Source organism: Populus trichocarpa, chromosome 11 (genome assembly GCF_000002775.5).
Source record: "Populus trichocarpa isolate Nisqually-1 chromosome 11, P.trichocarpa_v4.1, whole genome shotgun sequence".
NCBI lineage: Eukaryota > Viridiplantae > Streptophyta > Magnoliopsida > Malpighiales > Salicaceae > Populus > Populus trichocarpa.
In genome coordinates, this window is record NC_037295.2 from 1,014,663 (window position 1) to 1,231,905 (window position 217,243).

General features: G+C 36.9%; 8 protein-coding genes, 1 long non-coding RNA gene and 1 pseudogene across 16 annotated transcripts; 8 read left to right on the plus strand and 2 right to left on the minus strand.

Annotated features, from left to right (window-relative positions):
• Positions 1–12,423: 12,423 nt before the first annotated feature.
• Positions 12,424–15,492, minus strand: LOC112329128 (plant UBX domain-containing protein 4). The gene is made up of 4 exons (XM_024611654.2): positions 15,254–15,492; positions 13,803–14,088; positions 13,318–13,413; positions 12,424–13,083 (listed from the first exon to the last, which is right to left on the minus strand). The coding sequence occupies exons 1-4, from the start codon at positions 15,403–15,405 to the stop codon at positions 12,700–12,702; spliced, it is 918 nt and encodes a 305-aa protein (XP_024467422.1). The 5' UTR covers positions 15,406–15,492; the 3' UTR covers positions 12,424–12,699.
• Positions 15,493–17,172: 1,680 nt separating this feature from the next.
• LOC7484547 (uncharacterized protein At4g22160) lies at positions 17,173–17,924 on the plus strand. The gene is made up of 2 exons (XM_002316527.4): positions 17,173–17,632; positions 17,723–17,924. The coding sequence occupies exons 1-2, from the start codon at positions 17,214–17,216 to the stop codon at positions 17,769–17,771; spliced, it is 468 nt and encodes a 155-aa protein (XP_002316563.1). The 5' UTR covers positions 17,173–17,213; the 3' UTR covers positions 17,772–17,924.
• Positions 17,925–54,789: 36,865 nt separating this feature from the next.
• Positions 54,790–159,695, plus strand: LOC7484529 (disease resistance protein RPV1). 8 transcript variants are annotated; one of them, XM_024581524.2, is made up of 8 exons: positions 54,790–54,842; positions 55,172–55,284; positions 140,362–140,782; positions 141,070–141,838; positions 157,201–157,509; positions 157,616–158,023; positions 158,097–158,858; positions 158,948–159,695. In XM_024581524.2, exons 2-8 carry the CDS (start codon positions 55,206–55,208, stop codon positions 159,614–159,616), a joined length of 3,417 nt encoding a protein of 1,138 aa, XP_024437292.2. In that variant the 5' UTR covers positions 54,790–54,842; positions 55,172–55,205; the 3' UTR covers positions 159,617–159,695. The 8 variants fall into 8 exon arrangements, with proteins under 8 accessions (XP_024437292.2, XP_052301254.1, XP_052301252.1 ...); XM_052445292.1 differs by lacking the exons at positions 54,790–54,842; positions 55,172–55,284; positions 140,362–140,782; ... (1 more) ...; positions 157,201–157,509; positions 157,616–158,023 and adding exons at positions 101,781–101,875; positions 150,152–150,682; positions 151,009–152,083; positions 152,189–152,596; XM_052445289.1 differs by lacking the exons at positions 54,790–54,842; positions 55,172–55,284; positions 140,362–140,782; ... (1 more) ...; positions 157,201–157,509; positions 157,616–158,023 and adding exons at positions 145,272–145,389; positions 150,152–150,682; positions 151,009–152,083; positions 152,189–152,596.
• On the plus strand, positions 57,615–59,188 carry LOC18102855 (uncharacterized). Its single transcript, XM_052445298.1, has 2 exons — positions 57,615–58,441; positions 58,531–59,188. The coding sequence occupies exons 1-2, from the start codon at positions 57,869–57,871 to the stop codon at positions 59,176–59,178; spliced, it is 1,221 nt and encodes a 406-aa protein (XP_052301258.1). The 5' UTR covers positions 57,615–57,868; the 3' UTR covers positions 59,179–59,188.
• Positions 112,514–114,213, plus strand: LOC112323407 (uncharacterized). Its single transcript, XM_024581526.1, has 3 exons — positions 112,514–113,476; positions 113,586–113,823; positions 113,972–114,213. The coding sequence occupies exons 1-3, from the start codon at positions 113,246–113,248 to the stop codon at positions 114,205–114,207; spliced, it is 705 nt and encodes a 234-aa protein (XP_024437294.1). The 5' UTR covers positions 112,514–113,245; the 3' UTR covers positions 114,208–114,213.
• On the plus strand, positions 153,249–157,205 carry LOC127903987 (disease resistance protein RPV1-like). The gene is made up of 2 exons (XM_052445299.1): positions 153,249–153,483; positions 156,431–157,205. Exons 1-2 carry the CDS (start codon positions 153,335–153,337, stop codon positions 157,188–157,190), a joined length of 909 nt encoding a protein of 302 aa, XP_052301259.1. The 5' UTR covers positions 153,249–153,334; the 3' UTR covers positions 157,191–157,205.
• Positions 159,696–168,958: 9,263 nt separating the features above from the next.
• Positions 168,959–170,958, minus strand: LOC112323409 (uncharacterized). Its single transcript, XR_008056791.1, has 2 exons — positions 169,932–170,958; positions 168,959–169,723 (listed from the first exon to the last, which is right to left on the minus strand). It is a non-coding gene; the product is annotated as an uncharacterized LOC112323409 (long non-coding RNA).
• Positions 170,959–176,343: 5,385 nt separating this feature from the next.
• Positions 176,344–180,456, plus strand: LOC18102872 (disease resistance protein RPV1). The gene is given in 9 exon segments (XM_052445296.1): positions 176,344–176,459; positions 176,461–176,542; positions 176,544–176,824; positions 177,227–177,736; positions 177,891–178,311; positions 178,413–178,564; positions 178,566–178,622; positions 179,192–179,287; positions 180,073–180,456. Coding segments are annotated over 9 exon segments (2,058 nt in total). The 3' UTR covers positions 180,416–180,456.
• Positions 180,457–196,611: 16,155 nt separating this feature from the next.
• Positions 196,612–202,241, plus strand: LOC112323405 (disease resistance protein RPV1-like; annotated as a pseudogene).
• Positions 199,719–200,758, plus strand: LOC112323375 (uncharacterized). Its single transcript, XM_024581358.1, has 2 exons — positions 199,719–199,919; positions 200,570–200,758. The coding sequence occupies exons 1-2, from the start codon at positions 199,719–199,721 to the stop codon at positions 200,756–200,758; spliced, it is 390 nt and encodes a 129-aa protein (XP_024437126.1).
• Positions 202,242–217,243: the final 15,002 nt, after the last annotated feature.

Sequence of the window (217,243 nt, forward strand, 5' to 3'; positions counted from 1 at the left end):
AACACCCTGTTTGTCACGAGCAGTTACAATTTTTAGTCTTCTATCAAGATATTTATGTCTTTTACCCAGAAATTAAATCTATAGATTGATAATATATCATGTATATGATTTTCTATAAATACTAATTAATATTGTCAAAGTAAACTAATTTGAGTTTTGATGGTAAGATTATAATTTCGTTTAAATGTGATTTTTTTTTTTAGTTTAATGTGGGTGTTCGGGCCAGCTTGCGCGCATCTCGACTAATCCCACGGGCCCTGAAGTTAACGACCATGTAAGCCTCCAGTGGCCATCATATGAGCAACCACAGGGCTCGAACCTAAGACCACAGATGGAGCAAACCTCTTGATCCCAAGCTCTTACCACTGGGCCACCACCTAGATGGTTTTAAATGTGTTTTTTTTTTTTTATGATGAGTTAAACATTGTAGAAACAAATCATATAAGTTTTCATTTTAAAAATATACTCAAATAATCACATTTTTGAATTTATAATCTATAGATAGATATAAATTAACCAAACCGCTGATGACTCGTTCAAATTTCTATTCGTACAATATATTTATAAATATAAGGTATTTAGAAATGTGAAAATGTATTAAAATAATATATATTTTTAAAAAATATTTTTGATATCGGTACATCAAAATGATCTAAAAACACCAATAAAATATTATTTTTTAAATATAAAAACTTGCTATTTCCAAGCAAGAATGGCTATGGTTATAAAAGATGTTAAATACTGGCTGGAATGAAATTTATATTCTTATTTTCTAATTCCCTTTGGACCGCATCTGGTATAACTTTGGTTTCTAACTGAAGCTTTTTCCTTGACCGTAATTATTGTAGCTGTGACCATAATTGTTAAAGTGTCCGCTGATACTTTTATGTTAAAATGAAATTCAAAGATCCAAAAGTCTCGATTTATGGTTTCTAGCTTTTGATTGCCAAATGTCTTTTGAAATTCTTCCAAACTTTTTTCATATTACTAACTCTTGAAGAAAAGCTATGGCCCCAAAAGTTCTTTTTTCTTCTTTCAAATTAAAAAAAACCAAATATTTTTCATTGGTGATTATAGTTTAAATATCATAGAATTTCTCCAAGTATTAATAATTAGAACAATTATAACTATATGGTAGATGATACAATGATAAGAGTTTGAAATCAAGGGGTTTGATCCTCTTGTAGTCTCAAGTTCGAGTCATGTGATTGCTAATATGATAGCTATTAGAGGCTTATATAGTTGTTCACTTCAGGATTCGTGGGATTAATCGAGGTGCACGCAAGCTGACCCAAACATCCACGTTAATAAAAAAAATAAAAAAATAATTAGAACAATTATATTCAACTGATATAAAATTATATCCATTTACTCAACAAGCATACATTTTTATTGAATGTTCGTTCTATCTCGCAGGAAGCTGTTAAGAGTATACACAAAAAACTCTTCAATTTTTCAAAAATAGATTAATTGTACTTGTACTGGGTTGCTCACGATGTAGCGCAAAAGGCCTTGCGTGCTTATCTGCTGGGGCATCATTAAATTATGATAGTGATGTAGATTTAAAATATATATTTTTAAAAATATATTAAAATAATAATTATTTATTTTTTAAAAATTATTTTTCAGATTAGTACATTAAATTAAAAATATATAAAAAATTATAATTTTATTCGTGTTCTCAAATATTTTCTTAATTAAAATAAATAAATTATACCCATTAAATGTTCATATGACAACTTTTAGATTCCCAAAATACATGGGAAAACTGAATTCAAAATTGAGATATCACGTTTTTAAGTTTAGTTAGGAAAAAAAAATAATGATTAGTCTATTGATAAAGGAGGTCTCTCAGGACTTGACAGGTGGCGAAAAATGACTTATACTTGTAGAATTCACGGCTATGATTTTTAAGACTTCAAATAAATGGTCAATTTAAAAAAAAATCCACTTGAAGAGAGAGATTGAGGTGTTTTAGTGTTTCTAATTAATTTTATTTCTATGTGTGTGTGTGTATATATATATATTTGTTATTTGTAAAATACAATTTTTACAGGCTATATAATGAAAAAAAGAAGAGATATCTAATATACTTTGTTTTTATATTTAGTTTAATTAATCAATTAATTTTCATTGATTAGAACATGAATATTTCATTTTTAACTTCGTTTTTATTTATTTCTTGTTAGTTGTAACTACTTATTTGACATTTGGTAAATTCACTAAATTGACTATGGATTGAAATGAAATGTTTTTATTTTTAAATGATATTATTTTAGTTTTATTTAAACTATGTTTGGTTATACAATGCAATTTGTGTTAAATTTGTATTTAAAACTCCGGCTAAAATAAAGCTATAATTTATAGTTATTCTTAAATTTATTTTTTTAAACCACAATCATAAAACTATTTGATATTATCTTACATGATATTTTTAAAAATAAATTTTGATTAAAAATATATTAATTTATTTTAAGTTTTTTTTTTCCATTAACCCATCAATACCACTAAAAATAATTAAAAAACTCATAAATTTAAAATTTTTTTTTATAAAAAACCTTTAAAAAAACACTTAAAACAAAAAACAACGTCAAACACAACTAAGATTTGTGGCCAATCATCTAGGTGGTGGCTTAATGGTAAGAGTTTGGGACCAAGAGGTTTGCTCTCTCTGTGGTCTCAGGTTCGAACCCTGTGGTTGCTCATATGATGGCCACTGGAGGCTTATATGATCGTTAACTTCAGAGCCCGTGGAATTAATCAAGATACATGTAAGCTGGTCCGAACACCCACATTAAACTAAAAATAAAATATAGTGGCCAGTGGAATCCGCAAAAGAAGAAAGATGAGCTTAAAAACAAGACAAGGAATTGCATGCTGTAAGCTAATCTGATCTCCATAAACTGTAAAAATCCGGACCCCCTTATCCTACCTCTGTTCACAAAACACATGTGCACTCGACGAACAAGTCATGGACAGGTGAAGACGAAAAACAAACAGAAGGGAGAAAGAATCTTTTGGCAAGATTGAAAATATGTAGCTTTTCTTACACCATAATTATTAGCTTAGTCACAGTCATAGCATCTAATCCAAGCTCTGTTAGCAGGGGGGAAAAAATGGGTTACCGCCGTTTAAAAAGCTGATAAAGGTTGTGGGACAGTCCGAATGTCTCTTCTCGACACGGCTGGTCGCAAGATTTAAATTTTTCTTTTTCTAAAATCATCTTCTCTACATGTTTATATCATTTTAATTTGTTAAGGTTAATAAATTTTAAAAAACAATTACCATACACCATGGCAGCTCTAGCCTCTAGCTTCAACGAATCATGGCTTCTAGCTCCACTCGTCTCGAGCAAATTGTCTCCTAGCTCTTCCTCGTCTAATCCCAATCGCCACCAAAATAGTGGTGTTGTAATCATTAATTGTGATCATGAATGATTTCGCATCTTTATAAAGTCATCTGGTTTGCAGGAAATGTGTTCATGTATAACATTTTAAATGCGATAAATATTGCATTGTTTGATAGATAATAAATTGACTGGTTTGCAGGGAATATGTTCATGTATAACATTTTAAATTCAATAAATATTACATTATTTGATAGATAGGTAATAAATTGATTAGAGTAAAATTTTATTCTTGATTTGAAACGTTGTTGTAGTTGTTTTTTAAATTGTTTTTCATGTTAAAATATATTAAAATAATATTTTTTTATTTTTTAAAATTATTTTTAAAATCAATATATTAAAATGAAACACCCAAATGTTGTTATCAAATATTCACATTTATCATTTATTTAAAATGCTTTTTAAAGATTACAAATATTTTTATATAAAACATTTTACTTAGAAGAAACAACCGTTAATCAAGAATGACAAAAACCCTCCACTTTCTGTACATGACTAGTGAAATAGTAACTTAAGTACTACTTGTAGTACTCTTCTTGTGCAGTCCAAGAGGCAGGCATGTAGCTTGTAACACCTGCATATGAGAGGCTTGTACATGATAAAAGAGGCATGCATGTAGCTAGGAATAATTTTTGTACTGTTTTCTTTTTTGTCTTTTAAAAGTTTTTTTTAATAATTTTAATTTTAATTTTTTCAAATTATTTTAATGTCAAAAATAAAATTTTAAAATAAAAAAATTATTTTAATATATTTTCAAGTATAAAATACTTTAAAACATAATATATACCACACTTATAAATATCCTCAAAAAAAAAAATGTTTTTTTTTTCTCATTCAAAGCCAATGGCACTAGTCGCTTAGAAAACGTGGGAGTAAAAATATTCTTTGGTCGCTGGTTCTTATTACTCATGTTTAAAATCCCAACTCTGTTCCCTTAACTTTTGTTAACTCTGTTTTTTCTAATCTATTGGTTTTTCTCTAAGCTCTCACTGCCTAATAATGTTATAATTCCGATCCAATTCAGCAGGTCAACCTCTAGACCTCCAGGCGTAGACCGAGTCAATTATAAAAATAAATATTTTTATCAAAAAAATAATATCTTGTTATTTTTTTTAAAAAATCAGGCCAACTTGTTGACACAAGATTTAACCCACATGGATCTTAGTGCAGATTGAGTGGAGTTTAATAACTTTACTAAATTTAAATGGTCAAACACAGAGATTTGGAACTAGACAGTGTTGAACAAGAGTGGAGGGACTAGTTATATATATTTTCAAAAACCAAGGACTAATTAGAATTTAAATGGTCAAACACAGAGATCATGGAATTGCATGTTACTTCCATTTTTGTCGTCTTGAAGAGACCCCCACGTGTACGAAGTGTGCTTCATGTGACTACCGGCTCGGCGGCTCCTGTATGAATTGAGTTAGCTGTGAACGGGTTTGGTGCCAGCTCCAAGTGGCGAGAGACCAAGGAGTGGTCAGGGTTGGCCCTGGTCCCAAAGATTGAGATTCTTGCCATCTCACCCTTTAATGATTGATTTATATAGTCCTTGTTTTTTGAGAGATTTAAAATCCATCCCTGTGAAGTTCAGATGTCATCCATCCTCTTAGTACCTAAAAGATGTTTTCTTTATATTTTTTAGATGCTATTTGTCATTGCCTTATTATTGTTACCTGTGTTTGGATGTTTTTGGCATAAATAAAAATCATATATATATATTTTATGTTTTTTTTAATAGTTTTAATATGCTGAAATTAAAAATAAAAAATATAGAAAAAATTATATTAATATATTGTTAAATAAAAAGCATTTTTGAGAAGTATCTGCACCCCGCAACTTCAAATACTATTTTAATATTCTAAAAAAACAGAAAAAAACTTCATGCAAGGATAATGAATTTCCCTTTGTTTCTTCAAAAGAAAACCTAGTTTAACACCCATAAAATAAAAATATATTAGTTTATTTTTATACTGGTAAAAGGTTGAGTAAATGATTGTCTCAAAATCTTTTTAAGAAATTAATATGTGTTTGGTGATATAAAAATTATATCACCAAACACATATTTTATATGCAAAGTGTATATATATATATACTTTTATTTTAATGCTCAAATTGTCGTTTAATATACAAGTTTCCTATTCTGGGCATGACCCAATTTAAGAAAATATCTACTGAAAAAACATAAATAACGTAGGGTAGTGTGCAAAATCAAGAAAAGGGTTGTGTACACCAAGGCAAGCAAGGTTGGTGCATGTCGTGTGCGTGTGTGTATATATATATTTATATATATTTTTATACACACACACACCCAAGCATATATATAATCTATCAAGAACAGAAAAATCCCAGAGGTCCGCAATTGGCACAATCGATCTGGGTCCAGGGAATGTGTGGTTCCTCTGGTGGAGTCCAAGTTGGATACCTTTAATTATTATTTAATATTAGATATTAATATATAATTATTTAAATGTTTTATTTAATGTCTTAAATTATTGAATCAAAATGATTCTTTAATAAATATTAAATTATTAACAACCAAACAATCAGAAAGTTCATCTAATATTTTATGCTTAAGTTTACAATGATTACCGAGTTTATATAGATTTCAAGTTAAATAGTTATTTGACAAATATTAAAAAAAAGGACTCAGCTCCCTATCACATTCAAGCTCGTATGGAACACAACTCTCAAATTCTTCTCTTTTAGACTTTTACAATTTGCACTTGATATGGAGAATCAATGTCAGATTTCAGAAGGAGAGAACCCTAAGCTTTGTTCCGTGTCTGATCCATTAGCTACGTAAATTTTGACACCAGATCGGTGGTCTGCAGGGGTTAGGGTTATCAGTATAACAAATAGGATGGAGGGAGAGGGGGAGAGAGAGAGAGAGAGGGGATAGTGAATTTTCGTGAAGTGTCACAGTACGCGAATCCGTCACAACAGGGTAAGAATAAGAGAAAAGCAAGAAAGAAAGCAGGGGGAGAGAGAGAGAGAGAGAGAGGGACGTCATTACTAGAGGTGTATGCAAGTGTGTGGAGGTTTTGAAGGGTGTGTGGAGAGCAGAGGAAGGCAGAGGGTATAATAATATTGGGAAGGGAAAGGAAGGGACAGCAAACCCTAGCTAGGCAGAGGCCCTTTCAACCTACTATATTATTAGCTTTTCTGATTTTAACTTTACGTCTTTTCTATCAACAGTTGCATGATATAACGTAAAGGGTTTTCTTCTTTTTCAATTTTATATTTTTTTCCCCTTCCATCCAAAGTTTTTTTTTTTTATATATATATATATATATATATATATATATATATATATATAAATAAATAAATAAAAAACAAAACCAGGCCTTTCTTGTTTTTGATTATTAGATACGACTGTATAACAAAGATATTAAACGCAGATAACCCGGACAAAACACAAATTATAAGTACACGGGTTGATCATGGTGGTTTTAATATTATTTTTGGAAAAACTAAAATAATTTTTTTTTTTAAATTCAAAATAAAATTTAACTTGATCATCAATTATAAGTTGATTTATTAGTTGAATTTAATCTAATTTAAAATCTAATACAAGCATTAAATTTCAGGTTAAATGGATCATAGACTTTAATAATATTTTTATAACATCTGACCTAATTTAATTATTATTAGTTTAAGGGTTTAATCAATCAAAAGTAATCAAGCACATTTACCAATAAGTTCTGGGCTCAAAGTCAACAAATTCTCGATATCAGTTTAGATTCTCAATATTTATATTCCATGAAACAAATATATTTAAATCATTCATATAGTAAACATCTATTTGATTACTGAGTTCATTATTGTCTGGAATCAAATGATAGACTGTGAGAGATAAATTCTTCATAATTAAATTAAATATGAACCAAATCAACTTGTATATGAATAAATTATTTTTAAAAAAATAAAACACCTTACCATATATAGAAGAAAAATAAATAAATTTATTCTCTTTCATATGAGATACTCCACAAGCTATCACTTCTGGAAATGTTCGTACTCTATATTTCTCTAATTCTCTTATGAGCAGTCATAATCGACAACAACATTAAAAACAACGAAGACGACAAGCCAGTAATGTAAAAGTGTGTTTCATAGGTCAAGAAATTCTATAATCTCTTGGACGCTGTTAAGCCAAATTATTTTATATTGTCCCACTCAAAGGGTGCAGAAGCCATTAAAAATATACAAAGCCGCTCCCCATCTCCGATTTCTCTGCTTTTTTTGAATCACCGCATTAAAATGCTGTTCTTCCTTGTATTTTTACGTGTCAAGATGCGTTTTAAAAATATATTTAATATTAAAAAAATTAAATTTGTATTTTTTAAAATAATTTTTAGTGATTTTAACATAGTAATGTAAACAAAAAATATTTTTAAAAATTATTATGCAATACAATACTAATCATTTAATAATTAAATTAGATGGAAGTGCATGCCAACTTGGCTTGCAATAAGGATTTAACTTCATTGATGATGCTCAAATTAAATTGGGATATGATTTTAGTTTACCATGTAGGTTTCTCATCCTGTCATTTTTAGTTTGTGTGGGCAAGTTAAGTTGAATTTAATTGGAAGGTTTATTTTTTATTTTTTATATATGTCAATCGGGTTTGAGACTTGAGTTCGAGTAGAGTGAATTCATATTTGAATTATTAGGTTAATTTAAATCATGATTTAAATTAATAAAAGAGACTTGGCTTGATAAAAATAAATAAATGAAGACAGACTCGACCCGAATTAGATTCTTAATTAATTGGATGGTTTCCTTTTCTTTTTATATCAATTGAGTTGAAGACTCGAGTTGCTAGTTGAGTGAATTTATATATGAATTAGCAAGTTAATTTGATAAAACCCGAATTAGATTCGTAATTAATGGATGATTGAATTGATACCAGGTTTCACAACTAGGCTGGAAAAGTAGTCTTCTTTTGCTTTTTTTCTTGTCTTTGTTATGCGGTAGGCGAAATCATGTTAATCTTTGAACATTCAATCTGGCCACTTGTGATGAGGTGTGTGTTGTTAAGAAATAAGGCGTCTCTTATTGGTGAAAACTCGATCGAAGAAGATGAAGGCCACTGTGTCATTGTTCTTTGACGATATCAAACATCAACAATTCAACTCTAGCATAAGTTTTGATATGCCATAAACAGAAAAGCTTCTTGACTTCGAGGTGCAATGGATCTTTACTTGGGGTTCTTTTTAGTCTTTATATAATCATTCATTCACACAGGGCAGACAGTTGAGAACCGTAGTGCTTATTGCATGGCCATTCAATAGATTACACCAGCACAACCCACAAGAAGATTACATCTCTTAATAGAAAAAGATTCCATGGCTGCTGCTTAAGATTTCAGAGGACCCTAGCCTGATGGTTCTGTAGGAATAATGAAGATCTCAAAACGAAAGACAACAATCTTGGCAATCAGAGGACCCTGGCCTGATAGTTTTACAAGAATAGCAAAGAATAGCAAAGAAGGTAGTGATTGGTATTATAATAGAGATTGTTTTTTAAAATAATTTTAAATTAAAAATTTATTTAAATTTTAATTTTTTTTTTTATTAGCATATCAAAATGATTCAAAATCATAAAAAATATATTTAGAAAGCATAAACAAACAATTTCAAATTCTAAATGGAACCCATAATTGAAGTGCAGGAGAGAAACAACTAATCATCATGATCAAATTAGCTATTTAGTATTGTTCTACTTACCATGGAATCCAATTAATGATACTTTAGTTTGAAATTCTATCTTTATTAGTGCAAACAAAGAACGTCCATTCCTGTCAAATTGAGCTACACGTTCAGATTAGTACACAAGGAAGGGCCACCGGCGTTGTCGTTTTAGTGTCATGGGACCCGGCCTGACTTAACGGGTTAACTCATTGACCCATCGATCTGCAGCTTAGCATGACAAGTCAGCTTGATTACCCGTTTACTCAAGACCTGGCCTGGCAAGTCACTTGTTACACTAGTTTCCGCCAAGGCAAAGTATTTCTATATGAACCTGCAAAATTAAAATGATGACAGAATCTTCAAGTACAGGATATAATTATTAGCTGAGCTTAAATAAATTAAGTAGAAGGCCAACTGGCCATGATCAGACCTTGGTTAATCTTCTGCTTACAGGTGTTGGAGATTACAATTTGTCATTACAATTGTGTCAAGACCGGTGTGAATTGTGAAGGGTGAGATTGATGTCATGTGTTTAGGAGAGCACGTGTTTATATTCTTCAGAATTGTCAATAAAAGTTGGGATGATTCGATCCTGCTGCTCTAATCCTCCAAAATCAAGTTTTCCAAACATTTTCAATGGCCTAGATCTTGATCAAGGTGTTGTTCACATTTTCTTGATTAACTTTGTGAGCCTGCTACATATTTGAGTTTGTTTGATAATGTGGTAAAGATGTTTTTTAAAATATTTTTTATTTATAAAAAATATTAAAATAATTTATTTTTATTTTTAAAATTTATTTTTAATATTAATATATTTAAACGATTTAAAAATACTAAAAAAATATTAATCTAAAATAAAAAATCAAATCTTAATAAAAACCAAATTGTAACTCATTCCAAAACGGTGTCTTTATTATTATTATTAGATTGTGTTTTACTAGTACATTATTTGTAAAAAATAGAAATGTATTTGATTTAAGTAAATAAATAAAATAAAATAAAAATATTATTGAAATAATTTTAATGTGAATTTTTGTCAGATATAATGAAACATGTTTTTTATTTTATTTTTATCCCTTCTATTGCAAGATAGGAATCTATAATAAAATGCCGGCAGGTCTTGATCATTATAGTCAATTCAATAGTATCTTCAAATCTACGCAAAAATAAAGTACTAGACATTGGTTGAAATAGCATAAATAACAAGCATGGATTTGTTAAACATAGAAAATATTAATCGAGTATATATATTTTGTTCCTTCAAGAAATGAAAATCATATAAACACCCATTGATCAACGTGCAGTGCAAAGGGGCAAGTAATGCAAGAGTTGCAAGATTTAACAACATTCCATGAGTGTCCATACATAGCTGAAGTTGTAAAGATATCTGCTTGATGACAATTGCATGCTTGTGTTCCTTGACAGCTTATGAAATGAGCTGTGGGTCTCTCAGATTAAAGGTCTTGCTCGCAGCAACAACCACTTGATTACTCGAGTTTAATGATAATTGCATGCTTTCGTCCATTGACAGCTTAGAAAGGCACCAGGATACTGTTATCTTGTGCATTGCCATAGGAAGCAAGAAGTTCCTTGGAGGTCTTAAGCATGGAGATAATAATTAAAGTAGCTACTAATGATTTTGACAGCAAGCAAGAAACCATACGGTCAACTTATCTGATGCAACTCAGAGGCCAATATTATTGGCAAATAGTCTATGAACTTAAACCACAATTGGGACGTCATGATCAATGCAAAGTACAGTCAACTTGTAGATTAAAGAGAAATTAACCCTCAAGGGAAACCACTTTGAATGGTGGGGTCTCAGTTTTCTTTTCAAAATTGTATGTGCACCAGCACCACATAAGCGAAGATCTTCAATCAATAATCCAACCACTAATTTCATTCATAAAGTTGGATGGCACCACTCTCGGTTTCTTTGAAATGTGGACATGAAGTTATCAGTGTGTTTCCCTAATGGTCTGATATTCGCTCTCAAATTGGCAACAAGAGGAGGCCGGGAATCTTGCTTTGCTACACGAGGCATGAGCAGCTAGCTTACCTATGATCCTATCTATGGCCTTTTGTACATGTTCCTTGACATGACCCCCAATGACTTGCTTGAGTCTGGGTGCGTTTGGCGAGCAGAAGAAATTTGGCTGGACAAGATGAATTTGTCGTCCCATGGAGAAAAACAAGGAGCTTTCGGAACACACCAACTAACTTGCAGATGAACTTGTTTTGTCTGGTTTCATGCATCAAGTGCTAACTATGTGTATAGCATTACTTAAGTGTATAGATATATATATAGTAGTGAATAAAATTTTGGAGATATTTTACTAAAATGGTTTTACTAACATAATTATTAAATCCAATTTAGTTTGATTATTTAAAATTAGAAAACTCGTAATTTAAAATTTAATTTATATAATGCTTTAATTTGAACTAGTTTTGATCTTGACATGGCTACAATTAAGTGATTTAACCATGTTAATACCAAAAAACTTAAAAAATACTTGAAATAATATTGTTTTGAATAAAAATAATATATATGAGGTAACCATAGTTTCTTTTCTGGATCAAACTTCAGAAAAATCTGACAATTATAATTATAAATAAGTTTAACTTCTGATTTTAGCTTTTAAGCAACTTTTCGAAAATTACAAAACCTTTTTTTAGTGACTTTTGAGGGGGGATACTTACAAAAATACCATGTCGCCTAACGGGCTCTAAATCATGCAAGGCTGTCATGTTGATGCATGGCTAGCACATGGGCTCAGAGGGACCCTTTAGTCCGGCGAGCCCTAAAGAGGGGAAAATTTCAAATGGGAGCACAAACGGGTTCTTTTGGCCGACAAAAGAATCTTTATCTTGTCTAATCCATGGCACGATGAATGGGGATAGAAACTGTTGAGAGGGGTGTTTTGAGATGCCTCACCGGCTCACTGTGATCATTAGATGCCTTACCAAGTAGTGAATAAGATACCTTGCGTGCATCCGCTTTAGAGACAGAGATCTTTTAGTCTTACTTTGTAAAGGATGTTAGGTAAGAAGAGACATTTTTAGATTGTAGACTTCGGCCTGGAGTCCAGGACTAAACATGGCATGTACTGCAGCTGCCTGGTGCTAAGCCACTCGGTTAAGGCTACAGTCCTTTCCTCAGTTCAGGGCTGGGCTTGTGAGCCATGGGCTGGTTACTGCAGATTTTGCAAGTGCTAATCCAGCAAGGATCTAGCAATGGTTCCTTGTACTCATTTACTTCAATCCTATTCACCAAGTTGGTCCATGCTTGCATGGGTTACTCTGGTTTGGAGGACTGTAGGGGAAGAACAGATGCCGGCAACATGAATAAAGTGGGCAGTGAGAAAATGTCAAGCAAGCAAAACAACAGCATACAATTTACAAGACAACGCAGAAAAATACATTTTGGAATCACAAAATTCAACTCCATTTTCCAATCAACCAGCCGCCAACCCTCCTTTTTGTATACAAGGAAACATATATTCAAGGTCTTCATGTTCATAAAATCGGTTCACTTGCTGCAAGAAACAGCTCCATCATGCCTAGAGACAGTATGCAACCCTCTTGCAGATTTTGCTAGAATTTCTGAATAACAACTGAATTGGCAAGGCCTGCCTGCTCTATTGTCTGTGTTGGATCAGTAAGAAGCTTAGGTGGGAACCCCATCAACTGCAGTTGATAATTAAGAGCAGCCCCAGGCCTGGAAGCATCTATGAAGGATCGAATGTCATTGACTGTGTGATGATTATTAAAGTGGGCCACCATGCGTGTCCCATCAGCCAGCCTAAGCTGAATTGAAGTCGATGGCAGTGTTTCATCCACAACCAGGCCCATAAAAGGGGTTGGAGCAGAGTTCAGAGGAGCAGAATCAGCTGTTGGTTCAGTTGCAAGTGCAGTACTGCTGCTTCCTAGAGTTCTCCCTACACCTTGGAATGCAACATGGCGCTGCCTCTCTGGTTCCTGCAGGAAAACAATGACAGAGGAGTGTCAGTACGGCTCAGCACCAATGTCTTTCAAACACATGTACCAACACCGATGTATTTCAAACACAAATGTAAAAGCATGCTGATGCTCTTTTCGGGAACAAGTACTGACCAAAACACTGACTCGAAGATTAAAAAAGGATGACAATTTCTAAAGTTCCAAAAATAATTATTAGTCTAAGTAAGAAAAGAGTGAGAGAAAGACACTCACTGGGCACTTTTGATCCCTCCTAATCAAATTGACATGAACTGAGGACCTTCTATCCGCTGGTTCAAGCTCCTTCGGACACTCGGACTTCCTGATGCTCTGCAATAAAACATTATAAAACAAAATCATAATATCACCACAAACAATACTAACGAAGAAATAAGGGAGCAGGAATAAGTAAAACACGACGACATAAAACAAAAGCTGCCCTAGCATATGCTGCTATAAGTAAAGGTTCAAGAGAACGTAGAAAAAGAAGTCTTAGGATGAACTACCTATCTAGCAGAATCACTAGTCATTATTGAAACATGCAAGATAGTGAAAAGATATTGATTGAGAATGATGCAATTACCACGAGCTTTGAATTTTTCTCACACATAAGGGGTGGAAACAATCACCAACTACAAATCAAAACTCCACTTTGTGAAAATTTTCTTCTGACTCTATATAATTTCTTTTATTTCATTTTATATCTGTATTGCTATTACCTCTAAGAAAGATGCATTTTCAGGATCATCCAGACTCCTCAAAGGGCCATCATTTACAGTGAAACCATTCGTCCAGAAAACAATATTGTGAACAACAGCTTCAGGTTGTTGAGGAGCAGATGGTACAGTCTCCCCTGAGAGTAATCTACCAGTTCCACTAAAGCTACTTGAGCTTGAAGATTGATTAATATTCTCCAAAGGCCCTTCAACAGCACCAAGCTGTCTAGCTTGATTGAAAATTGCATCCACGTCATTACCCTTTGTAGGATCTTGGACAAGCATACCACTGCAACCGTAAAAATTAGAATTGCACAAAGTACTTAAATAAACACATTTCATACATATATTATATAAAGGAAGGAATGACCAAGGGCAACAAGTCAGATAAAAACAAATGATAGACATACATAGGCATTAGCAACTAAAGCTTTGTGAAATATTTCAGGAGCCACAGTTGTGGGATTGAAAAGCATTCTAACATTTGCAAGATAAAGAGCAAAAAATCGTAAAATTATTGAATTAACAAATAGTTGAAAATATGAAAATACACCAAGATCAAATTTAGTTCCTTACAATATTACAAAGGATTGGAAATTATAAATGCTTTAAATACAAAATATAACGGAATAGCTTATGATACGGCCCTATAAATATATGACAGAAATAAAGCTAACAATGCACTAAAGAACCATCATCTATAAACATTCCAGAACCATGGAGCTTTCTTTGCTCAGTACTCAGTCTACATGCCTAGAGTCGAGACTCTGATTAAGATGATTCTTCTCTACCTATGTTACAGCTCTAGCATCAATAGTAAATGAACCTCTACAAAAAGCAAGCTCTATAAACAAATCCCATCGTTATCCAGACCCTACTAATGCTGTTATCCAGATCCCTCTTGCACCCACCCCAAAAGCATTTTCAATACAGCAAGTCCAATGCTCGCCTAAACAAAATAATAATCAAAATGACAGTTTTTGATTTACAATAGATGACAGCATTCCCATCCGTCCAAGGGGCAGGACTGTTTCCATTGACCAAGGAACTAACACTGCACAACCAAGCAATAAAACCAAGAACCCCTATCCATACTATCCCTCCACCTAATTGTCTAACTCTCAAATGCGCAACTTCCTACTTCATGATTTTCAATGCCTAAACTTCAAGTATCTTTCTTACCACGACTAAAGACACCCACCCCATTCATTTTTCTTCTCAAAAGACTCATCCTCAACCCTCAGCACTAAAAATCCACTTCAAAATTCAATCAATTATCACTACTAACCCGCCAATTAACAAACAAATCAATGAATTCATCAATTATAAAAGGAACCCATTATTGCTAATCCAAAAAAGATTGCAACTTTACATTAAAAATCAAAATTTGAAATCCAAGAAGAAGTAAATGTCGATATAAAATTAGGGTTTTAAAGGGGGTATTTGTTTGTTACCTTTTCTCTCCACCAGTGTAGTACTCTTGAGGAGCATCTTCGTCGTCGCTGTCAGAGTCAGGCCCGGAACGCCGGTTCAGATCGGAGAGAGTACGGATACCTCCGGCTCGACTGCTTGAGGGTTTTGCTGGTTTCTTGTCCCTTGACGCCATTTTTGTTTTGCTTTGGATAGATTTGTTGAGACTCGATGAGGTTGAGGAAGAAAGAAAAAGCCTATAACCAGCAGATATTAATAATTTTGGTACGGTAATTATATATATATATATATTTTATTTTTTATTTTATACGAAGATTAGCGATGGTAACTGTAACTACGAGTCAATTTCTATTTCATGCATGTCTTATCCATTACTTAATAATAAAAAAATAATTTTAGACATATCAACAGATATTTAAACTAAAAAAAACTATTTTGTATTGTTATTAAATTTAATTTTTATTAATTTTAAAATTTAATTTTTTATTTAATTTAAATTATATAAAAATTATATCAATTTAGTTATTCCAAAGTTCAAGAACAAAAACACAAAAACAAAAAAAACTCTCAACTCAACCCTTATAACTAAACAAATCTAAAAAAAAATATTTAAAATATAATGAAATATCAATAACAAATTACGATGTAAATAAGAAATTAATCATTAATATAATATGAAATCCGGATGAAATTCATCTTTCTTTTGCAAGGGTCGAGCATGAAAGTTCTTATTAATATTATTATTATTATTATTATTAACATTACTATAATGCTGACAACGATGATCAAGGCAAATAGAAAACGGATTCTTCACGGATGTAGTAGGATATTTGAGGTTTTTGGGGGTGTACGGCGACAACAATATCTATTTTTTTTAAAAATATTTTTAATATTATTATATTAAAATAATTTGAAAATATAAAAAATAATTATTTTTCTCACAAATTACTTTTAAAACATAAAAATAAACGGGTTCAAAATATTTTTTAAAATATTTTTAATATTATTCAAGTACCTAGTAACTCTAGGTTCAAGTCATCGTCCATGATAATTGAGAGTTCGACAATCGACACCTATACCAATCAATCATTTATTCATCGATCACCAATTTTCTTTCTTAGTTTACACTTGTTGGATGTTCATATGATTCTTTTTAGGTTAGAGATGATTTCCATTATTATATTTAATCTCTCATAATCATAATTCTTTTTATTTAGATATTCCCATATATAATGTCTAAATACTTGATACCTGAAATAATTAATATTTCACTCATATTTTAGTTTAAAATTATTTTTCTATTTTTTTTCATTGTGTAATTTTTTTAACATATAAAGGTTTGATTTATTTATCTATTATATTTTTTCTTGAAATTTCACCTCCAACCATGAGAGATCACAAATATATAAATTTTTGATTTAAATTCTTGAATTAGAGATGATTTCTATTTAAATTGTTGCGCACTCACATGGTAATACATACATAAAAGTGCACAATCCTTGACACAAACAATTTTTTAACAAGTTATGATCATATTGATTGCTAGCTAACATCAATCTACAACACACACATAAATTTAGATAAATAAAATATTAATTTAATATTTTTTAAATATTTTTCATAATTTTATATTGAAAATATTAAAAAAAATTAATTTAATATTATTTAAAAAAAAATAAAATTTCCACCACGATACTAAAAGACAGTTACCAAGTTTAAGTGATTTCTATTTCACTTTGTTACATAGTTGAAGTACTTGCCATTTCCCATGAACTGAAAGAACAAAAAAATCTAACTGTAGTTAGGTTTACTACTTTGGTTGGGCAACTCATTACTTTTCAATCATCAAAGAAAGGAGACATCGAGATGTTGGTGGGTCCCATTAACAACAAAGTTAGCTGACGTGGCAGCATCTTCACTTTATGAGTGACCCTGTGATAATAATGGTAGGAGAGCATGGTAGAATAGAACAAAGATAAGGTAATGGCAGACGCAGCCGATCGAGCCAGACCGAACCGGGAAGAGGAGAACCGTTTAAAGCATGCCTGTGATGCTGGAATGGTGACTGGTGAAGTCCCTTCGGACAGCGAGGATTCTAATAATCCACTGAGTTCTGACTCTGTGAGCTCCGAGTCACCTCCAAGACTTGCTGATCTTGCAGCGAGTTTCCGGGTCTTCTCGGAGTCAATGGCGAGAATGGACCTTGCAGAGATGGAGATGATCAAGGCAAGAGAGGCTTCAAGGTTGGAGGCAGAGAAAAGGAGGATGGAGTTGGAGGCTGAGTTGACTAGAATGATGTTGCAGACTCAGTTGCAGATTGCTTCGATTGTGGCCGGGAAAGGAACGAGTAGAAAGAGGAAACGAGTTGGAGAAGAAGAGGGGGAGCTGCCCATTTTGTCAAGGTACAGTTCATTCTCTCTCAATGAAAAAGTTTGGGACTTTTATATGTTTTTTGACTGATTAACTCACTGAGTCGTGATTGGTTAATGCAGGGAAGGAGCTTTGCTGCTAAGTTTGCTACAGTGCAACTTCTTCTTTTGAAGTCTATTTGTATTGGATTCGGCCCTGGTTTCTTGCCCTTTTCTTCTCTTTTCTTTTTAACAAATAAAAATGTCTGCTTGATGTTTTCTCTATATTTAAGTCAAGAATGGACAGAGCAATAAAGAGATCTGCATCCATTGCTTCTTTGCATTATGTTTGATGGTGTGGTATCCTAACTACTGTTTTGCAAACCCTAAGTACAGAATTCCTACGGAAAAACCTGAAATTGGCCTTCTGCTGATTTATTAGGACTCGTATGCATGCTATACATATGTTGATATAAACCTTACATGCAGAGATATACCTAGGGTTTGTGCTATATAACATTCAAATTACAATTCCTCTGTCAATCTTTCTAACATGTATCCACATGAGGTTTCTGTGGGTGCATAATAGAACCTCGAATTTTCTGTTCTGCAATGCTAGCTAGAGCCTTCCTTCGATTCAAGGTACTTTTCGGTGTATTCTGCCAGAGGTGAGGGGTTGAAACATGTAGAGATGATATGCTTAGAACCTTGAATTTTCTGCTCTACAATGCTAGGTAGAGCCTTCCTTCAATTCATGGAGCTTGTTGGTGTATTCTGCCAGAGGGGGAAGACTGAAACATGTAGAGATGATATGCTTAGAACCTTGAATTTTCTGCTCTACAATGCTAGCTAGAGCCTTCCTTCAATTCATGGAGCTTTTTGGTGTATTCTGCCAGAGGTGGAAGACTTCCTTGTTATCCATCTTTACTTGCCTGTCCTCGAATTATCTATCGATTATGCTGCGAATGCAAAGACATGTAAACAATACGATGTGTGAGGACATGAGATGGTTAGTTGGTTGCCTTTGATGCCCATGATCGTTCTGCCTGTTGACACACATCTCTTCCAGATATGCTGAATACAGCAAGAGCAAATATGAGCGCGAAGGAAAATGAAAGAAGAAAATGAAGCAGCTTAACATAGTACAGAAGGAATGCTCTCATCGCTTGGACCAAAATCTTTCCAAAATGATCGTAGCCCCACCTCAAAACTACTTTTATGAGAATTTCTACATGAACACGGAACAATTTGATTGCTTACTCCTCTGTTGCTCTAGCAAATTCCTCTAAATCCGATTTTGTTAGGTACTAAGCATTCTGGGCAGCTTTTTCCAGGCGATTTGCCGATCAGGTGCACCAAAGGTAACCATTGAATCAAACACGACTAAGGACGCACATAAAACATGAGTTAGAATGCGCTCCAATTGGCTCAGGCAATGATCAACATGATACAGAGATCTTTGCACTGATTTACCTGATCAGAGAAGGATGATTAAGCCAAAGGTTTTCTGTTTGTGGCAGCAATGACTACCACTTTCGTTTCCTGTTCAAATCCATCAATCTTAAATGCTACCTGTACAAGATAAATAAAAAGCGAATAGGAAATAAAGCGAGCAAGAATTCCAGGGCTCTACAAAATTCGATCTGGGAAAAGGAACTACTAACAAATGAGTCGACATTTTAAGCATGTTTTAACTAGTGTACCACCTGCATTTTCTCTGAGTATGCAGACTGATATTATAAACTTCAGCAACAACATCAGAAAAAAACATAGATTGTGCTTGGTAAGTATTCCTTGATATAAGAAATACATATAAAATAGAAATGTGTTTGATTAAAGAAATATAAATATAAAAATAAAAATAAATCTATTTCTACAATAATTTTAAAATGAATTTTTATCTTTTTAAAATAAAAAATATAGAGAAAACATGTTTTCTATCTTCGGTCTATAATATCTGTCGCACCCTCCCGAGAGCTCGACGTCGCGGCGACACTTCCTCCGTAGCGGGGATTCGATGTTGGGGTCTTTCTGTTGTGAAAAAAGGAGTCGCCACCTAGTATTATGGTCACTAGGAAACCTAACTGGTCTTTCAGAGATTCTAAGGCAAGAGACTGGTTGCGTAAAGGGAAGGTTTTAGCACCCCTAGTACGCCCTACCTAAGGTAAGCTGCTTGGTGTTTGATTTGCCTTATAATTGTTATGGTGTTGATGTTCTCTAATCCCATCAGTTTCCTAGGATAAGTCTGCTCTGATGAACGAAATCTAGGGTGCTTTAAAAAAACCTATTTTTTGTCTCGTAAATCGTGGAGTAAAAAAAAATTGAAATGTCCTCGATTATAATCAAGGCTTCTTTCAAGGATTTGTGCGGATTTATTATTCCTAGAAAATTATTTTGGATATTTACCACTCCGGGTTTCTTTATCCAAATATTAACAGTGAATAATAACAAATTATTCCCAATAATATTTTGGATATTCGTCCTTTAAGGATTTTTTTATCCAAACATTAGCGGTGAATAATAGATGAATTCCCCCAAAATAAGATTTTTATATTTTTTGGAATATTGGCCAATACCCTTTGGAGTTTTACAAACATGTTGTAAAATCCAGAAATGCAAGAAAAATGATTTTTGTTGTGTTTAAGAAATCCATGCGAAAACACATTTTCAAAGCTTCAAATATTTGTTTTTTATATATAAAAAAACATAAAAACAATGTTAGGGTATTGGCCGTATGCAGGAAAACAAAACATTTTTTATTTTATATTTTTTTTTGATGTCTCGACGAAAACCGGGTATTTTCATACCGGACTTGTATCTTTATAGTACAAAAATACAACCTTGCAGGAAATCACAGATTTTTTAAATACATCTTTGAAGAAAACTTTTTGAATGGGCCAGACCCGGCCCAAAAAGAAAATGGGCCGAAATCAGCCCAACAATAAAATGGGCCTACTTTCTACAGGGCTGGACTCAGCCCAGCCCAAACCACATGACTGGTTACAGTACACGTTAATTAATTTTCCAGTTACTGTGCACATGCACAGTACCCCCAAATTGCATGCAAAGACCACGTTACTGTTCAAGTGAATTATATTTCACTTGAACAGTGCAAACACAAAGCAAAAAAATGCAGGAAGTTACAGTTTAATCAAAGCTGGAAGTCTGAAACAAGTCTGCTCATTACTCTAAAAAAACAATTCCGCAGGCACCAAAACACCTTAAGTCCTGAAACTGAAACCTATAACAGAAGCTATAACAGAAGCCATGCATTTCTACAAGAAACAGAGGGACAAAAAACATGAAACCAGAACCTGCAAAAACAAAGTCCCCTTAATTAAAAGGACACTCCCTCACGTTATCTTCTTTAATTAGACAGACCTTCCCTCACGTCATATACATCCTTCACTAGCCAAAAGCTTTGTTTAACAACAAAAACTTCTCCCATTACATTCTGCAGCTCCTGCCTGCAGTAAAGAAGGAAACTGGAGGCCAGGTTAACCTCCTCTCTCTTTCGTTGTTTCCCATGATTTTTACTCTCAAACCTTCTTGTTCTCGGTTCTCTCCCTTTTCTTTTTCCTAGCTTCTGTTTCTCTTTTCTCTTCCATTTTTCGTTGTTTCCTCTCTCTGTTTTTTTTGTTTGTTTTTCTTATCTGTGCTTACTCTCTCCGTCTCCCCTACTCTCTTTGTTTTCCCTTCTTCGTAGAAACTATGTTTCTAAGCCACTAACATTCCTATATATGCAACCTTCCCGGCAAGGAGACAGCTCCAGCAAGGAGACCATGAAAAACAGTCACTCACAACAACAGACCAAGAAAAAAACGCAGCTGTAACGTAGACAAATAATCCAAACTACAAAGTATGGCAGTGACAGTGGGCAAGCACCACCTTTTTGTTCAAACCAAAACTGAAACTAGAGCAAAGCGGGGAACAGATTTTTTTGGAAAATAAGCAAGCAACCGGTGCCAAGTTTCAATACAGCAGAAACTGGCAGCTATATCTGCGGATGCTGCTGGGCCATAAACTCACGGTTCCTCATAGTAATAAACCAACAAAAGAAAAAATAAAGAAAAGCATACAGCCTTGACGTAAGATCAAGAAAAAAAACACAGCTGCAACGATACAAGCAATCCAAACTATAAAGCATGGCAATGATAGTGGGCAAGCACAATCCTTTTGTTCAAAACATAATAAAACAGAACATCTAGAGCAAAAAAAAACCATAAAAGGGTTTGGGAAAGAAAAACCACACACCAAATGCCAAGCTTAGCAAAGAAAAGGAAGACTAGGAACCATACCTGCTGATGCGGCTGTTTCGAATGCAGAAAGTGAGGTGCAGGCAGGTGGAAACCTTTGCTTTTCTGCCTCTGAAACTGAAGAAAGCCTTCCTCTTTTTCTGCCGTTGGGAGCTTTTCCAAAAAACTCTTAGAGCCTTTGTAAACCCCGGTTCGACAGAGTAGGATAGACTCAACCCAAGGTAATCTCCTCCTGTTCTCAATGATTTTCGGCTTCTCTAAACCTCAGCTAGTGTAGCACTCTGTTTCTTTAACTCTTCTCTCCCTCCTCCTTTTTTGCTCTCTCTCTTTAAACTCTCTCTGTCTCTTCCTTTTCTCCTTTCTTCCTCTCTCAAAAAAACCAGCCCCCGGTAGCTGCTAATAACAGTATATATATAGGTGAAGGGGGAGCGGAGCAGCAGCATGCGCATGGGGAGCAGGGGACACCAAGCCAGGGCAGCCTGCGTTGCTCCCACGCCTGCGCTGCTCCCACGCCTGCAGCTGCTCGGGCAGTGGCATGCACATGGGAGGAACAATGTCTCAAAATGACACTGTTTCGGGTTCTGCTCTCTTTTTATATATAATTAATATTATGTTTGCAGGTAGCCAAAAACATGCGGCAGAAATTTCACTTTCTCATTAGATATTCAAACATGCATATCTTGAGTTTCTGATATCGAAATCCAATGATTCAAAAGCCAAAATTCATCTATGGGTGTAGGACTACAACTTTCATGAAGGATTCAAGACAAGATATAATCATTTTAATGGACAGGATCGGGCCGCAATCTGGTTGGTCAGAAAGGGTCTCCCGATCCAAAATCAGGAAACTAACAATGCCAAACATCCTAGTTCGACTGAGAGTTTGTCATAGGAACAGTGAGCCTTAGGACCCAATAAAGGTGTAGGTCCATTCTTCAACCTGTCACGAGTGACATAATTCAGCTGGGGATGATCAGATATTGCATGAAGCCCAGTCAAAATCAGGGCCTAAGTTGGAACAAAAACATTACGGCAGCAGCAGAACCAAGTTTTTTTTTTTAGTGCCACTTTTGAGGGATTTATTCAACACAAGGTTTCAAAAAACAAAATATTTCTTTCGGTGCTTTTTTCAATCTTCTGGCGAATATAAGCTAAACTCCTATACTCTGTTCAAAAGAGGTATACACCGTCTCCAGCACGTGAGGTCCAAAATGGAGTAACAACAGTTGCCCCCTCTTTACAATGCTTACGAAGCCAACTTGTCAAGTGCTTCGCGTAGTAAGTGTTGTAAAGATAAACCACAATGGTATCCCTATCAGATTTCTAGAAAAACTCCAAAATTTGAAATGGTATGATTATCAGGTGACCTACTCATCCAAAAATTCTTGGAAAACTCCATGCTTTCCTAAGAAACGGTTTTGATATCGGGTGACCTGCCCATCTTAAGATTCTTTAGAAAACTCCACGCTTTTCTAAGAAACGGTTTCAATATCAGGTAACCAGCCCCTCTTAACATTCTTTAGAAAACTCCACGCTTTTCTAAGAAACGGTCTCAATATCGGGTGACCTGCCCATCTTAAGATTCTTAGAAAACTCCACGCTTTTCTAAGAAACGGTCTCAATATCAGGTGACCGGCCCATCTTAAAATTCTTAGAAAACTCCACGCTTTTCCAAGAAACGGTTTCAATATCAGGTAACCGGCCCCTCTTAAAATTCCTTAGAAAACTCCACGCTTTTCTAAGGAATGGTCTCAATATCGGGTGACCTGCCCATCTTAAGATTCTTAGAAAACTCCACGCTTTTCTAAGAAACGGTCTCAATATCAGGTGACCGACCCATCTTAAAATTCTTAGAAAACTCCACGCTTTTCCAAGAAACGGTTTCAATATCAGGTAACCGGCCCCTCTTAAAATTCCTAGAAAACTCCACGCTTTTCTAAGGAATGGTCTCAATATCGGGTGACCGGCCCCTCTTAAAATTCCTTAGAAAACTCCACGCTTTTCTAAGGAATGGTCTCAATATCGGGTGACCTGCCCATCTTAAGATTCTTAGAAAACTCCACGCTTTTCTAAGAAACGGTCTCAATATCAGGTGACCGGCCCATCTTAAAATTCTTAGAAAACTCCACGCTTTTCCAAGAAACGGTTTCAATATCAGGTAACCGGCCCCTCTTAAAATTCCTAGAAAACTCCACGCTTTTCTAAGGAATGGTCTCAATATCGGGTGACCGGCCCCTCTTAAAATTCTTTAGAAAACTCCACGCTTTTCTAAGGAATGGTCTCAATATCGGGTGACCTGCCCATCTTAAGATTCTTAGAAAACTCCACGCTTTTCTAAGAAACGGTCTCAATATCAGGTGACCGGCCCATCTTAAAATTCTTAGAAAACTCCACGCTTTTCCAAGAAACGGTTTCAATATCAGGTAACCAGCCCCTCTTAAAATTCTTTAGAAAACTCCACGCTTTTCTAAGAAATGGTCTCAATATCGGGTGACCTGCCCATCTTAAGATTCTTAGAAAACTCCACGCTTTTCTAAGAAATGGTCTCAATATCAGGTGACCGGCCCATCTTAAAATTCTTAGAAAACTCCACGCTTTTCTAAGAAACGGTTTCAATATCAGGTAACCGGCCCCTCTTAAAATTCTTTAGAAAACTCCACGCTTTTCTAAGGAATGGTCTCAATATCGGGTGACCTGCCCATCTTAAAATTCTTTAGAAAACTCCACGTTTTTTTCTAAAAAGTGGTCTCAATGTCGGGTGACCTGCCTGTTTTGATATTTTTTCGAAAAACTCCATGCTTTTTCTGAAAAATGGTCTCAATGTCGGGTGACCTGCCCGTTGTAAGATTTTTTAGAAAAACTCCATGTTTTTTCTAAAAAGTGGTCCTAATGTCGGGTGACCTGCCCGTTTTGAATCTCAAAAGAAATCATCTTACCTCAAGGAATGAAGCAGTGCTAGCTCACCAATCTCCTCCGTAGTTCCGTTGACCTTAGATTATGTATCTCAGTGGTTCCCAAACACTTGGAACTAGTTTAGTTTTCGCCACCTTTCCTGCCAGGTTAATGTTTATGACAGTATAGTATGCATGCTTTTGTTACCTATTTTGGAAACATAGGCCCCCCTTTCCATTGTAGCCGTCTTTGAGCTCCTGTTTCCATTTATTTGCATGTCCTGTCCTTTTCGAACCAGAATATATTCCACGTGCTACACTTCCTATCCTCTTGGTGAAGAGATCCTGGTTCCTTATGGGGCCCTTTCTTGCTCCATTGAGTATTGTCTTTTATTTAAAAGGAAAACTCAACAGATTTGGTTTTGTTCATGAAAACTGAAACTTTCAATGCAATTGGCAATTCTCATAAAAGATGCTTTTTTAGAAGTTTTTATGATGATAACCCTTTTTTGGGCTTTGGTTAACTTTGAGCCCCCATGTGCACTTCGTGCGCTCCTTGCCCCCAGTGTGGTGTGCAAAAACATGTCAAGTTTTGATTTGGTTTGATTCTCTCCAATTGATGGAGTCATCTCCTTAGTCATGCATTAAAACAGTTCTTTTAAGTAAAAGATTTCAAATGCTATGAGATCATACGTGTTATGAAAAAAGGCTCTTTACAAAGAGAATTCATGGTTGAACCTTTTTTTTATTGACCGGGAAGCATAGTATTTCTTTATAGAGTCAGCCTTCACAGATTTAACTAGATCTTCTCCATCCATTCTAGATAACAAATAAAGCTCCTTTCGAGAATGTTTTCTTTAACTCGTAAGGGCCCTCCTTGTTTGGCGCCCTTTTACTTTGATCCTCTTCTGGTAAAGGCTATATTTAGTACAAAATCTCCTTCATGGAATCCTCGAGGTCGGACCTTCTTATCATATGATTAGACCATCTTTGATGATGACAGATTGCAACTAATCTTTTTTCACTGATCATATTCAACTATTCATATCTAACTTTTACCCATTCCACCTCTTCTAAATTTAGAGTCTACCAATACTCTTAATGAGGGGTTTTCCACTTCTAAAGGCATCACCGTCTCCATTCCATATACCAACGTATATAGGGTGGCTCCTATTGAGGTTCAGACTGCGGTGCGGTACGTGTAAAGGGCCAATGGCAACATTTCATGCCAACACTTGTACGTGACTACCATCTTCTAAATAATCTTCTTGACATTCTTGTTAGTAGCTTCTACCGCACCATTCATCTTTGGCTTACATGGCAAGGAATTGGGATGCATGATTTTCCATTTAGCGCAGAGTTCTATTATCATCTTGCCAATTGAATTTCTAGGCATTATCAATTATAATCTTTTTCTGGTGGACCATACTGACAAATCAAATCTCTCTCAATAAATTTCTTCACCATTTTTTGCCTCTCGTCATCCAAACATCTCAACAAAGTTCTGTCAGATGATTTCTTATGCCAAGTTTCCCCATCAAGATTGAAATCCATTGCCAACCTTCTCAAAGTCTTCTTGTTGATTTTGGATGCCTCCATGGGATATGTCTGGTTTTTTGGATGAAATTCTTGATATCATAGTACCAAGGGTTTCCATCTATTTCCCTCTATATTGAGCAACAATGAGCTGGGTTATTTCTGATATTACTGTGTACCGGTTGTACCTTGTGTCCAAAGTCTATTCTAGCCATAGAAGTTAATGTGACCAAAGCATCAGCAAAATGTTTTCCTTCCATTCCTAAATGGGTGAACTTTATTTCCTCAACTTCTCTAGCCAATTTAGACAGGTATTCTTGGTAAGGTCCCAACTTCTTGTCCTTGGTTTGCCCTTTTCCTTTCACTTGGCAAATAATCAAAATCGGATATTGTTGTTATCGCACCCATACACATTTATTTTTCTAATATTCAGCTCCAATGTCACCTCTAAAACGAGAATGCAAGCTTCATACTCCTATGTTGCTATTGCAACCAAACTGCAACTTAACTAAAACCGAATACTACTTTTTATTAGGAGAGATTATCATTGCCCCATCTCTGTTACCACATACGTTTACATCACCATCAAAGTACATAGTCCACCAATCTAATTTCCCTTCCTCAACTGAAAGCACATCTTCATCAGGAAAATCAAATTTTAATGACTCATAATCTTCTCTAGCATGGTTAGCTAGGTGATCGACAATGACATTCATGGCTTTCCTTATCATATATACTATGTTGTACTCAGCTAGTATAACTTGCCATTTTGCAAATTGGCTTGATAGATAGGGGTGGATTTAGTAGGTACTGCTTGATTTTCTCGAAAGCTTCTTCACACTCTTATTCCACATTCCAAGATTCTTCTTCCTTAACAATTGAAGATGGGGTCATAAGTCATGGTTAATTGGGATATCAATCGAGCAATGTAATTCAACCTTCCCAAGAACCTTCTTACATCCTTCTCATCCTTAGGAGTTGGCATAGATTGAATAGCCTTTACTTAACCAAGGTCCACTTCTATCCTTTTTTCACTCATCATAAATCCCAACAACTTCCCAGATTTCACCCCGAATGAACACCTTGTGTGGTCAAGCCTCAACTTATACTTCTTTGGTCTTTCAGGACAATTCCTTCAATATTTGGATATGATTCTCTCCTTCTCTAGGTTTAGCAATCATGTCATCCACGTATACTTCAATGTCTTTGTGCATTATGTCATGAAATAGAGTTACCATGGCCCTTTGGCAGGTGGCCCTAACATTCTTCAACCCAAATGGCATGACCTTGTAACAAAGGTTCCCTATGGTGTTGTCTTTTTCTTATCCTCTTACGCCATTTTTATCTGATTGTAGCCCGGAAATCCATCAAAATATGTGGAGTTATATGCTGCATTGTCAACTAACATCTCTATGCGTGGTAGATGGAAAATTGTCTTTCGGGCTACCACTATATTGGACACCCATTGCGGGTATTTGACAACCTCTAGAAAACCAGCATTCCACTATTTTTTGATTTTTGCATTCACTTTGATTAAAACCTCCGGATGAGTTCTCCTCAACTTTTGCTTAAATGGCTTGCATCCTTCTACCAATGGTACCCTATGTACTACGATATCAGTATCCAAAGCAGGCATATCCTCGTAGGACTAGGTAAAGAAATCTACATAATCTCGGAGTAATACAATCAACTCTTTCCTTTCTTTAGGAGTGATCATGGTCCATATCTTTAATTTTTCTCTTATTTTTTATTGCCCGCATCTATGGTTTCAAGTTCCTGTCTAGCGGGTTTCCAAGCTTGTTCATGTTGTCCTATTTTCATCCACTTCTTCCTCTTCTATAGCTACTATGTTTTCTTAAGTTTGGCCATTCATTCTCAGTGTAAAGTGTAGATGTTTGTTTTGAAAGATCCGATTTGAAAACGGAAAGTGATGTGTAAAAACATCAAGATGAACCTTTGAAAATGCATGATTACATTAAAGGAAAAAATTGTCTTAAAACATTTGCTTGAGCAAACCGATTAGGTGCGCAACATCATTCCAAACTCCATTAAGCTTTCTTTGATACTGACCTTTTGGGTGTAACCTTTCTTCATTTTCCATCCTTTTCTTTAATCGAGTGTTGTGGATTCTAGAAGGAGGATCTATGTTTCTAGGTCTGATGCGTGCATAGATGTATAAGAAAATGCATGACATAATGCATGATTGTCATAAGAATGCTTTGCATATTGGGTATGGATGCAGCCTTCTTGTGAACGAATAACAGCCACCACCTTATAAACATAGGCTCTCTTGTCACATTGCTAGGAGTACTGCCTTTCAAGTCGTTTGCTTGAATCATGTTCACCAAGAGACAGATTTTGCATAAGAAGATGGGTCAACGTCCTTTTCATTAATGCTTGATAAGTTTATTACTTTTCCTTCACAAACTCTCTAGCCAAAGGTAAAAAGGCAAAGCCGCGATTCTCAATCTTCCCTAGAAAGGCATCGGTTTTTAGCTAGGCTTCGGCGATAGCGAATGATGTCCCCTCCCACTTTTCATGCATTGATTCTAATAATCCGAGTATGTGCAGCAACTTCGTCCATTTTCTCATCCGTCTTGGTCATCTTTTTTATGAGCAACATATTGGTTTTGTTCAAAGCAGCATTGTTAGCGTTGATTTGATCCTTTGTATTTTTCCATTGCTGCTAGCTTATTGTCCAAATACTTCCACCTTTTCGCGCTTCTTGTCAACTTTTTATCTCATTCTTCTTAACCGCTAACTCCGCTTCAATAGCCTTAAAGCCTTTCCTTTTACTCTCTTCCTTTACAATCTCCATCAAACGGTTTTCCAACTCCATATATTTCTTGTTCAAATCCTCATACTTCCCAATCCTATCCATCAGTTGGAATTGAACTTGTGCAAATTTTTCTTGGGTATATTTTGTGCTTCCTTGGCAATCTTTAAAGTCAACCTCCATTGCTTCAAGTTCAAAGCAACTTTGCATCCAATCCAAACTCATCCCTCCTAGCTCATTCTCACTTTTTCCCTAGCAATCTTCTCTTCACTTAGCTTTAACTCAAGCTTTGTTATTCTCGCGTCTTTAGATTGTGTTTGTTCATCTAGAAATGCTCTTCTTTTATCTTCTTCCAGCAATCATTTCTTCCAACATTGCCTTGTCTTCTCAACTCCTTTTCATTATTGTCCCTTTTTCTCTTGATAGGCTCTTCTATAATTTGGGGAGATTTGACTCCTACACAAGGCATGGCTGAAGCAGCTAAGTCTCTCGATCTTGCATATCCTTCACTTGCACTTAGATCCTTTGAACCTTCTATCTCAACCAAAACCAGATGCTTCCGATCTTGTGTGATGATCTCCACAACTTCTTGTGCAATGGGATCTTTGAACAAACCAAAGAATTAAGCAATTCCTATAGTCCTTGGAACAAACTGCATGCCCCCAAGTTGCCTTACCACCAGGGCAGGAGCATAACTCACATAACCTGTAATCCCTACCAATGGTACCCAACGTCTTTGTCTACAACTCATTAGGACTTTCACTGTCGTTACCCATGGGGCTCTCCACTTAAAATCACTATTAGGCAAACCTTCTAATTTTTCAACCCAACCTTGGTTGTCTAGATCTCTCCATTCTTCTTCTTCTACTAACTTCAGGGGTCTTTGGGTGAAGCACCAAAAATTATTGAAGACAAGTTTTTTTTTTTTTGTTTCGATGTGGCTAACCATCTAGATATACAACAACTGCATGCAACATCTCATTGCTCCTTTTCCGATCTTCCTACAATGGTTGAGTGTCAAGATGGTTTCAGCTAAAATAGCAGCCACTGGATTAATTTGTGTATTCTCATACTCTACATAAGCAGCAGCGGCCTCCAAACTCACTAAACCTGTCTGACTTGGGAACAGCACAAGGCCAAATATGCCCAAGGCAATCAATCTCTCTTGTTCTGATCCTGACTTCTTTTCCAGCTCAATTTCTAGCATCCTCCATTTCAGACTGGTATCATTCTTTCCCAAAACTTTTTCCAAGTTGGAGATTCAAGCTTAGTCCAAGGGTCCCCAGCGGAGTCGCCATCCTGTCGCACCCTCCCGAGAGCTTGACGTCGCGGCGACACTTCCTCCGTAGCGGGGATTCGATGTTGGGGTCTTTCTGTTGTGAAAAAAGGAGTCGCCACCTAGTATTATGGTCACTAGGAAACCTAAATGGTCTTTCAGAGATTCTAAGGCAAGGGACTGGTTGCGTAAAGGGAAGGTTTTAGCACCCCTAGTACGCCCTACCTAAGGTAAGCTGCTTGGTGTTTGATTTGCCTTATAATTGTTATGGTGTTGATGTTCTCTAATCCCATCAGTTTCCTAGGATAAGTCTGCTCTGATGAACGAAATCTAGGGTGCTTTAAAAAAACCTATTTTTTGTCTCGTAAATCGTGGAGTAAAAAAAAATTGAAATGTCCTCGATTATAATCAAGGCTTCTTTCAAGGATTTGTGCGGATTTATTATTCCTAGAAAATTATTTTGGATATTTACCACTCCGGGTTTCTTTATCCAAATATTAACAGTGAATAATAACAAATTATTCCCAATAATATTTTGGATATTCGTCCTTTAAGGATTTTTTTATCCAAACATTAGCGGTGAATAATAGATGAATTCCCCCAAAATAAGATTTTTATATTTTTTGGAATATTGGCCAATACCCTTTGGAGTTTTACAAACATGTTGTAAAATCCAGAAATGCAAGAAAAATGATTTTTGTTGTGTTTAAGAAATCCATGCGAAAACACATTTTCAAAGCTTCAAATATTTGTTTTTTATATATAAAAAAACATAAAAACAATGTTAGGGTATTGGCCGTATGCAGGAAAACAAAACATTTTTTATTTTATATTTTTTTTTGATGTCTCGACGAAAACCGGGTATTTTCATACCGGACTTGTATCTTTATAGTACAAAAATACAACCTTGCAGGAAATCACAGATTTTTTAAATACATCTTTGAAGAAAACTTTTTGAATGGGCCAGACCCGGCCCAAAAGGAAAATGGGCCGAAATCAGCCCAACAATAAAATGGGCCTACTTTCTACAGGGCTGGACTCAGCCCAGCCCAAACCACATGACTGGTTACAGTACACGTTAATTAATTTTCCAGTTACTGTGCACATGCACAGTACCCCCAAATTGCATGCAAAGACCACGTTACTGTTCAAGTGAATTATATTTCACTTGAACAGTGCAAACACAAAGCAAAAAAATGCAGGAAGTTACAGTTTAATCAAAGCTGGAAGTCTGAAACAAGTCTGCTCATTACTCTAAAAAAACAATTCCGCAGGCACCAAAACACCTTAAGTCCTGAAACTGAAACCTATAACAGAAGCTATAACAGAAGCCATGCATTTCTACAAGAAACAGAGGGACAAAAAACATGAAACCAGAACCTGCAAAAACAAAGTCCCCTTAATTAAAAGGACACTCCCTCACGTTATCTTCTTTAATTAGACAGACCTTCCCTCACGTCATATACATCCTTCACTAGCCAAAAGCTTTGTTTAACAACAAAAACTTCTCCCATTACATTCTGCAGCTCCTGCCTGCAGTAAAGAAGGAAACTGGAGGCCAGGTTAACCTCCTCTCTCTTTCGTTGTTTCCCATGATTTTTACTCTCAAACCTTCTTGTTCTCGGTTCTCTCCCTTTTCTTTTTCCTAGCTTCTGTTTCTCTTTTCTCTTCCATTTTTCGTTGTTTCCTCTCTCTGTTTTTTTTGTTTGTTTTTCTTATCTGTGCTTACTCTCTCCGTCTCCCCTACTCTCTTTGTTTTCCCTTCTTCGTAGAAACTATGTTTCTAAGCCACTAACATTCCTATATATGCAACCTTCCCGGCAAGGAGACAGCTCCAGCAAGGAGACCATGAAAAACAGTCACTCACAACAACAGACCAAGAAAAAAACGCAGCTGTAACGTAGACAAATAATCCAAACTACAAAGTATGGCAGTGACAGTGGGCAAGCACCACCTTTTTGTTCAAACCAAAACTGAAACTAGAGCAAAGCGGGGAACAGATTTTTTTGGAAAATAAGCAAGCAACCGGTGCCAAGTTTCAATACAGCAGAAACTGGCAGCTATATCTGCGGATGCTGCTGGGCCATAAACTCACGGTTCCTCATAGTAATAAACCAACAAAAGAAAAAATAAAGAAAAGCATACAGCCTTGACGTAAGATCAAGAAAAAAAACACAGCTGCAACGATACAAGCAATCCAAACTATAAAGCATGGCAATGATAGTGGGCAAGCACAATCCTTTTGTTCAAAACATAATAAAACAGAACATCTAGAGCAAAAAAAACCATAAAAGGGTTTGGGAAAGAAAAACCACACACCAAATGCCAAGCTTAGCAAAGAAAAGGAAGACTAGGAACCATACCTGCTGATGCGGCTGTTTCGAATGCAGAAAGTGAGGTGCAGGCAGGTGGAAACCTTTGCTTTTCTGCCTCTGAAACTGAAGAAAGCCTTCCTCTTTTTCTGCCGTTGGGAGCTTTTCCAAAAAACTCTTAGAGCCTTTGTAAACCCCGGTTCGACAGAGTAGGATAGACTCAACCCAAGGTAATCTCCTCCTGTTCTCAATGATTTTCGGCTTCTCTAAACCTCAGCTAGTGTAGCACTCTGTTTCTTTAACTCTTCTCTCCCTCCTCCTTTTTTGCTCTCTCTCTTTAAACTCTCTCTGTCTCTTCCTTTTCTCCTTTCTTCCTCTCTCAAAAAAACCAGCCCCCGGTAGCTGCTAATAACAGTATATATATAGGTGAAGGGGGAGCGGAGCAGCAGCATGCGCATGGGGAGCAGGGGACACCAAGCCAGGGCAGCCTGCGCTGCTCCCACGCCTGCAGCTGCTCCCACGCCTGCGCTGCTCCCACGCCTGCAGCTGCTCGGGCAGTGGCATGCACATGGGAGGAACAATGTCTCAAAATGACACTGTTTCGGGTTCTGCTCTCTTTTTATATATAATTAATATTATGTTTGCAGGTAGCCAAAAACATGCGGCAGAAATTTCACTTTCTCATTAGATATTCAAACATGCATATCTTGAGTTTCTGATATCGAAATCCAATGATTCAAAAGCCAAAATTCATCTATGGGTGTAGGACTACAACTTTCATGAAGGATTCAAGACAAGATATAATCATTTTAATGGACAGGATCGGGCCGCAATCTGGTTGGTCAGAAAGGGTCTCCCGATCCAAAATCAGGAAACTAACAATGCCAAACATCCTAGTTCGACTGAGAGTTTGTCATAGGAACAGTGAGCCTTAGGACCCAATAAAGGTGTAGGTCCATTCTTCAACCTGTCACGAGTGACATAATTCAGCTGGGGATGATCAGATATTGCATGAAGCCCAGTCAAAATCAGGGCCTAAGTTGGAACAAAAACATTACGGCAGCAGCAGAACCAAGTTTTTTTTTTTAGTGCCACTTTTGAGGGATTTATTCAACACAAGGTTTCAAAAAACAAAATATTTCTTTCGGTGCTTTTTTCAATCTTCTGGCGAATATAAGCTAAACTCCTATACTCTGTTCAAAAGAGGTATACACCGTCTCCAGCACGTGAGGTCCAAAATGGAGTAACAACAATATCAATACCATAGGGACAAGACCCCTACCAACAAAGAAAAGTATAAAACAGAGTCAATATCCTTTAGCAGAAAATAAAATGAGTTTGTGGACCAAAAAGAAAATTGTTAGGAGTTTGGGTTTGGGAGTAGCCATGTATTTTTTAATATTTTACATTTAAATCCTTAATAAAAAAGAAAACTAAGAAATATACTAGCAATATTATATAGTGTTGAATTATTATCTCAAGATATGAAAAAAAAGATAGTAGAAACAGAAAGGATATACCTCCTTGCACCTCATATTTTTTAAAAATAAAAATTTATTTTAAAATTATTCCAAAATAGATTTAATTTATATTTTTATTGCTACAACCAAATATATTTATATCTTTTTCTAGATGCATTTCTTTTTTCCAGTAAACTAACTAAAAGCAACCTTAGTATATCATTTAGAAAACTTTTCCCAACAGGCGTTCACTTTCTCCATAGTATTTTAACACGACAACCTCTAGCGGTACATATAGCAATGGAACATCCTGCCATCAGGCATTTCTTTTCAGTATTCGAATGATTTTTTTCACCACCGGGAATCAATCAAATTGACAAGCTATGCAACTTTCCTCATCCTGAAGCGAGTAATTCATGTGTATGAAAAGGTTACCAATTCAAATTAATCTGCTAAAAAATGATCATAACTGTGAATCAAAGAGTAAAGCTAATGTTCCAATGAATGCAAGGGGATGGCTAAGATGAGAACTACTAAAATTTCCCATAAACTGCTAGTGGCTCACCGCTTGAGTAGCACTGACACGAGCACTGATGTCTTCCCTGAACCTGAAATTGATCACAAATTTTAAGTAAGCTGCCCACTCCATCAGCTAGTGAGAGTTCTCAATATATAGGATCGTAATTAAAGCGAAGTAAGCATGCAGAGAGAAATGCTGACAGATGACAACCTAACGGTGAGGTTAACTCGTTCAATGTAACTACTCTCTCCAAGACCACAAGAAATAAAAGTAGTTTTTTTTTGTAAATTATCTGATGAGTACACAAAGGACAGCAAACACATACATTCGGACCTAGTTTAGAGCTCCAATCAGTTTGACAGAAGCTTTGGATTGACAGACTTACGCATGCTCGATGCCCCTTACAGCAAGACAAATAAGAAACATGGCTAATTAACACAACAAAGAAAATTGATCATATAGATCGATCACTCAATAATTTTTGATAAGATCCGAAAAGGAGAACATGTTGGGATGTTGCTATTTAATGGACAACAAATTTTCAGCCTACCCTAAGATGAAAGGATGCTATTGTCAAAAGGCTACAATGATAGTTACACCAACCATTGATAAAAATGGTGTAACCCATGTGCTGCCACCATTATTGAAGATGAGCTGGAGCTGATGGCACCATTCTTGCCTATAAATAGACACCAAGAGAGCAGCACAAAGTTAGAGAGAATTACAGAGTATGTGAAGAGAATAAGAGAGAAAGAGAGAAGAGCTGCAAGGGCAGCAATGTGAGCTGGGAGTTGAGTTTGAGTGGATGTGATCCTCTTCCTTCATGTATTTGTATTGTATCCTTTCTCTATCTCTAATAATATGGACCTCTTCCATGATGCAGGCGGTTTGCCGAATCGCGTTAAATATTGTGTCAGTGTGCTTAGCCTTCAATAGACAACTATCAGTACATCACCGGTCGGATTCCTCAACAATTGGTATCAGAGCATTTGGTTTAAAGTGGTCTTTGATTTTTGCTTAAAAATAAAAGTTGTCAAAATTGTGTTTTGACTATACCACCATGTAGAGGAGGAAGAGACGAGCACAACGGTGAAAACGACGCAAAATTCTGACGTGGAACATGGCCGCACGAGCCCACACGCGTCGACGAGGCATTTGCCCACGTTCACAGACACGCCCCACGCGTCTTCTTCGCCTAGATGGGCTGACCCGACCCGAATACCAGAAGACTCGACCCACGTGCCTGACCCGGATGGAGGATGACATCATCATGGCGTAATCAGGGCGTTAGCATGCACAATTGACATGCCTAGTCAGCTGGCACATCAGCATAGTGGGACCCACTGCCACATCATCAGCCATGAGCCGAGCTGAGTTGGAGTCGAGTTGAAGCCGAGCCGCCAGCCGAGGGAAAGGATCCAGTGTAGCTGATCCTACATGCAACCGGATTTGAGATTGAATCTGGGCTGTTGATGAGGCCAGAATTGTTTTGATCAAATCTTAGCCGTCTGAAATGCGATTTGGAAGATTTCAGACTTGTTTCTAGCTAAATTTGATTGTTCCGGATATAATGGTATAGTCCAATCATTGAGATTTGGACTAAAAATGGTGGTGGTGAATTATTAAGAGAGATTGCCCGATCATGAGGCATCTGAAGGTCTTGATGGTGGTCGATGGAGATGAAGAAGAAGAAGTCACACACATTTGCCCAATTATGTGTGCTGAATTTTTTAGTGGGGAAAATTTTAATTGCCTTGAGGGAAGGCACAATTGGGATACTCTGGACATCCGATCATGTGGACGATTTAAGGTGAAGAGTGAAAATTAATGAAGACCAATCTTGACAAATCTAAGCACTAGTAGTCTCGCTAGATGTTGAGAAATCATGTATAAAACAAAAATATTCCAGATCACTTGTAAAGGAAAGCTGCAACAAAGCTAGCAAATGGTTGTATATACGAAAAGGCAGTACGATGGATAGATATGGCCTAAGAAGTTCTAACTAGAAGATTGGGTTTTAAGCGGGACCGTTGTGACCCCTCTAATCTTTCCTGAGAACTTGCTTAGTTGAAGGATTATCTATACGTTACTATTTTCGTATATGTAATAGTTTGTAATGAAACTGGTTAAGACTACCAGGATGACGGCACAAGGGGAACAATTGGGTTCTGTATGATCAAGGATTTTATGGAGTGGTGATTTCTCCAAAAAAGTTAGATGCAATGAATGTAATTTCTCGAGGGGAGAATTGATGAAAACCTTGATAATGGAAGAAAAATACAGCAAGGGGATTATCTATGGTGTTGTGACAGGATGAGCTGCTATCAAACATAAGCAAGGAATAAGGAGAAATCTGGAGAACAGAAATTGCACGAGGGCACATGAAGATTGTGCAGGAGTACTCGTAGGATCCAACGAGGTGCTGTAATGAGGCAACAAGTGCAAGGAGAAGAAAAGTTTCCAGATGAAGCTCAGAGCAAAGACTGTGTGAAAAGTTGTACAACAGAAAGTCTCTTGTGCTCTTGATGAAGACAACAGGCGAAGACCTTTCCAATGCACGCAAGGATGGAAAGAGAGCTATTGTGAAGGCACCTAATTGAGGGGGTGCAAACGCCTGTGATAAAAGGCGACCGCCTATGAAAGGCGAATACACTAAAGAGAATTGGTGTAGGTGGAGCTGTCAAGTAGAAAGGCGTAGAAGCTCCAAACATAGAAATTGAGGTGGAGGATTGCGAGGAGTGTACCGCAACTCTCTCTTTCTATGTAGTCAGTGGCAGTAATCTCTTTCAAGTCCATATGTTGGTAGAGAATCTTGAAGCCACTAGAGTCAACCTAGATGAAGGAGGATGAGACTGCTCCATGACGAGCGAAGACACCTCAGGAGAAGGTATGAGGGCCACAATATGAGCCTAAGTTCAGATCGCCGCATGACGATGAGCGAAGACACCTCAGGAAAAGGTGTGAGGGCCATGATATGAGCCCAAGTTCAAACCGCCATATGACGACGAGTGGAGACACCTCAGGAGAAGGTGTGAGGGCCACGATATAAGCCCAAGTTCAAACCGCCGCATGACGACGAGTGGAGACACCTTAGAAGAAGGTGTGAGGGCCATAATATGAGCCCAAGATTAGACCGCCCTATGACAACGAGAAAAGATACGTTATGGAAGGTGTGAGGGCTACGATAGAAGCCTAATTACAGAACACCCTAGAGCCAATGTGATGGCTGGATATGAGTGGACAAATATATGTATAGCCAAATGAAGTGGCTATGATGAGTATGAGACAAATACATGATTAACTTTCATGGATATTGACCCCATGCTAAAGATCAATGAGCTAGAAGACATTTGCCTGGGACAATAAGTGGGTGACTTGTGGAGCATTAAGACGCGACTGTTAGGAATGAGCAGAGGGCATGCGCAGGTTCCTGGAACAAGTTGACTCTTGTCAAGGTGGTGAGCTCGGTGATGACATTGTAATACTTAGAGTATGAAGATAGATATGGATCAACCTTTAATGGGCTGCGCCCATGGTTAAAGGTGGAGAGCTACCTGGACTCTTAAGGCTAAGAGCGAGAGACTCATGGAGAAGTAAGGCATGGTTCCTAGGGTGGAACAGAGGGCAGATGCAACTCCGAGATGAGTAGACTCTTGAAAGAGTGGTGAGCTCGTGATCACATTGAAATACTCAATGACTGTCGCACTTGGGAATATCCATTTGAGGGGGTGTTGTAAGCCTTGGTGTGAGGCTTGAAAAAACATTCCGGACCGAGCATGGTTGATACGCTCGAAAAGGAATGTTGTGTCCCAGAGACAAGCATTAACATTCTTAAGATATGATGTGGGAGACCATCTGGTTGTAGTGATCCTTTTGTGTGAGAAAAGGTGTGCTTTGGTAACTTTGGTGATTGAAAGGTTTGGCAAGTACCTGTAAACTTGGCTAAAGACGCTCTTGGAATGGTAAGCTTGGAAGAGCTGCAGAATGCAAGCATGTGCTGAAGAAGCAAGAGGACAATTGCCCATATAAATGTCAAAGTGGGTGATGGTTGGGATGTTGCCATTTAATGGGCAACAACTTTTCAGCCTACCCTAAGATGGAGGGATGCCATTGTTAAAAGGCTACAATAGTAGTTGCACCAACCATTGACAGAAATGGTGCAACCCATGTACTGCCACCATTATTGAAGATGAGCTGGAGCTGGTGGCACCATTCTTACCTATAAATAGGCACCAAGAGAGTAGCATAAAGTTAGAGAGATTTAGAGAGTATATGAAGAGAATAAGAGAGAGAGAGAAGAGCTGCAATGGCAGCACAACTGTAAGGGCAACACTGTGAGCTGGGAGTTGAGTTTGAGTGGATGTGATCCTCCTCCTCCATATATTTGTATTATATCATTTCTCTATCTCTAATAATATGGATCTCTTTCGTGGATGTAGGCGGTTTGCCGAACCACATTAAATATTGTGTCAGTGTGCTTAGCCTTCTTGTGGACCTTCACAAAGCACAGCTCTAGGTCTATTTGACTCGAAGTTATGCCGAGTCCCACGATCGATATCATCATATATGTTAGGACTCTGGAGAGCTAATAAGATTGTGTCCTCTACCTCTCGACACAACGACGAGTTAAATACAAGTATCCATGAACTTCCTTGCATGTGATTCGATGCATCATAAAACATACGCATATAAAAAACAAATAGGTGATGCAAAGACAAAGATAAGACAGGGAAGATATGAATATGCTATCATGCTAATGACATACATGTTCTGTAAACTCGACGTGCAGTTCATGGGAAACATAAAATAATTAGGCATCTCTATAGATCCCAACATTGAGCTTTGGCCATTGAAAGAATAGTTCACGGGAGTAATAATCCAGTGCATGTTTGAATGTGTATGGTAAGATAACCCGTACACTATTGTTGTGTTAAGGACTTAGGATGAGGTGGCTAATATAAAATTATTGTGTTAGGGATCCATGATGTAATGTCCCATACATAAAAGATATTTATGGAGGATGATTGATGACCGAGGTCCGAACTTGAAGACAAGTTCCTTCCAACTTCCAACATGAGATCACTAATATGAGATTTTTTAGGAAAATAAATATTTTTCTTAGTTAATTTTTTTTTCTATTTTTATCTTCCTATTAAATATTATTAGGCTTTTTTTAGTTTTTCTATTTGAATGGAATATGTTTTTCTATTTTTATTTTTCTATTTAATATTAATATGGTTTTTTTAAGTATTTCTATATAAAGGGTTGCAATAGCTTTTGATAAGTGGAGATTTAGATGGAAAAAATGAATATTTTGAATGTCTCTATATAATTATGATGTTTTTGGTCTTTGAGTGTTTTAACTTGTAACGTAGTCTATTATTCTTCATTCCTGTCCATGTTAGTTAATATTAGAGTTTAACGATTTCTAGTGGTTTTGGTTGGAGGTTGTAGATGACCTATATCACAGTTCAACAATTCCTTGTGGTTAGTTGTTATGTGCTGTTAAATAACTATAGTTAGAAGAGGTTGTAGAACAAGATGTAGTTATGTAAGAGGAGATGATAAAGTTTCTTTTAGGAAAAAGACGTTAAGGAATTAGTGTGATGTTTCTATGTAGTTTAATTGTTATTGAAAATCCTAGTGGTAGGATTTATGATGGGGCGACCCACACAAAAGTTCTGTTAAAGATTTACGATGAGGTGACCAACATGAAAGTATTGTGTTAGGGAACCATGATGAGGTGACTTGCACAAAAATATTGTGTTACACAAGGATATATTCATGGAGGACGATTGTTGACCGGGGTTTGAACATGATGACAAGTTCTTTTCAACACCAGGAGACTAATGCAATAGTTTTTTTTAGAAAATAAATATATTTCTTATGTATTTTTCTTTTAGTTTTTTAGTCAATATTATTAGGTTTTTCTATTTTTTTATTTGAATGGAATAATTTTTCTATTTCTTTTTTCTAGTCAATATTTCTATTTCTAGTCAATATTAATAAGGTTTATTAGTATTTACATATAAAGAGGTGTTGTTACTCAATTTTGGACCCCATGTGCTGGAGACGGTGTATACCTCTTTTGAACAGAGTGTAGGAGTTTAGCTCATATTCGCCAAAAGATTGACAAAAGCACAGAAAGAAATATTTTGTTTTTTTGAAACCTTGTTTGAGCTGTTTTCTGCTCTTTTTATCCTTCCCCTTTACTACCAAAATCATCAGGTTTTCTTAGGTTGATCAGGAGTCTTCATAATGCTAAATTTGTTCTTTTTTATCTGGTCTTTAAGGTTGAATAAATCCCTCAGAATTTGCACTAAAAAATAGTTCTGCTGCTGTCGCAATTTTTTGGTTCCAACTTAGGCTCTGATTCTGACTCAGTTTCGTACGATATCTGACCATCCTAGGTATATCCTGTCACTCATTACATGTTGAAAAATTGACGTACACCTTTATTAGGTCCTAGGGATCATTTTTCTTAGAGCAGATTCTCAGTCAGATTTGGATGCTCAGTATTGTCAGATCAAGAACCTTTTGACCAACTAGATTACTGTTAGTTTCTGTTTTGTAAAAAGATTTTATCTCACTTTGACTCCTTCATCAAAGTTGTAGTCCTAGACGCGTAGATGAATTTGAACTTTTGAATCACTTGATTTCGATATCAGAAGCTCAAGATATTCCCATTTGAATATCTAACGTGAGGGCAGAAAATTCTGCCGCGGGAAGGATATAGCCCAAGTTCGCGGGAATGATTCGAAGGATTTTTTTTGGACCAAGGACTGAATCGAAAAGTGTTAAAATGAGGGATTGAATTGAAGAATGATATTGAAAGCTGGAAAGGGGGGTTGGATCATCATAAATGACAGGATTTTTACCACACCGAATAAGGAAAATAAGACCTTGCATGCACCCTTACCCATCTGATTTCTTTCCTTTTTTTCCTCTGCAAATTTCCTGCCGGTTTCCATGTTTGTCTTGCTGATTGGAGAGCTTGAGACCACGTTTTTATTGACTCATTTCAAAGGGAGCAGCTGGCCCTATGGAAGGAAAGAAAAGAGCCACACCATCCTCTAACTAGGAAAGAAATCAGTGCTGATCACAAAATCAGAATCAAACATTCTGGTTTCCTATTTCTGCTCACCCGAGAATACACCCTAGAGTTAATGTAATATTTGTTTCCTAAGTAAAGCCCTGTATAGGCTATATAGAAGCCTCGGCTGCTGACCTAAAGGGAGGGGGAAAAACGCACAAAAAAAAGAGCATAAAAGGGGGCAGAAAAAAGGAAGGAAGAGATTCATGGGGGATGTAATTTTTCAGAAAAGAGAGGAAAGACACAAAAAAAAGAGACCTAAATCTAAACCCTCTCTAGAGGAGCCGCAGCCCCCTCTCATCTTTTAAAAACGAAGCAGCCACCCCCTGACTAAAAAAGAAAACAGAGTGAGGAGAGAAAAAAAAAAAAAACAGAGAGAAGAGGCCGAAAACACAGGGAAGAGAAAGCAGAGAGAGACGCAAAGAAAGAGTGAAGAAAAAACCGAGAGAACCCGCATAAGGCTGAGTTGAGAGACACAGAAAAACGAGGCCGAAAGGCAAAGGCTTTTCCATCTATCTGAACTTCATCTTCTGCATTCAGACAAGTAAGATCTGCAGGTTAGTTTTCCAGTTTTTTTTTTCTTCCTTGCTATATTCAAACTTGACATCTGTTGTTTTTTTTCTGTTCCAAACCTGTTCCTTCCTTTTGCTCTGGATATTTGTTTCTGGTTGGACAAAAGGACATTGCTTGCCCACGGTTCATGCATGGCTTGGAGTTTAGATTTTTTTGTTCATGTTAAAGTTACGTTTCTTTTCTTATTCTCTTGCCGTGAGGAACTTTGAGCTTTAAAGGCTTTCATTATCTTTCCCTTTCTTTGTCCGAGTGTCTCTTTGCCTTATGATGTTGCATAGTTTGAGTTTGGCTCCTAAATAAAGCTCTATCTAGAAAGTGAAACACGAGGGAAGTCCCTTTAGAGTCAAGGCGGTCTTTTAGCAGACTTTCGGTTCATGTTTTCATTTTGATTGTTTTTTCTGAAAAAAGAGCTAGCTGGCCGTTGGTTTGTGTTTGTAGTTCTGTATTTGCTTCAGTATAAAGGTGTTGCTCAAGTCGTTTCCTTTTGCATGAGACTAACGAGTGTGGCAGTATTAAAGATCGGAAAAAGGATGGGTGTTGAGTCATGGTTACTGTTATAGGTTTTGGTTTTCAGAATTGTGGTCTTCTTGTGCATACAGACTTGTTATTTTTTTTTGTAGTTATAGGATTTGGGTTTAAATGGACGGACTGAATCTTGTGTGAGTAAAGTTTGGTTTTGGGAAATTTATTTTTTATGTATATCAGTGTTTTGGGCCTTTTGCAAATTTTGGAATGGATGTGTATGGCTGTTTTTTTTTCTTTTTTGTGATGCTTGCGTTTTGACAAAAAAAAATATAAAACAATGTTTTTGCGTGTTGCATACGGCCAATACCCTAACATGTTTTGAACGTTTTTTTATATACAAAAAATATTGGAAGTTTTGAAAATGTGTTTTCGCATGGATTTCTTAAACACACAAAAAAAATTATTTTCTTGCATTTCTGGATTTTACAACATGTTTGTAAAACTCTAAAGGGTATTGGCCAATATTCCAAAAAAATATAAAAATCTTATTTTGGGGGGAATTCATCTATTATTCACCGCTAATGTTTGGATAAAGAAATCCTTAAAGGACGAATATCCAAAATATTATTGGGAATAATTTGTTATTATTCACTGTTAATATTTGGATAAAGAAACCCTGAGTGGTAAATATCCAAAATAATTTTCTAGGAATAATAAATCCTCACACATCCTTGAAAGAAGCCTTGATTATAATCGAGGACATTTCAATTTTTTTTACTCCACGGTTTACGAGCCGTGAGAGTATAAAACACTAAGGCAAAAATAGGCTTTTAAAGCGCCCTAAATTTCTAAATTTTTGTCCCTCCTCCTTGCGATTTACGAGTAGCAAACTCTTGAAATACTAAGGGGAAAATGAGCTTTTAAAGCACATGGAACCTCCTTGGATTTCTATCTTAATAAATTTAGTTTGAATCAAACCTAGGAAAACAGATGGGATTAAAAAACAACAACAACACCATAGCAATCATAAGGCAAACCAAACACCAAGCAACTTACCTTAGGTAGGGCGTACTAGGGGTGCTAATACCTTCCCTTTACGCAACCAGTCCCTTGCCTTAGAATATCTGATAGACCAGTTAGGTTTCCTAGTGACCATAATACTAGGTGACGACTTCCTTATTCACAATAAAACAAAAGGCCCCGAAATCAATCGAGTTTCGCCGCGACGCCGCGCTCCGCCGCGAGGGTGCGACAAGAGGTATAATAGATTTTGACAAGTGAAAATTTTAATGAATAAAAATTAAATATTTTGGATGTTTCTCATAATTATAATTATAATATTCTTGATTTTTGAGGGTTTTGACTTATAAACAAACCCTGTTATCATTCGTTCTCATATGTGTCACAATCAACACAGTCAAATTCTAACTTCTTTATTTTTTTAAATCAAAATGATATATATTTTTAAAATTTTTAAATGATATTATTTTAGATTGATTCGTGTTAACTACCCAACCTATGACCCGTGCCGTAGCCCGGAGAGTTTAACAACTTTTCTTTTCATAAGATGAAATTAAGTTCATTTAGACTATATGCATCAATTTTAAGAAATTAAGAAAAATCATAGCGTGATTGAGGTTAAGTTATGGTTTTAATGATAAAATTATACCGATACTATAGTTTTCATATATTGATATTAATTCTTTCTTCAATCCGATCTTCAACAAACCATTATATATATATATTGATTGATGTATATCATGAAAGTTTATTTACAAGATCATTTTTTAAAAGTTTCTTTCATGAAATTTTTGAATTATTCCAATACTATAGCTCATGAAGTGGAAGACTCCCTTGTTCTCCCTTTTTACTTGCTTGTCCTCGAATTATCTGTCGGTGATTCCTCGGAAAAGATGGTTACCTTTGGTGCTCATGATCGCTCTGCTTGTTGACACACATTTGTAATATCTCTTCTAGACATACTAAATACAGCAAGAGCAAACATGAGTGCCGAGGAAAAGGAAAGAACAAATGAAGACGATACTTAACATAATGATCTCCTCGTATGGGCCAAAATCAGTTCAAATTAAAGAGACAGTACTGAGACGACAATGGTGCTCATGGTAAGAGAAGTCAAAATCACCAAACTGATTAACCAATCAAGACGGTCATGAAACAATTTGATTACTTCTCTGTTACTGTCTCATGGTGGCATGATGCAGTCCCCTTGAAAAACTTTTTTTATTGGCTTAGCCATACACTTTACATATTCCTAGCGATTCACATGACATTAACAAATGATACAAGTTTTGGATAAGAATCTACAACATGCTAAAACATCCTTGTTAATGATCCTTTACTTCGACATCATCTAGGACTCCTCGAACAATGAGATATATAGTAAATCCTTAACTCTTTCCCCTCATTTTGTTAGGTGCTTGGCATACTGGGTAGTGGGTAGCTATTTCCTGGTGATTCCTCCGAACAGGTAGGCAAAAAGTAATCATTGAATCAAACAGACTAAGAACACATATAAAACGAGTTAGAAAACAATCCATTTGGCTCAGGCAATGATCAACATGATACAGAGAACTTTCAACTGATATACCTGGTTGCAGCAGGATCATGGTCTTGTTTTCTACTAGTGTCTGCAATGACTACGACTTTCTTATCCAGTTCAAATCCATCATTCTGAATAATGAGAAAGCCTATTTTATCAAGGACACCACACATTCAGTAAAGACCACCCATAAAAACTCATGCCAGTTAGCTCACGAATATGCAACAAATGTATCTTTTCTGTATTGACTCATGCAGAAATAAATTATGAGTAATTTTTTTTCCACCATTGGTAATCAATCAAATCTATAATCCATGCAACTTTCCTCATCCAGAAGCGAGTAATCTTATACATGTTCTATAAACTCATCGTATAGTTGATTGACTGATCTGTGGCTCTAGAACAAGATTTGCACCAAGTCTCAACTTTCTCACTAAGTCTCAACCATACTCATCCATTAGGATGATTTTGAAGCTATTGGGTTTATACCAAGCCTACAAGATTTAGACATAATAAAATTTACATATCTCACAGTATATAAAAGTTTGGACACATCAATTTTTTAGTATTTTGTAACATATCTTAGACCAAGAGATTTCATTATGAATTTTGTAATATATAAATTTTCTTTCATTTATTTCCCTTACAGTAACATAACTGACCTATAATTTACACAAACAAGTTGTGTGCCCATTCTATATGTGTGCTTTTACTGTAAGTTATAAACTACTAAATTCACTTTCTTGGGTATTGTTAGGATTGCAAGATGTGTGCTTTTGCAAATAATTTAGGCTTCCAGATGGGCATCCTTGTGTGCTTGTGAATGCTGGTAGCAAGTGCTGATAAAATACGCACAAATATTTATCTGAAATGGCCTGGGGAGTTGATTTCTGGGAAATAACTTGAAAAAATGCTTTAACGAAGAAGTAAGATAATAATATATAAATACTTCAGCTAATTGGTGTTTACAGAATTTTGAATTATCAACAGTTGATCCTGCAAGCTTTTTTTCTCATTTGTCAGATCTTTGAAATTGTTTTCTTTGCTAGATTCAAAATGGCTGCTGGGAAACATCAAGAACCCTTGTCTTCACGGTCTTCTCGTTGCAAATATCAAGTGTTCTTGGGTTTCGGGGGCAAGGACACCCACAAGAACTTTACTGATCGCTCTTCACAGCCCTTGTTCAAGCAGGGATCCACACATTTAGAGACGATGATGAAATTAGGAGAGGAGAAAACATCAAGTCAATTCCGACAGACAATACAACAATAAAAATTTTTTGTGGAGGAATCTTGGAGAATAGTACATCATTGTAATGGACTTCCATTAGCCCTTTGTGCTATTGGTTCTTCATTATTTGGTAAAAGTAGGAAAGTATGGGAAATCGCATTACATGAAATGGAAGTGATTCCAAATTGTCAAGGTCAAAAGGTTCTTGCAAAAAGCTCCAACTCTTCTGATGATGACTATCAAAAGAACTTATTCCTTGATATTGCTTGTTTATTTAATGGAATGGATAAAGATCATGCAGTTAGGACACTTGATGGGCTCGGTATAGGTGCAATATTTAAGATTGACTATCTCATCGACTGATGTCTTGTAGAAATTGTTAAAATAAAAAATGATAAAAAGTTATAAATGCATCAACTCGTAAGAGATATGAGAATGGAAATTACTCGTCAAGAATCACCCGAATGTCTAAGAATATGGCATCACATGGAAGCTTTGACAGTTTTGAAAGAAACAAGTGTAACAGTAACTGGTTCTGTTTTCCTATCTGCATGGTATTTAGGTGTCTTAAAATGTTCATGCTTTTAATTTCTTTTCTCATTTACTTTCAATATTTTGGAAGCATGATGCTGAAAAATTGCGTGGCCTTACCCTTACCCTGTATATGCATGAATCAGTACAGAAGTTGTCTGTACTGATTCAATGTTTTGCCTGCAACCGCTGCAGGCTTAACTTCTTTCAACAATGTCTTCTTCCTACACTCCTCTCTCAATAGTAGATTTCCGAGTTTTTCTTGGAGGAACAAGTACAAATTGACCGAACAAGTTTGTTTCTTGTCCTCAGATGCATTTAGAAAGATGCAAAATGTAAAATTTCTCGCTAAATTACACAAGTTCTAAGGAAGTTACGAACACTTTTCCAAGAATTTGATGTAGTTATCTTGGCATGGATTCCCTTTAAGATCTATCACACTTGATATCGCGACAACCATGTAAAAATAAAATATTGAAGGGAAAAAACCAGGCATTTGGTATCTTGTTTTTTTAATGAGGAATGGTCTTGTTTAAAGAGTCGTCACATAGTATTATGGTCACTAGAAATCCTAATTGGTCAACAGAAATTCTATGATACGAGACTGGTTATGTGAAAGGGAAGATATTATCGCTCCTTAAACGTCCTACTTATGACAAATTGCATTGCTGATTTTATCTTAAATTGCTAAAAGTTTGTTGGTTTGTACTCCGATGGTTTGCTTGTAATATTCCCGACTCTAGTATCAGTGAATATTCAATTACAGATATTTCCAACTCTAGCGTTAATAAATATTATATAGCTAGAAAATAATAATAACAAAATATAATAAAATAAATTTAAATAAATATTTTTATTCATTACTCTAACATCAGTAAATAAACCAATAAAACAAATTTTATATATATATATATATATATATACATGCATACATTTATTTTATTTTATTTTACTTGTTTTTATTTTTTAATTTTATTTTTTATTATTTTGGTTCCGTCTACCTGAGTTTGTATGGGCAGGCTAGGCTAAACCCAGCCAGCCCAAGCCAGGTAGTTTTTACCTGCAAACGTGCGTGAATTGTTAACGCACGCTTGCTACAATCACCATGCAATTAAATCTCAAATACACAGTGTTGGTGAATTATTTTGCAAAATTGGAGACACTTACCTAGGAGCAGGATGAAGGCGATGGCGTGCTGTTCCTCCTTTCGTTACTTTTCTCTGGTTCTTTCTTTTCTTTTGCTTTCTCTCGGTGCAACCTTTGCCTGTGTTTGTTTTCCTTTGTTTTTTTTAGTCTCCCCGTATATGCTCTGTTCTTCTCTGCGGATTCTGTGTTTCCTAATTTCACTCCCTCTCCTCTGTTCGACTGTTTTTTTTCTTTGTCCTCCCCGAGTTTCTGTTGGGGGAATCCGGCTCCCCCATGCGTGGACCGGTGGTGTACTGATAGTTGCTCAAAGGAGGCTAAGCACACTGTGACACAATATTTTATGTGGTTCGGCAAAACCGCCTACATCCACGGGAGAGGTTCATTTTATTAGAGATAGAGAAACGATACAAAACAAATACATGGAGGAGGAGGATCACTTCACTCTACTCTACTCTCAGCTCTCACACACTGCTGCATATGGCAGCAGCTCCTCTTTCTCTCTTATTCTCTCTTCACATTCTCACCACACTCTCACCTCTCTACTGCACTCACAATCTCTCATATTTTGCTCTCTTTCTCGGTGCCCTTTTATAAGCAACAATGGTGCTATAGCTCCAGCTCTTCTTCAACAAAGGTGGCTACCAACTCCAAGTTTTCTTCAACAATGGTGGCTGCCAAAGTCAATGGTTGGTGCCGTCCATTTACTGCACATTAATGGCAACAAACCCAACAATCACCCCCTTTGCCATTCATGTGGGGCAACTGTCGCTTGCTTCTTCAGCACAGGCTTGCATCTTGCAGCTCTTCTAAGCTTACCATTCTGAGAGAGTCTTTGGCTAAGTTTACAGGTACTTGCCAAACCTTTCAACCATCAGAGTCACCAAAGCACACCTTTTCTCACACAAAAGGATCACTACAACCAGATGGTCTGCCACGTCACATCTGAAGAGTGTTAATGCTTGTATCTGGGACAACATTCCCCTTCGAGTGTATCAACCATGCTCGGTCCGGAATGATTCATCAAGCCTTACACCAAGGCTTATAACACCCCCTCAAATGGAAATTTCTATTTCCAAGTGCGACAGTCATTATCTGAGTATCTCAATATGATCACAAGCTCACCACTCTTCCAATAGTCTACTCATCCAGGAGTTGTGCCTGCCCTCTGTTCCACCCTAGGAACCACGTCTTACTTCTCCGTGAGTCTCTCGCTCTTAGTCTCAAGAGTCTAGGTAGCTCTCCACCTTTAACCATGGGGGCAGCCCATTAAGGTTGATCTGTATCTGTCTTCATACTCTGAGTATTACAATGCCATTACCGAGCTCACCACCTTGACAAGAGTCAACTTGTTCCCGGAACCTGCGCATGCCCTCTGCTCCTTCATAGTAGCCGCGTCTTAATGCTCCACAAGTCATCCACTTATTGTCCAAGGCAAATGTCTTTTAGCTCATTGATCTTTAGCATGGGGGCAATATCCATGAAAGTCAATTCTGCATTTGTCTCCATACTCATCATAACCACTTCATTGGCTATACACCTGTCCACTCATATCCAACCATCACATTGGCTCTGGGGGGTTCTGAACTAGGTTCATATCGTGACCCACACACCTTCTCCTCAGGTGTCACCGCTCATCGTCATACAGCGGTCTGAAATGGGGCTCCTATCACGGCCCTCACACCTTCTCTAAGGTGTCTTCGCTTTTCATAGGCGGTCACATCCTCCTTCAGCTGAGATGCTTCAAAGTGGCTCCAAAATTCTCTACCACCATGTGCACTATGGAAGAGATCACTGCCACTGATTACATAGAAAGAGAAGCTTGCGGTATACTCCTCGTAATCCTCCACCTCGATTTCTATGTTTGGAGCTTCTGTGCCTTTCTGCTTAATAGCTCCACTACACCAACTCTCTTTGGTGTCTTCGCCTTTCATCATAGGCGGTCGCCTTTTATCACAGGCGTTTACACCCCCTCAATTAGGTGCTTCTACAACAGCTCATCTTTCCACCCTTGCAGCATTGGAAAGGTCTTCGCTTGTTGTCTTCATCAAGAGCACAAGAGACTTCCTGTTGTACAACTTTTCACAGTCTCTGCTCTGAGCTTTATCTGGGAACTCTTCTTCTCCTTGCACCTATTGTCTCATTACAGTACCTCCTACGGGTACTCCTGCACAATCTTCATGTGCACTCGTGCAATTTCTGTTCTCCAGACTTCTCCCTATTCCTTGCTTATGTTTGACAGCAGCTCATCCTGTCACAACATCTGTCCAAGTCAAAATAGGGTGCCAATCTTTATCCCCTTGCTGTATTTCTCTTCCATTATCAGGGTCTTCATCAATTCTCCCTCAAGAAATCACAGTCACCGAATCTAACTTCTTTGGAGAAATCACCACTCCATCAGATCCTTGAATATACAGAACCCAACTGTTTCCTTGTGCCGTCATCCTGCTAGTCTTCAACCGTTTCATTACAAACTACTATATATACGAAAATAGTACCGTATGGATAATCCTTCCACTAAGCAAGTTCCCAAGAAAGATTGGAGGGGTCACACTGGTCCCGCTTAAAACCCAATCTCCTAGACAGAACTTCTTAGGCCATATCTATCCATCGTATTGTCTTTCCGTATATACAACCATTTGCTAGCTTTGTTGCGGCTTTCCTTTACAAGTGATCTGGAATATTACATCATTTCTCAACATCTAGCGAGACTACCAGTGCTTAGATTCGTCAAGATTGGTCTTCATCAATTTTCACTCTACACCTCTAATTGTCCACATGATCGGGTGTCCAGAGTGTCCCAATTTTGCCTTCCATCAAGGCAACTGAAAAAATTCTCCCCACTTAATAATCCAGCACACATAATTGGGAAAATGTGTGCGACTTCTTCTTCTTCTTCATCTGCATCGACCACTATGATGACCTTTAGATGCCTCCTGATCGGGCAATCTCCTTTTGTTAATTCACCACCACCATTTGTGGTCTCAATCTCAATGATCGGACCATACCATTGTATCCGGAATGATCAAATTTGTTGGAAACAAGTCTGAAATCGTCCAAATTGCATTTCAGACGGCTACGATTTGATCAAAACAATTCTGGCCTAATCAACGGCCCAGATTCAATCTCAGATCCGGTTGCACGTATACTCTGCTGCACAGAATCTTATCCCTCGGCTCGCGGCTCAGCTCGGCTCTAAAATGGCTCAGCTCAACTTGGCTCAGCTCGGCTCGGCTCGCGGCTGATGACGCGTCAGTGGGTCCCACTATGCTGACGTGTTAGCTGACTGGTCGCTGGCATGGCATTCCAACTGGGCATGCTGACGCCATGATTATGTCATGATGACATCATACTCATCCGGGTCTGGCACGTGGGTCGGGTCATCTGGTATTCGGGTCGGGTCAGCCCATCCGGGCGGAGAAGACGTGTGTGACGTGTGGCGCGCGTCTGTGCGCGTGGCCAGCCACCCCCCCGGCGCGTGACGGCTGTTTTCGACGTCCGATTTCGACGCGTGTTTCACCAGTGGATTCGTCTCTTCCTCCTCTACACAGTGGTATGGTCAAAACACAATTTTGACAACTTTTATTTTTGAGCAAAAATCAAACACTACTTAAACCATCAGCTCTGATACCAATTGTTGGGGGAATCCAGCTCTCCCATGCGCGGACCGGTGGAGTACTGATAGTTGCTCAAAGGAGGCTAAGCACACTGTGACACAATATTTTACGTGGTTCGGCAAAACCGCCTACATCCACGGGAGAGGTTCATTTTATTAGAGATAGAGAAAGGATACAAAACAAATACATGGAGGAGGAGGATCACTTCACTCTACTCTACTCCCAGCTCTCACACACTGCTGCATATAGCAGCAGGGCTACTGCCCATGGCAACAGCTCCTCTTTCTCTCTTATTCTCTCTTTATATTCTCACCACACTCTCACCTCTCTACTGCACTCACAATCTCTCACATTTTGCTCTCTTTCTCGGTGCCCTTTTATAGGCAACAATGGTGCCATAGCTCCAGCTCTTCTTCAACAAAGGTGGCTACCAACTCCAAGTTTTCTTCAACAATGGTGGCTGCCAAAGTCAATGGTTGGTGCCGTCCATTTACTGCACATTAATGGCAACAAACCCAACAGTTTCTACCTCTGTTTCCTTCCCGGGTTCTTTTGGTTTTCCCTTATTCCCCTGGTTTGTTCCCTTTTCCAGTTCTTCCCTCTGTATTTTTTGGTCTTCTCAAGCAATAACAGCAGTGGCTGCTGAAAATGGAGCTTTTGGAGCTGCCGCCGAAGAAGAAGACAAGGGCGTCCCTTTAGTTTTTCACTGATGTTCGTTCTTTCTCTCTGTTTTTCTCTTCAATCTCTTCTCTGTCATCCCTTGTTTCTCTCTCTCTCTTTTTTTTTAATCAATTCCTCAATTAAGCTCTTAATTTGATTAATAAAACTAATTCAAAATTTAATTAAATCTCACAACTTCCACTTATATTACCGTTAATCCAAATTTTAATTCATTCTTCATTTATTTCATTTTTTTATTTTTTTATCATCATTTTTTAAGAAAAATAATAATAATAAAAAATTAAAATAAAAGGGTTGGCTTATTACAAGATACAAACCAAAGCACTTCTGCTTGGAGAAGCTTGTGGCTCTTTATCTAATCCAGAACCAGTCTAATTGTTGCTTTGATAGGCAAACTGGTATGTATCTAGTCTCTCAATACAGCTATCTCTTTTATTTTCAATGGACAACAACTGATTTCAAGTGGTTTCACAGTCTCTTCCAAAATTTAAAATTCATGATCTCCGTAGCTCATTTTATAAGTTCTGCTTTATTTCAACTCTACTTTTTTGTTCTTGTATATCTAGAAACTTTTTCCTTTGCTCATTTTATAAACTCTGCTTTGATGGAACAGATACAACTGTAGGGCAACAAATTCAATGTTGTCCTTGAATGTGATGAAAATGAGATGTTAAGGTGGTTTCACGAGGAGGAAGAACAGGAGTAGCTACTTGAAACTTCAACAGGATTGCATAGTACTGACATAGCAGAAAACCATGTCAATAGATCAAAGCCACATATCTGGTGCGCAGCAGGTGAGGATCTCACGTGTCATATGAACATGATTACTGCTAGTTCTTGTAACAATGCTTTTTACGATCATAAATTATTAAGTATCGACCAAGAATAAACATTTAAAAGATAGATATCCCAATACGAGCTCATTAAGTACTTTTAGAATGAAATTTTAAACGGAATTTTTATTTTTTATTTATTTTTTTATTTGATCAGAAATTTTTGATATTGTATATTTCATCGTTATCTATGTCAGAAATAAATGGCATAAATTTTCTATTTTATTGGTGAAATATTTTTTGTAGGTATTTTCATAGCTATTTGTTAGTTTTCAGTAGTGAAACGACTAAAAAAGAAAAGTTGCATTAGTCCAAAATGTTAGGAGTAAATTGAAAGCAATCCCGATTTGTTTTTAGTATGATCAGATTTCTTTGCTCAACTTGAAAGACATTTGATACAATACGTTTTGGTCTAAACCCAAGACAATAATTTTTTTTTTAAAATTAATTTACCTGTTGTTGTTTGATCTCCTAACAATGTTTTATGATAAAAAAACATTTATAAAAGCATGTGAGATATTTCAGAAAAAGGCAATTAGACGAAATGAAATAATATTTTTTTATTTAAATTAAAATTTTATTTATAAAAAATCTAAGTCACGAGTTTTTTTTATATCTGTTAGATAACAATATAAATCATATTTTGGGACCTCACCTAACAGTTTAAGCTATCGAGTTGAATTGGTTCTTTGATATAGTATTAAAGCTTTAATGACCAAGCGGTCATGAGTTCGAATCTCATATTTTCTATGTATTTGATAAAAATTAATCATAAGATAATGTGAGTCTGTGCAAGTTTCAAGTTCAAAGGGCTTTCACTTGAGAAGGTATGCTAGAGAATAATATAAATTATATTTTAAAACCTCATCTAACAACTTAAATTATTAAATTAAAAACAAACCATTAAACGCTTCAAATTCCATCGTATCCACACAGATATAAAATTTAGGGATTTAATATTATGTTATTAAAATAAAGGGATTAACTAAATAATAATTTACTTCACAAAAAAATTGTTAAAGGAATACAGTACGTAATACCAAGCACGAAGCAAAAGATTTGAGAAAAGAGAGAGAAACAGAAATGATGTCAATAGCCATCAACTTCTCCTCTTAATTAGATTTTTCTAACTTGATTCTTACTTCAGGATGTCAATAGCCATCAACTTCTGGAGTTTATTTTCTAACTTTTTTCTTACTTCACGATGTCAATAGCCGTCAACTCCCGGCACCAAAATTAGTGATTATATTCAACATCCAAGTCTTGATCAAAATAAAACCAAAAAAGTCCTCACGCGGAAACATTCCATACCATAGAGAGAGCGGACTTGTGGGGATGACTTGTCTTAAATTTACAATCCACCCTTTCTCTCTCAATTTTGAGCAAATTAAAAAAAAGAAGGTCCTAACGCGGATATGGCCCATACCACAACGACTTGTAAGGCTGAGTTGAAAGCATAAAATTGATGAACTGATTAGAGAACATCAGCGAAGGGAAAGTGAAGATTGCAGGTACTCTTTCTCTCTCTCTCTCTTATCTCTTTTAGTGTTATGTTATATCGTGGAATGCAACTCTGCTGTAACTAAGAATCACTTAGATTAATTCACTGTTAGAAACTAATTATTTATTATCTCATCAACCGATTTGGTTCAGCATAGAGATTTATCATGTATACAAATATTTTTCTGAAAGGGCATGCATGGAGGAGTTGATTGCTGGAAAATAACTTGAAAATAGTTTTAAAGAAAAAGTAAGAATATGAATACTTCAGCTTATTGGTGTGCTGTCGATCTTAAACTATCGACATATTAATCCTGCAACTCCTTTTTTTTTGGTTCAGATCTTTGAAAAGTCTTATCTTTGCTAGAATCGGAATGGCTGCTGGGAAATATCAAGAATCCTACTCTTCTCGGTTTTCTAATTGTAAATATCAAGTGTTCTTGAGTTTTAGAGGTGCAGAAACCCGCAAGAACATTACCGATCACCTCTACAAGGCCCTAATTCAAGCAGGGATTCACACATTTAGAGATGTTGATGAAATTCGGAGAGGAGAGAATAAAGATTTCGAGCTCCAGATGGCAATACAACAATCAAAAATATCGATAATCGTGTTCTCCAAAGACTATGCTTTGTCGAGTTGGTGCCTCGATGAACTTGTAATGATCATGGAACGTAAGAGGAATGATGACTGCATAGTTTTCCCAGTATTCTATCATGTGGATCCATCTGAAGTCAGAAATCAAACTGGGAGCTTCGCTGCAGCATTTGTGGAACATGAAAAGCACTACAAGGAGGAGATGGAGCGGGTGAATGGGTGGAGGATTGCTTTGAAGGAAGTTGCAAATTTAGCTGGAATGGATTTAGGAGATGGGTAAGTTATATCTCTTGATGAAACTATACATAGCATAAGACTAGAATGGATTTAGGAACTCTTAATTTCTTTCAGTTAAGTGTACTGATAAAAAAACATATAAGAAAAATAAAATAAAATACTTATAATTTATTCTTCTTCTTCTTTTTTCGATCATGATTTGGTTTTAATAGGTGGTGATAACACACCTACAAATTTAACTATCAATCATGGACATGAAATCCGGTTTAATTTCTTAGCTAAATGTTGTTTATTTCTATCCTTTATAGAGAGGCTACTAATTATCCCACGTTGTATTTTACTTTTTGATGTAGTTACGAGGCACGGTTTGTCCAATCTATTGTGGAGAATGTCTCAAAGAATTTGGATCCAAAAATATTTTATGTCCCCCTTCATTTCATCGGAAGAGATGCTCTAGTACAAGATATCAACTCATGGTTGCAAGATGGATCCCATGGTGTTACCATTGCTTTACTCTATGGAATTGGTGGAGTTGGAAAGACAGCCATAGCTAAGAGTGTTTTTAACCAGAACTATTATAAATTTGAAGAAAAGAGCTTTCTATCAAATTTTAGGTCAAAGGATATAGTTTGCCTACAGAGGCAACTTCTTTTCGACATCCTAAACAAGACTATTGAGATAAATGATCATGATGAAGGAATTCTGAAGATTAAGGATGCATTATGTTGCAGAAGAACTCTTATTGTTCTAGATGATGTGGACAAAAGGGACCAATTCAATAAAATCATTGGCATGCAAAATTGGCTTTGTAAAGGAAGTAAAATCATTGTAACAACCAGAAATAAGGGTATGTTTTCAGCTAATGATATTCAGCAGATCCGGTACAAAGTTGAACTGCTAGATGATGAGAAATCACTTGAGCTTTTCAGTTGGAATGCCTTTGGACAAGCTAACCCTGTTGATGGTTTTGTGGAAGGCTCTTGGAGAATAGTACATCATTGTAATGGACTTCCATTAGCTCTTGGAGTTATTGGCTCTTCATTGTCCGGAAAAGGAAGAGAAATATGGGAAAGCGCATTAAAACAAATGGAAATGATTCCTAATTTTGATGTTCAAAAGGTTCTTCAAATAAGTTACGACTTTCTTGATGGTGATTATCCGAAGAACTTATTCCTTGATATCGCATGTTTCTTCAATGGAATGGATGTGGATGATGCAGTTAGGATACTGGATGGGCTCGATAGAGGTGCAAGATTTGGGATTGACAATCTCATCGATAGATGTCTTGTTGAAATCAACAGTGATCAAAGGTTGTGGATGCATCAACTAGTAAGAGATATGGGTAGGGAAATTGCTCGTCAAGAATCACCCAAATGTCAAAGAATATGGCATCATGGGGATGCTTTTACAGTTTTGAAAGGAACTACTGTAAGTAGCTGAATTTTTTTAAATGTCTACTTAAATGGTTTGTGGTGCCTTGACATATTCATTCATCTACTTTCCTTTCTCATGTACTTTTAATATTATTATGCAGGATGCTGAAAAATTGCGTGGCCTTTCCATTGATATGCATGCATTAATGGAAGATCATTATGCAGAAGTTGTCTGTACTGATTCAATGGTTTGTCGCAAGCGCCGCAGGCTTAACTTCTTTCAACAATGGCTTTCCGATTTTTCCGATGGGGGAAAATTACAAACTGGCCAAACAAGTTTGTTTCCCATCCTCAGCACGGATGCTTTTAGAAAGATGCCAGATGTAAAATTTCTCCAACTAAACTACACTAATTTTCATGGAAGTTTTGAGCACTTTCCCAAGAATTTGATATGGTTATGTTGGCATGGATTGTCTTGGAGCTCCATACCAAATCACATATGCTTGGAGAAACTGGTGGTTCTTGATCTATCCAGAAGCTGTCTAGTTGATGCTTGGAAGGGCAAACCGGTATGTATCAAGTCTCTCTATAGCTATCTCTCTCGTTTTCAATTGATAACAACTAAATTCATGTATTTTCACAGTTTCTTCCAAAATTGAAGATTCTTGATCTCCGTCACTCTCGTGATCTCATTAGAACCCCAGACTTCTCGGGTCTCCCAGCCCTTGAAAAGCTAATACTTGAAGACTGCATCCGTTTGGTTCAAATTCACGAATCTATTGGTGATTTACAAAGACTGTTGATCTTAAATCTAAGAAATTGTACAAGTCTTATGGAGCTTCCAGAAGAAATGAGTAGAATGAATTCACTTCAAGAGCTGGTTTTAGATAGTTGCTCAAATCTTAACGGCCTGAATATGGAGTTAGAGCATCATCAGGGGCGCAAGTTGCTTCAAAGTGATGGAATTGTTGCAAGTACATCATTCATTACATCTCTTCCATTGAAGCTATTCTTTCCCTCTAGGTTTTCAACGAGGAAAATGTTGAGATTTACCTCGTTTTCACTGCCACGCTTCTTGGAGAGTCTAGATTTAAGTGGAACTCCAATTCGTTTTCTTCCAGAAAGCATCAAGGATCTTGTTCTACTCAGACACCTAAATTTAAGAAATTGCAAAATGCTTGAGGCAGTCCCAGAGTTTCCATCCCATTTGGATTCGTTAGATGTGTCCCTTTGCTATTCACTGCAAAAACTTGCAAATCCAAACAGTTGGACGACTGAAGGTTGTGATCACTTAGTCGAGCTCCAAGATCGGATAAAGCAAGAATTAATCCAAAAGTTTAACTCTCACATGTTCAGAATAATGGAAACGGTTTGTGCTCAAATACAACAGACATTGAGATTTCAGGTCCTCCCTCACCCATTTTATTGTTTTGGAAATCTACATTTGAATACTTTTCTTTTGCTCATTTTATAGACATTGTTTTGGTGGTACAGATAGCATTTATGGATGGCATATTCAACGTTGTCGTATCTGTATTTGATAAAGATGAGATGTTAAGGAGGTTTTATGAGGAAGAAGAAGAGGATAAATGGCTAATTCAGAATGAGTTTGTAGGTAACTTTTCACTCAAAATATCCTCATCACCTCCTGCGCACCGGATATGGGGCTTTAATCTGTTCATAAGTTGTGTGACGTCAGCATACCGTGGCTTTAGTAATGTTTATATTGAAATCAGAAACAATACCAGTGGTCGATCCTTGCTTTGTCAAGCCTTTGTCTTCCCTATGAGATACAAGCGTGATGTTCGTGAAATCCAATCGCTATTGCACACGAAATTAGGGGGCAATGATCCTACATTTGATAATGGTGATGACGTGAGTATTTCAGTGCGTTCACATGATCCAGCTATCCAAATAAGGACCGTTGGTGTACAATGGTTGCATGAAGAGGAAGGAAAGGATGAAGTTATCAATGCCCACAACAGTAGCGATGATGATGATGATGCAGCACACGTAGCCAAAGTAGAAATAGCTTCTCATATAGTTAGAAATTATAATTGTTCTTTCCATTGTAAACACAGGGCTCGCAGTAGCACTGTTTGGAATTTTGCAAAGAAGGGTCTAGAACTTGTATTCTCTTAGGCTTCATTAAGTAGAGGTTTTTTCAATAAGAAATCTTCAAAAAAAGCTCCAAAGCTTTTGAAATAGTTTTTTCTTTTTTTCTTGAAAAGCTTATTATGAAAATAGTCTCTAGTAATCTTCCTCCTTTCTTTGTCTAGCATGAGATCTTTTATTTATAAATATTTATAAGGGCTTTCATATTAAAAAATGTAATATGATATTATTTTATTAATTTGTATTTATAATAAGACATATTAAATATCTTATTTTATAAGTTAACCTTCTATTGACCAAAATATATGTAAATATTCATTTTTTTCATGTTATTTTATCTATTTTATTTCATATTTTTATGTAAAAAATAAAATAAAAATAACACATGATAAAATTTAATTAGTAATTTTTTTTTGTTTCTATATATACCCTCTCGTAACAAGTTTACTTGTAATAAAAAATAAATAATCATGTTTGACTAAGAGGATTTTATAATTTGAATATATTTTATTTTAATTAAAATTGAATTGATTTTATTGAATTTTCACAATAAATTAATATAGATATTTTTATTGTAAAAATAAAATATAATAATCATCAAAATTAGAAATTTAAAAATTAATTTTGATTGAAAATTATCAAATTAAAAGATAGAATTAAAATTCAATAACAACAGTGGAAATCGTAAAATTTTCTATGAGACTCTTTCTTTTCATAAAAAACAGTTACTTTGAGATTTTGGTTTGAAAGTCTTGTTATCCTGAATCAAAAGACGCAATCTGTTCATGAGTTCGATTAATGATCGATGCAATTGAATCAGTTTTCATATACAGTACTGTCACCCATGACCTCAAACATTATGACCCTTTTTTTATCAACATTATGAGGATCATTAATCGAAATGTGTTTTCATTTCCCTGGTTTTTGACAGCAACAGTTGTTCTAGGAGACGCGAGAGCCACAAAGTTCTAACCACTTGGACTTTTTAATGGTTGGCTGTTGGAGCTATATCATGGCATGCTCTGTTGATTTTCCCAACCCATTCTCCTGATGCAAGATCAAGTGCTAAAAGTATTTCAGGTTTAAATCTTCAAGAAATTGCTGAGTATGTCTGAGGAGAAATAGACCGCAACCTCATCTTGTAGAGCATGACCAACGCCACAGAGCTGTGGTTTTGTGTAGACCCTCACAAACCCATCTTTGCTTCTTTTTTAAGAACTGAGTGGAGGAGGCGGTGGGAGTGGCCCGATGGCAGTGTTGGAGGTATTAAAAGCTCGACCTGTGTTGTTGCACATACACAAGGTTACCTTCTGTAGAATTTCAAACTTCTGCAATAACAGTCCCATAAGCTCTTTATTATCTGGGTAACCGCATGGCATTCTCTTGCTATAGGGACGGTTTTTTTGTACAAAAAAAGAATAAGGAGGAATGATGAGAAACAGAAGAGCAAGAAGGGACGAAGATAAAAACAGAGAACATCGGGGAACGAAGGAGAAGACTAAAAAATACAGGGGGTGAGAAGGAACGAATGATGAGAAACAGAACCAGGTAAGGCAAACGAGCCTAACACAGAGACGAAAACGAGAAACACAGAGGAGGGAGCTTCCATTCAACCAGCAGCACCTCACGCCTTCATCACCATCGTCTTCATCCTGAGCAGAAAAACCAGAGAGAAAGCAAAAGGAAAGAAACAGTCAGAGTAAAGAAAGCGAAAGGAGGAACAAAGGAAGTATTACATAAAGCATCAAAAAGTACAAAGTCAACAGATGTTCTGCAAGATGACACTACCTCAAGACTGTCAAGATATCAAAGGCTCTGCTGCTGCCACCTGTCAAGAGAATAGAGAATATAATGATTAGAAAGCTTGTTAATATTGTTAGACAGTTAACAAAGTCTATTACTGTTGATTAGATTACGTAAACAAGCTTCTCACCTTTAGTTCATATAAAATGAATGTAACAATGCTGGCAAACATAATAAGTGAATATACATAGAAACATTTTCTTCTTCCTCTACATTGTAGTATCTCCCTCTAATTCTATTCACTTCTCTGTTCATCTCTGTGACAATTCTTGTTAGCTTATCATGGTATCAGAGCTGTAACTGGTCTAATGGGATGTCTTCTGATTGTCAAGAATTATACTAGCGATCGTCTAAATTTTGGTTTGGCTGCTGAGCAAGCAAAATTTGAAAGTTATAAAGTAGAGACTGTAATTGTTGGAGATGACTGTGCTTTACCTCCACCTCGAGGCATAGCTGGATGAAGAGGGTTGACGGGGACTATTCTTGTTCATAAGATTGCTGGAGCTGCAGCTGCTGCTGGCCTTTCTCTTGATGAAGTTGCTGCAGAAGCGAAACGTGCTTCTGAAATGGTTCTAATATCTTTCTAATCTATGTTTCTGGCATTATTATCTTCTTATCCAAACAATTCTTTCATAATAATCGATCTGTCTATTATTTGTTTGATATATTGTCAAACTGAAAAAAAAATTCTTCTTCAAATCTTCAACTTTCTGCAAGATTCTTCCTTCTCAATCTTCGATTCTCTTCTTTTCTATCTCTTGCACTCTAAAAATGGTGACTACTTCTCAACTTCAAAGCTTCTAATATCTTGCTAATCTCTGTTTCTGGCATTATTATCGCCTTATTAAACCAATTCTTTCATAATAATCAATCTGCCTATCATCTGTTTGATATATTGTCAAACTGAAAAAATTCTTCTTCAACTCTCTTCTCAAATCTATGATTCTCTTCCTCTCTGTCTCTTGAACTCTAAAAATGGTGACTACTTCTCAACTTCAAATTGTTCAATCTCCTATTACCTGTTTACTTCCTACGGTTTCAATAGCTATAACAATCAAACTGGATGACACAAATTATCTCATATGGAATTTTCAAATGCAAATTCTATTTGAGAGTCATGGTATTTTAGGATTTGTTGATGGATCAAGAAAGTGTTCAAATCAGTTTGATACAGATTCTAACCTTGAAGGTGTTGAAACTGATGATCATTAGAAGATCAAAGATGCTCGAGACCATCTTTCTGCAGTAAGGGTTTATTTTGAAGATGATGATATTGTAACTAAAGGTCTTTTCACTCCTTTATTTCGGCGTCACTGTTCCAATCTTATGCTTGGTTCCTCCAAGCCTGCGATTGAGGGGGAATGTCAAGATATCAAAGGCTATGCTGTTGCCACTTGTTAAGAGAATAAAGAATACAATGGTTAGAAAGTTTGTTAATATTGTTAGACAGTTAACAAAGTCTGTTATTGTTGATTGGATTACGTAAACAAGCTTCTCACCTTTAGTTCATATAAAATGAATGTAACAGTGCTGTCAAATATAATAAGTGAATATACACAGAAACAGTTTCTTCTTCCTCTGCATTGCAGTATCTCCCTCTAATTCTATTCACTTCTCTGTTCATCTCTATGATGCATTGGAGTATCTCCCTCTAATTTTATTCACTTCTCTGTTCATCTATGTGACGATTCTTGCTAGCTTATCAAAGACAACTAAAGTAACATCCAGAATCGAAGCTCTGCAAATTAATGAAAATTATCAATGACAACATTACCATCCTTATTTGTTGTTCTCTCCAGCTGATCATCATCCCCTTGTTGATGCTCACCATTTTCCAAGATTGTGAACTCCGCAAACCTATTTGCTGTTTTCTCTTAAACAACTAAAAAACGCTCGAGTTCTCTTCCAATTTTCCGATGAACCAAGTCAACGGGAAACCTCACATACTCTTTTGACAACAGAATCCTATTACTATCACACCATGGAACCTCCATTCTTATAGAAGCCCCACTCAACAAACCTCTTGTCATCAGCATATGTAAGACACCAAACATTGTGTGTTATTGAATAACCATGGCTAAAAGAGATTGCAGAACAAGACGTATTTGTGTAGGAGGGGATGATAAGGTTTCCCTAGAAAAAATACATTAAGGAATTAATGTGATGTTTCTATATACTTTAGTTGTTGTTATTTGGAAATCCTAGTGGTAGGACTAATGATGGGGTAACCCACATAAAAATTGTGTTAAAGATTTAGGATGAGATAACTAAGATAAAAGTATTGTATTAGGAATCTATAATGAGGTGACTTGTGTAAAAATATTGTGTTACACAAAGGATATTCATGGAGGATGATTGTTGACCGAGGTTGAACACAAAGATAAGTTTTTGCAACCTCGAAAGACTGATGCCTAAAAAGCTTTCAATTAAAGACTTCATAAAAATAAATACAAGGACTAGAGCATTTTTTCTATAACATCAGGGACCAAAATATACACCAAATGAAATATTATGTTATAGAAGCATGACACGTGTTGATTTTTAAAAGCTCTAATGAAGCTAGCCAATGGAAGGATGTGGTGACAACAAAGATGCAATATACATGGATGATATTAAAATAAAAATAGTAGAAATTCTTTTAAATACAAAACAACGATTAGATGAATGTTGAGAAACAGTAAACCCTAGCTAGACTGACTATTGTATTTATAATATTTTATTGCGGTCTCCATGGCTAGGATTATTTAGATTTTGAATAATAATAATAATAATAATACAAGGCACAAATCCACTTAAACTAAGTCTCATTGCTTCATCTTACAAGCATCGATCGATAGCACTTGATTGTGATTGAAGCAGCTCAATATTCGTTGAAAAAAAGGGTGAGAGAAGCATCTAATAATCAAAATCAAAGTAGAATTCATGTATTTTGTCATGCAATTGATCAAAGCAACCAACGAGCCAATAATTGTGTATTTTCTTAAGTTTTTTCATATCATATTTTCTTACTTGACATTACTAAATTATGATTATACATGACTTCTTATGTAAGCACTAATTAATAAAGCCAATGTTTCCACCTAAACTGGATTTTATACCGACCAAAGTGACTATAACTAGAAGTATTTTTTTTTTGTTTTAAATTAATATTTTTTGGTAGTTTTATTAGATCATTTTAATGAGTTGATATCAAAAATAATTTTTAAAAAATAAAAAAATATATTATTTTAATACATTTCTGAGTGAAACACTTTGAAAAGCAACTGCAATCACATTTCCAAACAGGTTAATCTGAGTTATTTAAAAAAAATGATATTTTATAGTAAAAAATTAATTTTCTTAAAAAATCAATATGCTAAGAGTCTGATTTTATTCCAGATAACAAGACTATGGGCAGATCTAGATTTTTTAGCAAGTGAAACTAAGTTATTTATTACATTTTTCTTTGGCCTGGAGCGGTCCAAATCCTTAGTCTACTATATTTATACATCAAATCCGTCTGAATTTATAACTAATTGTAGAACTGGTCCCTAATTTTTTGAAAGGGAAAGAAATTAAATGAGAAAAGAATTGTATCATCAAAATTAGAAATTTAAAAATTAATTTTGATTGAAAATTATCAAATTAAAAAATAGAATTAAAATTCAATAACAAAAGTGGAAATCGTAAAATTTTCTATGAGACTCTTTCTTTTCATAAAAAAACAGTTACTTTGAGATCTTGGTTTGAAAGTCTCGTTATCCTGAATCAAAAGACGCAATATGTTCATGATTTTGATTAATGATCGATGCAATTGAATCAGTTTTCATATCCTGAATCAAAAGACGCACTGCACTGTCACCCATGACCTCAAACATTATGACCCTTTTTTTTATCAACATTATGAGGATCTTGGAATGTGATTTCATTTCCCTGGTTTTTGACAGCAACAGTTGTTCTAGGAGACGTGAAAGCCACAAAGTTCTAACCACTTGGACTTTTTAATGGTTGGCTGTTGGAGCTATATCATGGCATGCTCTGTTGATTTTCCCAACCCATTCTCCTGATGCAAGATCAAGTGCTAAAAGTATTCCAGGTTTAAATCTTCAAGAAATTGCTGAGTATGTCTGAGGAGAAATAGACCGCAACCTCATCTTGTAGAGCATGACCAACGCCACAGTGCTGTGGTTTTGTGTAGACCCTCACACCCCATCTTTGCGCTTCTTTTTTAAGAACTGAGTGGAGGAGGCGGTTACAGAAAAAGGAGCAGAAATGAAGAAAGTGCAGAGAATAGAAAGGAAGAAGAATAGAGAATAATTCCGTTACAGAGAAGCAGAAGATGAAGTCTCGCACTGTTTTATTATTACTTTTTCTTCATAATGTTCACATCACTAATCCTCAGTTTATATATGCTATATTAGAAAGGTAATACACGATATCTGTTCTTTCTCTTAGCACTGAAACAATGCTAACAAACTCTCTTAACTAACAAACAATACTAACAGCATTGTAACAATATCAATCTCTAATCTTCTGACACTTGGTAGATGTAGAGCCATTGATATCTTTACATGCCCCCTCAATCGCAGGCTTGGAGGAGCCAAGCATGAGATTGGAACAATGATGTTGAAACAAAGAAATGGAAAGACCTTTGGTGAGGATATCAGCAAACTGATCAATAGAGGAGACATGCTGGATCAGTAAATCACCCTTGATAACCCGTTCCCTAACAAAGTGATAATTGATTTGGAGATGGTTCATCCTGAAATGGAACACTGAATTGAAAGCAAGGGAGATAGAAGAGATATTTTGAAAAGCTAGCAAGAATCGTCACAAAGATGAACAGAGAAGTGAATAGAATTAGAGGGAAATACTGCAATAGAGATGAAGAAAAGCAGAGAATAGAGATGAAGAGAAGAAAAGCAGAGAATAGAGATGAAGAGAAGCAGAGAGAAATTTTGCAGTGCAGAGGAAGAAGAAAACATTTATGTGTATATTCTCTTATTAGAGTTGAACAATCTGAAGTTGAGAAGTAGTCGCCATTTTTAGAGTGCAAGAGATAGAAAAGAAGAGAATCAAAGATTGAGAAGGAAGAATCTTGCAGAAAGTGAAGATTTGAAGAAGAATTTTTTTTTTTTCAGTTTGACAATATATCAAACAAATAATAGACAGATCGATTATTATGAAAGTATTGTGTAGATAAGGAGATAATAATGCCAGAAACAGAGATTAGCAAGATATTATAACCATTTCAGATGCACGTTTTGCTTCTGCAGCAACTTCATCAAGAGAAAGGCCAACAGCAGCTGCAGCTCCAGCAACCTTATGAACAAGAATAGTCCCCGTCAATCCTCTTCGTCCACCTATGCCTCGAGGTGGAGGTAAAGCACAGTCATCTCCAACAATTACAGTCTCTACTTTATAACCTTCAGATTTTGCTTGCTCAGCAGCCAAACCAAAATTTAGACGATCACTAGTATAATTCTTGACAATCAGAAGACATCCCATCGGAACAGTTACAGCTCTGATACCATGTTAGACAGTAGAATTTATACAGAAAAGGAGCAGAAATGAAGAAAGTGCAGAGAATAGAAAGGAAGAAGAATAGAGAATAATTCCGTTACAGAGAAGCAGAAGATGAAGTCTCACACTGTTTTATTATTACTTTTTCTTCATAATGTTCACATCACTAATCCTCAGTTTATATATGCTATATTAGAAAGGTAATACAAGATATCTGTTCTTTCTCTTAGCACTGAAACAATGCTAACAAACTCTCTTAACTAACAAACAATACTAACAGCATTGTAACAATATCAATCTCTAATCTTCTGACACTTGGTAGATGTAGAGCCATTGATATCTTTACAATAATATAAATCATATCCTTGAACCTTACCTAACAGCTTAAGCTATTGGGTTGAGATGGTTCTTTGACATGGTATCAGAGCTTTAATGACCAAGCGGTCACGAGTTCGAATCTCACCATCCCCATTTATTTGATAAAAATTAAGCACAAGGTAATGTGGGCCTGTGCAAGTTTCAAGCCCAAAGGGCTTTCAATTGAGGGGATGTGTTAGAGAATAATATAAATCATATCCTTGAACCTTACCTAACAGCTTAAGCTATTGGGTTGAGATGGTTCTTTGACAATATCATGGCATGCTCTGTTGATTTTCCCAACCCATTCTCCTGATGCAAGATCAAGTGCTAAAAGTATTCCAGGTTTAAATCTTCAAGAAATTGCTGAGTATGTCTGAGGAGAAATAGACCGCAACCTCATCTTGTAGAGCATGACCAACGCCACAGTGCTATGGTTTTGTGTAGACCCTCACAAACCCCATCTTTGCGCTTCTTTTTTAAGAACTGAGTGGAGGAGGCGGTGGGAGTGGCCCGATGGCAGTGATGGAGGTATTAAAAGCTCGACCTGTGTTGTTGCACATACACAAGGTTACCTTCTGTAGAATTTCAAACTTCTGCAATAACAGTCCCATAAGCTCTTTATTATCTGGGTAACCGCATGGCATTCTCTTGCTATAGGGAGGGTGTTTTTTTTTTATAAAAAAAAAAGAACAAAGCAAACACAGTACATGAAGGGAAGAAAGGCAGAAGGGACGAAGATAAAAACAGAGAACACCGGATATGTGGTCTATCCATGCATTGTCAAGCCTATCTCGTCCCTATTCGTTACAAGCGTGGGGTTCGTGAAATCCAATCGCTAATGCACGGGAAATTAGGGGTCGGTGATCCTACATTTGATGATGGTGATGACGTGAGTATTTCAGTGCTTCCACATGATCTAGCTATTCAAGTAAAGGCGATTGGTGTACGATGGTTGCATGAAGAGGAAGGAAAGGATGATGATTTTATCCAATCAAAGGATGAAGTTATCAATGCCCACAACAGTAGCGATGATGATGATGATGCAGCACACGTAGCCAAAGTAGAAATAGCTTCTCGTATTTTTAGAAATTATTATTGTGCTTTCCATGGTAAATAAAGTGCTTGGCCTGCTGGCAATTTCGCTTGGTGGTATTTTGCAAAGAAAGGTCTAGAACTTGTATTATATTAGACGTCAACTAGTAGAGGTTTGCTTTTTTAGATTTCAACCGTAAAATGAAAAAAAGCTCCAAAGCTTTTGAAAGAGTTTTTTTTTTCCCCTTCAAAAGCTTATCTTGAAGAGTTTTGTATCTCTAGTAATCTTCCTCCTTTCTTTTTCTATAGATCTTTTATTTATAAATATTTATAATAGCTTTCATATTCTTTTTTAATATCATATGATATTACTTTATTAATTAATTTTTATTTATAGAATCTTGCATTATTATAATAAGATATATTAAATATTTTATTTTATATGTCAACCTTCTTTTATTGACCAAAATATATGTAAAGAACCATTTCTTTTTCATATTATTTTATCTATTTTATTTCATTTTTTTATGTAAAAATAAAATAAAAATAATATATGGTGAAATTTGATTTGTAATTTTTTTTTTGTTTCTACGTATATCGTCTCGAGACAAGTTCACTTGCAGTTAAAAATAGGCGAGCATGTCTCGAAAATATAGTTGAAAGAATTTTATAATTTTAATATATTTCATTTTAATTAAAAATTGATTTGATTATATTAAATTCTCACAATAAATTAATATGGATATTTTTATTGTAAAAATAAAATATAATAATCATCAAAATTAGAAATTTAAAAATTAATTTTCATTAAAAATTATCAAATTAAAAGATAGAATTAAAATTCAATAACAAAAGTGAAAATCCTAAAATTTTCTACAATAGCCAACAACTTTGATTGCCTATGAGACCTCGGTTCGAAAGTCTCGTTATCCTAAATCAAAAGATGCAATTTGTTCATGATTTAGTGGATACCATCGGTAAAGATGCAATTGAATGTGTTTGGTATTATGGTAGTTTTTATGGTTATAATTTAAAAAAAGTTGTTTATAAAAAGTATTTTTGGTTAAGGCTGGTTTGATATTTATGTGTTCGGTTAAAACTGTGGTTGAATAAAAAATAGTTTAATATATTTGGTTAAGAATGCTTTTTAAATTGAGGTTATAAAATAATTTAAAAATAAATATATATATATTAATATTGATGGTTTTTATTTTAAATATTGTAGATTTAACTACTGCTATTACATCATGAAATAAATAATACTTTATATAAAATATTTTTTATTGTTTCATTAAACTATCTACAATTCCATTACGTATGAAATACATCTGACAAGGACTACAATTTCCTTGGTTTCTTAAGCGCACAACAATATCAGGTAAAATATAATCAGGAACCAAATTGGGATTGCGATCAAATTCTGCAAATGCTACGTCATCAAGCGATCTCCATCTAATTTATGGAATGTCATTGAATAATATTAAACACTAGTTTTTTGAATAAAACATAATGAAAAATAAAAATAAAATTTAATTTAATTTGTTTTTACTGAGTCAGACTCAATTTAATGTATTTAACTTTAGATCGGACTTGGTTCGATCAGAATAGTAAAACCACTCTCCACGGTAGAAAGCAGCGTTGTGCTGCTTTCAGTAATCTTGCATTTTCAACGCAAAAAATGATAGGGCCATGGATAGTGAATAGAGTTTTTTCTGTTACCAAATATTTGTTTTTCATGATTTGCTTCAGAAGTAACCGCGTAAACAAATTTAAATCTTCAAGAAATTGCTGAGTATGTCTGAGGAAAAATAGACCGCAACCTCATCTTGTAGAGCATGACCATCGCCATAGAGCTGTGGTTTTGTGTAGACCCTCACAAACCCCATCTTTGCTTCTTTTTTAAGAACTGAGTGGAGGAGGCGGTGGAGAGAAAAATTACAGAGGAAAGGTGTATTAAAAGGTTTCTCTGTTTCTTAAGAAAACAACGTGAATCTACAGCAATACATTCTGCAAGGGCTGCTGGTTATTATATAGCAATACAAGTTGCTTAAATTGGATACATTAAATAGCCTAATTCTCAGCTGATTTACTTCCATAATCAACCAACGTCTCTTTCTGTTTCTGTCTTGTTCTCCAACGTAACCTTCCTTGTTGCTGCAGTTGATTTGTTTCTATAATCAACCAATGTCTCAACGTCTCTTTCTGTTTCTGTTTTGTTACCATTAATATCCTCCCTCAAACTAGGCCGGGGTCGGAGGCATAGTTTGTTCTTGAAGTAAGCCAACGCAGTTTTTGACATAGGTTTTGTGAAGATGTCAGCTATTTGGTCATGAGTGGAGATGTGTTGAGTAATGAGAAGTCCAAGGGCAACACGTTCACGTACAAAATGGTAATCCAACTCAATGTGTTTGCTACGAGCATGAAACACAGGATTGACAGTCATGTGCAACGCACTGAGATTATCACAGTAGAGGATTGGTGGAGAAGTATGTGAGATGCGAAGATCTTGTAGGATGAAGGTGAGCCATGTAAGCTCTGTCATTGTGTGTGCCATAGCTCTGTATTCGGCTTCAGTACTGGAACGAGAGACAGTGGGTTGTTTCTTTGCACACCATGAAATGAGATTGCTGCCAAGGAATGTGCAGTATCCGGTTGTGGAGTGTCTTGTTGTAGAGCAACCTGCCCAATCTGCATCGGAGAAGGCACAAAGATCAAGTGTAGAGTGGGAAGTAAAATTTAAACCAGTATCAATTGTGCCTTTTATATATCTTAAGATGCGATGAACCATTTTGAAGTGTATGAGAGTTGGTGCGTGCATGAATTGGGAGACAAAATTAACATTGTATGAAATATCAGGTCTGGTGAGTGTTAGATATTGTAAGGCTCCAACAAGCCCACGAAAAACCTATGGATCTTGCAGTAATATATCAGTTGCTGCAGTCTTAGTCTTGGCTTCCAGTGGTGTGCTCATTGGTTTACAATCCACCATACCAGCTCGTTCAAGGATCGTCAACGCATAATGTGATTGAGAGAGGTGAAGTCCTTCAGGTGTTTGAGTGATTTCAATACCTAAAAAATGATGAATTGGGCCTAGATCTTTCATTGCAAATTCAGAACTCAGCAATTGAATAAGGTTTGTAACCAGAGGAGCAGAGGATCCTGTGAGGAGTATATCATCAACATAAAGAAGAAGAATTAATGTATCAGAGTTAGAGTGAAAAATAAAAAGAGATGGATCGGCAAGACTACAAAAGAAACCATATTGAAGAAGAAATATACTAAACCGATCAAACCAAGCACGAGGTGCTTGTTTGAGACCATAAAGAGCCTTTCTTAGCTTGCACACATGAGATGGGTATTGTGGATCAGCTGTTCCTGGTGGTTGTTCCATATATATATCTTCTGATACAAAACCATGTAGGAAAGCATTTTTAACATCAAGTTGTCGTATGGACCATTTATGAACTAGTGCTATGGAAATAACCATGCGAATAGTTCCTGGTTTAATAACTGGAGAATAGGTCTCAGTATAGTCCAATCCATCAATTTGGTGATACCTTTTTGCTACTAACCGAGCTTTTAAGCGATCTAGTGAACCATCGGGTTTGAGTTTTGTTTTGAGTACCCATTTAGAGCCAATAACATGCATGGCTTTTGTGCGGGGAACAAGCTCCCAAGTATGATTTCTATGAAGAGCTTCCAGTTCCTCTTCCATTGCAGCTTTCCAGCCAGGGTGAGCTAAAGAAGACCAAAAGTTAGAAGGCTCACGTGGGATGGTTGTAGAGGACTTCAAGGATGTTAACGCATATTTTGGATTTGGCTTGAGGATCCCTCTTTGTGATCTTGTTACCATGGTATGTGAGAGAGGAGGATCACATGGAGAATGCACAAGCTGCGTGTCTGATTCCAATAAAGCAGAATTGGATGGTGAGGGAGATAGCTGTTGCAATTGTGTGTCATCTTCATTATCAGATTCTACTAGTTGTATTTCAAGTGTGTTATCATCATTAAGATGTTGCTCTGTAGTTGCAGAAGTAAAAACAGACGGGTTGTTGGAGGTGTTGTCAGTGATATGAGGCAGTGATGTAGACTCTGACTGAGAGGGGGGAAGGTGGAGTTCTACCATTTCATTTTCATTGTTATGTTCAGCCAGCTGTGTTCCAGTCACATTGTTAGCACTAACATGTTGTTCTGCAATTGTATTAGTAATAGCATTATCATCATGTAAAGGAAGAGAAGATGATAGGGTATGTGGTAATGAGCTTAAGCATGGTGGAGTAGACATCACAGGTTGTATGTTTGCGACAGACTTGGACATAGCAGGTGGTAACCATGAATCAAAGATGCTCATAGCATGTGTTGGGGACGAGGTTATGTAATTCTGAAGTTTTTGCTTATAAGGAAAAGATGACTCATCGAAGACTACATGACGGGAAATAAGCATTTTTTTACTAGGAGGTTGAAAGCATTTGTATCCTTTATGTTTGTCACTATATCCTACAAAAACGCATAGAACTGTTTTAGGGTCAAATTTGTTCTGTTTTGTATCCCAGGTGTAGGGAAAACATTTGGACCCAAAGACTCTAAGGGATGAGTATGTAGGATGATTACCATGCAACATGAAATATGGTGATTCAAAGTTAAGTGCTGATGAGGGCAATCTATTCATAAGATAAACAGCAGTAGTGAAAGCTTCAACCCATAGAAATAAAGGAGCATTACTATGAAAAAGCATAGTCATACCTAGTTCCCGTATTACTCGATGTCTGCGTTCTACTATACCTGTTTGTTCTGGTGTATAAGGACATGATATCTGATGAATCACTCTTGTTGAGAGAAAGTGTGATGATAGTTTGGAATTTATAAATTCGCCTCCTCCATCAGAGTGAAAGACCTTGATATGTTTGTTAAATTGCCTAGTAACATAATGTTCAAAAGCAAGATAAGCATCTGCAAAATCAGACTTGTGTAGTAAAGGGATTATCCAAGTATATTTAGAAAAATCATCGACTAAACAAGCATAATATCTGAATTTTCCTATTGATAAAACAGGAGCAGGTCCCCATAAGTCACAATGAATTTTTTCAAAAATACCAGAACTCGAGTGTTCAGAACGAAAAAAAGGTAATCGACTAAGTTTTCCAAATTGACAACTATCACAAACATGTTCATGCTTTATAGTTCCTTTAACATCTATCAAGCTTTTATTGTGCAATAATTGTAAAGCAGAGAGGTGCGGATGTCCTAAACGCTGATGTCAAATATCTGCTAGTCCTGATCTGAATCGATTGGAGAAGTAGAGCTCAGGCATGGTGGAAAGAGTATAGAGATCACCCTTGCGCCATCCTGTGATCACGGGTTGTTCTGTCTGTCGTTCCTTAATACAGAAATCAACATTAGAGAATTTACAATTAACAGGAAATTGGGATGTTAATTGACTTATAGAGAGTAAATTCTTTTTTAAGTCTGGGACTAACAATACATCATCAAGTGGCAAGATTTTATTTTTTTGTTTAATGGATGAGTCTCCAATACCATGTATTGGTATGGAGGAACCATCACCAATAAGAACTGAGTCAGAACCATAGTGATTGCGAATATTTTTTAACATACCTGGATTACCTGTCATGTGGTTGGAAGCTCCCGTGTCTGAGATCCATTCTGTTTCAGTAACGGTATTGTCCAAGGTAAGAGCTGCAAGAGCTTGTGGTATGTCTTCATGTTGATTTGGTCGCTTTGGAACCCACTAGCATATTTTTGCAATATGACCTGCTACCCCATAATACTGGCAGGTTTCTTCTCGGTACAACTCACGTTCTGCAGGAGTCATGCGTTGTTCTCCAAATGGAGGGGGTCGTTTTTGTTTAGAGTCTGAGGTGGGTCTAGCAGTGTAGGTACGTACCTTATCTTTAGGTTGTTGTGCATAGAAACCTCTCCCAGTAGATATGAAGCTTTGTTTGTTGCCATGGTTTCTTGAAGAATGTTGTTGAGAACGTTGATGTCTTTGCCCATAAAATGCTAGTTGTGGAGTGAATGAATTAGTTGTCTGGTTGGAGAACCAATTTCGTCTTTGATCTAGACTCTGTAATTGAGAGACCAACTCAGAGTAAAAAGGTCTTGGTGGTTTCAGCATTGTGGTAGTGAAGGTTTCATATTGAGGGCCAAGGCTTGTGAGGAGACAAAAGACTTTTTCTTTGTCTGGAATTGGTTTCCCAATAGCTGCAAGGCTGTCACATAATCCTTTGAAGGTTCGGATATGTTCTCCAATGGTTTTGTCATCTTCTTTGCGGAAATAAGTAACTTGTTGTCTGAGGGAGAATTCTCGTTCTTGGGAGTCTTCTGCATACTCATTTTTTAGAGCATTCCAGATAGCAAAGGCTGTATCTAAGCCTACAGCAAGGCCTAATGTTTCTTCTGAAAGTGTCCCGATCAGCCAGCCACGAAGGAGTCGGTCTGACTTTCTCCAGACAATGTATTCTTCAGATAGTTTTGGTGAAGAGTCTGTGGTGGTGGTAGAATCTGGTACAATATATTTGTCAAGGGCTGTGTTTTCAATGGTGAGATGCTCAACCAAGTCTTGACTCTCTGCAAGAGATAAGGCTTGTTCTCTCCATAATAGATAATTTGTAGGAGTGAGTTTGAGGGTAATAAAGTTACCAACATTGAGTGACATAGTTGACATATTGTGTGGTTCTGCTAGGATTGCTGTATGTTCACAACAAGCTCTGATACCAAGAGAAAAATTACAGAGGAAAGGTGTATTAAAAAGTTTCTATGTTTCTTAAGAAAACAACGTGAATCTACAGCAATACATTCTGCAAGGGCTGCTGGTTATTATATAGCAATACAAGTTGCTTAAATTGGATACATTAAATAGCCTAATTCTCAGCTGATTTACTTCCATAATCAGCCAACGTCTCTTTCTGTTTCTGTCTTGTTCTCCAACGTAACCTTCCTTGTTGCTGCAGTTGATTTGTTTCTATAATCAACCAATGTCTCAACGTCTCTTTCTGTTTCTGTTTTGTTACCATTAATAGGTGGGAGTGGCCCGATGGCAGTGATGGAGGTATTAAAAGCTCGACCTTGTGTAGAATTTCAAACTTCTGCAATAACAGTCCCATAAGCTCTTTATTATCTGGGTAACCGCATGGCATTCTCTTGCTATAGGGACGGTTTTTTTGTACAAAAAAAGAATAAGGAGGAATGATGAGAAACAGAAGAGCAAGAAGGGACGAAGATAAAAACAGAGAACATTGGGGAACGAAGGAGAAGACTAAAAAATACAGGGGGTGAGAAGGAACGAATGATGAGAAACAGAACCAGGGAAGGCAAACGAGCCTAACACAGAGACGAAAACGATAAAACACATAGGAAGGAGCTTCCATTCAACCAGCAGCACCTCACGCCTTCATCACCATCGTCTTCATCCTGAGCAGAAAAACCAGAGAGAAAGCAAAAGGAAAGAAACAGTCAGAGTAAAGAAAGCGAAAGGAGGAACAGAGGAAGTATTACATAAAGCATCAAAAAGTACAAAGTCGACAGATGTTCTGCAAGATGACACTACCTCAAGACAACTAAAAGTAACATCCAGAATCAGAGCTCTGCAGATTAATGAAAATGATCAATGAGGACATTACCATCCCTATTTGCTGTTCTCTCCAGGTGATCATCATCCCCTTGTTGCTGCTCACCAAATTATATACCTACGTACCAAATTATATAATTCTAAGATATATCTATGTAAATTTCTCATTTTTTTGGGTACATTTCACTATACTGATATCATAAATATGGAATAACTGTGTTCTCTGTATTAATAAGAAGAACAGGACATGTGGAGGAGGAATAGGATGGTGAGGACTGAACTGTGGGTGAGGAGATATGTGAGAATTCAGGATATGGAAATTGTTTTTCATCAAATATAACATGTCTTGAAACAAACAATCACAGAGTAGGCACATGATAGCACAAATAACCCTTGTACTTGATGCCATATCCAAGAAACACACACTTTGATGTTTTTGGCTACAGTTTGCTATGATTATAAGGGTGAAGGAGAGGAAAACAGGCACAGCCAAAAATCCTAAGGTGATTAAGAGCTGGAGAAGACCCAAATAACATCTCAAAAGGAGACTTGTGAAGAAGAACTGGAGTGGACATACGGTTGATGAGGTATGTAGCTGTTAAACATGCATAAGACCAAAATTGAGATGGTAATTTGGCAGTGTGCAATAGAGTTATTGTGGTCTCCATAATATGTCTAAGTTTCCTCTCAGCTACCCTATTCTGTTCAGGGGTGTGTGGACATGAGAGGTGATGGACAATGCCTTTGTTAGTAAGAAATTGTTTCAGACAATTGTAGGTGTATTCCCCCCTCCCAATCAGTCTGCAGAGTTTTAACAGTAGCAGAGTATTGTGTAACAAGATAGGAATGAAAGGCAACAAATGTAGAAAACAGATCAGACTTATTGACTAAGGGAAATAACCAGCAATAACGTGTACATTCATCAACAAAGATAGTGTAATATCTATAACCATCCACTGAGATACATGGTGCAGGTCCCCATAAATCAGTATGGATAGTGGAAAATGGAGTAACGAATGTATGATGATGCTTAGGGAAAGGCAGTTTGCTAACTTTCCCTGCAAGACAGGGATGACACATCATAGGGGAAGAAGTTTTAGGAACATGAATATGAGCTTTATTCAGCATGAGAGAGACGACAGAATTTGTGGGATGTCCTAACATATGGTGCCATAGATTGGACTGAACAAGTTGGCTAAGAAATGCCTGAGCTGGTGATGGCTGAGTAGAAGATGATGGTGAAAAAGCATGGATAGGATATATGCCATTACTGCACAAGCCTCTGTAAAGAATCCTCCTGGTGGCTTTGTCCTGAATCCAAAAGAAAAATGCATCAAAAATAAGCCAGCAATTATTATCAAGGCAAAGCCGATGGACTGATAATAGATTCTGAGTTAATTGAGGAACAAGTAGCACAGAAGCCAACTTGAGTGAAGACATAGAAGAATTAATGATAGACTGACCAACATGAGATACTGTCAAATCTTCACCATTGGCAGTTTGAATTGTGTCTGTTGTTGGATATGGTGAGGCCAATGTCAGATTATTCAAATCTGCTGTCATGTGATTAGTGGCACTATAATCAGTGAGCCATACTTGAGAGGATCCTGAAGCATTGGATGCTGGTGGTGCAGAGTTGACTATGGTGTGCATGGCTTGCATAGTAGGCTGTGAGTCTGGAAAACGAGCAGAGGAGAATGAGAGATGTGGTGAAGGGGCTCGATATGAGGGATGCTGCATAGTTGGTGATTGTGTGGGATAGGACTGCTGAGAAGGATAAGCAGCAGTAGGATGCATGCCAATATAGTTTGGCCCTTTGTCATTATAGAAGCAGAACCAGGTAGTGTGATTAGGTCTGCCACATATATGACATTTAGGTTTCTTATAAGAAGAAGCATCACAAAACAGGGCAGTATGTCTCTCAGAATTGCAGAGTTGACAGATTGGCATTATGGATGCAGGGTGACTGTGAAATTGCTGATTAGGTGAAGGACCAAGAACTCCAGGATTAGAGTGTGGATGTTCATTTTCCATAGAAGGAAACACTGGTCTAGAGTGAAAGTGTCTAGCTCCTTGAGTAAAACGACCTCTACCAGTGTTTCTATTTCCACTATAAGGCTTAAATCCTCTGTTAACAGCCTGAGATGAACTATGATTCATAGAAAAACCTGTAGTTGCAGCCATTGCTGTCATTAGAGGAGCATGAGCTGATGCCTCTACAATCACTTCCTCTACAAGCAATTATGAACGAAAATCATGCAATGAGATCACACTCTCTCGTCCCCTTATAACACATCTAAATGTGTTATACTCCATAGGCAAGCCATTGAGAGCCAGAATAACTATATCTTCATCAGCAAAGTATACACCAGCAGCTGAAAGATAGTCCCTAGCTTCTTTAATACGATGAAGATATTGTGAAATCAAATCTGCTCCTTTTTTGATTGTTTGTAGATTAGATTTCATCTGAAAAATGCTGGTTCTAGACACTGTTGAAAACTGCTCCTTCAATCGATTCCACAGATCCTTGGAGCTGGTGCTACCAATTGCACAAGACATAGCAATAGGGGATAATGTAGCAGTGATTAATTGCATGATGGCTCGGTCATGCATTTTCCAGACTATGAATTCATCATTTTGAGAAGAAGCGATTCCAGACTCGCATGAAGCTGAGCTGAGTTGAGGTGGACAATGAATTGATCCATCAACATATCCCATAATGCCATTGCTTTCAAGCAAAAGTTGCATCTGAAAGTTCCAATTGAGGTAGTTTGAATCATCCAGCTTGACATTAACAGACGTAGGAATAGAAGGAATGAGAGCTGTGATTGGAGATTGTAGAAGTTGAAGTTGTGAAACAGTCACCATTGAAAGATTAGCAGATTATCAATCAGAGATCAGAATGTGGAGAAGAAGCAGATAGAATGCGGAAGCAATCAGAAAGGATCTTCAAGCGTGAGCTAAGAGCTCTGATATCACGGACTTAGGCTCTCTTCATTATTTCTTGGGCATACAAATTACTCACACCTCTACTGGTCTGTTTCTGTCCCAATCTAAATACGTTGAGGATTTGCTGCTTAAATCTGAGATGGTTGATGCTAAACCATGTGATACTCCATGTCTCCCTTATCATCGCCTACTCAAAGAGGATGGGGAACCATATCCTAATCCTACAGTATATCGCAGCATTGTAAGGGCTCTGCAGTACTTGACCTTTACACGTCCTAACATTGCGTTTTCTGTGCATCAAGTTTGCCAATTTATGCAGAATCCGATGGTGTCTCATTTCACTGCTGTGAAACGAATTTTACGTTATCTTAAGGGCACACTGCTTGTTGGTATTTCTTATACTAAGGGAGATTTGCAGTTAAAGGCTTTCAGTGATGCTAATTGGGCAGGGGACCCTAATGACAGACGCTCCACGACTGGTTTGGTGATCTTTTTGGGAAACAATCCTATATCATGGTCCTCCAAGAAACAACAAACCGTGTCCAGATCATCCACAGAAGCTGAGTATCGTGCGTTATCTTTTACTGCAGCTGAGGTGGATTGGCTCAAGTAGTTACTAGTCTTCCTGCATATTACCTTACCTCATGTTCCTGTTATGTTCTGTGATAATCTCTCTGCCATTGTTCTATCCTTTAATCCTGTTCAACATCAACGGACCAAACACATTGAGGTTGATGTGCATTTTGTTCGTGAACGTGTTTCACAGAAGCAATTGTTAGTCCAATTTGTCTCCTCACGGGAACAGTTTGCAGATATCCTCACGAAGGGGTTGAGTGCCCCTCTATTTCGCACTCATTGCTGCAATCTCAGGCTTACTTCTTCACGAGCCTGATCTTGAGGGGGGATGTTAGAGTACAGTGAATGATAAGTGTAATATTGGTTAATAAATCTGTTAGTTAGTTAGTCAGTTAGAAAAGTTAGTTACATGCAGTTAAGTTGTTACAATGCATGTATATATATATATAACTAACTAACTATAGTAAACAGATAATTGAATAACAGAAAAGAAGATTAATAAGTTTTTCATTTTTCTCTCGTCTCTCACTCAACCTCTCTGTATCTACTACTGAAGTTACATGTTAACAGTTGATGCTCACCAAATTATATACCTATGTACCAAATTATATAATTCTAAGATATATCTATGTAAATTTCTCATTTTTTTTGGTACATTTCACTATACTGATATCATAAATATTTTTTAAAAATATATATATTATTTTAATATATTTTTAAATAAAAAAACTTTAAAAAATAATTTTACCACAATATCAAATACCATCCATTAAAGGATTGGATTCATTTCCTCCATATAAGTTCCAGTTAATTATATCTTAGTCCTTGTAATTGAACAAAACTTTGTCCTGTGTTATTAGAGATTTAGAAATAGAGTAATATTTTATTTTATTTTTAAATAAAATTAGAAAAGAAAACTCGAGACTTTCTCTTCGAATAAAATATTCTAATTAATAGGACTTGATTAGCTTAATTGGAATTAATTAGTGATTAATTAAAGCAGTGATATATATATATATATATATATATATATATATATATATATATAATGTCCTTAATTTTGTGTACCAAAAGACAAGCTCTTTAGTTACTAGGATTTGGTCCCTATGGACATATATACCTATGTTCAAGCATATATCCCAGATTTCATTCTTGTAAACTTGAAAACATATATATCTATGTTTATTAAAATATTATAATTTCAAAGTCATCAAAAGATCAGATTCTCTCTGTTTATGTTTTTTTAGGTGAACAGTGTAGAGTCAGAATATCTTTAATCCACCATCAACGATCTCAGGCCAAGTGTAGATACAATCTCTTGCTTGCTTGCTTCTTCTTCTTCTTCTCTTATAGTTTTTTTTCCACCAGTACCGAAAGCCCATTTTTGCTGTCGTAATTGGATGACTAAATTAGTTGTCTGTTTTTTTTTTTTTTTTGTTGAAGACATTGAATTTTAAAAAAAAATTAACAACTAAATCTTTAAACAAATATTATGATATTGGTGGGCTTATACTTGATCACTTTGCAGCAAGGTGTAGAAAATTTGTTTCAATTTGTTTAAAATTTTAGATTGAAAGAAATATAGTTTTCAATGATGTTAGTGGAAGCTAGCTAGTTGCTTAAGATGGTTGAGTAACTTGACATGATATTTAATATAGGTTTTTCGAAAAAATGGTCTTTTACAAATCATTACATTTTCAAATAATTAATTTAGTGGATCACATTTAGGATGCAATAGAAAAATCATAAAAATAAAATAAAATAATTAAAAATACATCAATCACAAAATAATTTCATACAAAACTTCTTTCAACAATGTCATCTTCGTACAAAACTCTCTCAGGAATGGCTTTCTAAGTTTTTCTTAGGGGAACAAGTACAAATTGGCCAAATAAGTTTGTCTTCCATTCTAAGCACGGATGCTTGTAGAAAGATATAAAATGTAAATTTTTTTCAAATAAATTACATGAAGTTCTATGGAAGTTATGAACACCTCCCCAAGAATTTAATATGGTTATGTTGGCATGGATTTTCTTTGAGATCCATATACACAGCACTTCTGCTAGAAGAAGCTTGTGGTTCTTGATCTATCCAAAAGTAGTCTAATTGATGCTTGGAAAGACAAATTGGTGTGTATCTAGTCTCTCTCTATATAGCTATACCTGGTATTTTCGATTGTTAACCACTGCATGTAATTATTTTCACGATCTCTTCCAAATTTAAAAGTTCTTGATTTGCGTAGCTCGCATGACTTCATCAGAACCCCAGACTTCTCAGGATCCCCAGGCCTAGAAAAGATAATACTTGAAAACCACATCCATTTAGTCCAGATTCATGAATCTATTGGTGATTTACTTTGTCTCCTAATCTTAAATATGAAGAATTGTAAAAGTCTTGTGGAACTTCCAAAAGAAATGAGTAGATTGAATTCACTTGAAGAGCTTGTTTTGTGTGGTTGCTCAAAACTTGAGAGCTTGAATATGGATTTATAGCATCATCAGGGAAGCTGTCCTTGAATATGATGAAAATGAGATGTTGGGGTTTTATGAGGAGGAAGGGCTAATTCAGAAATGTTAGGATTGTTGCCATTATGTGCAGCAATCATAGAGCATTTACAGCCTATCTTCTAGAAGAGGATGGCTGCCATTGCCATTGTCAAAGAGGGCTGCTAGGTGCAGCCACCTTTGTTGAAGAAGAGCTGGAGTTGGCAGCCACCATTATTGACCAAAGAACAAATGGAGCAACACCATGGATGCCTATAAATAGAGGCATACGGTTGAGAGCAAAATGAGAGAGTTAAGAGAGAGTGTGTAGAGCCAAAGATGTGTGAAATGTAGGAGAGAGTGGGCTGCCAAGGCAGCCAGCAGTAGCTGCCATTGCAGCACTGAAAAGAAAGAAATAGAGTGAGGTTGAGAGTTGCCAAAGAGGGGATGATTCCTCCTCCTCTATTGTTGTAAATCTTGTTCTCTCCCTATATAATGCAATGGCTTCTCCCGTGGATGTAGGCGGTTTGCCGAACCACGTTAAAGATTGTGTCAGTGTGCTTAGCCTCCAATGGGAAAATATCAGAACATCACCGGTCGGAATTCCCAACAATTGGTATCAAAGCTTATGGTTTAAAGTGGTGTTTGATTTTTGCTCAAAAATGAAAGTTGTCAAACTTGTGTTTTGACCATACCACCGTGTAGAGGAGGAAGAGACGAAGCCACTGGTGAAAACGGCGTCAAAATCGGACGTCGGACATGGCCGCACTCTCCATCACTCTCCGGCAAGGCGTCTGCCCACGCGCTCAGACGCGCCCCACGCGTCTTCTTGACCCGGATGGGTTGACCCGACCCGAATACCAGTTGACCCGACCCATGTGACTGACCCGGATAAAGATGATGTCAGCATGTACAGTAGACATGCCAGGGATGACGTCATCCTGATGTAATTGTGACATCAGCATGTACAGTAGCATGCCATGTCAGCACCCAGTCAGCATAGTGGGACCACCTGCCACGTCATCAGCCGTGAGCCGAGCTGAGTTTAGCCGAGCCGAATGGAGCCGAGCCGAGTTGGAGCCGAGCCGCGAGCCGAGGGATAGGATCCAGCGTAGCTGATCCTATGTGCAACTGGATCTGAGATTGAATCTGAGCTGTTAATCAGGCCAGAATTATTTTGATCAAATCTTAGCCGTCTGAAATGCGATTTGGATGATTTCAGACTTGTTTCCAGCTAATTTGATCATTCCGGAAGCAATGGTATGGTCCGATCATTGAGATTGAGACCGAAAATGGTGGTGGTGAATTATTGAAAGAGATTGCCCAATGAAGAGGCATCTGAAGGTCATCATGGTGGTCGATGGAGATGAAGAAGGAGAAAGTGCACATGTTTGCCCAATTACATGTGCTGAACTGCTAAGTGGGGAGAAATTTTAATAGCCTTGAAGGAAGGCAAAATTGGGATACTCTGGACACCCGATCATGTGGACGATTTGAGGTGGAGAGTGGAAATTGATGAAGACCAATCTTGACGAATCTAAGAACTGGTAGTCTCGCCAGATGTTGAGAAATCAGGTATAAAACCGGGATACCCCAGATCACTTGTAAAGGAAAGCCGCAACAAAGCTAGCAAATGGTTGTATATACGAAAAGGCAGTACTGTGGATAGATACGTTCTAAGAAGTTCTGTCTAGGAGATTGAGTTTTAAGCGGGACCAGTGTGACCCCTCCAAATCTTTCCTGGGAACTTGCTTAGTTGAAGGATCATCCACACAGTACTATTTTTGTATATGTAACAGTTTGTAATGAAACTGTTGAAGACTAGCAAGATGACGGCACAAAGGAACAGTTGGGTTCCGTATGTTCAAGGATCTAATGGAGTGGTGATTTCTCCAAAGAAGTTAGATTCGGTGACTGTAATTTCTCGAAGGGAGAATTAATGAAGACCCTGATAATGGAAGAGAAATACAGCAAGGGGATAAAGATTGGCACCCTATTTTGACTTGGATAAATGTTGTGACAGGATGAGCTGCTGTCAAACATAAAAGCAAAGAATAGGGAGAAATCTGGAGAACCGAAATTGCACGAGAGCACACGGAGATTGTGCAGGAGTACCCGTAGGATCCAACGAGGTACTGTAATGGGACGATAGGTGCAAGGAGAAGAAGAGTTCCCAGATGAAGCTCAGAGCAGAGACTGTGTGAAAAAAAAAAGTTGTACAACAGGAAGTCTTTTGTGCTCTTGATAAAGGCAACAAGCGAGGACCTTTCCAATGCATGCAAGGATGGAAAGATGAGATGTTGCAGAAGCACCTAATTAAGGGGGTGCGACCGCCGATGAAAGGCGAAAACACCAAAGAGAGTTGGTGTGGGTGGAGCTATCAAGCAGAAAGGCATAGAAGCTCCAAACATAGAAAATGAGATGGAAGATTGCGAAGAGTGCACCGCAACTCTCTCTTTCTATGTGATCAGTGGCAGTGATCTCTCCCAAGTCCACATGGTGGTAGAGAATCTTAGAGTCACTGGAGACATCCCCGATGAAGGAGGATGTGACCGCTTCATGACAGACGGAGACACCTCGGATAGAAGGTGTGAGGACCATGATATAAGTCCATGTTCAGACCGTCTCATGACGACAGGCGGAGACACCTCGGATGGAAGGTGTGAGGACCATGATATGAGTCCATGTTCAGACCGTCTCATGACGACAGGCGGAGACACCTCAGGAGAAGGTGTGAGGACCATGATATGAGTCCAAATTCAGACCGTGTCATGACGACAGGCGGAGACACCTCAAGAGAAGGAAGGTGTGAGGACCATGATATGAGTCCATGTTCAGACCGTCTCATGACGACAGGCGGAGACACCTCAGGAGAAGGTGTGAGGACCATGATATGAGTCCAAATTCAGACCGTGTCATGACGACAGGCGGAGACACCTCAAGAGAAGGAAGGTGTGAGGACCATGATATGAGTCTAAATTCAGACCGTCTCATGACGACAGGCGGAGACACCTCAGGAGAAGGTGTGTGGGCCTTGATAGGAGCCCAATTACAGAATGCCCCAGAGCCAATGTGATGGCTGGTATAAGTGGACATGTGTATAGCCAATGAAGAGGCTATGATGAGTATGGAGACAAATGAAGGATTGACTTTCATGGATATTGTCCCCATGCTAAAGATCAACGAGCCAGAAGACATTTGCCTTGGACAATAAGTGGATGACTTGTGGAGCATTAAGACGCGACTACTATGTAGGAGCAGAGGGCATGCGCAGGTTCCGGGAACAAGTTGACTCTTGTCAAGGTGGTGAGCTCAGTAATGACATTGTAATACTCAGAGTATGAAGATAGAGATGGATCAACCTTTAATGAGCTGTCCCCATGGTTAAAAGGGAGAGCCACCTGGACTCTTGAGACTAAGAGCGGGAGACTCACGGAGAAGTAAGGCGTGGTTCTTAGGGAGGAACAGAGGGCAGACGCAACTCCGGGATGAGTAGACTCTTGGAAGAGTGGTGAGCTCGTGATCACATTAAAATACTCAATGACTGTCGCACTTGTGAATATCCGTTTGAGGGGGTGTTGTAAGCCTTGGTGTAAGGCTTGATAAATCATTCCGGGCCAAGCATGGTTGATATGCTTGAAGGGGGATGTTGTTCCAGAGACAAGCGTTAAACACTCTTCAGATGAGATATGACAAACCATCTGGTTGAAGTGATCCTTTGGAGTGAGCAAAGGGGTGCTTGGATGACTCTGGTGATTGAAAGGTTTGGCAAGTACCTGGAAACTTGGCCAAAGACGCTCTCGGAATGGTAAGCTTGGAAGAGCTGCAGAATGCAAGCATGTGCTGAAGAAGCAAGAGGACAATTGCCCACATGAATGGCAAAGGGGGTGATTGTTAGGATTGTTGCCATTATGTGCAGCAATCATAGAGCATTTACAGCCTATCTTCTAGAAGAGGATGGCTGCCATTGCCATTGTCAAAGAGGGCTGCTAGGTGCAGCCACCTTTGTTGAAGAAGAGCTGGAGTTGGCAGCCACCATTATTGACCAAAGAACAAATGGAGCAACACCATGGATGCCTATAAATAGAGGCATACGGTTGAGAGCAAAATGAGAGAGTTAAGAGAGAGTGTGTAGAGCCAAAGATGTGTGAAATGTAGGAGAGAGTGGGCTGCCAAGGCAGCCAGCAGTAGCTGCCATTGCAGCACTGAAAAGAAAGAAATAGAGTGAGGTTGAGAGTTGCCAAAGAGGGGATGATTCCTCCTCCTCTATTGTTGTAAATCTTGTTCTCTCCCTATATAATGCAATGGCTTCTCTCGTGGATGTAGGCGGTTTGCCGAACCACGTTAAAGATTGTGTCAGTGTGCTTAGCCTCCAATGGGAAAATATCAGAACATCACCGGTCGGAATTCCCTACAAGAAAGAGTTTGAAGAGCATTTGTCATTCAAAATATCCTCACCTGGTACACACCGGATATGTGGCTTTAATCTATTCACATGGTTTTCTGCTACGCCACTATCCAATCCGTATCTTCATGTTTATCTTGAAATCAGGAACAATACCAAGGGTAGAGTCTGGGTTTTTTACCCCTCGATTTTTCCGATAGAATTTTCGGCCGAAAAATCTGAATTGTTATGGCTAAGCTATTGGAAATTTGGGTCCAATGATCCTGCGTTTGATAACGGTGATGAATTCAGTGTTTCAGTGTTTACAGATGATCCGGTTGTTCAAATAAAGAGGGTTGGTGTACGAATGCTGCATGAAGAGGAAGGAACTGATGATGATAGGAGCTCATCAAACACTAGTGTGTTTTTGAAAAGAAATTAAGAGTGAAAATAATGATGGGTTGAGTTGAATTTTTTTTAGATTTGGTGTCATATTGAAAGCTTTTTTAAACCTAAAATAATTTAGCACTCAGTGTAGAGCTATGAATCTGTATTATTTTTTTGTATGAGCAGTGTCATAACCCAATTTTTGACCATTTTATTTTAATTATTATTATTATTTTATTTACTGAAAAGGATAAAAAAAATGATGATGATGATAAAAAAAAATAATGATAAAAAAACAAGTAAAATGAGATAAATGAAGAATGAATTAAAATTTGGGTTAAGGGCAACATGATTAGAAGTTTTAGGGTTTAATTAAACTTTGAAATTAATCTAATTAAGCTTGGAATTAATTTAATTAATCCGATTAAGGGTTTAATTGGAGAATTGATAAGTTTTGAGACTTAATTGAGCTTGGAATTAATTTAATTAATCCAATCAAGGGTTTAATTGGAGAATTGATAAATTTTTAGACTTAATTAAGCTTGAAATTAATTTAATTCATCCAATCAAGGGTTTAATTGGAGAATTGATAAGTTTTGAGACTTAATTAAGCTTGGAATTAATTTAATTAATCCAATCAGGGGCTTAATTGGAGAATTGATAAGTTTTAGACTTAATTGGACTTTGGATTTAATTAAATTAATGAAATCAGGGACTTAATTGAAAAACTAGCAAAGTTTGGGGTTAATTGGGGATACGATTGCAGCAGATTAAAGTCCAAGGACTAACTTGTAAAAGGCACCGAAATGCAGGGGCAATTACAGTTTAAACCAGGGGCTTAATTATAAAATTCGGCGTCGTTTGAAAGAGCACTATTCATCTTCTTCACCCGAAAACAAGAAGAAAACGCATGCCTTTATTGCATTAAAATCCATGCAACCGCATGGCATTCTCTGGTTATAAAAACCAGAGAAGGAGAACCGGCAAAAAAAGAAAGGATGGCATAACCGAAAAGCCACTAGAGAAACACAGAACCGGGGAAAGAATAGAAAAAAAAACTTTCGTTCCTCTGTTTCTTCTCAAAGAAACAGAGGAGGCCACGAGCAGCGGAGGAAGAAAGCAACTAGCCCACCAGTCCTCCATCACGTCTCCGTTTACCTGCTTACACAGAGGAAGTAACACCGGGAACACAACAAGACGCAAGAACAGAAACTGTACAGAGGGGAGCAAGTTTTCTGCCCTTGTTTCTTCTCTAAGAAACAGAGGCGTTCGTGCCTCACGATCGTGAGGCACGAACGCGTGAAGAAAGGCCATTCTCTGGCTTTATAAGCAAGAGAAGGCCACAGAGAAGGAAGAAAAACTGAGGAGAAACATGAAAAAGAGAGGACAGAACCGGTGGACGAGAAGAACAAACACAGACGGCCGCGGACGAGCGGGGAAGACGACTAGCAGGGGAACAAACCGAAACAAAAAAGAAGAAGACGACAGAACAAGGAAAGCTAAAACAGAGGAGTAGACAGAAAGCAGTAACAGAGAGGAGTAACGCTGGTCAGTTGTCATCCCCGTCTTCCAGTGCAGCAACAGGTAAGTTGCGTTGCCCCTCCCTGCATTTTAATTGCATGTTGCTGTAACAGGCGTGCGTGAGCGGTTCACGCACGCCTGCGGGTAAAAAAATAGAAAAATGGCCAGCCGGGTCAAGCCTTTGACCCGGCTAGGCCTGCTGAGTCCAGCCCAAAAAAATAAAAAAATAAAAAAAACAGAAAAGTAAAAAAGGGTAGAAAAAATAAAAAAATGTGTATGCATGAATAAAAATAATGTAAATTTACTGGTTTATTCACTGACGCCAGAGTCAGGAATAAAAATACTGGTTTAAATTTATATTATTTTTATTCGGTGTATTTTATTTTATTTAGCTAGAAAAATAAAAAATATGTGCATGCATAAAAAATCAATTTTTTTTTAATTTATTCACTGGCGCTAGAGTAGGGAATAAAAAATATTGATCTAATTTTTCGTAGCTACGAATTTTTACCAACGCCAGAGTTGGAATTATTCGAGCTCGAATATTCACTGGCGCCAGAGTCAGGAATATTATAAACAAATCATCATAGCATAAGCGAATAAATGTTTAGCAATTGAAGACAAAACCAACAATGCAGTTTGCCTTAGGCAGAACGTTTAAGGGGTGATAATATCTTCCCTTTTACGTAACCAATCCCGAGCCATAGAATCTCTGTTGACCAGTTAGGGTTCCTAGTGACCATAATACTAGGTGGCGACTCTTTAAACAAGATCTTTTCCCCTAAAAGAACAAGATGTCAGATATCTGTTCTTTTTTCATAAATCTAGAATTATTTTGTGGGCCGCTGCGATGTCGGGTGCGACAAGCAGACCAATTTGATTTGTGATTCAGTGTCCAGCTACCATCTTCAACAGTGTCCAGCTGCCATCTTCAACAGTCTTAACCACATCGAAGACTTTGAGATCATCCTTAGCCAAGTGTAAAAACAACACCACCCTCACAAACCAAATCATATTTTTCCTCATCCAAGTAGTTAAGAAGGCCATCACCAGATTCTCTGTGCAACAAATCTTTCCCGATGTCTTCTTCATGCACTTTCAATTCCAAATCAATCGAATAGGAACTTTGCTCTTCATTAACTTGATGTGTCTGTGACAATCCACTAGTTGATGTCTGAATCAGAATGTGGAGAAGCTTCATCTGAATCAGAGTTTAAATGGACATGATTCCTTTTCTTTATGATAAAGATCTCGTAATCTTTGTTTTTGCCTATAAATAAATTTGAGGGATGACAGTAACCTAGATGTTCTTGCTCTGCCCTTTGTTCTTTGATTAAGCTAAGTACACATGCAGAGAGAAATGTGACAAATAACAACATAACAGCGAGCGAGCTCACCTCTTTCAATGCAACTACTCTATCCAAGACCGCAAGAAATAAAAGTAGTTTTTTCGTAAATTGTCTGATGAGTACACAACGGACAGCAAACACATATATTCAGACCTAGTTTAGAGCTCCAATCAGTTTAACAGAGGCTTTGGATTATTTACCTGTACTTTATTACTATGTAGAAAAAAAGATGTTTTTTTAAGGTGATGCTAGTGTATTTTGTTTTTAAAAAAAAATCAAAGACTCATGTTATTAATTTGATTTACTTCAATAAACATAGATAATTTAATAATATGATTAAAAATAATTTGATTTACTTCAATAAACATAGATAATTTAATAATATGATTAAAAAAAATAATGATGATAAACAAATCAAACTAAGAAAAAAATTCACAATGATCAACTAGGAAAAAATGTTTGTTAATATTTTATACCAATCCAATATGTATTTTTTATTTAAAATTAATTTTTGTAATATTTTTTAATTATTTAGATATATTGATATAAAAAATAAAAAAATATTTTAATATGTTATTAATCAAATAATATTTTTTAAAAGAATTACTACCGCATTCTTAGCTTTTTGACAATCCGGAGATATCCCGATGCCGAGTGGACGGTTGTGATTGATGGGCCACCTGTCTTCGAAAACAAAGTTTAGCATGGCCACGAGGAAAAATTAAATTAATAAAATATAGCAGGTTCTTTTTTCGTTTTAGCTAAAAAAAAAAAAAAAAAGGAAAGAGAGAAAAAGAAAACAACATGGCAGGTCTAGTGGTTGACAAATCAACATCAAAGAAATATTTCGATAGCCTAAAGTTTTGGAAAGATAATAAATAATAAAAAATAAATCGCATGGAGAGAAATAGAGGGACGGAGACCACAGACGACGGCACATGGGTTCAGTGTTGAAGAAGATCTGAGCAGCTTGTTTTTTACCTAGCAGTGACGTCAGATTAGTCCTCCAACTTGTTCAACACTCTCGATCGGCTCCCTAATCAAATGGATTCCCAACGTAATAATCTCAATTAAACCTCACAGCAAAATCTGTTAATGTTTTGTCCATAGTATCAATTTTATGCAATCGAATGATTCGGTTCCGAGGCAACTTCAACTTCATATTACATAAGTATTTGATAATGAAGCAAAAAAAATCAAATCAGAATACGACAACCTTATAAAAAAAAATATAAACCTTAATTTTAAACAATCAAATGTAAAAAAATCAAATTAAAAAATAATAATAAAATAACTTGAAATTGAAATAACCCAAAATAAAAAGGAAAAAAATACATAACTTGATCCTAAAACCAGAATAACCTTGTAGGAAAAAAAAAAAGAAGAAGCTCAAATCTCTGATAATCTAATATTGAAGGAAAAAATCGAGAAAAAAATCCAATCTAAAAAAAACAGAAAAACAAAAAGACTTATGTTAACCCACTAACACTACAACTCAAGACATGAAATTGAAATAACCAAAAGAAGAAAAAACCATGAAATTCAACCCCCAACCAATCCAATATTGAAAGATGATTTATTTATTTTTTAAGAAATTCAATTTTAAAAAAGAACCTAAAAAAAAATATAAACTCAAGTTAAACTTCAAAACTTGTGATCCAGATTATGAGACTGTAATTGTAAATATCAAGTGTTCTTGAGTTTTAGAGGTGAAGACACCCGCAAGAACTTTACCGATCACCTATACACGGCCCTGGTTCAAGCAGGGATTCACACATTTAGAGATGATAATGAAATTCGGAGAGGAGAGAATATAGATTTCGAGCTCCAGAAGGCAATACAACAATAAAAAATATCGATAATCGTGTTCTCCAAAGACTATGCTTCATCGAGATGGTGCCTCGATGAACTTGTAATGATCATGGAACGTAAAAGGAATGCTGACTGTATAGTTTTCCCAGTATTCTATGATGTGGATCCTGTTGGGGATTCCGGCTCCCCCATGCGCGGACCGGTGGTGTACTGATAGTTGCTCATAAGAGGGGTAAGCACACTGACACAATATTTTACGTGGTTCGGCAAAACCGCCTACATCCACGGGAGAGTCCATATTATTAGAGATATATAGAGAAAGGATTACAACAAATACATGGAGGAGGATCACTCAACTCCCAGCTCACTTTGGTGCTCTTACAGCTGCTGCAATGGCAGCAGCCATTGCAGCTCTCTCTTTCTCTCCACTCTCTTGCACACACTCACGTTCTCACTCTCTTCAACCCTCTCACTTTGCTCTCAAATAATTGCCTTTTTTATAGGCAAACATGGTGAGCCCCTCCAGCACATTTGTCAACATGGAGGGGTCAACAAAGCCTTAAACCATGGCATGAATTGTGGCACAATTCATGCTTCCACTTGCTTGGTGGTGGGGTATTGCCACAAATGGCAATATCCTAACAATCACCCCCTTTGCCATTTGTGTGGGCAATTGTCCTCTTGCTTCTTTAGCACAAGCTTGCATTCTGCATCTTTTCCAAGCTTCCATTCTGAGAGCGTCTTCAACACAACATTCCCCTTCGAGCGTATCAACCATGCTCGGTCCGGAATGATTTTTTAAGCCTTACACCAAGGCTTACAACACCCCCTCAAACGAATATTCTCAAGTGCGACAGTCATTAAGTATTTCAATGTGATCACAAGCTCACCACTCTTCCAAGAGTCTACTCATCCAGGAGTTGCGCCTGCCCTCTGTTTCACCCTAGGAACCACGCCTTACTTCTCCGTGAGTCTCTCGCTCTTAGTCGTAAGAGTCTAGGTAGCTCTCCACCTTTAACCATGGGGGCAGCCTATTAAAGGTTGATCCATATCTGTCTTCATACTCTAAGTATTACAATGCCATTACCGAGCTCACCACCTTGACAAGAGTCAACTCGTTCCCGGAACCTGCGCATGCTCTCTGCTCCTTAATAGCAGCCGCGTCTTAATGCTCCACAAGTCACCCACTTATTGTCCAAGGCAAATGTCTTCTAGCTCATTGATCTTTAGCATGGGGGCAATATCCATGAAAGTCAATCCTGCATTTGTCTCCATACTCATCATAGCCACTTCATTGGCTATACACCTGTCCACTCATATCTAGCCATTACATTGGCTCTGGGGCGTTCTGAACTGGGCTCATATTGTGGCCCTCACACCTTCTCCTTAGGTGTCTCCGCTCATCGTCATGCGGCGGTCTGAAATGGGGCTCCTATTGCAGTCCTCACACCTTCTCTAAGGCGTCTTCGCCCGTTGTCATTGGGCGGTCTGATCTTGGGCTCATATCAAGGCCCTCACACCTTCTCTAAGGTGTCTTCGCCCGTTGTCATGGGGCGGTCGCATCCTCCTTCAGCTGAGATGCTTTAAAGTGGCTCCAAAATTCTCTACCACCATGTGCACTATGAGAGAGATTACTGTCACTGCTTACATAGAAAGAGAGAGTTGCGGTACACTCCTCGCAATCCTCCACCTCGATTTCTATGTTTGGAGCTTCTATGTCTTTCTGCTTGATAGCTCCACCTACACCAACTCTCTTTGGTGTCTTCGCCTTTCATCATAAGCGGTTGCCTTGTATCACAGGCATTTGCACCCCCTCAATTAGGTGCTTCTACAACAACTCTCTTTCCATCCTTACATGCATTGGAAAGGTCTTCACCTGTTGTTTTCATCAAGAGCATAAGAGACTTCCTGTTGTACAAACTTTAACAGTCTCTGCTCTGAGCTTCATCTGGGAACACTTCTTCTCCTTGCACCTGTTGTCTCATTACAGTACCTCATTGGATCCTACGGGTACTCCTGCACAATCTCCGTGTGCCCTCGTGCAATTTCTGTTCTCCAGATTTCTCCCTATTCCTTGCTTATGTTTGACAGCAGCTCATCCTGTCATAACACCTATCTAAGTCAAAATAGGGTGTCAATCTTTATCCTCTTGCTGTATTTCTCTTCCATTATCAGGGTCTTCATCAATTCTCCCCTTGAGAAATCACAGTCACCGAATCTAACTTCTTTGGAGAAATCACCACTTCATCAGATCCTTGATCATACGGAACCCAACTGTTCCCTTGTGCCGTCATCCTGCTAGTCTTCAACCGTTTCATTACAAACTGCTATATATACGAAAATAGTACCGTATGGATAATCCTTCCACTAAGCAAGTTCCCATGAAAGATTGGAGGGGTCACACTGGTCCCGCTTAAAACCCAATCTCCTAGACAGAACTTCTTAGGCCATATCTATCCATCGTACTGTCTTTCCGTATATACAACCATTTGCTAGCTTTGTTGCGGCTTTCCTTTACAAGTGATCTGGAATATACTGGTTTAATACATGATTTCTCAACATCTGGCGAGACTACCAGTTCTTAGATTCGTCAAGATTGGTCTTAATCAATTTCCACTCTACACCTCAAATTGTCCACATGATCGGGTGTCCAGAGTGTCCCAATTTTGCCTTCCCTCAAGGCAGTTAAATTTCTCCCCACTTAGCAGTTCAACACATGCAATTGGGTAAACATGTGCACCTTCTTCTTCTTCATCTCCATCGACCACCATGATGACCATCAGATGTCTCATGATCGGGCAATCTCTTTTGTTAATTCACCACCGCCATTTTTGGTCTCAAATCTCAACAATCGGACCATACCATTGCATCCGGAACGATCAAATTAGCTGGAAACAAGTCTGAAATCGTCCAAATCGCATTTCAGACGGCTAAGATTTGATCAAAACAATTATATCCTGATCAACAGCTCAGATTCAATCTCAGATCCGATTGCACGTAGACTCTGCTGCACAGAATCTTATCCCTCGGCTCATGGCTCGGCTTGGCTCATTCGGCTCAGCTCAGCTCGCGGCTGGTGACGTGGCATGTGGGTCCCACTTTGCTGACGTTGATGCTGACTGGACGATGACATGGCAAGCTGACTGGACGATGACATGGCATGCTGACTGGACGCTAACGCGTCTGCTGACTGGGTGCTTACTGTGTATACTGGCGTCTTGATTATGTCATGATGATGTCATCCTTATCCGGGTCTGGCACGTGGGTCGGGTCGTCTGGTATTCGGGTCGGGTCAGCTCATCCGGGTGAAGAAGACGCGTGTGACGCGTGGCGCGCGTCTGTGCGCGTAGACAGTCTCCTCGCCGGCGCGTGATGGCGCGTTCGGAGGTTTCCGGCGTCCGATTTCGACGCGGTTTTCAACAGTGGCTTCATCTGTTCCTCCTCTACACAGTGGTATGGTCAAAACACAATTTTGACAACTTTTATTTTTTGAGCAAAATCAAACACCCCTTTAAACCATGTGCTCTGATACCAATTGTTGGGGATTCCGGCTCCCCCATGCGCGGACCGGTGGTGTACTGATAGTTGCTTATAGGAGGGGTAAGCACACTGACACAATATTTTACGTGGTTCGGCAAAACCGCCTACATCCACGGGAGAGTCCATATTATTAGAGATATATAGAGAAAGGATTACAACAAATACATGGAGGAGGATCACTCAACTCCCAGCTCACTTTGGTGCTCTTACAGCTGCTGCAATGGCAGCAGCCATTGCAGCTCTCTCTTTCTCTCCACTCTCTTGCACACACTCACGTTCTCACTCTCTTCAACCCTCTCACTTTGCTCTCAAATAATTGCCTCTTTTATAGGCAAACATGGTGAGCCCCTCCAGCACATTTGTCAACATGGAGGGGTCAACAAAGCCTTAAACCATGGCATGAATTGTGGCACAATTCATGCTTCCACTTGCTTGGTGGTGGGGTATTGCCACAAACGGCAATATCCTAACAGATCCATCCCAAGTCGGACGTCAAACAGGGAGCTTCTCTGCAGCATTTGTGGAACATGAAAAGAGCTTCAACGAGGAGATGGAGCGGGTGAATGGATGGAGGATTGCTTTAAAGGAAGTGGCTGATTTTGCTGGAATGGTTTTAGGAGATGGGTAAGTTGTGTCTCTTTATGAAACTATACATAGCATAAGGACTAGAATGCTGGTCGTGAACTCTTAATTTCTTTCAGTTAAGTATACTGATAAGACAACATAAAGAAAAATAAAATAAAATACTTATAATTTCTTCGTTGTATTTTTTTCCAATCATGATTTGGTTTTAACTATCAAATCATTGACACACAACCTGCTTTAATTTCATAGCTAAATGTTGTTTATTTCTTTTGCTTATAGAGAGACTACTAATTATCGTACATTGTATTTTACTTTTTGATGGAGGTACGAGGCACAGTTTGTCCAATCATCTGGTATAATATTAAAGAAACTGGATTGTAAAATATTTCATGTCCCCCTTCATTTCATTGGAAGAGATCATCTGGTAAAATATATCAACTCATGGTTGCGAGATGGCACCTATGGTGCTGCTATTGCTATACTCTATGGGATTGGTGGAGTTGGGAAGGCAGCCATAGCAAAGACTGTTTATAACCAGAACTTTCATAAATTTGAAGGCAGGAGCTTTCTATCAAATGTTAGAGAAAGGTCAAAAGAATCCAATGGTGTAGTTTGTCTACAGTGGCAACTTCTTTCTGATATCCTAAACAAGACTGCTGATGAGATACATGATGTCGATGAAGGGATTATAAAGATTAAGGATGCATTATGTTGCAGAAGAACTCTTATTGTTCTCGATGATGTGGACATATGGTACCATTTCAATGCAATTGTTGGCATGCAAAATTTGCTTTCCCAAGGAAGTAAAATCATTGTAACAACTAGAAATAAGGCTTCGATTGTAGCTGATGGTGAGTGTGTCAAGTGCAAAGCTGAACCTCTAGATAACAAAAAATCACTTGAGCTTTTCAGTTGGCATGCCTTTGGACAAGCTTGCCCGGTTGAAGATTTTTTAGAGGACTCTTGGAGAATAGTATGTCATTGCAATGGACTTCCATTGGACCTACGTGTTATTGGTTCCTCATTGTCCAGAAAAAGTAGAGAAGTATGGGAAAGTGCATTGCATGAAATGGAGGTGATTCCAAATTTTCAAGTTCAAAAGGTTCTTGCAACAAGTTACGACTATCTTGTTGATGATTATCAGAAGAACTTATTCCTTGATATTGCTTGTTTCTTCAATGGAATGGATTACAATTATGCAGTTAGGATACTAGATGGACTCGGTATAGGTGCAAGATTTAGGATTGACAATCTCATTGATAGATGTCTAGTATAAATTGTCAAAATAAAAAATGATAAAAAGTTATGGATGCATCGACGCATAAGAGATATGGGAAGGGAAATTGCTCGTCAAGAATCACCTAAATGTCAAAGAATATGGCATCATGTTGAAGGTCGGAACTTTCTATCAAATGTTAGAGAATAATCAAAAGAATCCAATGGTGTAGTTTGCCTGCAGAGGTAACTTCTTTCTGATATCCTAAACAAGACTGTTGATGACGTACATGATGTTGATGAAGGGATTATATCAAGGATGCATTATGTTGCAGAAGAAATCTTATTGTACTTGATGATGTGGACAAATGGGACCAATTAAATGCAATTATTGGCATGCGAAATTGGCTTCGCCAAGGAAGTAAATCATTGTAAGAACTAAAAATAAGACTTTGATTGTAGCTGATGGTGAGTGTGTCAAGTGAAAAGATGAACCTCTAGATAACAAAAAATCACTTAATCTTTTGAGTTGGCATGCCTGTGGACAAGCTTACCCAGTTGAAGATTTTATAGAGGAATCTTGGAGAATAATAGTACATCATTGTAATGGACTTCCATTAGCCCTATGTGTTTTTGGTTCCTCATTGTCAAGAAAAAGTAGAGAAGTATGGGAAAGTGCATTGCATGAAATGGAGGTGATTCTGAATTTTCAAGTTCAAAAGGTTCTTGCAAAAAGTTACAACTCTCCTGATGATGATTATCAGAAGAACTTATTCCTTGATATTGCTTGTTTCTTCAATGGAATGGACGAGGATTATGCAGTTAGTGAAAGACAGTAACATTTATATAGAAATGAAACAGAAATGAAGAAAGAGCAGAGAGTAGAAAGGAAGAAGAACAGAGAATGAATCTGTTTATACAGAGAAGCAGAAGACGAAATTCATGCACTGTTACATTATTGCTTTTTCTTTAACTGTTTACATTACTATTTCTCACTTTATATATGCAGTCTTGGAAGATACTACACGGAGAATATGTTTTCTTTTACACTCAATATAATGCTAACAGATTCTCTTTTACTAACAAACATTACTAACAGAATGCTAACAATATTAATTGCTAATCTTCTAACACTTGGCATCATTAGGACCGTTGATATCTTTACTCTTTACATGCCCCCTCAATCGCAGGCGTGGAGAAGCCAAGCATGAGATTGGAACAATGATGCTGAAACAAAGAAATGGAAAGACCTTTGGTAAGGATATATCAGTAGAGGAGACATGCTGGACCAATAAATCATCCGTGATAACCCGTTCCCTAACAAAATGATAATCGATCTGGAGATGTTTCATCCTGGAATGGAACACTAGATTGGAAGCAAGGGAGATAGCAGGGATATTTTGAAAAGCTAGCAAGAATCATCACAAAGAGGAACAGAGAAGTGAATAGAATTAGAGGGAGATACTGTAATAGAGATGAAGAAAAGCAGAGAATAGAGATGAAGAGAAGAAAAGCAGAGAATGGAGATGAAGAGAAGCAGAGAGAAATTCTGCAGTGCAGAGGAAGCAGAAAACATTTATGTGTATATTCTCTTATTAGAGTTGAACAAGCTGAAGTTGAGAAGGAGTCGCTATTTTTAAAGTGCAAGAGATAGAAAAGAAGAGAATCAAAGATTGAGAAGCAGAAATCTTGCAGAAAGTTGAAGATTTGAAGAAGAAGTTTCAATTTGACAATATATCAAACAGATAATAGACACACCAGCGAACATAGAAGAATTTCATGAATAAGATGAGAAAGAAGCCAGAATCAGAAACAAGAGTAAAAAAATAAAATCATAGAGTGTAGAAGTTTCTCCAGGTTTCCCTCTCTCTGCTGAAAGAGAAGGAACAGAGTCTCAAATCGATTCCAGCAGGTGCACGCAGGAACACTAAGATCTTGAAGAGATCATGGCCAAGCATCATCCTGATTTGATTATGTGCTGGAAGCAACCAGGAATTGCTATTGGACGCCTTTGTGAGAAGTGTGATGGAAAATGTGTAATCTGCGATTCCTAAATACATCCTTGCACACTTGTGTGAGTTTGTGATGAGTGCAACTACGGATCCTTCCAAGGTTGATGTGTTATTTGCGGAGGAGTGGGAAGCTCTGATACCATGAAAGACAGTAACATTTATATAGAAATGAAACAGAAATGAAGAAAGAGCAGAGAGTAGAAAGGAAGAAGAACAGAGAATGAATCTGTTTATACAGAGAAGCAGAAGACGAAATTCATGCACTGTTACATTATTGCTTTTTCTTTAACTGTTTACATTACTATTTCTCACTTTATATATGCAGTCTTGGAAGATACTACACGGAGAATATGTTTTCTTTTACACTCAATATAATGCTAACAGATTCTCTTTTACTAACAAACATTACTAACAGAATGCTAACAATATTAATTGCTAATCTTCTAACACTTGGTATCATTAGGACCGTTGATATCTTTACTCTTTACAGTTAGGACACTTGATGGGCTTGGTATAGGTGAAAGATTTAGAATTGACTATCTCATCGACTGATATCTTGTAGAAATTGTTAAAATACAAAACGATAAAAAGTTATAAATGCATCAACTCGTAAGAGACATAAGAAGGGAAATTGCTCGTCAAGAATCACCCAAATGTCAAAGAATATAGCATCACATAGAAGCTTTTACAGTTTTGAAAGAAACAAGTGTAAGAGTAACTGGTTCTGTTTTCCTATCTTCATGGTATTTAGGTGTCTTAAAATGTTCATGCTTTTACTTTCTTTTCTCATTTACTTTCAATATTTTGGAAGCATGATGCTGAAAAATTGTGTGGCCTTACCCTGTACATGCATGAATCAGTACAGAAGTTGTCTGTACTGATTCAATGGTTCGCTGCAACCGCTGCAGGCTTAACTTCTTTCAACAATGTCTTCTTCCTACATTCCTCTCTCAATAGTGGCTTTCTGAGTTTTTCTTGGGGGAACAAGTACAAATTGACCAAACAAGTTTGTTTCTTGTTCTCAGCTCGGATTCGTTTAGAAAGATGCAAAATGTAAAATTTCTCCAGCTAAATTACACAAGTTCTACGGAAGTTATGAACACTTTCCCAAGAATTTGATGTAGTTATGTTGGCATGGATTCCCTTTGAGATCCAGACCAAAGCACTTCTGCATGCTTGTAGAAGCTTGTGGCTCCTTATCTATCCGGAACCAGTCTAATTGTTGCTTGGAAAAGCAAACTGGTATGTATCTATTCTCTCTATATAGCTATCTCTCTTATTTTCAATGGACAACAACTGATTTCAAGTGTTTTCACAATCTTTTCCAAAATTTAAAATTCTTGATCTCCGTTGCTCATTTTATAAGTTCTGCTTTATTTCAACTCTACATTTTTGTTTTTGTATGTCTAGAAAAATTTCCTTTTGCTCATTTTATAAACTCTGCTTTGATGGAACAGATAGAACTTTAGGGCAACAGATTCAACATTGTCCTTGAATATGATGAAAATGAGATGTTAATGTGGTTTCACGAGGAGGAAGAACAGGAGTGGCTACTTTAGAAAGAGTTTGTAAAGTACTTGTCATTCAAAATATCTTCACCCGCCGCGCACCGGATATGTGGCTTTAATCTATTGACATGGTTTTCTGCTATGTCAGTATGCAATCGTCTTGTTTATCTTGAAATCAGAAACAATACGAAGGGGTAGAGTCTGGGTTTCTTACCCCTTAATTTTTCGACAGAATTTTTGGCCGAAAAATCTGAATTGTTATGGCTAAGCTATTGGAAATTTGGGGGCAATGATCCTGTATTTGATAATGGTGATGAATTCAGTGTTTCAGTGTTTCAGTGTTTACAGATGATCCAGTTGTTGTGCGAATGTTGCTTGAAGACGAAGGTACTGATGATAATAGCAGCTCATCAAACAGTGAAGTTAACACAATGATAATGTACCTGTATCAAAAGCAGAAATAGCTTCTATTATTCTTAGAAATTATTATTGTAGTGACTGTTGTGATTTTGATAATGAAATTGTTGTGTTTTTTTCTTAAGAAATTAAATGTGAAAATAATGAAATTTTTTAAAAAACATTGAAAGCTTCTGAGATTTGGTATATATTACATTGAAAGCTTTTTTAAAAACATTAATTGTATATATCGTGAACTTTTTGGAGTAAAATAAATAGGAAGAAATGGGTCATAAATAAAATTAGCAAATTTTTGGATGAACCCTTAAATATACTTGGCGAGCAATCATGCGACGAGTACTAGGTTATCTGGCTACAATAGGCCTAAGCTCCTCCCCAATCGAGCATTCTTGAAGGATGTTGGTGGAAACAAAACCATAACCCCCAGGTGGTGTAAATGTAGAGAAAAGTTAGTCAGGCTGAATAATCTTAACAGCTGTATTTCTCATTATCATCCTCTTCAAACGCATCCCCATCCCATCGTGACCCTGCTTTATCAGAAACATCGCAGAGAACTTTTTAGTGATAGGAAGTCGAATATGTAATCCATCCTCCCGACGATAAACCTTCCTCCCAAGATCTAACCATCCAAAATTCTTCAGGATGTCTTTCCCCAGTTTTGCATACTTCTTTTGAAGTTCTTGTACCAGTTTGAAGAAACCTACTTATGTTTCTCAGCCTCAGAGTTCAGGACAGGACTCTTGAGCTAAACACTCTGCATTTCCAACATGAGAAACTCTCTCTCTCTTTAGTGGCATAAGTTTGTCTTCTAAAGACACCAGCGGAAATGTTGTCCAGCAGGGCAACCCAACGAGTAGAACCAGAGAAACAGATACCAGCAACTTCCCCTCCTACCATCCCTTCCAATGCCAATGATTCAAAGACTCAAACTTTGCTGTCTTATTAAAATGATTCGTTTTCTGCAACATGTAAACAATTTACATATCTGAGATTAATAGTTGGAAGTGTTGAAAGAAAAATCAGTATGATAGGAAATTGATAGACAACAATGTAATAAGCAAAATTAAAAACAAGAAAAAAATAATCTTATCAAGTGTTTCTCTTATATATATATATATATATATATATATATATCCTCTCTGTATTTATGTTAATTATATTTTTTATTATAAATTTATTTATAGAACTTAAGTACTAAACAAATAAGGAATTAGACTGATTTTTCAATAATGTGAAAATTCTCACAACTTAACTGATCGACTGATTTCATTTATTCATTTAATTTAACCAATTGCTTTGTTTTTCCGAGTAATTCTTCATATATCTACTTTACTTTCAACAGAAAGAAAAAGCTAGGATCAATTCAAATGATACAAAATTACAGGCTAATAAGCTTCCCAAGTCAGATATGAAGAGGCTTGATCCTGCACGTGCCTTTTTCATACTGGTGGGTGAAGTAAGAAGAACCGTGTGAGTTGATGAGAGGGATTATGTGTTTTGTGTGTGTCTCATGTCCCTTTTGGTAATTGTAACAAGAATTACAGGCCCCAGTAAACGCGTGATAAATGATTTGAGCAAATTAAAAAAGAAAAGGGGCCTAAAGCGGAAATGGCCCATACCACAGAGACTTGTAAGGTTGACTTAAAAGCAGAAAATTGATGAACTGATAAGAGAACATCAGCGAAGGGAAAGTGAAGATTGCAGGTACTCTCTCTCTCTCATCTCTTTTAGTATTATGTTATATTGTGGAATGTAACTCTGCTGTAACTGAGAATCACTTCGATTAATTCACTGTTAGAAACTAATTATTGATGATCTCATCAACCGATTTTGTTTGTTCAGCATAGAGATTTATCATATGTACACATATTTTTCTGAAAGGGCATGGAGGAGTTGATTGCAGGGAATTAACTTTAAAATTGTTTTAAATAAAAAGTAAGATAATAAATATATAAATGCTTCAGCTTATTGGTGTGTTGTGTCGATCTTGAACTATCGACATCAATCCTGCAACTCTGTTTTTTTTGTTCACATCTTTGAAAAGTCTTATCTTTGCTAGACTCGAAATGGCTGCTGGGAAGTATCAAGAATCCTACTCTTCACGGTTTCCTAATTGTAAATATCAAGTGTTCTTGAGTTTTAGAGGTGAAGACACCCGCAAGAACTTTACCGATCACCTCTACACGGCCCTGGTTCAAGCAGGGATTCACACATTTAGAGATGATAATGAAATTCGGAAAGGAGAGAATATAGATGTCGAGCTCCAGAAGGCAATACAACAATCAAAAATATCGATAATCGTGTTCTCCAAAGACTATGCTTCGTCGAGATGGTGCCTGGATGAACTTGTAATGATCATGGAACGTAAGAGGAATGCTGACTGTATAGTTTTGCCAGTATTCTATGATGTGGATCCATCCCAAGTCGGACGTCAAACAGGGAGCTTCTCTGCAGCATTTGTGGAACATGAAAAGAGCTTCAACGAGGAGATGGAGCGGGTGAATGGGTGGAGGATTGCTTTAAAGGAAGTGGCTGATTTAGCTGGAATGGTTTTAGGAGATGGGTAAGTTGAATCTTTTGATGAAACTATACATAGCATAAGACTAGAATGTTGGTCGTGAACTCTTAATTTCTTTCAGTTAAGTATACTGATAAAAAAACATATAACAAAAATAAAATAAAATACCTATGATTTTTTCGTTGTTTTTTTTGTCCAATCATGATTTGGTTTTAACTATCAAATCATTGACACACAATCTGCTTTAATTTCATAGCTAAATGTTGTTTATTTCTATTGCTTATAGAGAGACTACTAATTATCATGTTTCTATTTTACTTTTTGATGTAGGTACGAGGCACCGTTGGTCCAATCTATTGTGGAGAAGGTCTTAAAGAATTTGGATAAAAAAATGTTTCATGTACCCCTTCATTTCATTGGAAGAGATCCTCTAGTACAATATATCAACTCATGGTTGCAAGATGGATCTCATGGTGTTGCCATTGCTTTACTCTATGGAATTGGTGGAGTTGGAAAGACAGCCATAGCTAAGAGTGTTTATAATCAGAACTCTTATAAATTTGAAGGAAAGAGCTTCCTGTCAAATTTTAGATCAAAGGATATAGTTTTTCTACAGAGGCAACTTCTTTCCGACATCCTAAAAAAGACTGTTGATGGGATAAATGATGAAGATGAAGGAATTCTGAAGATTAAGGATGCATTATGTTGCAGAAGAACTCTTATTGTTCTAGATGATGTGGACAAAAGGGATCAATTCAATGCAATCATTGGCATGCAAAATTGGCTTTGTAAAGGAAGTAAAATCATTGTAACAACCAGAAATAAGGGTCTGTTTTCAGCTAATGATATTGAGTGGATCCGGTACAAAGTTGAACCGCTAGATATTAAAAAATCACTTGAGCTTTTCAGTTGGAATGCCTTTGTACAAGCTGACCCTGTTGATGGTTTCGTAGAAGCATCTTTGAGAATAGTACATCATTGTAATGGACTTCCATTAGCTCTTCGAGTTATTGGCTCTTCATTGTCCGGAAAAGGAAGAGAAATATGGGAAAGCGCATTACAACAAATGGAAGTGATTCCTAATTTTAAAGTTCAAGAGATTCTTCGAATAAGTTACGACTTTCTTGATGGTGATTATCCGAAGAACTTATTCCTTGATATCACATGTTTCTTCAATGGAATGGATGTGGATGATGCAGTTAGGATACTGGATGGGCTCGATAAAGGTGCAAGATTTGGGATTGACAATCTCATCGATAGATGTCTTGTTGAAATCAACAGTGATCAAAGGTTGTGGATGCATCAACTAGTAAGAGATATGGGAAGGGAAATTGCTCGTCAAGAATCACTCAAATGTCAAAGAATATGGCGCCACGAGGATGCTTTTACAGTTTTGAAAGGAACTACTGTAAGTAGCTCAAAATTTTTTTTTTTGTCTGCTTAAATGGTTTGTGGTGCCTTGACATATTCATTCCTTTACTTTCCTTTCTCATGTACTTTTAATATTATGATGTAGGATGCTGAAAATTTGCGTGGCCTTACCATTGATATGCATGCATTAATGGAAGATAATTATGCAAAAGTTGTCTGTACTGATTCAATGGTTCGCCATAGGCTTAACTTCTTTCAACAATGGCTTTCTGATTTTTCCTATGGGGGAAAATTACAAACTGGCCAAACAAGTTTGTTTCCTATCCTCAGCACGGATGCTTTTAGAAAGATGACAGATGTAAAATTTCTCGAACTAAACTACACTAATTTTCATGGAAGTTTTGAGCACTTTCCGAAGAATTTGATATGGTTGTGTTGGCATGGATTGCCTTTGAGCTCCATACCAAATAACGTATGCTTGGAGAAGCTTGTTGTTCTTGATCTATCCAGAAGTTGTCTAGTTGATGCTTGGAAAGGCAAACTGGTATGCATCGAGTCTCTCTCTATAGCTATCTCTCTCGTTTTCAATTGATAACAACTAAATTCATGTATTTTCACAGTTTCTTCCAAAATTGAAAGTTCTTGATCTCCGTGACTCTCATGATCTCATTAGAACCCCAGATTTCTCGGGTCTCTCAAGCCTTGAAAAGCTAATACTTGAAGATTGCATCCGTTTGGTTCAAATCCATGAATCTATTGGTGATTTACAAAGATTGTTGATCTTAAATCTAAAAAATTGTACTAGTCTTATGGAGCTTCCAGAAGAAATGAGTACATTGAATTCGCTTCAAGAGCTGGTTTTAGATGGTTGCTCAAATCTTGACAGCCTGAATATGGAGTTAGAGCATCATCAGGGGCGCAACTTTCTTCAAAGCAATGGAGTTGTTGCAAGTACATCATACATTACATCTCTTCCATTGAAGCTATTCTTTCCCTCTAGGTTTTCAGCGAGGAAAATGTTGAGATGTACCTCGTTTGCACTGCCACGCTCCGTGACGAGACTAGATTTAAGTGGAACAACAATGTGTTCTCTTCCAGAAAGCATCAAGGATCTTGGTCTACTCGATTTCCTATTTTTAAGAAATTGCAAAATGCTTCAGGCACTCCCGGAGCTTCCATCCCATTTGCGGGTGTTAGATGTGTCCTTTTGCTATTCACTGCAAAGACTTGCAAATCTAAGCCGTTGGACTGCATCAGAGGGTTGTGATCAATTATTCGAGTTCCAAGATCGGATAAAGCAAGAATTAATCCAAAAGTTGGACTCACACGTGTTCAGAGTAATGGAAAGGGTCAGTGCTCAACTACAGTCATCGAGATTTAAGGTCCTCCCTCACCCATTTTATTGTTTGGAAATCTACATTTGAATACTTTTCTTTTGCTCATTTTATAGATATTGTTTTGGTGGTACAGATAACATTTATAGATGGCATATTCAACGTTGTCGTATATGTATTTGATGAAGATGAGAAGTTAAGGGGGTTTCATGAGGAGGGAGAAGAGGATAAATGGCTAATTCAGAATGAGTTTGTAGATAACTTTTCATTCAAAATACCCTCACCTCCTCCTGCGCACCGGATATGTGGCTTTAATATGTTCACAAGGTTTAGTGTGACGTCAGAGTACAGTCGTTATGATGCTTTTCATATTGAAATCAGAAACAATACCAGTGGTCGATACTTGCTTCGTCAAGCCTCTATCTTCCCTATAATTTACGCGCCTGGTGTTCGTGAATTCCAATCGCTAATGCACATGAAATTATTTGTCGGTGATCCTACATTTGATAATGGTGATGACGTGAGTATTTCAGTGCTTCCACATGATCCAGCTATTCAAATAAAGGCGATTGGAGTACAATGGTTGCATGAAGAGGAAGGAAAGAATGATGATATCCAATCAAAGGATGAAGTTATCAATGCCCACAACAGTAGCGATGATGATGATGATGATGATGCAGCACACGTAGCCAAAGTAGAAATAGCTTCTCGTATTTTTAGAAATTATTATTGTGCTTTGCATGGTAATATCGGTTGGTGGTATTTTGCAAAGAAGGGTCTAAAACTTATATTAATTTAGGATTCATCAAGTAGAGGTTTGTTTTTTTAGATTTCAACCGTAAAATGAAAAAAAGCTCCAAAGCTTTTGAAATAGTTTTTTTTTTTTTGCTTCAAAAGCTTGTCATGAAAAGAGTTTTTTTGTACTCTTTTAGTATTATGTTATACTGTGGAATGTAACTCTGCTGTAACTGAGAATCACTTCGATTAATTCACTGTTATAAACTAATTATTGATTATGTCATTGTAGAAAGATAAATTTTCTACCAATTAAATTTCACCATGTGTTATTTTATTTTTTTAAAAAAAGATAAAATAAAATTAAAATAAATGATTGGGAAAATAAATGAGTTTTCATATATTTCTTGGCCAATGAAAAGTTGACACTTGGGAAGAGATATTCAAGATATCTTGTTATAAATGTAAGATCCCGTCAGATATCTTGTCATAAATGCAAGATCCTGTCAATAAATATCAACCAATAAAATTATGTCATGTGACATTGAAAAAGGACATGAGAGCCCCTACAGATCTCTATAAATAGAGGGTCTCAACCTAAAGGCAGGAGGATTCTAGGAGATACAAATTTTCTTCAAGACAAACTCTTCAAGCAAAGAAGCTCTCTCTTCAAGCAAGGAAGCTCTCTCAGAAGTTCTCAAGCCTCCTTCATCTACGCTTGAAGTCTACAAAGAACGAAGCTCTGTTGAATCAAGCCAAAACGCCCCATAAGAGCTCTTCAACAACACTTTGAAGACAAATCAAAAGTACTCTTCAAAGCATCAAATCACCATATCTTGCTTCGCAATACACACTCAAATTCACGTTCTTGTAAAGCACAAATCTTGGCTTGATTTCTCAAATAAATCAAGTCAACATACATAAAATCCAAGGGAAGAATCAGAGGATTGTCTTATTCTTTTAAAAGAATATATTAGATAGAGATTGTACCCGGTCATATATTTAATAAAATTATATATTTATACACGTGTGCTTGTTTAATTTCAGGTGTATAAAATTGTATCTATAAATTTCTGGCGACTCCACTAGGGACATCTCCACCTCTCATCTCTTCCCTTCAAGAAAGAATTTTCAACAAACTCTCAATGTCAACTAGGAGGAACATGATCACCATTGTCGTATCCAGGAGCAATAAGGCTACTGATTCAAGTTGCCGACATACCATTGAAGATTCTTCAACTCCACCATTGAAAACGAAATCCATCGTCAAATTATATGCACAAACCAAGCCGACTCTCAAGTTGACATAAGCTTTTCCATGTCAATCACTAAGTAAGGCTTCGGGTTTTGGCACCATGTCAGTGGTGATGACCGAGACAACATCTTTGGAGAATCAAGTGGCTAACTTGACAAAACTCGTCGAGGGGCTTTCGACTTCACTCAAGGCAAAAGACCACGAGATAGCAATGTTGATGAACAAACTTGAGAGCATGAACGAAAGAGGCCAAACCTCGACTACCAAGGATTTACAAGTAGATCAATTAGATGTCATTGAGGATTCTACAATTGGAGCTGCAAGGAATATACGCGGTATTACTGATGGTATCTTTACCACGAATCAACTGAAAGAACTTATCAAGGAAGTCATCACGAACCAAGTAGAAAGCTCAGTTCAACCCTTGTATTCTTATGCGAAGCCATACATCCAACCAATTGATCTATTAAGGATGTCTCCGAGCTATCAACCACCAAAGTTTCAATAATTTGATGGCAAAAGGAATCCTAGGCAACATATAGCTCACTTTGTGGAGACTTGCAACAATGATGGAGCTAATGGCGATCTCATGGTAAAACAGTTTGTTCGTTCCTTGAAAGGTAATGCCTTTGATTGGTACACTGACTTGGAGTCTATCTTGATTGATACTTAGGAGAAATTGGAGTGTGAGTTTCTTAACCACTTTTACAGCACTCGTCGTGTAGTTAGCATGATTGAACTCACTAATGCACATCAATGGAAGGAAGAGCCTGTCATCGACTACATTTATCGGTGGAGAAACCTTAGCCTTAACTGTAGAGATCGACTCACCGAAACTTCTGCGTTAGACATGTGTATTCAAGAGATGCATTGGGGACAACACTATATTTTACAAGATATCAAACCAAAGTCTTTTGAAGAATTGGCTACTCAAACACACGACATAGAATTTAGCATTGCGGTGGCTGAAAGCTCATCGTTACTTATGCAAGAGCCAAGGAGAAATAAGCTTGAAGGTCAGATTTGAAAAGAGCACTCCAAAGGTCGAGGGAAAGCAATCTTTAGTAGTTAACTCGACTGCCATAAGGGTACCAGCTGGAGTTAAGAGGAATGATCGGGCGACACCGGCTACTTTTCAAAAAGGTGAAAGAAAGAAACCATCCCTGAAAGAGTGACAAGAAAAAGTGTATCCATTCCCCGACTCAGAAATAGCTTCCCGTATTTTTAGAAATTATTATTGTGCTTTCCATGGTAAATACAGTGCTTGGCCTGTTGGCAATTTCGCTTGGTGGTATTTTGCAAAGAAAGGTCTAGAACTTGTATTATATTAGACGTCAACTAGTAGAGGTTTGCTTTTTTAGATTTCAACCGTAAAATGAAAAAAAGCTCCAAAGCTTTTGAAAGAGATTTTTTTTTCCCCTTCAAAAGCTTATCTTGAAGAGTTTTGTATCTCTAGTAATCTTTCTCCTTTCTTTGTCTATAGATCTTTTATTTATAAATATTTATAATAGCTTTCATATTCTTTTTTAATATCATATGATATTACTTTATTAATTAATTTTTATTTATAGAATCTTGCATTATTATAATAAGATATATTAAATATTTTATTTTATATGTCAACCTTCTTTTATTGACCAAAATATATGTAAAGAACCATTTCCTTTTCATATTATTTTATCTATTTTATTTCATTTTTTTATGTAAAAATAAAATAAAAATAATATATGGTGAAATTTGATTTGTATTTTTTTTTGTTTCAACATATATCCTCTCGAGACAAGTTCACTTGCAGTTAAAAATAGGTGAGCATGTCTCGAAAATATAGTTAAAAGAATTTTATAATTTTAATATATTTCATTTTAATTAAAAATTGATTTGATTGTATTAAATTTTCACAATAAATTAATATGGATATTTTTATTGTAAAAATAAAATATAATAATCATCAAAATTAGAAAATTAAAAATTAATTTTAATTGAAAATTATCAAATTAAAAGATAGAATTAAAATTCAATAACAAAAGTGGAAATCCTAAAATTTTCTACAATAGCCAACAACTTTGACTGCCTATGAGACCTGGGTTCGAAAGTCTTGTTATCCAAAATCAAAAGATGCAATTTGTTCATGATTTAGTGGATACCACTGGTAAAGATGCAATTGAATGTGTTTGGTATTATGGTAGTTTTTATGGTTATGATTTGAAAAAAATTGTTTATAAAAAGTATTTTTAGTTGAGGCTGGTTTGGTATTTATATGTGTTTGGTTAAAACTGTGGTTGAATAAAAAGTAATTTAATGTGTTTGGTTAAGAATGCTTTTTAAATTGAGGTTATAAAATAATTTAAAAATATATATATTACTATTGACGGTTTTTATTTTAAATATTGTAGATTTAACTACTGCTATTATATCATGAAATAAATAATACTTTATATAAAATATTTTTTATTGTTCCATTAAACTATCTACAATTTCATCACGTATGAAATACATCCGACAATGACTACAATTTTCTTGGTTTCTTAAGCGTACAACAACATCAGGTAAAATATAATCAGGAATAAAATTGGAATTGTGATCAAATTCTGCAAATGCTACGTCATCAAGCGATCTCTATCTAATTTATGGAATGTCATTGAATAATATTAAACACTAGTTTTTTGAATAAAACATAAGTAAAAATAAAAATAAAATTTAATTTAATTTTTTTTTTACTGAGTCGAATTCAGTTCAATGTATTTAACTTTAGATCGGACCTGGTTCGGCCAGAACAATAAAACCACTCTCCACGGTAGAAAGCAGCATTGTGCTGCTTTCAGTAATCTTGCATTTTCAACGCAAAAAATGATAGTGCCATGGATAGTGAATAGAGTTTTTTCTGTTACCAAATATTTGTTTTTCATGATTTGCTTCAGAAGTAACCACGTAAACAAATTTAAATCTTCAAGAAATTGCTGAGTATGTCTGAGGAAAAATAGACCGCAACCTCATCTTGTAGGGCATGACCAACGCTACAGAGCTGTGGTTTTGTGTAGACCCTCACAAACCCCATCTTTGCTTCTTTTTTAAGAACTGAGTGGAGGAGGCGGTGGGAGTGGCCCGATGGCAGTGATGGAGGTATTAAAAGCTCGACCTGTGTTGTTGCACATACACAAGGTTACCTTGTGTAGAATTTCATAAGCTCTTTATTATCTGGGTAACCGCATGACATTCTCTGGCTATAGGGAGGGTTTTTTTAAAAAAAGAACAAAAAAAAAAGAACAAAGCAAACACAGTACAGGAAGGAAAGAGAGGCAGAAGGGACGAAGATAAAAACAGGGAACAGGGAAGAACGAAGAGAAAAAAAAAGAAACAGAGAACAGAGGGGAACGAAGGAGAAGACTAAAAAATACAGGGGGTGAGAAGGAAAGAATGATGAGAAACAGAACCAGGGAAGGCAAACGAGCCTAACACAGAGACGAAAACGATAAAACACAGGAGGGAGCTTCCATTCAACCAGCAGCACCTCACGCCTTCATCACCATCGTCTTCATCCTGAGCAGAAAAACCAGAGAGAAAGCAAAAGGAAAGAAACAGTCAGAGTAAAGAAAGCGAAAGGAGGAACAGAGGAAGTATTACATAAAGCATCAAAAAGTACAAAGTCAACAGATGTTCTGCAAGATGACACTACCTCAAGACAACTAAAGTAACATCCAGAATCAGAGCTCTGCAGATTAATGAAAATTATCAATGAGGACATTACCATCCCCATTTGCTGTTCTCTCCAGCTGATCATCATCCCCTTGTTGCTGCTCACCAAATTATATACCTATGTACCAAATTATATAATTCTAAGATGTATCTATGTAAATTTTTCATTTTTTTTATGTATTTCATTGTACTGATATTATAAATATTTTTAAAAAATTATATATTATTTTAATATATTTTTAAATAAAAAACTTTAAAAAATAATTTTACCACAATATCAAATACCATCCATTAAAGGATTGGATTCATTTCCTCAATATAAGTTCCAGTTAATTATATCTTAGTCCTTGTAATTGAACAAAACTTTGTCCTGTGTTTTTAGAGATTTAGAAATAGAGTAATATTTTATTTTATTTTTAAATAAAATTAGAAAAGAAAACTCGAGACTTTCTCTTCGAATAAAATATTCTAATTAATAGGACTTGATTAGCTTAATTGGAATTAATTAGTGATTAATTAAAGCAGTGATATATATATATATATATATATATATATATATATATATATATATATATATATAAAATAGGATTTGGTCCCTATGGACATATATACCTATGTTCAAGCATATATCCCAGATTTCATTCTTGTAAACTTGAAAACATATATATCTATGTTTATTAAAATATTATAATTTCAAAGTCATCAAAAGATCAGATTCTCTCTGTTTATGTTTTTTTTAGGTGAACAGTATAGAGTCAGAATATCTTTAATCCACCATCAACGATCTCAGGCCAAGTGTAGATACAATCTCTTGCTTGCTTCTTCTTCTTCTTCTTCTCTTATAGTTTTTTGTCCACCAGTACCGAAAGCCCATTTTTGCTGTCGTAATTGGATGACTAAATTAGTTGTCTCTTTTTTTTTTTTTGTTGAAGACATTGAATTTTTTAAAAAATTAACAACTAAATCTTTAAACAAATATTATGATATTGGTGGGCTTATACTTGATCACTTTGCAGCAAGGTGTAGAAAATTTGTTTCAATTTGTTTAAAATTTTAGATTGAAAGAAATATAGTTTTCAATGATTAACTTGACATGATATTTAATATAGGTTTTTCGAAAAAATGGTCTTTTACAAATCATTAAATTCAAATAATTAATTTAGTGGATCAAATTTAGGATGCAATAGAAAAATCATAAAAATAAAATAAAATAATTAAAAATACATCAATCACAAAATAATTTCGTACAAAACTTCTTTCAACAATGTCATCTTCGTACAAAACTCTCTCAGGAATGGCTTTCTAAGTTTTTCTTAGGGGAACAAGTACAAATTGGTCAAATAAGTTTGTCTTCCATCCTAAGCGCACGGATGCTTTTAGAAAGATATAAAATGTAAAATTTCTTCAAATAAATTACATGAAATTCTATGAAAGTTATGAACACTTTCCCAAGAATTTAATATGGTTATGTTGGCATGGATTTTCTTTGAGATCCATACCACAGCACTTCTGCTAGGAGAAGCTTGTGGTTCTTGATCTATCCAAAAGTAGTCTAATTGATTCTTGGAAAGACAAATTGGTATGTATCTAGTCTCTCTCTATATAGCTATACCTCCTATTTTCGATTGATAACCACTGCATGTAATTATTTTCACGATCTCTTCCAAATTTAAAAGTTCTTGATTTGCATAGCTCGCATGACCTCATCAGAACCCGATTCTCAGGATCCCCAGGCCTAGAAAAGATAATACTTGAAAACCGCATCTATTTAGTCCAGATTCATGAATCTATTGGTGATTTACTTTGTCTCCTAATATTAAATATGAAGAATTGTAAAAGTCTTGTGGAACTTCCAAAAGAAATGAGTAGATTGAATTCACTTGAAGAGCTTGTTTTATGTGGTTGCTCAAAACTTGAGAGCTTGAATATGGATTTATAGCATCATCAGGGACGCAGGTTGCATCAAAGTGATAGAATTGTTGCAAGCACATCTTACATTACATCTTTTTTATTGAAGCTATTCTTTCCCTCCAGGTTTTCAGAAATGAAAAATTCTAGATTTACCTCGTTCACATTGCCACACTCTAGATTTAACTCCAATTTGTTTTCTTCCACTAAGCATTAAGGACATTGGTACACTCAATTACCTTTCATTAGCGGAATGAAAAATGCTTCAAACACTCCTAGAGATTCCATCCAGTTTGGTTGGGTTAGACGTGTCCTATTGTTATTCGCTGCAAAGAATTGCAAATCTGATCCCTTTTACCATAGCTCGTGATTGTGATCAGTTAGTTCACATCCAAGATTGGATTAAGCTAGAATTAATCCAAAAGGTTGACTCACACTTGTTGAGAATAATGGAAATGGTCAGCGTTCAAATGCAGACATGGAGATTTCAGGTCCTCCCTCGCCCATTTTACTGTATTTCAACTCTACATTTTTGTACTTCTTGGATATTTAGAAAATTTTCCCTTTGCTCATTTTATAATTTCTGCTTTGACGGAACAGATAGAACTTCAGGGCAACAGATTCAATGTTGTCCTTGAATATGATGAAAATGAGATGTTGGAGTTTTATGAGGAGGAAGGGCTAATTCAGAAAGAGTTTGAAGAGCACTTGTCATTCAAAATATCCTTACCTGCTAGACACCGGATATGTGGCTTTAATCTATTCACATGGTTTTCTGCTACGCTAGTATCCAATCCGTATCTTCATGTTTATCTTGAAATCCTGAACAATACCAAGGGTAGAGTCTGGGTTTTTTACCCCTCAATTTTTCGGATAGAATTTTCGGCTGAAAAATCTGAATTGTTATGGCTAAGCTATTGGAAATTTGGGTCCAATGATCCTGTGTTTAAATACCGATGATGAATTCAGTGTTTCAGTGTTTGCAGATGATCCGGTTGTTCAAATAAAGAGGGTTGGTGTACGAATGTTGCATGAAGAGGAAGGAACTGATGATGATAGCAGCTCATCAAACACTAGTGATGATGTACATGTAGCAGCTAAAGCAGAAATAGCTTCTCATATTTTTAGAAATTATTATTGCAGTGACTGTTATGATTTTGGTAACGAAATTATTATGTGTTTTTTTGAAAAGAAATTAAATGTGAAAATAATGATGGGTTGAGTTGAATTTTTTTCAGATTTGGTGTTATATTGAAAGCTTTTTAAAACCTAAAATAATTTGGCACTCAGTGTACAGCTATGAATCTGCATCATTTTTTTGTATGAAGCAGGCCAATTTGATTTGTGACTCAGTGTCCAGCTACCATCTTCAACGGTCTTAACCACAGCAAAGACTTTGGGATCATCCATAGACAAGTGTAAAAATAACACCACCCTCACAAACCAAATCATATTTTTCCTCATCCAAGTAGTTAAGAAGGCCATCATCAGATTGTCGGTGCATCAAATCTTTCCCGATGTTTTCTTCATGCACTTTCAATTCCAAATCAATCGAATAGGAACGTTGCTCTTCATTAACTTGATGTGTCTGTGACAATCCACCAGTAGATGTTTATTCATGGTTTGCAGTGAGATCTTAATATGAATTGGGTATGCTAACTGCTGACCAGACATGTCCACTAGAAGAAGAGATAAGGGACTCCCTGATCAATGGGAGCATCTGCAACATGCATGCTGCAGAAGTACTCAAATACATGTGGAGAAGCTTCATCTGAATCAGAGTGTAAATGGACCTGATTATTTTCCATATTCATATACATAGGATTAGGATCGTAGCCAACAGAAAGGGAGGAAATTGTTATCAGCTAGTTTCTAGCCATATTTATCTATTTGTTATGGTATTTTTTTTTATGTTCTGATTTTTAGACTTGAGTTTAGCTAGATATTTTTTTGACTTAGAATAAGTCTATGTAGTTATGTAATCCCTTAGATGAAGGGAATTATGGTTGTTATGATTCTTTTTTTTTATGATAAAGATCTTGTAATTTTTTATTTTGCCTATAAATAAATTTGAGGGATGACAGTAACCTAGATGTTCTTGTTATGCCCTTTGTTCTTTGATTAAGCTAAGTTTTCTAAATACCATTTGAACAACAGAAATAAACTGCAGAGACTGATCCTGTGGGGAGATAATTAAAACCAGAATTGCCATAGATGCAGAAATGTCGAATTCTTTGTTTCTTGCTCCATTATTATTCCGACCCTGAAGCACGATCTCATGGTTTTGTTCCCGCATATCCTCCATGTTTGTTTGCACCTTAAACAATCTGATCCCGAAACGCAGCCTGCATATATATGCTGCAGAACGATCTTCGTTTGCCAATTGTATCCAATGCTCCTGCAACTTCTTATGTTCCTCTTTCACAAATTCTTTAAATGGTTGTACGTGCAAGTTATCAAGGTCACCTAACGCACAGTTAAGAGGTTTAGATTGAATTTTTTTTTTACTGGGATTGCTTCAGGCTCTTAACAAGTTGGTGCTGCTTCTTGCTTATATTCAAGTATGACATATATTTGGCACCGTCGCTATGGTGGATATTGTGCTTGTGTAGCTTGTCCCCTTTTCCAGGTCTATCTGAAGCAACCACTGGCTTTCCACGTTTCTCCTTCATGGTGCTTTTATCACAAATCCTCTTTTGAAACTCTCCACCCTCTGTTGCAGGAGAGTTCTCATTATCACTGCTAGATGCTTTCTCCTCTGCAAGCAAGGATCAAGGATCCCGGAAAGGAAGTTTTGTAGAGCATATGGAGAAGGTCAAGAAGTGAAAATTGCCTCTGGTCTCCAAAGCACCATGATGAGTGCCTTCTTGACATTGAATTGTGGAAAGATTCTATTTGAATTAGAATCCAAGGTTTGAGTATACTGAAAGGAAGTGGGTTTATCTCTTGCACGATGGCCTCCAAGTTATCTCCTGCAAGTGAGAAAACTTTTCCCAACAATCGTTCACTTTCTCCATATGCAACAGGCATGTCTTTTCCGTATTGACTCGTACAGAAATAAGTTCTGAGTGATTTTCTTTCTCCATTGGGAATCAATCAAATCCACAAGCCCCTTACAGCATGACAAATAAGAAACATGGCCAACGCAACAAACAGAATTGCTCATGTAGATCGATCACTCAATATTTTTTGCTAAGATCTGAACAGGAGAACAAGCCTGACGGACCTTCAAAAAGCACAACCATCGACATAATCAATTAAAGGGCTTCACATGTCTAGCCTACCACACACCATCGAATGAATATTGGAGCAATCTTATGGAATATGAATCCCAGTGGGGCTTTGTGGCCACGTGATTAGCTTAAACTAGATTATTTACCTGAACTGTATTACTAGTAGGGCAAAGTTCTTTTCAATGTAAAAAAGATGTTGAGGTGATGATAGTGTTTTTTTTTTTAAAATAAAAATAATTAAAGACTTGGGTTGTTAACTTGCCCTAGTTTAATAAATACAATTAATTTAATAATATGATTAAAAAAATATACAACAACAATAAATAAATCGAACTAAAAAAAATTCACAATGATCAACTAAAAAAATTGCTCGCCAATATTACATAAATATATCCTTCTAGTATTTGATAACGAAGCAAAAAAGTCAAATAGAAATGTGACAACCTTATTAAAAAAAATATGAATCTTAATTCTAAGCAATCAAATGTTAGAGGACAAAATTAAAAAAAAAATCAAATTAAAAAAGAACAAAAAAAAATGATTTGAGTCCACCCAAGTCAGTTAGCTAAATACATAACCTAATCTTGAGACCACAACAAAGCTCAAATCTCAAATAATACAATGTTGAAGGGCAAAACGAAAAAAAAAAAAAAAAACAATCCAATCTAAAAAAACAATGGAAAAACATAAGGACATGTGTTAACCCACTCTTAACCCACTAAATTACGACTCAAGATATGCAATTGAAATAACCAAAAAAAAAATCATGAAATTCAACCGCTAACCAACCCAATATTAAAAGATGATTTAAAAAAAATTATTAATTTTAAAAAATAACCTAAAAAAATAAAGTGAACTTAACCTAATCTTCAAAACTTGTAGCCTAAATTATGAGCCTATAACCAACCTTATAGAAGGTAAACCTATAAAAATGACAAAATCAAATCTCCAATTAATAAAATATTGAAAAATAAAATTAAAAAATAATCAATCAAAAAATTAATAAATAATAAGAAACAAAACAAATAATAATTAAAAATAATTATTGGATTATGCTTCATCGAGGTGGTGCTTCGATGAACTTGTAATGATCATGGACTGTAAGAGGAATGGTGACTACATAGTATTGCCAGTATTCTATGATGTGGATCCATCTGAAGTCGCTGTAGCATTATTGGATCATGAAAAGCGTTTCAAGGAGGAGATGGAGCGAGTGAATTGGTGGAGGATTGCTTTGAAGAAAATTGCAGATTTAGGATGAATGGTTTTAGGAGATGGGTAAATTGTATTTCTGAATGAAATTACAAATAGCATAAGACTAGAATGCTGGTATTGAACTCTTAATTTTTTCAGGTTTGTAGTAAAGCATTTAGACAATGACTGATATTACCTCTCCATATTAGAAAAAAACTGTACCACTCCCAACTCAGTGAACATTAAAGAAAAATAAAAATAAAAGAAATTTTTTTTTCTCTTTTTCTGATATTTTCGTTCTTAGTTACTTGAAAAAAGCAATGATTTCTACACGATACTAAGATTTTGAAACTTTATAGAGAGAGACTACTAATTATCATATATTGCATTTTTCTTTTTGATGCAGGCATGAGGCACAGCTTGTCCAATCTATTTTCGACAAGGTCTCCAAGAAATTGGATCGTAAAATATTTCATATCCTCCTTCATTTCATTGGAAGAGATCCTCTAGTAAAACATATCAACTTATGGTTGCAAGAATATGGCTCCCACAGTTCTGCCTTTGATATACTCTATGGGATTGGTGGAGTAGGGAAGACAACCATAGCAAAGAGTGTTTATAACCAGCAGTTTCATAAGTTTGAAGGCAGGAGCTTTCTATCAAATGTTAGAGAATAGTCAAAAGAATCCAATGGTGTAGTTTGCCTATAGAGACAACTTCTTTCAGATATCCTAAACAAGACTGCTGATGACATACATGATGTTGATGAAGGGATTATATTAAGGATGCATTAAGTTGCAGAAGAAATCTTATTGATCTTGATGATGTGGACAAATACAACCAATTCAATGCAATTGTTGGCATGCAAAATTGGTTTTGCCAAGGAAGTAAACCATTGTATGAACTAGAAATAAGGCTTTGATTGTAGCTGATGGTGAGTTGTCAAGTGCAAAGATGAATCTCTAGATAACAAAAAATCACTTATATTTTGAATTGGCATGCCTGTGGACAAGCTTACCTACTTGAAGATTTTATGGAGGAATCTTGGAGAATAGTACATCCTTGTAATGGACTTCCATTAGATCGTTGGGCTATTGGTTCTTCATTATTTAGTAAAAGTAGAAAAGCATGGGAAAACGCATTACATGAAATGGAAGTGATTCCAAATTGTCAAGTTCAAAAGGTTCTTGCAAAAAGTTACAACTCTCCTGATGATGATTATCAGAAGAACTAATTTCCTGATATTGCTAGTTTATTCAATAGAATATGTAATAACCCGATTTTTTACCATTATTATTTTATTTTATTTACCAAAAATGACAGTAAAAAAATAAAATGAAAAGAAAAAAATAATGATAAAAAAATAAATAAAAATGAAATGAATGAAGAATGTATTAAAATTTGGGTTAAGAGCAACACGATTGAAAGTTAGAAATTTAATTAAACTCTTGATTAATTTAATTAATCCAATCAAGGGTTTAATTGGAGAATTGATAAGTTTTGATACTTAATTGAGTTTGGAATTAATTTAATTAATCCAATTAACGGTTTAATTGGTGAATTGATAAGTTTTGAGACTTAATTGAACTTGAAATTAATTTAATTAATCAAATCAAGGGTTTAATTGAAGCGTTGATAAGTTTTAAACTTAATTGAGTTTGGAATTAATTTATTCAGGAACTTAATTGAAGAAATATTAAAGTTTGGGGTTTAATTGGGGTTACAATTGCAAAAAGTAAAATCTAAGGACTAGCTTGAAAATGGTGCAGAAATGCAGGGGGCTAATTACAGTTTAAACCAGGGGCTTCATTACAAGACTTTCGAAACTTCACGGGTCAAAACACAAAATGGCCATCTCTTATCTCAAAACGGCGTCGTTTCAAAGAACGCTATTCATCTTCTTCTTCTTTAACCAGAGACCGTTTTCAGCAGTAAAAGCTGAGAAATGTTGCAGTAGTAATCATCCGTTGGCTTCAGTTATGGGCGCCCTTAATGGTTGTTGACCCTTCGCGTACCGTCCGTTACCACCGGTCGGGCTCTATACAAACAAAGGAACACCGAAAAAAGGAGGAGGGGACAGAGAGAGACCGAGAGAAAACAACCCAGGGGGAGAGCAAAAAATAGAGAGATCACGGGGGAAAAAAAAACAGAACAAAAAATACACAGAGACGAGAAGGAAAGAAAAATAGAGGAGCAACGCAGAGACAAGGATTGGCCCTGCCATTGTCTTTATCCCTGTAGAAAAAAGAACGACCCAGAAATTATCTTCCACAGAAAGTCGGCATCTGCATCATCTTCTTAGCTCCTTCATCATCTCAGAAGTTGCTGGAAAGCAAAAGTAGATGGTGGACACAGAAGGAAGAAAGTAATAGACGAGAGCCACCACCAGCGCTGCAACCATCTTCATCGCCTCCCGAAGCAGGTACGCCCTTTCTTTTCTCCTTTCATTCTCTGCATATTTTGTTTGTAAACATTGTGCGAAGGTAATTTACCTTCGCACAGTGCAGGACGCGTGCCTTTGACTTAGCCACTGGCTTGGCCAGTGACCGGGCCGGGCTAGCTGGGTCTAGCCCAGCCCACATGGGCTGAGCTGGACCCAGCCCCAAAAAATTAAAAAAATATATTCATGCATAAAAATAAATTTATTTTATTTGTTTATTCATTTATGTTAGAGTTAAAAATAAAAATATTGAGTTAAATTTATAGCTACGTAATATTTATCAACACTAGAGTTGGAAGTATCCGTAGTTGAATATTCACTGGAGCCAGAGTTAGAAATATTACAAGTAAACTATCATAGCATAAATCAACAAATTTTTAACAATTTAAGATAAAAACCAGCAATGCAGCTTACCTCAAGTAGAGTGTGCTAGAGGTGCTAATACTTTCCTAGCCACAACCAATCACATACTATAGAATCTTTATTGACTAGTTAGGGTTCCTAGTGATCATAATATTAGGTGACGACTTTTTAAAACAAGACCATTCCCCATCAAAAAATAAAATACCAGAGATCTGTTTTTTTTATTTTCATTGAAATTAATTTTTTAGAATCCTTGCTATATCAGGTGCGACAGAATGGATAGGGATTATACAGCTAGGACACATGATGGGCTCGGTATAGGTGCAAGATTTAGGATTGACTATCTCATCGACTGATGACTGATGTCTTGTAGAAATTGTTAAAATAAAAAATGAGAAAAAGTTATAAATGCATCAACTCGTAAGAGATATGGGAAGGGAAATTACTCATCAAGAATCACCCGAATGTCAAAGAATATGGCATCACATGGAAGCTTTTACAGTTTTGAAAGAAACAAGTGTCAGAGTACCTGGTTCTGTTTTCCTATCTGCATGGTATTTAGGTGTCTTAAAATGTTCATGCTTTTAATTTCTTTTCACATTTACTTTCAATATTTTGGAAGCATGATGCTAAAAAATTGTGTGGCCTTACCCTATATATGCATGAATCAGTACAGAAGTTGTCTGTACTGATTCAATGGTTCGCCTGCAACCGCTGCAGGCTTAACTTCTTTCAACAATGTCTTCTTCCTACATTCCTCTCTCAATAGTGGCTTTATGAGTTTTTCGTGGGGGAACAAGTACAAATTGACCAAACAAGTTTGTTTCTTGTCCTCAGCACGGATGTGTTTAGAAAGATGCAAAATGTAAAATTTCTGCAGCTAAATTACACAAGTTCCATGGAAGTTATGAACACTTTCCCAAGAATTTGATGTAGTTATGTTGGCATGGATTCCCTTTGAGATCCAAGCCAAAGCACTTTTGCTTGGAGAAGCTTGTGGCTCCTTATCTAATCCAGAACCAGTCTAATTGTTGCTTGGAAAGGCAAACTGGTATGTATCTAGTCTCTCTATACAGCTATCTCTCTTATTTTCAATGGACAACAACTGATTTCAAGTGGTTCACAGTTTCTTCCAAAATTTAAAATTCTTGATCCCGGTTGCTCATTTTATAAGTTCTGCTTCATTTCAACTCTACATTTTTGTTCTTGTATATCTAGAAACTTTTCCCTTTGCTCATTTTATAAATTCTGTTTTGATGGAACAGATACAACTTTAGGGCAACAGATTCAATGTTGTCCTTGAATATGATGAAAATGAGATGTTTAGGTGGTTTCACGAGGAGGAAGAACAGGAGTAGCTACTTTAGAAAGAGTATGTAGAGTACTTGCAATTCAAAATATCCTCACCCGCTGCGCACCGGATATGTGGCTTTGATCTATTCACCGAGTCTGGGTTTCTTACCCCTTAATTTTTCGATAGAATTTTTGGCCGAAATGATGTCAATAGCCATCAACTTCTCCTCTTAATTAGATTTTTCTAACTTGATTCTTACTTCAGGATGTCAATAGCCATCAACTTCTGGAATTTATTTTCTATCTTTTTTCTTACGTCACGATGTCAATAGCCGTCAACTCTTTAGTAATTATATTCAACATCCAAGTCTTGATCAAAATAAAACCAAAAAAGTCCTCACGCGGAAACATTCCATACCATAGAGAGAGTGGACTTGTGGGGATGACTTGTCTTAAATTTACAATCCACCCTTTCTCTCTCAATTTTGAGCAAATAAAAAAAAAAAAAGGTCCTAACGCGGAAATGGCCCCTACCACAGAGACTTTTAAGGTTGATTTAAAAGCAGAAAATTGATGAACTGATAAGAGAACATCAGCGAAGGGAAAGTGAAGATTGCAGGCAACTCTGCTTATCTCTTTTAGTGTTATGCTATATTGTGGAATGTAACTCATCAACCGATTTTGTTGGTTCATCATAGAGATTTAATTTATCATATGTACAAATGTTTTTCTGAAAGGGCATGGAGGAGTTGATTGCTGGGAAATAACTTGAAAATTGTTTTAAAGATAAAGTAAGATAATAATATATGAATACTTCAGCTTATTGGTGTGCTGTCGATCTTGAACTAACGACATTAATCCTGCAACTCTGTTTTTTTTGTTCAGATCTTTGAAAAGTCTTATCTTTGCTAGAATCGGAAGGGCTGCTGGGAAATATCAAGAATCCTACTCTTCTCGGTTTTCTAATTGTAAATATCAAGTGTTCTTGAGTCTTAGAGGTGCAGACACCCGCAAGAACTTTTTTCTTACTTCACGATGTCAATACCCATCAACTTCTGGAATTTATTTTCTAACTTTTTTCCTACTTCACCATGTCAATAGACATTCTGACTTTCTGCTTCCGATAGTAGCCATGGAAAATTCCTAACGCGGAAACGTTCCATACCATAGAGAGGACTCTTGGAGAATAGTACGTCATTGTAATGGACTTCCATTGGCCCCACGTGTTATTGGTTCCTCATTGTCCAGAAAAAAGTAGTGAAGTATGGGAAAGTGCATTGCATGAAATGGAGGTGATTCTGAATTTTCAAGTTCAAAAAGTTTTTGCAACAAGTTACGACTCTCTTGTTGATGATTATCAGAAGAACTTATTCCTTGATATTGCTTGTTTCTTCAATGGAACGGATTACAATTATGCAGTTAGTGTTGTTGTAACCCATTTTTGGGTCCCCACAAATAAAAAAAAATATAATAATAATAATAATAATAATAATAATAATAATAAAAGAATCTGAACAGTGTCGTTTTGACACTGTTCCTCTACCCGCCGCGCTCCATGCCGTTGGAGCCGAACCTCGACAGTAGCACCCAATGGCCGACCAGCCGCCGCGAGACCCGCTCCCATGCGCAACAGCAAAAGCCACACCCACTTGCTCTATAAATAGCACCCAACACAGCAGAAAAAAAGGGGGGGGGAAAACTTTTTGAAACGGAGAGAGGAAGAAGTTTAAAACGAGGAGAGTTTTGTTGAACGGAGGAGAAAGAGAGAGAGCACCCAAAAACAGTCCCCCTCCTGGCCATTCCCCTCTCTCGGCCATTTCTTCCCTGCACCCGAAACAGCCTTCTCTGTCAACGGAGCCCCAGACCGACCTCATTTTCTCCTCCATCCCAGCAGCGGCAGCAACACCAGGAGCCGCACCAACGCTGCCAACGCCCTCATCATCTCCTCTAGCCCAGCAGCAGCAACACCAGGAGAAGAGCAGCAGCAACAACACCAACACCAGGAGGAAGAGCAGCAGCGGCAACACCAGGAGCAGTTGCAGTAACACGCCAACTGCACCAGCATTGCCAAACGCCACCACCATCCTGCCTCAGTTCATCACCTTCCTCCCACCCGGCGTTGCTGCTTGAAGAAAAAGGGAGCACCCGCCTCGCGAGCAGCAGGGGAAGAAGAAGAAGAAAACAACTGCTGTCTTCGGGCATCCTCTCCATTGCCACCAGCACCATCAAAGCTGCCAAACAACAGCAGAACCACCGCGAGAGGGAAGAGCACCGTGAGAAACAGAAGAAGAAAGGAGAAGCAGAGGAGAACAGAGTAAGGGAAAACATAGTGAAGAAAGGGAAGAAAAGCTCACCACCGTCCAAGCCATTCTCCGGTCAGCAACCGCCAGCAGCACCGCCATCAGAGCCACCACAGGTCAGCCCTCTGCCCCTTATCTCGTTTTACTGTTCATCTTCTTACATGCGGAACGTGCACTGTGCACGTTCTGCAAGCAAGAAAATAATTAGCCGGTTACTGTACATGTGCACAGTAACCAGCTAATTAATTAACGGGTTGTTATGCGTGTACAGTACCCCGGTTACTATGCGTGTACAGTACCCCGATGTACAGTGACCCCGTTTACTGTTGTTTTGGGCTGGAACCCCAGCCCAGCCCATGCTGTTGGGCTGAGTCCAGCCCTGTAGAAAGTAGACCCGTTTTATTTTGGGCCGATTTCGGCCCAGTCTCCTTTCGGGCCGGGTCTGGCCCATTCGAACAAAAAAAATTCTTTAAAAATTATTTCAAAAAAAATGTGATTTTCTCTAAATTTATTACTGTATTTTGATCAATATCGGTTTGTATTTTTATACTGTAAAGATACAAATCCGGTATTAAAATACCCGGTTTTCGTCAAGACATAAAAAATAAAATAAGTTAAAAATGTTTTGTTTTCGTGCATACGGCCTAGTCTCTCCAACATATATATATAAATATTATAACATCATATTTTCACACAACAAAGGAAATTTCAAAAAAACAATATATGTATTAGCATGCATTTTGGCTTTAATAACCAGTTTATTCAAGCCATGAGAACTAGGCCAATATTTCAAAAATTCTAAAAAATCTTTTTGTCCTCTTTTAGTATATGGGATTACGAATTTATACGTAAAACGTATTCCTGAAATTAAAAATATGATTTTTACATAGACGTTAGAACGGTTAGGTTTTTTACCCGATAAGATAAGGACCTCCTTATTGAGGAGGACTTTTCTTGAACCATGGACGGACCAACAACTAGGAAACACAACGAAAACACCTTAAATTTTATCAGACAATAAAACGATGCAGCTTACCTTAGGTAGGGCGTATTTGGGGTGCTAATACCTTCCCTTTACGCAACCAGTCCCCGTACCCGATCTCTGAGACCAGTTAGGGTTTCTAGTGACCAAAATACTAGGTGGCGACTCCCACACCATTTTTCACTGCTAAGAGACAATGAATTCCTTGTCTCCCTACATTGACCAGATATATATCCCCCCATTACATTTGTGGGTGGACGATCGCCGCGACGTCGCTCACGTGCGACAGAATGGCGACTCCACTGGGGACCTTGTGGACTAAGCTTTGTTTTTGTCTGATTTGTTTTTTTTGTTTTCAAGTGTTTATTGTTAATATGTCTTTTCTTTTTGTTATTTGCTTATATGCTTTAAATATTTTTTTTTATATACATATTGTTCATGCATTTGTATAGAACTATCACATGCATCACATACTTTGATTTTGAGAGGCACACACGAGCTTTAAGGTAGGTGGGGGATTAGCGATTTGCCCTATGACTATCGGTCAGGGTTCAGATGCGTGAAACACCCAACTCATATCTGAGTGCCTGCTTGGTAATGGTGGGTATACTTACCTTAACTATTCCTTGCAACGCCCCCATACTGTCTTTACGAAGAACGTCACTGGGCAGATATGAGACCCTTTTAGAGACCAAGTAGTAAATCTATCCTATGTCTCACATAAAGGAACTAGAACCTACCTTTAGGTTGTATGCTCCATAATCTCTTTTGCATCAAAACAAGTCTAAACCTAAAGGTATTTTTCCCAGGACTTGTGAATGAAATGGCCACCATTGCTAAATTTTCCATCATAGAATACGAAAAAATTCTGAAATGTCACAATTGACTGAAGGAGACTGCCTTAGAAGCGATGCTAAGAAGTTGTCACCAATCAAGAACCTGAATTGCATTATGAATGAGGTGACCAAGTTAATGACTCACTTTCAGAATGTGGATGAGGATGTGTTTTTTAGGAAATATAGACGTTTGGTAGAAATCGCAAGGGTAGAAGTTTAAGCAGAACTGTGCGAGCCTTAGTTCATTTTTGGGATCCAGACTACCGGTGTTTTTCTTTTGGAAGCATAAACCTATGTCCCAATATAGGATGTTGACTGAGTTTCCAAACAATTTGTATAGGATTTATTTTCCTTTGAGATTTGACAAGATCACCCCCGAACTGTCAAAACTGCTCAGAATTGCCAACTTGGAAAAGTTTTTGGAAAAAGAATGGTACCAGTCTGAAGTGGAGGATGTTAGAAATTGAACTAGAAAAAGGTCAGGATCAGAAATAGAGTATATTTGGCCTTGTGTTGTTCCTAGGCCAGACGAATGTAGTGGGTTTGGAGGCCGCTGTTGCTTATGTAGAGTATGAGAATACACAAATCAATCCAGTGGTTTTTTAATTTAGTTGAAACTATCGTGACACTTAACCATTGTAGGAAGACCGGAAAAGGAGCAATGAGATGCTACATGCAGTTGTTGTATATCTAGATGGTTAGCCACATCAAAACAAAAAGGCCTATCTTTAATAATTTTTCGTGGTTCACCCAAAGACCCCTGAAGTTGGTAGAAGAAAAGAATGGGAAGATCTAGGCAACCAGGTTTGGGTTGACAAAGTAGAAGGTTTGCCTAATAGTGATTTCAGTGGAGAGCCCCGTGGGTCACTATAGTGGATGTCTTGGTGAGTTGTGGGCAAAGACGCTGGGTGCTTTTGGTAAGGATCACAAGTTATGTAAGTTATGCTCTTACCCTTGTGGTAAGGCAACTTGGGGGCATGCAATTTGTTCCAAGGACTATAGGAATTGCTCAATTCTTTGGTTTGTTCGAAGATCCCATTGCACAAGAAGTTGTGGAGATCATCAAACAAGATTGGAAGCATCTGGTTTTGGTTGAGATAGGAGGTTTAAAGGATCCAAGTGCAAGTGAAAGATATACAAGATGGAGAGACTTAGCTGCTTCAGCTAATAGAAGCCAAATCTCCCCAAACTATAGAGGAGCCTATTAAGAGGAAAATGACCATAAGGAAGACTAGTGGAAAAATTTCGGATAGAATTGAGCAAAAGCAGAAAGGATGAGCAAATACAATCTATTGATGCAAGGATAACAAAGCTTGAGTTAAAGCTAGGTGAAGAGAAGATTGCTAGGAAAGAAGTGAGAAGGAGCTAGGAGGGATGAGTTTGGATTGGATGCAAAGTTGCTTTGAACTTGAAGCAATGGAGATTGACTTTAAAGATTGCCAAAGAAGCATAAAATATACCCAAGAAAAATCTGCACAAGTTCAATTCGAACGGATGGATAGGATTAGGAAGACCATTTGATGGAGATTGTAAAGGAAGAGAGTAAAAGGAAAGGTTTAAGGCTATTGAAGCAAAGTTAGCGGTTAAGAATGAGATAAAAGTTATGAGGATAAAACTTGACAAGGAGCGCGAAAAGGTGAAGTATTTGGACAATAAGCTAGCAGCAATGGAAAAATACAAGGATCAAATAGACGCTAGCAATGCTGCTTTGAACAAAACCAATATGTTGCTCATAAAAACTTGACATTTTTTTTGCACACCACACTGGGGGCAAGAAATGCACATAGGGGTCCATAGTTAACCAAAGCCCAAAGATGTATCTGTTATGAGAATTGCTAATTGCATTGAAAGTTTTTATTTTTCATGAACAAAACTAAACCTTTTGAGTTTTCCTTTTAAAATAATAATAAAAGACAAATACTCAATGGAGCAAGAAAGGGCCCCATAAGGAACCAAAGATCTCTTCACTAAAAGAATAGGAAGTATAGCGCGTGGAGTATATTCTGGTTCGAAAAGGACAGAACAGACAAATAAATGGAAACAGGAGCTCAAAGAAGGCTACAACGAAAAAGGGGACCTATGTTTCCAAAATAGGCAACAAAAACATGCATATTATATTGTCATAAACATTAACCTGACAGGAAAGGTGTGGCGAAAGCCAAAATAGTTCCAAGTTTTTGGGAACCGCTGAGATACCGAATCTCAGGTCAAAAGAACTGCGAAGGTGAGTTGTGAACCAGCACTGCTTCATTCCTTGAGGTAAGATGATTTCTTTTGAGATTCAAAACGGGCAGGTCACCCGACATTGAGACCACTTTTAGAAAAAGCGTGGAGTTCTTTTTAAAATTGACCTTACCTCTGATAGCATAATGAATTGATAAATCACCTATAAATTCCTTTCAAGATAAAAACATAGATTATCCATCCTAACAATGTGCATTTTAAAATGAGAAAACTTCATTATCCCTTCACTCTCTAAAGAGTATATCGTTGGTGGTCCCATTTGAGCCGGAATGAATTTCTTCTTTATAAAAACCCGGACTAGGATCACACCCCACACTGTGGCAATAAATTATATTTCATGAAAAGTTTTACGTGATTTTAAAACGAGATGAGAGCCCGTAGATTTGAAAAGATAAATTAAAGCATTTGACAAAAGCATGACAAAGAAGACAATGACAAGTCATACATTTTGAAAAAGCTACTTGTAAAAAGTCGAAGACTTCTTCTCAAAGATATGATAGGTAAAAAGAGGCAGCACGAGAAATGAATCCAGCATACGACTTCAAAAGCAAGCTCATATCAAGAGAGAGTTTCATGAAATAGAAGAAGATGATGGGGCCTATGTTTCAAAACCAGGTACAAATGCATGCATGGCATCTAATCATAAATCATTGCATATATGTTTTTTGGATCATTACAGGAGGAGATCTTAGCGCATTCCAACAAGATTATGGACGAAGAAAGAATCATTGAGTTGATTCTAGAACAACAAGAAGAGAAGATAATGGTTTTCAAACCATGCCATCAGGAAGAATGACATCGAGCAATCGGTTAAAGGGAATCGCCAGATGGGATTCCAGGTTGACCGATTTACAAAATAGATTTTTTGGTTTTTGATTAAAGGAGATCGCCAGAAGGGATCTCATTATTTCAGCTTCGAATAAAAGGAATCGCCAGATGGGATTCCAAGTTGTTTGAGATCGCCAGAAGGGATCTCGTATTTCAATATTGGTTAAAGGAGGTCGCCAGAAGGGACCTCATATTTCATATTGAATAAAAGGAATCGCCAGATTGGGATTCCAAGTTGATTAAAGGAGATCGCCAGAAGGGATCTCGTGTTTCGCTATTTGGAGGTCGCTAGATGGGACCTCGTATTACATGTTGGTTAAAAGGAATCGCCAGATGGGATTCCAAGTTGTTTGGATAAAGGAGATCGCCAAAAGGGATCTTGTTTTTCGATGAAGGTCGCCAGAAGGAACTTCATGTTGTAGCTTTGGTAAAAGGAATTGCCCGATGGGATTCCAAGTTATTTGAGATCGCCAGAAAGGATCTCGTACTTCGACATTCATCAAGGAAGGTCGCTAGAAGGGACCTCGTATTGAAACTATTTCTTAGAAAAGCATGGAGTTTACTAAGAATTCTTCCCCTTGGGTAGGTCACCCATACAATGAGACCATCATTTTTCTTGGGTAGGTCACCCATACAATGAGACCATCATTTTTCTTGGGTTCGTCACCCGTACAATGAGACCATCATTTTTCTTGGGTTCGTCACCCATACAATGAGACCATCATTTTTCTTGGGTTCGTCACCCGTACAATGAGACCATCATTTTTCCTGGGTAGGTCACCCATACAATGAGACCATTCTTCATCTTTTTTTACCTGGGTAGGTCACCCATAATAATGAGGCCATTCTTCCCCCTGGGTAGGTCACCCATAATAATGAGACCACTCTTTCCTTTTCCCATTCGGGCAGGTCACCCGTCATAATGAGACCACATACGTGTTTTTGTATTTAGGTTATGGGTAAAGGAATCGCCGGAAGGGATCTCAGGTTAGCCCAACCGTAACATCGATATTAGCTAAGGGAAATCGTCAGATGGGATTTCAGTTTGGCCCAACTACAAATATGGATTTTTAGTTAAAAGAGATCGCCAGAATGGATCTCGGATGGAATGCCAGGTTAATCTAATCCAAGTTAGAGGTCAGGGGATCGCCGGATTGGGATCTCAAGAGGACTAAGTTTTGATCATTTTTTTCGGGTTGAAGGCGAGCTGCTGTAAAGACAGTTCCAGATAGATCAAGCTTCGACAATATCAGTTTCGGAAGTTCAGTTTTGTTTATCTTTATAAAACTTACTACGCAAAACCCATGCTGCTCCGTAAGCATTATAAAGAGGGGGCATCTGTTGTAACCCATTTTTGGGTCCCCACAAATAAAAAAAAATATAATAATAATAATAATAATAATAATAATAAAAAAAGAATCTGAACAGTGTCGTTTTGACACTGTTCCTCTACCCGCCGCGCTCCATGCCGTTGGAGCCGAACCTCGACAGTAGCACCCAATGGCCGACCAGCCGCCGCGAGACCCGCTCCCATGCGCAACAGCAAAAGCCACACCCACTTGCTCTATAAATAGCACCCAACACAGCAGAAAAAAAGGGGGGGGAAAAACTTTTTGAAACGGAGAGAGGAAGAAGTTTAAAACGAGGAGAGTTTTGTTGAACGGAGGAGAAAGAGAGAGAGCACCCAAAAACAGTCCCCCTCCTGGCCATTCCCCTCTCTCGGCCATTTCTTCCCTGCACCCGAAACAGCCTTCTCTGTCAACGGAGCCCCAGACCGACCTCATTTTCTCCTCCATCCCAGCAGCGGCAGCAACACCAGGAGCCGCACCAACGCTGCCAACGCCCTCATCATCTCCTCTAGCCCAGCAGCAGCAACACCAGGAGAAGAGCAGCAGCAACAACACCAACACCAGGAGGAAGAGCAGCAGCGGCAACACCAGGAGCAGTTGCAGTAACACGCCAACTGCACCAGCATTGCCAAACGCCACCACCATCCTGCCTCAGTTCATCACCTTCCTCCCACCCGGCGTTGCTGCTTGAAGAAAAAGGGAGCACCCGCCTCGCGAGCAGCAGGGGAAGAAGAAGAAGAAAACAACTGCTGTCTTCGGGCATCCTCTCCATTGCCACCAGCACCATCAAAGCTGCCAAACAACAGCAGAACCACCGCGAGAGGGAAGAGCACCGTGAGAAACAGAAGAAGAAAGGAGAAGCAGAGGAGAACAGAGTAAGGGAAAACATAGTGAAGAAAGGGAAGAAAAGCTCACCACCGTCCAAGCCATTCTCCGGTCAGCAACCGCCAGCAGCACCGCCATCAGAGCCACCACAGGTCAGCCCTCTGCCCCTTATCTCGTTTTACTGTTCATCTTCTTACATGCGGAACGTGCACTGTGCACGTTCTGCAAGCAAGAAAATAATTAGCCAGTTACTGTACATGTGCACAGTAACCAGCTAATTAATTAACGGGTTGTTATGCGTGTACAGTACCCCGGTTACTATGCGTGTACAGTACCCCGATGTACAGTGACCCCGTTTACTGTTGTTTTGGGCTGGAACCCCAGCCCAGCCCATGCTGTTGGGCTGAGTCCAGCCCTGTAGAAAGTAGACCCGTTTTATTTTGGGCCGATTTCGGCCCAGTCTCCTTTCGGGCCGGGTCTGGCCCATTCGAACAAAAAAAATTCTTTAAAAATTATTTCAAAAAAAATGTGATTTTCTCTAAATTTATTACTGTATTTTGATCAATATCGGTTTGTATTTTTATACTGTAAAGATACAAATCCGGTATTAAAATACCCGGTTTTCGTCAAGACATAAAAAATAAAATAAGTTAAAAATGTTTTGTTTTCGTGCATACGGCCTAGTCTCTCCAACTAGGCCAATATTTCAAAAATTCTAAAAAATCTTTTTGTCCTCTTTTAGTATATGGGATTACGAATTTATACGTAAAACGTATTCCTGAAATTAAAAATATGATTTTTACATAGACGTTAGAACGGTTAGGTTTTTTACCCGATAAGATAAGGACCTCCTTATTGAGGAGGACTTTTCTTGAACCATGGACGGACCAACAACTAGGAAACACAACGAAAACACCTTAAATTTTATCAGACAATAAAACGATGCAGCTTACCTTAGGTAGGGCGTATTTGGGGTGCTAATACCTTCCCTTTACGCAACCAGTCCCCGTACCCGATCTCTGAGACCAGTTAGGGTTTCTAGTGACCAAAATACTAGGTGGCGACTCCCACACCATTTTTCACTGCTAAGAGACAATGAATTCCTTGTCTCCCTACATTGACCAGATATATATCCCCCCATTACATTTGTGGGTGGACGATCGCCGCGACGTCGCTCACGTGCGACAAGTGTTAGAGTACAGTGAATGATAAGTGTAATATTGGTTAATAAATCTGTTAGTTAGTTAGTTAGTTAGAAAAGTTAGTTACATGCAGTTAAGTTGTTACAGTGCATGTATATATATATAACTAACTAACTATAGTAAACATTGAATTGAATAACAGAAAAGAAGAAGATTAATAAGTTTTTCATTTTTCTCTCGTCTCTCACTCAACCTCTCTGTATCTACTACTGAAGTTACATGTTAACATGGTATCGAGCTCTTAGCTCACGCTTGAAGATCCTTTCTGATTGCTTCCGCATTCTATCTCTGATCTCTGATTGATAATCTGCTAATCTTTCAATGGTGACTGCTTCACAACTTCAACTTCTGCAATCTCCAATCACAGCTCTCATTCCTTCTATTCCTACGTCTGTTAATGTCAAGCTGGATGATTCAAACTACCTCAATTGGAACTTTCAGATGCAACTTTTGCTTGAAAGCAATGGCATTATGGGATATGTTGATGGATCAATTCATTATCCACCTCAACTCAGCTCAGCTTCGTGCGAGTCTGGAATCGCTTCTTCTTAAAATGATGAATTCATAGTCTGGAAAATGCATGACCGAGCCATCATGCAATTAATCACTGCTACATTATCTCCTATTGCTATGTCTTGTGCAATTGGTAGCACCAGCTCCAAGGATCTGTGGAATCGACTGAAGGAGCAGTTTTCAACAGTGTCTAGAACCAGCATTTTTCAGATGAAATCTAATCTCCAAACAATAAAAAGGAGCAGATGCGATTTCACAATATCTTCATCGTATTAAAGAAGCTAGGGACTATCTTTCAGCTGCTGGTGTATACTTTGCTGATGAAGATATAGTTATTCTGGCTCTCAATGGCTTGCCTATGGAGTATAACACATTTAGATGTGTTATAAGGGGACGAGAGAGTGTGATCTCATTGCATGATTTTCGTTCACAATTGCTTGCAGAGGAAGTGATTGTAGAGGCATCAACTCATGCTCCTCTAATGACAGCAATGGCTGCAACTACAGGTTTTTCTATGAATCATAGTTCCTCTCAGGCTGTTAACAGAGGATTTAAGCCTTATAGTGGAAATAGAAACACTGGTAGAGGTCGTTTTACTCAAGGAGCAAGACACTTTCACTTTAGACCAGTGTTTCCTTCTATGGCAAATGAACATCCACACTCTAATCCTGGCGTTCTTGGTCCTTCACCTAATCAGCAATTTCACAGTCACCCTGCATCCATGATGCCAATCTGTCAACTCTGCAATTCTGAGGGACATACTGCCCCGTTTTGTGATGCTTCTTCTTATAAGAAACCTAAATGTCATATATGTGGCAGACCTAATCACACTACCTGGTTCTGCTTCTATAATGACAAAGGACCAAACTATATTGGCATGCATCCTACTGCTGCTTATCCTTCTCAGCAGTCCTATCCCACACAATCACCAACTATGCAGCATCCCTCATATCGAGCCCCATCACCACATCTCTCATTCTCCTCTGCTCGTTTTCCAGACTCACAGCCTACTATGCAAGCCATGCACACCATGGTCAACTCTGCACCACCAGCATCCAATGCTTCAGGATCCTCTCAAGTATGGCTTACTGATTCTGGTGCCACTAATCACATGACAGCAGATTTGAATAATCTGACATTGGCCTCACCATATCGAACAACAGACACAATTCAAACTGCCAATGGTGAAGGTTTGACAGTATCTCATGTTGGTCAGTCTGTCATTAATTCTTCTATGTCTTCACTCAAGTTGGCTTCTGTGCTACTTGTTCCTCAATTAACTCATAATCTATTATCAGTCCATCAGCTTTGCCTTGATAATAATTGCTGGCTTATTTTTGATGCATTTTGCTTTTGGATTCAGGACAAAGCCACCAGGAGGATTCTTTACAGAGGCTTGTGCAGTAATGGCCTATATCCTATCCATGCTTTTTCACCATCGTCTTCTACTCAGCCATCACCAGCTCAGACATTTCTTGGCCAACTTGTTCAGTCCAATCTATGGCACCATAGATTAGGACATCCCACAAATTCTGTCGTCTCTCTCATGCTGAATAAAGCTCATATTCATGTTCCTAAAACTTCTTCCCCTATGATGTGTCATCCCTGTCTTGCAGGGAAAGTTAGCAAACTGCCTTTCCCTAAGCATCATCATACATTCGTTTCTCCATTTTCCACTATCCATACTGATTTATGGGGACCTGCACCATGTATCTCAGTGGATGGTTATAGATATTACACTATCTTTGTTGATGAATGTACACGTTATTGCTGGTTATTTCCCTTGGTCAATAAGTCTGATCTGTTTTCTACATTTGTTGCCTTCCATTCCTATCTTGTTACACAATACTCTGCTACTGTTAAAACTCTGCATACTGATAGGGGGGGAATACACCTGCAATCGTCTAAAACAATTTCTCACTAACAAAGGCATTGTCCATCACCTCTCATGTCCACACACCCCTGAACAGAATGGGGTAGCTGAGAGGAAACATAGACATATTATGGAGACCACAATAACTCTATTGCACACTGCCAAATTACCATCTCAATTTTGGTCTTATGCATGTTTAACAACTACATACCTCATCAACCGTATGCCCACTCCAGTTCTTCTTCACAAGTCTCCTTTTGAGATGTTATTTGGGTCTTCTCCAGCTCTTAATCACCTTAGGATTTTTGGTTGTGCCTGTTTTCCTCTCCTTCGCCCTTATAATCATAGTAAACTGCAGCAAAAAACATCAAAGTGTGTGTTTCTTGGATATGGCATCAAGTACAAGGGTTATTTGTGCTATCATGTGCCTACTCTGCGATTGTTTGTTTCAAGACATGTTATATTTGATGAAAAACAATTTCCATATCTTGAATTCTCACATATCTCCTCACCCATAGTTTAGTCCTCACCATCATATTCCTCCTCCACATGTCCTGTGCTTCTTGTTAATACAGAGAACACAGTTATTCCTTCCTTCCCTGGTTCTCCTTCCTACCATACACCTGCTTTATCTACAGTTTCTCCTAGTCCTCGATCCATTACTACTTCCACTCAAGCTTCTTCTCCTCCTCCTGTGGCGCCTGATATTAGTATCAGTTCTACTGCATTTAATCCTGACAACTTGCAAGTGGTCCTGTCCATTCCTTCTCTAAATTTGCATCCCATGCAAACCAGAAGCAAAAGTGGCATTAATAAACGGAAGGCCTTCTTAGCCAGTATTCAGGACTCCAGTGCAGTTGATCTGTCTTTGATAGAACCAGTTACTCACAAATCTGCTATCAAAGCTCCTGTGTGGTTACAGGCCATGCAAGATGAAATTCATGCCTTACATACTCAAGGCACCTGGAGTCTTGTTCCCTTACCAGCAAAAAGGAACTTGGTGGGATGCAAGTGGATTTTCAAGATTAAACGTCATTCAGATGGATCTATTGCTAGACACAAGGCACGGCTGGTTGCAAAAGGGTTTAGTCAAGAATCTGGCTTGGATTATGGTGACACCTTTAGTCCTGTGGTGAAACCTGCCACCGTCCGCCTGGTTCTTGCACTTGCTGCTCATTTCAATTGGCCCCTCAGACAACTAGATGTCAAAAATGCATTCCTGCATAGCATCCTTCAAGAAGAAGTTTACATGTCTCAGCCTCCTGGCTTTGAAGATGTATTGCATCCTCAACTTGTATGCAAACTGCATAAATCCCTCTATGGCCTAAAACAGGCGCCTAGAGCCTGGAATGATCGATTTACTCAGTTTCTGCCTTTCTTAGGTTTTGCCACAACCTATTCTGACTCTTCCTTGTTTGTCAAGCATGTTGGTCCTCATATCGTAGTGCTGCTACTCTATGTGGACGATATTATCATCACAAGCAGTGCATCTGCAGCAATCTTACAGGTTATCTGAGCTCTCACTACTGAGTTTGATATCACGGACTTAGGCTCCCTTCATTATTTCTTGGGCATACAGATTACTCACACCTCTACTGGTTTGTTTCTGTCCCAATCTAAATACGTTGAGGATTTGCTGCTTAAATCTGAGATGGTTAATGCTAAACCATGTGATACTCCATGTCTCCCTTATCATCGACTACTCAAAGAGGATGGGGAACCATATCCTAATCCTACAGTATATCGCAACATTGTAGGGGCTCTGCAGTACTTGACCTTTACACGTCCTAACATTGCGTTCTCTGTGCATCAAGTTTGCCAATTTATGCAGAATCCAATGGTGTCTCATTTCACTGCTGTGAAACGAATTTTACGTTATCTTAAGGGCACACTGCATGTTGGTATTTCTTATACTAAGGGAGATTTGCAGTTAAAGGCTTTCAGTGATGCTGATTGGGCAGGGGACCCTAATGACAGACGCTCCACGACTGGTTTGGTGATCTTTTTGGGAAACAATCCTATATCATGGTCCTCCAAGAAGCAACAAACCGTGTCCAGATCATCCACAGAAGCTGAGTATCGTGTGTTATCTTTTACTGCAGCTGAGGTGGATTGGCTCAAGCAGTTACTAGTCTTCCTGCATATTACCTTACCTCATGTTCCTGTTATGTTCTGTGATAATCTCTCTGCCATTGCTCTATCCTTTAATCCTGTTCAGCATTAACGGACCAAACACATTGAGGTTGATGTGCATTTTGTTCGTGAACGTGTTTCACAGAAGCAATTGTCAGTCCAATTTGTCTCCTCACGGGAACAGTTTGCAGATATACTCACGAAGGGGTTGAGTGCCCCTCTATTTCGCACTCATTGCTGCAATCTCAGGCTTACTTCTTCACGAGCCTGATCTTGAGGGGGGATGTTAGAGTACAGTGAATGATAAGTGTAATATTGGTTAATAAATCTGTTAGTTAGTTAGTTAGAAAAGTTAGTTACATGCAGTTAAGTTGTTACAGTGCATGTATATATATATAACTAACTAACTATAGTAAATATTGAATTGAATAACAGAAAAGAAGAAGATTAATAAGTTTTTCATTTTTCTCTCGTCTCTCACTCAACCTCTCTGTATCTACTTATGAAGTTACATGTTAACAGTTAGGATACTAGATGGACTTAGTATAGGTGCAAGATTTAGGATTGACAATCTCATCGATAGATGTCTGATAGAATTGTTAAAATAAAAAATGATAAAAAGTTATGGATGCATCAACTCATAAGAGATATGAGATATAGGAAGGGAAATTGCTCGTCAAGAATCACCCAAATGTCAAAGAATATGGCATCACATGGAAGCCTTTACAGTATTGAAAGAAACAAGTGTAAGTATCTAGTTTTGTTTTCATATCTACATTGTATTTAAGCATCTTAAAAAGTTCATGCTTTTACTTTCTTTTCTCATATACTTTTAATATTTTGGAAGCAGGATGCTGAAAAATTGTGTGGCCTTACCTTGTATATGCATGAATCAGTACAGAAATTGTATGTACTGATTCAATGGTTCGCCTGCAACCGCTGCAGGCTTAACTTCTTTCAACAATGTCTTCTTCCTACATTCCTCTCTCAATAGTAGCCATCAATTGTATTTGAATTTGCTCGTCAAGAATCACCCAAATGTACGGATTCAACAATGTACGGATTCAAGGTTGTGGATGCATCAACTAGTAAGAGATATGGGTAGGGAAATTGCTCGTCAAGAATCACCCAAATGTCAAAGAATATGGCATCATGGGGATGCTTTTACAGTTTTGAAAGGAACTACTGTAAGTAGTTGAATTTTTTTAAATGTCTACTTAAATGGTTTGTGGTGCCTTGACATATTCATTCATCTACTTTCCTTTCTCATGTACTTTTACTATTATTATGCAGGATGCTGAAAAATTGTGTGGCCTTACCCATTGATATGCATGCATTAATGGAAGATCATTATGCAGAAGTTGTCTGTACTGATTCAATGGTTTGTCGCAAGCGCCGTAGGCTTAACTTCTTTCAACAATGGCTTTCCAATTTTTCCGATGGGGGAAAATTACAAACTGGCCAAACAAGTTTGTTTCCCATCCTCAGCACGGATGCTTTTAGAAAGATGCCAGATGTAAAATTTCTCCAACTAAACTACACTAAATTTCATGGAAGTTTTGAGCACTTTCCCAAGAATTTGATATGGTTATGTTGGCATGGATTGTCTTGGAGCTCCATACCAAATCACATATGCTTGGAGAAGCTGGTGGTTCTTGATCTATCCAGAAGCTGTCTAGTTGATGCTTGGAAGGGCAAACCGGTATGATCAAGTCTCTTTATAGCTATCTCTCTCGTTTTCAATTGATAACAACTAAATTCATGTATTTTCACAGTTTCTTCCAAAATTGAAAATTCTTGATCTCCGTCACTCTCGTGATCTCATTAGAACCCCAGACTTCTCGGGTCTCTCAGCCCTTGAAAAGCTAATACTTGAAGACTGCATCCATTTGGTTCAAATTCACAAATCTATTTGTGATTTACAAAGATTGTTGATCTTAAATCTAAAAAATTGTACAAGTCTTATGGAGCTTCCAGAAGAAATGAGTAGATTGAATTCACTTCAAGAGCTGGTTTTAGATGGTTGCTCAAATCTTAACAGCCTAAATATGGAGTTAGAGCATCATCAGGGACGCAAGTTGCTTCAAAGTGATGGAATTGTTGCAATTACATCATTAATTTCATCTCTTCCATTGAAGCTATTCTTTCCCTCTAGGTTTTCAACGAGGAAAATGTTGAGATTTACCTCGTTTTCATTGCCACGCTTCTTGGAGAGTCTAGATTTAAGTGGAACTCCAATTCGTTTTCTTCCAGAAAGCATCAAGGATCTTGGTCTACTCAGACACCTATGTTTAAGAAATTGCAATATGCTTCAGGCACTCCCAGAGCTTCAATCCCATTTGGATTCGTTTGATGTGTCCAAATCACTCAGTGTGCATCCAAGACTTGTGGGGATGACTTGTCTTAAATTTACAATCCACCCTTTCTCTCTCAATTTTCAAACCATTCGCCCATGTCTTGGGCCCAGTTGTAGACGTGGTCTGAGGACACATCTAAAATAAATTCCGGTAACTGCGTTATCAAATAATTTTATTTTTTGTTTTAAAAATAATTATTTGATGTTGATCCGATTCATTTTTATCGAGAGTTAGCAAGATTTAGTTAAATTAATATTTTTTATTTAAATTTAAATTTTATTTATAAAAAATCTAATTCACGAGTTTTTTATATAGGAGAACAAACCATTAAACACCTCAAATTTCATAAATCTTAAATTCTAAATAAATAAGAAATTAAATTATTTAAATGAAATACTAATCTAAAAATTATACTGGCTGACTAATTTATTTAATTTAACCAATTGCTTTGTTTTTCCATTAATTCTTCATAAATCTACTTTACTTTCAGCAGATTCAAATGATGCAACAAGAATTACAGGCCCTAGTAAACTTTCCAAGTCAGATATGGAGAGCCTTATCCTCCACGTGCCTTTTTCTTACTGGTGGGTGAAGTAAGAAAGAACCGTGTGAGTTGATGGGAGGGATTATGTGTTGTGTGTGTGTCTAATGTCCCTTTTGATAATGATACCACAGCGACTTCTAAGGCTGACTTTATAGCATCTCAACGTAATATTATTTTAGTTTTTTTATGTTTATTTTACATATTTTTTAAAAAAATACTAACAGAAATATTAAAATGTTTTTTCTCTTCCACAAATATTATTCTTACATATCTTTTAGAAATATCAAAACCAACAAAATAAGGCCACAAAAAAATAAACCAATAAAATATAACTATATAAAAAAAATAACATCAAATTTATTAAAAAAATTAAAACACTATATTAATACTATTTAAAATATTATTTTATCAATTAAACTCTTCAAAATAACATTTTCTCCTGGAGATGGTCTAACAAGTAAAGATTACAGGTACTCTCTCTCTCTTATCTCTTTTAGAATCACTTAAATTAATTCACTGTTAGAAACTAATTATTGATGATCTCATCAACCAATTTCGTTGGTTCAGCATAGAGATTTATCATATGTACAGATATTTTTCTGAAAGGGCATGGAGGATTTGATTGCTGGGAAATAACTTGAAAACTGTTTTAAAGATAAAGTAAGATAACAATATATGAATACTTCAGCTTATTGGTGTGCTGTCAATCTTGAACTCTCGACATCAATCCTGCAACTCGTTTTATTTTGTTCAGATCTTTGAAAAGTCTTATCTTTGCTAGACTCGAAATGGCTGCTGGGAAGTATCAAGAATCCTACTCTTCACGGTTTCCTAATTGTAAATATCAAGTGTTCTTGAGTTTTAGAGGTGAAGACACCCGCAAGAACTTTACCGATCACCTCTACACGGCCCTGGTTCAAGCAGGGATTCACACATTTAGAGATGATAATGAAATTCGGAGAGGAGAGAATATAGATTTCGAGCTCCAGAAGGCAATACAACAATCAAAAATATCGATAATCGTGTTCTCCAAAGACTATGCCTCGTCGAGATGGTGCCTGGATGAACTTGTAATGATCATGGAACGTAAAAGGAATCCTGATCACTGCATAGTTTTGCCAGTATTCTATGATGTGGATCCATCCCAAGTCGGACGTCAAACAGGGAGCTTCTCTGCAGCATTTGTGGAACATGAAAAGAGCTTCAACGAGGAGATGGAGCGGGTGAATGGGTGGAGGATTGCTTTGAAGGAAGTTGCAGATTTAGCTGGAATGGTTCTAGGAGATGGGTAAGTTGTATCTCTTTATGAAACTATACACAGCTTAAGACTAGAATGCTGGTCGTGAACTCTTAATTTCTTTCAGTTAAGTATACTGATAAGAAAACATATAACAAAAAAAAAATAAAATACTTCTGATTTCTTCGTTGTTTTTTTTTTTCCAATCATGATTTGGTTTTAACTATCAAATCATTGACACACAACCTGCTTTAATTTCATAGCTAAATGTTGTTTATTTCTATTGCTTATAGAGAGACTACTAATTATCGTACATTGTATTTTACTTTTTGATGTAGGTACGAGGCACCGTTTGTCCAATCTATTGTGGAGAAGGTCTTAAAGAATTTGGATCAAAAAATGTTTCATGTACCCCCTCATTTCATTGGAAGAGATCCTCTAGTACAAGATATCAACTCATGGTTGCAAGATGGATCCCATGCTGCTGCCATTGCTTTACTCTATGGAATTGGTGGAGTTGGAAAGACAGCCATAGCTAAGAGTGTTTATAACCAAAACTCTTATAAATTTGAAGGAAAGAGCTTCCTGTCAAATTTTAGGTCAAAGGATATAGTTTGCCTACAGAGACAACTTCTTTCCGACATCCTAAAAAAGACTGTTGATGAGATAAATGATGAAGATGAAGGAATTCTGAAGATTAAGGATGCCTTATGTTGCAGAAGAACTCTTATTGTTCTAGATGATGTGGACAAAAGGGACCAATTCAATAAAATCGTTGGCATGCAAAATTGGCTTTGTAAAGGAAGTAAAATAATTGTAACAACCAGAAATAAGGGTCTGTTTTCAGCTAATGATATTGAGTGGGTCCGGTGCGAAGTCGAACCGCTAGATATTGAAAAATCTTTTGAGCTTTTCAGTTGGAATGTCTTTGGACAACCTGACCCTGTTGATGGTTTTGTAGAAGACTCTTGGAGAATAGTACATCATTGTAGTGGACTTCCATTAGCTCTTCGAGTTATTGGCTCCTCATTGTCCGGAAAAGGAAGAGAAATATGGGAAAGCGCATTACAACAATTGGAAGTGATTCCTAATTTTGAAGTTCTAAAGGTTCTTCGAATAAGTTACGACTTTCTTGATGGTGATTGTCTGAAGAACTTATTCCTTGATATCGCATGTTTCTTCAATGGAATGGATGTGGATGATGCAGTTAGGATACTGGATGGGCTCGCTAAAGGTGCAAGATTTGGGATTGACAATCTCATCGATAAATGTCTTGCTGAAATCAACATTGATCAAAGGTTGTGGATGCATCAACTAGTAAGAGCTATGGGAAGGGAAATTGCTCGTCAAGAATCTGCCAAATGTCAAAGAATATGGCGTCACGAGGATGCTTTTACCGTTTTGAAAGGAACTACTGTAAGTAGCTCAATTTTTTTATATGTCTACTTAAATGGTTTGTGGTGCCTTAACATATTCTTTCATTTACTTTCCTTTCTCATGTACTTTTAATATTATTATGCAGGATGCTGAAAATTTGTGTGGCCTTACCATTGATATGCATGCATTAATGGAAGATAATTATGCAGAAGTTGTCTGTACTGATTCAATGGTTCTCCGCAGTCTTAACTTCTTTCAACAATGGCTTTCCAATTTTTCCATTGAGGGAAAATTACAAACTAGCCAAACAAGTTTGTTTCCCATCCTCAGCACGGATGCTTTTAGAAAGATGGCAGATGTAAAATTTCTCCAGCTAAACTACACTAATTTTTGTGGAAGTTTTGAGCACTTTCCCAAGAAGTTGATATGGTTATGTTGGCATGGATTGTCTTTGAAATCCATACCAAATCACGTATGCTTGGAGAAGCTGGTGGTTCTTGATCTATCCAGAAGCTGTCTGGTTGATGCTTGGAAAGGCAAATTGGTATGCATCTAGTCTCTTTCTATAGCCATCTCTCTCGTTTTCAATTGATAACAACTAAATTCATGTATTTTCACAGTTTCTTCCAAAATTGAAAATTCTTGATCTCCGTCACTCTCGTGATCTCATTAGAACCCCAGACTTCTCGGGTCTCCCATCCCTTGAAAAGCTAATACTTGAGGACTGCATCCGTTTGGTTCAAATTCACGAATCTATTGGTGATTTACAAAGATTGTTGATCTTAAATCTAAGAAATTGTACAAGTCTTGTGGAGCTTCCAGAAGAAATGAGTAGACTGAATTCACTTCAAGAGCTGGTTTTAGATGGTTGTTCAAATCTTAACAACCTGAATATGGAGTTAGAGCATGATCAGGGGCGCAAGTTGCTTCAAAGTGATGGAATTGTTGCAAGTACATCATTCATTTCATCTCTTCCATTGAAGCTATTCTTTCCCTCTAGGTTTTCAACGAGGAAAATGTTGAGATTTACCTTGTTTTCACTGCCACGCTTCTTGGAGAGTCTAGATTTAAGTGGAACTCCAATTCGTTTTCTTCCGGAAAGCATCAAGGATCTTGGTCTACTCAGAGCCCTATATTTAAGAAATTGCAAAATGCTTCAGGCACTCCCAGAGCTTCCATTCCTTTTGGATTTGTTAGATGTGTCCTTGTGCTATTCACTGCAAGGACTTGCAAATCCAAATAGTTGGACTGAAGGAGATGGTTGCGATCACTTAGTCGAGTTCCAAGATCGGATAAAGCAAGAATTAATCCAAAAGTTAGACTCTCAAATGTTCAGAATAATGGAAACGGTTAGTGCTCAAATACAGCCATCGAGATTTCAGGTCCTCCCTCATCCATTTTATTGTTTTGGAAATCTACATTTGAATACTTTTCTTTTGCTCATTTTATAGACATTGTTTTGGTGGTACAGATATTATTTGGTCATGGCATATTCAACCTTGTCGTATCTGTATTTGATGATGAAGAGAAGTCGAGGTGGTTTCATGGGGAGGAAGAAGAGGATAAATGGCTAATTCAGAATGAGTTTGTAGATTACTTTTCATTCAAAATATCCTCACCTCCTCCTGCGCACCGGATATGTGGCTTTAATTTATTCACAGGTTGTTGTGTGAGTAAATTATTGAAATCAGAGTACACTTTCTATGATGAATTTTTTATTGAAATCAGAAACAATACCAGTGGTCGATCCTTGATTTGTCAAGCCAAAATCTTCCCTGCGAGTTACGCGCGTGGTCTTCGTGAAATCCAATTGCTAAGCCACTGGAAATTAGGGGTCGATGATCCTACATTTGATAATGGTGATGACGTGAGTATTTCAGTGCGTCCACAGGGTCCAGCTATTCAAATAAGGACGGTTGGTGTACAATGGTTGCATGAAGAGGAAGGAGATGATGATGATATCCAATCAAAGGATGAAGTTATCAATGCCCACAACAGTAGCGATGATGATGATGCACACGTAGCCAAAGTACAAATAGCTTCTCATATTTTTAGAAATTATTATTGTGCTTTCCGTACCAATGGCGGTTTTGACAGGTCGTATTATTTTAGGCTTCGTGATGCCTCGGTTTCTTTACTGCAAAGTAGATTTTATTTTAAAAAATTAATTTGAGAAAAGTTAATTTTAGAAAAATAAATTATTTTTTGATATTTAATAGTGTATGTTAAAAAATATTTTTTAGTGTTTGGTTATGTCATGAAAAATGAGCTGGAAAATAACTTATTGATAGATAAAAAAATTCAATTAAAAAAATGATAAGAGAAAAACAAATAACAATCATAAAAATAAGCACTAAAATTAATATAAAAATCAAATTCTAAGGGATAAAATTGAAAAAAATATTCAAAACAAAATATATATAGCAATCAAAAGTTTGAGAACCAAATTTGATATAATCAACAAATAATATGACATTTCTAATTTTTTCACAACTTCCGGAAAGAAAATAAATTTAGTTGTAAAAAAGAACCTAAAAAAAAAAATGTCAACTCGAGTTAATCTTCAAAACTTGTGGTCTAGATTATGAGACTGTAAATAACATCATAGAAGGTAAACTTACAAAAATAACGAAATTAAATCCCCAATTAATAAAATGTTAAGGGATAGAATTGATAAAATAATCAATCAAAAAATAATAAGAAACAAAATAAATAGCAATCAGAAAAATAAAGATCAAATTTTATGTAAAACCAAAATAAAATAAAATATTAATGAATAAAATTAAAAAACAAAATCAATTTAAAAAATAATAATTAAAAAATTAAAAATCAAATTTGATATAAATATTAAATTTTCATTGACATGACTCTCTCTAAAGTCAATGCAAATAGTCTATTTACATTCAACAGAAAGAAAAAGCTAGAATCAATTCAAATGATGCAACAAGAATTACAGGCTAGTAAACTTTCCAAGTCAGATATGAAATCCTTATCCTCCACGTGCCTTTTTCTTACTGGTGGGCAAAGTAAGAAGAACAGTGTGAGTTGATGAGAGGGATTATGACATTATGTGTTGTGTGTGTCTCTAATGTCCTTTTTGGTAATTATAACAAGAATTAAAGGCCCTAGTAAACGCGTGATAAATGATTTGAGCAAATTAAATAAAAAAGGGTCCTAACGCGGAAATGGCACATACCACAGAGACTTGTAAGGTTGACTTAAAAGCAGAAAATTGATGAACTGATAAGAGAACATCAGCGAAGGGAAAGTGAAGATTGCAGGTACTCTCTCTCTCTCTCTCTCTTCTCTTTTAGTATTATGTTGTATTGTGGAATGTAACTCTGCTGTAACTGAGAATCACTTCGATTAATTCACTGTTAGAAACTAATTATTGATGATCTCATCAACCGATTTTGTTGGTTCAGCGTAGAGATTTATCATATGTACAGATATTTTTCTGAAAGGGCATGGAGGAGTTGATTGCTGAGAAATAACTTGAAAACTGTTTTAAAGATAAAGTAAGATAATAATATATGAATACTTAGTGATCATTTTTTATTTAGTTCGGTTTTTATTCATAAAAAACAACTAAACCAAAACCGGTCGGTTCCAAACCGACCGGTTTCGAAACAGTTTTTGATGCCCAAAACCGAAAAAACCTATATGCTTGTTTTGGGTTTTTTCTGGCTTCGTAATGGGTTTTATAATGGGCTTTTAATGGATTTTTGATGGGCTTGCAATTAATGTTGATATTATCTAATTTTCTTTGAAGATTCCAAAGTATATTTAATTTTTTAACCACTAAATATTCATTTGTATTAAATTGTTATTGCCAATCTTGTGTTTATTAAGTTTTTTGGCCACTGAATATTTATTTATATTAAATTATTAATGTCAATCTTGTGTTCAATATATTTTTTACCTTGCTTAAGAAAAGTTTAAATAACACATAGTCACACACTAATAGGTTAAAATTCAAATTACAAACCATTGCCTTAAAGGCCTTAAAAAAAACAACAAATAACATTATCATAAAACACTCCAAGCAAAAAAAAATAAATCTTCATTTGCTCATCGTCTCAATTAAAAAGCACATAAAAACATTGCACTTTGATTCCTGAAATTCATAATTTAGAATTATAACATGATAAATTAAATTAGAAGATATAAAAATAAAAAATAGTATTTTTATCGTACGTTTTCAATAAATGCATCATAATTTGTGAACTAATTATCATCCGTTGCTAGATGCAACTTTCCACCAAATTCTACAAAATAAAAAATTAAACATGTTAGAATAAAAATGTGTTAATTAATAAATCATAAAATAAAAGGTGTAAGTTTTTAAGAAACATTACATGATTCAAGGTTTTCGTAGGTTTCAAAATCATTCATCAAGGTTCTATTATCAGTTGGAATTGGTCCATGATGCAATCAATTTTGACAACAAATAAGTGCTTGAATTGTTGCTGGAGATAGAGAACTTCAAAATTGGTCGAGTATATGACCGCTTGTGCTAAAGGCTGATTCGGAAGCCACTATGGATATAGGAATAGCCAGAACATCTTGTGCAACTTTCAAAAGTATGATAATCATAACCTATTGCCTTAAGAGTTCCCACACTTCGATCTCCTGATTCACCCCCTGCTTTATTAGGTTCTAATACCAAAATTTTTTGCTTCTTATCAACCACAAAAGAGAACTTTTTGCATACTTTTAAATGACTCCACATATTACTTGTCCGATTAATAATAGTATGACATGCATAATCATTTCCACAATAATTACATTAAGCTCTAGGGGTTGTAGGATCACCATCAAGTTTTATAAAATGATCCCAAATTTTTGATTTTTTTTTTATCATCAACATTTCTTTTCCTTGATGTAAGGACTTGAAGTTGTTTACCTTTATTATCCGTGACGGATCCTACAATAGTTGATGTTGGGTTAGTGTTTGAAGCTGGGGCATTGGTTGATGTTGGGGTAGTGCTAGTGGATGAAGCATTTTGATGTTAAAGGTTTTTCATCTATAATTACCAAATACAAACATGTTAATATTTATGCATGTTGGAATATGCAGTATATATCAATGATGCAACAGCCAACAACTACCGATAAAAGAACCCAAAAAATAGCAAGAAGAAGTAATAGATATAGCTAGGCTGAAATTAAACTGCACAAACCAGAAGAAATAATAGACAGTCAACGGGACTTGAAAAAAAGATTTAAAAACACGTTCTAAACTTAAAAACAAACACACTATAGAAACCGTTGGTTAATAACAGAAATAAAAAGGTTAGCCCGCTTCGGAGGCAAAATCGTAAATTCATTAGACAATAAATAGAATTCGTACACGAACGAGAACTTAATTTATGTTAAATGGGTTCACACTCGTTCAAAGAGGAGAGGAGATCCCAACTCAGTTCCCATCACTCCACATAAATCAAAAGAAAATTAAAAACAAAATAAAGAATTAAAAGGGTAAAAGGGAGAGGTTATTATTTTTATTTATTTATTTATAAAATCTAATTGGAATATATTTCTTATACTATAGGTTTCTTCTTTTTCTTCTTCATTTACTTATCTCATTCTCTCTCACACATTACCTCCATAACTCATGCGAGATATTTTTTTGATATTTTTCTTTCAAAATAAAGAAACCTTTTTTTTTCTTTTCTTTTCGGGGTTTGATGATTTGTGTTGAGGAATGAAAATTTAAGTTGTTTATCTATTTATTAATTAGGGGTTAGTTTTGATTGTTGCTTTTAAGTGGAAACTGAAATTACTGATACAATTACATAAAAAGAAAACGCTTTATTATTGCTTCATAGAAACTGTGCTGTGAATCTGTGATGCCAGACCACAACAACAGGCAGGTTAAGAGCAATGCATGGTTCTATTCATAGTCCTTTAAGCCATCCCCTAAATGAACAGAAAGATATGTACCCAGTGCCTGATTTAGTCCAAAAAATAGTCAACTGTGGCAAAAATAAAAGAGGCCATGAACCACAGCATACCCAGTAAAACAAATTTGTAACCCAACTTTTGCGAAACTAAATAATACTAAGAATTTGAATTGAGAGAAGGATCAAACATGAATAGTTTACTGTGTTTCTTATCAGTTCAAGCTGTGACTCAAACAAAGATGCAAGCACTAAATCAAAATATATACATTCCTTTCAGTGCTCAAGAATAAAAACCCAATTAAAACAAGCACAAACAACTGTTGTATAGTGTATACTGTATAGAACTGATTTTTGAGCATTCAAAACAGCAACTCAGACATCTAGGATTACTAGGCAAATCATTTTTTCTATACTATTCTGAGACAACTAAAGTGAAAAATACAAATGGTTATCTTATAAATGGATTTTTGAGCATTCAAAACAGCAACTGTATCTTTGACCTCTGCATTGAAAAAAAAAGCAAATACAATAAATTAAATAGATGATAAAGCTAGGCAAAATACGAGCAGCCATTAGTTAGTTAATTAATTAATTAAAAAGAAAAATTAAAATTAAAACTCACTACTATAGAACGGATTCAATAGAGGAGTAGTGGAGACTGTGAAGTATCATGTGATCTTGCGTAGATGAACAGGAAAGGCCAACTAGATAGTGGATAGGTTATAAAAAACATCGATCAGTGTTTTGAGAGGCTTGATTGGTTTTAAATTTCAATTGATTGGCGTGTCTGGTTGTTTTGGATCTCTATGTTTCTAAGTCTAAGGAGAGGGAGAGGTTGAGAGGCAAGAGGGGGCGGGTGCCGGTAGCTAGGCTTACTGGGCAAATCAAGCGAATGATCTCTGTGTTTCTAAGTGATGATGGAAACACAAACTGTTTTGGATCTCTGTGTTTATATTTTCTAACTCTAAGGAGACTAGAGAGGAAGAGGCGAGAGGGGGCGGGTGCTCTGGTACTAGGGTTAGCGGAGAGGCGAGAGGCAAAATTTTCTATTTATACTATAATACTTTTTTTTTGAACCGGTTCGGTTCGGGTTAACCGGTCTCTGTATTGCAAAACCAAAAACCAAACCAAACCGGGATTTTTTCTAAATATTCTAATTGGTTTAATCGGGTTTATTTAGTTCGATTTTTTCAATTAATGTTTTTTCGGTTTTCTTAATCACCCCTATAAATACTTGAGCTTATTGGTGTGCTGTCGATCTTGAACTCTCGACATCAATCCTGCAACTCCTTTTTTTTAAAAAAAAGATAAAGGATCTTGGTCTACTCAAGAGCCCTGACTTTAAGAAATTGCAAAAAAGTTGTTAAAGGAATACATGCAGTAATACCAACCACGAAGCAAAAGATTTGAGAGAAAAGAGAGAGACAGAAATGATGTCAATAGCCATCAACTTCTCCTATTAATTAGATTTTTCTAACTTGATTCTTACTTCAGGATGTCAATAGCCATCAACTTGTGGAGTTTATTTTCTAACTTTTTTCTTACTTCACCATGTCAATAGCCATCAATTCAATAGCACCAAAATTAGTGATTATATTCAACATCCAAGTCTTGATCAAAATAAAACCAAAAAAGTCCTCACGCGGAAACATTCCATACCATAGAGAGAGTGGACTTGTGGGGATGACTTGTCTTAAATTTACAATCCACCCTTTCTCTCTCAATTTTGAGCAAATTAAAAAAAAAAAAAAAAGGTCCAAACGCGAAATGGCCCCTACCACAGAGACTTTAAGGTTGATTTAAAAGCAGAAATTAAATTGATGAACTGATAAGAGAACATCAGCGAAGGGAAAGTGAAGATTGCAGGTAACGCTGCTTATCTCTTTTAGTATTATGTTATATTGTGGAATGTAACTCAACAACCGATTTTGTTGGTTCAGCATAGAGATTTAATTTATCATATGTACAAATGTTTTTCTGAAAGGGCATGGAGGAGTTGATTGCTGGGAAATAACTTGAAAATTATTTTAAAGATAAAGTAAGATAATAATATATGAATGCTTCAGCTTATTGGTGTGCTGTGTCGATCTTGAACTATCTACATCAATCCCGCAACTTTTTTTTTTTTTTTGTTCAGATCTTTGAAAAGTCTTATCTTTGCTAGACTCGAAATGGCTGCGGGGAAGTATAAAGAATCCTACTCTTCACGGTTTCCTAATTGTAAATATCAAGTGTTCTTGAGTTTTAGAGGTGAAGACACCCGCAAGAACTTCACCGATCACCTCTACACGACCCTGGTTCAAGCAGGGATTCACACATTTAGAGATGATAATGAAATTCGGAGAGGAGAGAATATAGATTTCGAGCTCCAGAAGGCAATACAACAATCAAAAATATCGATAATCGTGTTCTCCAAAAACTATGCTTGGTCCAGATGGTGCCTCGATGAACTCGTAATGATCATGGAACGTAGGAGGACTACCGGCTCCATAGTTTTCCCAGTTTTCTATGATGTGCTTCCATCTGAAGTCAGAAATCAAACAGGGAGCTTCGCTGCAGCGTTTGTGGAACAAGAAAAGCGCTTCAAGGAGGAGATGGAGCGGGTGAACGGGTGGAGGATTGCTTTGAAGGAAGTTGCAGATTTAGCTGGAATGGTTTTAGGAGATGGGTAAGTTGTATCTCTTATGAAACTACACATAGCATAAGACTGGTCGTGAACTCTTAATTTCTTTCAGTTAAGTATTTAAAAGGAGATTGATAAGAAAACATAAAAGAAAAAATAAATAAAATACTTATAATTTCTTCTTCTTTTGTTTTTTTTTTCCTATCATGTTTGGTTTTAATAGGTGGTGACTGGTGATAACGCACCTACAAATTTAACTATCAATCATGGACACGCAACCCAGTTTAATTTCTTAGCTGAATGTTGTTTATTTCTATCCTTTATTGAGAGGCTACTAATTATCCCACGTTGTATTTTACTTTTTCATGTAGGTACGAGGCACAGTTTGTCCAATCTATTGTGGAGAATGTCTTAAAGAATTTGGATCCAAAAATATTTCATGTCCCCCTTCATTTCATTGGAAGAGGTCCTCTGGTACAATATATCAACTCATGGTTGCAAGATGGAACCCATGGTGCTGCCATTGCTTTACTCTATGGAATTGGTGGAGTTGGAAAGACAGCCATAGCTAAGAGTGTTTTTAACCAGAACTATTATACATTTGAAGGGAAGAGCTTTCTATCAAATTTTAGGTCAAAGGATATAGTTTGCCTACAGAGGCAACTTCTTTTCGACATCCTAAACAAGACTGTTGAGATAAATGATCCTGATGAAGGAATTCTGAAGATTAAGGATGCATTATGTTGCAGAAGAACTCTTATTGTTCTAGATGATGTGGACAAAAGGGACCAATTCAATAAAATCATTGTCATGCAAAATTGGCTTTGTAAAGGAAGTAAAATCATTGTAACAACCAGAAATAAGGGTCTGTTTTCAGGTAATGATATTGAGTGGGTCCGATGCAAAATTGAACCGCTAGATGATGAAAAATCACTTGAGCTTTTCAGTTGGAATGCCTTTGGACAAGCTGACCCTATTGATGGTTTTGTGGAAGACTCTTGGAGAATAGTACATCATTGTAATGGAGTTCCATTAGCTCTTGGAGTTATTGGCTCTTCATTGTTCGGAAAAGGAAGAGGAATATGGGAAAGCGCATTACAACAAATGGAAGTGATTCTTAATTTTGAAGTTCAAAAGGTTCTTCGAATAAGTTACGACTTTCTTGATGGTGATTATCCGAAGAACTTATTCCTTGATATCGCATGTTTCTTCAATGGAATGGATGTGGATGATGCAGTTAGGATACTGGATGGGCTCGATAAAGGTGCAAGATTTGGGATTGACAATCTCATCGATAGATGTCTTGTTGAAATCAACAGTGATCAAAGGTTGTGGATGCATCAACTCGTAAGAGATATGGGTAGGGAAATTGCTCGTCAAGAATCACCCAAATGTCAAAGAATATGGCATCACGAGGATGCTTTTACAGTTTTAAAAGGAACTACTGTAAGTAGCTGAATTTTTTAAATGTCTACTTAAATGGTTTGTGGTGCCTTGACATATTCATTCATCTACTTTCCTTTCTCATGTACTTTTAATATTGTTATGCAGGATGCTCAAAAATTACGTGGCCTTACCATTGATATGCATGCATTAATGGAAGATCATTATGCAGAAGTTGTCTGTACTGATTCAATGGTTTGTCGCAAGCGCCGCAGGCTTAACATCTTTCAACAATGGCTTTCCGATTTTTCCGATGGGGGAAAATTACAAACTGGCCAAACAAGTTTGTTTCCCATCCTCAGCACGGATGCTTTTAGAAAGATGCTAGATGTAAAATTTCTCCAACTAAACTACACTAATTTTCATGGAAGTTTTGAGCACTTTCCCAAGAATTTGATATGGTTATGTTGGCATGGATTGTCTTGGAGCTCCATACCAAATCACATATGCTTGGAGAAGCTGGTGGTTCTTGATCTATCCAGAAGCTGTCTAGTTGATGCTTGGAAGGGCAAACCGGTATGTATCAAGTCTCTCTATAGCTATCTCTCTCGTTTTCAATTAATAACAACTAAATTCATGTATTTTCACAGTTTCTTCCAAAATTGAAAATTCTTGATCTCCGTCACTCTCGTGATCTCATTAGAACCCCAGACTTCTCGGGTCTCCTAGCCCTTGAAAAGCTAATACTTGAAGACTGCATCCGTTTGGTTCAAATTCACAAATCTATTAGTGATTTACAAAGATTGTTGATCTTAAATCTAAGAAATTGTACAAGTCTTATGGAGCTTCCAGAAGAAATGAGTAGATTGAATTCACTTCAAGAGCTGGTTTTAGATGGTTGCTCAAATCTTAACAGCATGAATATGGAGTTAGAGCATCATCAGGGACGCAAGTTGCTTCAAAGTGATGGAATTGTTGCAATTACATCATTAATTCCATCTCTTCCATTGAAGCTATTCTTTCCCTCTAGGTTTTCAACGAGGAAAATGTTGAGATTTACCTCGTTTTCACTAACACACAATATTTAACGTGGTTCGGCAGCTGCTGCAATGGCAGCAAGGCTGCTGCCATTGCAGCCTCTCTTTCTCTCTTGATCTCTCTACTGCACTCACGTTCTCTCTCACATTTTGCTCTCTCATAATGTCTCTATTTATAGGCATTTCACGGCAGCTGTTCTTGCTTTGTTGTCAACATTGGTGGCTGCCAAACTCCAGCTCATTCAACAATGGTGGCTGCCAACCTTTGACATCTTGGATGGGTGCACATGCAATGGCAACAACCCAACAATCACCCCCTTTGCCATTCATGTGGGGCAACTGTCCTCTTGCTTCTTCAGCACAGGCTTGCATCTTGCAGCTCTTCCAAGCTTACCATTCTGAGAGCGTCTTTGGCCAAGTTTGCAGGTACTTGCCAAACCTTTCAATCACCAGAGTCACCAAAGCACACCTTTTCTCACACAAAAGGATCACTACAACCAGATGGTCTGCCACTTCACATCTGAAGAGTGTTAACGCTTGTCTCTGGGACACAACATTCCCCTTCGAGCGTATCAACCATGCTCGGTCCGGAATGATTCATCAAGCCTCACATCAAGGCTTACAACACCCCCTCAAACGGAAATTTATATTTCCAAGTGCGACAGTCATTATCTGAGTATCTCAATATGATCACGAGCTCACCACTCTTCCAAGAGTCTACTCATCCAGGAGTTGCGCCTGCCCTCTGTTCCACCCTAGGAACCACGCCTTACTTCTCCGTGAGTCTCCCGCTCTTAGTCGTAAGAGTCCAGGTAGCTCTCCACCTTTAACCATGGGGGCAGCCCATAAAGGTTGATCCATATCTATCTTCATACTCTGAGTATTACAATGCCATTACCGAGCTCACCACCTTGACAAGAGTCAACTCATTCTCGGAACCTGCGCATGCCCTTCTGCTTCTTCATAGCAGCCACGTCTTAATGCTCCACAAGTCATCCACTTATTGTCCAAGGCAAATGTCTTCTAGCTCATTGATCTTTAGCATGGGGGCAATATCCATGAAAGTCAATCCTGCATTTGTCTCCATACTCATCATAGCCACTTCATTGGCTATCCATCTGTCCACTCATATCCAACCATCACATTGGCTCTGGGGTTGTTCTGAACTTGGGCTCCTATCGTGGCCCACACACCTTCTCCTTAGGTGTCTTCGCCCGTTGTCATGGGGCGGTCTGAACTGGGGTCCTATCATGGCCCTTACACCTTCTCTAAGGCGTCTTCGCCCGTTGTTATGGGGCGGTCTAATCTTGGGCTCATATCATGGCCCTTACACACCTTCCATCTAAGGTGTCTTCGCCCGTTGTCATGGGGCGGTCGCATCCTCCTTCAGCTGAGATGCTTCAAAGTGGCTCCAAAAAAGTTCTCTACCACCATGTGCACTATGGGAGAGATAACTGCCACTGATTACATAGAAAGAGAAACTTGCGGTATACTCCTCGCAATCCTCCACCTCGATTTCTATGTTTGGAGCTTCTGTGCCTTTCTGCTTGACAGCTCCACCTACACCAACTCTCTTTGGTGTCTTCGCCTTTCATCATAGGCGGTCGCCTTTTATCACAGGCGTTTGCACCCCCTCAATTAGGTGCCTCTGCAACAGCTCTCTTTCCATCCTTGCATGCATTGGAAAGGTCTTCGCCTATTATCTTCATCAAGAGCATAAGAGACTTCCTATTGTACAAACTTTAACAGTCTCTGCTCTGAGCTTCATCTGGGAACACTTCTTCTCCTTGCACCTGTTGTCTCATTACAGTACCTCGTTGGATCCTACGAGTACTCCTGCACAATCTCCATGTGCACTCGTGCAATTTCTGTTCTCCAGATTTCTCCCTATTCCTTGCTTATGTTTGACAGCAGCTCATCCTGTCACAACACCTGTTCAAGTCAAAAATAGGGTGCCAATCTTTATACCCTTGCTGTATTTCTCTTCCATTATCAGGGTCTTCATCAATTCTCCCTTCGAGAAATCACAGTCACCGAATCTAACTTCTTTGGAGAAATCACCACTTCATCAGATCCTTGATCATACGGAACCCAACTGTTCCCTTGTGCCGTCATCCTGCTAGTCTTCAACCGTTTCATTACAAACTGCTATATATACGAAAATAGTACCGTATGGATAATCCTTCCACTAAGCAAGTTCCCAGGAAAGATTGGAGGGGTCACACTGGTCCCGCTTAAAACCCAACCTCCTAGACAGAACTTCTTAGGCCATATCTATCCATCGTACTGTCTTTCCGTATATACAACCATTTGCTAGCTTTGTTGCGGCTTTCCTTTACAAGTGATCTGGAATATACTGGTTTAATACATCATTTCTCAACATCTGGCGAGACTACCAGTGCTTAGATTCGTCAAGATTGGTCTTCATCAATTTCCACTCTTCACCTCAAATTATCCACATGATCGGGTGTCCAGAGTGTCCCAATTTTGCCTTTCTTCAAAGCAATTCAAATTCTCCCCATTTAGCAGTTCGGCACATATAATTGGGTAAACATGTGCACCTTCTTCTTCTTCATCATTATCGACCACCACGATGACCTTTAGATGCCTCCTGATCGGGCAATCTCTTTTGTTAATTCACCACCACCACTTTTGGTCTCTAATCTCAACGATCGGACCGTACCATTGCATCCGGAACGATCAAATTAGCTGGAAACAAGTCTGAAATCGTCCAAATCGCATTTCAGACGGCTAAGATTTGATCAAAACAATTCTGGCCTGATGAACGGCCCAGATTCAATATCAGATCCGGTTGCACGTAGACTCCGCTGCACAGAATCTTATCCCTTGGCTCGCGGCTCGGCTCGGCTCCTTTTTGGCTCGGCTCGGCTCACCTCGGCTCGGCTCCGTTCGGCTTGAGTCTGGTGACGTGGCAGGTGGGTCCCACTTTGGTGACGTGGCTCCTGACTAGACGCTGACTGGTCTATGACGTGGCTGCTGACATGGCATGCCTACTGTGCACGATGACTTCACCATTACATCAAGCTGATGTCATCATGGGCCATGCTACTGTACATGATGACGTCACAATTACGTCATGCTGACGTCATCCTTATCCGAGTTAGCCACATGGATCGGGTCAACTGGTATTCGGGTCGGGTCAACTCATCCGGGTGAAGAAGACGCGTGGGGCGCGTCTGCGCGCGTGGACAGACGCCTTGCCGGAGAGTGATGGAGAGTGCGGCCATGTCCGACGTGTATTAAGCTTTTTGACACACAACCTGCTTTAATTTCATAGCTAAATGTTGTTTATTTCTATTGCTTATAGAGAGACTACTAATTATCGTACACTGTATTTTACTTTTTGATGTAGGTACGAGGCACCGTTTGTCCAATCTATTGTGGAGAAGGTCGTAAAGAATTTGGATCAAAAAATGTTTCATATACCCCCTCATTTCATTGGAAGAGATCCTCTAGTACAAGATATCAACTCATGGTTGCAAGATAGATCCCATGGTGCTGCCATTGCTTTACTCTATGGAATTGGTGGAGTTGGAAAGACAGCCATAGCTAAGAGTGTTTATAACCAAAACTCTTATAAATTTGAAGGAAAGAGCTTCCTGTCAAATTTTAGATCAAAGGATATAGTTTGCTTACAGAGACAACTTCTTTCCGACATCCTAAAAAAGACTGTTGATGAGATAAATGATGAAGATGAAGGAATTCTGAAGATTAAGGATGCATTATGTTGCAGAAGAACTCTTCTTGTTCTAGATGATGTGGACAAAAGGGACCAATTCAATAAAATCGTTGGCATGCAAAATTGGCTTTGTAAAGGAAGTAAAATAATTGTAACAACCAGAAATAAGGGTCTGTTTTCAGCTAATGATATTCAGTGGATCCGGTACAAAGTTGAACTGCTAGATAATGAAAAATCACTTGAGCTTTTCAGTTGGAATGCCTTTGGACAAGCTGACCCTGTTGATGGTTTTGTAGAAGACTCTTGGAGAATAGTACATCATTGTAGTGGACTTCCATTAGCTCTTCGAGTTATTGGCTCCTCATTGTTCGGAAAAGGAAGAGAAATATGGGAAAGCGCATTACAACAATTGGAAGTGATTCCTAATTTTTGAAGTTCAAAAGGTTCTTCGAATAAGTTACGACTTTCTTGATGGTGATTGTCTGAAGAACTTATTCCTTGATATCGCATGTTTCTTCAATGGAATGGATGTGGATGATGCAGTTAGGATACTGGATGGGCTCGATAAAGGTGCAAGATTTGGGATTGACAATCTCATCGATAGATGTCTTGTTGAAATCAACAGTGATCAAAGGTTGTGGATGCATCAACTAGTAAGAGATATGGGTAGGGAAATTGCTCGTCAAGAATCACCCAAATGTCAAAGAATATGGCATCATGGGGATGCTTTTACAGTTTTGAAAGGAACTACTGTAAGTAGCTGAATTTTTTTAAATGTCTACTTAAATGGTTTGTGGTGCCTTGACATATTCATTCATCTACTTTCCTTTCTCATGTACTTTTAATATTATTATGCAGGATGCTCAAAAATTACGTGGCCTTACCATTGATATGCATGCATTAATGGAAGATCATTATGCAGAAGTTGTCTGTACTGATTCAATGGTTTGTCGCAAGCGCCGCAGGCTTAACTTCTTTCAACAATGGCTTTCCGATTTTTCCGATGGGGGAAAATTACAAACTGGCCAAACAAGTTTGTTTCCCATCCTCAGCACGGATGCTTTTAGAAAGATGCCAGATGTAAAATTTCTCCAACTAAACTACACTAATTTTCATGGAAGTTTTGAGCACTTTCCCAAGAATTTGATATGGTTCTGTTGGCATGGATTGTCTTCGAGATCCATACCAAATCACATATGCTTGGAGAAGCTGGTGGTTCTTGATCTATCCAGATGTTGTCTAGTTGATGCTTGGAAGGGCAAACCGGTATGTATCAAGTCTCTCTATAGCTATCTCTCTCGTTTCAATTGATAACAATTAAATTCATGTATTTTCACAGTTTCTTCCAAAATTGAAAATTCTTGATCTCCGTCACTCTCGTGATCTCATTAGAACCCCAGACTTCTCGGGTCTCCCAGCCCTTGAAAAGCTAATACTTGAAGACTGCATCCGTTTGGTTCAAATTCACGAATCTATTGGTGATTTACAAAGATTGTTGATCTTAAATCTAAGAAATTGTACAAGTCTTATGGAGCTTCCAGAAGAAATGAGTAGATTGAATTCACTTCAAGAGCTGGTTTTAGATGGTTGTTCAAATCTTAACAGCCTGAATATGGAGTTAGAGCATCATCAGGGGCGCAAGTTGCTTCAAAGTGATGGAATTGTTGCAAGTACATCATTCATTTCATCTCTTCCATTGAAGCTATTCTTTCCCTCTAGGTTTTCAACGAGGAAAATGTTGAGATTTACCTTGTTTTCACTGCCACGCTTCTTGGAGAGTCTAGATTTAAGTGGAACTCCAATTCGTTTTCTTCCAGAAAGCATCAAGGATCTTGGTCTGCTCAGAGCCCTATATTTAAGAAATTGCAAAATGCTTCAGGCACTCCCAGAGTTTCCATCCCATTTGAATTCGTTAGATGTGTCTTTTTGCTATTCACTGCCAAGATATAAAAATCTAAGCAGTTGGACTGAAAGAGATGGTTGTGCTCACTTAGTCGAGTTCCAAGATGGGATAAAGCTAGAATTAATCCAAAAGTTTGACTCACACATGTTCAGAATCATGGAAACGGTTAGTGCTCAAATACAGCCATCGAGATTTCAGGTCCTCCCTCACCCATTTTATTGTCTTTGAAATCTACATTTGAATATTTTTCTATTGCTCATTTTATAGACATTGTTTTGGTGGTACAGATGACAGTTATAGATGGCATATTCAACGTTGTCGCATATGGATTTGATGAAGATGAGGAGTTAAGGGGGTTTTATGAGGAGGAGGAAGAGGATAAATGGGTAATTCAGAATGAGTTTACAGATAACTTTTCATTCAAAATATCCTCACCTCCTCCTACGCACCGGATATGTGGCTTTAATCTGTTCACAAGGTTTTGTATGACATCAGGGTACAGTAGCCATGAAAAACTTGGTATTGAAATCAGAAACAATACCAGTGGCCAGTCCTTGCGTCGTCAAGCCCATGTCTTAGATATGCGTTTCGAGGATGAGGTTCGTGGAATCCAATCGGTATGCCACTGGAAATTAGGGGGCGATGATCCTACATTTGATAATGGTGATGACGTGACAATTTCAGTGGTTGTCACGTCAGCTATTCAAATAAGGACCGTTGGTGTACAATGGTTGCATGAAGAGGAAGGAAAGGATGATGATGATATCCAATCAAAGGATGAAGTTATCAATGCCCACAACAGTAGCGATGATGATGATGATGCACACGTAGCCAAAGTAGAAATAGCTTCTCGTATTTTTAGAAATTATTACTGTGCTTTCCGTGTAGAATTTAATGGGGGCGATTTCGCTTGGTGGCTTTTTGCAAAGAAAGGTCTTGAACTTGTATTAATTTAGGATTCATTCAGTAGAGTTCTGTGTTTTTAGATTTCAAGCATAAATAAAATAAAATAAAGCTTGAAAGCTTTTGAGAGAATGTTTTTTAAAAACAAAATCATGAAAAGAGTTTTGTATCTCTAGTGATCTTCCTTTTTTTTTTTGAGCTCTTATATTTTTTTTTAAAATCACATAATATTATTTTATTATCAAAATTAAAAATTTAAAAATTAATTTTGATTGAAAATTATCAAATTAAAAGATCAATAGATAAAATTAAAATTCAATAACCAAAATGAAAATCCTAAAATTTTCTGTAGTAGCTTACAACTTTGAGACTCTTTCTTTTCATAAAAAATTAGTTATTTTGAGATTTTGGTTCGAAAATCTCGTTATCCTGAATCAAAAGATGCAATTGTTCATGATTTTGATTAATGATCGGTAAAGAAGAACCGAGTGAGTTGATGGGAGGGATTATGTCTAATGTCCCTTTTGGTAATTATAACAAGAATTACTGGCCCTAGTAAACGCGTGATAAATGATTTGAGCAAATTTTTTTTTTTTTTTAAAAAGGGTCCTAACTCACCTGGTACGCACCGGATATGTGGCCTTAATTTATTCACAGGGTTTTGTGTGACGTCAGAGGACAGGGGCTATGCATTGTCTTGCCTATCTCTGCCCTTCGAGTTACAAGCGTGGGGTTCGTGAAATCCAAACGCTAAGCCACTGGAAATTACGGTGCGGTGGTCCACTGGTCCTACATTTGATAATGGTGATGACGTGAGTATTTCAGTGCGTCCACATGGTCCAGCTATTCAAATATGGACCGTTGGTGTACAATGGTTGCATGAAGAGGAAGGAGATGATGATGATATCCAGTCAAAGGATTTTGGTTTTGGTTAAAGAAGATCGGCAAAAAGAATCTCAGTTTAACCCAACCACACACAAGACTTTGAGTCTGGTTAAAGTTTCAGGTAAACCAAATTTTGAGAAGATCAATTTTGTTATCTTTACAACACTTACTACGCAAAATCTTTGCTCCGTAAGCATTGTAAAGAGGGGGCAACTGTTGTAACCCATTTTTGAGTCCCCGCACAAAAAATAATAAAATACAAAAAAAATAATAAAATACAAAAAAAAAAAAAAAAAATATTATATATATAAAAAATATAAATAGTGAAAAAAGGATGCCAGAGCGCCCTAAAAATAGTCAAAAATTGGTTGAGGAGGTTAAAAAATACAAAAATTAAAATTTGGCAGTATTTTATTGTCTGATGATAGCCCTGTTGACAAAGAAAATTCAATTTGAGGAAGAAAAGTCCAAAATCAGATGTTTATGAACTCAATTAAATTTTCTTGAAGGTTTAATTGAATTTATGGAGAGTTTGATTGCAAGAAAAATTGATTTTGGAGTCAATTTAGGCTTTAATTTGAAGAAATTAAAGTTCTGGGGTCAAATTATAATTTTTGGAAGTTAATTTGGCCAAATCAGGGGCTTAATTGCATAAATATTGAAGTTTGATGGCCAATTAGGGACTTAATTGAAGAAATCCGAAATCAAGGACCAATGAAAAACGCGCGTAAATAGAGGGGTTTAATTAAAACCGGATTAGGGGCCTAATTGAAGAAATTAGAAGTTTATTGCTCAATTGAGGGTCAAATTGCATAAGTGTAAGACCAAGGACCAAAGTGAAAAAGGCGGCCAACTTCAGGGCCGCTGTTTGATATTTGGCAGGGATACAATTGCATTGTTTTTTTAAATCAAAATTGCAATTAAGGACTTGATTGAACAAATCACAAATTGAGGACCAATGTGAAAGTTAACACATTTTGCCGCCTTTTTCTTTTAAATGAAACGGCGCGTTTTGACCAAAACAGCGTCGTTTCATGCACTGTTTACAAAAAAAAAAAAAACACAAGAGCCCAAAACGGTGCCGTTTTGAACGACACTGTAACCTTTCTTCTTCCCCTGGACGCGCGAGGCAGGGGAAGAAGAAGATTTTTCTTCCTTCCTCTGTCACCGTCATCAAACCTTCAAAAAGACGCCGACTTGCCGACCACTTTCCACGTGTTGGACGGGTGGTGGAGAGGCGGCAGCACAATGGTCGCCCCAGCCACGTCTCCCCTGTTTTTGCCTATAAAAACAGGGGAGGAGGACCAAAAAAGAGGAGAGAGAACGAGAGAGAGAGAGAACATAACAGAGGGGAGAAGGAAGAGAGAAGAGGAAGAAGAGAAAAGAGGAGAAGAAAGAAAAAAAAACAGAAAGAAAGAAAAGACAGAGAAGAGAACAAAATACACAGGAAGAAGGAGGAGAAAATCGTCGGCCACCGTGCCTCCGGCGCCAGCAGCACAACCTCGACGCCACCGCAGGTAACCTCCCGCTGCCCCGTCTATTTCTCCTTTTGCTCAGCCGCTATCTGCATTTTCATGCAGAACGTGAATTAATTCACGTTCTGCAGCAAATGGAGGGCTGGTTACTATGCTTAGACACAATAACCAGCCCATTTGGTTTTGGGTCGGGTCTGGCCCAGCCCACTGATATAGGCCGGGTCCGGCCCATCTCAAAAAAAATTATTAAAAGATTTTTTTATTCAGAATTTTACAATTTTCTAGCACATTTTTTTTTTATCCATTTTGGTTAATATCGGTCTGTATTTTACGTCGTAAAAATACAAATCCGGTATGAAAATATCTGGTTTTCGTCAAAACTTTCAAAAATACAAAAATATTTGAAAAAAGAAAAAAATGTTTTTGTGCATACGGCCAAGTGTCTCAAAGCTAAAAAATCATATTGTGTTTTTTCATACACCAAAAAACAATGTTTTAGCATGCATTTTGGCTTTAATAACCAGTTTATTAAAGTCAAGAGAACATTGGCCAAAATTTCAAAAATAACAAAAATTTTATTTTGTTTATCTCTTAGTATCCGGGGTACGACATTACACGTGATGCGTATTCTGGATATTTAATTCTTTTTTCGGACAATAGAGCGGTTAGGTTTTACTGCATTAAGATAAGAACTTCCTTATTAAGGAGGGCTTGTCTTGAACCCTAAACAGGCCAACAATTAGAAACCACAACACGACTTTAGATTTTATCAGACAAAACAATGCAGCCTACCTTAGGTAGGGCGTAGTTAGGGTGCTAATACCTTCCCTTTACACAGCCAGTCTCCGTACCCGATCTCTGAGACCAGTTAGGGTTCCTAGTGACCAGAATACTAGGTGGCGACTTCCATTCCAATTTTTCACTGATAAGAGACAAGAATTCCTTGTCTCTTCATATTTTGCCAGAAATACACCATATTCCATTATATTTCCTTGAGGGTGGACAATCGCCGTGACGCCACACACGTGCGACAATTTGTTGAATGTATGGGTTGAGTAGAAATGAAGGGAAGGAAGAGAAGATTTTATAGATGAGAAAATTGAAAATACAATCATACCACCTAAATGTAGGCCAGCTGGAGTCTCTCTCTCTCTCTCTCTATTTATTTATTTATTTATTTTTAAAAAAGCATGTGTATGTATAGGTTGTTGTGATTGTGGTTCACATCTTCCCTTAGTTTTACGTCCAAGAACGGTTTAAACGCCCTCTATGGGTCGGGGATAGGCTTCCCATCCAGTTTTCTTAAAAACTGGCAAACAGGGTCTTTTTTTAGTCAGATTCCCAAGACTATGATGAGTTTGTTCTTTATGAAAATGGGGTCATAAATCATGAATTGCACGATGCACATCTCCACTATGATGAGACTTAAGAGTCAATGGAAGATTATCTAAAGACTCTCTATGTTTTGAAATAAATCCCACCTTTTGATAATTTTCACAGGTTTTGTAGAATGCATATGAGTCCTTGAACATGGCGGGCCAATAAAATCCACTTTGTAAGATTTTTTCAGTCGTCTTTTTTGACGAGAAATGATCCCCACATGCCTTAGAGTGACAAAATTTAATGACACTACTTACCTCATTGTCGGGAATGCATCTTTGAAATATTTGATCAGGACAATATTTGAATAAGTAAGGATCATCCCAATAAAGGTTTTGCACGTCGCTCAAAAACTTTCTTTTAGCTTGATTATCCAAATGAACTGGCAAAAATCCTGAAGCAAGAAAATTGCTATTTTTAGCAAACCAAGGCATTGAACTAAGAGAAAGTAAAGATTCATCAAGAAAGTAATCATCGATTGGTGTGATGTCGGATGTCGAATTTATTGTCAATTTTGACAAATGATCCGCGACAACATTTTCGATGCCTTTTTCATCCTCGATTGCTTCCTATTTGGTCATGGCATGAGGAAATGGAAGTGCTGGTGGGGAGTCAGTCTTTCATTGCAATGTTCAGATTCAACCCCTTCCTTACCCTTAGAGATTGACTCATCATCTTTCTCACAAGGTTCAAGGGTGGGTTTTTCAATAACCTTACCACTGCGAAGAGTGATGACTGATTTGACTTGATCCATGTGTTGACTTCTGGAACTACTTGCACTTGCATTGTATTGCCCCTTTGGATTTTGCTGTGGTTGAGATGGAAACTTACCGTTCTCTTGAAAACTGAGAGCAGATGTGAATTTTGCAAGAGCATCTTTAAAATCTGTCATGCTTTGAGCAAGTTGAGTGTTGATTGTCTCTTGCTTTTCAATGAATGAATGCAATGTTTCCTCAAGATTTCTTTTAGGAGGTGGAGCATAATGAGGTGCATATCCATGAGAATTTTGGAAATTATGGTGTGCTTGAAATGGTGGCTGTGAAGTCTGTGCATTATTGTTATCACTCTTCCAATTGAAATTTGAGTGATTTCTCCAACCAGAGTTGTATGTTTGCGAGTATGGGTTTTGATTGGGCATTTGAAAACTGTTTAAAGCATGGGCTTGTTCATGGAGACATTCCTTGAAAGAAGGCAAAGTTGGACAGTCATTGGTTGCATGTTCATTTGTTTCACAGATTTGACACACAATATCTTGAACAAATTTTAATTGACCACTCTTTTCTAATTCTAGTGCCTCAACTTTTCTAGCTAAATATGCTAACTTGGCTTGGATGTCATGATCTTCCCTAAGGTTATACATACCTCCACTAGATGTATGAGGTTGGGTTTTACTTGGTGCCTCATAAGTGCCTGTAGTGTCCCAATTTTGCGTATTTTCAGCTAGTAAGTCTAGGTACTCCATTGCTTCATCAGGGTCTTTATTTTCAAAAGTTCCATTGCACATCAATTCCACCATTTGCCTATCTTTAGGTGTTAACCCTTCATAAAATTGTGAAACCAATCTCCATGTTTCAAAACCATGATGAGGGCAAGTATTAAGCAAGTCTCGATACCTATCCCAACATTGGTAAAATATTTCACCTGGTTTTTGAGTGAAAGTGGTGATTTGTCTTTTGAAAGAGTTGGTTCTATGAGATGGAAAAAACTTCTTTAAAAATTATTGTTGCATTTCATCCCAAGCACGAATAGATCCTGACCTAAGATTTTGTAGCCATGTTTTAGCTTTATCTTTTTTTAAAAAAGGAAAAAGCTTTAATCTGATGGTGTTCATGCTACAATTTGAGTCATTATAAGCGTTACAAACTTCTTCAAATTCTCTCAAATGCAAGTATGGATTTTCTAGATCTAAGCCAAGAAAAGAAGGTAAAAATTGAATAATGTCTGGCTTAAAATTAAAATGAGATGCATCAGGAGGAAAAAATATACATGATCGCGCAATTGTTCTTGTTGGATTCATGTAGTCTCTAAGTGTTATAACCCGATTATTCTCATTATTCTCATTATAAAGCGACTGATTATCCTCTTCAGCCATGTTTTTTAAAGAAGATGAGGATACCCTACAAAGTCTACCACTTAATGTACGTGACCAAACTCTCATGCATGTGTAGGAAAAGAATAAAAAGAAGAAAAGAAAAAGCAAAACAAAAGGAGACAAAACACAAGAAACAAAAGTTATATAAAAGAAAAGTGAAAGGAGAAAAATATAACAAAATTTATAATTTGTACAGAAATTTACCTCCCCGGCAACGGCGCCAAAAACATGACACGACCAAAAGATTGATGTCTTCTCCCAAGTGCAGGAGTGTCGAAGTAATAAATAACCCGGCAAGACCGGGGTCGAACTACAGGGAGGTTAATTGTATAAATAATAAATAACAATAATACAACAACAACAATAATAACAATAATAGTAATAGTAATAATAATAATAATACTAATAATAATGGTAATAATAATATTAATAATAATAGTAGTAATAGTAATAATAATAATAATAGTAGTAGTTGTAGTAGTAATAATAAAGAAGAAGAAGTTGATGAGAATTTTGAGACGGAAGATCAATGTGAGAATTAAACAATGATAAAAGCAAGTGTCAAGGTTAAAGGATCCACTAATGGTATTTCAAACAAGTATAGTATAAACTCTTATTACTCAACTGGAAACCACACACAAAGGAGGTTCCAATCGGATTATAAATTGTTAACATGATCATATTAATTATCTTATTTAAGTAACACCAAACTTTTAAATATTGTCAGGAATTCATGATGTTAACAACAAATCAAGTTCCTTTCATAGCACAGGTGTAGGTTATACCATACGGTTGGGCTATGAGAGTGTCAAGCATTTGTTGTACCAAGTGTTATACAACACAAATCTAGATTAACCATTTAACAAGTAAGGTATTAAGAATTAATAAGATAAAAAGATAAGACATGTTAATATTAAACATTAAGGTCCATGTTGAGTTTACACTATACTTATTCTTACACTATACTTATTCTTACACCATTAGTGTAACCTTTTCACCTTGACATAATAAACTTAGCTAAACATAATGAAAGAGAGAAATATAAATAAACAAGATAAGAACATAAATAAGATACAAGTTAACTAAGTAAAGGAAAGGAAATGAAAAACATAAACAAGATATTAATGAAAGCAAAACTTAAGAATTACAAAAAAATATAAAGAGAGAAATAAAAAGCATGATCTTGATCTGAACAACTAAGATGCCTAAATACATGGCAAATGCCTCCTTTTATAGGCCAAAATTTGAAACTATTGATTTGATGACTAATTGTTGAGTGGGTGGCCAACTCTTGACTTGGTGAAAATCCTTATCTTCTTGTCTAAATAAAATGTCATTGCTAACATCAGAACTGGAACCAATTGTACCCATGAAAGTTATAGGAAATTGTCTTATCTTTCCAGGAAAAAAACATTAAGGTCATTTAGACTTCTAGAACTCGAGATATGGGCTGAACACTGAACAATGTCTGGGCTGCAGGACATATTCAGACTTCTTTGTGGTTGCTATAATTTGGACTTGAAAACGACCTTTCTAAATCTTGCACTCCACATGAAAGTTGTAGGTTTATGTCTTATCGAATCTGTCCAAAAAATTGAGGTTATTTGGACATCTAGAACTCGAGATATGAACCAATTACCGAATAGTGTTCCAGTTTGGACTACACCAACATCTCTTTTCTAAGTTTGGCCCTCTCTTTGTCCTTTCAATTTCAATACTTAAACTCATCAATCAATCCTTTCATTTGTGTGATAGGCCTGCATTTAAGATGAACATTTACCATAAATTAAAGGTATCTTATATTATTAGGTATGTTATTATAAAACATGCTTTAGTTAAGGAGTTATTGATACTTCAAGTGCAAAATGATGATTTTAAACCTTGATAAAAATGTATTTTTAAGTACTAATCACAACCCCCAACCAGCTTATTACTAGTCCCTAGTAATCAAAGCGTTAAAATAGAAAAACAATTTTCAAATTCCACAAAGCAAGACATTCATCATTCAACTTCCATTAATCTATCCAGATAAACAAACTCTCATTAAATTTATATATATGCTCAATACCTCTTAAACAAGATATTAATAAACCTTTCTTTTGTGCTCAATATATCAACACATAGTTATGGGGCTTTACTTGGAAGAAAACAAAATTTTTGTTCTAATGTTTAAGGTTAACTTCCTTGGGTTGGGATTATTATCATTTTTTTTTAATATATATACATATAACTTAAAACACAATGTATCTTTAACCCATTTAACGAGCTTTCGGCTAATGACTCCCATACCAGTTGGTCTTAGGGCATTAGGTGTTGAGACACCCCTACGAGCTTAGTAACTCGGGTTGCAGATACTGATATGTAGATAGTGCAATGTTTGATTCCCTTAAGCTTTTCTCCTCAACCCATGTAACAAGCGTTGGGCCAATAGCTCCCAAGTCAGTTGACTTTAGGGTATTAAGTGTTAAAACACCCCTTCGGGCTTAATTGCTTAGGTTAGGGAGGCTACGAAACCAAACTTATCTACGTTTTTATTGTCATCATTTTTTTTTTGTTTTGCAAATTATATAATATCCCTTTCCCTTAGTTGTTACCTTTAACAAAAAAACATAAATAATATAATAATCCAATGTGCAACCACAATCATATGTTAAAGTGTGTGTGTGAATGAAGGTTTAAGAATACTTGTTAAATGAGTATATGAGCAGAATCAATTGATAATAATGCGAAAGTTTGTAAACCTGAATATTTCAAGAGAAGTATGTGATAGACCTTGTTATGAATATTGCAAATAACCATTGGAAAATGTTTACTAAGATGCGTCTCAAGAATATCATCTTGTCCATCCATCTTGTGTAATTCGTACCATCAAACCGATCTAGTTGAATTTTGACATCCTTAGCAACTTTGACGCTAGAATTCATATTTGTCTCCATTAAAATAAACACCTTAAAATGTTGGGAAAGTTTAGGATGGAAACAAATATGGAATTTGGCTTAGAGGCGTGAAAACACTATCTTTAAGATGTTTATTTATCCCACATAAAGACAACACCTCCAGGATACAACTAAGCCCTCTAAACCTTTAAAAGAATGAGAAGATAAGACCAAGAAAAGAATATGTCTTTTGTTGTTATTTCTTTTCTGTATAGTAACATGCTTTTATAAACTTGAAACATAACGATGAAACAGTATGATTGTTCATCAAACAATATGACTATTGATGAAACAATATGACTGTTGATGAAACAATATGACTGTTGATGAAACACTATGGTTGTTCATCAAACAATATGATTGTTAATGAAATAATATGATTGTTCATCAAACAGTATGACTATTCATGAAACAGTATGATTGTTCATGAAACAATATAATTGTTCATGAAACAATATAATTGTTCATATTAAGTTTCAAGTTCCAAATGCTATCTTTTGATATTATAAATATCTATATAATAATATTAGGAAGCCAAACAGCAGATTTTGTCTACCATGGCTTAATTTACTACACAATAGAAAACTCACACTTAGAAACATTAGGAGGGAGTGTTTCTTTCCAATGTGGGATAAACATCTTTTCTTTATTCATTTACAAACTACACCAACAGCTATATCATGACATGCTCTGTTGATTTGCCCAACCCATTCTCCTGATGCAAGATCAAGATCAAGTGCTAAAAGTATTTCAGGTTTAAATCTTCAAGAAATTGCTGAGTATGTCTGAGGAGAAATAGACCGCAACCTCATCTTGTAGAGCATGACCAACTCCACAGTGTTGTGGTTTTGTGTAGACCCTCACAAACCCCATCTTTGCTTCTTTTTTAAGAACTGAGTGGAGGAGGCGGTGGGAGTTGCCCGATGGCAGTGATGGAGGTATTAAAAGCTCGACCTGTGTTGTTGCACATACACAAGGTTACCTTCTGTAGAATTTCAAACTTCTGCAATAACAGTCCCATAAGATCTTTATTATCTGGGTAACCGCATGGCATTCTCTGGTTATAAGGAGGTTTTTTTTTTAAAAAAAAAAGAATAAGGAGGGGGATCGAAGAGCAAGAACAGAGCAAACACAGAATAGGAAGGGAAGAGAGGCAGAAGGGACGAAGATAAAAACAGAGAACAGGGAGGAACGAAGAGAAAAAGAAACAGAGAACAGGGGGGAACGAAGGAGAAGACTAAAAAATACAGGGGGTGAGAAGGAATGAATGATGAGAAACAGAACTAGGAAAGGCAAGCGAGCCTAACACAGAGACGAAAATGATAAAACACAGAGGAGGGAGCTTTCATTCAATCAGAAGCACCTCACGCCTTCATCACCATCGTCTTCATCCTGAGCAGAAAAACCAGAGAGAAAGTAAAAGGAAAGAAACAGTCAAGAGTAAAGAAAGCAAAAGGAGGAACAGAGGAAGTATTACATAAAGCATCAAAAAGTATAGAGTCAACAGTTGTTCTGCAAGATGACACTACCTCAAGACAACTAAAGTAACATCCAGATCAGAGCTCTGCAAATTAATGAAAATTATCAATGAGGACATTACCATCCCTATTTGCTGTTCTCTTCTGCTGATCATCATTCCCTTGTTGCTGCTCACCATTTTCCAAGATTGTGAATTCCACAAACCCATTTGTTGTTTCTCTTAAACAACTAAAAAACGCTCGAGTTCTCTTCCAATTTTCTGATGAGCCAAGTCAACGGGAAACCTCACATACTCTTTTGACAACAGAATCCTATTACTATCACACCATGGAACCTCCATTCTTATAGAACCCCACTCAATAAACCTCTTGCCATCAGCACTTGTAATCCCTGATTCCCTAGACCCACACTTTATAGCCGAAGACACCAAACATTGTGCAGCTTCAATGTCCCTCCACTCCACAGCAATACTCAATGGTTCAAAACGGAACACCAGTCGGTAGCCGACCCAGTAGCTGATTTAGAGTCATGATCCTCCACGTGCCTTTTTCTTATTGGTGGGTGGTGTAACTGGTGTTGATGCTGGTTTTGGATGCGAGAGGATGGAGATACGGCCAGAGCAGGCGCACAGCGAGAGTGGATGGGTTGGATTATGCGGGTGTCCACTGTTCCTTTTGGTAACTATACCTCGCATTCCGATATAATAATTTTTTTTATATAATATTGTGCCACATAGGCTTGAAGAGTTGTCTTAAAAGTTTGGATACAGAACAGCAGCCACAACTTAAGAGATAAGGGAAAGGGAAACTTGCAGGCACTCTCTATTTCTTATCTCCTGTTTACTTTGGTTCCAGATGCTGTCTTGTTTTCTTTGTTGATGATCACTTAGATTAAACCACTGTTAGTGACTACTTGTTCATCATCTCATCTTATCATGCCACTCAAAAAATTATAAACTAACAAATTCACCCCCGTGGGCTTTGTAAGGATTACAAGATGTGTGCTTTCTAAATAATTAAGGCTTACATAGCCAGACGGGGATCCTTAATGACTTTCCTTTCCTGCTCCATCCGTGCTTCTAAATGCGTGGTAGCAAGTGCGGTTAAAATATGTATAGATATTTCTCTGAAAGGGCTTGGGGGAGTTGATTGCTGGGAAATAACTTAAAAAATGTTTTAAAGAAAAAGTTAGATAACCATATATAAATGTTAGGATACTGGCATGCAAACCCGATAAGATAAAAGACAAAAGATATGATAAAATGAGAAATGAGACACACAAGAATTTACGTGGTTTATCCAATTTGGCTACGTTCACAGGCAAGTATTGAAGGATTTTACTAAGTAATGTGGGAATTACAACCTCTCTCTACTAATAGGAGAACAACTGAAATCTCTCTATTACTAGGAGAAAACACCTCACTTATTCTCCTCACAAATACCTCACAATTTTGTGGAATTACTTTCCTTCTCTCACTCTCCTTTTCTTCTCTCTTATTTCTCTCTTGTGTTGTGTCAAATAAGCTTGGATGCATTGCCTATTTATAGGCAAGCATCCAAGCAAAGGACAAGGGGCAAGGCAAGTGGCACCAATTGGTGCTGCAAGTGGCACCGAATTGGTGCCCACTTTGTTGACTTAGCTCGCACCAATTGGTGCCAGCTAGCTTCATATTCTCCCACTTGAAGACTTTGATTATTTAATCAAGTCTTCACACTTGATCATCTATAATTCTTCTATCCTTTCTATACTTGCTATTTTCATGCTGCTTACATTTCAGTTAGGCCATAAGAGGATCTGCACCATATATACTTGTCAGTGTTGATTGGTTTGGTCAAAGCATCTGCTGAATTTTCCTTTATATGAACTTTCTGAAAATCCACACTTCCATCTTCCACCACTTCACGAACAAAGTGATACTAAACATCTATGTGTTTTGTTCTTGAATGAAACACTGGATTCCTTGCAATATGCAAGGCACTCTGACTATCACAATACAAAATAATCTTCTCTTGTTTGTGCTCGAGCTCCTCCATAAGTTTCTTCATCCATATTGCTTCTTTACAAGCTAGTGTAGCTGCCATGTACTTAGCTTCTGTTGTGGACAATGCTACAACAGTCTGAAGTTTAGAGACCCAGCTCACAGCTCCTCCTGCAATTATGAACACATAGCTTGTAGTGGATTTTCTTTTCTCAAGGTCACCAGCAAAATCTGAATCAACATAACCTCTAACAATAATTCTGATCCTCCATAATATAATGCGGCATCTGAGGTACCCTTGATGTATCTCAATATCCTCTTAATAGTATTCCAATGCTCTTTACCAGGATTTGCCATGTATCGACTAGCTGCTCCCACTGCTTGTACAATGTCTGGTCTTGTACATATCATGGCAAACAATTAAACTTCCCACTACTGATGCATACGGTACTCGAGACATCTCCATCCTCGTTGCTTCATTGCTAGGAGACATACTTGAGGATAATTTGAAGTTAATAGGAAGTGGGGTGGAAATTGGCTTACAATCTTGCATGTTGAAGCGTCGCAAGATCTTCTTCAAATAATTCTTATGAGAAAGCCAAATCTTCCTCTTACTTCTGTTTCGGTGAATTTGCATCCCTAGAATCTTGTTTACTGGTCCCAAGTCCTTCATATCAAACTCCTTAGCCAACTGTGCCTTTAATTCTTGGACTCGATCTTTATTGGGGTCTATCACCAACATGTCATCCACGTACAACAACAAAATGATGAAATCTTCTTCAAACCTCTTGTAATACGTACAATGGTCTGAACTGAGTCTGTTGTACCCAAGGCTAATTATGAAGGAATCAAATCTCTTGTACCAATACCTTGGCGCCTGTTTGAGACCGTATAGAGATTTGTTCAACCTGCAAACCAAGTTCTCCTTGCCTGTTTCAGCAAAACCCTCTGGTTGGAGCATATAAATTTCTTCTTCAAGTTCTCCATGAAGAAATGCAGTTTTCACATCTAACTGCTCTAAGTGAAGATTAAATATAGCACACATCGCCAAGTCTACTCTGATTGTAGTAAGTCGTACCACCAGGGAAAATATCTCATTGAAGTCCATTCTTTCTTTCTGAGCATATCCTTTCACCACCAATCTTGCACGATACCGCTCCACTTGATCATTGCCATCACGCTTTATCTTGTAAACCCATTTGTTGCCAATGGCCTTTCTTCCTTGTGGTAGTGGAACAAGATCCCAAGTGTTATTCTTGTGTAGAGCTTCAATCTCCTCTTGCATTCCTGTCATCCACATAGATACATCTGTGCTTTTGATAGCCTCATGGAAAGTTGATGGCTCTCCATCCTCTGTTAGAAGATAGTATGCAATGTTGCTCTCAGTAACATATTCTGAGTGCCAAGCCGGTGGTCTTCTTTCACGAGTTGACCGTCAAACTTCAGGAGTTTCAGACTCTATTTGTTCTTGTTCTTTATGCTCTGGTACAACTTCAGAAGAAGTATGATTTTGATTTTGAGTATTTTCCATCTGGACTGTTGTAGTCTCCTTTAAAATGCTATTATGTTCTTCCATTTGCATTTTATCTTCTGCAAATATGACATCTCTGCTGATGACTACCTTGTGGGCAGTGGGATCCCATAAGCGATACCCCTTCACTCCATCAGCATATCCCAATAATACACATTTTCTGGATTTTGAATCTAGCTTGCTAACTTTTTGAGTATTGTACATCACGTACACAGGACTTCCAACTATATGCAATCGAGAACAATCAGCTGGTTTTCCAGTCCACATCTCGATCGGTGTCTTCAGCTCAATTGCAGTTGATGGAGATCGATTTATCACATAACAGGTGGTATTGACTGCTTCTGCCTAGAATGACTTTCCTAGACCTGCAACCTTCAACATTGCTCTTGTTCTTTCTAATAGAGTTATGTTCATCCACTCTGCCACTCCATTTTGCTGTGGAGTGTATGCCGTTGTGAACTGCCTTTTGATACCTTCATGTTGACATAAGTTATCAAATTCATCACTGGTATATTCTCCTCCATTGTCAGTCCTCAAACACTTGATCTTCTTTTCAGATTCATGTTCCACCCGTGCTTTGAAAGTTTTAAAGACTGCAAGCACATCTGCCTTCCTTCTAATTGGATACACCCAACATCTCTTGGAGAAGTCATCTATGAATGATACAAAGTGTCTTGCTCCTCCCAAGGATACAACCGGTGCTTGCCAAACATCAGAGTGAATCAGGTCTAAGATCCATTTGCTCTTAGTTATTGATGTGCCAAACTTCAACCTGTGTTGTTTACTTGTAACACAGTGCTCACAAAAAGGTAAAGTAACCTTTGTACGCCTAGGGAGTAACTTTTGATCAGAGAGAACTTTCAAACCTTTCTCTAACATGTGGCCTAGTTTTTTATGTCACATCATCGTCTTCTCTTCTGCAGGACTGGCTGATGCGATTGACGCTTCTGCCCCATGATGTGTTTCTCCTATTAATACAAATATGTTTGCAACTGTCTTTCTTGCCTTTAAAACCACTAGCGCTCCTTTGATAATTTTCATTATTCCATTGTCTGTTCGGATCTTACAACCAAGACTATCAAATTGTCCTACGGACAAAAGATTCTTCTTTAAGTCTTTCACATGTCGCACTCTTGAAATAGTACGAATTAAGCCATCATACATCTTCAATTTGATGGTGCCAATGCCAACAATCTCTAAAGCATGATTATCATCCATGAACACTGTGCCTCCAGAGATGGGTTCATATGTATGGAACCAATCTCGATTAGGAGTCATATGTCATGTTGCTCCTGAATCCATTAGCCAGACCTTAGCGAGCTCTTCTCTATCTGTAGAGATTGTCGCTGCTTCACTATATAAAACCTCTCCATCTTCTAAGGTGCTTGCAACACATCCTTGAGGTTTTGATGACTCTGCAGTATTCTCTATACCCCTTTTAAACCAACAATCCTTTTTGAAGTGCCCTTTTTTGCCACAGTTGTAGCATTTTACAGTCTTTTTACTTCTTGATTTGGACCTCCCCTGCCTTTGACTCCCACTAAAGCCACGCTCCGTTGATCTTCCTCTTGACACCAACAATGCCTCTGCTTGGTTTGAACTATTTTTGTCTCCTTTATTTTTGCGCCTATTTTCTTCTTCCAAGATAGCGGCTGCAACATCATCGAAGACTAAATAGTTTGAGAGGATATTATTGGTCAAGTTGATAATGAGTTGATCATACGAATCAGGAAGACTTTGAAGTAGAAGTTCTGCACGTTCATTTTCCTCTATTTGTTGACCCAACGTAGTGAGTTGTGAAAATAGAGTTCTTATTGTGTTGATGTGGTCAGTCACCGACGTGGTTTCTGCCATTCGAAGGGTATAAAGTCTCCGCTTTAAGAAAATCTTATTGTGCAAAGACTTGGACTCGTATAGCTTTGTCAGAGTATCCCATATCTCCTTAGCTGTTTTCTTCTCCGCCACACTTGATAATACTTCATCAGCTAATGCTAAATATATGTTAGCAATAGCATTGCCATCCATCTCATTTCATTTTGCATTATCAGTGATCTCCGCGGGCCGATCCCCAATTGCTGCCAAGCAATTGTCTTTCCTTAAGATTGCCTTGATTCTCATTTTCCATAGTGAGAAATTGTTCCCCTTGAACCTCTCAATCTCGTACTTTGCTGCCATGTTATTCACCGTGATCTATTCAGCTATCACCGTTTCACAGATCTGTAACGTATATAGAAATAGTATCGTGTGAATAATACTTCACTAAGTAAGTTCCTATGAAAGGTTGGAGGGGTCACAAATGGTCCCGCTTAAAACCCAATCTCTTTAGACAGAACTTCCTAAATTGTATTTAATCACCGTACTGACTTTCTATATACGCCAACAGTAACGTATGTGAACAGTACAGTATGGATGAATAGTGTCGTAGACGTGAATAGTAACCGTATACACGAATAACTTTTGTGTGTTAACAACACCAACCAAGAAGGCTCTGATACCACTGTTAGGATACTGGCATGCAAACCCGAAAAGATAAAAGGCAAGGAATAGGATAAAATGAGAAATGAGACACACAAGAATTTACGTGGTTCACCCAATTTGGTTACGTCCACAGGCAAGTATAGAAGGATTTTACTAGGTAATGTGGGAATTACAACCTCTCTCTACTAATAGGAGAACAACTGAAATCTCTCTATTACTAGGAGAAAACACCTTACTTACTCTCCTCACAAATACCTCACAATTTTGTGGGATTACTTTTCTTCTCTCATTTTTCTCTTGTGTTGTGTCAAATAAGCTTGGATGCATTGTCTATTTATAAACAAGCATCTATGCAAAGGACAAGGGCAAGGCAAGCAGCACCAATTGGTGCTGCAAGTGGCACCGAATTGGTGCCCACTTTGTTGACTTAGCTGGCACCAATTGGTGCCAGCTAGCTTCACAATAAATACTTCAGCTAATTGTTGTGCTATCGATATTGAATTATAGGCTTTCATCTTGCAAGTTTTTTTCTTTGCTAGACTCGAAATGGCTTCTGGGAAATATCAAGAATCCTCATTTTCACGGTTCTCTAATTGTAAATATCAAGTGTTCTTGAGTTTTAGAGGTGAAGACACCCGCAAAAACTTTACCGATCACCTCTACTGGGATTCGCACATTTAGAGACGATGATGAAATTGGGAGAGGAGAAAATATCAAGTCAGAGCTCCAACAGGCAATACAACAATAAAAAAATATAGATAATTGTGTTCTCCAAAGCATATGCTTCATCGCTGTGGTGCCTGGATGAACTTGTAATGATCATGGAACGTAAGAGGAATACTGACTGCATAATTTTGCCGGTCTTCTATCATGTGGATCCATCTGAAGTTAGAAATCAAACAGGGAGCTTTGCTGCAGCATTTGTGGATCATGAAAAGCGCTTCAAGAAGGAGATGGGGCAAGTGAATGGGTGGAGGATTGCTTTGAAGGAAGTTGCAGATTTAGGAGGAATGGTTTTAGGAGATGGGTAAGTTGTATTTCTTGATGAAACTACACATAACATAATAATAGAATGCTGGTTCTGAACTCTTAATTTTTTCAGGTTTGTAGTTAAGCATTTAGACGATAATTGATAATACCACTACAATTTAGTGAAACTATAACACTCCCAACTCAGAGAACATACAAGGAAAATAAAAAGTAAAAGATTTTTTTTCTCATTTTTTTTCCCTTGACTACCTGAAAAGGCAAAGATTTCTACATTATTCCATTTTTGGTTTTAATATGTGGTGATAACATAGCTACAAAAGTAGCAATCAATCATTGACGCACAGCCTGGTTTAATTTCTTTTTTCCAGGATGCTAAGATTTTGAAACTTTACGGAGAGACTACTAATTATCATACATTACTTTTTTCTTTCTTATGCAGGTATGAGGCAGAGCTTGTCCAATCTATCGTGGAGAAGGTCTCAAAGAATCTGGATCGTAAAATATTTCATGTCCCCCTTCATTTCATTGGAAGAGATCATCTGGTAAAATATATCAACTCATGGTTGCAAGATGGCACCCATGGTGCTGCTATTGCTATACTCTATGGGATTGGTGGAGTTGGGAAGACAGCCATAGCAAAGACTGTTTATAACCAGAACTTTCATAAATTTGAAGGCAGGAGCTTTCTATCAAATGTTAGAGAAAGGTCAAAAGAATCCAATGGTGCAGTTTGTCTACAGAGGCAACTTCTTTCTGATATCCTAAACAAGACTGCTGATGAGATACATGATGTCGATGAAGGGATTATAAAGATTAAGGGTGCATTATGTTGCAGAAGAACTCTTATTGTTCTCGATGATGTAGACAAATGGTACCAATTCAATGCAATTGGTGGCATGCAAAATTGGCTTTTCCAAGGAAGTAAAATCATTGTAACAACTAGAAATAAGGCTTCGATTATAGCTGAGTGTGTCAAGTGCAAAGTTGAACCTCTATATAACAAAAAATCACCTGCTTTTCAGTTGGCATGCCTTTGGATGCCCAGTTGAAGATTTTTTAGAGGACTCTTAGAGAATAGCACGTCATTGTAATGGACTTCCATTGGCCCTACGTGTTATTGGTTCCTCATTGTCCGAAAAAAGTAGAGAAGTATGGGAAAGTGCATTGCATGAAATAGAGGTGATTCCGAATTTTCAAGTTCAAAAGGTTCTTGCAACAAGTTACGACTCTCTTGATGATGATTATCAGAAGAACTTATTCCTTGATATTGCTTGTTTCTTGAATGGAAAGGATTACAATTATGCAGTTAGGATACTAGATGGACTCGGTATAGGTGTAAGATTTAGGATTGACAATCTCATTAATAGATGTCTAGTAGAAATTGTCAAAATACAAAATGATAAAAAGTTATGGATGCATCAACTCATAAGAGATATGGGAAGGGAAATTGCTCGTCAAGAATCACCCAAATGTCAAAGAATATGGCATCACATGGAAGCCTTTACAGTATTGAAAGAAACAAGTGTAAGTATCTAGTTTTGTTTTCATATCTACATTGTATTTAGGCATCTTAAAAAGTTCATGCTTTTACTTTCTTTTCTCATTTACTTTTAATATTTTGGAAGCATGATGCTGAAAAATTGTGTGGCCTTCCCCTGAATATTCACGTATTTACAAAAGATAATAGTACAGAAGTTGTCTGTACTGATTCAATGGCTAGCCGCTAGCGCTGCAGGCTTAACTTCTTTCAACAATGTCATCTTCGTACAAAACTCTCAGGAATGGCTTTCTAAGTTTTTCTTGAGGGAACAAGTACAAATTGGCCAAACAAGTTTGTCATCCTCAGCACGGATGCTTTTAGAAAGATGCAAAATGAAAATTTCTCCAAATAAATTACATGAAGTTCTATGGAAGTTATGAACATGTCCCAAAGAATTTAATATGGTTATGTTGGCGTGGATTCTCTTTGAGATCCATAACACAGCACTTCTGCTAGGAGAAGCTTGTGGTTCTTAATCTATCCAAAAGTAGTCTAATTGCTGCTTGGAAAGGCAAACTGGTATGTATCTAGTCTCTCTCTATATATAGCTATACCTCCTATTTTCAATTGATAACCACTACATGTAATTGTTTTCACAGTCTCTTCCAAATTTGAAAATTCTTGATTTGCGTAGCTCGCATGACCTCATCAGAACCCAGACTTCTCAGGATCCCCGGGCCTAGAAAAGATAATACTTGAAAACTGCATCTATTTAGTCTAGATTCATGAATCTATTGGTGATTTACTCTGTCTCCTGATCTTAAATATGAAGAATTGTAAAAGTCTTGTGGAACTTCCAGAAGAAATGATTTGATTGAATTCACTTGAAGAGCTTGTTTTGTGTGGTTGCTCAAAACTTGAAAGCTTGAATATGGATTTAGAGCATCATCAGGGCCGGAGGTTGCATCAAAGTGATAGAATTGTTGCAAGCACATCTTACATTACATCTCTTCCATTGAAGCTATGCTTTCCCTCCAGGTTTTCAGAAATGAAAAATTCCAGATTTAGCTTGTTCACATTGCCACACTCTTTGACGACACTAAATTTAAGTAGAACTCCAATTTGTTTTCTTCCACCAAGCATTATGGACATTGGTACACTCAATTACCTTTCATTAGAGGAATGCAAAATGCTTCAAACACTCCTAGAGCTTCCATCCAGTTTGGTTGGGTTAGACGTGTCCTATTGTTATTCGCTGCAAAGAATTGCAAATCTGATCCCTTTTACCATAGCTCGTGATTGTGATCAATTAGTTCACATCCAAGATTGGATTAAGCTAGAATTAATCCAAAAGGTTGACTCACACTTGTTGAGAATAATGGAAATGGTCAGCGTTCAAATGCAGACATGGAGATTTCAGGTCCTCCCTCGCCCATTTTACTGTATTTCAACTCTACATTTTTTTACTTCTTCGATATTTAGAAAATTTTCCCTTTGCTCATTTTATAATTTCTGCTTTGATGGAGCAGATAGAACTCAGGGCAACAGATTCAATGTTGTCCTTGAATATGATGAAAATGAGATGTTGGAGTTTTATGAAGAGGAAGGGCTAATTCAGAAAGAGTTTGAAGAGCACTTGTCATTCAAAATATCCTCACCTGCTACACACCGGATATGTGGCTTTAATCTATTCACATGGTTTTCTGCTACGCCATTATCCAATCCGTATCTTCATGTTTATCTTGAAATCAGAAACAATACCAAGGGTAGAGTCTGGGTTTTTTACCCCTCGATTTTTCTGATAGAATTTCAGCTAAAAAATCTGAATTGTTATGGCTAAGCTATTGGAAAATTGGGTCCAATGATCCTGCGTTTGATTCCGGTGATGAATTCAGTGTTTCAGTGTTTACAGATGATCTGGTTGTTCAAATAAAGAGGGTTGGTGTACGAATGCTGCATGAAGAGGAAGGAACTGATGATGATAGCAGCTCATCAAACACTAGTCATGATGTACATGTAGCAGCTAAAGCAGAAATAGCTTCTCATATTTTTAGAAATTATTATTGCAGTGACCGTTATGATTTTGATAACCAAATTATTATGTGTTTTTTTGAAAAGAAATTAAATGTGAAAATAATGATGGGTTGAGTTGAATTTTTTTTAGAATTGGTGTTATATTGAAAGCTTTTTAAAACCTAAAATAATTTGGCACTCAGTGTACAGCTATGAATTTGCATCATTTTTTTGTATGAAGCAGGCCAATTTGATTTGTGATTCAGTGTCCAGCTAGAGAAAAAACACTGAACAGGGGAACGCAGTAGATGAAGAATATGGATTTACTGCAATTACAGTCAAGAATACAAACGTGAGCACTTAGATTACTTTGTACAGGATGTTCTCTATATATAGAGTATTAATTAACTATTGCCTTTTCATCACATATTTCTTTCTATGAATACAGTATTCCTTATTTATATATATATTGATTTGTTTCTGATATGAGGTAGTTGTAGTTTCCTTATAAGAGAAGTAGCTGTTGGTTGAGGTAGCTGTTGATTCCTTATTGATCTGCCACAACTATGATTTCCATGTATGGTTAATTACCATTCTGAATAGTAGTCGTTGGAGGTGTTAATTCAGATTGGTTGCTGACGAGGGTGAGTATCCTGTGTTGCTGCTGCTGCTGTCTCCTGCTGCTGCTGCAGTTGCTGGTGAGGGTGAGGATCCTGTGTTGGTGCTGCTGCTGTCTCCTCCTGCTGCTGCAGAGGTGTTTTGTTGCTGTTAATACCCTCCCTTAAACGTTGCCGAGGTTGGAGGCAAAGTTTGCGCTGAAAACGAAGGAGAGTAGCTTTGGACACCGGCTTAGTAAACAGATCAGCGATCTGATGTGTAGAGGGAATATGATGTGTAATAAGTTTCCCAAGAGCTACGCGTATAAAATGATAATCAAGTTCAATATGTTTGCTGCGAGCATGGAAAATAGGATTGACCGTCATATGGAGCGCATTGAGATTATCACAATAAAGCACCGGTGGAGATATCAAGGGAATGTGTAAATCATGAAGGATGTAGGTCAACCAAGTAAGTTCTGCAGCCGTGTTGGCCATAGCACGATATTCAACTTCAGTGCTAGAGCGTGAAATGGTATGTTGTTTCTTAGCACACCAGGAGATGAGATTACATCCAAGGAAGACACAGTAGCCAGTGGTAGAGCGTCGTGTAGTAAGACAGCCAGCCCAATCAGCATCTGAAAAAGCAGAGAAATTAAGATTAGTATTAGAAGTGAAGTGCAGACCATTATTAATAGTACCTTTGACATATCGTAAGATACGGCGGACCATTTTTAAATGAACAGTTGTAGGAGCATGCATGAATTGAGAGACATAATTAACACTAAAAGAGAGATCTGGTCGAGTGAGGGTGAGATACTGGAGGGAGCCAACAAGCCCTCGGAAGAAACTGACATCCGCTAAAAGAGGAGCATTTGAGGAAGCTTTAGCTCGTGCTTCAAGTGGTGTAGTCATGGGTTTACAATCAACCATATCAGCACGTTCTAGAATTGTAAAGGCATAATGGGATTGTGATAAGTGAAGTCCATTTGGCGTGGGCGAAATTTCTATGCCAAGAAAATGATGAGCAGGGCCTAAGTCCTTCATGGCAAATTCTTGACTGAGTAGAGTAATGAAGTCTGCAACAAGTGTATCTATAGTTCCTGTAAGAAGTATATAATCAACATAAAGTAGGAGAATAAGAGAACCATGATTAGAATGAAAAATAAATAGAGAAGGATCTGCTAAGCTGCAAAGGAAACCATATTTGAGGAGAAAGGAACTAAAACGATCAAACCAAGCACGAGGTGCTTGTTTAAGGCCATAGAGGGCGCGTTGAAGCTTGCAGACATGCTGTGGACGATGAGGATCCGACATTCCTGGTGGCTGTTCCATGTAGAGGTTTTCAGAAATCAAACCATGCAGAAATGCATTTTTTACATCAAGCTGCCGTAGGGGCCAATGATGAACAAGAGCTATAGTAATAACTAGCCGAATGGTGCCGGGCTTTACAACTGGAGAGAATGTTTCAGTGTAGTCTAGGCCATCAATCTGGTGGTATCCTTTGGCAACAACACGGGCTTTGAGACGTTCCAAGCTACCATCAGATCTGAGTTTGGTTTTAAACACCCATTTGGAACCTATGATATGCATATCGGTGGTACGAGGTACCAATTTCCATGTCTGATTTTGGTGTAAGGATGTAAGTTCATCCTCCATTGCTGCTTTCCACCCTGGGTGAGCTAGTGCAGATCGCATAGATCGCGGTTCACGTAGTATCCTAGCAGAGATGATAGATGTTAATGCATACTTAGGATTTGGCTTTATGATACCATGGTGGGACTGAGTGGTCATGGTGCGAAGAGCTGAAGTAGAGGAATTGGGAACAAACTCGTCTGTGGAAGCAGCACTACAGGGAGGTTGTGCAGCTTGGTGTAGCGCACGTTGTGAACGAGTAACCATAGAGTGAGAAGCTGAATTTGGGTGGTCCTGCTGCTGCTGAGTAGTTAAGGTCTCAGAAGGTGGTTGCTGGTGAACGGAGGAAGTAGAAATAAAATGGCCTGCCGCAGTGTGGGAAATATCGGGGCAGAGATTGTGGGCAATCTCCTGCTGAGTGTGAGTTGCCACCAGTTGAATATCATTGTCCGGACTATGGTGTTGTAGTGAGGAAGACAGTTCTATATATGAATCAGTGGGAGGACCAGAATTAGAGATATCAGCAGAATTAGAGATGTTGTAACCCAATTTTGGATCCACCAAGATTTTCTTAAATGTTATTTTATTTCTATTATTATTTATAAAAATCCAAAAAAATTAAGAAAAAGGAAAATTCAAAAATATATTTTTCTCGAGTCAACCGCATCTTTCCATAAGAACCGATTCCACCGGGTCAATACAGGTCAAACCATGTCGGCCAAGTAAAAAATGAGTTTTCGGGTCAAAATCATCATTTTCGGTCAAAACCGAGTCCACCGAGTCAATACGGGTCAAAACATGTCGACCAGGGTAAAAAATGAGTTTCAAGCCGTTTCAGGTCAAAACCGTCATTTTCGGTCAAAACCGAGTCCACCGAGTCAATACGGGTCAAACCATGTCGACCAGGGTAAAAAATGAGTTTCAGGCCGTTTTCGGGTCAAAACCGTCATTTCTGGTCAAAACCGAGTTCACCAGGTCAATACGGGTCAAACCATGTCGACCAGGGTAAAAAATAAGTTTCAGGTCATTTCGGGTCAAAACCGTCATTTCTGGTCAAAACCGAGTTCACCAGGTCAATACGGGTCAAACCATGTCGACCAGGGTAAAAAATAAGTTTCAGGTCATTTTGGGTCAAAACTGTTATTTTCAGTCATTAAAATTGATTTTTAGCTGTTGAATCGGGTTTTTCTAATACTGAATTGAGTTTTTAATTTTACCTATATAAATATATATTATTATACATAATAAAAAAATAAAATAAAAAATTTGTCAAACAGGCAGTTGCACCGAAAGCAAACGGTGATTAAAAAATGCCGAAAGCAAACGGTGATTAAAAAATAAAATTTGTGGAAATTTAAGCTTTGTATGTCCCCTGTAATTTGCTATAAATAGACAGTGACAGTGCGCGAGGAGGAGAAAGAAAAAAAAGGAAAGAAAAGAATTGCAAATACTATTCACGTTTTTTTACTATTTCTTCGTGCGAGTAAGATATTGATTTTTATTAAAAACAATATGGAAAATACCAAATATATCCCGACACATCTCAGCCTTTGAAATATTCCAAGATTTGATCCCGTTGCGCCACATCATCCGGTGTACCGAGCTTTCGGTGCACCGCGCCATACCAGATCAAAGCTCCGCTCATCCAGACCGTCCGATCAACCTGCAGATCTAGCCAATCACAGCCATCCGATCGTTTCATCCGAGATCCAACGGTGCACAGTGTTCAGCGGTACCGGTGTACCATACACGCGTTCATACCGTAGCATAATCTCGGACTCTCTCTCTCCTCTCGTCGGCGACGCTCTCTCTCTCATCCGATCTCCACTTTCCGGCCGTCTCCAGCCTCCGCACCACCACAGAAAGGTTTCTCCCCTGCTGTAAAGAAAAACCCCGGTGGTTGTCATCGTTTTCTCCGCCTCATCTGGCCGGAAAAAGACCGCGATCGTCGGCTGCCACCGAAGCTTCAAGTCGTCGATTCTCGCTCATCAGCCATCAACGACCGTCAAGACCACCACCATAAGAATCCTCGACATCAGATCTACCAGGATCGACCATCGGTTGGCCAGAAATCTCGCCGGAAAATCTCCCCGCCGCCAACAGTAGCCGCGCGTGTGCCACACGCGCCGCCAGTGGCATTTTCGGAATTTTTCAAGAAACCCGAGGGTATTTCAGTCTTTTACCTATACAGTGGCACTCATGTAATTTTTTGGGGTTTCTACTGGAATTTTTTATATTTTTTATATATATAAATGCTTGTAAATTTTCTTGCATGTTGTAAAAAATACAAAAACCAAAGTCGACACGTCTCTTTTTTTAAAAAGGACCGATGTCAAAAATGTAAATACCAAATATGGATTATGTCCATTATTTCTTTTGGTAACCCAGACGTAATTCTCCTTTTTAGGGACAAACGTCAATATTTTAGACGAGTCTCCTAATTTTTAGGGACTGATGTCATTTTTAACGTGTCTCCTATTTTTAGGGACCGACGTTAACCATTTAAAAAAAACAAATTACCAATAAACCCAAAATATAATGGATTATATCCATTATTTCTTTTGGTAACTCAGACGAGTCTCTAATTTTTAGGGACTGATGTCATTTTTAACGTGTCTCCTATTTTTAGGGACCGACGTTAATCATTTACAAAAATTTACAAATAAGCCCAAAATATAATCGCATTTGAATCAAATAAAAACACACAAGTAAGGGTAACCTTTCTTTTGAAAGGATGTTTTAAGGGTGGTGTCTACCTTCCCTTAATCATAACTAACCCCGTACCCGAATCTCTGGGACCAGTGTCTAATTTGGGATTTCTAGTTCCCTCAAATTACTAGATGGCGACTCCAATAAAATCTTTGTTTCCCCCAATCGAGAAAAAAACCCTTTTTGTTAAATAAACAAAAAAGCGGGAGCCGTCGCCCGACTTCGTGTATCGACAAGAGATATCAAGACAAGAAGTGTGCACTGTCTCCTACTGGAACGTCTCCTGCTGCTGCATCTTAGGACAAGAAGTTTGCACTGTCTCTTGCTGGAAGGTCTCCGGCTGAGTAATTGAAGTGCCATATTGCTACTGAAGCTGTTGGCGGGCTGGGCTACTGTCACCATGGAGTTGCAGAGCAACATCAACTGGAGAAATATTTGTAAAACACGCTGGTGTATTTGAGGTCATGGTAGGAAGCAGGGGTATGGGCAGTGAGCTGAAGCATGGCGGCGCTGCTGGTGTTTCAGAGATATCTGCAGGAGAATGTGAAGTAGGAATAGTTAGCCAAGAGTCAAATATGCTAATAACATGATTAGAGTGATCAATATTTGTGGTTGTATTAGTTTGTTTATATGGAAATATAGATTCACTAAAAACCACATGTCGTGAGACAAAAAATTTTTTGCTTGTTGGATGAAAGCATTTATATCCCTTATGTTGATCACTATATCCTACAAAAACACATGGAACACTTTTTGGATCAAATTTATTTTTTCTTGTGTCCCAAGTGTAAGGGAAACATCGAGAGCCAAAAATATGAAGAGATGAATAAATAGGGTGTTTACCATGTAATCGAAAGTACGGAGTGTCAGAGTTAAGAGCAGAAGAGGGCAGTCTATTAATGAGATAAACAGCAGTTGTAAAAGCTTCAACCCATAAAAATAAAGGAGTACCACTATGGAATAACATTGTCATACCTAGTTCTCTTATAATTATGTGTCACCTTTCAACCATACTTGTTTGTTCAGGAGTGTAAGGACAAGATACCTGGTGAACAATTCCTGTGGAGCGAAAATGACTTGATAATTTTGAGTTAATAAATTCTCCTCTTCCATCTGAGTGAAAGACTTTGATCTGTTTATTGAATTGCCTACTAACATACTTTTCGAATGATAGAAACACTGTTAGAAAATCAGATTTGTTATGAAGAGGAATTATCCATGTATATTTAGAGAAATCATCTACTAGGCAAGCATAATATTTGAATTTTCCAATAGATAAAACAGGGGCAGGTCCCCATAAATCACAATGTATTTTTTCAAAAACATCAGTACTTGAATGTTCAGAATGCGAAAAAGGTAATTTGCTAAGTTTTCCTAATTGACAACTATCACAAAGATGCTCAGTCTTCATAACTCCTGTGACGTCAATCAATCCTTTATTTTTTAATAGCTGCACGGCAGAAGCTTGAGGATGTCCTAGGCGTTGATGCCAAACTTTTGCTGATCTAGTCTTAAAACGATAAGAAAAATGTAATTCTGGCGAGTTGTGCAAGATATAAAGATCACCCTTACGTCTACCTGTGATCAAAGGTTGTCCTGTTTTCTGTTCCTTAACACAAAAATCAACGTCAGAAAACTCACAGTTCACAGGAAATTGTTTGGTAAGCTGACTTACTGAAAGTAAATTTTTAGTTAATTCAGGAACAAGGAGAACATCATTAATAGGTAATTTAGTATTGTTTTGTTTAATAAATGAATCTCCAATACCAACAATCGGTAGAGACGATCCATTCCCAATAACAACAGAATCAGTTCCAAAATACTTACGAATATCAGTTAACATACCTGGCTTACTTGTCATGTGATTTGATGCACCAGTGTCTGATGTCCATTCCATGTCAACCACGGTGTTGTCTAGCGTAAGGGCTGCTAATGCTTGTGGGATTTCAGTATCCTGAGTATTATTTTGTTTAGGTATCCACCAGCATATTTTAGCAATGTGACCTGTTGTGCCACAATATTGGCATTTGTCTTCACGATACAAATCTCGTTCTGTTTGAGTCATACGGCGTTCTCCTGGTGGTGGAGGACGGCGTTGTTGAGTGGGATTAAAATACCTTCTGTTTTGATCTCTGGATTGCTGGGCTTGAAATCCTCTTCCACTAGATGTGAACTGATATCTGCTACGTGTTGAGGAAGGCTGCTGTGTTCTCTGTTGATGGCATTGCTGGTGTTGTCCATAAAATGCAAGTTGTTGTGGAAACTGTGTGTTTGGTATGTCTGTATGAGAGGAGAACCAATTTCGGCGTTGATCAAAATTTTGAAGTTGCGAAACCAACTCTGAATAGGATGGTCTTGGAGGCTTCAACATGGTTGTTGTGAAGTTTTCATATTGTGGACCAAGACTGGTGAGAAGACAAAAAACCTTTTCATTGTCTGAAACTGGTTTTCCAATTGCTACAAGGCTGTCACACAAGCTTTTGAAGGTGCGGATATGCTCTTCCATGGATTGATTTTCATGTTTACGGAAGTAAGTAACCTGCTGACGAAGTGTAAATTCACGTTCTTGTGAATCCTTAGCATATGCATTCTTCAGTGCTTCCCAAACAGCAGATGTTGTTTCTAGTCCAACAACAAGACTAAGTGCTTCTTCAGACAAGGTTCCAATAATCCAACCTCGCAGGAGTCGGTCAGATTTTCTCCAAGTGATGAAGGCTTCTGTTAGGACTGGTACCATATTTTCTGTGTGCAGGTTGTTGATTGAATCTTGTGTGTTGTATTTTGCTGGTGCAGGATTTTCATTGGTGAGATGCTCAACTAACTCCTGACTTTCTGCAAGAGCCAGGGCTTGTTCTCTCCATAATGGGTAGTTTGTTTGGTTAAGTTTGAGGGTAATAAAGTTGCCAACATTGAGAGACAACGAAGTCATTGTGAAGTATGTGATTATGTTTGGTATGTGTGTGCTCACTCAAGCTCTGATACCAAGAGAAAAAACACTGAACAGGGGAACGCAGTAGATGAAGAATATGGATTTACTGCAATTACAGTCAAGAATACAAACGTGAGCACTTAGATTACTTTGTACAGGATGTTCTCTATATATAGAGTAGTAATTAACTATTGCCTTTTCATCACATATTTCTTTCTATGAATACAGTATTCCTTATTTATATATATTGATTTGTTTCTGATATGAGGTAGCTGTAGTTTCCTTATAAGAGAAGTAGCCGTTGGTTGAGGTAGCTGTTGATTCCTTATTGATCTGCCACAGCTATGATTTCCATGTATGGTTAATTACCATTCTGAATAGTAGCCGTTGGAGGTGTTAATTCAGATTGGTTGCTGACGAGGGTGAGTATCCTGTGTTGCTGCTGCTGCTGTCTCCTGCTGCTGCTGCAGTTGCTGGTGAGGGTGAGGATCCTGTGTTGGTGCTGCTGCTGTCTCCTCCTGCTGCTGCAGAGGTGTTTTGTTGCTGTTAATACAGCTACCATCTTCAACAGTCTTAATCACAACAAAGACTTTGGGATCATCCTTAGCCAAGTGTAAAAATAACACCACCCTCACAAACCAAATCATATTTTGCCTCATCGAAGTAGTTAAGAAGGCCATCATCAGATTCTCCGTGCATCAAATATTTCCCGATGTCTTCTTCATGCACTTTCAATTCCAAATCAATCGAATAGGAACGTTGCTCTTCATTAACTTGATGTGTCTGTAACAATCCACCAGTAGATGTTTATTCATGGTTTGCAGTGAGATGATCTTAATATGAACTGGGTATGCTAACTGCTGACCAAACATGTCCACTAGAAGAAGAGATAGGGCCTCCCTGATCAATGGGAGCATCTGCAACATGCATGCTGCAGAAGTACTCAAATACATGTGGAGAAGCTTCATCTGAATCAGAGTTTAAATGGACATGATTATTTTCCATATTCATATACATAGGGTTAGGATCGTAGCCAACAGAAAGGGAGGAAATTGTTATCAGCTAGTTTTTAGCCATATTTATCTATATGTTATGGTATTTTTTTATGTTCTGATTTTTAGACTTGAGTTTAGCTAGATATTTTTTTGACTTAGAATAAGTCTATGTAGTTATGTAATCCCTTAGATGAAAGGAATTATGGTTGTTATGATTCTTTTTTTTATGATAAAGATCTTGTAATTTTTTATTTTGCCTATAAATAAATTAGAGGGATGACAGTAACCTAGATGTTCTTGTTATGCCCTTTGTTCTTTGATTAAGCTAAGTTTTCTAAATACCATTTGAACAACAGAAATAAACTGCAGAGACTGATCCTGTGGGGAGATAATTAAAACCAGAATTGCCATAGAGGCAGAAATGTCGAATTCTTTGTTTCTTGCTCCATTATTATTCCGACCCTGAAGCACGATCTCATGGTTTTGTTCCCGCATATCCTCCATGTTTGTTTGCACCTTAATCAATCTGATCCCGAAACACAGCCTGCATATATATGCTGCAGAACGATCTTCGTTTGCCAATTGTATCCAATGCTCCTGCAACTTCTTATGTTCCTCTTTCACAAATTCTTTAAATGGTTGTACATGCAAGTTATCAAGGTCACCTAACGCACAGTTAAGAGGTTTAGATTGAATTTTTTTTTACTGGGATTGCTTCAGGCTCTTAACAAGTTGGTGCTGCTTCTTGCTTATATTCAAGTATGACATATATTTGGCACCGTCGCTATGGTGGATATTGTGCTTGTGTAGCTTGTCCCCTTTTCCAGGTCTATCTGAAGCAACCACTGGCTTTCCACGTTTCTCCTTCATGGTGCCTTTATCACAAATCCTCTTTTGAAACTCTCCACCCTTTGTTGCAGGAGAGTTCTCATTATCACTGCTCTGCAAGGATCAAGGATCCCGGAAAGGAAGTTTTGTAGAGCATATGGAGAAGGTCAAGAAGTGAAAATTGCCTCTGGTCTCCAAAGCACCATGATGAGTGCCTTCTTGACATTGAATTGTGGAAAGATTCTATTTGAATTAGAATCCAAGGTTTGAGTATACTGAAAGGAAGTGGGTTTATCTCTTGCACGATGGCCTCCAAGTTATCTCCTGCAAGTGAGAAAACGTTTCCCAACAATCGTTCACTTTCTCCATATGCAACAGGCATGTGTTTTCCGTATTGACTCGTACAGAAACAAATTCTGAGTGATTTTCTTTCTCCATTGGGAATCAATCAAATCCACAAGCTATGAAACTTTCCTCATCCTGAAGCGAGTAATTCATGTGTATATGAAGGTTTCCAATGCCCCTTACAGCATGACAAATAAGAAACATGGCTAACGCAACAAACAAAATTGCTCATGTAGATCGATCACTCTATTTTTTTGCTAAGATCTGAACAGGGGAACAAGCCTGGTGGACCTTCAAAAAGCACAACCGGGTCGGGTTAACATAAATAATATGGACAGGATCAATTAATGGGCTTCACATGTCTAGCCTACCATACACACCATCGAATGAATATTGGAGCAATCATATGGAATATGAATCCCAGTGGGGCTTTGTGGCCACGTGATTAGCTTAAACTAGATTATTTACCTGAACTGTATTACTAGTAGGGCAAAGTTTTTTTCAATGTAAAAAAGATGTTGAGGTGATGATAGTGTTTTTTTTTTTAAAATAAAAATAATTAAAGACTTAGGTTGTTAACTTGCCGTAGTTTAATAAATACAATTAATTTAATAATATGATTAAAAAAAGACAACAACAATAAACAAATCGAACTAAAAAAAATTCACAATGATCAACTAAAAAAAAACGCTCGCCAATATTACATAAATATATCCTTCTAGTATTTGATAACGAAGCAAAAAAATCAAATGGGAATGTGACAACCTTATTAAAAAAAATACGAATCTCAATTCTAAGCAATCAAATGTTAGAGGACAAAATTAAAAAAAAAATCAAATTAAAAAAGAACAAAAAAATGATTTGAGTCCACCCAAGTCAGTTAGCCAAATACATAACCTAATCTTGAGATCAGGATAACCTTGTAGAAAAAAAAACAACAAAGCTCAAATCTCAAATAATACAATGTTGAAGGGCGAAAAAAAAAAAAACAATCCAATCTAAAAAAACAATGGAAAAACAAAAGGGCATGTGTTAACCCACTCTTAACCCACTAAATTACGACTCAAGACATGCAATTGAAATAACCAAAAACAAAATCATAAAATTCAACCCCTAACCAACCCAATATTAAAAGATGATTTAAAAAAAAATTATTAATTTTTAAAAATAACCTAAAAAAATAAAGTGAACTCAACCTCATCTTCAAAACTTGTAGCCTAAATTATGAGCATGTAACCAACCTCATAGAAGGTAAACCTATAAAAATAACGAAATCAAATCCCTAATTAATAAAATATTAAGGAATGGAATTAAAAAATAATCAATCAAAAAATAAATAATAAGAAACAAAATAAATAATAATCAAAAAAATAATTATTGAATTATGCTTCATCGAGGTGGTGCTTCGATGAACTTGTAATGATCATGGACTGTAAGAGGAATGGTGACTACATAGTTTTGCCAGTATTCTATGATGTTGATCCACCTGAAGTCGCTGTAGCATTATTGGATCATGAAAAGTGTTTAAAGAAGGAGATGGAGCGAGTGAGTGAAGGATTGCTCTGAAGAAAATTGCAGATTCAGGAGGAATGGTTTTAGGAGATGGGTAAGTTGTATTTCTGAATGAAATTGCACATAGCATAAACTAGAATGCTGGTAGTGAACTCTTAATTTTTTTCAGGTTTGTAGTAAAGCATTTAGACAATGACTGATATTACCTCTCCAATTTAGAAAAAAAATGTACCACTCCCAACTCAGTGAACATTAAAGAAAAATAAAAATAAAAGAAACTCTTTTTTCTCATTTTCTGATATTTTCGTTCTTTGTTACTTGAAAAAAGCAATGATTTCTACATTATTCCATTTTCGGTTTCAATCATTGACGCACAGCCTGGTACTTTAATTTCTTTTTTCCAAGATACTAAGATTTTGAAACTTTATAGAGAGACTACTAATTATCATATATTGCATTTTTCTTTTTGATGCAGGCATGAGGCACAGCTTGTCCAATCTATTGTCGACAAGGTCTCAAAGAAATTGGATCGTAAAATATTTCATATCCCCCTTCATTTCATTGGAAGAGATCCTCTAGTAAAACATATCAACTTAATTATGGTTGCAAGAATATGGCTCCCACAGTTCTGCCTTTGATATACTCTATGGGATTGGTGGAGTAGGGAAGAAAACCATAGCAAAGAGTGTTTATAACCAGCAGTTTCATAAGTTTGAAGGTAGGAGCTTTCTATCAAATGTTAGAGAATAGTCAAAAGAATCCAATGGTGTAGTTTGTCTACAGAGGCAACTTCTTTCAGATATCCTAAACAAGACTGCTGATGAAATACATGATGTTGATGAAATGCATTATGTTGCAGAAGAAATCTTATTGTTCTTGATGATGTGGACAAATGGGACCAATTCGAAAGAATGCAATTGTTGGCATGCGAAATTGGCTTCGCCAAGGAAGTAAATCATTGTAAGAACTAGAAATAAGGCTTTGATTGTAGCTGATGGTGAGTGTGTCAAGTGCAAAGATGAACCTCTAGATACCAAAAAAATCACTTAAACTTTTGAGTTGGCATGCCTTTGGATAAGCTTACCTAGTTGAAGATTTTGTGGAGGAATCTTGGAGAATAGTACATCATTGTAATGAACTTCCATTAGCCCTTTGTGCTATTGGTTCTTCATTATTTGGTAAAAGTAGAAAAGCATGGGAAATCGCATTACATGAAATGGAAGTGATTCCAAATTGTCAAGTTCAAAAGGCTCTTGCAAAAAGTTCCAACTCTCCTGATGATGATTATCAAAAGAACTTATTCCTTGATATTGCTTGTCTATTTAATGAAATGGATAGAGATCATGCAGTTAGGACACATGATGGGCTCGGTATAGGTGCAAAATTTAGGATTGACTATCTCATCGACTGATGTCTTGTAGAAATTGTTAAAATAAAAAATGATAAAAAGTTATAAATGCATCAACTCGTAAGAAAGATATGGGAAGGGAAATTACTCGTCAAGAATCTGCATGGTATCACATGGAAGCTTTTATAGTTTTGAAAAAAACAAGTGTCAGAGTACCTGGTTCGGTTTTCCTATCTGCATGGTATTTAGGTGTCTTAAAATGTTCATGCTTTTAAGACTTCTTTTCACATTTACTTTCAATATTTTGGAAGCATGATGCCGAAAAATTGTGTGGCCTTACCTTGTATATGCATGAATCAGTACAGAAGTTTTCTGTACTGATTCAACGGTTCGCCTGCAACCGCTGCAGGCTTAACTTCTTTCAACAATGTCTTCTTCCTACACTCCTATCTCAATAGTGGCTTTCTGAGTTTTTCTTGGGGTAACAATTACAAATTGACCAAACAAGTTTTTTTTTTTGTCCTCAGCACGGATGCGTTTAGAAAGATGCAAAATGTAAAATTTCTCCAGCTAAATTACACAAGTTCTACGGAAGTTATGAGCACTTTTCCCAAGAATTTGGTGTAGTTATGTTGGCATGGATTCCCTTTGAGATCCAAACCAAAGCACTTCTGCTTGGAGAAGCTTGTGGCTCTTTATATATCTAATCCAGAACCAGTCTAATTGTTGCTTGGAAAGGCAAACTGGTATGTATCTAGTCTCTCTATACAACTATCTCTCTTATTTTCAATGGACAGCAACTGATTTCAAGTGTTTTCAGAGTCTCTTCCAAAATTTAAAATTCTTGATCTCCGTTGCTCATTTTATAAGTTCTGATTTATTTCAACTCTACATTTTTGTTCTTGTATATCTAGAAACTTTTCCCTTTGCTCATTTTATAAATTTTGCTTTGATGGAACAGATACAACTTTAGGGCAACAGATTCAATGTTGTCCTTGAATGTGATGAAAATGAGATGTTAAGGTGGTTTCACGAGGAGGAAGAACAGGAGTAGCTACTTTAGAAAGAGTATGTAGAGTACTTGTCATTCAAAATATCCTCACCCGCTGCGCACCGGATATGTGGCTTTGATCTATTCACATGGTTTTCTGCTATGTCAGTATGCAATCCTTATCGTCTTGTTTATCTTGAAATCAGAAACAATACGAAGGGGTAGAGTCTGGGTTTCTTACCCCTCAATAGCCATCAAATAAAAAAAAATTATTTTTTTTTAGAAATGTTTTTGAAACACAAAAACAAATATAATCTAAGTCAATTATTTTATAAAAATAAAATTATTTAATTTTTTGTTTTAAAATAAATTATTTGATGTTGATCTGATTCAATTTCATTCAGAGTTAGCAAGATTTAGTTAAATTAATGTTTTTTATTTAAATTTAAATTTAAATTTTATTTATAAAAAATCTGATTTAGAAGCTTTTTATATCTGATAACAAACTATTAAACACCTCAAATTCCATAAATCTTAAATTCTAAATAAACAAGAAACTAAATTATTTAAATGAAATACTAATCTAAAAAATATACTGGTTGACTAATTTATTTAATTTAACCAATTGCTTTGTTTTTCAATTAATTCTTCATAAATCTACTTTACTTTCAACAGATTCAAATGATGCAACAAGAATTACAGGCCCTAGTAAACTTTCCAAGTAAGATATGGAGAGGCTTATCCTCCACGTGCCTTTATCTTACTGGTGGGTGAAGTAAGAAGAACCGTGTGAGTTGATGGGAGGGATTATGTGTTGTGTGTGTGTCTAATGTCCCTTTTGGTAATTATAGCAAGAATTACAGGCCCTAGTACACTATACGCGTGATAAATGATTTGAGCAATAAATAAAAAAGGGTCCTCACGCGGAAATGGCCCATACCACAGCGACTTCTAAGGCTGACTTTATAGCATCTCCAACGTAATATTATTTTAGTTTTTTTATGTTTAGTTTACATATTTTTTAAAAAATACTAAATAAAATGTTAAAATATTTTTTATCTTTCATAAATATTATTAGTGCTGCGTTTTAACTCTAATTAAATTATAAAGCATAAATTTATATGCAAATTTGAATTTGAAAGGAAACCTTATCTATATACCGGATCATAAATCCAAGAATCGAATCATGATAAATGTTGTCCTGCAGGTCAACCCAATAACTAGAATCAGAGAAACAGATATACTGTAACCAGCAACTTCCCCTCCTACCATCCCTTCCAATTCCAATGATTCAAAGACACAAACCTTGCTGTCTTATTAAAATGATTCGTTCTCTGCAATATGTAAAAAAATTACATATCTGAGATTAATAGTTGGAAGTGTTGGAAGAAAAATCAGTATTTGGGAGGAAAATAATTTTATTAAGTGTTTTTTTCTTGTGAATTACTCTCTATATATTTATTTTAATTATATTTTTTATTCTAAATTTATTTATTGACCTCAAATTCTAAATAAATAAGAAATTAAATTACTTCAAAAAGAATATTAATGAACAAGAAATATAGTTTTGCCAACTTAATCAGTTAATCAATTTATTTAATTTAAATGGTTACTTCATTTCAACTAATTGACCGATTCTCAACCGTTAAACTAATTTAACTAATTCTTCAACTAGGAAAATGTTGAGTACAATGGTTGCATGAAGAGGAAGGAAAGGATGATGACATCCAATCAAAGGATGAAGTTATCAATGCCCACAACAGTAGCGATGATGCAGCACACGTAGCCAAAGTAGAAATAGCTTCTCGTATTTTTAGAAATTATTATTGTGGTTTCTATTGTAAATCCAATTATGGCAATATCGATCGAATTTAAAAGATAGAATTAAAATTCAATAACAAAAGCGGAAAGCTTTTGAAAAGCTTATCAGGAAAATAGTTTTGTATCTCTAGTAATCTTCCTTCTTTCTTTGTATAGCATGAGATCTTTTATTAATAAATATTTGTAATGCCTTTCACTTTTTTTTCCCGCTTTAATATATTATTATTTTATTAATTAATTTTTATTTATAAAATCTTGTATTTATAATAAAATATATTAAATATTTTATTTTACTTGTCAACCTTTTATTGATCAAAATATATGTAAAGATCCATTTTATTTTCATGTTATTTTATCTGTTTTATTTTATCTTTTTATATAAAAATAATACATGGTAAAATTTAATTGTTAATTTTTTTTTGTTTCTATATAGTGAAATTTGATTGGTAATTTATTTTTCAACATATACCCTTTCCAGATAAGTTCACTTGTAATAAAAAATAAGTAGATATGTTTTAAAAATATAATTAAGAGGGTTTTATAATTTAAATATATTTTATTTTAATTAAAAATTACTTTAATTATATTAAATTTTCATAATAAATTAACATAGATTTTTTAGTGCATGCACCGGTAAAGATGCAATTGAATTAGTCTTTCATAAACCAGCACTGTACTGTCACCCATGACCTTAAACAGTAAAACCCTTTTTTTATCAACATTATGAGGATCTTGGAATTTGTTTTCATTTCCCTGGTTTTTGTCAATAACAGTTGTTCTAGGAGACGCGAAAGCCACAAAGTTCTAACCACTTGGACTTTTTAATGGTTGGCTGTTGGAGCTATATCATGGCATGCTCTGTTGATTTGCCCAACCCATTCTCTTGATGCAAGATCAAGTGCTGAAAGCAGGTTTAAATCTTCAAGAAATTGCTGAGTATGTCTGAGGAGAAATAGACTGCTAACCATTTTCCAAGAGGCAACCCATTTGCTGTTTTCTCTTAAACAACTAAAAAACGTTCGAGTTCTCTTCCAATTTTCCGATGAGCCAAGTCAACGGAAAACCTCACATACTCTTTTGACAACAGAATCCTATTACTATCACACCATGGAACCTCCATTCTTATAGAACCCCCACTCAATAAACCTCTTGCCATCAGCACTTGTAATCCCTGATTCCCTAAACCCACACTTTATAGCCAAAGACACAAAACATTGTGCAGCTTCAATGTCCCTCCACTCCACAGCAATACTCAATGGCTCAAAACGGAACACCAGTCGGTAGCCGACCCAGTAGCTGATTCAGAGTCATGATCCTCCACGTGCCTTTTTCTTATTGGTGGGTGGTGTTGATGCTGGTTTTGGATGCGAGAGGATGGAGATCCGGCCAGAGCAGGCGCACAGCGAGGGTGAATGAGTTGGATTATGCGGGTGTCTAATGTCCCTTTTGGTAACTATGCCTGGCATTCCTATATAATAAAATATTTTATTTATAATATTGTGCCACATAGACTTGAAGGGTTGTCTTAAAAGTTTGGAGCAGAACCACTTATTAGATTACTGATACAGAACAGCAGCCACAACTGAAGAGAGAAGGGAAAGGGAAACTTGCAGGTACTCTCTCTTTCTTATCTCCTGTTTACTTTGGTTCCAGCTGCTGTCTTGTTTTCTTTGTTGATGATCACTTAGATTAAACCACTGTTAGTGACTACTTGTTCATCATCTCATCTTATCATGCCACTCAAAAATTTATAAACTAACAAATTCACCTCCGTGGGCTTTGTAAGGATTACAAGATGTGTGCTTTGTAAATAATTAAGGCTTGCATAGCCAGATGGGGATCCTTAATGACTTTCCTTTCCTGCTCCATCCGTGCTTCTAAATGCGTGGTAGCAAGTGCGGTTAAAATATGTACAGATATTTCTCTGAAAGGGCTTGGGGGAGTTGATTGCTGGGAAATAACTTAAAAAATGTTTTCAAGAAAAAGTTAGATAACCATATATAAATACTTCAGCTAATTGCTGTGCTATCGATCTTGAATTATCGACATTCATCCTGCAACTTTTTTTTTTTTTTTTTGCTAGTCTCGAAATGGCTTCTGGGAAATATCAAGAATCCTCATTTTCACGGTTCTCTAATTGTAAATATCAAGTGTTCTTGAGTTTTAGAGGTGAAGACACCCGCAAGAACTTTACCGATCACCTCTACACAGCCCTGGTTCAAGCAGGGATTCACACATTTAGAGACGATGATGAAATTGGGAGAGGAGAAAGTATCAAGTCAGAGCTCCAACAGGCAATACAACAATAAAAAATATTGATAATCGTGTTCTCCAAAGCATATGCTTCGTCGCGGTGGTGCCTGGATGAACTTGTAATGATCATGGAACGTAAGAGGAATACTGACTGCATAATTTTGCCGGTCTTCTATGATGTGGATCCGTCTGAAGTCAGAAATCAAACAGGGAGCTTTGCTGCAGCATTTGTGGATCATGAAAAGCGCTTCAAGAAGGAGATGGAGCAAGTGAATGGGTGGAGGATTGCTTTGAAGGAAGTTGCAGATTTAGGAGGAATCGTTTTAGGAGATGGGTAAGTTGTATTTCTTGATGAAACTACACATAACATACTAGTAGAATGCTGGTTCTGAACTCTTAATTTTTTCAGGTTTGTAGTTAAGCATTTAGACGATAACTGATAATACCACTACAATTTAGTGAAACTATAACAATCCCAACTCAGAGAACATACAAGGAAAATAAAAGTAAAAGATTCTTTTTTCTCTTTTTTTTTTCCTTGACTACCTGAAAAAACAAAGATTTCTACATTATTCCATTTTTGGTTTTAATATGTGGTGATAACATAGCTACAAAAGTAGCAATCAATCATTGACCCACAGCCTGGTTTAATCTCTTTTTTCCAGGATACTAAGATTTTGAAACTTTACGGAGAGACTACTAATTATCATACATTACATTTTTCTTTCTGATGCAGGTATGAGGCACAGCTTGTCCAATCTATCGTGGAGAAGGTCTCAAAGAATCTGGATCGTAAAATATTTCATGTCCCCCTTCATTTCATTGGAAGAGATCATCTGGTAAAATATATCAACTCATGGTTGCAAGATGGCACCCATGGTGCTGCTATTGCTATACTCTATGGGATTGGTGGAGTTGGGAAGACAGCCATAGCAAAAACTGTTTATAACCAGAACTTTCATAAATTTGAAGGCAGGAGCTTTCTATCAAATGTTAGAGAAAGGTCAAAAGAATCCAATGGTGTAGTTTGTCTACAGAGGCAACTTCTTTCTGATATCCTAAACAAGACTGCTGATGAGACACATGATGTCGATGAAGGGATTATAAAGATTAAGGATGCATTGTGTTGCAGAAGAACTCTTATTGTTCTCGATGACGTGGACAAATGGTACTAGTTCAATGCAATTGTTGGCATGCAAAATTGGCTTTTCCAAGGAAGTAAAATCATTGTAACAACTAGAAATAAGGCTTCGATTGTAGCTGATGGTGAGTGTGTCAAGTGCAAAGCTGAACCTCTAGATAACAAAAAATCACTTGAGCTTTTCAGTTGGCATGCCTTTGGACAAGCTTGCCTGGTTGAAGATGTTTTAGAGGACTCTTGGAGAATAGTACATCATTGCAATGGACTTCCATTGGCCCTACGTGTTATTGGTTCCTCATTGTCCAGAAAAAGTATGGGAAAGTGCATTGCATGAAATGGAGGTGATTCCGAATTTTCAAGTTCAAAAGGTTCTTGCAATAAGTTACAACTCTCTTGTTGATGATTATCAGAAGAACTTATTCCTTGATATTGCTTGTTTCTTCAATGGAATGGATTACAATTATACAGTTAGGATACTAGATGGACTTCGTATAGGTGCAAGATTTAGTTTTGACAATCTCATTGATAGATGTCTGGTAGAAATTGTCAAAATAAAAAATGATAAAAAGTTATGGATGCATCAACTCATGGATATGGGAAGGGAAATTGCTCGTCAAGAATCACCCAAATGTCAAAGAATATGGCATCATGTTGAAGGTAGGAACTTTCTATCAAAAGTAAGAGAATAATCAAAAGAATCCAATGGTGTAGTTTGCCTGCAGAGGCAACTTCTTTCTGATATCCTAAACAAGACTGCTGATGACGTACATGATGTTGATGAAGGGATTATATCAAGGATGCATTATGTTTCAGAAGAAATCTTATTCTACTTGATGATGTGGACAAATGGGACCAATTAAATGCAATTGTTCAATGCAATTGTTGGCATGCGAAATTGGCTTCGCCAAGGAAGTAAATCATTGTAAGAACTAGAAATAAGACTTTGATTGTAGCTGATGGTGAGTGTGTCAAGTGCAAAGATGAACCACTAGATAACAAAAAATCACTTAATCTTTTGAGTTGGCATGCCTGTGGACAAGCTTACCCAGTTGAAGATTTTATGGAGGAATCTTGGAGAATAATAGTACATCATTGTAATGGAATTCCATTAGCCCTACGTGTTTTTGGTTCCTCATTGTCAAGAAAAAGTAGAGAAGTATGGGAAAGTGCATTGCATTAAATGGAGGTGATTCCGAATTTTCAAGTTCAAAAGGTTCTTGCAAAAAGTTACAACTCTCCTGATGATGATTATCAGCAGAACTTATTCCTTGATATTGCTTGTTTCTTCAATGGAATGGACGAGGATTATGCAGTTAGGACACTTGATGGGCTTGGTATAGGTGCAAGATTTAGGATTGACTATCTCATCGACTGATATCTTGTAGAAATTGTTAAAATAAAAAATGATAAAAAGTCATAAATGCATCAACTCGTAAGAGACATAAGAAGGGAAATTGCTCGTCAAGAATCACCCAAATGTCAAAGAATATAGCATCACATGGAAGCTTTTACAGTTTTGAAAGAAACAAGTGTAAGAGCAACTGGTTCTGTTTTCCTATCTTCATGGTATTTAGGTGTCTTAAAATGTTCATGCTTTTACTTTCTTTTCTCATTTACTTTCAATATTTTGGAAGCATGATGCTGAAAAATTGTGTGGCCTTACCTTGTACATGCATGAATCAGTACAGAAGTTGTCTGTACTGATTCAATGGTTCGCCTGCAACCGCTGCAGGCTTAACTTCTTTCAACAATGTCTTCTTCCTACATTCCTCTCTCAATAGTGGCTTTCTGAGTTTTTCTTGGGGGAACAAGTACAAATTGACCAAACAAGTTTGTTTCTTGTTCTCAGCACGGATTCGTTTAGAAAGATGCAAAATGTAAAATTTCTCCAGCTAAATTACACTACGGAAGTTATGAACACTTTCCCAAGAATTTGATGTAGTTATGTTGGCATGGATTCCCTTTGAGATCCAGACCAAAGCACTTCTGCTTGGAGAAGCTTGTGGCTCCTTATCTATCCGGAACCAGTCTAATTGTTGCTTGGAAAAGCAAACTGGTATGTATCTATTCTCTCTATATAGCTATCTCTCTTTTTTTCAACGGACAACAACTGATTTCAAGTGTTTTCACAATCTTTTCCAAAATTTAAAATTCTTGATCTCCGTTGCTCATTTTATAAGTTCTGCTTTATTTCAACTCTACATTTTTGTTCTTGTATGTCTAGAAAAATTTCCCTTTGCTCATTTTATAAACTCTGCTTTGATGGAACAGATAGAACTCTAGGGCAACAGATTCAACATTGTCCTTGAATATGATGAAAATGAGATGTTAATGTGGTTTCACGAGGAGGAAGAACAGGAGTGGCTACTTTAGAAAGAGTTTGTAGAGTACTTGTCATTCAAAATATCCTCACCCGCCGCGCACCGGATATGTGGCTTTAATCTATTGACATGGTTTTCTGCTATGTCAGTATGCAATCCTTATCGTCTTGTTTATCTTGAAATCAGAAACAATACGAAGGGGTAGAGTCTGGGTTTCTTACCCCTTAATTTTTCGACAGAATTTTTGGCTGAAAAATCTGAATTGTTATGGCTAAGCTATTGGAAATTTGGGGGCAATGATCCTGTATTTGATAATGGTGATGAATTCAGTGTTTACAGATGATCTAGTTGTTGTGCGAATGTTGCTTGAAGACGAAGGTACTGATGATAATAGCAGCTCATCAAACAGTGAAGTTAACACAATGATGATGTGCCTGTAGCAAAAGCAGAAATAGCTTCTATTATTCTTAGAAATTATTATTGTAGTGACTGTTGTGATTTTGATAATGAAATTGTTGTGTTTTTTTTAAAAAGAAATTGAATGTGAAAATAATGATGGGTTGAATTGAAAATTTCTGAGATTTGGTATTACATTGAAAGCTTTTTTTAAAACATTAATTATATATCATAGTTTTAAAACCCGACCCGGTCATCGACCCGGTCCAGTGACCGGGTCACGGGTCAGATGGGTTGACCCGGGTCAACCCAAAAAAAATATGCTCGATTCCTTCAGACTCAGCAGCAACTGCAAAGGGAGAGTCATAATCCTCGCTGGTTGAATTCATGGACGCAACAGTTGCGATGGTCCAGGCAAGAGCCTGAGGACAAGATCTTCCTCCATGTTCTTGAAGAATCTCCTCGATCTCAGAGCCGAAAAGATTATCGAACAATCCATCGGTACCAGCAACCACAATATCCCCCTGCTCCACATCAAATTCACCAAGGAAAACCGAAGCCCGGCGCTTACCCTTCTGAACCCAATTCCCCAACGAAAAAGGGTAGTTGAAAAAGCTGTGCTGTGTCGGTGACCTGTAAACAAGCCTTTTCCCTCTGAAAACCATGAAACCGCTATCACCCACGTTGGCATAACACAATCGGTCTCTTTTAAGGGTAACAACACAGGCAGTGGATGATCCTAAAGCAACAGTCTTGGAATGCGTTTTTAACAATATTTTCTTGAGATTAACATCCCCTTTAGGCTTCAAGGATCGAAGAGCTGTGAGATAATTGGACATAAGTTCTCTTGCGAAAATCCCAGAATCAATTCCTTTCATAGCCCATCCACCAACACCATCAGCCACCCCAAAGGTTTGCCTTTCTTGGCAAATAAAATGAGCGTCTTCTCCCAAACTTTCTGGGTTCGACTCCAACTTTTTAAGAAATGGGTTTGACAAATTCTTGAAATTAATTAGGTGTTCTTCTCACTTCTCTGCTCTGCAATGCTCGTCTCTCTGCTCTTGTCGTTTTGGAATTTGGCTTTTTAATTGTAAAAGGCTAAAACGACGTCGTTTCGGGCATAAGAATATAAAAAAAAATAAACCCGGGTCTCAGCCGGGTTTGGCCGGGCCGGCCGGGTCCCGGGTCGACCCTCCGGGTCGACCGGGTCTGGCCGGGCCAATTCCCAGCCTGTTTTTTGCTTAGACCCGGCCCGGCCACAGGCCCAGGTCGGCCGGGTCCCGAGTTGACCCGCCGGGCCGGGCCGGATCTTAAAACACTGTTATATATACCGTGAACTTTTTGGAGTAAAATAAATAGGAAGAAATGGGTCATAAATAAAATTAGCAAATTTTTGGAGGGATCTAATTGAATGAACCCTTAAATATACTTGGCGAGCAATCATGCGGCGAGTCCTAGCTGATCTGGCTACCATAGGCCTAAGCTCCTCCCCAATCGAGCATTCTTGAAGGATGTTGTTGGAAACACAACCATAACCCCCAGGTGGTCTAAATGTAGAGAAAAGTTAGTCAGGTTGAATAATCTCAACAGGTATATTTCTCATTATCATCCCTCTTCAAACGCATCCCCATCGTGACCCTGCTTTATCAGAATCATCACAGAGAACTTTTCAGTGATAGGAAGTCGAATATGTAATCCATCCTCCCGAGGATAAACCTTCCTCCCGAGATCTAACCATCCAAAATTCTTCAGAATGTCTTTCCCCAGTTTTGCATACTTCTTTTGAAGTTGTTGTACCAGTTTGAAGAAACATACTTATGTTTCTCATCCTCAGAGTTCAAGACAGGACTCTGAGTTGAACACTCTGCATTTCCAACACGAGAAACTCTCTCTCTCTTTATTGGCATAAGTTTGTCTTCTAAAGACACCAGCAGAAATGTTGTCCAGCAGGGCAACCCAACGAGTAGAACCAGAGAAACAGATACCAGCAACTTCCCCTCCTACCATCCCTTCCAATGCCACTGATTCAAAGACTCAAACTTTACTGTCTTGTTAAAATGATTCGTTTTCTGCAATATGTAAACAATTTGCATATCTGAGATTAATAGTTGGAAGTGTTGAAAGAAAAATCAGTATGATAGGAAATTGATAGACAACAATGTAATAAGCAAAATTAAAAACAAGAAAAAAATTTGAGAAAAAAATAATCTTATCAAGTGTTTCTCTCTTATATATACATTCCTCTCTGTATTTATATTAATTATATTTTTTATTATAAATTTATTTATAGAACTTAAGTACTAAACAAATAAGGAATTAGACTGATTTTTCACTAATGTGAAAATTCTCGCAACTTAACTGATCGACTGATTTCATTTATTCATTTAATTTAACCAATTGCTTTGTTTTTCCGAGTAATTCTTCATATATTCGATATATTCTTTCCAAGTTGTGATATGAAGAGGCTTGATCCTGCACGTGCCTTTTTCTTACTGGTGGGTGAAGTAAGAAGAACCGTGTGAGTTGATGAGAGGGATTATGTGTTTTGTGTGTGTCTGATGTCCCTTTTGGTAACTGTAACAAGACTTACAGGCCCATGCCACAGAGACCTGTAAGGTTGACTTAAAAGCAAAAAAGTTTGATGAACTGATAATTCTAAAATAAAATTATTTAAAAAACAACAAAGATAAAATATTTTATAATTTAATTTTGAAAAATAAAATTTTAAAAAAAATATTCAATCTAAAAAAATAACTGAAAAACAAAAGAAATTGTGTTAACCCACTAACACTAAAAACTCAAGACATGAGATTGAAATAATCAAATAAAAAAAAAACATGAAATTCAACCTCCAACTAATCCAATGTTGAAAGATGATTTTTTTTTTTTAAAAAAATTTAGTTTTAAAAAAGAAACTAAAAAAAAATATCAACTTAAGTTAATCTTCAAAACTTGTAATCCAGATTATGAGACTGTAACTAACCTCATAGAAGGTAAACCTACAAAAATAACAAAATTAAATTCTCAATTAATAAAATATTAAGGGATAGAATTGATAAAATAATCAATAAAAAAATAATAAGAAAAAATAAATAAATAGCAATAAAAAAATAAGGATCAAATTTTATGTAAAAATAAAATAAAATACAATATTAATGGACAAAATTGAAAAACAAAATCAATTAAAAAAATAATAATTAAAAAATTAAAAATTAAATTTAATATAAAAATTAAATTTTTATTGACATTACAAGATATTTATATCAAGAACACACTACCGAATCATAAATAAAGTCAATGCAAATAGTCTATTTACTTTCAACAGAAAGAAAACGCTAGAATCAATTCAATTACAGGCCCTACTAAGCTTCCCAAGTCAGATATAAAGAGGCTTGATCCTCCACGTGCCCTTTTCATACTGGTGGGCGAAGTAAGAAGAACCGTGTGAGTTGATGAGAGGGATTATGTGTTGTGTGTGTCTCTAATGTCCCTTTTGGTAATTATAACAAGAATTAGAGGCCCTAGTAAACGCGTGATAAATTATTTGAGCAAATTAAAAAAGAAAAGGGGCCTAACGCGGAAATGGCCGATACCACAGAGACTTGTAAGGTTGACTTAAAAGCAGAAAATTGATGAACTGATAAGAGAACATCAGCGAAGGGAAAGTGAAGATTCCCTTTTAGTATAATGGCCGATACTCTCTCTTTCTTATCTCTTTTAGTATAATGTTATATTGTGGAATGTAACTTAAATTAATTCACTGTTAGAAACTAATTATTGATGATCTCATCAACCGATTTTGTTGGTTCAGCATAGAGATTTATCATATCTACAAATATTTTTCTGAAAGGGCATGGAGGAGTTGATTGTTGGGAAATAACTTGAAAATTGTCTTACAGAAAAAGTAAGATAATAATATATGAACACTTCAGCTTATTGGTGTGCTGTCGATCTTGAACTATCGACTTGAATCCTGCAATTCCTTTTTTGTTTGTCCAGATCTTTGTAAAGTCTTATCTTTGCTAGACTGAAATGGCTGCTGGGAAATATCAAGAATCCTACTCTTCTCGGTTTGCTAAGTGTAAATATCAAGTGTTCTTGAGTTTTAGAGGTGAAGACACCCGCAAGAACTTTACCGATCACCTCTACACAGCCCTGGTTCAAGCAGGGATTCACACACTTAGAGACGATGATGAAATTGGGAGAGGAGAAAATATCAAGTCAGAGCTCCAACAGGCAATACAACGATAAAAAATATCGAAAATCGTGTTCTCCAAAGCATATGCTTCGTCGCGGTGGTGCCTGGATGAACTTGTAATGATCATGGAACGTAAGAGCAATACTGACTGCATAATTTTGCCGGTCTTCTATGATGTGGATCCGTTTGAAGTCAGAAATCAAACTGGGAGCTTTGCTGCAGCATTTGTGGATCATGACAAGCGTTTCAAGAAGGAGATGGAGCAAGTGAATGGGTGGAGGATTGCTTTGTAGGAAGTTGCAGATTTAGGAGGAATGGTTGTAGGAGATGGGTAAGTTGTATTTCTTGATGAAACTACACATAACATAATAATAGGATGCTGGTTCTGAACTCTTAATTTTTTCAGGTTTGTAGTTAAGCATTGAGACGATAACTGATAATACCACTACAATTTAGTGAAACTATAACACTCCCAACTCAGAGAACATACTAGGAAAATAAAAATAAAAGATACTTTTTTGTCATTTTTTTTTGCTTGACTACCTGAAAAGGCAAAGATTACTACATTATTCCATTTTTTGGTTTTAATATGCGGTGATAACATAGCTACAAAAATAGCAATCAATCATTGATGCACAGCCTGGTTTAATTTCTTTTTTCTAGGATACTAAGATTTTTAAACTTTACGGAGAGACTACTAATTATCATACATTGCATTTTTCTTTCTGATGCAGGTATGAGGCACAGCTTGTCCAATCATCTGGTAAAATATTAAAGAAACTGCATCGTTAATTATTTCATGTCCCCCTTCATTTCATTGGAAGAGATCATCTGGTAAAATATATCAACTCATGGTTGCAAGATGGCACCCATGGTGCTGCTATTGCTATATTCTATGGGATTGGTGGAGTTGGGAAGACAGCCATAGCAAAGACTGTTTATAACCACAACTTTCATAAATTTAAAGGCAGGAGCTTTCTATCAAATGTTAGAGAAAGGTCAAAAGAATCCAATGGTGTAGTTTGTCTACAGAGGCAACTTCTTTCTGATATCCTAACAAGACTGCTGATGAGACACATGATGTCGATGAAGGGATTATAAAGATTAAGGATGCATTGTGTTGCAGAAGAACTCTTATTGTTCTCGATGACGTGGGCAAATGGTACCAGTTCAATGCAATTGTTGGCATGCAAAATTGGCTTTTCCAAGGAAGTAAAATCATTGTAACAACTAGAAATAAGGCTTCGATTGTAGCTGATGGTGAGTGTGTCAAGTGCAAAGTTGAACCTCTAGATAACAAAAAATCACTTGAGCTTTTCAGTTGGCATGCCTTTGGACAAGCTTGTCCAGTTGAAGATTTTTTAGAGGACTCTTGGAGAATAGTACGTCATTGTAATGGACTTCCACTGGCCCTACGTGTTATTGGTTCCTCATTGTCAAGAAAAAGTAGAGAAGTATGGGAAAGTGCATTGCATGAAATGGAGGTGATTCCGAATTTTCAAGTTCAAAAGGTTCTTGCAACAAGTTACGATACTAGATGGATCAACTCTCTTGATGATGATTATCAGAAGAATTTATTCCTTGATATTGCTTGTTTCTTCAATGGAATGGATTACAATTATGCAGTTAGGATACTAAACTCGATCGAGGGACGTCATGCCAAGCATGAACTTCAATCTGATAAATATTTCTCCCTTCAATGGCTTTGTAAAGATATCTGCAACTTGATCATTTGTCTTGCATGATATCAATTCAACTTCTTTGTTCTTCACATGTTCTCGGATGAAGTGATGACGTGTATCAATGTGTTTACTTCTTTCATGATACGCTGGGTTCTTGGCTAATGCAATCGCTGATCGATTATCAACATAAATCTCTGTAGGATTTTCTTGAGGAAATCCCAAAAACTTTAGCATATTCCTTAACCATATTAAATGGCATACAGTTGAGTTGGCAGCAACATACTCAGTTTCACAACTTGATAACGTTACTATCGATTGCTTCTTGGATAACCATGTGAAAGATGTATCTTCCATGAAAAAGACAAATCCTGTTGTGCTTTTCCTTTCATCCAGATCTCTACCCCAATCACTATCCGAGTAGCCAACAAGATTGAAGTGTGTACTTGAGGTATAAAACATACCTTTATTTATTGTTCCTTAGATGTAGCGAAGAATTCTCTTGGCTGCATTCAAGTGAGACTGGTCTGGTGTCTCCATATATCTGTTGATAAGTTCAACTTCGTAGAGTATATCCGGTCTGGTACATGTCAAGTACCTTAAGCTTCCTACTAAGCTTTTGAAGTAAGTTGGATCAACATTTCCAACCTTACTCTTCCTCAATTCCATTCCATTCTCAACTGGAGTTGATACCGGATTGCAGCGTTCCATCTTAAACCGTTCAAGAATATCTTTGGCATAACTGCTTTGGGATACAAAAATCCCTTCTTCTTTCTGCACCACTTCTAAGCCAAGAAAATGTGCCATCAGACCAATGTCTGTCATCTCAAACTCTGGTACTATGCTTTTCTTGAAGTCTTCAAACATGGTAGGATTGTTGCCGGTGAATAGCAAAATCATCAACATATAGGCACACAAATAATATGTTGCCATCTGCTTCTTTCTTCACATATATTGCGTGTTCATATGGACATTTTTCAAATCTATTATCTTGAAAATACTTGTCAATTCTGGTATTCCAAGCACGCGGAGCTTGCTTCAAACCGTAGAGGGCTTTCTTCAACTTGTATACTTTGCTTTCATTTTCAGCTTCAATGTATCCAAGTGGTTGTTCAACATAAATCTCTTCTTCTAGGAAGCCATTCAGAAATGCTGACTTCACATCGAGTTGATAGATCTTCCATCTATGTTGTACAGCTAGTGAGATCATCAGTCTGATTGTCTCTAGCCGGGCTACTAGAGCAAATACTTCTCCATAGTCAATGCCTTCTCTCTATTTGTAGCCTTTTGCCACTAATCTTGCTTTGTATCTTTGCACTTCTCCTTTTGCATTCTTCTTTGTCTTATAGACCCATTTGACACCTATTGCTTTCTTGTTTTCTAGTAGATTAGTCAGCTTCCAGGTATCATTTTTCTCAATGGCATGTATTTCTTCATCCATTGCTTCTATCCACTTCTCTTCTGTGATAGCTTCGTTGAAGCTAAGTGGGTCACTATCTGCAAAGAAACAAAATAGAGTTGTATCTTTCATGACTTGAGTGGCATCGTACAACTCGTCTAGATTTCTCGTCCTTCTCGATCCTTCTGATGAGGATGATGATGATGGTGTGTTTCTCCTATTGAATACAGGGAATCTGTGTACCGAACTTTGTGGCTCATTTGCTGGCAATATTGGACCTTCTGCAAGTACTGTTAGTACTTCCACTTCGTCTTCAGGGATCAAATCAGTGCTGATCCATTTGACTGCTTCTTGGTCATCATTCCATTGCCAAGTTTTATGTTCTTCAAAGATAACATCTCTACTCATAATTACCTTTTTTGTGATGGGATTATACAACTTGTATCCCATCCTTCTATCACCATATCCGACAAAGATTTATTTCTCGCTTTTATCATCGAGTTTGGTCCTTCTTGCATCTGGGATCTTTGCATACGCCACACAACCAAAGACTCGTAGATGAGTAACACTTGGTTTGTGACCACTCCATGCTTCTTGTGGAGTGATAACTTGCAAACTTCTGGTTGGGCAGCGATTCAGTAAATACACTGCACATAATACAGCTTCAGCCCAATATTGTTTGGGCAGCTTCTTTGCTTTGAGTAGACTTCTTACCATGTCAAGAATCGTTTGATTCTTTCTCTCAGCTACACCATTCAACTGTGGTGTATAAGCTGGTGTTGTCTGATGTCTGATGCCTTGTTGTGTACAAAAAGCTTCAAAATCATTTGCTGTGGTTGGGCAGCGATTCAGTAGATACACTGCACATGATACAGCTTCAGCCCAGTATTGTTTAGGCAGCTTCTTTGCTTTGAGTAGACTTCTTGCCATGTCAAGAATCGTTTGATTCTTTCTCTCAGCTACACCATTCAGCTGTGGTGTATAAGCTGGTGTTGTCTGATGTCTGATGCCTTGTTATGTACAAAAAGCTTCAAAATCATTTGCTGTATATTCTCCACCTTGATCAGATCTCACGGTTCTGATCTTATAGCCACTTTTCTTCTCAACAATTGCTTTAAAATCTTTAAAACAATTGAACACTTCTGACTTCCTCTTCAGAAAGTATATCCATGTCTTTCTGCTAAAATCATCAATGAAAGTAAGGAAGTACCTATTTTGTCCAGTTGACATAGGCTTTATGGGACCACACACATCTGTGTGCACTAACTCGAGTGGCCTCTTTGCTTTCTAGTTGACTTCTTTGGCAAAACTGGATCTGTGATGTTTGTTGAGGACACAACTCTCATAAACTTCATCTGGATGATCAATGTGAGGCATACCTTTGACCATCTTCTTGCTTCCTAGCATCTTCAGACTCATGAAATTCAGATGTCCAAGCCTTAAGTGCCAAAGCCACTCTTCACTATTGGTGATGGCACTCAACCAGTTTGCTGCATCATATTGGATGTTTAAAGGAAACATCCTATTCTTGGACATTTTCACATGGGCAATTAATCTCCAATTATAGTCTGTAATTGTCAAATGGCAATTCTTTGTGAAAAGTGTATAACCTTTCTCCATAAGTTGACCTATGCTCACCAAGTTCTGCTTTATGGCTGGGACATAGTAGACATCGACGATGTAGCTATGATTGCCATTCTTCAACTTGATTGGGATGTTGCCTTTACCTTTGAATGGAACTTCTGATGTATCTCCAAAAGTGACTAGACCTTGTATGGTCTCATTTAGATCGCCAAATAGATCTCGTTGGCCACACATGTGATTGCTGGCTCCAGTATCTAGATACCAAATATTGTCTTGATTCTCGACAAGTCCTTGTTGGACAAATAATGCAGCTGATCCTCTGATGTTGGCATCTTCCTTTGAATAGTTGGCTTGTTCACGTACCTCTAATGGAGCTTTCCTTTGACATTCAGTGCTATAGTGCCCAAATTGATTGCAATTATAACACTGGATATTCCTCTTGTCACGGTTATTGTAACCGCTTCCTCTTTCTCTAGGAGTGAATGATTGTTTTCCTCGACCTCCTCTGGTGGTGTCTCTACCACCTCTTCCTCTGAAACCTGTATTCCAAGATCCTCTGCCTTGAAATCTCTGAAATCCTCCTCTTCTTTGTTGACCTCTTCCTTGAGTGGTATATCCACTTCTTGAAGTCTCCCTTTACTCATATCTGTCTTTGAGAGACAACTTTGCTTGTAAGGCATGCTCAATTGCAAAGAACTCATAAGCTCATCCACCATCAACTTGTGCACTTCTTTGGACTCTTCAATAGCGACAACAACAAAATCAAATTTTGGATCTAGGGATCTCAAAATTTTCTCAGTAATCCGAGCATCTGTGAGGGCTTCTCCATTTCTTCTCATCTCATTGACTATCACCATAATTCTTGTGTGATAATCAGAAATAGATTATGAGGACTTCATTTGCAATAATTCAAATTCACCTCGTAAGGATTGGAGACGAATCTTCTTGATTCTGTCAGCACCTTTGTATTTTTGTTGGAGAGCCTCCCATATTGCTTTTGATGTTTCTGCAGAAGCAATTATCTCAAATATTGCTTCATCAAGACCTTGATAGATGATGGTCTTTGCTTTGTTGTCTTTCTTTCTATTGGCTTTGAGGACTTGCTTTTCTGCCTCTTGTAGAGTATCTTCTACTTCTTTGGACTCTGGTTCATTATAACCATATTGCACAATCTCTATACACTTTTGTGAACCAAGAAATGCCTTCAATCTGATACACTAACTATCATAGTTGTCTTTGGTTAGCTTCGGGATGAGTGTTTGTGCATTTTCTGTAGTCATTTTGCTCTTTGAATGACTATATCACCTTTTAGCAGTTTGAATTTGGCAAAACAGACACCGTAGATGGATCCGGAATGATCAAAATAGTAGCAAACCGGTCTGACTTTGTTGAAAATAGGTCAGAAATGGGCTGAACCGGTCAGAAAAACGATTCTGGACGTCGGGCGATTCGCTGGGGTTGAACCTGGAATATCCTGGGGAATATTCTTCAGCGCGACTAGCGGCTAGGCTCACAAAACGGCTTGGCAGCTTGGCTTCAGGATATCAGCTCGACTAATGGCTTGCGGCTTGGCTCGGCTTACACAGCTCGGTGCGGCTCGAATATGGCGCGCGTGCGGCTCAGTTGTCGTCTACCTCTAGGCGCGTGGGCAACAATGGCAGAATCTTCAGGCGGCACGTGTGGGCTACCTCCTGCTCCGATGAAGCTGATTTTTGCACCAGTGAGTTTGTATGGATGAACTCTACACCGTGGAATGATCAAAATGTGTTTTTGACAACTTTGAAAATTTGGGTATATCCCAAAACTCTTCTGTTTTCTGACGAACGGGGCTCTGATACCAATTGTTGATGGGAGAAACCACTGGAGGTGGCTTTGAAACACTCAGAGGGGATAAAACACACTGTTTTATTTCAACAACAATAAGCTTACAAATTAAACAAAAGCTTTTAAAACATACCCTCTCTTTCTCTCTAATCTCTCCACACATAATAGCGTAAATTTAGCTGCCTATTTATACACAAATTGAAAGTAAAAAAAAATCAAACTTCAAGTGTGAAGGCGGCTGGCGGCATACAGCTGGCGGCTGGCGGCTGCAAGTGGTGGTTGGTGGTTGCCTTCCTTGACCTTCTAGAGATTGAGTTTACTTCAACACAAACAAGTTTGTTTCTTGTCCTCAGCACGGATGCGTTTAGAAAGATGCAAAATGTAAAATTTCTCCAGCTAAATTACACAAGTTCTACGGAAGTTATGAACACTTTCCCAAGAATTTGATGTAGTTATGTTGGCATGGATTCCCTTTGAGATCCAAACCAAAGCACTTTTGCTTGGAGAAGCTTGTGGCTCCTTATCTAATCCAGAACTAGTCTAATTGTTGCTTGGAAAGGCAAACTGGTATGTATCTAGTCTCTCTATACAGCTATCTCTCTTATTTTCAATGGACAACAACTGATTTCAAGTGTTTTCACAATCTCTTCCAAAATTTAAAATTCTTGATCTCCGTTGCTCATTTTATAAGTTTTGCTTTATTTCAACTCTACATTTTTGTTCTTGTATATCTAGAAAATTTTCCCTTTGCTCATTTTATAAATTCTGCTTTGATGGAACAAATAGAACTTTAGGGCAACAGATTCAATGTTGTCCTTGAATATGATGAAAATGAGATGTTTAGGTGGTTTCACGAGGAGGAAGAACAGGAGTAGCTACTTTAGAAAGAGTATGTAGAGTACTTGCAATTCAAAATATCCTCACCCGCTGCGCACCGGATATGTGGCTTTGATCTATTCACCGAGTCTGGGTTTCTTACCCCTTAATTTTTCGATAGAATTTTTGGCCGAAATGATGTCAATAGCCATCAACTTCTCCTCTTAATTAGATTTTTCTAACTTGATTCCTACTTCAGGATTTTTCTAATTAGATAAAAATTAATCATAAGGTAATGTGAGCCTGTACAAGTTTCAAGTTCAAAGAGCTTTCACTTGAGAAGATATGTTAGAGAATAATATAAATTATATTTTAAAACCTCATCTAACAACTTAAATAATTAAATTAAAAACAAACCATTAAACACTTCAAATTCCATCGTATCCATACAGATATAATTAAAATTTAGGGATTTAATATTATGTTATTAAAATAAAGGGATTAACTAAATAATAATTTACTTCACAAAAAAAATTGTTAAAGGAATACAGTAATACCAACCACGAAGCAAAAGATTTGAGAAAAGAGAGAGAAACCGAAATGATGTTAATAGCCATCAACTTCTCCTCTTAATTAGATTTTTCTAACTTGATTCTTACTTCAGGATGTCAATAGCCATCAACTTCTGGAATTTATTTTCTAACTTTTTTCTTACTTCACGATGTCAATAGCCATCAATTCAATAGCACCAAAATTAGTGATTATATTGAACATCCAAGTCTTGATCAAAATAAAACCAAAAAAGTCCTCACGCGGAAACATTCCATACCATAGAGAGAGTGGACTTGTGGGGATGACTTGTCTTAAATTTACAATCCACCCTTTCTCTCTCAATTTTGAGAAAATTAAAAAAAAAAAAAAAGGTCCTAACGCGGAAATGGCTAATTAATTTAATAAAGTCAATACTGTCAAGGTCAAGTGAGAGAGTGCTTTTGTAACGGTTTGTCAAAGACGAAGTACTTGCTTGAGAACATGGAACGATGAAACTTGTGCCAAACACGTTATAAATAGCCACCAGCTGAATGCTCTAGCTGTCTTCACACTTGAAGTTTGATTTATTTTATTTTTAATTTGTGTATAAATATACAGTTAAGTTTATGTTATTATATGTAGAGAAATTAGAGAGAAACACTAAAGAGAAAGAGAGGGCGTGTATTAAGCTTTTGTTTAGTTATTGTAAAGCAGTGTATTAAGCTTCTTGTTGTTGAAATAAAATAGTGTGTTTTATCCCCTCTGAGTGTTTCAAAGCAACCACCAGTGGTTTCTCCCTCCAACAATTGGTATCAGAGCCCCATTCGTCAGAAAGCAGAAGCGTTTTTTGGATATATCCAAATTTTCAAAGTTGTCAAAAACACATTTTGATCATTCCATAGTGTAGGTTTCATTCATACGAACTCACTGATACAAAAATCAGCTTCATCGGAGCAAGAGGTAGCCCACACGCGCCTCCTGAACATTCTGCTACTGCATATAAAATTTAGTACGGTTGTGTCCAAGGCAATTTAATATTTTTGCATAAATAAAATAATAATTAATCTCAAAAAGTCGGTTGTGCGTGTACCTGACACGAACGTGCCCTAGGTTTTTCCACACTCTTAGAACGATGCATATATACGACGTCATCTAGCAACAAAACTTCGGCTTTCACAGTGGCATTTTAATCTTTGCAGCTTCGCCTCCATTTCTAAGCAGCGTGTAAAATATATTGGGTTTTGCATTGGTTATTTTTCTAACTTGATTCTTACTTCAGGATGTCAATAGCCATCAACTTCTGGAGTTTATTTTCTAACTTTTTTCTTACTTCACCAAGTCAATAGCCGTCAACTGGTCAAGCCTAGACATTCCGACTTTCTGCTTCCGGCATTAATTAGCCATGGAAAATTCCTCACGCGGAAACGTTCCATACCATAGAGAGAGGGGACTTGTAGGGATGACTTGTCTTAAAATTACAATCCCACCCTTTCTCTCTCAATTTTAAAACCATTCGCCCATGTCTTGGGCCCAGTTGTAGAGTTGGTCTGATTACATATATAGGGTGTCTTTGGTATTATATGTTGGAAGTATTTTTAAAAAAATAAATTTTTTTTTTTACTTTTTTTACTTTAAATTTATATTTTTTGATCTTTTCAGATTATTTTGATGTGTTAATGTCAAAATTAATTTTTAAAAAATAAAAAAAATATTATTTTAATGTGTTTTGGAATGAAAAACACTTTGAAAAGCAACCGTTACCATACTTCCAAACACGCTTTTAAAATAAATTTTGGGTAACTGAGTTATCCAATTAACTTAGGTCAATTATTTTATAAAAATAATTATTTGATCTGATTCAATTTTATTGGGAGTTTGCAAGATTTAGTTAAATTAATATTTTTTTATTTAAATTTAAATTTTATTTATAAAAAATCTAATTCACGAGTTATATACGAGAACAAACCATTAAACACCTCAAATTTCATAAATTTTAAATTCTAAATAAACAAGAAATTAAATTATTTAAATGAAATACTAATCTAAAATTTATACTGGTTGACTAATTTATTTAATTTAACCAATTGCTTTGTTTTTCAATTAATTCTTCATAAATCTACTTTACTTTCAACAGATTCAAATGATGCAACAAGAATTACAGGCCCTAGTAAACTTTCCAAGTAAGATATGAAGAGCCTTATCCTCCACGTGCCTTTATCTTACTGGAGGGTGAAGTAAGAAGAACCGTGTGAGTTGATGGGAGGGATTATGTGTTGTGTGTGTGTCTAATGTCCCTTTTGGTAATTATAGCAAGAATTACAGGCCCTAGTACACTATACGCGTGATAAATGATTTGAGCAATAAATAAAAAAGGGTCCTCACGCGGAAATGGCCCATACCACAGCGACTTCTAAGGCTGACTTTATAGCATCTCCAACGTAATATTATTTTAGTTTTTTTATGTTTAGTTTACATATTTTTAAAAAAATACTAAATAAAATGTTAAAATATTTTTTATCTTCCATAAATATTATTAATACTGTGTTTGAACTCTGATTAAGTTTTGAATCATAAATTTATATGTAAGTTTAGGTTTTCATATATATGAAACTTTAAAAGAAAACCTTGTATATATACTAGCCATGAATCTAAAATTCGGATATGATAAATGTTATTCTGCAGGGCAACCCAACAACCAGAATCAGAGAAACAGATATACTATAACCAGCAACTTCCCCTCCTACCATCCCTTCCAATACCAATGATTCAAAGACTCAAACCTTGCTGTCTTATTAAAATGATTCGTTCTCTGTAATATGTAAAAAAATTACATATCTGAGATTAATAGTTGGAAATGTTGGAAGAAGAATCAGTATTTAAGAGGAAAACAATCTTATTAAGTGTTTTTTTCTTATGTATTACTCTCTATATATTTATGTTAATTATATTTTTTATTCTAAATTTATTTATTGACCTCAAATTCTAAATAAATAAGAAATTAAATTACTTCAAAAAGAATATTAATGAACAAGAAATATAGTTTTGCCAACTTAATCAGTTAATCAATTTATTTAATTTAAATGGTTACTTCATTTCAACTAATTGACCGATT

Bases quoted from the DNA above. Each gene is read 5' to 3' on its own strand.
- LOC112329128 (XM_024611654.2), bottom strand. From the start codon at position 15,405: ATGGCGTCAAGGGACAAGAAACCAGCAAAACCCTCAAGCAGTCGAGCC. The intron at 13,414-13,802 runs GTAATAGCAATA...GTTTTATTGCAG, and splicing joins AAAATGCATCTTTCTTAGAG to AGCATCAGGAAGTCCGAGTG. The intron at 13,084-13,317 runs GTGAGTGTCTTT...GTTTTCCTGCAG, and splicing joins GGAGGGATCAAAAGTGCCCA to GAACCAGAGAGGCAGCGCCA.
- LOC7484547 (XM_002316527.4), top strand. From the start codon at position 17,214: ATGGCAGACGCAGCCGATCGAGCCAGACCGAACCGGGAAGAGGAGAAC. The intron at 17,633-17,722 runs GTACAGTTCATT...TGGTTAATGCAG, and splicing joins GAGCTGCCCATTTTGTCAAG to GGAAGGAGCTTTGCTGCTAA.
- LOC7484529 (XM_024581524.2), top strand. From the start codon at position 55,206: ATGGCTGCTGGGAAATATCAAGAATCCTACTCTTCTCGGTTTTCTAAT. The intron at 55,285-140,361 runs GTGCAGAAACCC...TGAGTTTTAGAG, and splicing joins AGTGTTCTTGAGTTTTAGAG to GTGAAGACACCCGCAAGAAC. The intron at 158,859-158,947 runs GTCCTCCCTCAC...TTGGTGGTACAG, and splicing joins TACAGCCATCGAGATTTCAG to ATGACAGTTATAGATGGCAT.
- LOC18102855 (XM_052445298.1), top strand. From the start codon at position 57,869: ATGGAGCTTCCAGAAGAAATGAGTAGAATGAATTCACTTCAAGAGCTG. The intron at 58,442-58,530 runs GTCCTCCCTCAC...TTGGTGGTACAG, and splicing joins AACAGACATTGAGATTTCAG to ATAGCATTTATGGATGGCAT.
- LOC112323407 (XM_024581526.1), top strand. From the start codon at position 113,246: ATGCTTCAAACACTCCTAGAGATTCCATCCAGTTTGGTTGGGTTAGAC. The intron at 113,477-113,585 runs GTCCTCCCTCGC...TTGACGGAACAG, and splicing joins TGCAGACATGGAGATTTCAG to ATAGAACTTCAGGGCAACAG. The intron at 113,824-113,971 runs GTAGAGTCTGGG...CAGTGTTTGCAG, and splicing joins AATCCTGAACAATACCAAGG to ATGATCCGGTTGTTCAAATA.
- LOC127903987 (XM_052445299.1), top strand. From the start codon at position 153,335: ATGGGTGCACATGCAATGGCAACAACCCAACAATCACCCCCTTTGCCA. The intron at 153,484-156,430 runs GTACTTGCCAAA...TTTTTGATGTAG, and splicing joins GTCTTTGGCCAAGTTTGCAG to GTACGAGGCACCGTTTGTCC.
- LOC112323375 (XM_024581358.1), top strand. From the start codon at position 199,719: ATGGAGGTGATTCCGAATTTTCAAGTTCAAAAGGTTCTTGCAATAAGT. The intron at 199,920-200,569 runs GTAGAAATTGTC...CATTAAATGGAG, and splicing joins ATCTCATTGATAGATGTCTG to GTGATTCCGAATTTTCAAGT.